Genomic DNA, 288358 nt, shown 5'->3' on the forward strand with positions numbered 1-288358 from the left:
GTCCAGAGAGCTTCTAGCATCTACCACACGTCCCCAGGCAGCAGTCAAACTGGGATAAAATTGAGGACCAGGTTTTCGAGGGTGATAGTGTCGTGGTGGTGGATTGTGAGTGTGAGCGAACAGAATTCCTAAAAATGTAAATGTAAACTTTTAAATTGTAAAAAAAGTTACATGTAATAGAGGCCAATTTGTTTCAATCTACAGTATTTAGAAATTATTTAGTACAGTAGTATTATTTGAACGGATTACGGTACCTTGAGCCCCAAAATACAGCATACATTTTGAAAGCAAATGGAAATTGACAAGACTGTTAGAGGGTAGAGGCACCTTAAAGAAAAATAGTGAAAGGGAAAGAAAACTAGAACCAAAGTAATGGACATTTGTTTGAGAAATCTGTTGCTAAGCAACAGTGAACTTTACATTACAATTACAGCCCAAGAAACTGTGTGTAGCTGTCTAGTTGCCTCACGTGTACCAGACTGAGTTATCATTGTTAGAATCAATGCCAAATCAGAATAACCTAACAATCAGATACCAAGGAAGCATTATTAATAACTACAAAACTGTGGGTGTACTTTCACAACAATGGATTATAACTGTTAAAGAACATGGCTGACTATTACTATTTCAAAGGCAACTAGGGCTAGCTAATAAATGCTGCTATTGCCAATGCAAGTTCAAATAAAAAAAAACGGGGGAAGAAATTCCTCATTACTATCACAGAAGAACAGCGAGCAGACTTCATGGGCAATGCTTCACTGTACTGCCTGTATCAGGGAATTGATGTAAATCTGTATTCTGGCACAATATGAATAAGTTTATCTTCCTATCAATTTAAAGTTTAAATCAATATCATCCATATTTCCTATGAATCGGAAATATTGATAAACCTTGAGTTCAATTGAAGAAACATAGGATTGAAATAATATTAGATGTCTGCATAATGAGTGAAATATAATTTTCAGCTTTTTAATTCTGAAAGTGTTGTTTGTTCCTAAACAACAGTTAGATGGAAGTTGATTTTACTCCCACTTTACAGGTTTTGACATGTCCTCACCAATCTATCTGCCACAGCTGCATTTGTCCATGACAGTATTGGTAGGAATTATCGCACGGTCCCTGTGAAGACAAAGTCCAATCCACACTGCTGTTGTGCTAATTGGGCTAGAATTTGAACAGATCTAGCAACACAAAACCGGGCACTGAGCATCCATTAGGCACTGGTGGGCCATGATCAGAAGCAGAGCCATACTTCAACAATCCGTAACTTCATGGCTTGGCATATCCCCATTTTACAATTACAATCAAACCAGGGGATCATTCATGAAGGGTGCAAGAGGGCATGCCAACAGAAGCACCAGCCACACCTGAAAATGAGGTATCAGCCTAGTAAAGCTACAAAACAGAGCTAGATGCAGCTAAGTAACTCTAAAAGCAAGAGATCAGATCTATGTTCTGCAGTCCTGCCACATGCAGTCCTGAATGGCGGCGGACAATTAAAGAACTCTTACAATTATCTCCATCCTCAATGACTGAGGAGCCCAGAACATCAGAGCCAAAGATGAGGCTGGAACACTTGCAATAGCCTTCAGCCAGAAGAAGTGAGTGGATAATCCACCTTGGCCTTCTCCAGTGGTCTCCAGATACCAGTGTTCAATCAAGTTGATTTATTCCAATTGAAGTGAAGAACATTTAAAGGCACTGGATACAGCAATACCGTGGGATATGGGCCCTGACAACATTCCAGGAATAGGACTGAAAATTGTGCTCCAGAACTTACCCCTAGCTAAGCACTGGCATCTACCTAACAATGTGACCATGTAACCATTGTTAATTGTTGTAAATCCTATTTGGTTAATTAATGTCATCAGGGAAGGAAATCTTCCATCCTCACCTGGTCTGGCCTACATGTGACACCAGACCCACAGCTATGTGGTTGAGTCTTAACTGCCTTCTGGGCAATAAGGATGGGCAACAAATGATGGCATGGACAGTGGAATTAAAATATTTGTTGCAATTGGCTGGGCGGAGTTTGAGAAAACAGGGGAACCAGTCACCCCTTCCTCATCTGGTGATAACAAATTGCATTTTTAAAAAACTAACTTCAAATCCAAGTACCAACTTCATTGTCAAAAAGTTATTTTTGGGTCCTAACTTTGAACATTTCTGCTTTGTTTTGTTGAAGTGGAGGGAGTTTCATTATGTTGAAACTATGGGAACTGATAAACTGAATGGAGTGATGTAAGTTAATCATTTCTTGAAATTGATGGTGTTGAAATTTCTGGAACATCTAATTGGATAGTGGAAAATCTTAACAATAAGAGTTGTGTTAATGGCAGATTTAATGCAGAGGTGTTTATTTACAGCTCATTCAGTCCGTACACAAAGTAATGTTTCCTAACTCTTCCTAGCTCCCACTTCCTCCTCAACAGGTCTTCAATATATTTTTGAATTTTAAAATTAATAATGGCAATTTTCTGCTCTCTCACGGGTAATTCTATTATTTTTAAACATTATAAAGTAAGCATTGTTTCCATCCTATCAGTTATGTTTTGAGTGGATAGAGAATACTTCACCTGGAATGAAGTGGTGGAAATTTCAAAACAATTCACCTGACTACTCTTGGCATCATGATAACCCTCAAACCCACCAACACACTAAAACATCAGTTAATTAACTTAAAAGAGTCTATGCAGACAACAAGCAAAATAAATGTCATTTACTAAATACAGTACAACCTTGATTATTCGGATGCCAATTATGCTAATTTTGGAATATCTGAACAAGATCTCAAGGTCCTATAAAAACATCTTTAAGCAACTCAGCATTCAATTATCGGTTGAACAGCATTATGGCATGTATTGCCGGATAACTGAGGCATGTCCGATAAATCGGCACTCAAATTACTACTTGTTTACAATAGATCAGTTATCGGTTAAGTGGCATTATGGCATGCATTGGTGGTTAACTGAGAAATGTTCAATTAACCGGCACTCATAAATTACCACTTGTTTATGATCAGATCACTTATCTAAATGATCCCCACCCATCTCGTTCGGATAATGAGGTTCTACTGTATCTTGCAAGAACTGTAACAAACACAACATTGGACAAACGGGCATAAAATTAACCACCAGGATGCATGATTGTCAACTAGCCACAAAAAGATTTGACCTATTATCACTGGCATCCTCACATAGAGATGAGGAAGAGCACCACTTTGACTGGGACAACACATCCATCCCAGGACAAGCCAAGCAGAAACATGCATGAGAATTCCGAGAAGCATGGATTCCAACTGGAACTCTATCAACAAATGCATCAATTTGAACCGCACCTACCACCCTCTGAGAAAAAAAACGGAAGTGACATCACCAACACAAGGAAACCTAAACACATAAATAGAAAGTGGGACATAACACCAGCACTTCACTGAAGGCTCACTGATGATGTTACTTATTATGGTGATGAAATGTCTGAAAACGAGCCTTCCAGCTCAATGAGCAAACTTACATCCAGAGCCTCAACCTGAGCTACAAATCTTATCAAAACCTGCTAATTCATCTGACTATCAGCTATACTTACAACAGAATATCTAGATATTCCTAGCATTTTCCGTATTGTTCAGAACTTTTATTTTTATCTCTTTAGCAAATGTTTGGAGCTTAAGTAATCGTATCCTTATTTTCTGGCCTGAAGGTGATTAGCTTGCTACTTAGCTTGTCAAGGGATCAATCCTCAGTAATGTGCACTATTCCATGTCTGTCCAGCAGTGCAAACGTGATTGTACTGAGGCCTCAGTGGTGGCGTTTGCCTATGTATGAACCCTGATTTGCCTGACTTTGTTTAACAAGGGCCACTCACACCATGGTAGGTTAAAGCCCAGGATTTGCCACCAGGGATTTATTCGTGTTTTCCCAAGTTTTCCATTCTTTAATCCAAAGGATGTCTGCTCGTAGGTCTTACTTGGGAAGATTGCTCCAGTGGTTTGTTGAGATGGAGGGTGGACAGTAGATGGGTTTAACAAGCCATCATGGAGTATGTAAGTAAGGTGCAACATGAATGATTTCAAACACCTTGTGGGCTTTTGGATATAAGGGAGGACAGGAACCCAGGAGAGGCATCTTGAGCCAAAGGTTCCAGTTTTGATGTGTTTTGTTGCATTTGACTTGAGTGTCAACAAGACGTGTGTGCATTTGGTAACCTATGTCAGGCAGGAGCACAATACTCTTGTGGGAATCAATAGATCAGCCTTCACACTGCAGTCCCTATCTGTGCCCACCCACCCTTGTGGAAGTAAATGATCCGACCAGGACAAACTTAAAAGGAACACTAAAGAGCCACCTTACATAATCCCAGTTACCTAAAGGCACTGTTCTCAGCAGTGAGCAACATTAGCAATAGTGTGTGCTCTCAAATGTTACAGCCTAATTTTGAGGGCCTATCAGCTGCTCAGCTGAACCTCATTGGATCTTCTTCTGATATTGCATCATAAGTGTGAAGATAATAGAGGGAACCATGGGGGTTTCCATGACACCAGGGTGACTTCTCCATTTCCCACAATACATCCTCTTGCTCGTTATGCTCATTTGACTAGTTCCTGCTCACATTCCATGGGAACATATGAAAACAACCTAACTTCATTTTGGTTAAACATTTTTTCTATCAGTCTGGCCTCTAGCCAAGTTTCCAATTCCTAATCATTCCAGACCATCGAGTTCAAAACAGATCTCTTAATCTACTGCAACCATTTAAGAAAACTTTGAGAAGAGAAGTGATAACAAAATTGTCTAATTATTGAAGAATTTAAACATTTAATGAGAGATGAACAAAACCAAAGTAGGTTTGAATAAATTGGCGTTGCGTGTGAAACTGGAAACCTCACTGCTAAGATAATTGGGTGAATGCGTATGTATGGAAAAAAAAATGAACAGAAATTACCAAGCTAAGGGCTACAGTGAAGAATGTTCTTTAACAAAATATGAATCTGTCTTTCTAGAGTAATGGTTTCAATAGCAGGACATTGTGACAAGAAAGTATATGAGAATCTGTAACTGGGAATTGTAAGCAATGTAGCAGACATTGTCTGTTGGTGTTTAAAATTAGTATCCTTGAGACTTATTAGACTTAATTTGTTTTTTCTAATGACAATGCGTCATCAATATATTGCTTAAATTAGATTAATTCACTGGAAATTTCTCCATTATTAGCCATTTTACTGCATAATGACTTGCACTTATCACCATTATAGGATGAGGTTAAATATTTGTCACTTTTATTATGTTGTTCTCTGTGCCGGATAAATTCTGGGAACTTATTTTTCTCCCTACTCTTCCATTGCTTTCTGGATTTTCACATGGCTTCAAGTACAGCCATGATCTACAGAATAAAATTACAGCTTTAGGTGACAGTTTTCTCAAAAGCTGTAATTTTATTCTGTAGATTGTGGCTGTACTTGAAGCCATGCGAAAATCCTGAAAACAATGGAAAAGCAGAGAGTGAAAAGAAGTTCCCAAAATTTATCCGTGACAGCACACGGATGGCAGGAAATTGAGGGTTACGTGGGTTAGGTTGATCTTAGATTAAGATAAATGCTTGGCCCAACATCGTGTGCTGAAGGGCCTGTGCTTTGCTGCACTGTTATATGTTCTACGTAACGTTCTGAGAAAAAAAGCCTACAGTAGATTGTCAGCCAGTCTGAATTTGGTACAGTAATGTCACAAATGCCACCAGTAAGGCTTTTCAAGGAAGGGAGATTTATATCAAAATTATTCCAGGATAAGTTTTCCAGACAGCAAAGGGAGAATTCAGGAGAGGTTTTGCTAGCTGGCTGAGAGGATGGAACTTTGTTGAAGTGCATAAACATGTGTGAGGGACAGGCAGAATGAACACAGATTGGAACGCAGTGAGGCTGAAGTCAGCAGTTAGTTTTCATTTCTGAATCAATGTGCTCAGCCTCACCAAACCAGTATTACACTAAAAGAAAAACGTAAATTGCTGCAGAAACTCAACAAGGCTGGCAGCATCTGAGGAGAAAAAGCAGAGCTAACACTTCATGGCCATTCTTCAGAAGGGTCTTTTTATTGTGAAGAAGGGTCACTGAACCCAAAACATCAATTTTGCTTTCTCTCCATCGATGCTGCCAGGCCTGCTGAGGTTCTCCAGCAATTTCTGCTTTTGTTTTGGATTTCCACCATCAGCAGTTCTTTGTTTTTTTGCTTAGTTTAACGCTGAAAGAACACAGCAAATTCTTTTCAGGTTCAACTTGTATTTCATATAAATCAAGAAACTCTTTCCATTTTGGCAGTAAAGGCAGATGTGTGTTTTTTTGCTCAAATGATACATAGGCAGTGATGTGATAATTGCTTTAAAATCACTAAATGGAGTTTCTAAACCAACTTTGCTGCAGAACATTGGAAAAAAAGAAGGAAGTAGCCTTTACAAACCATCTTTTACAATCCAGGACATACAATTCTCCCTTTGTTGTCGGTAAAACTTAGAATGATTTCGATATAAATCTCCCTTCCTTGAAAAGATTTACCTGTGGCATTTGTGACATTACTGTATCATACTCAAACTGGCTTTTTTGTTAATGAAAAACAACAGATGTCAGGATGTAAGTCAACCTGTTAAGCTTTGCAAGATCCCTCCAAAAAAGCAGGGTTGATTTACAGGCTGAATATAAATGTGAACTGCTAGTTTGGGTATGGGTAATTACTGTTTTGAAATGTCATCAGCATCGAACTCAAAACACTGGGTGTGTAGTAAATTCCCTTGCTTTTCCACAATATAGCCCTTGCTGCTGCTGCCCATTTTTAAGGTCGTGGTATTGAAAACATGTATTTGTGGTGTGCAGGGTTGAGGCTGATTTGTTGGGAGGAGGTCTGTATTTTTACAGGAATATATGAAAAAATCCATTGGTTGGAAGATTTGGTTGTCTTGTATTCTAGCTCAGCCAGGAACCAGGGTTCCCGATAGGTAAGGCAGGTAGGGTATCAGTTGGGTGAAGGAGGTAGGGTGCCAGGTAGTTGAGGTACATAGGCTGATAGGTGGATGAGAGATAGGTTGCCAAGTTGGTAAGGGAATTAGGTTGCCAGCTGAATAACATGTCAAGTAAGAGAATAGTATTTATAGTACGTTGGTAAGCTGGGTTTCGGTCATGCTGTGTTGGGAGGGAGGAAGGGAGGTTATATGATCTGTTCAGGAGTAGGTTTTGGGGGGTGCTGTCTGGTCAGGAGATGTTGGGATGGTTTGGGATGTACTGAGTCTGCTAGAGGGAACACGGGTGATGGTTTGATGGATTGGGTCCCACCTGTCTTTGGTGGGTATGGGTCTCTTGTGTTAAACGAATGTTGGTTTGGAGGCACTGGGTCAGCGGTGAGGAGGGGTGTCAGGTCCGGCAGGTGAGGTTCATGGTGTCTAGTAGCTGTCAGATGGGGATGCAGTTATTGGTTTAGCAGTCAGTCAAGGGTAAGAGTTGGTACAGATGGTATTGATATAGTTAGTTCTTTCCTGCGTTCAAACCAACTAACAGAATGTGGCTGAGGATGAGGAAGTCCCCACTATGTCTAGTTCTTCCACCAATGTTTGCACACTCATCCAGCACCTCATCCCTCCCCAGTCCTCCACCCAAGTCTGCTACTGGGGCCTACACAAAAATGTGAAATTTCAGTCTAAATTAACTGTTCTGAAGAGACTTATTAATCATCGTCCATCAGTAAGAGTTTTTCAAAAGATTTGTTTAGTTGGTCACCTTGTAAAAACCTTGATTAAAATATTTTTTTTCAAACAATGCCATCTGACATGGCCTACTTCAATGATTGCTCACTTGGGAGTCTACTCACAAGATCAAATTGCCTGGATCCTGAGTCTACTCTTGAGGGTCTAATTATTGGTACAAATTCAACTTTTACCAAGCAGAGCTTCACCAAGTTGCTGCTGAATTTCTATAGGATCTAATCTTTCATAGCTGCAAAAAGCAAACATCGCTTGTGAGCTTTCTTCATCCTACTGTCAGCTGCAGAACTATCAATAGACTCCTGGAGCATCTTTGTAGCCCTTACGTTTTTTCACAGCACAGAGTCACCACTGCCTGAGATTTCTCATGAGCCCTAACTGCTTGGGGTCTACTAACAGCAGTTCTTGAACTGCCTGGAACAACCTCCGCTTGAGCACCCACCTGACTTTAAACTGCAACCAATCTCTCCCAACAAGCACATGCCCAGATAAATTAAATTCACAGATCTTTCTTGAGCTCCACCCATCTCCATAACTATGTAGGCTGTTCTGAAAAGTCTTCAACCTAACATCAGGATAGTCAGGACCTTGTGGGCGAGGTACTAAACTGGGGGGGGGAGAGCAAATGACATCAGTATTAGGCAGGAACTAGGAGGTGTTAAATTGGGGGAACTGTTACCAGGCAAGTCCACATTTGACTTGTGAGAATTGTTTAAAGACCTGCTGATGAGAGTTCATGACTAACAGGTTCCAGTATGGAGGAGGGACAAGGATGGCAAGGGAAAAGGCCTTTGGATAATGAGGGAGGTTGTAAATTTAGTAAAAGGGGAAAAGAAAGTACATTTAAAGTTTAGGAAGCTAAAACGGGATGGGGTCCATGAGGAATATAGAGAAAGCAGGAAAGAACTCAAGCAGGGAATTAGGAGAACAAGAAGGGATCATGAAATGATCTAGGCAAGTAGGTTGAAAGAGACTCTCAAGGCATTCTATACATACATTAAAAACAAGAGGATAAGTAGGGAGAAGGTGGGATCAAGGAAGGAAGTTGTGCTTGGAGCAGAGGGTATGGAGAAGATCCTAAATGAGTACTTTGCATCAGTATTCATCCAGGAGAAGGATGTGGAGAATAGTGAGATTTGTGTGGGGCCTGCTTATATCCTAGGGCATTTTGAGATCAAAAAAGAAGTGGTGTTGGGTCTCTTGAAGAGCATTAATGTGGATAAATCCCCAGGTTATTTCGTAGAGTAGGAAGCTTTTGTTTGTCATTTCTACCATATACAACTAATACAGTAAAAATGAGACAGTGTTCTCCAATATTGAGGGTGCTACATTGACAGCACAAACTACACAATTGTACACGGCATAAGTTGCATAAGAAGTTTAATTTAGATATTGTGAGGTGCTGCATTTTGGGAAAGCAAATCTTAGCAGGACTTATACACTTCATGGTAAGGTCCTAGGGAGTGTTGCTGAACAAAGTGACCTTGGAGTGCAGGTTCATAGCTCCTTGAACATGGAGTCGTAGGTAGATAGGATAGTGAAGAAGGCGTTTGGTATGCTTTCCTTTATTGGTCAGAGTATTGAGTACAGGAGTTGGGAGGTCATGTTGTGGCTGTACAGGACATTGGTTAGGCCACTGTTGGAATATTGCGTACAATTCTGGTCTCCTTCCTATCGGGAAGATGTTGTGAAACTTGAAAGGGTTCAGAAGATATTTCCAAGGATGTTGGAGGATTTGAGCTATAGGGAGAGGCTGAACAAGCTGGGGCTGTTTTCTCTGGATTATTGGAGGCTTAGGGGTGACCTTATCGAGATTCACAAAGTCATGAGGGGCATGGATAGGATAAATAGAGAAAGTCTTTTCCCTGGGGTCAGGGAGTCCAGAACTAGCGGGCATAGGTTTAGAGTGAAAGGGGAAAGATATAAAAGAGACCTAAGGGGCAACTTTTTCATGCAGAAGGTGGTGCGTGTATGGAATGAACTGCCAGAGGAAGTAGTGGAGGCTAGTACAATTGCAATATTTAAAAGACATTTGGAAGGGTATATGAATAGGAAGGGTTTGGAGGGATATGGGCCGGTGCTGGTAGGTGGGACTAGATTGTGTTGGGATATCTAGTCGGCATGGATGGGTTGGCCGAAGGGTCTGTTTCCATGCTGTACATCTGTGACTCTATCAGTGCAAAACATGCAAGTTACAGTGCAACAGAAGAATGATGAATAATAGACATTTTTATAACAGCAATATGGAAGGATTTCAGATGGGAAAGAGTCTGATTCTACTGTGTTAAGGAGCCTGATGATTTGAGGGAAGAAACTGTTGCACAGTCTGGCTTTGAGAGACCGTACGCTCCAGTATCTTCTGCCAGATGGCAGGAGGGAGAAGAGTTGAGTGAGGGGTGTGTGGGGTCTTCCACAATGCACTTTTGGATGAAGTGTGTGGTGTAAATGTCTGTAATGGAGGGAAGAGAGACCCAAATGATCTTCTCAGCTGTCCTCACTATCCGTTGGAGGGTCTTATGATCAGAAATGGTGCAATTGAGAAAGGCAGGAGAGGAGATTGCTGGGGCCTTGACCAAGATCTTTGTGTCCTCATTAGCCACTGGAGAGATCCTGGTGAGTAGTTCATGTTGTTCTTCTTTTTGAGAAAGGAAATAGGGATAATTCAGGAAAATGTACGCCATTGAGTCTTGCATCAGTGATTGGGAAGCTAGTAGGGAGAATTCTTAGAGATAGGATTTACGCTCACTTAAAAAGCATGACCTAATTAGGGAAGTCAGCATGGCTTTGTGTAGGGCAGGTCATGTCTTACTGACTTGATTGAATTTTTCGAGGAGGTGACAAAGGTGGTTGATGAGGGTAGATGTTGTCTGCATGGATTTAAGTAAAACTTTGACAAAGTCCCTCATGGTCGGTTCATTTGGAAGATTAAGGTGGGTGGGATCCATGGTGACTTGACCACATGAATTCAATATTGCATTGCCATAGAAGACAGGCGGTAATGGTGGAACGTTCATTTTTGGGCTGGAGGTCTGTGACTAGTGGTGTTCTGCAAGGATCTGTACTGGGACTTCTGCGGTTTGTGATGTTTACAAATGACTTGGATGAAAATGTAGATGGGTGGGTTCGTTTATTTACAGATGATACAAATTTCGATGGACTTGTGGATAGTGCAGAAGGTTGACAAAGGATTCAGCGAGAAATAGATCAGTTGCACATATGGCTAGAGAAATGACAAATGGAGTTTAATCTGTGTAAATGTGAGGTCCTGCATTTTGGGAAATGTTAAGGAAAAGCATACAATTCATGGCAGGACCCCTGAAAAGCATTGATGTGCAGAGGGATCTTGGAGTTCAACTCCATAGTTCCCTGAAAGTGGCCATGCAGGTATATAGGGTCAAAAGAAGGTGTATAGCTTGTTTGCCTTTATTGGTCAGGGAATTGAGTATGAGAGTTGCAGCTTTATACGACTTTGGTTAGGCCACACTTAGAGTACTGCGTTCAATCCTGGGCGCCACATTCCAGGAAAAATGTGGAAGCTTTGGAGAGGGTGCAGAAGAGGTTCCTCAGTGTGTTGTCTGAGCTAGAGGGTATTTGCTATTAGGAGAGGCTAGAAAAACTTGGGTGGTTTTCTCTCGAGTGGTGGAGGCTGAGGGATGAGGAGAGGCTTGATTGGAGTCTATAAAATTATGAGATGCAAAGCTGGGCTAATGATCAGAATGTCTTTCTGAGAGTTGAACTATTTAAAACTAAGGGGCATGCATTTAAAGCAAGGAGGGAAAGTTCAAAGGAGATATGCAGGGCAAGTTCTTTTGCACAGAGTGTGGTAGTCGTCTAGAACATGCTGTCAAGGTTGGTGGTGGAGGCAGAAACAATAGGATGTTTAAGAGACTGTTAGATAATCACATGAATATGCAAGGGATGGAGGGATATGGACCAAGCACAGGCAGAAGGGATTAGTTTAATTTGACGTCATGTTCAGCAGAATATCTTGGGCCAAAGGGCCTGTTCCTGTGCTGTTTTAGTTCTATGTTCAGATTAAGTATTCTTAATTTACCGTTTCTTTTTTGAACTGATAGAGTCAATGGTTTTATAAGTTACTTTTAGATTAGATTACTTTCAGTGTGGAAACTGGCCCTTCGGCCCAACAAGTCCTCACCTCCGAAGAGCAACCCAACCACACCCATTCCCCTACATTTACCCCTTCACCTGCCACTATGGGCAATTTAACATGGCCAATTCACCTAACCTGCACATTTTTTGTGACTGTGGGAGGAAACAGGAGCACCCGGAGGAAACCCACACAGACATGGGGAGAATGTGCAAACTCCATGCAGACAGTTGCCTGAGGCAGGAATTGAACTCGGGTCCCTGGCGCTGTGAGACAGCAGTGCTAACCACTTTGCCACCGTCCCGCCCACTAAGTCTTCAGAGTTTATTGAATGATTTTAAACAATTTAAGATTAAGTCCTGAAACAATCTATTTGGACTGTCATACTATTACTGTATGGACACAATGGGTGGAATCTAACAGGGGATTGAGTAACCATAAGACTGTAAGATATTGGAGCAGAATTAGAGAGCATGCCACCATTCAATCATGGCTGATACACTTGTCAATCCCATTTTCCTGCCTTCTCCCCAAAACCCTTGATCCCCTTACCAATCAAGCACAGCTTTTTTGTAGCAATGAGTTCCACCAATTAACCACCAACCAGTTGAACTCCTCATTTCGGTTCTAAAGGATTGGTTCTTCGCTTTGAGGATTTCCCCTCAGGTTCTTGTCTCTCCTACTGGTGGAAACATCTTCTCCATATCCACTGTATCTAGACCTCTCAGTATTCTCTAAGTTTCAATGAAATCCACCCTTATCCTTCTGAACTCCATTGAGTGCAGACCCAGGCTCCTCAACTGCTCCTCATTTGACAAGCCGTTAATCCCAAGGATCATTCTTGTTAACACCTCCTTCCTACAATATGGGACCCAAAACTGCTCACAGTATTGCAAATGCAGTCTGACCAGAACCTTATACAGCCCTAGCAGCACATCCCACTCTCCTAGCCTGTACAAGTCTTTCTGTAGCTGCCCAGCTTTCTCAACACACCCTGCCCCTTCATCTATCTTTGAGTCATCTGCAAACTTAGCAACAATGCCCTCAGTTCCTTCACCCAGATCGTTAATGTGAATAGTTATGGTCTCAACACTGATCTCTACAAAACTCCACTAGTCATCGACTACCATCCTGAAAAAGATCTCTTTACTCCCACTCTCTGCCTTTTGCCCATAGCCAGTCCTCTAACCATACCAGTACCTTGTCCCTAACACCATGGGCTCTTATCTTATTTGGCAGCCACCTGTGTGGCACCTTGTCAATGGCCTTCTGGAAATCCAAATAGATAATGTCCACTAGCTCTCCTTTGTTTAACTTGTTGATTACCTCCTCAGTGAATTCTAATCAATTTATCAGGCATGACCTCCCCTTGAGGAAGCTGTACTGACTCAGCCCTGTAGTGAAATTTGTGACAAAATCAATGTGAAATCCAGTGAGACCCATCTTAATGTTGGTTACCATTTGCTCTATCTTTTGTGCTTTTGCATAGTGGCATGGCAAGTTGCCCACTAAGGAGCTTATTGCTTGATAAGCTCCTGTTAACAGCCCAACTCATTTCATTAATATTCAACTGATCCATTGTGAGCCTACGTGGATGATCAAAGCATCCTTGCTTTGCCTTTTTGCCCCCAAAGCCAAAGATTGTAGGTACATAGTCCTGCTGTATTGCCTTGATATTTAGCACAGACACAAGCCTGGAAGCTGGTCCTGATTGTCAGCAGAGCCTCACTGAAGTCAAGAGAGGTAGCCTTTGGTCAGAGAGCCCATGCACATAGATCAGGGCAGCCTCTGATTCGAGCCCAAGGATGTGAATGTGGTCAGTCAGACCCTTGGGGCAGTCACAGTCAAGATCCTCCCCAATAGGGGTAGGCAGCCAAATGCCAGACAGCAAAACGTCCATCTTTCTTTCTTCCCAGAACAAGAAGCAGGTATTGAGAGCAATGAAAGTGGGAGGCACAATTGTTGTTCTTGGTATAGGTGGGAAGGTGTCCGAAACAAGAGAGTAAGCAACACAGGGGCATGCAGGATTAGTGGTGACTGACAATGAGTGAGGCAAGTTGTTTTAGTTGATATTGGGAGTGGTAGAGTATGAGACTTGGGAGGTGGGTACAGTAGCAGTGATAGAGTAAGCATGAGGTATCAGAGAGAAAATGGTGGCACTTATGCTAGAGTTGAGAAGATCATTGACTGTCTTCCTACATTGCTGGGTTGAGATGGTTGATACTACACTGACCATGCTGGCCTGGTTTAATTTTTGCTTCGTCTGTTGATATTAGTGGAAAGGGAAGTTCCACCTCTCCCCAGTCCTTTCCAGCAGGACCTCCAGGTCTCTGTCCACAGTGATGGGCACATGTATATCAGATCTGGGGAAAATGTCAGGAACCATGCAGAGCAGTTCTAAGCTGGCACTGCTTGTCTGAGAGCAAGAATGGTTTTTAAAGATGGCACAGGAGCAACGGGTGCTGGTTGATTCTGGCATATTCCAGCAGTGTCGAGTTGTTCCAAGAATGACATCTATTAAGATGGGGCTGGAATTAGATGTGAGACCACCATAGTACATAGTTAATAGGGTAGTTTTGGTAAGACAGAGTGAGAAAGCTGGTTGGGTGTAACGGTAAAGAAACCCTCCAAGACAATTTGACGTAACGTTAAGTTGGCAAAAAGGTTTAGTCCAATATCTCCACCTCAGCAAGCTTAGCGGCTGTTGTCAATCGTACTTTTCAAGCTATTAACTTCTTCAAGCAACATGGCCTAAACCTTTAAGTGTAATAGATTTTCATGTACTTCTATTGTACTTATCCCTTTTCCCATGGTGAAAGTTTAATTCCTAAAACTAAAAGGTAAATTGTAATTAGAATACATGGATCATAACTAGAATTTCCAATAGCAGGGCTTACCCAGGATTCTCCTTATGCTATCTGGAAATGGCATAGGATTTTTTTTAATGCTCACCTGAATCATTCAAAGGAAATCAATTTAATTTCTGATCTCACACTCTTCTGTATTTGGTGGAAGTGATGTTCTATTCTACTCAACTCCCTTGACTATTTCTTGAATTCATGACTTTCTTAGTCAGAGCAGAGTGCTGTCATTGAACAAGATAACTTTTGATATGCTTACAGGATGAGTAGGTCAATGCCACATGCTGTAAAATGTGACAAAGTGGTATGTTTTGAAAATAAGAACAGGGAAGGACAATTATATTATGTGATAAAGATTTGCATTCATTTGAAAAACCTGAGTGCATTTAACCAAGTTAGTGAAAGTGTAATCACAAATAGACAAAGCCAAAATAAATCTGGTTTTGTATTTGGAGGTGGCAAAAGAATACCCCTGTGGCTGCCACCGGGAAAATGGTAGAAAGGGAAGTGGCCAGACTGAGAAGAATGCTGTTTTTAACTGGTCTCACAGTAGAGATTGTATCTGTGGTGCGGGAGTAGTTGTAGTGTATGATGCCAATGGATGAGGAGATGATGCAGTGCATCCTGTAGGTCGTGGATTTTACAGTCACTGTACAGTGGGCAGGATAAATTTATTAATAAAACCAAAGGACTGCAGATGTTGGAAATGTGAAAAAACAAAGCAGAAATTACTGGAGAAACTCAGCAGATCTGGCAGCATCTGTGGAGCGAAAGCATAATTTACGTTTCAGGAACAATGTTCCATTTTCAGAACTTTTCTGAAGAAGGATCACTGGACCCAAATTTTTAACTCTGCTTTCTCTTCACAGGGTAAATACTGTGTCCAGCACTAAGGGCAATAATCAACTGAATTTCCTTCATTTACATGGTGTCAAGCTTTATACTATTTTTGAGGCTGACCAATATACTAGAAAGGTATCCTATCACATCTATGAATTAAGCCTTAGAGATGGAGGTTAGTCATTGACGAGACAGGGATTAGATATTTGCCACTGAGTGCTCAGTCCAACCCTGCTGCTGTTTATATGGTTAGTGTAATTAAGCATTTGGTCAGTGGTGCTTCCATTAGACTTACATTGGGGAATTCTTTCACAGTGTGGCTGGTCAAGGCAGATAGCTAGACACCTTGTTGTTTGGTATGGTCATTACCTGGTACTTATGGCACAAATGCTATCTGCCAGTTGGAAGCTATCCAGGTCTTGCAGTTGGCAGGCCTGTTGTTTTATTATTGCAAGAATTGTGAAAAAGCTGAATACTGGAAGCATCAGTAAAAAGACACATTTATGACCGAATGTTGGACTGTAGGTGATTTGACGAAGCAATAAATATGCTTGGGCCAAATATGTTTCCTTGAGGAACTCTAGCAAAGATTGCCTTCAACAACCCCATTCTTCTTCCTTAATATCATGGATGGCTTGAATCATTGGAGTGTTTTCCCTTTGACCATCCAATGAGTTCAGTTTTACCAAAGCATCTTCTGTGCTATACTCAGTTGAATACTACATTAATGTCAAAGACCTCTCAATTGCACAAATGATCTTTCAATGATCTGTAACTTTAGTTAACTCTGAGTTTACTGCATGAGCATTGTAAAATAAATAAATGTGAACTTTCTGCTCCAGGTTAAGAGGAGAGAGATGGTAATATTTACAATACTCATGGTTAATACATACCTAGCTCATGACCACTAAAAGTTAGGATCTCAGGCATTATTTAAATTATGCTATACAATCTGCTGCAGCAATCAATAACTCCTTAAACTGAATTTGGTCTGGGTTATTATTGTGCATTAACTATTACTGCAACAATAAATAACAACTTAAATTGTCATCAATTTGAATAATGCAGAGCTCTGCTATATCGCTTGAAAAACATTTGAAGTAGCATCATGAACATTTGGCCATCAGAGTGCTGATAAAAGTAGAAACTGAGCCAGGTTCTTGGAAGGAAGCTGAACTATGACTCAGCTTGCCAGATTTTGTCTTGGATGAATGCAGCAATATTTGACTGGGCTTCAGAAATATTCAACTTAAGTGTCAACAAATAGCCTACAAATTGTTCCTACAGTTTTAGAAGAAAATCCATAGTTATGAAGAGTGATGGATATTTATTGCCCATTCCTAAGTGCCCTGGAGCAGATGGCAGTGATCAGTCCACTCTTCAGCTATGATCTGAACTGATGGAAATACAGGACAAAACACATCTTGGAGTAAGATCTGGCTTCATTGACCATAAGTTTGTGTTTCTTATTGGTCTCCTATGATGATCAGTCACAGAATATAGAAACAAGCAGTTGCTGATGTACTTTTAAAATCAGTTTCTTGTATAAAAAGAATTATTTGCAATGGTCTCATTATGGAAAGAAATATTGAATTCTTTTAACAACAATCTTACAGACAGTCAAACTTCAGTGAAGGGTGACCTTGTCTATGGTTTATAACTCCTTGTTTGATTTCTGCATTCACTTGATGTTATTTCATTAATTAATGTCTCACTTTCTGACCTTTAAATAAATTGCTAACACACGCCACTTATCATTTTACTAGAAGTTTGTAAATCCATCACTTCCACTGTTTACTGTTTATGTGGTTTTCTTCTAAATAACTCAGGATTTCTTTCCCATTTTTGACAGCTTCACAGATAACTAGTAACAGCATTTCTGCTGTTAACGACTCTTTATTTTTAAGACTGAAAATCACACATTAGCTGACCTGGTTCTGTTATTCTGTGTTATTGGACTCCAGTTACTAGGCAACAGCTATCTGTAAGAATAATAGGGTGGTTATGGTAGGGGATTTTAACTTTCCAAACATAGACTGGGATCCCCGTAGTGTTAAGGGTTTAGATGGAAAGGAATTTGTTAAGTGTGTACAAGAAAATCTTCTGATTCAGTATGTGGATGTACCTACTAGAGAAGGTGCAAAATGTGACCTACTCTTGGGAAATAAGGCAGGGCAGGTGACTGAGGTGTTAGTGGGGGAGCACTTTGGGGCCAGTGACCATAATTCTATTAGATTTAAAATAGCGATGGAAAAGGATAGACCAGATCTAAAAGTTGAAGTTCCAAACTGGGGAAAGGCCAATTTTGACGGTATTAGGCAAGCACTTTCAAAAGCTGATTGGGGGCAAATGTTCGTAGGTAAAGGGATGGCTGGAAATGGGAAGCCTTCAGAAATGAGATAACGAGAATCCAGAGAAAGTATACTCCTGTCAGGGAAGGCTGAGAGGTAAAGGGAATGCTGGATGACAAAAGAAATTGAGGGTTTGGTTAAGAAAAAGAAGGAATAGACAGGATAGATTGAGTGAATCCTTAGAAGAGTATAAAGGCAGTAGAAGTATAATTAGGGGGAAATCAGGAGGACAAAAAGGGGACATAAGATAGCTTGGGCAAATAGAATCAAAGAGAATCCAAAAGGGTTTTACAAATACATTAAGGACAAAAGGGTAACTAGGGAGAAAATAGGGCCCCTCTAAGATGAGCAAGGCGGCCTTTGTGTGGAGAAAATGGGGTAGATACTAAATGAGTATTTTGTATCAGTATTTACTGTGGAAAAGGATATGGAAGATATAGACTGTAGAAAAATAGTTGGTAACACCTTGCAAAATGTCCATATTACAGAGGAGGAAGTGCTGAATGTCTTGAAACGCATAAAGGTAGATAAATCCCCAGGACCTGATCAGGTATACCTTAGACCTGTGTGAGAAGCTAGAGAAGTGACTGCTGGGCCTCTTGCTGAGATATTTGTATCATCGATAGTCACAGGTAAGGTGCCGGAAGACTGTAGGTTGGCTAACGTGGTGCCACTGTTTAAGAAGAGTGGTAAGAACAAGTATTTGGAAAGGCAAGGACTGATTAGGGATAGCTAACATGGCTTTGTGCGTGGGAAATCATGTCTCACAAACTTGATTGAGCTTTTTGAAAAAGTAACAAAGAGGATTGATGAGGGCAGAGCAGTAGATGTGATCTATATGGACTTCAGTAAGGCGTTTGACAAGGTTCCACACGAGAGACTGTTTAGCATGGTTAGATCTCATGGGGAGAACTAGCCATTTGGATATAGAACTGGCTCAAAGGTAGAAGACAGAGGGTGGTGGTGGAGGGTTGTTTTTTCAGACTGGAGGCCTGTGATCAGTGGAGTGCCACAAGGATCAGTGCTGGGTCCTCTACTTTTCATCACTTATATAAATGATTTGGATGCGAGCATAAGAGGTACAGTTAGTAAGTTTGCAGATGACACCAACATTGGAGGTGCAGTGGACAGCGAAGAGGGTTACCTCAGTTTACAACAGGATCTTGACCAGATGGGTCAATGGGTGGAGAAGTGGCAGAAGGAGTTTAATTCAGATAAATGCAAGGTGCTGCATTTTGGGAAAGCAAATCTTAGCATGACTTATACACTTAATGGTAAGGTCCGAGGGAGTGTTGCTGAACAAAGAGACCTTGGAGTGCAGATTCATAGCTCCTTGAAAGTGCCGCAGGTAGATAAGATAGTGAAGAAAGCGTTTGGTATGCTTTCCATTATTGGTCAGAGTATTGAGTATAGGAGTTGGGAGGTCATGTTGTGGCTGTACAGGAATTGGTTAGGCCGCTTTGTTGGAATATTGATTGCAGTTCTGGTTTCCTTCCTATTGGAAAGATGTTGTGAAACTTGAAAGGGTTCAGAAAAGATTAACCAGGACGTTGCCAGGGTTGGACGATTTGAGCTACAGGGAGAGGCTGAACAGGCTGGAGCTGTTTTCTCTGGAGCATTGGAGGCTGAGGGGTGACCTTACAGAGATATACAAAATTATGAGGGGCGTGGATAGGGTAAATGGACAAGGTATTTTTCCTGGGGTGGGGGAGTCCAGAACTATAGGGCATAGGTTTAGAGTGAGAAGGGAAAGATATAAAAGAGACCTAAGGGGTAATGCAGAGGGTGGTATGTGTATGGAATGAGCTGCCAGAGGAAGTGGTGGAGGCTGGTACAATTGCAACATTTAAGGGGCATTTGGATGGGTATATGAATAGGAAGGGTTTGGAGGGGTATGGGCCAGGTGCTGGCAGGTGGGACTAGATTGGGTTGGGATATCTGGTCGGCATGGACGGGTTGGACCGAAGGATCTGTTTCCATGCTGTACATCTCTATACTCTATGACTATTTGGTTTTCTCCCCCTCCTTTTTTGAATGAATAGAACTACTCACCTTAAGAGTTTAACCATCCCACATAAATGCATATACACAAACATCAGATATCTCATCTCCACTCAGAGAACTCAAAATACAACAAAATCTATATTGTCCCCATTCTTAACACACAATATAGAAATGCAAATCAAATTAAATGCTATACATAGTTTTTCCACTTTAGAATGGTTCCAGTTAATGATATATCATGAGCCTTCATGACCAACGTCAATAAATTTGCATTTCATCTTATTTACCTTTGCGTGATAAATTCACATATTAAGAGATAAAATGTTGCCTGAAATTATCTAATTGGGATTAAGTGATGAATTTGGACACCAGAATCTGCAAAGCAATGGTTTATCAACAGCAGCCTTGCAACAACAAGAACTGATTACAGCATGGACATTTGACATTCTTTCCTCTCTATGTTTCACTCAGTTGCAGAAATCAGTCCCAGTGAAAAGCCAACTTTGAAAAGTCACGGTTCACTGAAAACCCAAAATCTGCTTTCATTGCTAAAGAAATAGGACAACAACTAAACAGTTAGACTCAGGACATAAGAGATATGCAGCACGGAAACAGGCCCTTCAGTCCAACTCACCCCCACTGATCTAGTCCCACTTATCAGCATTTGGCCTTCCTATTCATGTACCCATCCAGGTGTTGTAATTGTACCTGCCTCTACTACTTCCTCAGGCAGCTCTTTCCATACATGCACTGCTCTCTTAATGAAAAAGCTACCCCTCAGGTCCTTTTGAAATCTTCCCCCCCTCACCTTAAACCTATGCCCTCTCACTTAGGACTCCCCTACCATGGGAAAAAAGATCTTAGCTCTTCACCCTATCCATGTCCGTCATGATTTTATTTACCTCTATAAAGTCACCCCTCCGTATCCGACACTCCAGAGAAAAAAAGCCCTAGTCTATTCAGCCTCTCCCTATAACTCAAACCCTCCAGTCCTGGCAACATCCTTGTAAATCTTTTCTACACCCTCTCAAGTTAAACAACATCCTTCTTAGAGAAAGGCAACTAGAATTGTATGCAGTATTCTGAAAGTAGCATCACCAGTGTCCTGTACAGTGTAAGTTGACATTGCAAGTCCTTTACTCCAATATTTGATCAATCAAGGCAAGCATGCCAAATGCCTTCTTTGTCACCCTGCCTAAGTGTTTTGTGGTTTGGCAGTACTCCCCAGGGCTCTACCATTAACTGAATAAGTCCTGCCCTGGTTTGCCGTAACAAAATGCAATACCTCCCATTTATCTAAATTAAACTTCATTTGCCAATCCTTGGCCCATTGGCCCATCTGATATCTTTTCATTCTCCGAATGAAAGGGGAAATTAAGATTTGTAACTGCAATTATCCTTACCTTCCTGTCTGTACCAGTGTGTTTGTGTTTGATGCTGCCTTTTCTTTCAGGGTAGTAAGTGATAAAACTCTACTCTTTCGCACTGAATGAATTTTTTGAATTGGCTGTCCTTCAATTTTGATCTGTTAACTAAGCATAATTGAAGTGTGATAACTCCATGGTTTAAAAAAAATACTGTGACTGTGGGTTAAACAGGAGCAGAGCCTTGATCAATCCTCATGGGGTCATAATATGTTTCTTATTGCTCATGATGCCTGATGGATGCCCAGTTTTGAGCTGCATGATCTGTTCTGAATCTATCCTATACAATATGCTTGTAATGCCACACAGTACATTGAAAGATGTGAAGACAGAATTCCGCCTTTAGGGCTGGCAGTTTCCCTGATAGCTGATTCCTGGGCTCTGCAGCCTCCAACAACTTGCATGTAAAGGTAGTGAAGGCTAATCAAGGCAAGATGCATTTAAAAGTGAACACTTCAAGACTCAAGCGATCACAATCCCTTGAAAAGTAAGATAACAAGCTGAGATTTGTATTCTTATCATCTTCTGCATTGCAAAATAGGGAAAGGTTAAAGACCTTGCTTGAAGAACTGAAGCATTCTCAATTCCCAGGAAGAATTTTACAGTTGTGTCATCCATGGCTGCTGTGATATGAAAGAACAATTCAGCACCGTCTCCAAGGGTGAACCTGGGAAATGAAACAAAGAACAAGAGCTTTCTGAAGACAATTCTGGAGATGAGGAAATGAAAACATTCTTACTTCACCTTGTGTAGGATGTTCTCTTTTCGTTTCACTTCCATTTTCAATTTAGCTCCAAGTCTCCTCTCTGCAGACGAATATATATGCAAACTTCATCAGAAAGTAGGAAATTGCCATCAACAGCAATCAACATGTGTTCTTTTGAGGAAATTAGACTCTCTTGGATGTCTGCATCAGCATTGGGAACAACTGGGAATTTCCTGCAAAGTACCTTGATCTATTGACTCGTTTCAAAGATCCGCATCATGCATTTTATCCATAGGAGTTTCACTGGTAATAGAATGGATAATTAGTGCTGGCACTTCCTCAGATCATTGCTGTGGAGCCAACACTTCTGTCTGAAGCTTGTGGAATCTCTGTGGATTCACTGCAGCATTTGTGCACTCCTGCAGTGAAATATATTCACCAGCTTTTGTTATCCCGTTGTTATTGCGGGAATATCTCTCTGTGGCTTGGAAGTGCTGTGCGACTGCCAAAGTCTGGGACTTTAGTTTAGGAGTCCTATTGAGATAGTTGGACTTCTCCAATTATTGCTTAATTTTTATATGTGCAAGCTTTATTTGATGTTCTGCATTAAATATTTCTAAGTTACTCCCAGTTATGTAGTTTTGGTCTTTTATTATGAACCAAAAGAAAACTTGAATACTTCCATAATTGATGAAGTTTAATTGCAGGCTGCAGTTTACATTTGCACAGATTAATAACCTCAATATTGGAGGGCTTGGCCCCATTTTTATTATCAAGGGGCAACTTTTCATGAGTTCTTTATAGTTTTTGAATTATTTCCTGGTGGGCTATTTCTGAGATTCAAAGTTATTTTCTTAACATATCAAATTCACCTGGATTTTGCTCATTGTGTAAGTTTATATACCATCCAGTTGACATCTGCTAATAGAAACCTTTCAGCATTCATCGTACCAAACCTATTCAGAACCTTGTGTCTCAATAAGGTCATCTCTAATTCTTAGAAATCAAATTGATTGCACTCCAGCCTGTCCTCAAAAAAAATCTCCTTATCCAAGCATCAACTCGCTCTTCACAGCTTCAAATGCTTTGAGAACCTTTAATAAATAAAGAAACTAAACCCATACACAGTACTTTAGATGTGGTTCTGTATACAACTGCAACCAAACATTCCCATCGCAAAAGTAAAACTACCACTTTTTCAGCAAACACTTCTTTTTAGATGCTCGGCTCCATCAGGTGCTGGGGACTTTCACTTTCACTACCCTCAATACCACAACCCAACTCGCCACAGCACAGTGGGAACATCACAGCACAGTGGGAACATCACAGCACAGTGGGAACATCACAGCACAGGGGGAACATCATGGAACAGTCGGAACATCACAGAACAGTGAGAACATCACAAAGCAGTGGGAACATCACAGAACAGTGGGAACATCACAGGACAGTGGGAAAATCACAGAACAGTGGGAACATGACTGAACAGTGGGAACATGACTGAACAGTGGGAACATCACAGCACAGTGGGAAAATCACAGAACAGTGGGAACATGACTGAACAGTGGGAACATCACAGCACAGTGTGAACATCACAGAACAGTGGGAACATGACTGAACAGTGGGAACATCACAGCACAGTGGGAAAATCACAGAACAGTGGGAACATCACAGCACAGTGGGAACATCACAGCACAGGGGGATCATCATGGAACAGTCGGAACATCACAGAACAGTGAGAACATCACAAAGCACTGGGAAAATCACAGAACAGTGGGAACATTACAGAACAGTGGGAACATGACTGAACAGTGGGAACATCACAGCACAGTGGGAAAATCACAGAACCGTGGGAACATGACTGAACAGTGGGAACATCACAGCACAGTGGGAAGATCACAGAACAGTGGGAAAATCACAGAACAGTGGGAACATCACAGCACAGTGGGAACATCACAGCACAGTGGGAACATCATGGAACAGTGAGAACATCACAAAGCAGTGGGAACAGCACAGAACAGTGAGAACATCACAAAGCAGTGGGAAAATCACAGAACAGTGGGAACATTACAGAACAGTGGGAACATGACTGAACAGTGGGAACATCACAGCACAGTGGGAAAATCACAGAACAGTGGGAACATCACAGAACAGTGGGAACATCACAGCACAGTGGGAAAATCACAGAACATTGGGAACATCACAGAACAGTGGGAACATCACAGCACAAGGGGAACATCACAGAACAGTGGGAACATCACAGAACAGGGGGAACATTACAGAACAGTGGGACCATCACAAAACAGTGGGAACATCACTGTACGGGGGAACATCACAGAACAGTGGGAACATCACAGAACAGGGGGAACATTACAGAACAGTGGGACCATCACAAAACAGTGGGAACATCACTGTACGGGGGAACATCACAGAACAGTGGGAACATCACAGCACAGTGGGAACATCACAAAACAGTGGGAACATCACAGTACAGTGGGAACATCACAGCACAGTGGGAACATCACAGAACAGTGGGAACATCACAGCACAGTGGGAACATCACAGAACAGTTCTGTGATGTTCCACTGTGCTGGAATGCTCCCCCTGTGCTGTGATGTCCCCACTGTTCTGTGATATTCCGACTGTTCCACGATGTTCCCACTGTGCTGTGATGTCCCTACTGTGCTGTGATGTTCCCATTATACTGGGATTTTCCCACAGTGTTGTGATGTTCCCACTGTGCTGTGATGTTCCCACGGTTCTGTGATTTTCCCACTGTTCTGTGATGTTCCCACGGTTCTGTGATGTTCCCATGGTTCTGTGATGTACCTACTGTGCTGTGATGTTCCCACTGTTCTGTGATATTCCCACTGTTCTGTGATGTCACAACTGTGATGTGGTGTTCCTACTGTGTTGTGATGTTCCCACTGTGCTGTGATGTTCCCACTGTTCTGTGATGTTCCCCCTATGCTGTGATGTTCCCACTGTTCGGTGATATTCCCCCTGTGCTGTGTTGTTCCCACTGTGCTGTGATGTTCCCACTGTGCTGTCATGTTCCCACTGTCCTGTGATGTTCCAACTGTGCTGTGATGTCCCCACTGTTCTGTGATGTTCCCACTGTCCGGTGATGTTCCCACTGTGCTATGATGTTCCCCCTGTGCTGTGATGTCCCCACTGTTCCGTGATGTTCCCACTGTTCTGTGATGTCACTACTGTGATGTGGTGTTCCTACTGTGCTGTGATGTTCCCATTATACTGGGATTTTCCCACTGTTCTGTGAGGTTCCCACTGTGCTGTGATGTTCCAACGGTTCTGTGATGAGCCCACTGTTCTGTGATGTACCTACTGTGCTGTGATGTCCCCACTGTTCTGTGATATTCCGACTGTTCCACGATGTTCCCACTGTGCTGTGATGTCCCTACTGTGCTGTGATGTTCCCATTATACTGGGATTTTCCCACAGTGTTGTGATGTTCCCACTGTCCTGTGATGTCCCCACTGTTCCGTGATGTTCCCACTGTTCTGTGATGTTCCCACTGTTCTGTGCAGTTCCCACTGTGCTGTGATGTTCCCACTGTTCCGTGATGTTCCAGCTGTGCTGTGATATTCCCACTGTGCTGTGATATTCACCCTGTTCTGTGATGTTCCCACTGTGCTATGATGTTCCTGCTATGCTGTGATGTTCCCACTGTGCTGTGATGTTCACCCTGTGCTGTGATGTTCCCACTGTTCCATGACGTTCCCATTGTGTTGTGATGTTCCCACTGTTCTGTGATGTTCCCACTTTTCCATGATGTTCCCTCTGTTCTGTGATGTTCCCTCTGTGCTGTAATGTTCCCGCTATGCTGTGATGTTCCCACTGTTCTGTGATGGTCACCCTGTGCTGTGATGTACCTACTGTGCTGTGATGTTCCCAATGTTGTGCGATATTCCCACAGTGCTGTGATGTTCCCACTTTTCTGTGATGCTCCCACTGTGTCATGATGTTCCCACTGCTCTGTGATGGTCCCACTGTGCTGTGATGTCCCCACTGTGTTGTGATGTTCCCACTGTTCCATGATGTTCCAACTGTGCTGTGATATTCCCAATGTTCTGTGATGTTCCCACTGTGCTGTGATATTCTCATTGTACTGTGATGTTCCACTGTTCTGTGATGTTCCCCCTGTCCTGTGATGTTCCCCCAGTGCTGTGATGTTCTCACTGCTCTGTAATGTTCCCACTGTGCTGTGATATTCCCACTGTTCTGTGATGTTCCCACTGTGCTATGATGTTCCCCCTGTGCTGTGATGTTCCCACTGTTCTGTGATGTTCCCACTATTCTGCGATGTTTCCGCTGTTCTGCAATTTTCCAACTATTCTGTGATGTTCCCTTTGTGCTGTGATGTTCCCACTGTTCTGTGATGTTCCCACTGTTCTGTGATGTTCACCCTGTGCTATGATGTTCCCCCTGTGCTGTGATGTTCCCACTGTTCTGTGATGCTCCCACTGTTCTGTGATGTTCCCACAGTACTGTGATGTTCCCACTTTTCTGTGATGTTCCCACTGTTCCATGATGTTCCCACTGTTCTGTGATGTTCCCTCTGTGCTGTAATGTTCCCGCTATGCTGTGATGTTCCCACTGTTCTGTGATGTTCACCCTGTGCTGTGATGTACCTACTGTGCTGTGATGTTCGCAATGTTGTTCGATGTCCCACAGTGCTGTGATGTTCCCACTTTTCTGTGATGCTCCCACTGTGTCATGATGATCACACTGTTCTGTGATGGTCCCATTGTACTGTGCTGTTCCCACTGTTCTTTGATGATGCCACTGTTCTGTGATGGTCCCTCAGTACTGTGATGTTCCCACTGTGTGTGATGTCCCAACTGTGCTGTGACGATCCCACTGTTCTGTGATGTTCCCACTGTGCAGTGATGTTCCCACTGTTCTATGATGTTCCCACTGAACTGTAGTGTTCCCACTGTGTGTGATGTCCCAACTGTGCTGTGACGATCCCACTGTTCTGTGATGTTCCCACTGTGCTGTGATGTTCCCACTGTTCTGCGATGTTTCCGTTTTTCTGTGATGTTCCCACTGTGGTGTGATGTTCCCAAACTACTGTAATGTTCCCACTCTGCTGTAATGTACCCACTCTTCTGTCATATTCCCACATTTCTGTGATGTTCCCACACTTTCATGATGTTCCCATGGTTCTGTGATGTTCCCACTGTTCTGTGATGTTCCCACTGTGCTTTGATGTTACCCCTGATCAGTGGGAACATCACAGCACAGCAGGAACATCACAGAACAGTGGGAACATCACGGAGCAGTGTTAACATCATGGAATAGTGGAACATCACAGCACAGTGGGATCATCACAGAACAGTGGGAACATCACAGCACAGTGAGAACAAAACTAATTTGGATGTAGAGGGATGGAAAATAAGTCTCAAATCTTCATGCTCCCTCTCGGTACAGCTGTATGTAATAGAAATGCAATGTGGCTCTGTTGTCCAGGCTCCTTTCCCATATGTGGTGGTATATTAAGATGTTCCCACAGTACTGTGATGTGTCCACTGTTCTGTGATGTTACCACTGTGTTGTGAAGTTCCCACTGTTCCATGATGTTCCAGCTGAGCCTGTGATCACACACATCACAGCACAATGGGAACATCACAGCACAATGGGAACATCACAGCACAATGGGAACATCATGGAACGGTGGGAATGTGACAGAACAGTGGGAACATCACAGCACGGGGGAACATTACAGGACAGTGTTAACATCACAACACAGTGGTAATATCACAGCACAGTGGAACATCACAGAACAGTGGGAACATCACAGAACAGTGGGAACATCATAGAACGGTGGGAACGTGATAGAACAGTGGGAACATCACAGCACAGAGGGAACATTACAGAACAGTGTGAGCATCACAGAGCAGTGGGAACATCACAGAGCAGTGGGAACATCACAGAACAGTGGGAACATCATGGAATGGTGGGAACGTGACGGAACAGTGGGAACATCACAGCACAGAGGGAACATTACAGAACAGTGTGAGCATCGCAGAACAGGGGGAACATCACAGCACAGTGGGAACATCACAGAGCAGTGGGAACATCACAGAACAGTGGGAACATCACAGAACAGTGAGAACAACACAGAACAGTGGGAACATCACAGAACAGTGGGAACATCACAGAGTAGTGGGAACAATTCGGAACAGTGGGGACATCACAGAACAGTGGGACATCATAGAGCTGTTCTGTGATGTTCCCACTGTGCTGTGATTTTCCCACTATTCCTTGATGTTCCCACTGATCTGTGCTGTGATGTTCCCACTGTGCTGTGATGTTCCCACGGTTCTGTGATGTTCCCACTGTTCTGTGATGTCACAACTGTGATGTGGTGTTCCTGCTGTGCTGTGATGTTCCCACTGTGCTGTGATGTTCCACGGTTCTGTGTTGTTCCCACTGTTCTGTGATGTTCCCACTGTTCTGTGATTTTCCCACTCTTCTGTGATATTCCCACTGTTCAGTGATGTTCCCTCTGTGCTGTGTTGTTCCCACTGTTCTGTGATGTTCCCGCTGTGCTACGATGTTCCCGCTGTGCTACGATGTTCCCACTGTCCTGTGATGTCCCCACTGTTCTGTGATGTTCCCACTGTTCTGTGATGTTCCCACTGTTCTGTGCTGTTCCCACTGTGCTGTGATGTTCCCACTGTTCTGTCATGTTCCAGCTGTGCTGTGATGATCCCACTGTGCAGAGATGTTCCCATTGTTCTGTGATGTTCCCACTCTGCTGTGATGTTCCCACTGTTCTGTGATTTTCCACTGTGCTGTGATGTTCCCACTGTGCTGTGATGTTCCCACTGTTCCATGACATTCCCATTGTGCCGTGATGTTCCCCCTGTTCTGTGATGTTCCCACTGTTCTGTGATGTTCCCACTGTGCTATGATGTTCCCCCTCTGCTGTGATGTTCCCACTGTTCTGTGATGTTCCCACTGTGCTATGATGTTCCCATTGTTCTGTGATGTTCCCACTGTGCTGTGATGTTCCCACTGTGCTGTGATATTCCAACAATGCTGTGATGTTCCCTCTGTTCCATGATGTTCCAACTGTTCTGTGATGGTCCCACTGTTCCATGACATTCCCATTGTGCCGTGATGTTCCCCCTGTTCTGTGATGTTCCCACTGTTCTGTGATGTTCCCACTGTGCTATGATGTTCCGCCTGTGCTGTGATGTTCCCACTGTTCTGTGATGTTCCCATTATACTGGGATTTTACCATTATGCTGTGATGTTCCCACTGTGCTGTGATGTTCCAACGGTTCTGTGATGAGCCCACTGTTCTGTGATATTCCCACTGTTCAGTGATATTCCCACTGTGCTGTGTTGTTCCCACTGTTCTGTTATGTTCCCACTGTGCTATGATGTTCCCCTGTGCTATGATGTTCCCCTGTGCTGTGATATTCCCACTGTGCTGTGTTGTTCCCACTGTTCTGTTATGTTCCCACTGTGCTATGATGTTCCCCTGTGCTATGATGTTCCCCTGTGCTGTGATGTTCCCACTGTCCTGTGATGTCCCCACTGTTCCGTGATGTTCCCACTGTTCTGTGATGTTCCCACTGTTCTGTGCTGTTCCCATTGTGCCGTGATGTTCCCACTGTTATGTGATGTTCCCATTGTTCCGTGATGTTCCAGCTGTGCTGTGATATTCCCACTGTGCTGTGATGTTCCCACTGTGCTGTGATGTTCCCATTGTTCAGTCATGTTCCCACTGTTCTGTGATGTTCCCCCTATGCTGTGATGTTCCCACTGTTCTGTGATTTTCCCACTGTGCTGTGATGTTCCCACTGTTCTGTAATGTTCCCACTGTTCTGTGTGTTCCCACTATGCTGTGGTGTTCCCACTGTGCTGTGATATTCCAACAGTGCTGTAATGTTCCTACTGTTCCATAATGTTCCAACTGTGCTGTGATGTTCCCATTGTTCTGTGATGTTCCCACAGTACTGGGATGTTCCCACTGTTCTGTGATGTTCCCACTGTTCCATGATGTTCCCACTGTGCTATGATGTTCCCCTTGTGCTGTGATGTTCCCATTGTTCTGGGATGTTCCCACAGTACTGTGATGTTCCCACTGTTCTGTGATGTTCCCACTATTCTGCGATGTTTCCGCTGTTCTGCAATTTTCTAACTGTTCTGTGATGTTCCCCCTATGCTGTGATGTTCCCACTGTTCTGTGATGTTCACCCTGTGCTGTGATGTTCCCACTGTTCCATGACGTTCCCATTGTGTTGTGATGTTCCCACTGTTCTGTGATGTTCCCACTGTTCCATGATGTTCCCTCTGTTCTGTGATGTTCCCTCTGTGCTGTGATGTTCCCACTGTTCTGTGATGTTCACCCTGTGCTGTGATGTACCTACTGTGCTGTGATGGTCCCAATGTTGTGCGATGTTCCCACAGTGCTGTGATGTTCCCACTTTTCTGTGATGCTCCCACTGTGTCATGATGTTCCCACTGCTCTGTGATGGTCCCACTGTGCTGTGATGTCCCCACTGTGTTGTGATGTTCCCACTGTTCCATGATGTTCCAACTGTGCTGTGATATTCCCAATGTTCTGTGATGTTCGCACTGTGCTCTGATATTCTCATTGTACTGTGATGTTCCCACTGTTCTGTGTTGTTCCCACTGTTCTGTGATGTTCCCACTGTGCTATGATGTTCCCCTGTGCTGTGATGTTCCCACTGTCCTGTGATGTCCCCACTGTTCCGTGATGTTCCCACTGTTCTGTGCTGTTCCCACTGTGCTGTGATATTCCAACAATGCTGTGATGTTCCCTCTGTTCCATGATGTTCCAACTGTTCTGTGATGTTCCCACTGTTCCATGACATTTCCATTGTGCCGTGATGTTCCCCCTGTTCTGTGATGTTCCCCCTGTTCTGTGATGTTCCCACTGTGCTATGATGTTCCCCCTGTGCTGTGATGTCCCCACTGTTCCGTGATGTTCCCACTGTTCTGTGATGTCACTACTGTGATGTGGTGTTCCTACTGTGCTGTGATGTTCCCATTATACTGGGATTTTACCACTGTGCTGTGATGTTCCCACTGTGCTGTGATGTTCCCACGGTTCTGTGATGATCCCACTGTTCTGTGATATTCCCACTGTTCAGTGATATTCCCACTGTGCTGTGTTGTTCCCACTGTTCTGTGATGTTCCCACTGTGCTATGATGTTCCCTCTGTGCTGTGATGTTCCCACTGTCCTGTGATGTCCCCACTGTTCCGTGATGTTCCCACTGTTCTGTGATGTTCCCACTGTTCTGTGCTGTTCCCACTGTGCTGTGATGCTCCCACTGTTATGTGATGTTCCCATTGTTCCGTGATGTTCCAGCTGTGCTGTGATGATCCCACTGTGCTGTGATATTCCCACTGTGCTGTGATGTTCCCATTGTTCAGTCATGTTCCCACTGTTCTGTGATGTTCCCCCTATGCTGTGATGTTCCCACTGTTCTGTGATTTTCCCACTGTGCTGTGATGTTCCCACTGTTCTGTAATGTTCCCACTGTTCTGTGTTCCCACTATGCTGTGATGTTCCCACTGTGCTGTGATATTCCAACAGTGCTGTACTGTTCTGTAATGTTCCCACTGTGCTGTGATTTTCTCACTGTTCTGTGATGTTCCCACTATTCTGCGATGTTTCCGCTGTTCTGCAATTTTCCAACTGTTCTGTGATGTTCCCTTTGTGCTGTGATGTTCCTGTTATGCTGTGATGTTCCCACTGTTCTGTGATGTTCACCCTGTGCTGTGATGTTCCCACTGTTCCATGACGTTCCCATTGTGTTGTGATGTTCCAACTGTTCTGTGATGTTCCCTCTGTGCTGTAATGTTCCCGCTATGCTGTGACGTTCCCACTGTTCTGTGATGTTCACCCTGTGCTGTGATGTACCTACTGTGCTGTGATGTTCCCAATGTTGTTCGATGTCCCACATTGCTGTGATGTTCCCACTTTTCTGTGATGCTCCCACTGTGTCATGACGTTCCCACTGCTCTGTGATGGTCCCACTGTGCTGTGATGTCCCCACTGTGTTGTGATGTTCCCACTGTTCCATGATGTTCCAACTGTGCTGTGATATTCCCAATGTTCTGTGATGTTCCCACTGTACTGTGCTGTTCCCACTGTTCTTTGATGTTTCCACTGTTCTGTGATGTTCCCACTGTGCTGTAATGTTCCCACTGTGTGTGATGTCCCCACTGTTCTGTGATGTTTCCACTGTTCTGTGATGTTCCCACTGTGTGTGTGGTCCCCACTGTGCTGTGATGTTCCCACTGTTCTGTGATGTTCCCCCTGTGCTGTGATGTTCCCACTGTGCAGTGATGTTCCCACTGTTCTATGATGTTCCCACTGAACTGTAGTGTTCCCACTGTGTGTGTTGTCCCAACTGTGCTGTGACGATCCCACTGTGCTGTGATGTTCCCACTGTGCTGTGATGTTCCCACTGTTCTGCGATGTTTCCATTTTTCTGTGATGTTCCCACTGTGGTGTGATGTTCCCAAACTACTGTAATGTTCCCACTCTGCTGTAATGTACCCACTTTTCTGTCATATTCCCACTTTTCTGTGATGTTCCCACACTTCCATGATGTTCCCACTGTTCTGTGATGTTCCCATGGTTCTGTGATGTAGCCACTGTGTTGTGATTTTCCCACAGTGCTGTGATGTTCCCACTGTGCTGTGATGTTCCCACTGTGCTTTGATGTTACCCTTGAGCAGTGGGAACATCACAGCACAGCGGGAACATCACAGAACAGTGGGAACATCACGGAGCAGTGGGAACATCATGGAATAGTGGAACATCACAGCACAGTGGGAACATCACAGCATAGTGGGATCATAGAACAGTGGGAACATGACATAACAGTGGGAACATCACAGCACAGTGAGAACATCACAGCACAGTGAGAACAAAACTAATTTGGATGTAGAGGGATGGAAAATAAGTCTCATATCTTCATGCTCCCTCTCGGTACAGCTGTATGTAATAGAAATGCAATGTGGCTCTGTTGTCCAGGCTCCTTTCCCATATGTGATGGTATATTAAGATGTTCCCACAGTACTGTGATGTGCCCACTGTTCTGTGATGTTACCACTGTGTTGTGAAGTTCCCACTGTTCCATGATGTTCCAGCTGAGCCCGTGATCACACACATCCCAGGACAATGGGAACATCACAGCACAACGGGAACATCATGGAACGGTGGGAATGTGACAGAACAGTGGGAACATCACAGCACGGGGGAACATTACAGGACAGTGTTAACATCACAACACAGTGGTAATATCACAGCACAGTGGGAACATCACAGAACAGTGGGAACATCATGGAACGGTGGGAACGTGACAGAACAGTGGGAACATCACAGCACAGTGGGAACATTACAGAGCAGTGGGAACATCACAGAGCGGTGGGAACATCACAGAACAGTGGGAACATCACAGAACAGTGGGGACATCACACACAGTGGGAACACTACAGTTCTGTGGGAACATCATAGAACAGTGGGAACATCACTGCACAGTGGGAACATCACATAACAGTGGGAACATCACTGCACAGTAGGAACATCACAGAACAGTGGGAACATCACAGCACAGTGGGGACATCACAGAACAGTGGGAACATCACAGCACAGTGGGAATATCACAAAACAGTGGGAAATTCACAGAACAGTGGGAACATCACAGCACAGCGGGAACATCACGGAATAGGGGGAACAGGACAGATCAGTGGGAACATCACGGAATAGTGGGAACATCGCAGCACAGTGGGAACATCACAGCATAGTGGGAACATCACAGAACAGTGGGAACATCACATAACAGTGGGAACATCACGTAACAGTGGGAACATCACAGCACAGTGGGAACAAAACTAATTTGGATGTAGAGGGATGGAAAATAAGTCTCATATCTTCATGCTCTCTCTCGGTACAGCTGTATGTAATAGAAATGCAATGTGGCTCTGTTGTCCAGGCTCCTTTCCCGTATGTGGTGGTATATTAAGGGGAATGGTGATGAGGCTGGAAGCTCTCCAATTGCAGGTACCTACTGTCTGTAGCTAGATATTCATCCATTCTGCTAAAATAGTGCTAATCCTCCTCTTTGGAAAGCTGCAGGTCAAGGAGACTGTTCACCTTTACTGGCCCAGGTTACTCTTCTGCAGATTTATTTAGTCTAAAAGTCCATTGCTCAGCATCAAGGACTGAAGACTCTCACCTCTTCGGTCATGTGAATGCAGGCTGAGCAAGGATCACACGAGCTAAAGCAGATTGTAATCAACATATCATCCTTTCTCTCTTCTCTTTCCTTCACAAACTCTCCCCGATTTTAAGCAAATACTCACCTCACACAGACTGGCCCGAACGAAACTTTTAAAAGTCAATCTTTATCTTTTCAGCAATCATTTGAAACCTCAGTTGAGGAGTGAAAGGTTGCAAGATGTTGATAAAAGCCTAATTAATACGACCAACTGACTCACCCACCTCACCCATCCCCCTCACCTATCTCACCCTTCCTCCTCACCCACCTCACCTGTCCCCCTCACCCAGCCTCAACTTTCCCCTCACCTACCTCACCCTTCTCCCTCACCCACCTCACCCTTCCCCCTCACCTATCTCACCCTTCCTCCTCACCCACCTCACCTGTCCCCCTCACCCAGCCTCAACTTTCCCCTCACCTACCTCACCCTTCTCCCTCACCCACCTCACCCTTCCCCCTCACCCAGCCTCACATTTCCCCTCATCCAGCCTCACCTCTTCCCCTCACCCAACCTCAACTCTCCCCCTCACCCAGCCTCACCTTTCCCCCTCACCCAGCTTCACCTTTTCCCCTCACCCAACCTCACCTTTCCTCCTTGCCCAGCCTCCCCTAGCCCCCCCATCCAGCTTCATCCCTTTCCCTCACCCCTCCCCCTCATCCAGCTTCACTCCTTCCCCTCATCCACCTCACCCTTCCCCCTCATCCAGCCTTACCCAGTCTTACCCCGCCCTCTCGCTCAGCCACACCCCTCCATTTCACCCAGTCTCATCTCTCTCCCTCAGTCACCTCACCCTTCCCCCTCACCCAGCCTTATCCTTCCCCCTCATCTACCTCACCCTATCTCCTCATCCAACTCCCCTTTTCCCCTCACCCAGCGCCATGCTTCCACATCACCCTTCCACCTCACCCTTCCACCTCACCCTTCCCCCTCACCCAACCAGCCCTACCCACTCATGCAGCCTTATGCTTCCCCCTCACCCAGCTTCACCCTTCCCCCTTTCCCACCTCACCTTTCCCCCTCATCCAGCTTCATCCTTCCCCTCATCCACTTCACCTTTCCCTTTCTCCTCACCCGGCCTCACCCTTCTCCCTCACCCGGCCTCACCCTTTCTCCTCATCCATCCAACCCCTTCCCCTCACCCTCCAGTCACTCTTCCCCCTCACCCACCTCACCCTTCCCCCTCACCCAGCCTCACTCTTCCCCCTCCTCCATCCTACCCCTTCCCCTCACCCTCCAGTCACTCTTCCCCCTCACCCACCTCACCCTTCCCCCTCACCCAGCCTCACTCTTCCCCCCTCATCCACCCTACCCCTTCCCCTCACCCTCCCGTCACTCTTCCCCCTCATCCATCCTACCCCTTCCCCTCACCCTCCCGTTACCCTTCCCCCTCATCCATCCTATCCCTTCCCCTCACCCTCCTGTCACTCTTCCCCCTCACCCACCTCACCCTTAACACTCACCCTCCCATCATCCTTCCCCTCATCCATCCTACCCCTTCCCTCACCCTCCCGTCACTCTTCCTCCTCATCCATTCTACCCCTTCCCCTCACCCTCCCGTCACTCTTCCTCCTCATCCATTCTACTCCTTCCCCTCACCCTCCCGTCACTCTTCCTCCTCATCCATTCTACCCCTTCCCCTCACCCTCCCGTCACTCTTCCTCCTCATCCATTCTACTCCTTCCCCTCACCCTCCCGTCACTCTTCCTCCTCATCCATTCTACCCCTTCCCCTCACCCTCCCGTCACTCTTCCTCCTCATCCATTCTACCCCTTCCCCTCACCCTCCAGTCACCCTTTCCCCTCACCCAGGCTCATGCTTCCTCCTCTCCCACCATTCAGCACCCCCAACCCATCCCACACCTGCAACTCAACCCTCACTCACCTGGCTCCTACACCCTCACTTACCTTGCACACATACCTCCAGTAGGTAGCTGTGAAAGGGGCTGCAGGACCTGGAATACAGCAGGAATTATCTTGGCAAGTGGATGTAGTTTCAATGCCCACATGGTGGCACAGTGGTTAGCACTGCTGCCTCACAATGCCAGGCACCCAGGTTTGATTCCAGCCTTGGGCGACTGTCTGCATGGGTTTCCTCTGGGTGCTCTGGTTTCCTGCCACAATCCAAAAAAAGATGTGCAGGTCAGGTGAATTGGCCACGCCAAATTGCTCTTAGTGTTAGGTGTATTAGTCAGAGGAAAATGGGTCTGGGTGGGTTACTCTTCAGAGGGTCGGTGTGGACTTGTTGTGCCAAAGGACCTGTTTCCACACTGTATGGAATCTCATCTAATGTCATGACTGGTTGCCTGCATTCTAGTCCTTGACTAGAATCCTCCTGCTGGGATAGCTCCTGGCCCAGGAGCCACTTTCACAGCTATTAATGCATGGCACTTGCTTATTTATGCTAAGGTTTCTAACAGCTGGACTTCCCTCATTGATCTTTGTATCGCTATATTTGAGATTATCACCCTGCAGTAAATTCAATCAATTTGTCACTGCTGGAAGACGTTAATTATGTACCTGTGTTCTCTAGAGCTTGAATTATTTGCATCAAAAGACTACTACTCGATAAACTAATAAAAGCTTGAATTTATGATATTTGTTTGGAGAACTGCATTTATACACTGTGAGGTGTGCACTGTGAGGTGTACACTGTGAGGTGTGCACTATGAGGTGTGCACTGTGAGGTGTGCACTGTGAGGTGTACACTGTGAGGTGTGCACTGTGAGGCGTGCACTGTGAGGCGTGCACTGTGAGGCGTGCACTGTGAGGCGTGCACTGTGACTAGCCATCACCTTATGACTCCTGAGGTAGCTGTTCTCATTATCGAGGCAGAAGCCATCAAAACCAGCACATGGAACACGGTGTCAGAAATACGAAACCGAAATTGTGTCGATTTTGAAGGCTGTGAGAGACAACTGTTGGAAGGAGCACCAGGGAATAATTAAAAACCACTGACTGCAACTTTGTACTGCTGGGTGAGTGAGTGTGATTTGACATTTTCTCGTCCCTGCTCCTGTGGGATGAAAAAGCAATCTGAGATATGATCGAAACCTCAGCCAGTCTCAGTGACAAAGTTATGTGATAGCTAGCGTGGCAATACTGTTAACGGTGCGGGGAATGGGTGGTCCAGACTGTAGTCCTGACTAAGAAGCAGAAAAACCAGAGCCCCGGAGCAATGTCGAAGACCCATTTTGAACTGTTTACTTATATAATCTATGAATAGCGGGTGGAAGAGAGATGGGACTGCTTTGTGCATAAGAGATTCTACTGTGACAGCATGTCTGCTGAGAGAGAAGAAACTTAACATCAAGGAAGCTATTAACAGGATCAGAAGCTATGAGGTTGTTTATCATCAGCTAGAGAATATCAATGGGAGAATCAACAGAATCTGCAGTTTTCTCTGAGAAGAATTGACAGTGTTTACATAATGTTGAAAGACAGTTCAAGCCTAATGGGAAATAAAGGGAGACATGTTTCAGAAAGGCCAGCAGAATGATAAAGGCAGGTGGACAGGATAGGTTTTACAGAGGGCACTACACAATTGCATTTAAGTAAACGCAAAATACTGCGGCAGCTGGAGGTCTGAAATAACACCAGAAGATATAGAAAATATTCAGAAGACTCTGTTCTGAGGAGGAACCATATCAGACTTGAAACATTAAGGAAAGGACAGCATTAAGTGAATATGAAATGTCAGACCCTGTTGTCTCCTGCAACATCATGACCTGCATGGACTTTGTGAGGTGGACCAATTTGGTGAGCCAAAAGTGGAGTTTTAGAAATTAAATTAAAAGCGTTATGCTGGAATACTGCTCATGCCAAGAAGATAAGGTAATTATGAACCCTATGCAATGGGGAAAGAAAAGGTCTGTAGCTCTAGATAGTAGACATTAAGCAAAATCCATTCATCTCAGCTGAAACAAGTCTAAAACATGGAGTGATAACTGTACACACCTCAGAAATGATTTGCAGCATTTTGCAAAGCCCACCAAGTTATTGACTGCTGACAAGACTCTAATGAATTAGAGTTTTTTTTTAGATTAGATTACTTACAGTATGGAAACAAGCCCTTCAGCCCACAGGTCCACACTGACCCTCCAAAGAGCAACCCAACCAGACCCATTCCCCTACATTTACCCCTTCACCTAACACTAAGGGCAATTTAACATGGCCAATTCACCTAAGCTGCACATCTTTGGACTGTGGGAGGAAACCGGAGCACCCGGAGGAAACCCACACAGACACGGGGAGAATGTGCAAACTCCACACAGTCAGTTGCCCAAGGTGGGAATTGAACCCGGGTCTCTGGCACTGTAGACAGCACACAGTGCTAACCACTGAGCCACCGTGCCACCCCTACAGATCTTGGATGTCTTCCGGGCGAATATTATCTTGAAGCAGATGTGAGTATAAGACTGACTCAACATCTTTTGAGGAGAGTTCTGACAGCCCTTAACTCAAGCCTGAAAGGCAATATGGAATAGCTAGAAAGAGAAGATAAATTTACACACTGGATTAGCAGCATGGTATCAGTGAAAAGCTGTGAAACTCTCAGTGATAGGCTGAGAGTTTTCACAGATCAAGAGAATCTCATTAAAGCTTTGAAGAGATCCTAGTGCTCCATACTGACCATTGAGGAAATTGTTCACACAGTTGTCAGGATGAAAGTATTCAATACTTTTGATGCAATGGATGGATACTGTAAGTAATGTTGGATGAAACCAACAGTTTTCTGACTGCCTTCTTGATGTATTTGAAAGGCAAAGTTAGTTGGGTATACCATTTATTATTTCCACTGCTCTGGAAGAATATCAATGCGGATAGTGTGGGATAGTCAATGATCATCCGGGAGTGGAAGCGATAGAGGATGACTTGCTGGCCGATGAATGTGGAGGTACAAAGGAAAAAGCCATTGCAGATCATGATCAGAATCTAGTGACACTGCTAAAGAGAGTTTGTTGGATGAACCTGAAGCTGAACAATAAAAAAAATGCATTTAAAGATTACAGAAATCATGTACATAGGTCATGTAGTGATAGTGAAAGGTCTTTTCCCTGATCCTGATAAGGGAATGTTTTAGTAGAGTTGCAGAGAGCAACAGATGTGAAAGCCTTAAATCAATTTGTTGGATTTGTGAGCAAAGTTCATGACTAATGTGTTGTCACAAAGTGAATCTCTATGGTGAGCTCGCTGCAAAGGATGTTCAGTGGTATTGGGCACAGAACAAGAAACAGCTTTCATTTACATCAAACAACTAGTGATGACAATTCCAGTGCCAAGGTTCTACAGTATCAATGACAAAGTCCCCCTACAGTGTCATACCAATGGGGAGAGGACTTGTAGCAATCCTCATACAGCAAAGACACACAATTGTGTTTTCACCCATAGCATTAATACAAACTGAAAGGTGTTTCTTGGAGAAGGAATATCACCCCAGCGATGAGCAGGCACTAACTGAATAGAGAACAACTGGTATATCACTAGAAGACCTTTTGTCCCTTTGAGATCATGTATATAAAATGCACCTGCAGGACAAATGAAAGAAAGTCAGATTATAATAGATGTGCTGCATTTGTTAATGATAGCCATGTTTATTGGGTAGCTTGTGATTGTAAGTGTTGGTGCATGCAATGTTTTTCTCTTTTTGTAATGTAACTTGAAATATTTTGAGAAAGTTGTTTCAATAATTATACACGAATTTATACACTTCGGCTGTAGTTGTGTTATCTGTTCAGCAGAAATTTCCAATTTAGAGGCAGAAAACAATGAAGCCAGCATATGTTACAATGTCTATTCAAAGTTGGATTACTAATAACTTCAATAGGAATTAAATCTTGAACTTTATTTCATATCTATAAATGGAGCAACAGCAAAAAATATTTTAATGAGTATCTTTTCTTCATATAGAATCAAAGTCAAGACTTCTCACACACACAAATTTCAACCATCCAAGATCTGCTTTATGTAATTTTCTGTTGGGCTTATAAATGGGCAGATGATAAATTGTGGTCCTTTATGCCAGTTGTCAAAAACTCTTTGCAATACAGTGATTTCTACCAGGCAGTGAGCATCTGTCTCACAAAGGTGAATTTTCTTTCTCAGGTGTGGCCATGGATAGGGACAGGCCAGGAAAAGTATTCTTGTGTCTCCAGCATCAATAAAAATACTGCAGCATACTACAGGCCAGTGTTCCTACCCCTCCAGTGATAATTATGCCTAGTTCCTCTCCCCCAGTCTGCTCTTGTAGGAGCTGCCTGATTTCCTATGCTTCCACTATCGGTAAATTGCAATGAAGGGCACTTTTGGTGCCCACTGTTCACCAGTTAATATCAAGGTCCAAAACTATAAATGACTTGTTATTCCCAACACAGGCCATTGTTCAACAAATGACTCCTTCTTGTTTGCAGTATTCTGTCATCTGAAGTGTTCACTTTATTAAAATGTCTGAACATATCGAGAAAGTACAACTAGATTCATGAATAGTCATTTTTTTTATTCAGGAAACAAGTAAAAACAGAATAATTGAAGGCTTTAAATTGCAGAAACAACAAAACTCAAAATTAATCATTTCTACTCCCTCTGCAATCTTATGCATCTAAACTTAAACATTAATGAAGTACAGTAGCTGAACAAATGTACAGTTTGCTTGTATATTGTTTCCAAGTTCCCACAAATAAAGTCCAATGAACTTAGTTATTACAAAATAAAGTTTTGCATCAGAACCATCTGTGAGTGGAGGGACAATGCAGTGAACATCCAGATCACTTAGAGTGAAATATAAGGAGGTTGCACTTATTAAACAACATAATGGACAGCAACGATCAATAGTACAAAGATTTTGTGAAAATTGAACACATGAAGTGAGTTCAGCAGGAAATTGTGTAACTGAGAGAAGAATGTAATCTTGATTATGTTTAACTATTTAGACTTCAATAAACTAATTTCATTAAACATTAAAGGACCAAGAAAAAGATGTAATACAACGGCTTCTCGCACTGAGGTACTAGCAAGGAACTAAGCTCTCAGTTGCAGTGCCTCTTCATTTAATAATATCAACTGCAACTTTTGCACAAGAAAAAATGTTTGATCACGACATCTTTCACATTTTCTTCATTTGATAACTTCAAAAAAAATCAGTATAAAGAGTTTCTTAATCACAACATTGTTTTCTGTCCAATAATCCATGAGGTAAACAGTATAAGTGCAGATAACATCAAATAATGTCATCTGCCGAGAGTACAGTTGCCAATTTCATGTTATTGTCTCTTTTCGTATAATTCGCCTTTGATGACACATGAGGATGCTTGACAACCCATATTTTCTTCTGGTTCTGGAATTTTTGTTCAATTTTTTGTGACACCTAAGTGAAACACGAAGCTCCTCGATCACTGTGCTGATTGTAAAGCACTAGGAAATAAGAGCATGAACAAATACTTTGTACTGGGCGTCGCTATGTTAGATATTACAAGTCTCATGTCTGCATGCACTTCCTGTCAAATCATTCATTACACATTTCCTTATCTATAAATACAATAGAAACTGTCTATGTAAAGTTGTCGGATCATAACGTTACCTTACCACAAGTGATGCCACCATTCCTCAGTCTTGTAATGCAGATAATCCCTTGGTTATAACTCCCCATGTGCACTACACAGAAAATCAACCAGTAGTCATGTATTTTATTGTTATTTTGTACTGTTTATAATTAGTGGAGTCAGATGTAGCTCAGTGTTAGCATTCACATTTCTGAGTCAGAAGACTATGGGTTCAAGCCTTACCCCAGACAACTGCACCAAAAAAGACACCATTCTGGTTTCTGAATGGTGGATGCCATCCAGGGAATTCTTGTATCCATGGATGTTGTGTGCTACCCAATGTTCCCTATAAAGTAATCTTTCATAATGAAAAGTTCTAGAGCATGTTCTCCCAGAGGTAAATGAAAAAATCGTCCAGAATCAAGAAAAAGAAGATAATGTAGGAATGAAGCAAATAATACAAAGGTCAGTTCTGTGCAAGCCTTCTTTCAGATAAAGAGAGTGGCTCAGTGGTTGTAATTATTCTACAATGCCATGGTGGTCATGGGCCACCCTTTATGTTTAGCTGTGTCATTGCTGTTTGGAACTGCCCCCTTCTCTGAATTTATAGAAACAATTTAATTATAGACATTACTAATCCTAGTAGCTGAGTGGTTTGCATTGCTGCCTCACAGCACCAGGGACCTGGGTTTGATTCCAGCCTCTGGGCGACTGTCTGCATGGAGTTTGCACATTCTCCCTGTGTCTGGGTGGGTTTCCTCCGGGTGCTCTGGTTTCCTCCCATCGTCCAAAGATGTGCAAGCTAGGTGGATTGGCCATGTGAAATTGCCCATAGTGTTCAGGGATGTGCAGATTAGGTACACTAGCCATGGGATATGCAGGGTTACAGGGATAGGGTAAGAGATGAGTCTGGATGAGATGTTCTTTGGAGGGTTGGTCTGGACTTAGGCTGAATGACCTGTTTCCATGCTGTAGGGATTCTGCTCTGTGGAGAAATAATGTTGAACAACATTCATTTTCGACATTAAACTATAACTGGTTGGCCATCCATTGTGAACTTCCCTCTGGAACAGTAAGCTGCCCCAGCAGATAAACATCTCCAAACCAAAGCTGATCCATTTGACAATTACAGGAAGTGGTCTTCCTTAACCAGTTTTCCCTGACTAAACCTAACCTCATCCTGCATACACTGTCCAATCTCTCCCCAACCCCCAACACCACAACCACCCTGGAAAAATCTGAATGTCAGGAAAGAAAATAATTGGTATTTTTTTGTATGGTTGAGAATATGACATTATGGTATAATGGATTTCTCCACACAATGACATTAAATTGTATTAAAGGTAGAAATTACAACAGTATTATAGACAAGCACTTTGAGGACTCATTTTTGTTCAACTATAGTATTATTTACTGAAAAAATTAAGAGTCTCCTATTACTTAAAACCATTACCTACAATATCATTGGTACCACAACTATTTCTCCATTTCTACGCAGGATTAGTAATGTCTATAATTAAATTGTTTCTATAAATTCAGAGAAGGGGGCAGTTCCAAACAGCAATGACACAGCTAAACATAAAGGGTGGCCCATGACCACCGTGGCTTTGTAGAATAACTACAATTTTCATATAGATTGAGATGATGAATGTCTTTGAGGGTGCATGTGGTAAATTTGGCAAAAGAAATCACAGGATCGATTACCTACACTAAGATGTGGCTGAGTCATGTGATCAGATTGTTCAATCAGGCATATAAAACAATCAGTCAAGTGACTTTGTGAGTATATTTGTAGAAAAGAGAAAGAACGTTTAATCAAAACTGTAACGGCAGAGAATTTGAACAGTAATTTTGATTGCAGATTGCAAATTGAAATGTCGGCAATATTTAACTTCTGTCAGTTTGGATGAGATGAACTGATGAAGCAACTGGCATTTCATCTAAATGATGAATTGTGCTGACCAAAGGGCATTGCATCTGCTTGTGCCGATGTATACCTGGAGTGAAGACACTGAACTAATTAGGGGAGGTTTCAGAATCTTTTGTTAAGTTTTATTCATGTCTAACCACTAAACTGAAGGTAAAAACCAGAGCGAGCTTGCAACAGAGTCCTTATTTATCAGGACACATGAAAGTTAGTGGCCTATTTTTCATTAAATGCAATGATATCTGAAAATGTATGAAGAAATATATGTTGTATAATAGGAAACCATTTTGGAAACCTGACTTCAAAACAGTGGGATATAGTAAGTGTTTTCAAAATACTTTACAACAGATCACATTATTACAGAAATATATTATTGTGACTGTACAACAAGATTGTAAGACTGCACAATATAAAGTTGGTATGGTATCTATGCATTTCTTACAATGTAAGAAGAAGAAGAAAACAACCAATGAGACCATGTTAACTATCAAAACAAACCTTCTGGTGGAAAGGTTTGGAACCTGAATCTCTGAAAAGCAAATTAATAGTCTGCTGATAAATTTTAATTGGTAATAACATGATAATAGGTATGGTACTATGAGTAACAGAAACACTGCTCTCGGGTTTGACTGTTGAATTGGCTGATACTCTGGTTTATTACTGAAGGAGTGTCAGAAATATACATTGAGATTTTAACACATTTAAAACCTACCCACTTCCACAGAATTTCACTGGGATCAGCAAGCTTGCAAATACTAAGTTGAGGGTATCTCTTGCTACTCAGGACTCTATTCTACTTTTAAATTAGGAGCAGAACAATATTCTGGTGTTATGGATAATATTCTGCAACATTGGAATTCATTAATTGCTGAATTATTTCAATTATCGGACTCTTGTGAAAATTGGCAGCTACATTCCCTCAGAACAGCAGTGACTGAAAACAAAACTAATGAATTGATAGCGAAGTAATTGGGTACATAAGATAGGTTTGTATGTGCAGATTCCTTCTATCAAAACAGCTACAAATGAATGTAAAGAACAGCATATGGTACAAAAAGTCAGGATAATGGATAACACAATTTTTATTTACATTAGGAGTCAAATGTCAATTGGAGAACAAATATAACCTTTCCAGGACTTCTCAGTGACATTTGTGAATGGTGATGGAAATGTTCCAAAAATGTTGTCAAGAAATGTTATTTTGTTTTTAACTGTAACTAAGTCAAATGTGGTCTTTGTCAGGTAGAAGTAGAATATAACATCCTTTGCTGAACAAGGTAATAAAAGGATGGATGGAATCAAAAGGTCATTACAGAAAATAAATGGCAGGCTTAATTTATCCTGAAGTATGAAAGAAATGATACAAGTCTTATAATGGTTCTCTGGCAGCTATTCTCAATAGCTCACTTAAATTCGCTACATGATTAGAGAAAAATGTGTGTTGCTTCCTTACTCAAAGAGAAAGGGATTGGAGTCAAAGTAGGAGGAGAATGAAGTAGTGAATCTCATCTCAGTTGGGGAATAGCGTGATGATAAATGGGCATTCTGAGCATTAGGATTTTGATGAATGTCCTTCTGAACCCACAGAATATTAACATGCTTCGGCCAAGCTTTTACCCAAGCTGACACTGAATCTCCAATTCCAGATGCTTAAACTTAGGTAATCAGCCTTTTATGTAGTTCTAATAAAGTCTTTCTAAAATTTATACAGAGTACACCCTCTCAATTCCCTTAATCAACCTTCCACAACATATCAGAATATTCAATTAGACTAGACAAACAATCTGTCTTTTATAAATCCATACCGATTCCCCTTAGTTAACTGAAGTCTCTCCAAGTGTATTATTATTGATGTTAAACTGATTGACTGTCAGTAGAAGGGATATTCTCATACTCTTTCTCCATTATTAGTGACACATTTCTCCCTGTCCAACTCTCAGGCACCTTCCTATATCTAGGGATGATTGGAAGACAATAGAGGCATGTCCTTCTGTTGTCAATACTCCCTGGAATGCAAACCCATCTGGCCCAGCCAACTTATTTATTCTAAGTATAGCCTTCATACCGGTCCATTTTTGCTATCAATTTTCACCCCAGTCATTACCTCTACCATTTCTGCTTCTACTGATATTTTGTCATCTTTCTCAGAAAATACTGAAACAAATTAGTCATTAAGTTGCCTAGCTGTAGTCCATGTCTCTAAGGATATGTGAACTTTTTTTTTCCCAATCAACCCCAATCCACCTTTTATACCTGTTTACTATTAATATGTTAGTAGAAGATTTCAGTGTTCCCTTTTATGTTGACTACCAGTCTATACTCAATTTCCCTTTTTACCAGTTCTATTTTCTCACCTGTCCTCTTAAGCATATGGGTTGGTTTTCATTTGAAAAGTTCACCTGCTTCTTTTGTTTCATTCTGTTCTTTATCTCTCTTGTTGTCCAAGGACCCCTGGGTCTTTGTTCTCTTGCCTATACAGAGTAAAAACCTAACATTTTGAAAATGATTACTAAACATCCTATTACCTTGGAACCATAGTACAAAGTGTCTCCCATTGATAACTGATGCTTGTCTTCAGTGTCACTCTGTCCTTGGCCAACAAAAAGAATTAAAGTTTGCCTTAATTATTAAACCGTACTGGGTCTAATGAAGTTGTTCATTTTGATAATTTGAGTAGGTGAAGTGGGTGTAATATAAATTTGAACAAACCAGATCTGCTGTCTTGTCATATGGTTATATCTGAAACATCATTTTACCCAAGACCATTTGATAATGTTGTCTATAATAATCATTGATTTTCTGCTCAAGCAATACTTAAGCTTAAGATCTAAAAGGATCTTCATGTCCTTTTATATTTCAACACCTTCGATTACAGTATAGAGTCATATCTTGTTAAAGCATACCATAGAATTAATGTGTTCTATATATTGATCTTTTGAGTCAGTTTGATTCAGATATGTTTTGGTTTATCTAATATGAATAACGTAAGTAATTCTGAAAATTATTTCTGGGGTGGCCTCCAAGATAATCTTTTCCAAGGTCACCTTTTCCCTATCTGCCTCCAGGTGCCATTAGAACCGGAATGACATTTCAAAAGTACATAATTGGCTATAAAGTGCTTTTGAATGCCCTGAAGTCATGAAAGGAATGATTTAAATAGAAAAAACTTGTATTCATTTTCAGTGTGAATGTCTCTCTTGGGTTAGTTTTATCATATTATGGCTAAGTTCACCACTGCCTTCTTAGGACAACCAGGGCTAGATGATAAATGCTTGCCTAGCTAGAGATGCCCATGTCCAATGAGTGAAGAAAAAAAAACTCCTTAGATTTGTTAATAATCTGTTATTTCCTGAAATTTGTTCAACTTTAAACCAAAAGTTCCCTGTTGTATTTCAATAAAATAGAAGTATCAGCACTGTACTAAACAATTATTTCACTATGCAACTTTTCATGAAATACATTAAAAATCTATAGCATTTCTATTCTTTTTGGCATCTTATCTTATTTGATTGCTCAAAGAATGGTTTTAAGCATTTAACTAGAAATCGCAACTCTTCTAGAATTGATTTGTTGATTCTTGTCAGCTTGACTGGTGGTAACTTTGGTAATGCCTGTCAGTATCTTCCCCAAATCATGACAAATTGCCAGTGTTAAAGAGCAGGTCACATTTCTTGTAGCATCAGTGATCAATACTATTTCAACTCTCGCTTTGATCTGTGAATTTTAATGTAGCTGTGATGCATGTACCCTTAATCTCTTAAATTTGATAATGACTATTGTGAATCTAAATGAAGTTATCTACGGTTGAGGTTAGTGTAGTATTTTAGCATTTGAGAATTAAGGGATTAGGAACATAAACTCAAAGATAATTGAACATCAATGTTCTAATCTAAATGTATGTTACTCTACTGTATTCTCAATTTTTCCTATTGGAATGATTGTGGTATACAAAAGGATAAAATGATATTTTGGATACACTTGATGGATTGAAGTTATTCAGAAAGGAATGTTTTATTGGATTTTATAATATTTCCTATCCTTTCAAGCTTTACTGTTTCAACAAATATTTGATCTGAAATCAAGTGATATACAATTGCAGTCAAGTCTGAGGTGCTGAAAACATTGAATGGCAGATGATTACTTTTTATTTGTATCTACTAAATCTGGTCTGTGCTATTAATTGAAATAAAATAAAAAGTTATAATTTAAGAGTTTTTTTTAACCAACGGCCTCACATCTTTCCAGAATTATCAAGTTATACCTTGATGCACACATTTTCAGTTTTAATGGGCTATCCTTATTCCAAAATCTGGTTACTTTTTGAGTGTAGTCTTCTTGCTTGTAACATTATGCTTTTGTTCTGGTACTTTAAAACTCTAGCATAATGAACAATTTCCAGCATAAACTTGGTCAATTCTTTATATGTTTTGCTCAATATAATGAAAACTGTCACTCTGTAGCCTAGAGATACTCACATCTCTCACTAACATTCATGTAAATGTGACGTAACAAATTGAACAAAATGGATAATGACAGGTTATAACCAGCTGAAGTCAATTCTGAGAATCAAAGTAAAAGATATACGGTGTTGATGATGGACAATAGTTGGTGAAGGTTCCTCCTCCATATAGTTGCCATTATCATTATTATCCAGGATGAAGATAAGAGAATTGTGAAAGTAACTGGAGACCAACAGATAATATTGACTGAAGTTGTATGTCCTTATATCATCAGTTCAAACTCCCTTCATATTACCTGATGTTGGGGTTACATTGAATGAAGATATTTGTGAAAATTAGTAACATCATAGAAAGTATAAAGAAATACAATTTCAGATCTTAAAGGGACTAAAATTGGAGGGTCGTTCAATGGATAAATTGGATAGACAGTTAGTTATTGCACTTGGATTAAACTGACAAATTGTTAAGTTTTTTTTCTGGAAATTTCATTGAGTTTACCTGATCAACCTCTGGAACTACAGTGGAAACAAGCAGGAACTTTAATGGAGATAGTGGCTCTGCCTCTCTGCCTGTTGTTTTGACAAGCAGAAGTCCCCAGACCAAACATGATTGAGGATTCCTGGTGTCCAGCTAACTGGGATGGGGGATCTCTGGGGTGAAACAGGTAGGCCCTGGAGAGAGGAGGGGAAGATACTGGAGTTAATCATAAGGCTGGGGACTGCTTGCTTGTTGCTATTCTGGGATCTCTATGGACCACAATGTGCCAATTAAAAAGAAGCCTTTCTCTTGCATTCACGTGATAGCCTCACAGATATCAAAATGCCCATCTCCACTGGTAAAATACTATTTTATCCAATATTATAGCTTCGTTGCTCTCCATTTCCCACCATGCTCTCAGAAATGGGGCTCAAAATTGAGGCCAGATATTATTTGGGACTTTGGTTGACCACCTTCCAAAATTTCAGTGTGTGGAGAATGCTAAGGAAGTTCCCAGGGTTTTTACTTAATGACTTAGCAAGTCATATTTTTCATACATGTTGGGCAAGAAGCAGGTGAATTACTAGCCAATCAGTTTGCTATAAGCTCATATTTTGTTTCAATGTAATATCATAAAGGAAATATATTCTCAATGGTGCATATTTTACTGAGATGGAAACACAGAGAGATTTGGAAATGCTAATTCATGGATCTTTATAAATTGGGAAGAAAAAAAGATCATAAAAGAGCAAAATAGGATTCTGAATTTTATATTTTAAGGCTGCTGAATTTGGAAACAAGGTAGTGAAACTAAATTTAGAAGGCACAGTTTAGACATCAGTTGGAGTATTATGTGTAGTAATACTCCACTGTGGAAATAAAAGCAGAGCTTGAGAAGGACACGGAGAGGTCATTTGGAATTACACCAAGTAATTCACCAAATACACCAATCACACCAAGTACACCCGGTAACAGTAATTAACAAAGTCTGGACTTTCAAAGAACAATGAAGGTTAAAGGAAGGTCTGATGGAGGTTTTCATAATATTGAGAAGACAAATTGCAAAAGATTTGTACGAGTTAACAATAACAAGGGGTGTCATAGGCATTAGAATTTGGGAAATAGGAAAGTAAATTTAAGTAGAAATGTTAAAGGGGATTATTAGAACTTGTGGATATGAGGCATTTTAACATTTAAATGGAACTGAACAACTATTTTTAAAAGAAGAATAGAAATAAGATAAAGAACAGCCATATTTAATTAAAAAACCAGAATAGACAGCGTCGATAGATGTACAAAATTATGGCAGATCTCGTGAGGTACATCCAGAAAAACCATTCCCAAGACTTAATGTTACAAGGAATAGGAAGCATAGATTTAAGGTTTTGGACAAGAGATGGAGGGGTCATGTGAGAAATCTGTTTTGTATCACTGCATTAACGATCTGAGTTGCTGACCATAAGGTTGGTGGAAGAAGAAAATTTAATAAGGAAATGGCTGGCCTCTTGAGTAATAATGGTGTAGGGATAGAACAGGGAATGGAAGTTCTGAATTGCTTTACAGAGAGCCAGCTTGGACTTAGCAAACCAAATGATCTGCTTCTGAGCTTTAATTAGTTATGAGAGAACGGATCCAATGGACAAACACCTACATGCACAATGAATCTGTGATTATTGCTGTTCAAATTCTGCTATCCAGTTGTTTGCAAAACAAAAATAATATAGGTGAAATATATCAAGTAGACAACTCTTATTAAAATTGATGCATCAGAATTCATATCAATCACATCTTATAAATAAATCTGTGATATTATGATGTCTAAGGATATTAATTGAATCAAGTTACCTTAAAAAAAAATTTGGATGCCAAAGTAAGTCCTTTAAGAGTATCATCTCCAAGCTCATTATTGCAATTGCTTTGTTTACTATGTACCTTTGTTTTTCACCGTGAAGGACAAAGTTAAGATTGCCTATGACTGACTGTAAGTACGTTATGCACAAACCTTTCACTGCTATGTCTAAACAGTGTGGATGGAGGACTGTGGTCGCAATCGCCTCTCCTCCCGGATTAGTTTGCCACATTCTAACTCAGTGGATAGCGTGGTTCCAGATGTAGAATAGGATGGGTACGTTTGCTTACATTGTGATCCATAAGAGAAACAAAAGGCCTTGCATGCAAAAAAAATGTAGAAATGCCTTTAATCACAAGAAATTGCAAATAAAAACAAAACTACAGAAAATTAAAAAACAAAAGTTAAAAAAAAGAATGACTTTATAACTCAAAATTGAAATAAATGACCAGACGTTATTTAAACAGACAATAATGCTCAGTGGTAAATACCGCACAAAGGTCACTTCTAAACAATTCAGTTAAAATGCAATATTGGAAGCTATGATTATGAAAATAAAGTCCAGAATGGAAACAACGTATAACAACTTATTTTTGATTAACTCAAAGAGATTTGGAAATGGCAGTTTGACTTTGTGGATCTAAGGGTCTGGATCTTTGTGGGTGGCACGGTGACACAGTGGTTAGCACTGCTGCTTTACAGCACCAGTGACCCGGGTTCAAATTCCTGCTTCAGGCGACTGACTATGTGGAGTTTGCACATTCTCTCTGTGTCTGCGCAGGTTTCCTCCGAGTGCTCCGGTTTCCCCCCACAGTCCAATGATGCGCAGGTTAGGTGAATTCGCCATGCTAGGTGTTAGGTGAAGGGGTAAATGTGGGGGAGTGGGTGGGTTGCGCTTCGGCGGGTTGGTGTGGACTTGTTGAGCGGAAGGGCCTGTTTCCACACTGTAAGTAATCTAATCTAATCTTTCAGGAGCAGGAATCATCAGTATCCTTCTAAAGCATCGCTAGTTCAGGATCTGAGTCTTGTCCAAATTAGCCTGGAAATCCTGAAGTTGTAGTCAGATACTCAAGGTTTCAACACAGGCTACATTGTGGACTCTCCCGGACCAAGCAACTCGCTGATATTAGTGAGAATGTTGAGGTTTTAAAGCTATGTTGTTCTTACTTAAAAAACGTTTTTCCAGAATTCTTTTAGCTACTACCTTCTCCCCTATGTGTATGTCTCAATCTTTAATTTCTTCTTTGTGAATCTTTCTTGAAGTGATTTTATTTTGTTGCCTTCAGGTTTCTGTTGGAGGCACTGTGATAACCCCTTAATGTGATTGACTGCTTGTAGAGTCTGATGTCTACCTCCATCTCGAAAGAGAGAGTCTGAGAGTCTCCAGCAACGAAAATTGAGATCAGTTACGAACCCCGGCACACTGATAGAGTTGGAACTGATTCTTGCAACACTTGGTGTTGTTGCAATATGCAGGTACAGTTTAAGACCATTTACTACTTTTACAGCACTGCGAGTTGGCAGAATGAAGTTGGCATGACTATCAGCTTGGGGAAATGCAAAATTGCATTGACTGTTGAGTACTTTTTGTTTGCTAAAGTCGGTCCTGAGGATTGTCTGAGAGCCTACACATTTTAAAACAAAATATGAAGAAGTTGTTACACATTAGTTGCAGTTAGAATGCACATTGGGTGCCATCTAAATTGCATTGCAACATGCAAAATGTGTATTACATAGTAAGTCATCCAATATTCATATTAGGCTGAAATTCTAGCTGATTGTAATGGCACTAACATTCTACTCAAAAGAAATTGGCTCATTTAATCATTTAAGAAAATGAAGGTTGTTTAGAACACTGGTCTCCACATTCTCCAACATTACCATTTGGTGCATATCATAAACATTTTAGTGCATATATTTGAATCATAAATTTCTGTGTACTGCCAAGCATATTAAATAAGCTAGATTTAGAAATAAGTTTAAAAACGGGATGAGAAAGAGTGAGATAAGGAAAGAAAGAGAAAGGTGGAAGATAAAGAAGATTCTGGCATTTATTTTCTGAAAAACCAATAAAAATATTAAGTATATTTTTATATTTGAAAAATGACCCATTTCTATGATCTCTGCAGGTAACAATGTGCTGGGCTCAAAACTGGTTACTTTGATTCCATTTAAACATCTGTTTCTAAGGCCATGTATGCAGGAGACAAATGAGGAAAGGCATCAATTGTGACATTGCATGTGGAAAAGAATCTTGTTTTCCGACAGTACTGCTCCTTAATTTTCAAAGAGAAACGTTATTATATTGTTAACAAAATTAAAATGAACACTCTCAAAACCTATGTTCCATTATCATAGATCACAATGCATAAATTGGCCTTTGCAGCTTTAAAAAAACCTTTCAAAAGTGAAGGTCGATTTATTTACTGAGTATAAAATGTAACCAGCCTGTCTTGTGACAGGATGATCCATTTCTATTCATTGAATTCTATGTGCAGCTTGTCTTAAACTCCTGCCCATCTCTTGGTAATGTGACAAATGTCACCCACTTGATCTCATGCACTTACTTGAATGGCAAGTATAAGCCAAAACTTGTATTTCAAAGCTGAAAATTACAGCCAATTCAAAATGTAAATATAACTAAAACATACATATATTAATTGAAAAATGAACAATTGACTTGTACATTAGGTACACAGCTAGAGATGTATTTTTGGCTCCAAAAATGAGTATGTTTTATACGTACTGGAGGAACACTGTCTCGTTTTTACTGTAGCAGTTGTATATGGTAGAAAAGACAAATAAAAGCTACTCTACTCCACTCTTTATAGGCTGTAATGAATAGAATTTGAAGTGATACCGCTGGCCGTTTACTGAGGAGGTAGTGATGGTTTCTGACAGAAGTCAAAGTCCTGGCATTAATCAACAAAAAAAAATCTACAAATAAATCCCGTGAATAGATTCTGTTAAGAAAACTCAAATTAATTTAATAATTTAAATTTTAATAATGTAAAATGATATATTCATCACATCAATGAAAATTATTCATATTGGTTTGTTGCCTTTTGCTGAAGAGAAACTATTTTAGCATAGCCTATTTTCTAAAATCCTGTTTCTAATCTAACAATTGGCATCTTTGTATTTTATATGAAAACACCTACCACAATCAAATTAAATATCTTTTTCTATTGTACCACCTCATATCTCATTATTAAAAAAACAAACTAAGCTACTTTCTATTAATTAGAACATCAGAATGGCACATGAAGGAAGTTGGAACAATTGCAAGTTAAGCTACATCAATGATTCTCAACTTTAATTTATGTGCATACTCCTTTTTCACATCTGATCTTATTGAGAATGATTTTAGCCTAATGCATAGATTACAGGTAAATAGTTTTCAGTCCTTTTCAGTTCCGTATTGCGAGATTCTTCCATCAAAGCCAGTTAGCTTTTGATTTTATGTGGTTATTTCCCTGTTTTGGTACTTTTCTGCCCTGTTTATATTGGAAAGTCACCAATGGTAGGAGCCAAACCTCTACTATCATACGATAGTTGTTTCTAATTACAGCTTTCACATTACATCATTCAACATACCTGTTCCACATCGTTGTTTCTTCTGGATTTATATACAAATTCACCAATGGCTACAAAGACTGAGAGAACAAGCCCTGCAGCAAGCACGATAAATATCCCTCCTATGTTTTCAACACCAAGGGCACTTGCTTCTTTGTTATCCTCTTCTGGGCAGCCATTCCCTCGCCACCATTTCTCTTTCATCATGTGCAACTTTCCTTCCTCTTGAAGCTGCAGGATGGCTATTGTGACTTTATCTCTGTATGGAGACCCTAAACCAGCAAAGTAAGAGTGGAATATCATGTAATTCAGAGGAATTATCAAGAAATTGTATTTCACAGTAGTTAGGACAATTATTATTAAACCTGTATGGCTAGTTTCTTCTCAAATTAGTCTCTTAAATATGGTATATTTATTATTGAATAAAAAAGTCTGGACTTTATGTCAATTTGTTCATTTTTTTCAATTTTCGCAACCTCTGTTAGAGCGATTGCTGTTGGATTCTCAACTGTTCCTAACTTACAAAGATGGTTTGAATTCATCACCTCCAGGTACAGTGCTTAAATTGAGCAGGGGCTACTGAACCAAGACAACTGGTAAATTTTGAAGCAGCAGCTCTGAAATTTCAGAAGAGAGAGAGACACATCAAGAGACAGACTGAAGGGAAACAGAATTTAATGCAAAAATGTAACACATCTAGGTTCATATCTCAAAGTGAAGGAAGCTTTGCTTTCGAGTCAATGGTCTGAATCTTCATATTTTTAAGGTAAGCTCAAGTTGCAATGAATGTTTTGATGGGTTTTTTGCTGTAAAGCCTAGCAGGTTTTCCCATCCTATCTTATCAAACTTGTGTCATTAATTATCTATCATGTTACTGCGGTGTCTCTCATGTTTGATTCCATCCCCATCCTACCCAGCATCATTGCCAAAAGAACTTGCACTCAATGGAAAGTGGCCTGGCATCCCGTGTGCCCAACACCATCTTTAAAAGTCAACAGTGCACCCAAACAGTCACTAACATTCTGAAGCTACCTTCCTCATTCACAGACAGAATAGGAGAGAGGGCAAAATAGCATTGTATTGTTCTCAGGGACCCAAGGTCCTGGTGGAAGGGGCAGAGCAAACGTCTACCCTTTTCCTGCAGACCTGGTGGAGGAAGCAGGACAAAAGGCTCGTTCTAGCCTTGTCTGAGGTCATCAATCAGGTCAATGCCATTTTCCAGAGGAACAGACAGTAATGCAAAAAGAAGATCAATGACCTTCTCCATTCCACCAGGCTAACTGTCTCACAGTCACTCTATCTCAGCTACTGCACCCATCTCCCACCACAAGTCATGCCACACTACCTTCACTGTTTTCTATCACATCTTCCCTCAACCCTTCTTCCCTCTTAACATTCCACATCAGTAATCCTGTGGGACGTCTGTGTTGCCTCCTTTGTCTGTTGGAACATCTCTCTAGCTTTCCCCCTCATGCACCAACACTAACAGCTGTGCCATCACTGTGATCACACTCATTTCCTCTTTTTCTCACAACAGGCAAAGACAGAAAAAACACAGTGCAGTGAGTACCTCTATGGGTGGAGGATGCCCAATGTCCATGTTCCCACTCTGCCAGGAGAAACTCCTTACAAGAAAAAATCAGAGCTGAAAATGTGTTGCTGGTTAAAGCACAGCAGGTCAGGCAGCATCCAAGGAACGGGAAATTCGACGTTTCGGGCTAGAGCCCTTCATCAGGAATGAGGAGAGTGTGCCAGGCAGGCTAAGATAAAAGGTAGGGAGGAGGGACTTGGGGGAGGGGCGATGGAGATGTGATAGGTGGAAGGAGGTCAAGGTGAGGGTGGTAGGCCGGAGTGGGGTGGGGGCGGAGAGGTCAGGAAGAGGATTGCAGGTTAGGAGGGCGGTGCTGAGTTCAAGGGAATCGACTGAGACAAGGTGGGGGGAGGGGAAATGAGGAAACTGGAGAAATCTGAGTTCATCCCTTGTGGTTGGAGGGTTCCCAGGCGGAAGATGAGGCGCTCTTCCGGAAGAGCGCCTCATCTTCTGCCTGGGAACCCTCCAACCACAAGGGATGAACTCAGATTTCTCCAGTTTCCTCATTTCCCCTCCCCCCACCTTGTCTCAGTCGATTCCCTTGAACTCAGCACCACCCTCCTAACCTGCAATCCTCCTCCTGACCTCTCCGCCCCCACCCCACTCCGGCCTATCACCCTCACCTTGACCTCCTTCCACCTATCACATCTCTATCGCCCCTCCCCCAAGTCCCTCCTCCCTACCTTTTATCTTAGCCTGCCTGGCACACTCTCCTCATTCCTGATGAAGGGCTCAGGCCCGAAACGTCGAATTTCCTGTTCCTTGGATGCTGCCTGACCTGCTGTGCTTTAACCACCAACACATTTTCAGCTCTGATCTCCAGCATCTGCAGACCTCACTTTTTACTACAAGAAAAAATCAGAGCCCTTCTTTGGGAGCCCTTCTGTAACATCCATATTCCACCAATGAGTAAGTACCAGTCTACATGCCACTGTCACTCTCCCATTAATCCCGGTGTCACTATCAATCATTATGTACCAGGCTGAGTCTTAGTATCAAAACAAGAGGAGGTTTGGTTCATCAGCTTGGAAAGGAGGTGTCCGAGGGGTGACCTTATTAAGGAAAGGTAAATCTTGGATATTACTTAAACAATGGAAGTAGAACATGAGAGGAAAGATTCAAAATTGTAAAAGATAAAGCTTCACATAGATGTCATAACAAGATGAATTTTCTTTACTCATGGGATGTGGGCATCACTGGCCAGATGAGCATTTAGTCCCCATCCCTAGTTATCCTTGAGAAGGTGATGGTGAGCTGCCTTCTTGAATTGCAATCCATTTGGTGGAAGTACACTCACAACGCTATTAAGAAGGGAGTTCCAGGATTTTGACCCAGTGACAATTGGGATGGTTTCCGGGAATGGTAATGGCAGCAAAATTCATGAAACCTTTTAAGGTACAGGTGCTGAAATTGAACACTTTGTACGGCCGAGCTAAGATGGTCCACCTGCTCCTTTTCATCCACACTTCTAAACTAATCAGAAGTCAGTTGCTCTGACTACCAGAGGTATTTGTAGTGGATTGTCTAAAACATTTGAAAGTCACAGCTGCTGGAAATGCCTCTGAAATATTATACAGATAGTTCTTCTATAACATGATGGTTGTGTTCTTTTGCAACCCCGCATTTTAGAAAAATTGCCCTTTAGAAACAGCGCTTAAATTGTTGGCGATGCAATCACATTACAGCCAACACGTTTTAAAAGTTTGCACTTTAGAAACGGTGTCCCCAATTTGTCAATTGCATTACAGTGAATTTGCAATAACGAAAAGCATGTTATAGCAGAATGTCCTGTATTTATAATAAGTACTCCATTGGTATGTTAATAAAAGCAGGATTCATTGTGGAAAAGAGAACTAATAGGATATTATCCAAGAATGTTGACAAACCAGTATGGGGTTGCAGTGTGTAATTGGAGCTTCATTGCAACTTTTAGATGAAATATAAAAGGAATAAACATTGTCAGAGATTTACAAAGACTCCATGAATAAATATATTCATTAAAAAATATATTTCATGTTTGAACTTTTGACAGCTTTTATAAAAAAATCTGCATTGTGAACTTAATGAAATTGTAATTAACCTTAAAATGTATGAAGAAAATGACCAAATGTTGTGACATTTTAAAGTGTCATATTAAGTTCTATGGATTCAGAATTTTCATTGTTCATTTGGTCATTTTGATATAGTTTTTCTCTTCGTATCACCAATGACACAAACAAGACAATATAAAGTTTTGATAAGCCAGCACGCAAAACCTTACAAAAATAAAATCAGTGTAGATTCACCTTGCAGTAAATCAGTGAAAATGAGATTGAGAAGCTGTAGTGGTACTGATACGTGTATCAGAAAAATTAGTGTGCAAGTACAGAGCGAAAGTGGAAAGTGTACACTTCCACTTAGACCTCTCCCTTTGGACTAAATGTTGGAAAATTGTGGGTGCATTTCCCATGCTATTCCTATTATTAAAATTAAATTAAAATTATTAAAATTAAACAGAATGGTCACAAAACTGGGGGGAGTACATCAATAAATTTTCTTACGATCCCAGTGGGTGATACTCAGCACATTTTGGAAACTGACAACAGATGGGAAAATATGTATGATTAAAAAAAAGTGAATGATTGATAGGGATCAATGCAACATTAACAAACTAGATCATTTCACACCAATGGAAAATAACAAATTTGTGCTTTGCATGAAATGAAAATAGGTTCTAATAGAGAGGCAGCTAAAACTGAAATGTAAATTTAACATGTTTAGGAGGGATAGTGAAAATGAATTGAGAAAGGATTTGAAATTTATTAAAAATGATATTTAGCTCTGACATCTGGGAATGACAGCTAGAAAAAAGAAAATTTAATAACTACGAGCTTGCAATGGACATGAAATTGATATGCAATTATTTGCACAAATGAAGAAAAGGTCAGTGTCAGAAAATAAAAGCAAGACTTATCGAACAATTTTAATATCCTAAACAATACTTTAAGAATGACATCTTCCAAAAGAGAATCTGCTTTGAAATGAACAGAGGAATTAAAAAGAGCATTGACACAATAGGTTCTGAGTTTGGAGAAAAATTAAACCTAATTTTGTGTTTGGCAGTAAATGAATAGGACAGATAAATAGGGAGATTCATAAGCAATTGTAATCACAACATATTAAATAAGAACATCAACAAATTGCATCTATATAGCACCTTTAGTAGCAGTAGTAGTAGTAGTTTCATGATGTTTCGCATGAACAAATTTAATACTGAGACACTAATAGGGATATTAGGATGGATGGCTGAAAATTTGAACAAAATTAAATTTTAATAGATGTATGTAGGGAGGAAAAGGGAAGAACGGAATTCAAGAGCTTTGAGTTTAGAAGCTGTAAGCATAGTTGCCAAAGAGGGAGTAATGAAAGTTTGGGTTGTAGCAGAGGCCAGAATTAGAAAAGTTGCTGAAATTTTGAATGGTTGCAATGCTGCAAGAAACTGCAGAGATAATGAGGGATGATTTGAAAGTAAGGATGAGAACTTTAAGATTGTACAATAGCCCTACTAGGAGCCAATGTAGGTCAGTGAACATGTTGAAGCAAGTTTATTCTTCATGGTTGAGACTTCCATTCCAATTTAGACCTTCAAGAACAGCTTGAAATGATATACCACCTTTCATTAATAAAACATTCCAAGCTGCTTCACAAGGGGTGGGGTTGGGGGAGAGATTATGAAATAAAGTTTGATATTGAGCCACATAGGGTAATATTAAAGCAGTTAACCAAGGTTACCTGCTTTGATAGTTAAGTCATCTAACATTTTAAGGAGTGTCTGAAAGATGAAAGGGAGAGAGAAGTAAAGTATTATACCTTAGAGTATAGTAATGCTCAGGAGGTCAGGATTAGATGAGCACAAGTACTTCAAATGTTCTTGCTGTTTTAACCATTCAGTGCTGCCTAATTTAATGCCACGGATGATATTTAACATTTGATTGGAAGGATGGATCTTTCTATTCTTTGGTCATATTTTGAGATTAATTTTCTGAAACCAAGAAATGAAGTTGCACAACTTACTAACACCTCCGCAACACATTAGTATACAATTTCTGTCTGTTATATGACAATGGCAAATAAGATAATAAATTTAGTTCCTAAACTTTTGAAATAAAATAGTTAGTGTTCAAATAGCAAACTGCACAAAATCGAATGCATGGAGGACCTGGAGCCCGAGAGCTGGCAGTTTAGAATTCGTTCTTCTCCTGAAGGGGAAGGAATCAGCTGGTTGGTGAATATATGTGGTTAACATCTAATCTATTCCTAAGATATAACATAGCATAGGAACTAGTATTAGGGTTAATAAAACACAAAAATAAGAAACAAATAACTAAATAAATGATACAAATTTCTAATTAAAAAGACTCATATGGATGACAGGACAGGTGATGTGTCATGGCTAGTCAGAGCTCTTGAATGTTAATGTGTTTCGGGACAAATACATTTGTAGTGAGTAAGTACAGCTTTAGTGGATTCAGTTGAGAGCTTGAGCTGGAGGCTGAATAGACTTTGCAACACTTCAAGTACAGGGAATGTTAACAAAATATTTTATATCAGGAGGTGGTCACATTCCTAAGGATAAGGCTTTCTGATTTGGCCAGTGGTCAGTGAAAAGAGGGTATGACTGTGAGTGAGGCAGGTGAGGGGAACCAGATGGCAGGTGTGCAGGAGCCTCAATGTTTGCAATTATCTAATAGGTTTGAGGTTTTCACAGTTTGTTTGGTTGGTTGAGAATGGGGCTACAGTATGGATTAGATTAGATTACTTACAGTGTGGAAACAGGCCCTTCGGCCCAACAAGTCCACACCGACCCGCCGAAGCGCAACCCACCCTTACCCCTACATTTACCCCATACCTAACACTACGGGCAATTTAGCATGGCGAATTCACCTGACCCGCACATCTTTGGACTGTGGGAGGAAACCGGAGCACCCGGAGGAAACCCACGCAAACACGGGGAGAACGTGCAAACTCCACACAGTCAGTCGCCTGAGGCGAGAATTGAACCCAGCTCTCTGGCGCTGTGAGGCAACAGTGCTAACCACTGTGCCACCGTGCCAACAAACTGAACACGATACAGGAAACTGTTCAGTAGGGCAAGCATAAGCAATATAGTGGTAGTAGGGGACAATATGATGAGGGAGATCATCATTATTCTGTGCTGCCAAGAGTGTTGGATCTGAAACAACTGCTCAGAACTGGACCAGAAATTGGAATAGGAAGGGGACGGTCCAGTTGCCATGGTCCAAGAAGGTACCAATGACAGACGATAAAGAAAGAGTTTGTGTTTAGATAGTACGACAAACATAACTGCAAAGATAACAGTCTCTGGATTGTTACTTCATATCAAAGGATAGTTAGGCATGCCAGCAAAATAGTAATATTGGAAGGGAAGGTCAGTAAAAGGAGGAAGGGACACAGGGAATAAATATAAGAATTTGTCAACAGTCAAGACCAGATGCTACAAAGATAATCAAAGACAAACTTAATAGCTCTACCTGAAGATGTAAAATGGTCATAACAAAGTAAACAAACTGATAATGCACGTTAAAAAAATGTTCTGACAGTTATTATTGAGACAATGCTGTATGATGACAAAGACACGGCCCTGAATGTTGCCTTATGATGACGTCCAAGAAGAATAGGGAGATAGGTAAAGGTGGAGGGTTAGCACTGTTAATAGCACGGATTGCCCTGGCTTAGGAAATCAAGATGTGGAATTAGTTTTGGTTGCGGTGAGGAATGGTAGAGGAAAGAAATCATTAGTAGGTATGGTTTACAGGCTCCCTGACAGTAACCACGTGTTACTATGAATAGAAATATTGGGTGCTGTTGATAAAGGGATGATGGTAATCAAGGATGATTTTAATATAAATGGAAATTAAATTCTCAGAAATACAATGGTTGCCTGGATGAGGAATTTACAGAACGCTTTCAAGTTTCTTAGAGCAGCATGTTCTGGAAACAAACGAAGAGCAAGTTATAGTAATACGACAGGATTAATTAGTGACCTTAGAGGAAAGGCATTCTTAGAGATCAGGAACCATGAAGAGATTGAATTTTGTACTCAGTTTGAAAGGGAGAAGAGGAGCTGAGAGTCCAGCATTTTAAATTTAAATGAGCTCAAGTATGCGGGCATGAAAGCTGAGCGAGCTGAACTGAGCTGGGGTATTTGGCTAGAGGATACTTCAACAGAGAACTAGAGGCAGACATTATGGGGATATTTCAGAATACTCAGAAAAAATATATTCCTGCTATAAGGAGACATTTGAAAGCCAACACATCCATGGTTAATCAAAGAAGTTAAGAAAAACATGAGACTCAAGGAAAATGAATGCAATTGCCAACAATGAATGACAGGTCAGATGATAGGACTGAATATAAAGAAGGGGGAAGTGGTGCTGAAGAGGGAGTGGTAACGTCACTGAACGGCTAATCCAGAATCTTATCCTAATGTTCTGTGAGTTCAAATCCCACTATGAATTCATTAAGATCTGGAATTAAAAGGGGATAGTGTCCCCACCTCTGAGACGCAGTATTCAAGTTCAAGTCCCAATGGATAAATGTTATGATGTGTCCAAACATGTTGATTAAAATAACAATGAAGAAGAACAGCAAATGACAAAATATTAAACAGGAGGAAGAAATTGGAGTATGTGAGGAAGCTAGCTAGAAATGTTGGTCTTTATGAATGAGAAAAAAAGTAAGTAAAGATGATGAACATGGGTGTTAATAATTGGAAAATAGAGACAAGTGTAAACCATTTAGCTCATCAGACTACCCTGCCATTCAATATGATCATTTCTGATTGAAAACCTTTTCTCTTCACAGTCACACAACCCTGTAGAAAACAACAAAATAGTGAATGCAGGAAACAAATATTTTGCTTCAGTTTTCACAATAGTAAATACAAAAATTATCCCAGTAATATCTAGAAATCTGGTGGTAGTAGAGGTTTTACTTGCCTAATACCTGAAATGAATGGATTGCCTTATGAGGACATAGACTAAGCCTGCAATCTCTGGAGGTTAGAAGAGTCAGGGGAGACTTAACTGAAATATATAGGATCTTGCAGGGACTTAATAGAATTCCTAAAGTTGGAAGCAGGCCATTGAGTCCTCACCAACCCTCTGAAGAATGGCCTATCCAGACCCACCCTGCTAACCTTTCTCAGTACCTTGTATTTCCTAAGGCTAATCCACCTAGCCTGCACATCCCTGGATATGATGGGCCATTTAGCACGGCCAATCCACCTACCCTGCACATCCCTGGATATGATGGGCCATTTAGCACAGCCAATCCACCTCGCCTGCACATCCCTGGATATGATGGGCCATTTAGCACGGCCAATCCACCTGCCCTGCACATCCCTGGATATGGTGGGCCATTTAGCACGGCCAATCCACCTACCCTTCACATCCTTGGATATGATGGGCCATTTAGCACGGCCAATCCACCTACCCTACACATCCCTGGATATGATGGGCCATTTAGCACGGCCAATCCACCTCACCTGCACATCCCTGGATATGATGGGCCATTTAGCACAGCCAATCCACCTACCCTGCACATCCCTGGATATGATGGGCCATTTAGCATGGCCAATCCATCTAGCCTGCACATCTTTGGACTGCAGAGGAAACCCATACAGACACAGGGAGAATGTGCAAAGTCTATACAGACGTTTGCCTGAGGTTGGAATCAAATTCCGGTCCCTGGTGCTGCGAGGCAGCAGTGTTAACCAAAGAGCCACCATGCTGCCCCACTGGGTAAAGGTGGAATGGATGTCTCCCCAGAATCAAGAACTAAATGTCACCATTAATAAATAACTGGTGCCCCCTCCCCTCACCTTCCCCACCTGTGAAGGTGTAATTTTGTGATTGGTAATTTGGTGTTTATTCTGAGGCCCAGCTTTTTACAATTTATATTAATGACTTAGATAAGGGGAGAAAAGGCATGGAAACTAAATTTGTAGATGACACAAATCTAGATAGGAAAGTATGTTGTTAAGAGGATATATACAGGTTCAGATAAATAGGGACAAGTTAAGTGAGTGGGCAAAAAATCCATCACATGGAGTGTAATGTGGAAAAGCACAAAGTTGATCAGTTTCACAGAAAGAAATAAAAGCTCGTAGCATCACATAAATGATGAGAACAACTGCATAATTCCAAGGTGCAAAGCAATCTAGGTGTTCGAATGTATGTGTCACATATAGTGTGCATATGGATACAGCAAGTAGTTAAGAAAGCTAATGGAATCTTTTCCTTTGAGATAAGTTAAATAGAAAAAGGAATGTTATGCTTCAGTTATACAGGGTATTGATGAGACCACATTTACAATCATGTGCAGCTTTAGCAAATTTGTTGAATGTAAATGTATTGTAAGTGGTTCAGCAGAGGTTTACTAAATTGATATTTTGAATGAATGGGCTGTCTTATGAGGAGGGATTGGATAGATTGGGCTTGTTTCCCCCGGAGTTTAAAAGAAGGAGGGTTCACTTGATTGAGGTGAATAGGATCCCAACAAGGTAGATGTGGAAAGGCTATTTCCTCTCATTGGTCAGTCCAGAACCAGGAACTCTGTTTAAAATTTGGGGTCATCCTTTACAGATAGACATGAGGAGAATTTTTTTTCTCTCGTGGGATATATGACTTTGAAACTCCCTGTGTCAGAAGGCAGTGGAGGTGATGGCACTGAACATTTTTAAAGCATAGGTGACAAATTTCTGTTAGGCAAGGGAGGCAAAGGTTATTGGAGATAAGTGAGAATGTGGGATTCAAAACTAAAACAGATCAGCTATGATCTTATTGAGTGGTGGTACAAGGTCAAGGAGCTTAACAGCCTGCTTCAACTCTTAACTTAATTTTTTTTAAATTAAAACAACTTAGCAATTGCTACTACTACAACTCTATTTCAACTCCTTGCTGTTTTTATTGAGCAACTGGACATGGTAATGCCTTTCATAAAATGTAATATGTATGACAGAAGACTTAAGTGAATTATGTAATTAAACTCCATTTTCACTTGTAATTATAACTGAAATTTCAATAGCTGTGCCACAGTGAACCCTTGGAAATTAATGCTTTTAATCCATCCATTTATTATTAAAATCATATAAAGTGAAGACTGCGCACAAAGGGATTATTCTACCGGGAAAAAATAATTATTACTCGCAAACAAATCAGAGTGATTTGACCTTAAGGAAAATTGGAGTTGTAGCAATGTGGATTTATTTTCCAACAAGGGCTGAAACAGAAGGTTCAATTAAATTAGTCAAAAGATTGACAATTAAATACATATCTTTAGATGTGGACGCGGTTCTGTAGTAATTAGTAGGATGAAAAACAGTGTGTTCATTTGCAAAATCATTCAATTTTACTGCATACTTCATACAATGTTTATAGTCAAAGCAAAGTATTAATAAACATGATGGTTTCAAAATTAAATTCCAAAGAGAAATAGAAAATGATTGAGTAACCATCAGTGGGAGCACCATCAGTGCCAAAGGATGGGATTTAAAGCCTGCCTTGGAGTTGTTGAATGTGGCTATTTAATCAGGTGGAAGGGGGATGGAGGAACCCACACATTCCTATGCTCCTCTGTTTATTTTGTGTGGGAAAGTCCCAGGCACATTGAAGCACCAGCAGTGACCCATCACTGCAGACCTTGAAGAGCTGCTAATCCACTGACTGCTCAGAAGCTGTTGGAGATCAGATCGTCACCTCCTCTGCATAAAGACCATCAACAGATGGCAGGTAGCTGCCAGATAGGCATTTAATCTGAAATGATTGCAGTGTGTTGGCCACTAGCATCCTGGTCAGTGGATGAAGCAACCGTCATAGCCATTAAATTCAGCTCAATAATTTATAAGATGGATCTTATTGGCCAAAAAGAGCAGAATCTGTTGATGAATGTTAATCCAATGTTAATACACTATGGAGAGTCCTAATCCAAAAGCAATGTTGTCTTCATTCAGCCTAGATCATCAACTTAAAATACCTATGAGGACAGTACAGAACAAGTCAGCATATTATATATCTTACAATGGGACTGTGCGATAAATACAAAGCAAAGATTTTGTGATTAAAATAGTGATGACTCTCCAACCCTTTAGTTAACTGCAGAAATTGGACCATTAGAGTGAACATTGATTCCCCTTTATTGGAATACTACCATCTTACCAACAATTATGAATGGCGAAGAGGCATGGCACTGGAAAGAAGACTGCAAAGAAGAATCCAAAACTTTGAGCTTTTTTTGTTCAATTAATCTTTGGAGAATCATATCGAGGAAGTCAAAGTTCGAAATTGAAAAGTAAAAGCAGAAGTTGGACAAAAATGGGGGTTGGGTAGTTTTTTTTTGAGATTGTTGTACAAACACTGACTGGAACATAAATTGATGATTCTAGTTACTCAAGACAGTTATCAATGTATTGTAAGAGTTATCGCAAACCATGGGACATGTAACACAGAGTGCAAGGAGACTTCAGCAGTGGAAATTAATTCATCATGAAGGAGCTACATTCCATTGCATAGAGCAACAGGACAGCTGAGGCAAAATATATTTCTGGTTTAAAAGAAAAAGCACAATTTAGGAAGGCTTTTTGCATTATTTAAATGAAATTTGGCCCCTTCTGCTTATTTATAGGGAGAGGCTAAACAAACTGGGGCTGTTTTCCCTGGAGCATTGGTGTTGAATGGTGACCTTAGATGTTTATCATGAAGGGCACGGATAAGGTAAGTAGATGGGGTCTTTTCCCAGGAGTGGGGTGAGTCCAGAACTAGAGGGCATAGGTTTAAGTAAGAGAGGAAATATTTAAAAGGAGCCTAAGGGGCAACCTTTTCAAGCAGAGGATGGTGTATGCATGGAATGAGCTGCTGGAGGAAGTTATGGAGGCTGGTACAATTAGAACATTTAAAAGACATCTGGATAGGTATATGAACAGGAAGGGTTTAGAGGAATATGGACCAAGTACTGGCAAATGGGGCTAGATTAACTTAAGATATCTGATCAGCATGGATGAGTTGGACTGAAGGGCCTGTTTCCATACCATACATCTCTATATCTGTTGCGCTATATCTCTTGCCTAAAATATTGCACTCTTCCCAAAACTAGATAACAGTCAGATACTTGATATCCAACAATACTGTTCACAAAAAGCCAGACATCTTATCCAAATAGTGAAATTTCTGACCTATACTTAGAACCAGATGACAATTAAAAGTTTAAATTACTGTTATACCTATTGGAGTTCCAACACCATAACCCTTTGAGTCAATGAGGCCACCAATCTGGGTCAGGTTGCAGTTCCGCTGAGTAACATATTCAATACTGGTTGACTCCATTAGAAGAGCATAATCAGTGGTGAGAACACGTTGAATCCCTTCCTCATTGTTCTTCAGTAAAGCTGTCTGCTTCCGACTGTTCATGAATGCCCACATTTTCTCATATGTTGAAATCTTTGATTTCTGCAAAATTCAAAGGACACTGTGTGTGAGGTATGACTATAGGATGGAGAAAAGTAGCCAAGCTTAATTTTTCAGCCCAATTAGGGTGTCATTTTTAATCAAAAGATACTGAAACTCTACGCTATTTCAACAATATATCTCAACCAAACATCAAACATATGGGTATGTTGGGCTCTAAATAACTCAGGGAGAAAGTGAGGACTGCAGATGCTGGAGATCATCCCTATGCAGAATCCTCTCTTCCCATCCCACTTATAGAGTCATAGAGATGTACAGCGCAGAAACAGACCCTTTGGTCCAACCCATCCATGCCGATCAGATATCCCAACCCAATTTAGTCCCACCTGCCAGCACCCGGCCCATATCCCTCCAAACCCTTCCTATTTGTGTACTTCATAACCTTCTTCCTCCATTCTATCACCTCCTTACTGTACAACACCTGAAACATTGATTCTCCTGCTCCTTGGATGCTGCCTGGCCTGCTGCTCTTTACCAGCAACACATTTTCAGCCCTAAATAACTCAAACAGTTAAGACATAAACATATGATTTAGGAGCAGGAGTAGGATATTTGCTGCCTTCAGCTATTTGATAAGATCATGGCTGATCTGATTCTAACTTCAAAGCTTTCTGTCTACCAACACTCAAAATACATGGGTGGCAGATGAATTCACCCCTGGAAGTACCCAAAATGTCTGCAACAAAATTCAATCATGGGGACAACCAGTTGAAGAAAAGCCTGAAAATAAAACTGTCAGAATCTGAGTAGTTATCCTACAATCATAGGCTGGTTCTCACTATGAGCCTGCCAGAACCAAATGCAGCAGAGGAGTGGTCTTTGATTGGGGAGCAGTGAATGGCTTCTGGAGTAGGAAGCAAAGCTGGTGGGGGGGAGGTGGTGGTGAGGTGGGGGGTGAGGTGCAGTAACGCCAGGACTGTTGGCTGGGAGGCATGGGTGATCCAGGCTGGTGAGATTTGGGCTCAGGGCACAGCCTGGAGTTTTAAGACTGCAAAGATGGAGGAGGGGCTTCAAAATGAAGAGAAGGGGTGTTGTGCAGTAAAGAGGTGATAGAATGGAGGAAGAGGGTTATGAAGTACACAAATAGGAAGGGTTTGGAGGGATACGGACCAGGTGCTGGCAGGTGGGATTAGATTGGGTTGGGATATCTGGTCGGCATGGATGGGTTGGACCGAAGGGTCTGTTTCTGTACTGTACATCTCTATGACTCTATAAGTGGGATGGGGAGAGAGGATTCTGCATAGGGAAGCCAGGAGTGAATAAGGGGTCAGAGTCTGCAAAGGAGAAGGGCTGTTGAAAGTTACCCCTTAGGTCCTTTTTACAGCTTTCCCCCTCACCTTAAACCTATGCCCTCTAGTTTTGGACTTTGCAATCCTGGGGGAAAGACTTTGGCTATTCACTTTGTCGATGCTCCTCATGATTTTATACACTTCTATAAGGTCACCCCAGACTCCGACACTGCAGGGAAAATAGCCCCAGTCTATGTTCACTTTGGCCCCTTTCTTCTTTTTGTAAATATTTAAAGGAGTTCTTGCTATCCATCTCATTATGTGCAAATTTTCCGTCTTTTTTTGGTAATCTTTTGTTGGTTTTAAAAAATCTTCTCCAGCCACTGACTTACTATTAATCTTTGTCACAAATGTAGATTTTTTTTCTTTAATTCGATGCCTTCCTTAACTTCCCTGGCTAACCATGGTTTGTTTATCCCCTTCCTAGAATCCTTCTTTCTCACTGTGATATATCTTGTGGTGAGCCATGATAAAGGCCTTTGCCCAAAATGTCGCTTTTCCTGCTTCTCAGTTTCTGCCTGACCTGCTGCGCTTTTCCAGCACCACACTATTGACTCTAATCTCCACATCTGCAGTCCTCACTTTTGCCTATTTTCTTAAATGTCTGCCATTATTCCTCATTGTAGCCTAAGCTGCTAAACTCTTTTCCCAGTTCCCGCTAGCTTTGCAATTAACCTTTTTAAGTTTAGCACAGCTATTTTTGATCTACATTTCACCCCTCAAACTAAATGCTAAATCTTACCATGCTATTGTCATTGTTTTCTAGGAGGTCTTTTACTCTGACATAATTTATTAAACCTGCCTCATTACACATTACCGGATCCCTGATTGGATAAGCAACATATTGTTCTGGCAACCTGTCCAGAATACACTCTATGAATTATTCCTTGTGGCTATGTCTGCCAATTTCACTTTCCCAATCTACAGAAAGATTAAAGTCACTATGATTAACATATTGCCTTTTGTTGCATGCCCTCATTGTTCTCTTGATTTATTCTCCATCCTACTGTATAGCTATGATTAGGGGGGGCCTGTAGAATCCTCCTACCAGTATCTTCTTTCCCTTGTTATTTCTTGCCTCCATCCATGGATTCTACATCTACTGATCTAAGATCATTTCTTGCTACCAGACTTAACTTCATCGCATACAAACAAAGTGGGCGGCACGGTGGCACAGTGGTTAGCACTGCTGCCTCACAGCGCCAGAGACCCGGGTTCAATTCCCGCCTCAGGCGACTGATTGTGTGGAGTTTGCACATTCCCCCCGTGTCTGTGTGGGTTTCCTCTGGGTGCTCTGGTTTCCTCCCACAGTCCAAAGATGTGCAGGTCAGGTGAATTGGCCATGCTAAATTGCCCTTAGTGTTAGGTAAAGGGGTAAATGTAGGGGAATGGGTGGGTTACGCTTCGGCGGGTCGGTGTGGACTTGTTGGGCCGAAGGGCCTGTTTCCATACTGTAAGTAATCTAATCTAAAGCTGCCCATTAACCATTCTTTCATGCCTGTCCTTTTGAAAAGTTACCTATTTAGTTCCCAACTTTGAACTCCTTGTAGTCATGCCTCAATAATGGTTGTAAGTTCATGCTCATTAACCTCTGTTTGCATTGTTAATTCATTTATTTTGTTCTGAATCCTGCTTGAATACAGTACAATGTTTAAAAGACACTTGGCTAATACATAAACAGGAACGGTTTGGAGGGTTATGGGTCAGGAGCAGGTAGATGAGAGTATTTAGTTTGGGATTATGGTCGGCATGGACTGATTGGACTGAAGGATTTGTCTAATTTTGCTTTACTATCATTTTTCCCCCTTTGCTATGTTCCTATGTTTGTAGACTTTGACCTGCTCACACTGATTCACATTGTTGTTACCCAAGAAGCTGAGCTATAATGCTGCTATATATTTTTGCTTTGCAAACCAACATTTTCCTTTCTCCTACCCTCTCCACCTCAGTTAGTTTAAAGCCCTCTTTTCACCCAAGTTATTTGATTCACAGGGACACTGGCTCTAGCACAGTTCAAATGAAGACCATATCAGCAGAACAGCTCCCTTCTACCCCAGTCCATGATGGGCTGTATGGCTTCTTTCTGCACCATGATGTCCCTACAGCATTCTGGCTGACCTACCAGTAATCTCCAAACAGGTTGCATTAGACCAGCATGACAGACTTAATCTCCTATCCAATAATACAGATTCTCAGATTTTGAGAGGAGCAAGCATCTTATTGAGTGTGACAAACCCTCTGGAGTTGAACCAGACAAGTACCTTGACTGACTTAGGCACTACCTCCTGACCTACTGTACTCCCCCTCCATCCACCAGGGACTGCTCTCTTTTGAATTTCACACATCAATTGTATTTGCATAAACTGCTGGGACATGCTGCAGTTGTGATCTTGACGTAGTGCGGTGTCGAATAGCAACAAGTCCACTCCATTGATTGGTCAGTGTTCCCACCCTTTCCACCTGCACTAAAAAGCAACGCAAGCCTCATGGTTTGACAACACTGAAACCTCAACGAGCCATGTGATGCTTCCTGTGTATATATACACGAGACGCCAGTTTGTCTCTGCGTAGAAAGTGACCTGGCAGATGGTCCCCTGAATTCCAAAGTAAAAGATGTTGAAGGGCTGAAGTGTTCTGTGTATGTTTGTTCTGGAGAAGCCATGATGATGGAGGGAAGACTGGTGGTTTACTGAAGCCAACCTCGATGGACAAAGGATTAAGGAGGTTAGTGTCCACAGAGTGTATACTGACACTGTTGTGAAGAAGCAAGTGGATGATGCTAGAATAAGCATTTGGCGATCTGCAGTTGCCAGGTATCGGCTTGATTTACCCATGAGGAATTTTGGCAATCTAGTTTCTCAGGGAAGGAGAGGAGAATTGGAAATAAGATGTGTTGTGGTTTTAAGGAGAAGGAGATGCAAGGATGTAAGGTAGTTGCTGCACAATGGTGCGATTCCAAAGTTGATTTGGATCTCAAGGAGAAGCTAGCATTTCTTCTTGATGTTGAGATTTTGATTGTTTTCATTCTCTCCATATTTGAGGGAAAGTCTTAACCCATAGGATTGAATGGACAATTAAACCCAATCATATCACTCATGCTAGTGTTATCTTGAAATATAACATATTACAACAGGGTTACAATGTAGGCAGGAAGGAACCGAAGAATGGACTTAGGAGATCTAGAAGGGGCATGAAAAAGCTTTGGCAGGTAGGATTAAAGAAAACCCCAAAGCATTCTTCACTTACTTGAAGAACAAGAGGACAACCAGAATGAGGGTAGGGCCAATCAGGGATAGTGGAGAGAACTTGCAGCTGGAGTTGGCAGAAGTCGGGGAGGTCCTTAATGAATACTATGCTTTAGTATTCACTGCTGAGAGGGAACTTTACGTTTCTGAGAACAGCGTGAAACAGACTGATGTGCTAGAACAGGTTGATGTTAGGAAGGAGAATGTGCAGAAAAATTTGAAAAATGTAAGGATAGATAAATCCCCTGAGGCAGATGGGGTATAAGCTAGATTACTACTGGAAGTGAAGGAAGGGATTGCTGTACCTTTTGCAATGATCTTTGCGTCCTCACTGTCCACTAAAGTAGTACCAGATGATTGGAGGATGACAAATGTTATTCCCTTACCCAAGAAAAGGGAATAGGGATGGCCCTCGGAATTACAGACGAGTCAGTCTTATATCAGTGGTGGGCAAAGTATTGGAGAGGATTCTGAGGGACAGGATTTATTATTACTTGGAAAACCATAGATTAGAGATAGTCCATATGGTTTTGTGAGGGGCAGTTCATGCCTCAAAAACCTGATTGAATTATTTCAGGATGTGACAAACACAGTGATAAAGGTAGGGCAGTGGATATGGCGTACATGGATTTTAGCAAGGCATTTGATAAGGTTCCCGATGGTAGGCTCATTCAGAAAATAAGGCAACATGGGATACAGGGAATCCTGTCTGTTACAGAATTGGCTGCCCAATAGAAAACAGAGTGTGGTAGTTGATGGAAACTTGGTGACCAGTGGTGTTCTGCAAGATGCAATTCTGGGACCTCTGCTTTTTGTGATTTTAATCAATAAATGACTTGGATGAGGAAGTGGAAGGGTGGGTGAGTAAGGTTGCTGATGACACGAAAGTTGGTGGAGTTGTGGATAGTATGGAGGGCTATTGAAGGTTGCAACGGGACATTGACAGGATATAGAACTGGGCTGATATGTGGCAGATGGAGTTCAACCTGGAAAAGTGTGAGGTCATTCACTTTGGAAGGTCAAATTTGATTGCAGGATACAGGGTTAAATTGGATTCTTGGCAGTGTGGAGGAACAGAGGAATCTTGGGGTCCATGTCCTTACATCCCTCAAAGTTGCCACCCAGCTTGATAGGGTTGTTAAGAAGGTGTATGGTGCGTTAGCTTTCATTAGCAGGGGCATTGAGTTTAAGAGCCATGAGGTTATGCTGCAGCTCTATAGAGTCCTGGTTAGACCACACTCTATCCTGTTCTGGTCGTCTCATTGTAGGAAAGATGTAGAAGCTTTTGAGAGGGTGCAAAAGAGAGTTACCAGAATGCTGCCTGCAGGGCAGGTCTTATGAAGAAAGGTTGAGGGAGTTAGGGCTTTTCTTATTGGAGTGAAGAAGGATGAGAGGTGACTTGATAGAGGTGCACGAGATGTTGACAGGCACAAATAAAGTGGGTAGCCAGAGACTTTTTCCCAAGGCAGAAATGTCTATCATGAGAGGGCATAATTTTAATGTAATTGGAGGAAGTTTAGGGGAGATATCAGAGGAGATCTTTACACAGAGTGGTGGTGTGTGGAAAGCACTGCCAGCAGTGGTAGTAGAGTCAGATACATTAGGGACATTTAAACAACTCTTGGATAGGCAAATGGAAGTTAGTACAATGAAGGGTATGTAGGTTAGTTTGATCTTAGAATAGGATAAAAGGCTGGCACAACATCGAGGGCTGAATGGCCTGTACAGTGCTGTACTGTTATATGTTCTATATTGGAGGATCAATTTACTGACAGCTTATCATTCATCATCTGATTATTGAAAGATGAAGGTCTCATTTTCTGAGGACTGCATATTTTGAAGTCAAATGAATTGTATATTGTCAGCCCATGAATTACTTAAAGACAAAGCAAAGATTCGGGAGTAAGGAGGATTTTTGTTAAATTGCAATCAATTACATATAAGCTTGCTCACCTTGCTGTTTATAGGTATACATGATGTGAAGTGCCAGTGTTGGATTGGGGTGGACAAAGTCAGAAGTCACAAGACACCAGGTTATAGTCCGACAAAGCCTGATCTTCAAAAGCTTGTGATTTCAAATAAACCTTTTAGACTATAACTTGTGACTTTGGACTTTACTGCTATTCATCTCAATGGCCTTCTCAGTACAACTCTATTTTATGGATTAAGTTATTTTTGATTTATCTTGAACTTGTAACTTGTAATATATGTCCACCAACAGCTGATATAATACCCACACCAATGGTGGGTGAACATATTCTTAATGTCAAAATCCTGAATGTAAGCTCCTTGAAATATTTTCTTCTCTAAAGAAAATAAGCCTAGGTCTCTTTTTATCATAAACCTAAACCTGCAGATATACTTTTTTTATTGTTTGCCTCTGAATTCAAGCACAGGTAACTAGTAATAAATCAACCTCTTTTGATTTGAATTCTATCCCTGTTTATGCAACTCAGCATTTTATTTGTAAAACTAAACCTCTGTTTTATCTCTTTCCAAATCAATATTCTGTCTCTTTGTTTCACTTAACAAAAGGTTCCTCTAATATATGTTTCTGCATTCAATTAATTCTGCAACCTAAGTTGCACAGGGCAGAACCTTAATAACTATACATGACACTTCTGAATTGTTGGTTCATACAGTAGAGTATGACAGGGTATGTATGAGGTTAGTCCAGCTCTGCAAATTCTGTGTCTGGAATCTCAAAGTAATAGGAGAAAAAGGCTAACACAAATTCAAGATAAGTAATACCGGCTATAAGTAACAGAATATAACAACAATTTGCATTTATGTGGTGCTTCTAATATAGGAGGCAATTGGAGGTATTTTATTGAGTGGGTAGAAAAGAAAAAAACAAAGGAGTGGTAACACTTCAAACAAATGCTTAATTGACTCTGAGATGCTTTGGGATATTTTGAAGCTGTGAAATGTGCTTTACAAATTATTTTTTCTTCAAACAAAGGTTCGGTCAAAAAAATGATTGAGATAAGGTGAGGAAATTTGAAAATTGTTGTAATATATGAAGGATTGAGGATGGCAGGGTATAACTGGGAGGATATTATTCCTGGGCAGCTGATGTTGTGAGTAAAGTGGAAGTTAGTTTGAAGAAACCTGAAAATGGACATTTCTGCCAGATTGATGTGGATCTGGGAATCAATGTTGCAATTGGGGACCTTGGAGAGAAAGGAACATTAAAATAGCTGAGCTAACTGTCTAAAATGTGATGGCAATATGACAGCTTTTAAAGGCAAGAGAGGTAACTCAAAAAATTTACTGAAGTTTCTGACACCAGCCTCCTCCAAGTTCCAATTGGTCTTGCAACAAAGCATTAGAAGGCATACCTGGGTTCTGTTTTGCCTGAGGCCTTTGTGTACAACCAATATAGACTGAATTTCTATTCAACACTTCCAATTTTTGGTAATGGAGAAAGTATCAAGAGAGAACAGCATATTTATTGATGTCATATTATTTAGAATCTAAATGTATAGAGGCAACCCTTCAAAAAGCAGTTATGTGAAGAATGAAAATTCTGTCTCCAGTATTTTTATAATGCAAAAACTTGCTTTATTGATTATTGGAATTTTATCTAAGTGAATACATGGAGGCTAGAGAATTCAGAAATAAATATGGATTGAAAACTGTTCACATTACAAAAGGGGAAGTGTTGGAGTGCTTAGAAAATATCAAGGTGGATATATCACCAGGATTTGATCTGGTGTATCCCAGGACATTGTGGGAAGTTAGGGAGACATTACGAGACCCCTCGTGGAGATATTTGCATCATCTATAACTACTGGCGAATTGCTGAATGACTGGAGTGTGGCTCATGTTGTGCCTTTGTTTAAGAGGGCATGAGAGGAGAAGCCTGGGAACTACAGACCAGTGAGTTTGATTTTGGTGGTGGGTAAATTATTGAGTTGATTCTGAAAGATAGGATTTATATGTATTTGGAGAGCAAGGCATGATTAGGGATAGTCAGCATGGTTTTATGCAAGGGAAATCATGTCTAACAAACTTGATTGTGTTTTTTGAGGAAGTAACCAAGAAGATTGATGAGGGGAGACTGGTAGTTTTGTCTAATTGGACTTTAGTAAAGCCTTTGACAAGGTTCCACATGGTGGACTAATTAGTAAAGTTAGATCATCTGGGATTCAGGGTGAGCTTGCCAATTGGATACAACATTAGCTTAATGACAGGAGACAGTATGATAACAAAACAGAAATTGCTGGAAAAACTCAGCAGGTCTGGTAGTGTCTGTGGAGAGAAATAAGAGTTAACGCAGTTCTGAGAAGGGGTCACTGGAACCGAAATGTTAACTCTGATTTCTCCCCACAGATGCTGCCAGACTTGCTGAGTTTTTCCAGGAATTTCTGTTTATGTTTCTGATTTACAGCATTCACAGTTCTTTTGGTTTTTATTTCAATGGAGAGTGATGATGGAGAGTCATTTTAGGAAGTGCAGGCCTGTTACCAGCAGTGTTCCATAGGAGTTGGTGCTGGGTCCACTTTTGTTTGTCATTTATATAAATGATTTAGATGATAATATAGAGGCATTGTTAGTAGGTTTGTGGATGACACCAAGATTGGTGGTATAGTGGATGGCGAAGGTTACCTAAGATTACAAAGAGGTTTTGATTAATTGAGTCAATGGGCTGAGGAGCAGTAGATGGAGTTTAATTTAGATAGAAGTGAGATATTGGTAAAAGAAACACTGGCAGGACTTGTACGATTAAAAGTAGGGTCTTGGATAGTGTTGTAGAATATAGAGATCTAAGGGTTCAAGTACATAATTCTTTGAAGATTGCATCATATATAGATAGGCTGTTTAAGGCATTTTACACACTTGCCTTCATTGCTCAGACCTTTGTGGGAGTTGAGACTGTCTAGAATGATGGTGAGGCCTCTTCTGGAATACTGTGTCCAGTTCTGGTCACTCTGTTATAGGAAGGATATTATTAAGCTAGCGAGGGTTCAGAAATGATTTACCAGAATGTTTTCAAGAATGAAAAGTTTGAGTTATAAGGAGAGGCTGGATAGGCTAGGACTTCTTTCACTGGAACGTAGGAAGTTGAGAGGTGACCTTACAGGAGGTTTACAAAATCATGAGGGGTTTAGATAAAATGAATGGCAGGTATCCTTTCCTTAGGGTTGGGGAGTTCAAGACTACGGGGCATATTTTTAAGGTGAGAGGAGAAAGATTTTAAAAAGACATGGGGGAATTTTGTTTTACACACAGTGAACATTCAGAGGAAGTGAATGTGGGTATAGTTACAACATTTAAAAGTCATTTCAATAAGTACTTGAATAAGAAATGTTTGTAGGGATATGGGCCACAACACACAGGTCAGAGTAGGTAAGTTTGGGATTATGGTCAGCATGAACTGGTTGGACTAAAGGGTTTGTTTCCATGCTGTATGACCCCATTGGCTGTCACTTGTGTATAATAGTTAGCTTTGTGAATGAGAAATATGTTACTTGTGATGTGTAGTGAGTGTGTGGTAATGCCACCATTAGGACATTCTAATGGTGGCATTACCTTCTCACAGTTTACTCCAGTAACCATTTTCTTAACTGTAGCTGCAATAGGAATCTTACCTTAAGTGATCTGTGCAGATTTTGACTTATAATCTTACAGCTTCTTAGCTACAGACAACACACACATATACAAAAATATATACATATGGATCAAAATGGTAGATCTAATGTGTACTTATGTTTTGATTCTGTGAAATGAGAGTAATCTTTTCAGAGCTAAGTGCCCGCATACAAAACATTGGCCAAGATTCATATAAGGTTCAAGTGATAGTTAATTAAATGAGAATACACATATATTGCAAAATAGCAAATCCTAATCAATTATGTTAATATTCACATGTTGTCTAGAGCTCACAATGAAGGGAATGGATAGTTCCATCTCAGGTGCATGTAGATCTTCTGCAGAAATATTCCAGAAAATCATAGTAAACCCATTTTTCTGGTTCATATTTAACAATGACCTTCTAGCTATCCTCTTTAAGCAATTGATCATGACAATCTAAAAACAGTTCTACGTTTCTGTCACTGTAAGCACAAGACTTTGTGTGTCAAGGACCTGGAAGTCACCAGATCTTGCAGGATAACCTGTGAAATGGACTGAAGATTCTGCCTAACTCACTGATTTCCATTCGCCAAGTTTCTACTGCTTGCTCTTAGTGTACAACGTACTGTGCCAGGAGAGCAAATTGGTAAATACTGCCTGTTTTTCCAAATTAGTATATTTTAAATTCACAGCCTAGAAACTGTCAATCGAAGTACACACATACATTATTTAGGCATTTTCCGCTTCTTTTACTCAAGGTATTAACACATTTATGGTGCTGATTAATGTCTGTGCTTGATTTGTGGACGGAAGATTAATATACAAAAGTGCTAATCATTTATTCACTCCTGTCACAAACTGTAATTGCTATATTCTATATCTGAGATCTGAACTCACTCTATTTGCAAAATTAAAAATTCTGTCAACTATCGCATGAATTTCTAGGCTTTCAACAGGACAGCAAATAAATTTAGCAGAACACAAAGCATAAATTCAGGGACTGGAATAATGAATTTCCTTGGATTTAGTATGCTTTATACATTATAAAGTTGTTTCTAGGTAATGAATAATAAGGCAAGTACCTTAGGACATAGTACCCAGTTAAAATTCACAGCTCTAGCCCCTATACAGCCATCATTGGAAGAATACCAACTAAAGAAGACATCTTAAATGATTAATGTGCATACCTAAACTTACATAATATCACTTTCATGATCATATGAGAACCTTACAGAGGAATAACATTGGGCAAGGTTAAAAGTAAAAAAACCATCAAACCTACTATATGACCTACCTTAAAGAAAGTCATTGTGGATCCATCTCTGACAGCACCATATTCTATTTTGGTTTGCTTTGCCAAATCATCTGCTGAGTCAATGGGAGAATCCATTCTTTCCACAGTCAGAAAGGCAGCCAAGTTGGCAGTGTATGATGATATTATGATTAATGTGAAAAACCACCATATTCCACCCACTATTCTAGTGGAGAGAGCTTTGGGCATCAGTTCCGAGCCTGTCACAATGATAGCAATAAGAAAAAAATCTGTTCACAAATTTAGAACAACTGAAAAAAAAACATTCAACTTAGCAAGGAATCAGCATTTGTTCTAAAATACGATGGGCAATCAGAAGAGAACATAGGTAGTGGTGATTCATTCATTCATTCGTTACCATGAACACAGTAACGTAGCTGAAGACAATTGGGCACTGGTCAGTGCACCAGTGATTCGGGGTACAGTAATATTGAGTAACATAAATAGCACAAAGCATTAGGAGATCAAAGTTACATAGGGTAAATGATTTATTAGGATGATACCAGGGCAAGGAAACTTTAACTATGAGAAGAAGCTCTGTGTGTATTAGTATTACGTCCACTGTTTCCAAGATGAGATTTAATAGTCTTTAACATTAGGATAAGTTTTCACACAGTGACTATTCCTGAGTTAACGAGAGTGCATTAACTTAAATCATCCCCTAAAAGTGAGGTAATATACAAAATATTTTTGTGTAGAGGATTGATACAGTCAGAAACCATTGAATTGCTGAGTGAAAATTGGCTGAATGTTTGCAACAGAAGGCAACAGCTATGGGGAAAGGAAAGATTGTATTTAGCTTTGTATTCCTCTTGGAAAGAGTGGGTACAGATATGGTGAGATAAGTTGTCTCCCTTGGGCTGCAAACTTCAATCATTCCAAAACACGAAGTACTTTGGCAGACAAAAACTGTTACCTGGGAAATTTTAACAATTGAATTAATTATATCATGCAATATTATTATTTTTTTAAATTTCACTTTCAAAGTGTTCGTTTTGTTTGAAAAATGGATCAACAAGAGGAAATGGAGGACAAAATCCAATCGCCTGTAAAAAGCTAAAGCTGAGCTGGAAAACAAATGGGTATACTCAAACATTTAGAACGGTATCAAAATTTGAAATAAAAAGTAAAGAAATTAGACAATTCATTCAGTTAGTCAAAGAAAACTGGCATGTTAGAGGATTTTACCCCAGTTGGGGAGTGGTGGGGTGGGGGGGTGGCGTGGGGGGGGGATTGGGGTGGGTGTATGTTCACTAGTACTTCAACGTGACCATTAAGTAGCTCATCAGTACAGGCCACTTTAGTGGTGATAAGTGTTCACTGGTGGATTTGTCTAGCCACTATCTGTACTTAAGATTTATGGCTGTACTTACCATGTGAACCAGATAAAGACTCCCTTTATTTCCCCTCCCCTCCAGTTATTTTCACCTCTCCGGAAGACATTATAATCCTTGCTGGGTTTCTGGTGACCTCGTACCATCTCCAATGGTCATTCTTCATATGCAAATATAGTTATTGATAATTAAATAACCAGAGATGTCCCAAGCGAGTTCAGTCCTGAAGTCTATGGCCTGTGTAGCTCAGCAGCATGTCAGGGAACAGTTTTACCGATGAAGTCATTGGGGAAAACTTATAAACAGATTATATCAGTAATTCAGATGTTCCTAAGAAGAGTTACTTGGGAAAACGTTAACTGTTTTTCTCTCTCCCCACAGATGCTGTCAGACCTGTTGAGTTTCTTCAGCACTCTCATTTTCAAGGCAGTAATTGCCAATTGGCTTCACACAACACGAATGAGGTTATTTACACAAAGTTCATATGTGTTTTCATTTAGGCAGAAACTTAGATTAAAAAGCCAAGATGACAAGTGCTCCTCAAGTGAACCTTGAGACACAAATATTGGCAAGCTGAATAATGATTTGAATCATTAGTCTGAACAATCTGCTTAATTAGTTTACTGTAAACTAGATATAAATAATGAAGTAGGTTTAATATTTGAGCTATCTTGGAATTTACTCACAATGTAAAACTGCAACAGGAGATCCCAGTAAAGTCTTGTTTAATTTTCCCAGATCTGGCTTATACATATGGCTTAAATTGATTGGATACACTTAGGGATGTATAATGCATAGGTGTAAGATAGTTTAATATTAATTTTAATCTGGACTATTAAATAAATTACATTGGCTGGCAAGGGGAAAGAAAGTTTGGAAAGTACAGACATTCAGATGCAGAGGCAAAAGATTTTCTACGGCATTAAAACTTATGATTCAGTGATAGGGAATTGCATAGCACCAATACCTATTAATTCAAAATAGCTGAAAGGAAACTATTAAATTTTAAAAGGTACTTCAAGTTTTTATGGTCATTATTTTGTTTAAATCAACAAGCTGAACTGTTTTTAAAAATCAATCACTCCTCTAGCCTTAGGGATCATGCGTAGAAGCTTTAAAGATGTAGCATATGTCTCGATTTTCGCAAATGTTGCCTTTTTGATTCCAAATTGAAATTCTTTTATTTCCACCAACTATATTTGTTTTTAATCTAATTTTTATATTATTCATTTCCAGTTGATAATTTGTTGGTGTGTCTAAATGCTGGTGAGTCAGCAAGTTTAAAATTTAAGAAGGGGAGGACCTACTTGGAGATCATACTTGCTGATTACTCTTTCTAGTGCCTTTTGGCAGACATGACAGCCAATCCTGATCCAGACTAGTGCCTTTTGGCAGACATGACAGCCAATCCTGATCCAGACTTTGCTCAATGTCTGTAGGAAAGAGAAACTCTGATCATCACAAGAAAAAAAATCAAACATTTGCTCTATCGCAAAGATTACAGACTTCCCATACAGAAGATTTGACTTGTTTTGAAGCTATTAGTGGGAGCAAAGCATGGTGCACTTAGGTACCACAAGAGTTTTATATGCAAGCATTTGTTTAAGAATCTCTTTAAAAAGATAAGCAGAGCCTGGTTGGGGCTGACTGTCATGTATCCAAGGTAGTGGCAACAATCAGGCACGACATCCCACAGTTTGCTGTGGATGATGGTAAACTCCAACGTGTTTGACATGTATGGCTTCAATACATTCATTTTGCCAGCCAGCCACCACTGTTTTGAAAAGAGAAACCAGCTTTCATCAACAGTCATACACATGCAACCATCACATTCACACAGATGCTATATACTGTAAAACCTGATGGTAATACCCTAATTTAGCTTGAACAAATCCAAAAAAAAGTGCTCAAACTATAATCTGCTGTTTGTCCCAGTGAGACTTAGTTATGGCTGAAGAAATATTGTTTGATGGAGTTTTAAACTATATTTAAATGTAGTTACTTCTGAATCATCTTTGCTAATATATTCTTGTTGCAAGAAAACATTAAAGCAAAACGAGAATCACAGATAACATTTTTCTGCCAAATTTCGCTAACATATACTGTTGATATTTTCAGTAAAGTACAAATCCCAAAAGATTGTTACATTTATTACTTTTTCTGTTGTTCTAACTTGCTGTTTTACACTATGTATTTACTTTAATTCTTGTGCATCCATTTTCACTTACAAATTCTGAATGTATTTGATATTGGAGTTCGTATGAAAGGGTGATGCCCAAAGTATTGCAATCCTTCTCTTTCACCAAATGATTATATTTTAAAAAGAAACAAGATAAAAATGATTGGTGCTGAATGAATTTCACTTTACTTTCTGGAGTGATATATCTTAACTAAGCTAAGTATTGTTGTTTTGATTCACAGAGTTTAACTGTAAAATGGTGAATTGCCTCTGGAATTTCTTCAACAATATTACAGACAATTGGGAGAAAGAACCATGAAAATTTGCTAAAAGTTGTGTGAACACCGGATCTCCAGTGCAAGATTCCCACGGGATTCCCCACGATGATTATGAAGAATCTAAAATTAAAGCAGGTTTGAGATCACTGCACATATTCTATTAATTGTAAAATAACCACTTGGTTACTGCTACTGTATGTGTATAACGTGTTGTAACACTGTAATATCCATGGAAGTTTTCAGATGAATGTTAATTAAAATATAAAATTTTGGGAAGAATTTAATTGGAGAGTATTTACTTCATTAAAACCAATATCGAAACATCTAAAGTTTTTCTGTTTCATAAATCATACATCTGGCTAGTATTTATTTAAACTAAATTCACAACACCACATTGCTCGAGTTGTATTACCAGTCATTGGTGTACTTAAAAATTTCTGTAACAAATGAAATTTGACCCCACCATCTTTCAGAATTACTTAAAGGCTCTTTAATTTTTTTACTGTCTCTTTGCATCTTCTACTTGTAATTTTAGCATTCAATCCAACTTTTCCTCAGCTAAAAATCTGTTATTATTTTTGCTTGTTTGATGTATTTTTGACGTACTTTTGCTTGATTTGCCCAGTACTATTTATTTATACTCTTTTTGTGGTCTATCAGGTTTTACAGCATTGAGCATAGTTGCTGAGGATGGAGCTTACCACACACAAAGGTCCCCAGCTAACTGTGGGATATGTGTAGAAAAGATATGTGACCTATGTACCTTGTTGCATGAGAGCTCCAACTCCGAACCAGAAACTATTAAGCAAAGTAAAATTGTTTTCCACCACATCTGAGTCAGGATTGCAAGGGTGAGGATTGTACCACTCGTAGGGTGTAAACCTGTGGTAATTAATATAAACAGTTTGTAAATAGGAGATGAATACACAGCAAACACATCAAATATGCAATAATGCTTAAAAACAACTCAAGAAATGATTGATGTTGAAAATGTGTTGCTGGTTAAAGCACAGCAGGTTAGGCAGCATCCAAGGAATAGGAAATTCGACGTTTCGGGCATAAGCCATACCTCAAGAAATGATTGAGCTGAGTAGCAAATAGGTGAGACATTATTACAACAAGGACAAAGTTAGAGTTGTATTTATTGTGCAGCTGTGGTGGAATGCTTAACACCTTTTATGTTAGAATAGAGGTCAGGAAATATTCTCATCAGTTTTCACCCCCAGATATTTGTATTCTGCAAAAGCTGCTTGAGATTGCAGTACAACCATTATGATAAAGGTTGCACTGTTTTAAGATTCAAAGTACTTGTTGAAATTTACAGTCAGAAAATACACAGGATATTGTAAGGAATCATATCTCCTGACAATGCAGTTACATAAGAAAGGCCACAGATGATAACTAGGCTCAGAAACTATGCTAAATTCATGCTACTTCTGTCTGATGCAGGCAGTATACAAAGATTTGTGGAGTGCCAGAAAATGGTTTCTGTGGACAAGGTCGGGCGCAGATGTGTGGGCTGGCACGCAAACGGCAGACACAGAGCTTCCTGATTCTGGCCCGTGTGCCCAGCTCCCCATCAGGGTTCTGAATCTGGCGCATTTACAGGGAAGTCAGGTTGGGCATAAAACAGCTACCTGCCTTGCAAGAGCACACTTGTTAACTGAACTAAGAGTTTAGTTAACACTGCTGATGAGAGGCTAAATGTTGCCAGTGGATGTGTTACAGATTTCCAAAGCCCGGCAGATTACAGGGATGGTCTCCTAGACCAGGGGCTGAGACTTCAGAATCATTTTGAAGGATCACCAACATCGCAACCCCCCCACCACCAACACCACCACCCCACCCACCCTCCACAGTGGTAGTCCTAAAGCCATGGCAATTTCTTTTTTTGTCATCATTTTTATTGGAGGTGCTGAGAGGGTACTTCCTGTCTTTCCCCTTTACCTGCAATGGCAGGCTGAAGCTTCTCCACTGCTCAACCAAGCTGCTTTTAAACCATCCAGCTTCAACAGAGAGCTTGCCCTCTGACAAATTAATTGGCAAATCCTGCCAATATTCTGCCACCCAATGGTTACACCCCTGAATTTGATCCCATCGGGGTATTGACCCCAGAAGTAAAGTCGTGCACCAAGATTTTTTAGTGTTGGAAAGGAGGGAAGTCTTAGTGGAGAAGACGAGGAGGAGTTAAGTTATTTATGCAGAAGGGATCAGGAGATCCACCAGTCAAACACTGTGAAGGAAAGTGGATCAAATAGTCTTGACGATCAATGGCAGAAGTCAAACCCTGAGGACCTGGTTACAGTCATACACAAAGTTCAGTAACCTTACATGGGTAGTTATGGTCAGGAAATGCACCTTTAAAAATGACATGCCCGAACAACTGCATCAGTGTCCTCACACAGTGTACCACCTCCTTATTCACCTGCCAACCATGACTCATTTCTAACTTTCATAGCTTCACCTCACCCTCACACATAAAGCCTCACACATACAGATCACTTGAAACTGAACTATAGCAGCCATAGTCACCAAATTTTACCACACCACACACAATTCATACAATTATATGAAATACAGTTCCTTAACTCTTACTGAACAAGGTGGCCGATAACCAAAGAAGGCAACATCTAGCTGGAGAGGAATTGGCTGCAAATTCTTACACCCATTGAGAAAGTGATGCTCACCATCACTGGAGTAGCTATGATCAGTGGTGGGCTGAATCCATTGAAGATGACAGCAATAATAGGGCAGCATGGTGGCCCAGTGGTTGGCATTGCTGCCTCACAGCACCAAGGACCTGGGTTCAATTCCAGCCTTGGGCTGTGGGGACTTTGCACATTCTCCCCATGTCTGTGTGACTTTTCTGCAGGTTCTCTGGTTTCCTCCCACATTCAAAGATGTACAACTTAGGTGGATTGGTCATGCTAAATTGCCAATAGTGTCCAGAGATATGTGAGTTAGATGGATTACCATGGGAAATGTAGAGTTAGTCAGAGGGCAAGCTCTCTGGTGGATAGAGTGGTCAAAGAGGCATATGGTATACTTGCTTTCATCGGACGGGGTATTGAGTATAAGAGCTGGCAAGTCATATTAAAATTGTACAAGGCTTTGGTTCGGCTGCATTTAAAATAGTGTGTACAATTCTGATCGCCACATTACCAAAAGAATGTGGACGCTTTGGAGACCGTGCAGAGAAGGTTTACGAGGATGTTGCCGGGTATGGAAGGTGCTAGCTATGAAGAGAGGTTGAGTAGGTTTGGATTGTTTTCATGAGAAAAAAGGAGATTGAGGGGGGACTTGATTGAGGTCTATAAAATCACGAAGGGTATAGATAGAGATAAGCTTTTTTTCCCAGGGTGAGGGATTCAATAACAAGAGGTCACATGTTCAAGGTGAGAGGATGAAAAATTGAAGGGAGATACACACGGCAAGTACTTTACACAGAGAGTGGTAGGTGCTTGGAACGCGTTGCCAGCAGAGGTAGTAGAGGCAGGCATGATAGATTCATTTAAGGTACGTCTGGACAGATGCATGAGTAGGTGGGGAGCAGAGGGATACAGATGCTTAGGTATTGGGCAATAAGTTTAGACAGTGGATTTGGATCGGCTCAGGCTTAGAGTGCTGAAGGGCTTGTTCCTGGGCTGTAAATTTTCTTTGTTCTTTGGTCATCCTGGGAACAGATGCAGCAGAGGCGGAGGAATTGAGAGTAAGGGATGGTGTTTTTACAGGAGGCAGCGTGAGAAGAGGTGTCGTCTAGGTATCTGTGGGAGTCGGTGGTATCCATGGTTAGTTGGTAGCTGGAGATGGAGATGGAGATGGAGAGGTCCAGGAAGAGGAAGGAGGTCCAGGTGAATCTGAAGTCAGGGTGTTATGAAGTTGATGAACTGTTCAACCTCCTTGGGGGAGCATGAGGCAGCGCTGATACAGTCATCGATGTAGTGGAGGAAAAGGTGGGGTTGGTGCCAGTGTGGCTGCGGAAGATAGACTGTTTCATGTACCTGACAAAGAGGCAGGCATAGCTTTGGACCATCCATTTGGTTTGGAGGAAATGGGAGGATTGGAAGGAGTTGCTGTTCAGGGTGAGAACCAGTTTAGCCAGATGGATGAGGGTGTCAGCGGAAGGGTACTAGTGGGATGGCGTGAGAGCAAGAAATGGAGAGCTTGAAGGCCTTTGTCATGGCGGATAGATGTGGACAGGGACTGGATGTCCATGCTGAAGATAAGGCGTAGGGGGCCAGGGAAATAAAAGTCTTGGAGGTGGTGAAGGGTGTGGGTGGTGTCCTGAACATAGGTGGGGTGATCCTGGACTAAGGGGGAACAGGACAGTGTCAAGATATGCAGAGATGAGTACAGTGAGACAGGAGCAGCCCGAGACAACGGGTCAACTGGGGCAGTCAGGTTTGTGAATCTTCAGTAGTACATAGAATCCAGCGGTGTGGAGTTCGCGGACAGTGAGGTTGGAGGCTGTGGGGGGGAAATCCCCAGAGGTGATGAGGTTGTGGATGATCTGGGAGATGATAGTTTGGTGATGGGAGGTGAGGTCGTGGTCGAGGGGGGAGAAAGAGGGTGTGTCTGCGGATTGGTGTCTGGCGGTGCAGAGGTCAGTGTACCAGACCACCACAGTCTTGTTTACTGGTTTGGTGACTGCGGTCTTTCAAGAAGGAGGCCATCTGGGATATTCTATGGTGGAATTGATTATCCTGTGAATAAACAGACCCTACCACTAGGGATATATTTCCCTCCCCCTCCCTATCAGTGTTTCAGAGAGACCATTACCTCCATGCCTCCCTTGTCAGATCCACTCCCCCCACCCACCACCAACCCTTACCCCACTCCTGGCCAGCCCAGGAAGTGCAAAACCTGTGCCCACACCTCCCCCCCCCCTCATCTCTGTCCAAGGCTTCAAAAGAGCCTTCCACATCCAACAGAAATTGTATCTGTACCTGTACCTCCACTCATGTCATCTACTGTATACATTACACCTGATGTGGTCTCCTCTACATCGAGAGGACAGGACACCAACTTGCAGAACATTTCAGAGAATACCTCTGGGACACCCGCACCAACCAACCCCACCGTCACGTAGCTGAATATTTCAACTCCCCCTCCCACTCCGCCAAGGACATGCAGGTCCAGGGCTTCCTCCGTCGCCAAACCCTTACCACCCAAAGCCTGGAGGCAGAACACCTCATCTTCCGCCTTGGGACCCTGCAACCACACAGGATTAATGTGGATTTCACCAGTTTCCCTCATTTTCCCCACCCCCACTTTATCCCAGTCCCAAGCCTCCAACTTGGCACCATCTTCTAGACTTGTCCATCATCTTTCCCATCTATCAGCTCCACCCTCCTCTCCGACCTATCACCTTCCCACTCAACTTCATCTATTTATTGCATTCTCAGCTAACTTCCCCAGCCCCATGTCCCCCTCCCATTAATCTCTCCACCCCCCCCGGCCTACTACAAGCCTCACTCCTGATGAAGGGCTTATATCTGAAACATCAATTCTCCTGCTCCTTGGATGCTGCCTGACCTACTGTGCTTTTCCAGCACCACCCTCTCGACTCTGATCTCCAGCATCTGCATTCCTCACTATGTTTCCCTCTTGAAATGCATTTGGACTATGACCAACTGCTGAGATCACTTTTTCCCTTCCTTCACTATTATAGTCTAGCTGCTGGTCCAATGTCTCCTCTGCTCATTCTCTCCTGATCAGCAGGACACCAAGAAATGCTGGAAACAATTGGCTTGAAGAGAATGCTCAAAGTTGAAATTTAGTTCTACTGTCCTGCCACTCCACTTCTTCTTGTCTAAACTGCTCTGGAAAGTCCAAACATTTGTACCATTTCAGCAGGAGTCAGATCTGTTAATCAGTGAGTTACTTAGAATAGTTTTGGGTGCCAATTGGTACTTGTTGCATTGAAAATCTACATACTATAGAAGTTAATATTGCTGTCTACTTCTGTAATCATCACTGATTCAAGTTTTTAAAAAATTCTGTTGCCCAAGATAATTACAACCAAGTCTTACTCTTACCTAACACTGGGGTAGTGATTACTTTTCAATTTAAATTTATCTTGAAAGATTGTATAAGCTCTGGATGAAGGCAATCAGACCACTATACATGCAATCTAGTGTTCTGACTTTCTGCCTGTTTTAAAAAAGTTTTGCGAATGTGTAATCAAAAACTCCCCAAATCATTGATACGCATTATTGTCATAGGCTGTGGCTGCTGAGACAATGCTAAATAAAGGCATTCCTTTGTCTAGCTTCAACTTTCTGACCATTGTAGAAAAGCAGATCACTAACAATGGCAAAAGCAAACCTCTGCAAATTAGCTTATTTGTCAAACTCACTGACAGAACTGGCCCATGGATCAATATCTACCAGTCAGGGTAGATACACATATATATATAGGTCCCCGATATATATTACATCTTTAGAGAATTTCAAATGCTGAACTGCATGGGATTTCACTATTTCCAGTGGAATAGTAAACTATAAAATTGTACAAAGTTAAAAATCACACGACACCAGGTTATATAGTCCAACAGGTTTAATTGGAAGCACACTAGCTTTCGGAGCGACGTTCCTTCATCAGGTCCAACACCGGCATCTCCAAATTATAAAATTGTAACCTGTTATGATGTGGATTTGACAACCAACAGCTCATTCATGAAGAAACCAAATTGAAACCAAATAAATATGTCTTTTAGCTGTGACTCTACACAGAATGTGCAAGTAGAACAAGTACAAAGTTCATCTTTGGATATGGAATAGAGTCTAGTTCAGTACAATCTGTGTGACCTAGAGTTGACCCTTAATCTATTCTTAGTTATGACTGTATAGGTACACACTGAAAGCACAACAGGTTATTTTTGGCCATACAGAGTTGAAATGCATTTAATTATTCATCCCTTTCAATTTGTGTAATGCAGAAAATGTGTTGCTAGAAAAGCGCAGCAGGTCAGGCAGCATCCAAGGAGCAGGAGAATCGACATTTTGGGCATGAGCCCTTCTTCAGGAATGAGGAAAGTGTGTCCAGCAGGCTAAGATAAAAGGTAGGGAGGAGGGACTTGGGGGAGGGGCATTGGAAATGCAATAGGTAGAAGGAGGTTAAGGTGAGGGTGATAGGCCGGAGTAGGGGTGGGGGCAGAGAGGTCAGGAAGAAGATTGCAGGTTAGGAGGGTGGTGCTGAGTTCAAGGGTTGGGACTGAGACAAGGTGGGGGGAGGGGAAATGAGGAAACTGGAGAAATCTGAGTTCATCCCTTGTGGTTGAAGGGTTCCTAGGCGGAAGATGAGGCGCTCTTCCTTCAGACGTCATGTTGCTATGGGGAAACGCTGATAGGGGAAGGGAGGGAAATATATCTCTGGTGGTGGGTTTCGTTTGGAGGTAGCGGAAATGACGACGGATGATACGATGTATATGGAGGTTGGTGGGGTGGTAGGTGAGGACCAGTGGAGTTCCCACTGGTCCTCACCTACCACCCCACCAACCTCCATATACATCGTATCATCTGTCGTCATTTCCGCCACCTCTAAACGGACTCCACCACCAGAAATATATTTCCCTCCCCTCCCCTATCAGCGTTCCGAAAAGACCACTCCCTCCATGACTCCCTTGTCAGGTCCATACCCCCCACCAACCCAACCTCCACTCCCGGCACCTTCCCCTGCAACCGCAAGAAATGCAAAACTTGCGCCCACACCTCCCCCCTTACTTCCCTCCAAAACCCCAAGGGATCCTTCCATATCCACCACAACTTCACCTGCACCTTCACACACACATCATTTACTGCATCCGCTGCACCCGATGTGGCCTCCTCTACATTGGGGAGACAGGCCGCCTTCCTGCGGAACGTTTCAGAGAACACCTCTGGGACACCCGGACCAACCAACCCAACCACCCCATGGCTCAACCCCCCCTCCCACTCCACCAAGGACGTGCAGGTCCTTGGATTCCTCCATCGCCAGACCATAGCAACATGACGGCTGGAGGAAGAGCGCCTCATCTTACGCCTAGGAACCCTCCAACCACAAGGGATGAACTCAGATTTCTCCAGTTTCCTCATTTCCCCTCCCCCCACTTTGTCTCAGTCAAATCCCTTGAACTCAGCACTGCCTTCCTAACCTGCAATCTTCTTCCTGACCTCTGCCCCCACCCCCACTCCGGCCTATCACCTTCACCTTGACCTCCTTCCACCTATTGCATTTCCAACACCCCTCCCCCAAGTCGCTCCCCCTACCTTTTATCTTAGCCTGCTGGACACACTTTCCTCATTCCTGAAGAAGGGCTCATGCCCGAAATGTCGATTCTCCTGCTCCTTGGATGCTGCCTGACCTGCTGCGCTTTTCCAGCAACACATTTTCAGCTCTGATCTCCAGCATCTGCAGTCCTCACTTTCTCCTCAATGTGTGTAATGCAGTAAAGGTATAATTCTAAAAAGATTGAGAAGCCTTTTTGATACTGCAATGGCATTTTGATGGTATATATTTGAGACAGCTTCATACGTTTTCAGAATTAATTAACAGTGACTTCATTAAGCTCAAAAAATTCCACGTGCTGCATTTGTGCATGGGTTGAGTGTAGGTAATTTACCTTCCCTCCCCAAGGAACAAAGTATTCTATATCTCTGTTCTTGTGCAAGATATTCAGTAGGAAGACTAATGTATTTTTTTTCTTATAGGTGTCCATAGAGAATGAATGCTGGCAGGATTTAAATGTGGTGATCATGCTGCAATGGAGACCAATCCTTTTTGTTTCTCATAATCCTGCATTCTGTAGAGACTTCTGAATGGCGGTCAGCAGAAAACTGGGATATTTCCCTTTGTTCTGCCTACAACATTTAAGGTCAACTGTAGTTCCTGCACAAAAATGGTCCAAGTAAGATGAACTGAGGAAAGAGCAGTAACTAAGCAGCCTCTCTGTTTGTTACACCACAATGCTACACCATCTAGTTTTTGGGCTGAATCTTCCCAGTTCCTGAATGACATGGGCAATGGTGATGGTAGGGAAAATATGGTGAGATCACAAAAATTAGATTCCTGAACATCATGGAAATAGATTCTGCACCGAGGTTTTAATGACAAGCTGAGAATCTCGCTAGTGAGTGGTGAGGGGCCTATATGCTTGCATCTACATCTTATTAGTACTTGATCACACTTGCTTTATATTTCCTATTTTCCACATGGCAGACAGAAATTAGATGGTGACAGTTCTGAACATGAAAGTCAGGTTGGATACCTGGCAGCTCCGGTTCACCACATGCTCCTCAGGCCTCCATCTTGCAGTACTTTAACTCACACAGAAGCAGAATTAAAATAATTTGTCATTATCCTTAATTATCAATCCTTCATTAAAACTTAACTATACACACACAGAAATACTTAATTGCCTGGATACCATATTATCTTAATTCACACAAATCGACAGGCATAAGTCATCAATTAAAGTTTATTTTTTCAAGTAACTGACAAACACTTCTGGGGAAAACAAGAAAGACTCCCTAAGTACACTGTCAGCAGACTGACGACACCATAACTAATGTTTTTCTATCTCACATACACAAAACCTGTGTTAAATTATCAAAATATTAACTAAGCAGCAATTGCCCCACTTGCTGCATCTCTGATCTCAATCTCAGATTCTGGTGTTGAGGAAAGTGAATATCAGCATTTTGCAGATGTAAAGGTGTGATTGACAAAATCAGTTCTGAGCAATATTACACCAGTTAAGCTGAAAGAGAAACAAAGAGCATGCATATGTTATAAGAACATTGCAGTTCAGCTACAGCACCATTACCCAACACACTATTTCCTAGATTTGCAATAAATTTCACTTGCCTGAGTGAGTACTTAATAAAATGTGCAATGGTGTCAACTGAACATTGACACAAAACTCTCCTGATTTCTAAATGTAAAGCGCAGCACAATCATAAAACATTAAAACAAAAACCCAATTGCTGTTAATCAGTAGAGAATGTATTACATTATTATCATGTGCGTGTTGTAAATGTCTATAATAAGTTGATCTATTAATTAGGCTATAAACAATAGCAAAAAGAGCTGAACACCAAACATGTTACACATTCAAGAATATACACTGCCAGAGTGCAGTGACCTCCTTTATCAATAACATTACAACATCGTTTGTGAAAGAAAATCAATTTTAATTATTATAGTCATGTTTCTGGTACTCCACCCTTTCCCTTTGGCAATCACACTTGTTCTGTCTTACCTGGCAATAACAAAAAGTACACAACTGACCCCAAGGCAGGCCAGCAGCACGTACATCCAAATATCTGGAGACAACGGATTCAAAAAAGAGAAAACCCCTGGGTTTGTGCCATTGGGCTTCCGATAGAGGATGCTAATTCCCAGAGTCATGAAGGGTTTTGAGAAGTCAATAACTTTCTCCCGGACGTAGGTAATCGTGAGAGGGGCAACTGCTAAATCTGCTTTCTGCAAAAAAGAAGAAAACCAATCAGGGCAAGTCTAATAACAAAGAAATGGAATGAAGGAAGGAACAAATCTAGGAGCAAATCATTGCAGATGCTGAAATCTGTACTGAAAACAAAAAATGCTGGAGATCACAGTGGGTCAGGCAACATCCATGAAGAGATCGCAAACTTTAGATGGCTCTGATGAAGTCATCTTGCTTTCTCTCCAGCAATGCTGCCTGACCCACTGTGATCTCAAGGAACCAATCTGTTCAGCAAGTCATTTTTTTTGTAGTGTTTTAAAAGTGCCATATGCTCCAGTAAGATTTCTGCCAAGGACAAAACAAATGGCTACAATCGGTTGTGTTCTTCAATATAATGTCCAGTTCCACACTGTTGTTTGAAGTACTCTGAGATTTTAATATTGCTCGATTTTACTTAATTTGTTACTGAAATTTGCTAAAAACAAAAATACGCAAATATTTCTACAGTAATCATGGGTAACAGTGAGAACTAAGCAAAACACACTATCCATCCAATGAGAAGAAGCAATTTCCTGTATACTTGCAAACTGCAGCTAATGAACAATTCTTGTCAACAGAATGAATCGATATGAAATGAGACAGTAATATATCCATTATTTTTCATTTAATCACTTTTAATCATTGACTTTGCCTTCAACCAGGATGGGATAGTGCATGATAAAAGATGATATGAATTAATATTTTCATAGCTTCATTTGCAACCCCGATGCAAAACGCTATCCTCATTAAAGCTGGAATTTAATGATTGTGAGATTACAGGCAAAATATATTGTCAATTAATTGGCATTAATGTAGCTGTCCAAGTTCATTTAGTTACTGGAAACCATATTTCCATTAAAACAAAATAAGAAATTACTTCTGTCCTTCTAATAATCCTGAATATAAATAAAGCTACCATTAAATTAATTTTATTATAAATCATTCAAGAGTTTTTAATGCAACATACACTATCACATTAAACTAAATTTAGCCACATATAACAATTTGTCAAACAAGAAAAATCTTGGTTCAGTCTTTGCTCTATGGGGAGGGTACCATAGTTGTCACTGTTTAATTAGGTGCACTAATAGGCAACAAGTAAACTTGTTTCTGACATACCATCAGCATACTGCGACAAAATCCAATGACATGCTGTTACAAGGCCAACTTGTCATCAGAAAATTTATGGCACATTTCTAATGAAACATACTGACATTGAAGTAAGATCTTCATCTGAACTAGCAATGTGTTCTTGATGCTAAATGAAATCACAAGGCATGTTATTTTGAATAATAGATTTGAATGCAAAACATAACAATTTGTTAAGAGTTATGTAAAAGCATTTGATCACTTGCAAGGGAATACTATTATTTGAATTTCAACTACAAATGCTTAAAATCTGCATGCAACAAAATTATTGGAATTGGACAATGGACTTTAATGGTTTGTAATTGGGCCAATAGACTGATTGGAAGATAGCACAGTAAGACAAAACAAGTATCCAACAAACCTTTGTTTTCAGATATAACCGTCTTCATATCAAATGTCTATTGCTGCTCTTCAATTATACTTTAAGGAGAAAAGTACCGTTTTTTGGGAGCAAGGTACTTTTTAAAAGAAAGTTTTCTGTGCTCTTTTTGGACTTAGAGACAACAGGGTTAAAATCATACCTTTATTATCACTATCAATCCTTCTTCTGTGATCACAAAAACATATAACAGGCCATTAAAAACATGGCACTTGATTGTGTAGCTGGTAGTCCTGTTGAGCTGTCTCAGTAGCTGCTTCCCAGCACTTTCTATGTATTGCAAGATTGCTGAAATTTACAAATTAGGCCTAGCTCTCAGACCAGAAGTCAGGACATAATAATTACATTTATATGATGTTATTCTAGTTTCTGAAATGTATTACAAACAAACAAATTGGCATTATGCACACTTGACATTACCTTTTTACTTTGTAATTTAGCAATTTTTGTATTGGGGTTAATAATAGGTGACCATTTTTGTACTGGGGTTAACAGTAGTGTCCATTTTTGGGTGTGACCTGAAGCAGCATGTGCAAATGGACTAAGGCTTAAACTACAAATCCTATTCGTCTCTAATCAATACGAAAGCAGTGCACTTTGGTTGGGATGGTCACATTTCCTGGCTCCAGTTGTGGGAGTTAATAGATTCAGAAAAACAGCACTAAGTGGCCCAAATTAACTCATCATAAATCCTACTTAATATTCAGTTTCTAACCGTTTTCTCACTTCATCATCTATACAGTAGAACTGACCAACAGATATCACATCGAAAGGGTTTTGACTTATTCAGTGTAGAGTATAAAAAATACACATAGTAAGAGGGCTAGATGACAAAATTTTGTACATAAGGCTTTGGCCTTATGTGATTAAATTTCTCATTTACATTTGAGTTCCACACCAACTTGTAACTGTAATACTTAGGCAACCATTTCTAAGTGTTCATTAGATTTGTTCTTAAGTTAATTATGTTTAGAAAACAATGAATGTGGCACAGTGATAACATTTTTTGAAAAATTGAATCTTGCAGAAAAATGAAACCATTTACCATTTAGTTCCAACTAGTTGGAATTGAAGAGTCAATGACAATCAAGAATCCATTATTTTGCTGAAACAGCTACATTGACATGAAAAGCATTGCTTGATTGGAAGCCTTTTCTGTGATTTATTCTAGTCAGTGTGAAAATGTTTATTTACTCTATATAAAGAAGTGTCAAATGCTTATAATTTCTGCTATTGATACTTTAACGGCCTTGAGGATGGACATATTTATAAAACTAGAATAAAAACAATTTCTTTCATGTAAAGTTGTGAATTAAAGACTACTTTAAAGCTTTTTTTCACACAGGCCATCATTACTAAGTGGAGTTGAGACCAAAATGAGATCGGCTATGATTGTATTAAATCAGCTCAATGGACTGAATTGCCTTCTTCTCCTCCTAGTTTTTAGGTTATGCGCCATAGGCTTCATTGGCTCTGTATTGTAAATTCCATGGTGAACAGGCAAAGAAGTGCAAAAGGTTGACATAGAAGAAATGAGGAACCTTGGAGGCAGGTAAAGAGGCACAAATCAGCATGGCAGGTATGAAGGTCCAGGAGTCAGATGTGTTTCATGTCAAGAACTGTTGCTGTCTAATCCCTCTCTGACAAGTGATAGTATAGCAAAATGTATATCAATAAGACAAGGTATGGTATGTAAATGCAAAAAGGCCTCTAGCCTCTCCCTGGTGTGATCTCATCTTGCTGTCCAACACTTTGTGGTAGAATCAGACTTTCTTTCTCAACATCGAGAATCTCATTCCTGACAATTTCACCATATTTTCCCAAATGACTTGCCCATGCTATTCAGGACCTGAGAAGCTTCCACCTAATATAATGTGTAGCCAACTAAATGTTCGAGGAGAAAGTGAGGTCTGCAGATGCTGGAGATCAGAGCTGAAAATGTGTTGCTGGAAAAGCGCAGCAGGTCAGGCGGCATCCAAGGAACAGGAGATTTGACGTTTTGGGCATAAGCCCTTCTTCAGGAACTCCAGCAACACAGTTTCAGCCAACTAAATGTAACAATATTTTTGAGGTAAGTTTAATTAATAATCTCAAAGTATGTGATCCTCTGGGGAAAGACAATCATAAACAACTGAATTCCATAATAAGTTTGCAAGTGATATACGTAAGCCCCAGTGGACATTTTAAACTTGAACATAGTTAATTATGTAGGGATGACAAGAGAACTGGTCAAGGTTGGTTAGACTAAAAAGGTATGATGCTAAATAAACTGAGAAATATTTTAAAACATAATTCGAATATATTCAAAAAACTGTATTCCATTAAAAACAAAAACACATCAAGAAATACCTATTTTTGGCTGATAAGGAAAGGAACAGAAGATTAAAGGAAGAGATTTATAATATTTTAGAGGCTGGTAGCAATCCTGAGAGTTGAATATAAATTGTAAACCACTATAAGACAAACACAGGTTGATAAAAATTTAAATCATGGAATGTGAAATTAGAAATCAGAGCTTTTACAAAAGTAGAATAGATGGTATTTTGGTGGGAGGCCAGAGAAGTCACAAGGAAATGGCAGAGACAGTAGATAAATATTTTATCTGTCTTCACTGTAGAAGTCATAAATTACATGCCAGAAACAAAAAGTAGGCAAAAGTGAGGACTGCAGATGCTGGAAACCAGAATTTAGATTAGAGTGGTGCTGGAGAAGCACAGCAGGTCAGGCAGCATCCGAGGAGCAGGAAAACCAACGTTTCGGGCAAAAACCCTTCATCAGGACTGAAGGCCTTACAAAAAATAAGCAAGGGGCTAATAAGTATGAGGAATATAATGAAATAGATACCACAGAAAAAATGTGTTGAAGAAACTTTAGGGACTAAAGTCGACAAATCCCTAAGATCTGATGGCCTACATCCTAAGGTTATAAAAGAAGTAGAAGAAGTAGTGGACATCCTGGTTATAATTTTTTGAAATTCCCTATGTTCCACACTGATCCTAGCAGAATGGAATTACTAGCCAATTTAGTCTTACATCAGTTGTCAGGTAAATGCAGGAATCTATTTGTAAGTGACGTCTTAACAATATATTGAGAATGTTACAATATGATCAAAGTCAACATGGTTTAAAAGAAAGGAAAAAAGCTAAATTTATTAAAGTTTTGAAGATGGACCTTATTAGGTGGATAAAGGACTGCTGGTACTTTTCTAAGAAGCATCAATAAAATGCCTAATAAAAGAATATTATGCAAACTAAGAGTTTATGGAGTTCAGAGTAAAGTATAAAATGACTGGAGGATAAGTTAATGAACAAGAAGTACTGAATCAGGATGAACAAAGCATTTTCAAGTTGGTAGCATACAACCTGTCAAGTGCTGTAAAGGCTCAAGGCTCAGCTATGTAACATCTGTATTAATAAGCTGAATGAAGAGACTAATAAAAATAATATATCCAAGCTTGCAGTGATTCAAATTTAGTTCACCTGTGAAGAGGACACAACAAGTTCAAAGAGATTGCTTGGGCAAGAAGGTGTCAGATGGAGTATATTGTGAGCAAGTGCATGGTTGTTCAACTCATTAGTAAATATTAAAATAAACTATTCCTTTCAAAATTAAAATGCTAAATGTTGATTTCAGAGAGATTTGCATGTGCCTGTTTAAGGAACTATGTTATGTAGGCACAATAAAGCTAATGGTATTTTGGCCTTTGCTGCAGAGGAAATGGAGTTCAAGAACAAGGAAGTTTTGCATAGTGGTGTAGAGCTTTGTTGAGACTACACCTGGAGAACTGTGCGTAGTTTTCGTTTTCCATGTTTAAGGAAGTATATACTTTCCTGGGGTGACACAGGCAAAGGTTCGCTAGAATGGTTTCCAGAATGAAAGGGTTGTTCTATGATAGGCAGTCTGATTCACTTTACTTTCTACAGAGTTAGAATAATGAAATGTGGCCTCATTGAAATATACAAAATTCAAAAAGGGATTTGACAGAGTGGACAGAAAGCGTGTGTCCCCTTGGCTGGTAAATCTAGAACAAGGGGATGTAGATTCAGAGCAAAGCATTGAACACTTAGGATTGAGATAACCAGAAATTTCTTCACTCAGACAATTATGAATAATTGGAATTTTCTGCTGCAGAGAGTTGCAGACACTCCATTTAACTTTAACTCCATAGGAAAACTTCACAGAATAATCAATCATGTAACAACTAAACAGCAATTATTGCAATATGGTAACATCCGATAAGCACACTTTTGGTGAAAGCAAATTTAGTAAAATAGATTGTCTCACCTTCAATGTGTCTCCAGTCCAGGAGCAAAGAACATGAAGAGAAAATCCTGGCAGAGGGAGAGAAAACTCAAGCTTTTTGCTGTAGAAGAGAGGAGATGTCTAGCAGCTTCAATACCCCAACAACAACTGAAAGTTAAACTAAAACCATAGTGCTGTCGGAGCCTAACACCATCTATTCATGCTGCTTTTACTGTTCCAACTTGAATAAAACCTGAGGTCTTGCAAGCTGTTTACTTCACTGAGTTGGAACAGATGGCTTTACACCTCTGTCTCAACCTCTTTAAAACAAGGACAAAATACACCTCTTAAAGCCACAGTATCATCACATTAGCCAGAATCCTATTTAACAATGGAGCTGGTTTGAGAGGCCTATTTCATCTACTTATGCTCCTTTTTCATATGTTCTTATGCTTTTATCACTTACATGGTCAATGAGTTCTCCAACCATTCCATTCCATTCGCTCTTCTCATTCTGTGCCCCATATTTTCCATCAGCTACGAGTCTAACTTCATAAGTGAAACCCAGAATGTTTGATAATTCTTTCAACAAATCAAGGCAATAACCTTCAAAACGGTCATTCCCATATAAAGGCTTGTCAGACTTCTTGTGCATTACATAAGGGTCTTCCTGTGGAATAGAACAAATAAATGAATTCTTTCAGAAGGTTTTAACCTCTGGTAACACATATTAGACTTATTAACAGAGGTTATTCCATTATATTATTCTTGCAATTAGTTTTAAAGCTTGTAGCCTCATTCATATAGAAAACCGACAGCTCAACAGATTTTGTTTTGTATCTCTAAATTAATCAGATTCAATAATAGCTACTGATTGATAATTAATGTTTCTCATCTACAGTTAGTAGACTAGAATGTTTTTTAAACCCAAAGCTCCATTACAGACATTCAGAACATTATCATTAACTCTGGATTACAGCATTTTTCCAAGAACTAAATAAAAGGGTCAGTAGTCAACAATAATTCTTCGTAAAATTGATTCGTTGGTGGATGTGCACTTTTGTAGTTTCAATACAATAATGTAAAGGTAATTTTGCACAAAAGAAAATCAACAAACTTACCAAAATAGTGGTGACTAAAAGAGTCCGATTAGCCAAAGAGTCAGTGATGTTGGCAGACTTGTTTTTCAGGCTGTCTGTCATGTTCAGTCCTGTGTTTGAATTCCAGATTCCAATCTACAACCAGGGGATCAAATAATCTTCAAATAAAACTCAGTATTGAATATCACAAAATCTTTTTCACTTCAACACTTGACAGTACATAATGGACCAATCAAAACTCAAACTCACTTTTCACAAAGTGATCCTCACCAGTTTTTAATCTGCTTAGGCTTCAGTAGAAGTTTATAGGAAATAAATATGTATAATGTTGAAGCCTTAGTCTTGATGGTTAACACAGCTCACAATAATTGCATGTGATGTTCTGATGTTGTACAGCTGACTAATTCGCATGAGATCCCCAAGTCAGAATCAATAAAACGTACTGATCAATGAATAAAAGGACTTTCTCACATGTTGGAAAGACAATAATCGACGGATAGGTGAGCAATATAGGTAAATGTCTTTCTTTTGAATGTTACTCTTGCTTTGCATCAATTATGTCAGAATCAGTTGACTTTTCAGAATTGTTGCAAAGGAAAGCTGCAATTACACAGTATTTCCATTGTGTAGGAAGGTAGAGATCTGTAAATGTGTATTCAAACATGGGTGTGGAGGACTGATAACTGCTCTTCTTTCTAAAAACCTTGTTGTCATAAACAGAAAAAGTTGTAAAACACTTTGATTTAATTAATTGCATTAAATTAAATAAAATGGGCAGCCAGAACAGACTAATAAAAATAGGCTTCAAATATGTTTCACACAATGAATTATTTTTAAATTGGAGTGATATGTTCCATCATTTCAGAATAACCTAGGAATTGCCATAGCTTTCTGAGCTGTGATTAAACAGGGTACATTGCATTAGAGGTTATTTCAAAATTTGGAAATAAACATTTCACTGAATGCAAAACAGTAGAACTAAACTAAACACAAAAAATTATACAAACTACACAAACAGAAATCAAAACAAACCTTCTGCCATACTTTACTGTAGGGATAACGAGAGCCACGAGAAGGCTTGTAAGAAATAAAGTAGCTTGTTAAAATAAAATTATTTTACAATTGTTTTAGAACAGAAAGGAGAAATCAAACAAATGACGGCCAATTGTTGTGCCAGTTTATTATTTTTCAATGTGTTCTGTAAATGTCAAAGGCACTCTTACATTGATCAGTAAAGATAAGTAAATTTTGTGCTCAGTGGTGATCCTAACATTGAAGGATGCCTAGCTGAGAAGCCAAGCAAACCTTTTAATGGGAACATTAAATTTCCCGATCTGCAACTTGTGTAATCTTATTAAATTGGACTTCATCTCAATTATTCCATCAACTGTCAAGTAGCCAAACACACTAAAGAATTCTCAGATTCAGGCAACGTGAAAATGGAAACCATTCATAATCAAGTCAATTTATGAGGAATTTACGTAAAGCAAACCAGGCATTAGGACAAGCACATAAAATAATAAAATAAAAACAAACTAAAATTATAGAAGCTGAAAAAAAGTAAATTTTAAATAAGTAATTTTTCCTCAATCCAGCATATAAAATTTAGTAGCTAATCATTATGGAGACATTTAACAAAATTCCATAAACATAACTTTTGGATAGAATTGGTTATTCAGTTAAAGTTATTACTCAGATTGATATTAAAAACCCAGTTACACTACATCAAATAAATATCGGGAAGAAGAGGAGGAACATACTACAGCGGGACTTTGGAGAACTAGGAAGAAGGCTGAAAAGCAGGACGTTCAGGATACTTATCTCCGGCTTGCTTCCAGTTCCTCGGGCTGGTGAGGCCAGGAACAGGGAGACAATGGACTTGAACATGTGGCTGGGGAACTGGTGCAAGAAGCAAGGATTTAAATTCTTGGATCACTGGGTATGTTTTGTGGTAAGCATAAATTCTACAAGAGAGACGGTTTGCACCTTAATAGAATAGGGACCAGCATTCTGGCAGACAGGTTTGCTACTGCAACACAGCTACGTTTAAACTAAGTAGCCGGGGTGGGGGGGGGGTGGGGGGGGTGGGGTGGTGGTGGTAAGGGGATAAACTGGATGTTTAAGAAGGAAATTGAAGGGAAAGTTAGAGCACGGGAAGTCAAGAAAGACAACTGTATCAATGAGGCAGAAAACTCAGAAAGGGATCATGCTGTAAGGTTGAGTGAAATAGGAGTTGATGGGAAGGGTGAGGGCAGTAACAAATTAAAAATACTATACATGAATGCACGAAGCACTAGAAATAAGATGGATGAGCTTGAGGGTCTTTTGGAAATTGGCAGATACGATATTGTGGGGATAACTGAGACGTGGCTTCAAGTGGACAGGCCCTGGGAAATGAATATTCAAGGCTACACATGCTATCGTAAGGGCAGACTGATGAGCAGAGGGGGTGGGGTGGCCATGTTGGTAAGGGATGATATTCAGTCCCTTGTGCGGGGGGACCTAGAATCAGGGGATGTAGAGTCAGTGTGGATAGAGCTGAGAAATACTAAGGGTAAAAACATGGGAGTTATCTACATGCCCCCAAACAGTAGTCTGGATGTTGGATGTAAGTTGAATCAGGAGCTGAAATTGGCCTGTTGCAAAGATGTTACTACAGTTGTTATGGGGGATTTCAATATGCAGGTAGACTGGGAGCATCAGGATGGTATTGGACCCCAAGAAAGAGACTTTGTGGAGTGCCTCAGAGATGGATTCTTAGAATAGCTGGTGCTGGAGCTGACCAGGGAGAAGGCAATTCTGGATCTGGTATTGTGCAATGAACCAGAATTGGTCAGGGACCTCGAAGTGAAGGATCCATTGAGAAGTAGTGACCATAATACAATAAGCTTCAATCTGCAATTTGAGAGGGAGAGGGTACAATTGGAAGTAACAATATTTCTGTTGAATAAAGGGAACTATGGAGCTATGAGGGAGGAGCTGGCCAAAGTTCAATGGTGCAATACCTTTTCAAGGATGACAGTGGAGGAACAATGGCAGATATTTCTGTGTATAATGCAGAAGTTGTAGGATCAATTCATTCCAAAAAGGAAGAAAGGTCCTAGGAGGAGGCATGGGTGGCCGTGGCTGACGAGGGAAGTTAAGAAACTATAAAGTTAAAAGAGAAAAAGTATAACATAGCAAAGATAAGTTGGAAAACGGAGGACTGGGAAGCTTTTAAAGAACAACAGAGGATTATTAAGAAGGAAATATGCAGAGAAAAAATGAGGTACGAAGATAAACTGGCCAATAATATAAAGGAGGATAGTAAAAGTTTTTTGTAGGTGTGTGAAAGGCAAAAAAATGGTTAAGACTAAAATTGGGCCCTTGAAGACAGAAACAGGGGAATATATTATGGGGAACAATGAAATGGCAGAAGAATTGAATTGGTACTTCAGATCTGTGTTCACTGGGGAAGACACAAGCAATCTCCCTGAAGTAACAGTGGCTGAAGGACCTGAACTTAAGGGAATTTATATTTGCCAGGAATTGATGTTGGAGAGACTGCTAGGTCTGAAGGTTGATAAGTCCCCGGGGCCTGATGGTCTACATCCCAAGGTACTGAAGGAGGTGGCTCAAGAAATCGTGGATGTGTTGGTGATTATTTTCCAGAGTTCGATAGATTCGGGATCAGTTCCTGTGGATTGGAAGGTGAGTAATGTTGTACCACTTCTAAGAAAGGTGGGAGAGAGAAAGCAGGAAATTATAGACCAGTTAGTCTGACCTCAGTGGTGGGAAAGATGCTGGAGTCTATTATAAAGGATGAAATTACGACACATCTGGATTGTAGTAACAGGATAGGTCAGAGTCAGCATGGATTTATGAAGGGGAAATCATGCTTGACTAACCTTCTGGAATTTTTTGAGGATGTAACTCTGAAGTTGGACGAGGGAGATCCAGTAGATGTAGTGTACCTGGACTTTCAGAAAGCTTTTGATAAAGTCCCACATAGGAGGTTCATGAGCAAAATTAGGGCACATGGTATTGGGGGCAAAGTACCAACTTGGATTGAAAATTGGTTGGCTGATAGGAAACAAAGAGTAGTGATAAACGACTCCATTTCGGAATGGCAGGCAGTGACCAGTGGGGTACCGCAGGGATCTGTGCTGGGACCGCAGCTTTTTACAATATATGTTAATGATATAGAAGATGGTATTAGCAATAACATTAGCAAATTTGCTGATGATACTAAGCTGGGTGGCAAGGTGAAATGTGATGAGGATGTTAGGAGATTACAGGGTGACCTGGACAAGTTAGGTGAGTGGTCAGATGCATGGCAGATGCAGGTTAATGTGGATAAATGTATGGTTATCCACTTTGGTGGCAAGAACAGGAAGGCAGATTACTACCTAACTGGAATTAATTTAGGTAAAAGGACAGTACAGAGAGATCTGGGTGTTCTTGTACACCAGTCAATGATGGTAAGCATGCAGGTACAGCAGGTAGTGAAGAAGGCTAATAGCATGCTGACCTTCATAACAAGAGGGATTGAGCATAGAAGCAAAGAGGTTATTCTTCAGCTGTACAGGGCCCTGGTGAGACCACACCTGGAGTACTGTGTGCAGTTCTGGTCTCCAAATTTGAGGAAAGACATTCTGGCTATTGAGGGAGTGTAGGTTCACGAGGCCATTTCCTGGACTGGCGGGATTACCTTACACTGACAAATGGAGCAACTGGGCTTGTATTTGAGTTTAGAAGAGGGAGAGGGGATCTGATTGAGACATAAAAGATTATTAAAGGATTGTACACTCTGGAGGCAGGAAACATGTTTCCGCTGATGTGTGAGTGCCAAACCAGAGGACACAGCTTAAAAATACAGGGTAGACCATTTTAGGACAGATATAAGGAGAAACTTCTTCACCCAGAGAGTGGTGGCTCTTCCCCCGAGGGCAGTGCAGGCCCAGTCTCTGGATTCACTTAAGAAAGAGTTGGACAGAGCTCTCAAGGATTGTGGAATCAAAGGTTATGGAGATAAGGCAGGAACAGGATACTGATTAAGGATGATCAGCCATGATCATATTGAATGGTGGTGCAGGCTCGAAGGGCAGAATGGCCTACTCCTGCACCTATTGTCTATTGTCTATTGTCTATAAATAAGGCTTGAGATATGAGAACAGAATGGAAGAAGTCCTCCTCTAACTAATAAATTCTCTAATGGCCTTTGGGAGATTCACAGGCTAACTTGCAGCTGATCGATGAACAATGTAACTTCAGGATCCCTCCCATTAATCTATTTGTGTTAAATTCTGTAGTTGTGGCTAGAATCAGGGCAGTAATGACGCTAACCACTGAGGTCAAGGCATTGTTTGACCAGGAGCTAGTATAGATCAATCAACATAAGAGTGCTCAATGAACAGGAATTAGCATCATATGTTAGGAAACAAGCAGCAGTAAAAGTAAAGGAGGGTATGAGGGTGAAACACAGGAGACTGTTATGAAAGCATTAGAATAGTCAAGTCCATAGGTAACAAGCCCTGGTTGATAGTCTCAGTAACAGGTGTGTTCAAAGCAGGGACAGGGATGACCACTGCTCCAGAGATAGTCTTGATGATGGAGAATATAGGGGCCTGAAGTTTCCCTTCAGGTCAAGCATAGTGTTAGGGTTGTGAATAGTCTGATGCAGTGTCTGATTTGTAGGGACTATAACCAAGGATGGAGGGATGACCAAAACTTTTGCTAGGTTTAATGACAAGGTTAGAGAGATGCAGGAATTTAGGAATTGAATTCCAAAGCTTCGTACCTTGGATAATATTTACAGCAACTACAAATACGACTGCATTCAAAATGTTGTGCACAAACTTGCAAAAACTTACTTTTGGCTATTTGTCACCTTGTACCCACTACGTTTGTAAGTTTGGTGGACTCAGACTGATGTTGCATGCTAATAAATACAAATTGTTAAACGGACGTTCCTGGTTATAGGACAATCTGTCTATCACCACTTTTCTCACAAACTTTCTACTTGGATAAAGCTGACAACCAGAAGAGTTATTTGAAAAAAAAATCCTCATGAAGGTGACTGCTTTGATGTTTGCTGGTCAGGCATGTGCTTAGCATACTTTGATGATCCAAGAATTTATGCTTAACTTGGCAACTATCTGGGATGGCAGGAATCCCCTAGAACTTCTAATAAAATATCATACAATGTTAAATGTTAACTCCACAGGTACTGCCAGAATTGCTGACAGAAATCTTAAAACAGAAAATTCTGAAAGTAGTGCTATAGGTTGTACTTAAATTTTAAAAATTGCATTTCTCAGTTATTAGCCATATATACTTTCATTTTACTATAGGAAATAGAGCTTTCAGTTTACCAGATTATTATGTTTGTACATTGGTAAATTAACAATCTTGAACTTTAAGCACATGTACCATTGAAGAAAAAAAATCCTTCAAAACAAGAATATTTCATTTATACCACAAAGACAATAACTAAATGGAGCTATGTAGAGGATGATTTGCCGTTATTTAGCATATTTCTCAAAGCAAATTACATATAACAAGTTACAGAGAAGTATTTCATTGGACATCGAGTCATAGTCATAGAGATGTACAGCATGGAAACAGACCTTTCGATCCAACCCAACCATGCCAACCAGATATCCCAATCTGGACATGAAACACATGCAGTGTGGACTTTATATACAGAAAGATTTCACAAGAGTATTTTGATTAATGGTCAAGTATTTTTTTAGATTACGCTTATAATGAGTTCATTTTAGCCAGGACAATAAGGGAATACAGTTGTTTGACTGATATCAGGTAGGATCCAATTGAACTACTGGAAGCAGCAAACATGTTTATCTGATGGACATCTTTGAAAATGTAGTTTTCTCTTAGTTTGATAGATAGTGTCACTCTAGATAACAAGAGCTAAATTGAACCTTGAACTCAATATGCTGTCTGAGAGGTGGGACTGTTATTAAATCATATCAAACTAATGCAAACACATGTTGTATGATTAAAAAAAAGACTTTGGTTTCTTAGATCACAATCTTCTCCAGACAACAAAGACATTCAAATAGAAAACTAAGAATTGCTTCAAGGTTAATAAGTTTATGGTATTGACCATAATGCTTTTAATATACATGGTGATGCTATCAAAAACAAATCCTTGCATTAGTATGGAAAACACTGCATTTACCTGTTCCAGGCCTTCCTCCTTCAGACTTATAATGTCTAAATTGAAATCTTTCCGTAGACCATCAGTTTTATTGAAGGTGATATGCCCTGTCAGGCCATCCCACTGTGTCTAAGGGACAATATTACAAAAGCACATTTAGTTTCACTTCACTTGTCACCAGATTGAAGAGCGGGGTTAAACAATCATTCATATGCATTGTTTGTATAAATTATAGATCTCCAAATCAGTATCAGCTTACACTCAAGTGGCACGGAAGGGTATATTTTGAAACTTAGCATCAATGTCTGAGTTGTGAGCACTATGATTGGAAGTGCCGATTCGTAACTAGGGCCCTGGGGTCAGTTCATTCAATTTGCGCCTGGCTTAATACTCAGACATCAATATTTAGCCAGGACAAAAAAAATCATAAAAAGAAATTGCTTGGAATGTCCAATGCAGAAGTTATTACCATTCTATTTATTCTGGAATATACAAGTATATTTGCATGATGTGTTTTTCATTCTTATTAACCGTTTTTGCCATAAGAAAGGACTTGGAAAACAAGAAGATTGCTGCTTCCATCTCAAATGGTATAGAAATAAACGTGTTCAAAATAGATTGCATTGGTATCTGAGTACCTTACTTTAATAGATATCAATCTCTTTAGCTCAAAATTAGGTAAAATATTGAACAGAACACATTCTCTGTGATATTAACTTGTGCTCAAGGTTTGAATACTAGTCACATAACTAATCAGCACAAAATGTCCACAACATCACCAGCAACTCATCAAATAATTTAAGCCATTGTTGAAAAACAAATTACTCTTTAATGTGGGACACATACTGAATAATTTCCCATTTTTTTGTAGCGTGAATTTTTCCTTCAGATTCTGCGTTACTAATGCTCGAGAATCAATAGTGAAGAAAAAATAAAGACAACACAGTATATGAGACATCAAGTCCAGATTACGTCCAGCAATTTGTTGCACAGAATGTTTTTTTTTAAATTTTCTATAATCCCTAAATACTCACAGCAGAAGACAGTGCCAAAATACTTGGTAAGTTTCAAACCTATAACCTCAGCTATTATGTTGTCTATAATACTACACCTGAACTATATTTAATAATATATTTTTATAAAATTGTATCAAATCTTCTATTTGTATTCTTGCTGAGTACCTGGGATTCTCTGTTAGTTCACCAATTGCTGTAATGCAGTAAATTAGTTGGACAGTTTTATCAAATGATATGCAGAAGTCAATAACTCCACTAGGTGTCAGCCAGCCTGAAGCAAAATACTGTGACTGACCCAGAATGTGGTAGCCCGTGTTGGAAATAGGTTAACTGGGGAGGGATGGAGATGGGGCAGATGCAGGAACATAGCAACAGACGTGGGAGATCTCCAGCTATCCTCTTGGCTTCACATCAGAGTGTTCTACCAGGAGGTTTGGAGCCCTGAGGATGGTGCGGCTAGATAAAGGGGACTGACCTTGATGATCCTTCAGACTCCCGATCTATGTAGGGAATAGTGGAGCTCTCACAGCCAATCTTTCTTTGGAATATCTTTGCATTTGGGTGCCCTCAGGTGATAAGGCAAAAGGGCATTGAATTAAATCTCCAACATGTGCTGGTGCAATCTTTCCTGGAGAGAAGTTTTACTCACAAAAGTCATTGGATAGTGTAGCGATGCTGGAGACCTAACCCAAAACCTCTCAAACCTTGCCTCTTATTTCCTACATCTCAAATCTGAATGCAATGAAGAGAAAAATCTGCTGTAATATTGGTAATATTTACTTACAAATATATAAAACGTGCTGCAGATATGATTGTGCTGTCAACATTATTTATTGCTCATTCCTTAAAATCTCTCCTTACTTACATTGGAAAGTATCTATTGATTTGTATCCTTTTCCAAGACATCAGTTTGCTCTAGAGACAAGCAAAAGCCAGTGGAAATTAAAATTGACAGTGATGCATAACCATTGGAACTCTGGAGTGCTGCCAAACCATAACAGTAGCCAATCATTAGTACTTTATTTTAAATAGGTGGGTAAGTTAATAAGCTGGCGATATGTATTTTTGTTTCTGTGCAAGTATTACTAGGTTCACTGATGTGAAACTTGTAGCTGTCCCACTCTTACAAATCCTCCAACTGTTCAAACAGATGCACTGAGGTGGGAAATAAATCCCCATTGAAAAAACAATCACTGAAGATAAACAGTTTACTTGCCTCTTTGATGAGATTCATGAACCTGGATCCAAAGCGCCAAGGCTTGTGCCTATGACACTGTAAAGAGCTGACTGTCATTTGAAATGCCTTCCGAAAAGCTAGAGATACGACATACACCGCATCATACATCAGGGCTGCATCTGTCTGCCAGAAAATATCGAACCAATATTTCAAAAGCAGGTATGAATCAGACAGTTAATGTTGGATTAAGATTGGACAGAGATAATTAAACACAGGTGACACCATTGATTGTATATATATTTTCACAATCTTATATTCAATAAGAAATGTATTCGTAATATGAAATAGAATCCATATCACCATCCCACAGTTTAAACCATTTACATTACATTTTAGAACATTGCATTAGACATAGCAAGATTCAAGCTACAATATGAAAAATGATTTAGTGATGTTTGGAGGATATGCAATGGGGAATAATGAGGTTGTAGGAATTTGTGGAAAACTCTCCATTGGTTGAAGTCATATTTAGCACAAAGCATGATGTTGTGGTTATTGGAGACTAATCAGCTTAGCACCAGATCAATGCAGAAACTCCTTAGCCTCGTCTTCGAGGCTCAACTAAATTTACAGCTTCATCAGTAATTATTATATGATTGAAAGATATTCGCATATGATTACAAAATACTACAGTCCATTTGCAACTCTCCAGACTATAAAGGGGTCAATGCCCAGATGTAGCAAGACCTGGGTAGCATTCAAACTTGGGCTGACAAGTGGCAAGTAATATTCATGCCAAGTGCCAGGTAATGATCGTCGCTAAAAATAGAACATTTAATCCTCTTCCCCTTATAATTAATGAATTCCTAACCATCAATCATTGGTTACCATAGATCAAAAACTTAGCTAAACCAGACATTTAATATTGTGGCTTCAAGAGCAGAACAGAAGCTGGGAATTCTACTGCAGATAACTCACCTCCTGATTTCCCTGAACATGTAACAAAGCACAAATCAGTAGTATGATGGAATGATCTTCTTTTAAGACAAATAAGTCTCCAACAGTACTCAAGAAACTTGACACCATCCAGTGCATAACAACTGACTTAATGAGCACCTTAAATGTTCATTCCCTTCACTCACATAGCACGTTTCAAACCCAAGATCTCTACTATTAGAATGGCAGGATATCAGATGAATGGAAACATCCCCAGGTTTACATGTCAATCCAAATTACATGCTATTTTGATATGGAACTATTGCTACATTTATGAACTATAGTGGGTTAAGAAGGCAGCTCTGAGCTGAAAATGTGTTGCTGGAAAAGCGCAGCAGGTCAGGCAGCATCCAAGGAGCAGGAGAATCGACGTTTCGGGCATGAGCCCTTCTTCAGGAATCTTCAGTGACACATTTTCAGCTCTGATCTCCAGCATCTGCAGTCCTCACTTTCTCCTAAGAAGGCAGCTCACCAACATCCTCCAAAAGACAATTAAAAATGTGCAATAAATGCCTACAATACTCACATCCCATAAAAGAATTTTAAAAAAGAATTTCAGCTATCCCATAATTAACAAATAAAATCAAAAATATTATTTTGGTGTAGATTTTCCACATGTTACTGAGTTACAGCAGCTCTTTCACAAGTATTCACACACATAGCAAACTATCCTACATACACAGCTAGCTATAAATTTATCATTTCACATGTGCAAACTACCTTTTTTTGAACATTAAGAATTTCACATTCATTAATGCTGCTAATGCTAACAGGGAGGAAAAGAATATATACCCATTTCTAGAAGCTATCAGCATGAGCCATTTGTAGGTCAGGAGAGGATAGTTAAGATGCAGAGTAAACTTTTCTCAACTCTTCCTTGATGATGTTAATAAATATGTAAAAATACACTCCCTAATTCATCAGTGTGAGATTTCCCCACTTTTAGCACTATTTGGTCTTTTCTCAAGAAATCTATGACCCTGTATTGAAGAGCCAAATGCAAAGCTCAACTCTTTCTACTTCAGGCATCGCAACCTTGTCTACCTTTGACTCACTTTAAATGAACTATGAACCAGCACCCTAAGGTCTCTTTGCTCATCAACATTCCCTAGGACCCTATTATTAAGTGTATAAGCCCTACTCTGATTTGCCTTAACAAAATGCAACGCAATGCACTGATCCAAATTAAACTCCACCTGCCTATCTGGTCACTGTCCACTTCTTCACTGTCCATTATATATCAATGAAGTGTCTTAGTATCAAGTATGACTCAGAAATTATTCTGTTATTTCATCATCACAAGAGATTTCAGTTGTTTTTAAGAAGTTCCTACAACAAATAGTTGGTAACACAGATGCTGAGTATTGCTGAAGAAAAGCTAATTCTGTCAGAGTTTTTGTGTTACACTCATCAGGACAATTAGTGAGAATATAAATAAAATGAAAACAAATATTTGTACACATTTAGTATAAAAGTTGTCTTTCCCCTTTTTTTGGTATTTCTTGTGAATTGTCTGCTGAGTGAGAGATGAAAAGATTGACAAAATATATATTTTTTCCCAACAGTACTGAAACGTCTGCAAAGTTATAAAATGTGAATTGGGTATAACATTTTGTGGTTGCCTCACACTATCTAAAATCAGCACCAATTTGCAGTTAGCATGGGTCATCTAGTTTACAGATTTTTTTTGTTCTAGTTTCAAATATCAGTCCCATTAACTACTTCATGAGACTTCTGTGTATAAATATCATTATCAACTCCAGGGAGCTTGGGACAGATAAGGGCTAGACACCATAATAGTGCAAATTAGTAACACTACCTAAACTATATCATCTCCAAATCATAAACTATATCCAGAATTGTGGTAGAGCAAGGCTGCCCTAGAGCATTCTACCCTCAAGTCCCTGTTCCATGTGATCCACCATCACCGATGTAGTTTAACCCATATGTGCAGCTCCCAAAATTCTCTCTTGCCACAACTTTATAAACTATGTACATTTTAATCCCACCTCTACTTCCACACTTGTCCATGTAGCTTTCATTATTGGTATCAATCTCCAATTGATTTCATTGCTTTCTTGAAGGGCTGCAGGTGGGTGTAAAGATGATATCATTTTATTTTATGTATCTTTGATTGTACATTGACATGGAAAAAGTACTATTTTCAAACCAAGGAATCCGGAACAAACTGACACAGTTTTATAAACAAGTTACTGCTGGTGTTTACAGTGCTGCTTTGTCCAAGCAGTGAGGGAAGCTGTTTGTCCATAGCCCAGCACCAAGACAGTACATAATATTTGGGATTTGGCTGGCAACAAATCAATACACTGGACACTATTACACAAACCAGTTGTAGACGCCAAAAGTCATCCACCTGAAAACAACTCTTGACATTGGTTCTTGCAGAGCTGAACAGCTTGTGGGTGTGAACAATACAGTGGGAAAGCTTTCGGACTGTAGGAAGGAAAGAATGTGTCTCTGTTTCTGCAGTAAAAATACCTGCAGTCAGAAGAAAGCTAGTTATTTCCTCCTACAAGTTACTGGTTAAAGTTGCAGTTAGTGTATTAATCATTCTGTGTCTTCTGTGAAGAGAAGAAGAAACCTGGTGAGAAGTGACTGAAGATCAGAAAGTCTTCGGAATGGTCCAGAATGATGATCTCAGCCGATCCCATGAACTACTGCTATTGAGGACTTGTCCTCTCCTCCACAAAACCAATAATTTATTTGTTTAAACATGTCTCTCTACATGTTTGTGTAGGTGCTTCTGAAAGGGTTCAAAGTTTAACTAGAAGTGAAAAATGTTGATGGTTCATAGCCTTTACTTGAGATTAGAATTTACTCAATTAGGGATGGGAATTAAATATTCATCTCACCAGTGATGACCACATCACATGAACAACTATTTTAAAATGTGTATGACATATCATTATAATTGTGCATATAAATGTTCAACTTTCATTATTACATTAATATCTGAAATTTTCATGAAATACAAATTGTTTTAAAAAAAGACAGTGACTTAATTTGTCTGCTGTGACTTGACATACCCAAGCAACCCACATGGAATATACAAAATTAGCTGCATCAGAATTACTATATTTACCAAGATGTGGAGGTGCCGGTGTTGGACTAGGGTAGACAAGGTTAAAAATCACACAACACTGGGTTAAAGTTATTTGGAAGCACAAGCTTTCAGAACACTAGCAGCCTGATGAAGGAGCAGCGCTCTGAAAGCTTATACTTCCAAATAAACCTGTTGGACTATAACCTGGTGTTGTGTGATTTTTTTAACTTTACCAAGAGGCACTGAAACTCTGTGAGGTGTCAAGAAATTTGCATGCTTTGTTTTACTCACAATTACATCATAATATCACATATGGGGAGATGAAAGGTTCCCTTTAACCATCCAGCTTTAAATGAAACAATGGCAGAGACACCAGATTCCGCACAGAAACAGTATATCAACAGCAGTCTATGAGCAGCAAAAAGAGAGAGAAAGCAATATAGATTAATAACAGCAAGGATAATGAAAATTCTTCTCTCTTTTTCTCTTTGTCAATATCCCTCAAGCCAAGAAACTAGCTGCTGAAAGCCATGGAACAACAATAACCATTCACTATGAACTCTAGGATGTCTGCAGCCTTACCATTATAGAGGAAAGAAAACAACAAAACAACTGCTCTGATCCTCTCATTCACTGTCTTTGCTATTATTACCCACTCTGTACTCAAGATACTTCTCCCCATCTTCTTTCTTTTAAAAGCTTTATTACTGTGTCTGCTATTGTGTTTATCTATACTTTCCTCAGTTTTAATCAGCAATAAAGCTCTACTCCCTTTCACCGAAGAAAATCAAAGAAATGGTTCCCTTTCATGTTTAATTGAAGTTTGATAACTAGATTCCAAAAATTAAATAAAAGTATTTGTTGCAACCAAGAGGGGTTTAAAAAGATAGGGTCGAAGATCACCCTCCTCACCTGTCATAACAGCATGATTTTTTTTCCCCCTTCACTCATGGGATGTGGGTGTAACTCACTGGTTTGGCATTTAGCTGCCCACCCCACCCTGACAAGATTGCCTTCTTGAACTGCTGTAGTCAGACCTACAATGCCATTAGGTAGGGAATTCCAAGATTCCCGTCCAGCGACAGTGGAGGAACAGTACATATTTGAAAGTCAGGAGGTGAATGGCTTGGAGGAGATATTACCGGTTGTGGTGTTCCCTTGTAACTGCTGCCCTTGACCTTCTCAATGGTAGTGAGTGTGGATTTGAAAGGCACTGTCTGAGGATCTTTTGTGAATTTCTGCAGTGCATCTTGCAGATAGTATACACAGCTGTTACTGAGCATTGGTGGTGGAGACTAAACATTTGTGCACCTTCTTCTTGGAAGATTAACAAAATTGTGAAGTGGGAAGCCAGCTGTCTGCATAAGCTGGTATCTGAGCTGTGACTCCTGATTATAAAAGCTGCAATAACGAAGGAAGACTAGACTAAACTTTGAATTATCATCATCTCCTTTGCACACTGGGGCAAGATTAAGATATTGGATTGAAGAGATGGTAGCATTTTCAGCTCTTATGAAGACGTTAACAGTTGTATGTTCTCGCAACAAGAGAATTATTCAACACCTCATAGAGGAATGAATTTGGTAGATGGAAAGAGGATAGAAGAACATTGTGAAGAAAGAAATTATTTCTGTACTACTCCTTAAGTAAGAATTTCTCTTTGTCAGTAGTGATACTACCAAAAACACACTCTTCAGCATGAGGTTCTCCTCTGCAGACAATGATATCTTGGGAAGAATATTAGAAAATGGGATTCCACCATCATCAATAACAGAATGAGCTTAACGACTCTCAGAAATGAGACCCTCTTGGACACAAAAATCATTACTCAGGTATATGGAAATCTGCTGCATAACACTCAGATCTGCAGAGTTGCATGTAAATTCAGCATTAACTTCAGGTATTTTCTCTACAAAAGCTATATTGGCAAGAGGAAGGACATCTAATTTTGATAATTCTTAAGATACTTGACCTGAGGTCAATGTTTTCCTGTTGCACTCATTTCATCTTTTCAGATGCAGGGCTGAGAATCATTTTTCAGAAGTCTCCTTGTGGGATTTCTCAAGGGCTACTTTCCATTTTCACTCGTTAACTCCTTTTTTAGGTGATGCAGTTATTTAGTAACAATATTTTCTGAATTATGTTGGTACGTGGGAAATATAGATTCATACAGAAACAGAACCAGAAGATTTCATCAATATAAAAATCACCATTCACTCTATTAAGCTTAAACCCATAATCCAGAAGGATGGCAAAATGGAAATGTTAACAAAGCCTCATAATCCAGAAGTTCAGGTTAATGCTTTGAAGACAAAGCTTCAAATTCCAACATAGGAGAATATAAAGTTAGTCTCAGTAATTAATTAGGTTTATAGCCAGCACACATTTGTTGGGCCATTTGTCTGTGCTGTAGACCTCTCTAACTCTAATTGCGACCATAAAAATATTATCAATTATTGAAAAACCCCTCCGATTCCCTAATGTTCTATAATAGGGAAGGAAAACAAGCCATCCTTACCTGGTCTGGTCTACATGAGACTGCAGATCCACAGCAATGTGGATGACTCTTGATTAATGTTTTGAAATGGCCTAGCAAGCCATTCACTTCAAAGGAAAATTAGGAATAGGCAATAAATGGTACTGAGTCTCACATCCTCTGAAAGAATGAAAGGGCTATAGGAAACATGTTGTTAAACTTGAAAGGATTCAAAAAAGATTTACAAGGATGAAGCTAAGGTTGGAGGGTGTGAGCTATAGGGTGAGGCTTGAGGTGGAATAGGCTGGGGCTGTTTTCCCTGCAGCGTTAGAAGCTGAGGGGTGACCTTATAAAGGTTTATAAAATCATGAGGGGTATGAACAGGGTGAATAGTCAAGATTGTTTTCCCAGGAAAGATTTAAAAAGGGATCTAAGAGACACCATTTTCTCACAGAGGGTGGTGAGTGTATGGAATGAACTGTCAGAAGACGTGATGGAGGCTGGTACAATTATGTTTAAAAAGCACCTGGATAGGTACATGAATAGGGAGGCTTAAAGGGATATTGGCCAAATGCTGGCAACTGGGGCGAGATCAGTTAGGATTTCTGGTTGGCATGGATGTGTTGGACAGAAAGGTCTCTTTCCGTGCTGTAAATTTCCAACGACTCTCTGAATAAAAAGGCATAAGTTAAGAAAAAGTGCTTTTTGAAAACAAAATCCGGTATATTTCAGCACACAGAAAGCCGTCATCTTAAACATGTTTTCTGTGGGCTGGTAAGGTCACAGCTAAATTTGGCATGCTTGTGTTCGGAAACAGTTACTCCACCACAAGTGAGTAATGTAAATTTTTTTAAAAAACAACAAAACTGCGAATGCTGTAAATCAGAAGCAAGAACAGAAATCGCTGGAACAGCTCAGCAGGTCTGTCAGCATCTGTGAAGAGAAATCAGTTAATGTTCAGGTTGAGTGACCCTTCCTCAACTGGGAGTTTAACTCTTCATTTTTAAAATTAAAAATAGCCTAGCTAGATGTTTCCAAACCTTACTTAAAATTAATATCCTCCACCTCCATTTGATGCTCAACTTTCCTTGGGTACCTCTCAGCTTGAAACTCAGTGGGTTGAGCCTTTACTCTTTTATCGAAAGAAATCATGAGTGTCTCCATGGCTTGCTGATGAGATTCAATTGCAGACTCCAGGTACATTGGTATACAGTAGATTAATAAATTGCTAAATTCTCAATATTGGCTGGGTCTAAATGTAGACTTAAGCTTCTTATTCACCTCGAATAGGCTACAACCAACAACTTTCAGTCAGTAACTATTTGTTTAGCTGCTTCTGAGAAGTTCTTCTTTAAAATGTACCAAGTTCACGGTAACATTCCTTACTCAATGCCGTAAGCTCATCTCACATACAAATTGATTTCAGCAAATAGTGGTGAGATATGTCCATGATATTTGAAATGCCAGCATTTATTTGTCTGTTTCAGATGTGATTGAAAGCTCCCAACTCCATAATCTGGAACTTTTAAGCGTCTGAGACCATTTTGCTGCCTGCAGAAAAGTTTGAATCTTCCTTGGTTTTCATTTGTGATTCACCAGCCAGAGGCTCCTTTTCAGCTGCTGTCATTTCAGATGTTGGGGCAACTGCAATTTGAGCTTATTCATTGCAGTTAGCCTACAACATTGGCAGCTCCTTTATCTTCAGTTGAGGCTCCTGAAACTTTGCCAAATTCTTTTCCATTTCTTGTGGGTGGCAAATTGGAGTCGATTCTAGTGAGAGTGTAGGATTTCAATCTTTTTTTCTTTCTACAGTGCTTTGGCCTTCTTTACTTGAAGGGATTTCTATAGCCATTCACAGTAGCTGCTGCCTGCCTGTCATTGATGGGTTTAGTGGAACATGTAGACAAATTCACCTTTTTAATCACCGCCCCAATAAAAGAAAGCTGCTTTCCCCCCAAAGGAGACAGCACAGACTTCAGGAACATTGATGCTATCAAAGAATGTAGCAAGATTGAGCACCTCTTCTGCCAACAAATCATCAGCATCAGTGGCTGCTATATTCTCTTCACCATCTCCTGAAAGACCAAGCTAAAGAGGTTTAGAATATTATCGGTGACTGGTCACCTTCACCATCAGTGCCTCATTTCGCTACTTCTTCTAACATCTCCTCAAAGGGGAAAGAAAGCTCATCAATATCAGCATGTCATCCCAGGGATTTAAAACTGCACAAGCAGCTGTGTCATAAAAATGAAAATAAGAAAGCATAAATATTTTTCCCTTCTAAATAAATGCCCATCCCATACACATGAATAAAAAGAATTAGGAAATACAATTTCTCTGCAGAGATTCATTTTCAAAAACATAACACTTTTGGTGAATAATTGCTGGTTCCTGATGGGGAGAAAAAGAAATGAAGTGTTCAGAATGACGCAGTTGGCATCCTGGCACACACAGGCAGGTGTCACTAAACACAGGCAGCTGTCTCTGGGACCTGTGCCATGCAATTGGTTTAGGTATCATTGAGAATTCTGCGGCTATTCAAGTGAATAGGTATATCAATTTTTCAGATCCTACACTGAACTCTTCAAAAGGATTTTCTCAAACAGGTAGAGGATGAGTTGGAGAAAGCGAGGACTGCAGATGCTGGAGGTCAGAGTTGAGAGTGAAAAGCACAGCAGGTCAGACAGCATCCAAAGAGCAGGAGAATCAACGTTTTAGGCATAAGCCCTTCATAGGAATGAGCTGGGTCATGAAAAGAGAGAGTCTAAGTAAAGTGTAAAAACATGTTCTGAAGAATGGTCATTGGACTCAAAATGTTAACTTTGCTTTCTCTTCACAGATGGTGGCACGGTGGTTAGTGCTGCTTCCTCACAGCGCCAAGGACCAGGATTTGATTCTAGCCCTGGCTGACTCTCTGTGTGAGCTTGCACATTCTCTCTGTGTTTGCATAGGTTTCCTCCGGGTGCTTTGATTTCCACGCACAGTCCCAAGATGTGCGCTTAGGCAGGGTTAAAACCCTATGCGAGGTTACAAAAATGGGGTGGGGAGTTGGATCTGGTTGGGCTGCCATTTGGAGAGTCAGTGCAGGCTCAATGAGCCAAATGGCCTCTTCCTGCATTGTAGTGATTCTGTAGTGCCAGACCTGCTGAGTTATCCAGCAATTTCTGTTTTTGATTCAGTTTTCCAGCATCTGCAGTTCTTATTGTTAAATTCTGAAGAGATGTACATATATCTGAATGTAAATCTCTGTTGTGATTGATAGTATCCTCATCATTCTCAACCATGGGATAAGAACACTACTTCATATTGTTCTGTGTATGCAAGGACTGTATGCACATTAACTATGACTCCCCAAAATCTGTTCTCAAGTTTTAAATATTTTGTAGTGGTTCAGTAACAACACAAATAAAATTCTGCTTGGATCATTTTGCTCTCACACTACAATGAGCCACAGAAAGTAAAATCAAAGGTATTGCAAATCATTCCTCTTCTCAGATTTGAACAAGTCCTTTGTGATGCTGACCACAACCAGTTACCCAATTGTAATTGAGTGTACCTTATCAAAGAATGTTTGAAACACCAATACCAGACACATGTAAAAGAATTAAAATGTTTGCATGACAACAAATGAAATATTTAAAAGTCTTTCTCGCTGTGTGTAGTCATCAACAATGGAGTGGTGATGAGATAAGATCAGTTCTGTGTCACCCTCAGTCAGATAGCTTTCTAATACTCGTTATGCAGCCTCATTGATAAGAAATAGCTGTGCTGGGGAAAAGCCACAAAGCAGCCTGTGGCTATCGACAGCACTCAGCTCAAGTCAGCACCTTCTGCCAAGGGAAATCAGAAAGAAAAATGCCATAGTCACAGTGAAAAAAAAATCACCTAAGCATATTTCCTTTTACTGATTCAGTTTGGGGTGTACAAAGTTAAATATCACACAACGCTAGATTATAGTCCAACAGATTTATTTGGAAGCACTAGGTTTTGGAGTGCTGCTCTAATGATGCTCCTTACCACCTGATAAAGGAACATCGCTCTGAAAGATAGTGCTTCTAAATAAACCTGTTGGACTATATCCTTTAATTGAATGAATTATTGTTGAGAATTTACAGCATCAACTTGAAAATGGCTCATTTAAAAAAAAAGACCATGACACACAGGAGCAGAATTAGGCCATTCGGTCCATTGAGTCTGCTCTGTTATTCAATCATGACATTTCTCAATCCCCACTGTCCTACCTTCTCCCTGTAACCCTTGATCTCTTTACTAACCAAGAACCTCTCTCTGTCATACAGACACTTGATGAATTGGCTTCTGTGGCAATGAGTTCCACAGATTCACCATCCTCTGGCTCAAGAAATTCCTCCTTATTTCGGTTCGAAAGGATCATCCTTTCCACCCAAGGCTGTGCCCTCGATCCTCCACATTCACTCTATCCAGGCCTCTCAGTATTCTGTAAGTTTCAATCAGATTCCTTCCTCATCCTTGTGAACTCGATTGAGTACAGACCCAGGGTCCTCAACCACTCCTCATATGATGAGTCCTTTATTCCAGAGATCTTTCTTGTTAATGTCCTCTGGACCTCTCCAAAGCCAACACATTGCTTTTTAGATATGGAGCTCATAACTGCTCACAATGTTCCAAATGCGGTTTAACCATAGCTTTATAAAGCCTCAGTAGTACATCTCTGCTCTTGTTTTCTCTAGACCTCTCAAAATGAATGTTAACATTGCATTTGCCTTCCTAATTGTTAACTGAATCCACAGGTTGTCTTTAAGATAATCCTTAACTAGGACACCCAAGTCCCTTTGTGCTTCAGATTTCACAAACCTTTCCTCATTTAGAAAATAGTCTACATATTTATTCTTCTGACTAAAGTGCGTAACCTAACATTTCCCACATTTTGTTCCATCTGCTACTTCATTGCCCACTCTCCTCGCCTGTTCAAGTCCTTCTGCAGCTTTCCTGCTTCCCTGACACCAGTTAATTCCATAGAAGCTTAATTCCAGATTTCATTTCCATTATCTTCAACTTCCGACCATCTGCCCTGGTGGGAGTTGAACATAGGCCCCTGTAGCGTTCCTCAGGACACTACCTGTCACTCCATCTATCTTTGTACCATCTGCAAACTTAGCAACAATGCCCTCAGTTCCTTTATCCAGATCGTTATCTATAATGTGATTATTTGCGATCCCAACACTGACCCCGACGGAAACCCACTAACCACCTGCTGCCATCCTGAGAAAGACAGAGAATTTCTTCGAAGTGGGCCTCCTTTAAAGAGACTTCACAATGGTACAAACTTGGTTACAGACAAAAAAAACTGCAGGTGTTGGAATCCAAGATAGACAAGCAGGAGGCTGGAAGAACACAGCAAGCCAGGCAGCATCAGGAGGTGGAAAGGTTGACATTTTGGTTGTAACCCTTCTTCAGGATATTTTCAGGTCATCCTGAGAAAAGGGCCCTTTATCCTCACTCTCTGCCTTCTGCCAATCAGCCAATCTTCTATCCATTGCAGGACCTTGTCCCTAACACCATCGGTTGTCACCTTATTTAGCACCCTCCTGTGCAACACCTTGTTAACAGACTTGGAAATCGAATAGATCATGCCAAATAGTTGTTCAAAGGGGTAACTAGCAAGATAAACAAAGAATTCTACAGAACCGAGAGGCGAAGCTGCTCTTGACATAGCCATGTGGACTCAGCCCAATTTTTGTGCACTTCCAAGTACTCCACAATCTCATTCTTAATAATGGATTCTAAAATTTTACTAATAACCGATGTCAGCTATGATGCCTATAAATTCCTGTCTTCTGCCTCTCTCCCTTCTCAAACAGGAGTGTTTAAATTAGCTATTTGTCAGTCCGATGGGACCCTCCCTGACTCCAGTGATTCCGGAAAGATCATCATCAATGCCTCTTCAATCCCTTCAGCTATCTCATTCAGAACTCTGGTGTACAGTTCATCTGGTCCAGGTGATATATCGCATTCAGACCTTGCAGCTTCCCCAGTAGTTTATCCTTAGCGATGTCCACTATACTCACCTCTGCGCTCTAACTTTCTCAATGTTTTGGTCTTCTACTTGTATCTTCTATATTCCTTATTATATTTCCAGATTCATTTTCCAATGCACATTCTTGCCTCTCCCTTATCTTTAATATATCTGTTAAAAAAACTCTCACAACCTTATGTTACTAGCTAGCTTACCCTATTTCACCTTTTCCCCTTTATTGCTTTTTTTAGTTATCATCTGCTGGTTTGTATAAGATTTCACACATTCTATGATTTTGCTTTTATGCTGGCCCTGACTTCCGTCGTCAACCATGTTGCCTCATCCTCCCCTTAGCATGTTTTTCCTTCCTTGAGCTGAATTGCTGCTGTGCCTGACAAATTACCTCCAGAAACTCCTACCATTGCTGCTCCACCATCTTCCCTGCTCAGGTCCCCTTTAAAAACAACTCTGGACAGCTCTTTATGTCTTTGCAGTTATCTTTACTCAACTACCATATTATTATGTCTGATCCAATTGGCAAAAAGAGAAAATTGATTAAATAAATAATTCTCAACTGTTATAAAAGTATGCATGATATATATCCAGAAACTTTAATATAGAATGGCATTGGACATAACCAATAAAATCTGATAAATTAATAGTATTAATTTTATGTACATGTTTGCATTTTGTAATTTTATTACTGTAGTGACAGTAATTTGATTATATGAACATCATAATTGCATGACAACCCTAAACTTTACATTTTCTTTTCTGAAAATTCTTGTTCCTGATTTCTGCTGAAGGACTGTGCTTTTGTATCTCAATATCTAGTCAAATGATAAAGTGACCCAAGGAACTATAATGTGGTTGTCTTGTTATTTGTAGAACATTCACAAAAGATCTATATAAAGTGGTTTGATGTAAAGGCAGATTATTATTAATATTGTTTGAAGAGTCTTGTAAAAAGGATTGTACAAAGTCATTCATTTGAAGGGGGCCATTAAAAGTGCATTGAGAATTTTTAAAGACATGTCTTGGATGATGTATGGCGTACCTAATTATTGATCACTTTTTTAAAAAAACTGAAAATCTCAATACTGGCTTTGTTTTAGATATTGTTTAAAGATTTATTGGGGTATAGCATGCTGAGAGACAGAAGTGGCCCAGCTCATCCTCTGTCTGTTTGAGAAAATCCTTTTGGAGAATTTAGGGTAGGATCTGAAAAATTGAGGTAACTATTCTCTCGAATAGCCTTAGAATTCTCAATAATTCCCAAACCAACTGCATGGCACAGATCCCAGAGACAGCTGCCTGTGTTTAATGACACCTACCTGCGTGTGTCAGGATGCCAACTGAGTCATTCTGAACAATTCATAGCTTTTACTTGATCCCATCCTTCCCCCTCCCCACCCAGCCCATCAAAAACTAGCAATTACTGACCAAAGTGTCATGTTTTTCATTATTTACCTGTGCAGAGAAAGTTTTATTTTTCTTTCTATTGATGTGTGAGATGGGGTTTATTTAGACTGGGCAAGTATTTGTACTTTCCTCCCTAAAATTGCCTATTAATCAGCTTTGTGACTTTGCTGAATATGGACTATTTCCAGTTTTTTATTATTATTATTAAAGAAACCTGACTGATTATAATGTATTACATTTAGAATGAGAAATGTCACATGTATGATTCACCTCATCGATAACTTGCTAAAGCATTTCAATTTATACTGTGACCCGTAGAATGGTGATATTGGAGAGGGACACTGACCTCGATTGTAAAACAAAATTGGTTGCCTATGTCTGGGATAACTCAGAGTTGACAATATGTCTGTGAGGTAGGGGGACTGATAATTGAAGAGGATAAAGGAAAGATGCCAGGTTTCTCGTGCATTCAAGTATATTGCTGAAATAGCAACTTTCAACATAAGTGAGTCTGTACAGCAAGTTGGGAAAGAATATAATCCTTTAAATGACCTTTCGTACAATTGTGGAGTACTGCAAAGCAGTAAAAGTTAGATATTAGAATAAAAGCTAGGAAACCTGAAAGCTAGAAAAAATGAACAGAAATAGAAAAGAATAGGAGTAATACCGGCTCAGATTCAGTTGGAAAAGAAGAAATTAAAAGATGGAATTTAAGAAAAAGAACAAAACATTTTACAAAATGGAAGAGAATGTGGAAAAAAAATTCATTCATAAGAAAAAGGAATGTTACATACCACTTATCAGCCTAAGAGTAGATATTATCCAGGTCTTACTGCATTTGAACATGGACTGCTTTCAGTGGTTGAGGAATGAAGAATGCACAATTTTCAGCATTGATCAGTTAACATCCGCAATTTGGATTTTATAATGGTGGGAAGGTGATTGATGAAGCAGCTAAAGATGACAAACTCCTGCAGAAATGTCTTGGAGCTGAGGTGACTGACATACAACAATGACAACACTTTGTGCCAGGTATGACTCCAAACAGCAGAGAGATTCCCCCACTCCTGATTCCCCATTGATTCTGAGTTTTCTAAGTCTCATTGATGCTACACTCAATGGAGTGCTGCTTTGATGTCAAAAGTAGACACTCTCACTCATGCTTGAACAGAAGCTTTAATAATTTCAGGAGTTAATTGCTCCTGGCAGAACCCAAATTTGACTGCAGTGAACAAGTTACTGCTGAGCATGTGCTGATAGATAACACTGATTGATAATACTTTCCAACATTTTGCTGACAAAATCGAGAACAGACCAGGTGCAATTGACCAAGTTGAATTTACCCTGGTTTTTGTGCTCAGGAAATGGGAGGCAATTTTCCACATTATCGGTTGGATGCTGGTGCAGATGCATACAGCTTGGCTAGGGCTATGACTAATCTTGAGTACAAGTCTTTAGTGCCATTGCTGGAATGTTGTTAGGGGCCATGGTCTTCACAGTATCCAGAGCCTTCAGATGTTTCTTGGGGACCCTAGGAAATGGCTAAGATGTGTTATCCACTCAGTATTTCTTGCTGATGATGATTGCAAAGACTTCAGCCCTGTCATTTGTATGCTGGTCTCTTTCGTCATTGGGATTGGGATATTTGTGGAGCCCCTATCTCCTCTTAGTTTTTTCATTGTCCACTATGTTGACTGCATACAGCTGGACTGTATAGCTCAAATCTTATTCATTGGTTGTCAGATCTCTTAGCCATGTCGATCACATGCTACTTTTGTTATTTGGCATGTTAGTAATCCCACATTGTTGCTTCATCTGGTTTAACAATTCACTTTTAGTTACATCTTATGCTGGTCCTGGCACATCCTTTTGCACTCTTCACTCATCCAGGGTTGATCTCCCCTTGTAATGTTATGGAGGAGCTGGTGTTGAATTGGGGTGGACAAAGTTAAAAATCACACAACACCAGGTTATAGTCCAACAGGTTTATTTGGAAGCACTAGCTTTCAGAGCGCTGCTCCTTCATCAGGTAGCTAGTACAGCAGGATCATAGGACACAGAATTTGTCGAAAAAAGAAGTGTCACACAACTGACACGATGTATTGAACAAACCTTAGATGGCTGTTAAGTCTTTAATCACCTAGAATGGGGTCGCAGGTTTCGATTGATTAGTATGTAAATCTCAGAACTTCTTTCAAGTCACATTTCTGAGATAACTTCAGGTTTTATCAGTATAATATAAATGGTAGAGTGGAGGATATGTTGGGCCATGAGGTTACAAGTTGCAATGGGTTACAATACTGCTGCTGCTGATGCCTCACTGCTCCTCATGGATGTGCAGTCTTGAGTTGCTATATCTGATCAAAGTCTATCACATTCAGCATGGTGGTAATGCCACACAACATGACGGAAGGTATCCTCTTTGGATGTCCTCGTACACACCTTCCTACAATGATGCTTGATCAGGATTTCCATGTCTTGAACAACCAAAAAATTTAAATTACAGTAGCTTTCAGCACCATTATCAAAGTGACTAGAAATTATCCCAATGCTATCCAAACAATTCGTTTATACAATTATATTGTGAACACTACATGGACAGCGTGAAGTGAAATTACACCAGACACATTATATGACTAAACTGCGTGGTCATATCCAGCATAGCTTACGTTATGGCCTGAAATATGACAACCATTGTGGGGTCCATCAATGAATCTGACCAAAACAAGTTCGGTTCAAGTTGAATGTGCTTCTTTTAAGTTGCATCCTTTATTCATACCTGATACCCAATAATAAAACTACAGTTGCAATTAAAAGGCAATGGGCATTAAGAATTACAATTCAATAGCATGATGGAGTGGGCTGACAAAGAAATCTGGCATGCTGCCACTTACACATGGAGATCCTTCCATAACACTTGCCTGACGTTTCACCTCAATGCTTGGTTTCTTTGTTGATTGAAAACCTGTCTGTCTATCTCAGCCTTGAATATATTTAACAACCCAAATTCCACAACTCTCTGAGGAAAAGTGCACTTTTTCTGGACTAATTGTCCAATAATGCCTGTATGTCTCTCTTTAGGGGGCCAAAATTGTTCAGAGTATTCCAGTAAGACAGAAAAGAGATCTGAGAAGTTTTCTTGGCTTAATCAGTGCATGAACTCTTCCATCCTTTGCATGTCAGAACACAGCAATACAGTAAGAACTCAAGAGAGAAGTTGCTAAGTACCAGCAGTCAGGGTCACACGAGAGGAGCTTCAGCAAACCCAAAGTACAACTAGACCGGAAGACAAATCTGCAATACTACAACAGAAAGAAACCTGTCACTCGGCATGTAGATGGTTCTTCAGAAAGGGACTTAGACCAGCCCTGGGTACAAGATGGAAAGCCAATAGCACTGGCATTCAAATTTCCATGATCAGCTGAGATCAGATGCATCAATAGAGAGAGAGAGACAGAGAGAGAGAGAGAGAAAGAGAGAGAGAGAGAGACAGAGAGCTTTTGCAGTGTTGTCAACATGAGTAATTCTACAAATATCTCTATGGGAGTTGAAGAGTCTGGTACTGAAAAACCACACTCCATTCTTGATTAAGGGATTATGCCTGAAACGTCGACTCTCCTGCTCCTCGAATGCTGCCTGACCTACTCTGGTTTTATAGCACCGCACTCTTTGACTCTGATCTCCAAAACTTGCCGTCCTCACTTTCTCCTATATCTCTATGGGAGAAAGTTCATAATGGAGCATGGCTATCACTAGAACAAGTATATACAAACTCTGTGTGTGGAGTACTGAAAACACTGCAGACTCTACTCTTTTTGCATCTGCCAAGGGAGGTGCAGATGAGCTGATGTGCTGTATTTGTCAAACTCAAAGTCATCAGTTGAATAATGGGAGTAAGGACCATGTGTCATCCCATTTGCTGGGAAAAAGTTCAAAGATCAGACATGTCCAAAAATCAAGCAAGCTTGTTCTTTTCCATCCAGTAGGCAGCTTACTGGGATTGTTCCTTCTCCCACACAGTTTCTGTAGTCATTTGCTGATAATATTTTTGGAGTTCAATTCAAGGTTGATCAAGAAAATCCATTCTATATTGGAAGGAAATAGTAAGAGAAATATAGGCACCAAGATCAGGTGGCCAACTCTCAGAGAATAAATGGGGCAACACTTTGGCATAAGAGCTGATAGGATGTGAGGCAGTGAGTCTTGAAGTGTGAAAGGCAATTAGTGAGTCTGGAATGACAAGGGGGAGTGGTGTTGATAAATCTGTAACAATCAAAATGGTTGCTGAGTCTGACTGAGCAGGAGTCATTGGTGTGACTGTTACAACAAACAGGGTGGAGGGAAGGGGAAGTGGATTGGTAAGGCTAAAAGATCAAGGTGCTGATGAATCCAAGGACAAGAAATTTACTAGCAATTTTGTCTGTGCCAAGTTGGTAAGTTGGGGCTAGTGGCAAAGTGGTCTGGTGAATCTATAAGGCTGGAGACTTGCTGGTGAGTCTGTGGTAGTGGGACCAGTACTGGTGAATCTAAATGAGCAGAAAGTAGGTCTCTAGAAACTGGGGGTTCAATAGTGAGTCTGTAGGAGCAAAGGAGGGGATGGTGGTGATATAGAGCCTACAGAAGCAGAGATTTATGGGTGGAGCCAGGGGCATGGAGGTTGGCATGGGCTTTGGATGGAGCTGGTGAATATGGAGATTTAACAGGGAGACTACATGAGTGGGAATTTGCCAGCACTTTGGAGAGAATAAGGATTTGCTAATGAGCCTCAAGTAAGGAGACACCATGAGGAGAAGACAGTGAGCAGGTATGCACTTGCATGGAAATTGAAGATCAAAAATGTGGGCTAAACAGCACATTTACAGGTATATAACTACTTGTAGGTATGCAAAATCAGAAACAACGAAATCTCTGAATATTCCCATCAGGCAAAATAATTACTGTTTTTTTCCTCTTTAAACTCAGCATAAATCAAGTCGCAAGTCTAACAACTGGTTAGTATCTTCTGATTTGCTGAGAACTTTGATACAATTGATTAAATGAGGGTGATTCCTTGGGAGTTTCACACTTGAGACTTCAAATTTATGATTTCATCCAGAATGCTATCATTATACAGTGATTGGGACTTAAGGCTCTGGCTGGAAGGTAGGACTAGTGTAGAGCTGGTGTAGCTTTGGCGATGGATACTTAATGGGCTGAAGGTCCTTTTCTGTATTGTGTGATTCTATAATTACGGAGTTCATATCTGGAATATTGTGTACAGCTCAAGTCTAACTTAAGAAAGGACATCGTTATATTGGAAGTAGTCCTGTGAAGATTCTTTGGACTGATTTCTGGGGAGGGCGAGCTATTTTATGAAGAAAGATTGAACAGGCTGGGCTTATATCCATTGGAGTTTAGGAAAGAAAGACTGAAAGGCAATTTCAATGAAACATATCAGATCTTGAAGAGATTTGACAAGTTGAATGCTGAAAAATAAGGTGCTCCCATTTAAGATGGATATGAGGACACTTTCCTTTCTATTAGAGAGTCTGTGAAACACTTCTTCCAAGAGGGTACAGGCAGGATCATTGAACTATTTTAAGGCAGAAGTAGACAGATTTTTGACAGAGGGGGGTCAAAGGGTTTTGGGATATGCAGAAAATTGAACTTGGGCTGCAATCAAATCAGCCATGATCTTAGTGAATGGTTGAGCAGGCTCAGGATGAATGAGGTAGTGAATTACCTACTCCTCTTCCAAATTTATGCACATTCTAAGAAGAAAAATGGTTACAGCAGATTCCTGTTCTGGTCTGTCACTGTATGAGAAGCTTAAGATAAAAAAGATCCATTACCTAATGAGCATAATACCATTGAGACCAAGAAAAATTACAGATGACACCTGTAAAGGTGAGGAGTTACAGGTGCTACTTTAGCACATGATAGATCTTGATGAAATGCAGCCACTATGACATGATTGGCCAATCACTACAGGATGGTGTTCCATTGGCTATATCAAGAATCTTGGTTCCCAAAAATAACAGAGATGATTTAGCTGGAAGATCATGTGGGAATGGAGAAGTGTAAACTCAGAAGCAGACCTGATGTACACTAGATAAACACCTATAAAGACATGACAACGAATGATTTGGAGATGCCGGTGTTGGACTGGGGTGTACAAAGTTGAAAATCACACAACACCAGGTTATAGTCCAACAGGTTTAATTGGAAGCACACTAGCTTTCGGAGTGACGCACCTTTGTCAGGTGGAGGAAGCTCCGAAAGTTAGTGTGCTTCCAATTAAACCTGTTGGACTATAACCTGGTGTTGTGTGATTTTTGACAAAGAATGGTATCTACATGCAGTGTATGAGCAAATAACAGAAATCCACAGCAGAGAAAGAGAGAGATGATGACTTGTGCTGTACCACTCAAACGATGATATGATGTGGAAGCGGATTTATTTTTACATAACCAATAATGGTATGTTAATTATAGACTATTAATCAACGTTCCTGTTCATCACAACAGTGTGGGCTCCATCCACCAGGCAGGAAATTCCTAAAAAATTTTAGGACCCCAATTCACTTCTTGAGAATTTAAGGAATTGTTGAACTCAATAGGTTCAACATCATTATTCCATCACCACATTATCCAAGGAGAAAGACATGGTTAGACAATCAAGGACACCCTCAAAGCATCAAAAGGGAAAAGAAAGGTCCACACGCGACCTCTTTGTTAATTAGAGCTCTCTTTCTCTCTTCGCAGATGTAAAATTATCTGTGGAGCTACTGAAAACAAATGGCCAGGAGTAAAACAACAACTCATTGATGCATAGGTGGAAAAAGGCCAATACTTCAATAGGCATGCCAAATTTGGAGTTTTTTTGATTAGACAGTTTGTACATGGACATAACTCAATCATGAAAATCTGGAACCCACCAAGCATTATTGCAGAAAATTTGATTGGAACCAATAAACAGATAAGAACAGGGTCTCTGTTCAGCTTGTGTCACTGATAATGCAGTAAAAGGCCATCAGCAGCACTAGCAGCATCACTGACCAATGGGATATTCACAATATAAGACCATAGACCATAAGACATAGGAGTGGAAGTAAGGCCATTCGGCCCATCGAGTCCACTCCGTCATTCAATCATGGCTGATGGGCATTTCAACTCCACTTACCAGCATTCTCCCCTTAGCCCTTAATTCCTTGTGACAACAAGAATCTATCAATCTCGGCCTTGAAGACATTTAGTGTCCCAGCCTCTACTGCACTCTGTGGCAATGAATTCCACAGGCCCACCACTCTCTGGCTGAAGAAATGTCTCCGCATTTCTGTTCTGAATTGACACCCTCTAATTCTAAGGCTGTGTCCACGGGTCCTAGTCTCCTCGCCTAATGGAAACAATTTCCTAGTGTCCACCCTTTCCAAGCCATGTATTATCTTGTAAGTTATATCAAGCATAACATGTACTGCAGTAACAGCAAATCATGCACCAGTTCAGTATACTGACCCATGACAGAGACAGACAATTATCGTTTCCGCAAAACAGACACATAGCATCTTACCACTCACTTGATATGTTAAACAACATTTTGTTTAAAAATGACATGAAGATATAAGAGAATCTGAAAGGTATCCAAACTAAAGTTTCATTATAAAAGTTGATTGCAAATTTTTTTGTTTAGACAGAATTTGTAAAAAAAGTTGTTACTTTATGCAAAGAATTTTTTTTGAGGAATGAACAATGTTGGATTGTTAGGTGACTTCAAATGATTCAGAAAATATTTTGTTATGCACATGTATATACAGATATACAGGATGCCAAATCACCTACTATTACACTAGTCAGTGTAAAAAAGTAATACTCTATAACATTACTCTGGCAATATCCTGCCTTTTTCTTCTTGTCTTTCCTTCACTCTCAGTCTCTCCCCAATTCAATCCTGCAATCCATTCCCTCTTCTGCCTTTCCATTTGCTGGATATCTATTATCCAGTTCTCACAAGAGGTGATCAACCTGAAACATTTATCAGAGAGCTGTGCTTGCCATATTGAAGTAATCTCAGGGAAACAAGGCTACATTTTTAAACATTGTAAAGTTTTTTTCATCGCACAGGGAACTGCAGCCATTCCTCTCCCAGATTCTGTGAGTGGTTAGAAATTCTGTACAGCTGAAGTGGTGCCCTCCTGGAAGCTGTGAGCTAAATCTATCCTTAGTGGCCAAATGGAGTCTACAAACCATTTTGCAGCATTGCTATTATTGATCATAAATAAATGAAACTAAAAATCTTCCATCGACTACATGGTTTGTAAATGTTAAGTCTCCATCAAGGCTGACAGATACTTGGCTTTAGAATGTTCTTATTTCAGTCAATTGTTTTCATAACAGTGAAGATATGTTCTTGGAGTCACCAAAATGATTGTTTGTCCAGTCCAATTATTGAAGCTTGTGTAAGAAAGTTGGTATCACAGAAATTGGTTCTCTTTTCTCTACAATATTTGAATGTCTGCTCAATTGTACTCAAAATGATTTTTGTTATTTCCTTTCATGAATTCAAACTTCTTTATAAATTGTTGTGTGTTGTTACTTCGCCAAAATCTGCAATTCTGAGCAACCAGCTACAGATATTAATTGTGAAGTGTTCTGTGGACTGCAAATGCCAGCAGTTTCCTAATGCTCATTAGTGTGATTATTGACAACACTGGAGAATAAGCATCCAATGCAATGGCTTCACTGCTGTTAAAATTGTGGCGTTAATAAGCAGTAGCTCTGCCAGTTTCTAAGACAGTGAAAACAGTACCTTGTTCTGACGAGTGAAAGAAAATCTCAATTGAGCCTTTACAAATAGCATTATTCTGTTTGCCTCGATTGAGGAAAATCTATTACATCAATACCTTTCTTTGCTCCCTTGCTCCTCTTCCCATTTTTTTCCTCTCTCTGCCTTGTCGCTGCTTTTGATGATGATTTTGCCATGCATTTTGTTATCACAAGGTTACTTTATCTTCCATGAATTGTTGCTTTTCTTTATGTAATTTGTTTCTTTGCTTTTAGCTATCAATTAATTATTTGGATGGATGCTGCACTAAGTACTTTTCAGATGGTGGATTTTATTTAAAGCCAGGTTGCAGCTGTGTTTGAAGTTGGTATTTGCTCTGGTATACAGACATTATTTCATATACATTTGCACAGTATCCATCCATTGTGCTATTTTAAAATTAAGATTTAGATTTAATGTGACTGCTGGACCTTTTATCTCCAAGGGCATCTATGGAAGAATTCATTCACAGTACTAGCATAATGAAGAATTAGAAGAAAAGTCATTTACATCTCCCGTTCCAACCTGTTGCAAAGCAGAAAATAAAATGCTTTCACATTTTCAGTTGTTGACATCCTCCTGTGCAATTAAGAAAACAAAGGTGTTCCATGTTGTAGATTTTTCCTTTTTAAGTAGTTTGATATTTAACATGCTACTAACAATTAACACCAGCTAGAAAATATACAAAATATTATAAAATGTTTTAATATTAGTGGGACCATTGATTAAAATGATAATTGTTTTGTCTTCACAAAACACCTGAACCTAACAAGAAATGAGTTAAAAATGACAATTTTTATGCACTGCCTCTGCACTTCAATACTATGAAAAATGTACAGGAAGACTTACTATAATTTTAATAAGCTAACATCCTACCATTCAATCTGGAAAGTATCATTCCATTATTTGTCTTGATTTACGAAATACATTCGATTGTGGAGCCCCTTAGAACCCCATTGCTGTACATACCATTTTCCATGTGCATCTTGCAAAGAATGCAAACACACTGTTAGTTCTTTCATTGGCACCATTCGGACTAAGATTACCAGAACTAATTTCATTTGTCACCAGCTGTAAAGGCGTATAATTTCAATTGGTAGGTTGTTTTGCTTTTCATTTATCACATGAAATAGCTTAATGAGGCATGTCTGTCTGAATCACAAAATCACAAATGACCCATTCACTTCTTTGCTGAGCTGCTCCACTTAACCATTTATAATGAATATGACATGAGGTGTTTCAGTAGGAATATCATGCGGAGACCAGAAAATGCTTGTTGAATAGTAATGATCTTCAATTCGACAAATTAAGAATTACGTGAGCATCAACATTTGGAATGCCTACTGCTTGCATTGTTTGACAAGAATTACAAGCTGCAATAATCTGTACTTTATGGAGAAAATGAAAAGCAATTAATTTAATGTCTTCTTAAACATACGTCACATTAATTCATTGACAACAATAGAAATTTAAGACTTTTCTGGAGATTTAAAAGGCACTTACTGTTATCATCCCATCCAGGATTCCTGAATCTGATTTCCATGGTGCCTGAAGCTGTTCCATGGCCCATCTGTCAATAATGGATGTAACTCGTGGGTTATCAATATTTAGAAGGCGAAACCCTGTCATGTTGACACCACTATACCGATAAGGTTCCAGATTCAGTGCAAACAGATCCTGTAGAGGTAGACCACAAAACAAGATTTTTAAAATTAACAAGTGCATTCTACTTGATGAGAGATCCATTGAAGATAAAATTGTGGCTGGGTGTCTTCCCATGCGACTGTGATTGGTTGGTAGCTCTCCGCTGGCGCAGTCCTTGATCCTAGGAAAATGTTGGCTTCTGAACTACTGGAGTGGTATAAGATGCACAGAAAAAAGTCAACATCAGGTCTCACCTGCTCCACAAGATTTTACCTAATATGAAACTTAGCCACATAAGGAACTATATGGTCAGATACCAAAACATTGGAAAAATATAGCTATAAGAAGTGACTCAAATATGAAAATCGAGATAGAAAGAAGAGATGTGTCAGGAAAAATTTCAGGCAATTAGAATTGAGGCAATTTAAAAAAGCAGTCACCAATGGTGGAGCAATTAAAATCTGGATGCATGAAAAGTCAGAATTTGATGAGTGCAAATGCCTTGGAGGATTACAAAGAACAAAGAACAAAGAAAATTATAGCACAGCAACAGGCCCCTCGGACGTCCACGCCAGCGCCAATCCATATCCTCTATCTAAATCTGTTGCCTATTTTCTAAGGGTCTGTATCCCTTTGCCCCCTGTCCATTCATGTATCTGTCTAGTTCCATCCTATTTGACACTCTCTATCACCTCTGCTGGCAACGTGTTCCAGGTATCCACTGCCGTCTGCGTAAAGAACTTTCCATGTATAGCTCACCTAAACTTTTCTCCTTTCACTTTTGACCTTGTGACCCTTGGTAATTGAGTACCCCACTCTGGGAAAAAGCTTTTTGCTATCCACCCTGTTTATACCTCTCAAGATTTTGTAGACCACAATCAGGTCGCCCCTCAACCTTTGACTTTCTAATGAAAATAATCCTAATCTACTCAACATAAAGCATTTGGATGCAAGCGTATGAGGTACAGTTAGTAAGTTTGCAGATGACACCAAAATTGGAGGTGTAGTGGACAGCGAAGAGGGTTACCTCAGATTGCAACAGGATCTGGACCAGATGGACCAATGGGCTGAGAAGTGGCAGATGGGGTTTAATTCATATAAATGCGAGGTGCTGCATTTTGGGAAAGCAAATCTTAGCATGACTTATACACTTAATGGTAAGGTCCTAGGGAATGTTGCTGAACAAAGAGACCTTGGAGTGCAGGTTCATAGACCTTGAAAGTGGAGTTATAGGTAGATAGGATAGTGAAGAAGGCATTTGGTATGCTTTCCTTTATTGGTCAGAGTATGAGTGCACGAGTTGGGAGGTCATGTTGCAGCTGTACAGGACATTCGTTAGGCCACTGTTGGAATATTGCATGCAATTCTGGTCTCCTTCCTACCAGAAAGATGTTGTGAAACTTGAAAAGGATCAGAAAAGATTTACAAGGATGTTGCCAGGATTGGAGGATTTGACCATAGGGAGAGGCTGAACAGGCTGGGGCTGCTTTCCCTGGAGTGTCGGAGACTGAGGGGTGACCTTATAGAGATTTACAAAATTATGAGGGGCATGGATAGGGTAAATAGGCAAAGTATTTTCCCTGGGATCAGGTAGTCCAGAACTAGAGGGCATAGGTTTAGGGTGAGAGGGGAAAGATACAAAAGAGACCTAAGGGGCAATGTTTTCACATAGAGGGTAGTACATGTATGGAATGAGCTGCCAGAGGAAGTGGTGGAGGCTGGTACAATTGCAACATTTAAGGGGCATTTGGATGGGTATATGAATAGGAAGGGTTTGGAGTAATATGGGCTAGGTGCTGGCAGGTGGGACTAGATTGGGTTGGGATATCTGGTCGGCATGGACGGATTGGACCAAAGGGTCTGTTTCCATGCTGTACATCTCTATGACTCTATAACTTCTCTTCATAGCTAGCACCCTCCAGGCAACACCCTGGTGAACCTCCTCTGCACCCTCTGCAAAGCATCCACATTCTTCTGGTAATGTGGCTTCCAGACCTGTATACAGTATTCCAAATGTGGCCGAACCAAACTCTTATACAACTGTAACATGACCTGCCAACTCTTGTACTCAATACCCCGTCCAATGAAGGAAAGCATGCCGTATGCCTTTTTTACCACTCTATTGACTTTGCTTGCCACCGTCAGGTTACATTGGACCTGAACACCTAGATCTCTCTGTACATCAATTTTCCCCAGGGCTTTTCCATTTACTGTATAGTTCACTCTTGAATTGGATCTTCCAAAATGCATCACCTCGTATTTGCCTGGACTGTACTTCATCTGCTATTTCTCTGCTCAACTCACCAATCTATCTATATTCTGCTGTATTCTCTTATAGTCCCCTTCATGATCTGCTATTGCCAATCTTAATGTCATTTGCAAACTTGCTAATCAGATCACCTATACCTTCTTCCAAATCATTTATTTATATCACAAACAACAGTGGTCCCAGCATGTATCCCTGTGGAACAACACTGGTCACAGTTCTCCATTTTGAGAAACACCCTTCTACTACTTCTCTCTGTCTCCTGCTGCCCAGCCAGTTTTTTTATCCGTCTAGCTAGTATACCTTAGACTCCATGTGACTTCACCTTCTCCATCAGCCTACCATGGGGAACTTTATCAAACACCTTACAGAAGTCCATGTATATGATATCTACAGCCCTTCCCTCATCAATCAACTTTGTCACTTCCTCAAAGAATTCTATAAAGTTGATAAGACATGACCTTCCCTGCACGAAACCATGCTGCCTATCCCTTAGTATCTTTTCCAGCAGCTTCCTTACCACTGACGTCAAGCTTACCAGTCTATAATTACCTGGATTATCCCTGCTATCCTTCTTAAACAAGGGGACAACATTAGCAATGAGGACCTCACTCATGTTCAAGGATACTGCAAAGGTATCTGTTAAGGCCCCAGCTATTTCCTCTCTTCCTTCCCTCAGTAACCTGGACTAAATCCCATTGGACCTGGGGACTTGTCCAACTTAATGTCTTTTAGAATACTCAACACTTCCTCCCTCCTTATGCCGACTTGACCTAGAGTAATCAAACATCTATCCCTAACCTCAACATCCGTCACGTCCCTCTCCTCGGTGAATACCGATGCAAAGTACTTGTTAAGAATCTCACCCATTTTCTTTGACTCCACACATATCTTTCCGGCTTTGCTCCTTTATATGAAGAAAAGGTTTTGGGAATTTCCGTAGCCCTGTTTGCTAAAGATATCGCATGACCCTTTTCAGCCCTCTTAATTCATTGTTTCAAACTGGTCCTACATTCCCGATATTCTTCCAAAGCTTCATCTGTCTTCAGGTGCCTAGACCTTCTTTATTCCTCTTAGCTAGTCTCACAATTTTACCTGTCATCCATGGTTCCCTAACCTTGCCATTTCTATCCCTCATTTTCACAGGGACATGTCTCTCCTGCACTCCGATCAACCTCTCTTTAAAAGCTTCCCACATATCAAATATGGATTTACCTTCAAACAGCTGCTCCCAGTCTACATTCCCAAATCCTGCTGAATTTTGGTATAGTTGGCCTTTCAGATTGTGGTGTTTGAGAAGATTACACAGACAGGGAGGTGTGAAATCCTGACAGGATTTGAAGACTAGGATGCAAATTTTCAAAGCAATATTTTAGTAAGAGCTAATGTAAATCAGCAACCCAATGGCAATGGTTGAATGGGACTTGGGGTGAAGATACCTCAAACTTACAGAGAGTGGAACACAGAAGGTCAGTCAAGAGGTCATCAAGTCTAGAGGTAAGAAAGGCCATGATGAAAACTTCAATAGCAGATGAGCTGAGACATGATACTGCCTCATTCCTAATGAAGGGTTTATGCCTGAAACATTGATTCTGCTGCTCCTCGGATGCTGCCTGACCTACTGTGCTTTTCCAGCACTACACTCTCAACTATCGGGTGACAGTGTGGAGGTAAAAATAAGTGTTCTAGATGATGACATTAGTTTTAATTCTGTACCTCCAAGGCAGGTTAGTTGAATTTCCAGTTTGCTGATATTTCTTGAAGTCTCTACAGTTCTGGTCATCACATTACTGAAGGGTGTGATCTGAATTGAAGGTGTACAGGTCAGATTTCCCAGAATGTTGAGGACTAAGAAACTTCAGCTCTGAGGAAAGATCCAAATGTAATTTACTTTGGAATACTAGAGGCTGAAGTGTTCTCTAATTAGAGAACCAGACAGCATGGACAGTAAGGCTATACTATTAAATATAGCAGGCAGGATCTTGAAAGTAGGGCCATTATGAGGGTCTTCAGCGTGAAGCGCTTTCTGCTTTTGTAGTTAAGGTCAGATTTAGCATTTGAAATTAAAATTGGCAACAGTTGGCAGATCACTTTGCCTGAGGCCCTTTCAATGATGTTGCCAGGCTTCCAGATGCCAGCTGGAAAATTCCAGCTAGTCTCTGATAATTGACCTTTAAACTATTTTAACAAGTTACCTGCCACTCCTGAGTGGGTACAGCATAATGCTTCCAAGTATGATAATCTCTTTTCTTCATTTCAATTATCTCTTTTATGTAAGGATGGCTTTTTCTACGGGTGTGATCTGTCAAAGTTATCGAAGATTAATACAAAAAGGTCAATGGCTAGTTGTGCTAAGTTATTGTTACAACCCACAACTCATATAACCTGGCAGTAAGAAGATGGAACTGGAAGCTGGTATTTATATACATATGATCGATTATTTTGAGGTGCATATTAAATATCCCATCCAATAAGCACAGCTTGTTCTTATATAGACTATTTTGAAAAGAACTGTATCAGCTGCCAGAGTAAGCTATATATGACTGGCGAGGTGGCGTGATCATTTCCCTACTTTTAACCACTTCTTGGTCAACTACAACAGCTATTTTCATTTTTTGTTTAATCATGTAGTTATCACACTTCAAGTAAACTTAGTTAAGCAGATGACAAATTAAGGAATGCCAATTCCAAGGGTTTCTCAAATGGATGAGAGTGAGTTTAATACCTATCAAATCTAAGCAAAATAAGAAAATATGACTTCAAACACATCCAACACTGGTAATAAACTTTAAAACAAAAGGATAGGGATAAGAAGGGATAGCCAGTTATAGCTTCCAAAATTTAGAGTTTTGAGAAGCAAGAGAGAAATTGGAGTGCCAAGTGTTTCTTGAGGAGTGGTGAAGCTTGCAGATAATCTTTATTTCTTGGTGAATGTTAGTTTTTCCAAATTGTTTTTTCATGGAGTATTGAGTTTTTAATTTGAGCAAGAGACAAGTAGAGAGAATGTCTTCAGTTCTTGCTTCAATCTATTCTTCCTTGTCTCCTGCTCAGAAACAGCTGTTGCTTGGGCCATTTGTATATTCCTAAGACTGCTTATTATTTATTTCAAATTGAATACTCCACAGCCAACCTTCCATAACAATGTGTAATGTCCAGAAAGGTATGAATCAACCAATACAGACAGGAATGTATTTCACTTCTCTTTTGTAACAATGTTCATTTCAGTTCAGATTAATCCTTGTTTACTGATGAGTTTTGGTTCAACCAGGTCAGGTGATCACAGGAGCTATTTTAGTTCAATTTTTGTCTTTTTTAAACCGTTTTTGTCTCAGGTAATAAAATAACACGATTGAAGGTAAATATTAATAGTCTATGTTTATCATTATCATAACATTTCCTCAGCATGATGAATGACACAAGTAATATTTTGTCTTTTTGCTTATGTAGGGTATAAATATGATTAATAGATATGAAATATTAATACAAAAACTTCAACAATGAACATGTTCAATCTCTTCATCTTAACCTTTTGTATACTGGCACTCAGACTTGTTCACTGAGCCTTGTCACATGTCTAAGTTTTAACTCTTCACTGCCCAGTTCTAAGTGCTGGAATTTGAAACTTTTAGGTGTTTTGTGGGTGGTGAGTTGAGTTATTGCCTTTTGGTCATCTAGTTTCCTACATCTCACTCTCATTTAACTTCACATCACCCCAAGTTGATTGATTGAGATCTGCGACTTAGTTATGATCTTATGATACCCTAGTGAGTAGTTCTATGGTTACCTTATTGATATGTTCCTAGTGGTCTCCACTAGTGGTTAAGGAAGTGGAAAAGCAGGTATTATCATCTAAGGTGTTGGCACACTATGATCTCAAGTGAGATATGGTGCCACTTTTGGAATACCACGTTCAGTTCTGGTCTCCCTGCATTAGGATGGATGTTGTGAAATGTAAAAGTGTTCAGAAAAGATTTAATGGATGTTGCCAGGTTTGGAGAATTTGAGCTATAGAGAGTGGCTGAACAGGCTGGGGCTGTTTTCCCTGGAGCATTGGAGCTGAGGAGTGAGTTTACAGAGTTTTATAAAATCATGAAGGGCATTGGTGAGGTCAATAGCCAAGTTCTTTTCCCCAGGAAAGGAAGTCCAAAACTTGAGGGCATAGGTTTAAGGTGAGGGGGAAAAGATTTAAAAGGGGCCTAAGGATCAACTTTTTCATGCAAAGGACAGTGCATATATGGAATGAGCTGCCAGAAGAAGTGGTGGAGGCTGGTACAATTACAATATTTAAAAGGTATCTGAAGAGGTATATGAATAGGAAGGGTTTGGAGGGATATGGACCAAGTGCTGGCAAATGGGACTAGTTTGGGTTAGGATATCAGGTTGGCATGGACGCATTGGACCAAACTGTCTGTTTCTGTGCTGTATAGCTCTATGACTCTGAGAACTGAAGCTTTCTCTACAGAAATGGAAGATACATCATTTGCGACTTAAACTTTGAAAATGGGAGTAAGACAAGAGTCCCAGTGGCTTAGCTGTTGTCCTACTTCTATAGGACTGACAAAACTGGCAGATTGCCTCAATTTTTCCAAGTTGCTTTTCCATTAACCACTTACATTATAGATTGAGAGAGATTGGCAGCCAGAGAGAATGTCATCCCATTCTTGCTTCAATTCATTCTTCCTTGTCTCTGCTCTGGTGCTAAGGAACAGTAGTTGATAAGTCCATTTACACATTCCTGGGACTGCTTAATATTTTTCCAAGCTGAATACTCAGCAAACAACTTTTCATAGAAACATAGGAGCAGGAGTAGGCTATTCTGCCCCTTGAAGCTGTTCCACTCATTCAATGAGATCATGGCTGATCTGTAGCCTAATTCCACATACCTGCTTTTAGCTCATATCTAAACAAAAGATTTTCTATCGCTGATTTAAAATTAACAACTAATCCTACATCCACTGCCATTTGAAGAAGAAAGCTCCATAACATCTGCCATCCTTTGAGTGTGTAGAAGTGCTTCTTAACATCTATCCTGAATGTTCTGGCTCTAATTCACAGACTATGCCCAAGTTCTAGATCCCCAACCAGTGAAAATAGTTTATCTTTATCCATCCTGTCTTTTCCTGTTAATATCTTAATCAGATCACCCTTAACCTGTCAACTTCTAGTGAAACAGGCCCAATTTGTATAATCTCCCATCACAATTTAACCCCCGAAGTCCAGGTATCATTCTTGCAAACCTACGTTATACTCTTTCGAAGACCAAGATATCCTTCCTAAAGTGTGGTGCCCAGATCTGCTCACAATACTATAAGGAGATTTAACCAGGGTTTTGTACAACTGCAGCATAACTTCTGTATCCTCTACTCCTGTCCTTTAAATATAAAGACCAGCAGTCCATTTGCTTTCCTGATTATTTCCTGCACCTTTTTGCAACATTTTAAAGATCTATGCCCCTGAATCCCCAAGTTTCTTTGGACACCTGATGTATTTCACTTCATACCATCTCAAAAGTATTGTAATATATCCTTTTATCGGTCCAAAATGGATAAACTCATACCTCCTTCCACTGAAGTCCATCTGCCACAGATTCGCCCATTCACTTTGTCCATCAATATCTCTTTCATAGAAACCATCAGAGGGTGGAAATAGGCCATTTGGCCCAACAAGTCCACATCAACACTCTGAAGAGTATTCCACCCAGACCGATTCCCCAACCCTATTACCCTGACTAATGCACCTAACCTATACATCCCTGAACACTATGGGTAATTTAGCACAGCCAATTCACCAACCTGCACCTCTTTGGACTGTGGGAGGAAACTGGAGCATAGAATATAGAAGAATACAGCACAGAACAGGCCCTTCGGCCCTCGATTTTGCGTCGACCTGTGAACTATTCTCAGCTTGTCCCCCTACACTATCCCAAAATCATCCATGTGCTTATCTAAGGATTGTTTAAATCTCCCTCATGAGGCTGAGTCGACTACATTAGCAGGTAGGGCATTCCACGTCCTTACAACTCTCTGCGTAAAGAACCTGCCTCTGACATCTGTTTTAAATCTATAACCCCTCAATTTGTAGTTATACCCCTCATACATACTGACGTCATCATCCTAGGAAAAAAACTTCCACCGTTTACTCTATCTAATCCTCTGATCATCTTGTATTTCTCTATCAAATCCCCTCTTCGCCTTCTTCTTGCCAATGAGAACAGGTTCAAGTCTCTTAGCCTTTCCTCATAAGACCTTCCCTCCAGACCAGGCAACATCCTGGAAAATCACCTCTATACCTTTTCCAATGCTTCCACGTCCTTCCCGAAATATGAGGACCAGAACCCAGAGGAAGCCCACGCAGACACAGGGAGAATACTCCAAAATCCACACTGACAGTCACCTGAGGGTGGAATCAAACCCTGGCGCTGTGAGGCAGCAGTGCTAATCACTGAGCCACTATGTCATCTACAGTCTATAATGCAGCCTATCTTTATGTGATCAGCAAATTTGGATATATGACTTTCTATGCCATAATTCAAATTGTTAGATAATATTTCGAAGAATTGAGGTTCTAACACTTCAATAATTGAGTGCCCATGTAGGACACCATGAGTTATATCCTCAGTACATACCCATTATCCTTACGTTCTGTCACTTGCACTCAATCAAATTCCCAGCCACGTCAGTAATTTTGCCTCAATTCCATGGGCTTCAAACTTAGTTAACAGTCTCCTATGTGGGGCTTTATCACATGTCTTCTGGAAATCCATATTAACAACATCCAGTGACATTCCCCTGTCCGCTACCTTAGTCACCTATTTTAGTCTCAATGTATAACTTTCACAAGGATGCAAATCAGCTGGGAAATTGAGTTCTGAGTTTTTGTGCTATTTTATGAAAACATTAATGTTGGCTCAGACTGATCTTTGGTCATTGATGGTCTCATGAGTGCAGTTCAAACTGGTCAGGTGATCATAATTATTTTGGATCAACATTTATCCTCCTTAACTTAATTTTTAGGCCAATTTTGATGGTATTAGGCAAGAATCTTCGAAAACTGATTGGAGACAGTTATTCGCAGGTAAAGGGACGGCTGGAAAATGGGAAGCCTTCAGAAATGAGATAACAAGAATCCAGAGAAAGTATATTCCTGTCATGGTGAAAGGAAAGGCTGGTAGGTATAGGGAATGCTGGATGACTAAAGAAATTGAGGGTTTGGTTAAGAAAAAGAAGGAAACATATATCAGGGATAGACAGGATAGATCGAGTGAATCCTTAGAAGAGTATAAAGAAAGTATGAGTATACTTAAGAGGGAAATCAGGAGGGCAAATGGGGACATGAGACAGCTTTGGCAAATAGAATTAAGGAGAATCCAAAGGGTTTTTACAAATATATTAAGGACAAAAGGGTAAATAGGGAGAGAATAGGACCCCCCAAAGATCAGCAAGGTGGCCTTTGTGTGGAGCCACAGAAAATAGGGGAGATACTAAATGAATATTTTGTATCAGTATTTACTGTGGAAAAGGACATGGAAGATTTGGACTGGAGGGAAATAAATGGTGACATCTTGCAAAATGTCCAGATTACAGAGGAGGAAGTGTTGGATGTCTTGAAACGTTTAAAAGTGGATCAATCCCCAGGACCTGATCAGGTGTACCCAAGAACTCTGTGGGAAGCTAGAGAAGTGATTGCTGGGACTCTTGCTGAGATATTTGTATCATCGATAGTCACAGGTGAGGTGCTGGAAGACTGGAGGTTGGCAAACATGGTGCCACTGTTTAAGAAGGGCAAGAAAGACAAGCTAGGGAACTATAGACTGGTGATCCTGACCTCAATGGTGGGCAAGTTGTTGGGGGGAATCCTGAGGGACAGGATGTACATGCATTTGGAAAGGCAAGAACTGATTCGGGATAGTCAACATGGCTTTGTGCATGGGAAATCATGTCTCACAAACTTGATTGAGTTTTTTGAAGAAATAACAAAGAAGATTGATGAGGGCAGAGTAGTAGATGTGATCTATATGGACCAGTAAGGTGTTCGACAAGGTTCCCCATGGGAGACTAGTTAGCAAGGTTAGATCTCATGGAATACAGGGAGAACTAGCCATTTGGATACAGAACTGGCTCAAAGATAGAAGACAGAAGGTGGTGGTGGAGGGTTGTTTTTCAGACTGGAGGTCTGTGACCACTGGAGTGCCACAAGGATCGGTGCTGGGCCCTCTACTTTTTGTCATTTACATAAATGATTTGGATGCGAGCATAAGAGGTACAGTTAGTAAGTTTGCAGATGACACCAAAATTGGAGGTGTAGTGGACAGCGTGGAGGGTTACCTCAGATAACAACAGGATCTGGACCAGATGGACCAATGGGCTGAGAAGTGGCAGATGGAGTTTAATTCATATAAAGGCGAGGTGCTGCATTTTGGGAAAGCAAATCTTAGCATGACTTATACACTTAATGGTAAGGTCCTAGGGAGTGTTGCTGAACAAAGAGACCTTGGAGTGCAGGTTCATAGCTCCTTGAAAGTAAGGTCGCAGGTAGATAGGATAGTGAAGACGTTTGGTATGCTTTCCTTTATTGGTCAGAGTATTGAGTACTGGAGTTGGGAGGTCATGTTGCAGCTGTGACATTGGTTAGGTCACTGTCGGAATATTGCGTGCAATTCTGGTCTCCTTCCTATCGGAAAGATGTTGTGAAACTTGAAAGGGTTCAAAAAAGATTAACCAGGATGTTGCCAGGGTTGGAGGATCTGAACTACAGGGAGAGGCTGAACAGACTGAGGTTGTTTTCCTGGAGCGTCGGAGGCTGAGGGATGACCTTATAGAGGTTTACAAAATTATGAGGGGCGTGGATATGGTAAATAGGCAAAGTCTTTTCTCTGGGGTCAGGGAGTCCAGAACTAGAGGACATAGGTTTAGGGTGAGAGGGGAAAAATATAAAAGAGACCTAAGGGGCAACTTTTTCACGCAGAGGGTGGTACGTGTATGGAATAAGCTGCCAGAGGATGTGCTGGAGGCTGGTACAATTGCAACATTTAAGATGCATTTGGATGGGTATGTGAATAGGAAGGGTTTGGAGGGATATGGGCCGGGTGGTGGCAGGTGGGACTAGATTGGGTTGGGATATCTGGTCGGCATGGACAGGTTGGACCGAAGGGTCTGTTTCCAGGCTGTACATCTCTATGACTCTATGGTATATCTCAGGTCTCAAAGTCGAATGATAGAGGCTGAATATTGACATTCCATGTTTATCTTGATCAGATCAATACATAAATCATATACACAGAGTCCCCTGTTAATGCCAAATACCTAAATGTAGAGTCATAGAGTCATAGAGATGTACAGCATGGATACAGACCCTTTAGTCCAACCTGTCCATGCTGACCAGATATCCTAACCCAATCTAGTCAGTTGATATACAGTTACCATATTGAATGCCAATCAGCAATTAAAGCCTAAGTTGCACATTGTTTATCACCAAAATTACTACATTATCTCCAACTATCCCCAGCAAGGAATAGTTCATAACTCTCCTCTTTATATTATAAAATACCAGGGCTGAAGTCCCTTGAGACTTCTGTCAATTTTCTACAATATCTCTGATTATTAGTTAGGCCAGGTCTCAATAGTTTCTGAGACTTGAACCAAATACCAGCAAAATATATTAAGAGAATAGTCTAGACCTTAATCTTTTCTTCTTTTAAATGTAAATGTAAGACATTGCATTCCAGATGCAATTCAATTGGGAAAACTACTCAACTCTAAGCAAAACACATTTTTTTTCTCTCTAATACTCTTTTACTCTTAAAATACAGATAAAAAATCCTTAATAAAATAGTAGTTATATTGAGTAGTACTAATTAAACATACATAAGGTCTAGGCAGCTAAGAACAGAATGGGCCCTGGAAGAAGATCAGAAGAGTAGGAGAAGTCTTGAACGAGGAATCAAGCGGGCTAAAAGGGGTCATGAAATAGCTTCAGTGAGCAGAATTAAGGAGAATCCCAAAGCATTTTATTCTTATGTAAGAAGCAAGCAAGTAACTAGAGAAAGGATTGGTCCACTAAAGGATACAAAAGGAAGGCTGTGTGTCGAACCTGAGAGAATGGGTGAGATTCTGAATGATTAGTTTGCATCAGTGTTCACTGAGGAGAGGAACATGATGAATGTTGAAATTAGAGATAGAAGTTTGATTAGTCTGGATCATGTTGACGTAAGTAGGGAAGATGTGTTGGGTAAACTAGAGGTTATTAAGGTGGACAAATCCCCAGGACCGGATTATCTATCCCAGGTTGCTGAGGGAGGCAAGAGACGAAATAGCTGGGGCCCTGATAGATATCATTGTAGCATCCTTAAATACAGGTGAGGTGCCGGACAACTGTAGGGTTGCTCATATTGTCCCCCTGTGCAAGAAGGGTAGTAGGGATATTCCAAGTAACTACAGACCAGTGAGCCTGACGTCAGTGGTGGGAAAGTTGCTGGAGAAGGTACTGAGGGATAGGATCTATTTATATTTCGAAAAGAATGGGCTTATTAGTGATAGGCAACATGGTTTTGTGTGGGGGAGATCATGCTTTACCAACTTAATAGAGTTTTTCGAAGAAGTGACTAAGTTGATAGATGAAAGAAGGGCTGTTGATGTCATATACCTGGACTTTAGTAAGGTGTTTGATAAGGTTTCCCATGGTAGACTAATGGAGAAAGTGAAGTCACATGGTTTGCAGGGTGTTCTAGCTAGGTAGATAAAGAATTGGTTGAGCAACAGTAGACAGAGAGTAGTAGTTGAAGGGAGTTTCTCGAAACGGAGAAAGGTGACCAGTGGTGTTCCACAGGGGTCAGCGTTGGGGCCACTATTGTTTGTAATATACTTAAATGATCTGGAAGAGGGCACTGTTGGTATGATCAGCAAGTTTGCAGATGACACAAAGATTCGTGGAGTAGCAGCAAGCATAAAGGACTGTCAAAGAATACAGGAGGATATAGATAGACTGGAGAGTTGGGCAGAAAAGTGGCAGATGGTTTTCAATCCAGACAAATGTGAGGTGATGATTTAGGCAAGACTAATTCTAGAGTGAATTATATCATGAATGGAAGAGCCTTGAGAAAAGGTGATGGGCAGAGAGATCTGGGAGTGCAGACCTAAAGGTTGCTGCACAGGTGGATAGAGTGATCAAGAAGACATATAGTATACTTGCCTTCATTGGACGGGGTATTGAGTATAAGAGCTGGCAAGTCATGTTGACATTGTACAAGACATTGGTTCGACCGCATTTAGAATACTGTGTACAGTTCTAGTCGCCACATTACCAAAAGGATGTGGACACTTTGGAGAGGGTGCAGAGAAGGTTTACGAGGATGTTGCCTGGTATGGAAGGTGCTAGCTATGAAGAGAGGTTGAGTAGGTTAGGTTTACTTTCATTAGAAAAAAGGAGATTGAGAGGGAACCTGATTGAGGTTTATAAAATCATGAAGGGTATAGACTGGGTGGATAGAGACAAGCTTTTTCCCAGGGTGAAGGATTCAATAACACGAGGTCACACTTTCAAGGTGAGAGCTGGAAAGTTTAAGGGGATACACACAGCAAGTACTTCACTCAGAGGATGGTGGGCATTTGGAACACGTTGCCAGCAGAGGTGGTAGAGGCAGGCACGGTAGATTCATTTAAGATGCATCTGGATAAATGCACGAGTAGGTGGGGAGTAGAGGGATACAGATGCTTAGGAATTGACCGACAGGTTTAGACAGTACATTTGGATTGACTCAGGCTTGGAGAGCCGAAGGGCCTGTTTCTGGGCTGTAAATTTTCTTTGTTCTTGTTCTAATTAACTGTTCCAATATAGTCACATCCCATAAACACACATTTGGCAAAGGCAAATTTGATATAGCATATTGTCTCACATGCATTTCAAACAGCAGGAAGAGAACACCCGCTGTATCAGACAGAGGAATAAGAATTTCCATATCCAGCTTCAAGACCCCAGTAACTACTGAAAATAAAAATCCTGATTATGTAGGAGCTTGACTCCACCCATTCAGGCTGCTTCTATTGTTACAACTTAAAAAAAAACAAGTTGTTTACTTTATTTGGCTTTGGGTAGATTGTTCATCACCTCTGTCTCAACCCTTCTTCATTAAAACAAAGGACAAGATACACTTCTTAAAGCCATAGTATCATCACTGAATTACTTGTCTTATCAGAACTCTATTGGAAACCTGTTCAACTCGGGCTAGGGAGATGGTTTTAAGATGGAGGCAAAGAAAACGGTGGCCTACACCAGGAGTTGTCATTCCTCTGGTGCAATTTGGACTCAGATACTGCCCATCAGTTTGGAGGGTCTGATCAATAAACAAACCTGAACTTAAAGAATGTTAAAGGTCATTTCATTTAAACTTTTTAAAAAAATTATTATTTCCCTATAACAGAGAGCCAAGTGGCACATGAGGTTCAAAAGTTCTGAGCAAAAGCTTCAAATTCTATAATGTATGGCTGTTGCGAATGAGAGGCAGCTGACTACTGCAGGTGTACAGGTCAATCTACTGCAGCATACATTTCGTCAGTGCGAATTGACTATAACGTGACTAACGAATTGTGGACATTGTTTGGATAATGTGAACCTTCTACAATGGGTATAATAATTTGCTATTAGTGAATCTAAGGAAAGGTCAGGTTTATGGAAAATTTTCTCCTTTTGTTTTGGAAAAAGAAAGTGAATTCATGTTCACCAAACTGTCAAGTGGAATCTCCCCCCATCCCCGCCCCATTCCCCCCCCCCGCCATCAGTTTACCATCAACCAGCAAGGGTTAGTAACAAAGTCAACAACAAAAAAGTTAATGCATTCTCTATTCTGATTTAACATAATATTTTAGCAAACCTAAAATGATGAGTCCCAGTTACATCAGATTGGTTTCTGCGCTTAATAGTTCATAACTTGCTGTATCTTGAAGTCAATGGGTTCAAAAATACTAGCATTCAGCTCATTATTTCTTCGCTTCACTCCAGTCATTTCTATGGCCTTTCAGTTGTGGGGCTGTCAACCGAGTGACAAATTCTGAGCAGTTTTTGAGCCATAGAATCTCACATGTACAAGGACACCACTCAAACTAGCTTCACTTCCAGAGCTTCCAGCTGGCTGTTACAGGAAATCTTCGAACCATTATTTTGAGTTGGGATCAAACATACAATGCAGAAGCAAAAGGGCACTGAGTCAACATTATACCACCCAGCTCTCAGGATTATTGTAACTGGCTAAATTTCTTTTTCTTGACCACAGAATGCAGAAATTTGATTTTCATGCCATTAGTTTCGAGACAATAATAAATATTTCTATACGTCTGCTTAAATATTCAATTTCTTTCATTCTTAAAAATGAACATTAAACAAAATATAAAACACACTTCTCAATGGGTTTATACAGCTCTGTATTACTTGTGAAATATTCCAAGTACTGTCAAGAGCTTCAATAAGTTCTCTGGTGATGCAAAAATATAAATGACATTCAGGAACAACGGTGCAATTTGCATATGTTTTGATGGAACAGCAGATTATTTATTTTTTTGAAGAGTTTAGGCTAAAGTAAAGTGATTTAAAGGAGATTGAGCCCGTGCTGATGATTTGGTGGCTGTCAATATTTATATGTTTAAAAGCAACAAATGCAGCAGTAATTAATCAGTAATACTCAGTCAAATATATGCAGCATTAATGCTGCTGCATACATTGGACTGTATAAGGCATATTCAATACACAGCCCAGTGTATGCGGCAGTAATATACCAGAAGTACATAACCCAGTGTAGCAGCAGTAATGTATCAGCAAAATACTGCTCATGGCAGATCACACCCTGAGCTGATGCATGACTAGATACATTTTATTGCCCAGTGGGAAGCAATCTAAAATGAATGTTATTCCAGCTTTCTAGTTAGATTTCAACTGAACAAAACTAGATCAGAATTTTCACAAGATCCTTATTAAAGATGTGCCCACTTTATTTGCCGTGCATATGAATGAACATCAAGTAAAATGTAAGATACAACAAAGAACTATAAATGCTGCAAGTCTGTAACAAAAACAGAAATTGCTGGAGGAACTCAGTAGGTCGGGCAGCATCTGTAGAAAAAAAAGTGTTAACATTTTGAGTCTAACGAATCTTACCTTTTGACATTTAATAATTTCTGTTTTTGGATCATTTGAAGTGTTCCTGACTGAATTTCAATTTGCAGGTAGTGGGAGGAGGCTTGAAAATCAGGTTCCTGTCCCCATACAAAGAGAAACTTCCTAAGGGAGTTAGAGAAGAGCACAAACACTCATTTGGAGCGTCGTGACCTTAAAGGCTGACCAGAAAGCCCATTGTGCCGCATTGCGCATTCCTCCAGTGTTAACCCATTCCTAATCTGCGCAAGCTTTTCTCCCTCCTCTCTTCTCCGTTGTGAGCACCAACAGCACATGGTAAACATAGCCAAAAAGAGGCCTGTCTAGGAGGCACTAAGGAGGAAGTCACTGCATTCTCAAAGTTTACTTTTCCCTGCTCTCCCCTCCATTTCAGAGGCTTTGAACTCAGTTGGCTGTCTCTTTACATTAGACTCAGGAATGATGTTGAACACATCACTGACACGTCTCCTCAGCAGGTCAAGGAAGAAATGCCTCAAGTCACTGACACTCAGAGGACTGCTTCAGGCTGGGAATCATTTAGCCTAGACAAAGGATGCTTACCTGGCCCTGGCCATTAATGACGCTGTCACACTGAACAGATAGGCACAGGAACAGCAGGAAAGTTTGTCAGAAACACTTGTTAAGCTGCATTGAAGGATGAAGATCTCCAGGTGGCTTTGGCACGTGTGCGTCTATTTGCTTTGACTGACAAGTTAACTGACATAGCCACGTCTGGTGCACCCAGTGTCAGCTGGGTATGCATCGCAGACCTGCACGCCATCAGTGTAGCTGGCTTAGCATCAATGGTAAGGGGAAGGTGCATCTTGACCCCAATTCAGCCACCCCTTCCTGTCTGAAAGGGTGGTGCCAGCATATACCCAGATGGAGAAGGAGCCATACTCAAGCCCTCATAAATTTTCCTCTCAGGACACTGCAGAAATGACTGGCCTCTCCACCTCTCGCTTTCCTGTGATTCCAAAGCCTGCAAAAGTTCCAGCTGAGTAGGGTGAACCTGCATCTGGGCAGGACCCTCAATAGGTCTGGGTCCTCTGGGCCAAAACCGCTGCAGGTATGACCACTCACATCTTCCAGCCAGCAGGGCTAGTAACAGGGCAAGAGACCTCCATCCCAGTTACTGAAAGCTGGACCACATTTAGACTCAGTGAGAAATGTGAAACTTAATTGAATGACTTCAATCCTGCCAAGGAGAACAGGTATAAAGTGGATTGAGTCTTAACCCAAAATCTTTAGCGTGGAGACCTCCAAGATCTGGCATCAATGGCGAGTTGTAGTATTATTCAAAAGCACATTGCACAACCAAATTGTTCATGCTACATGGGGAAGTAGAATTCTGGCAGTAATAGTTTAAAATGAGGTGTGATGCTGTTGTACTGTATCATGCATTGAAGGTGAGAGAAAGAGGCAAGTTAAGTTTAGGCATGGGAAAATTTCTAATAGCTCAGATCCCTGACAGAAAGCGTATTCTGTTCATTATCCTGGGTATGTTACTGAAAGCTACCTCGATATGAAGACTAGCATATGTTCCATGGAAGGAATAGGGAATTGGAATCTACCTACGCCTCTGTTTCACGATATCAAGTATGTAAAAGATCAAAAAACTTAAAATTGTAATTACAATGAACACATCTACATCTTTCAAGGGGTTATAAGCACACTCTGAGCCTCTTGCCATTGCAAACTGCAACATTAGTAATGAGAGGAAAAATCTTGTCAGCGTTATGGTGGTGAAGCCATAAATTAGCTACGTTGAGTTCATTAATTCCAGCATAATTGATGTTTAAATGAACTTTGCAACATTTTATCAAGGCTCATATGCATGTGTAGTATGTTCTCAAATCTCTTTCAAATCCTGCAGTGCAGCAGAAGCTGCAAGCTGCTTGATTCTGCTGACAAGTGATGTGCTACTAAATTCAGTAACAATGACTTATTCTGATTATGCAATTTAATGCTCTACTTGCAATGCAAGTGATTTCAGAACACAGGAACTGCAGGAATGGACTACTATTGGCACTTCACCACTTGTGAAGGTGTGAAGGAGTCAAGCTTACTGTCCCAGACACAGCCTTTGAGAATCAGTGTGACAGACTATTGTGTCTAAGCAAAATGGTCCTCTCTTCAGTTTAGATAGGAATGCATAGCACATACAGATCAGGCTTGCTTTTATTGAATGGGCGAAGCAGGGTGGAGGAGTTGACTGGCTTACTTCTGCTATTCATTTGTATGTTTGTAAGATATCCACATACAATCAGGCATTCATACTGCACAATGGTTATAAAGTGGTCCTTCAATTCCATACATCAGTATCCCGGCAAGAGATTGCAATATATAAAATATTGACCATTTGCAATCACAGATGTGTCAAGAAAATGAAATGGGGAGAAGAATTTAACTATATTCACTATTGGCTGGCAGCAAAATTTAACAATAAAAAGTAAAGCACAATTGCTCTCACTACCCAAAGTTCAAGATAACTTGTCATATTGTTTGAAGGGAGTTTAGAACTATCCTATTACCTTTATGTATGCAGCCATATGCAAAATACCACAACACTCACTACAATCTGTATATCAAAGCAATAAAGTACCATTCCACAAGACATGGTGAGATTAGAGTATATTCAGGGTCAACTTCAGAATTTGTGTATAAAGTTTGTGATCATTTATGCTTGTCGGGGAACAAAACACATTACGAGAGATTCTGAAGGGATATCATTAGGAGCTCTAGAAGTTTGAGACAAATAAAGGCTAATGCAATGCGTTGATATTTATTGCTTATAAATTCTATATAGAAGCTATGTAGATCAAGGTTTCACTAGCACTTTGTCCATCAGACCTTGGTCCAGTATGATTTGAAATAACTGTGATGCAACTGCTTATATAGATGTTCAGTAGCTTTTGTTACAGTATTGGTACATTTAACACTTGAAAGGTTTTGTAATTATTGCTCCCAACACCAATTCCATATTGGCACATCAGCAAGAAGCAAACAAATCAGGACCACAAGTCTCCAAAAATAATTGTTTTTAGAGCCTTACCAGTGTGGTGAAAAAATAATGATAATATTCAGTCATCATTCCCATCGAGAGAATCTGCAAAAGGAACAAATCAGTGTTAAACAAATAAAAAAATTGCCTTTACATAGAACACTTACATCTTAAATTTTTCTAAAATATTTCACAAGTTTAGGAGATTCTTTGAATTTTAGTCACTGATTTTATGGAAGAAAAGGCAGCAGACAATTTAAAAATCGCAAAATGCCACAATCAGCTGCAAATGACCAATTGATTTGTTTTGATGATATTGATCTTCCAATAAATTCTAGCCCAGACATCCAAAGAACTTGCTCACTCTTCCTCATTGAATAATGAATAAGAGATTTTCATATAATATATCAGTACAGGGCCTAGGTTTAAGGTATCATTGCACAACACAGCTGGAGATTTACTGTGTAGTGGAGATGTCAGCAGGCTGGATTGTTCATTATTATGATTCTAGAACTGAATAGCGAAACAGTGAAGCTCACTAAGGGGAAGCAGCAAGCAGGTTAACATTGCTGGGTGCCCTGCAGCACTGAGATAAGTGGGATCCAGCAAAGAGCATATATTGGGAAAGCGAGGACTGTTGACCATGAATATGTAAACAGAGGTAAGTCAAGTGAGTAGTGGCAGATTCAGGGATGATGGTACTGGAATAAAATGTAACCAATATAGTGACATGAAAATAAGTCTAGGAGTATGGTTAGTGGCAACGTTTCTTTCAATAATTATTCTTGCATTTGGATTCTTTGCTAACCTCTTCACTGGTTTATGGACACTATATAGTTGCATTGAAGCTTAGAAGCTGCTTCATAGTCACACTTTACAATTGCAGGAAAACATTAGTGTTTTGTCAATAATTTTCAGTGTACTTTAATCAATTATGTTTTAAAGTCAAAGCATTATGGCATATGGAAATTCAAATCACTATGCCACTTACAAACATACTGGCATTGTATCCAGACATTGACATTTATAATTGATTCTTTAATGGACAGAGGCTGACGAGAATTTCCAAAAAGAATGTAACAGCTCATTCATCACTTTAAATACATCAGAGAACGATTCCTCAGAGATGTTGTGCATCATGGAATACTCATTTTAAAAACTGTTGTTTAACATAGTGTTTTGTGTATTATTTTGAAATATGATATTGTCATGATTCACAATCATCCTGAATTTCTGACATGAACAATTGTCATTGCCTGTGACTGTCAAGATTTCTCCAGAATTTTGTTTTAATTTCTGATCTCCAGCATCCGCAGTATCGTTTACTCTAAAGGAACCATCATTCTGAATGATTATACCTCATTCCAGGTCACATCAGATGACATAATCAATTTATTGTCTGCACTTGGGGGCTACAGATGCAGCACTGATCAGAACCAGCAATTTTATCACATTGAAGATTGTACAGCAGGAAGACTGGACTCATGGCTTTGCCAGAACTACAAGTTTTCTTCACTCCCCACGTAGAGGCTCGAGTATACTGGAAAGGCTTTCATCTTCTAAATATTTGGACCTTATCATTTATATTCAGTAAATCATATATGCATGACATATCATAACAGTTTTATCACACCTTTATCCTTTAACAGACTTAATTTTCCCTTCTTGTTATTCATGACAATTGCCCCTCATCTGAGTCAAGTGACCTCAGGTTAAACTGCCTAGCAGTCACCTCTCTCCAATGAGGGAGCAGCCTATAGTTTCTGGGTCAATAGTGACCAATACTTCATTCAGTTGTTTCAATGATGTGTCTTATAAAGCGGCCTAATCCACTGAGGCCCCTATGGATGAATCCACGGAGGCAGGGTAGTTTTAACAACAGAAAGGACGAGGTTGATGAAAAAAGAACCACGGTCACTTGTCCTATTGATTACGTAAGGTTCTTCAATGCAACTCATCCAGGAAGGCTTCAGCTAAACCATTTTTGTACAGTCCGTTAAACTACGGCATTTTGATCACAGAATGGAAAGCATCCAGGCATCCTATTGCAAGCAAATGAACATAAGGGATTTCAATTACCTGTTTCAATATTTGGGCAGCAGTAGCATATGTACAGTCAAATATCACAAAGAACTCTTTCCCCCTTTTCATCTGCTTCAGAAGAGGTTTAGCATCTCTATTGCCTGATGGCAATTGACGAATTTTAACTTTAATATTATACCTGGAGGGGGCTTTCATTAACTCTTGTAAACGTATGAGACCTGGTGAATAAAAAGCACAACATTTAATTAAAATTGTATAATGGTAAATCCCCCAAAATACAGTTTAATTTACTAATTAACCATCTATGTATCTATTTCTTCAAATTTCAAGAAAATTTGATTAAGTGTAATCTGTTCTGTAGATCGGAGTTAATTGTCCTTATCTACCTGTTGGTAGAGCTCCTTTGCGACCTAAGATCATTACATTATAGAGTAAGTTTATGATCTGCTTCAGATAGGAAGCCTTGTACACCAATGGTGCATATTGAAAAGCTCTATGCATGCTGTACATGATTCATTGATCATACATTCCACTGATTAAATTTTAATATATGCCAAGGCTCCCACAGAAACTTCATCTTTTAAAAAAATTATAAATATACAGGTGAGCACATTTTACTTGAAACCATAATCCTCTTAGGCTATGTTATTCTGAAAGTAGGACTGAAACCTAATCAACAGCTATTGAATTGCTAATGTATGTGAATGTCTTTTGACTTTTCATCCTGGTATTGCTAAGATACTGACATAGTTTTTGTAAATAATAAGGGATTTGTAATCTTTTTATGTACAAGGTGCAAAAAGAGTGTTTCACAATCATATGTAACTAGCAAGAAGCGCCACCCCCTCCCCTCACCCCCCCAACCCCGAGCAAATGTATGTTGGAGATAGGGTCTCAAGTCAAGTTCTCCAAACAATGACTCCTACAAACATGTGAACAGTCAGAGGTGACTTAACTGAAAGACAGAACAACCTCAATTATCCGAATGAGACGGGCGGGGAGTATTTTGTTTGGATAATGGATTGTTCTGATAATGGATAGTATTTTATGGGACCTTGAGATCTTGTTTGGATAATCTAAAACTCGGATAATCGAGGTTGTTCTGTATAAGCTCCTGAGGGGACTTTACCGACTGGATGTGGAAAGGATATGGTCTCTTGCGAGTGAAACTAGAACAAGGGGTCTTAATTTAAAAATAAGGGTTCACTTGCTTAAGGCAGATGCAAGGAAAAACAATCTCTTCAAGTGTTGTGAATCTTTGGAATCAGGAATTTGATGCAAAATCTTTAAATATTTTAAAGGCCAGGGTAAATAGATCCTTGCCTATTAGAGGGATGTAAGATTATGGGAGGATTGCAGGAATGTAGCGTGAATGTTAAATCAGATCAGCAGTGATTTTATTGCATGGCAGGGCAGGCTTGAAGGGCTGAGTCGTCTACTCTTGTCCTTTGTTTGTATGACGCCCTGGTGAGAATTCAGGATTTTAGTATTACCTTTAAAATAAGTTATTGAGGGATTATTTCCCAATTTCTTGCATCCTATGAGAGTCTCACACACAAGCAGCTGAAACTCAGCAGTTTGAATATTTGTAACCCCTACTCATCCAATTAGCCATTTAAATTGCAAATTTTCTCTGCAGGATTCCAAAGTCAGAAATTTGTCCCAATAACAATTAGCGGTGGTGAAAAAAAAGCTCTCTTTTTCTTAACTGATGATAAATGAAAGCTAATTCACAAATACTGATAGTAGTCTGAAGTTGACAGAGTAAGGTATGAATACATTGACAAACCAATCCTTTTAAGAATAAAAATCATGTTTTGTGATTGTCCCTATGCCAGACTTTATGACAACAAGGAAGGCAGATATGCTATATATTTAGTGGCACAATGGCTCAGTGGTTAGCACTGCTGCTGCACAGCACCAGGGACTTGGGTTCAATTCTAGCCTTGGGTGACTGTCTGTGTAGAGTTTGCACTTTCTCCCCACATATGCGTGGGTTTCCTTTGGGTGCTCTGATTTCCACCTACAGTACAAAGATCTGTAGGTAAAGTGGATTGACCATGGTAAATTGCAGGCTAGGTGGGTTAGCCATCATAAATGTGGGGTTACGGTGATAGGGTGGGAAGCTGGGTCTTGGTGGGATGCTCTTTGGAGGGTCAGTGCAAACTCAATGGGCCAAATGGCCTATTTCCACACTGTAGGGATTCTATGATTTTATGGTCTGTTCTCAAAAGGTTTCATACAAGACTCAAATTAAATTTTGCAACTTTGTTGTATATTATTTTTAAGGCCCTCGTTAATGGTATTTTTGTGTCAATTATTTTAATTAAGTCACTAATAACCTGATTATTTTTAAATTGATTTAGCTTCCAATTTCATTTATGTAACCTTATGAAAAGTCTTGTTTATAAGACTACTAAAGTGCTGGCCTAAATTAACCTAAGCACTTTATTTTGTATGTTATTTCCAATGGAAAAAGGAGCATCAATGTTGTTTGATTACTAAAAAAAATCTTGCAGGTTGATTTTTACCATGGAACTGGAAACCTTTATAAGCTATATTCTTAATGACCTTACCTGCAAATATACCATGGTTATGGAGAACTTTCATTGGTGTTGTGTGAATATTCTGTTCATAATTTTCTAGGATTGGACCAATCATTAGGTTCTCATCATGGGAAGGGTGTATGTGGACCTTATTGTCACATATTTACATATTGAGTTACATATTGTCACCATTCCTAGCTACCTGACAATCATGCAGAATCTCAAAATTGAAAAGACTGGAGTCTTGTTCTGATCCTTGTATGTAAGTACAAATCCTTAATATCTATGTAGAAACCCAACTTTCTAAAATCATTACTTAAATAGTAGTGGATAGAGTTAACATTTTTTAATACTTCCATTTTCAGCAACATTGATAGTCCCAAGATGGCCCACACTTCCATTGACTTTTAGAAAATCAAAATAAAAGGAAACGGACTTTACTGGAGACTGACTGGCTGTAGCTGTGCCTGCACAGCTTAACACTACATAACAACTTCAGTATAACCTTACCAGACATAACTGAATCACACTTTACACCTTTCAAGGGAACCTTGAAAATCAAAGCATCCTTTAATGTGTTTCTCCAGGAGACCTACTCATGAGCAGCAGAAATATCTATACAGTGTGCTATGCTGGCTAGGATAAGAAAATCCACTGAGTTAACATAATCATATTACTATAGAATTATCTAATTATCACATTGGGAAATTTCTGCAGTCAACTAGCTCATGTGGAGGTGAAAACTGGTTCAGGATGTTGAGGATCATCTATCGATGCATCTAGCATGTCCAGAGAAATGCCAGAAGTTGGTAAAATTGCAGCTGCTCCCTCAGGCAGCAATAATGAAAGTATGAACTGCCAGCTTTGTGGACATTCATGCTATTTCAGGATCATACTCTTTAATCATGAGAGGACCCACAAACAACAATGAAAGTACTTATAGATTGGATATCCTTGAACAATGGAGAATCTACCATTGGTATTATTATACTCAGGAAGTATGCTAAGAAAATCTTCCTACTTCCATCTCCTAATGCTTAAATAATAGCAAAGCTGTTTTGGACCTCATCCATCATTCTTGCTTGCTGAAGATTATCAATTTGGACAATATTAAAAAGGTCAAATCATTTTTTCAGCACTTCTTCATCAAATATTCTGTATGATCGAATATAATTCCTGATGCTTTGCAAAATAAAATACCAGGGGTCAGAACTTTGAAATGCAACGCAATTGCTCTTGGCATGTATTTTCAAGAATTTGAGACATTTACACAAATCAGCAGTTATTTAAGAAATGTGAATCTATAATGCAGGATGAATTTATCCAGTCCTTGGAGAAATGCAAGTTAATTAAGACCAGTCAGCATGGATTGTAAAGGACAGACCATATGTCACAATAGACATCACCACATACACCCCCTCCAATCCACTCATCATCCTGATTTGGAAATGTATCACAAATCCTTCACTGTCGCTTAGTCAAAGTGCCTGGAATTGTCTCCCTGAGGGCATTATGGGTCAACCTTCAGCATGTTAACTGCAGCAGTTCAAGAAGGCAGCTCACCATCACTTTCTCAACGGCAACTAGTGACAGCTAATAAAAGCTAGCCAGCCAGCGACACCCACGCCCCACGAGTGAATAAAAAACAAGTGAGAATTTGCATATGAAATTATGCTCTATTTACTCATTTGATAATTTGTATGAGTGAATGGTTGGGGCCAAATGAATTTCTTTCACTCATACCAACAGTAACCGAGAGAACACAGAACTAAAAATAGTAGGCAAATAGTTAATTTAAAAGCAGAAAATCCTGGAATTACTTTGACATGTTACAAGAAAGTAGCAGTTAAATGTTGGGTGTACGAAAGGTCTTTCATATTCTGTTAAGAAATGTTGAAGAAAGAAAGCTGTTTCATTAATACTTGCTTTAGTTTTGAGGCTACTTCCTTCAACTGAAAGGAGGATATTGTAGAAATTTGAAAAGACAGACCAGTTGATGAAATGTTCAGATGGTTGGCAGGGTTAAGTTCTACTTAGAGAAATGTAAGGTTCAGTAGGAAGACTATGGAGAGACGATTTGAAAAGTAAGTTACAATTCTATTATGAAGCCAGGAGTAGCCAGACTGGCAAAAGAAACAAAAGCAATACACGAAGGTTCTCTTTCATGCAGTGAGTGGTTAAGATCTGTAATGCAGTGCCTCAGAGGTGGAGGCAGGTTCACCTGAAACATTCAACAGACATTGAGGTTATGTGAAAAGGCTGTGGGGAGAATGGTATTGGGTGAAATTCTGATTCAGAGAGACAATGCAAACACTTTGAGCCAAATGGCCTTCTTCTATGATGTAACAATTCTGTGATTTATTGCAAACTTAAAAGCCTATATTCTCTGTTCTGGTAAATTTTCTTGTTAGCTTTTTCAGTTCTTCTGATGCATGTTTGAGCTGGATCATTTTTCTTCTGGAATCTAAAATAGGATTGGCAAACAGGAATTTGAAGCATGAGTAGGCCATTTGGCCCTTTGAGCCCGTTCTATTATTCAGTAAGATCATGGATGACTTTGTGGTGTTCTCAGCTCCTCTGCTATCTGCATCTCATAACCCTTGACTTTGATGTCTAGCAGAAATCTACCTAGCTCAGCCTAGAATAAATTTAAAGACACAACATGCTGGGAAGAGAATTCAATATGCTGACAATCACTGACAGAAAAAAGTTCTCCTCGTCACTGCCTTCATAAGAGGGTAATCTTATGCTTAAACCATATCCCCTAGTTTCAATCTCCATCATAAGTGGTGACATCCTCCAGCTATCCACCCTGTCAAGTATCCTGTAGATCGTATGGGTTTCAATGAAAGCACCTCTGATTCTTTCTAATTCCAATGAGTATAGACCTAAAGTGTTCAATCTTTCCTCACAAGATAAGTATATTGTCCCAGGAATGAGTCAAGTGAACATTTGCTTTTAAAGCAATTTTTTTTTCAAATCAGTAGACTAAAACTGTAAACAGTACTCCAGATGTTCTTTGATGTTTTATTTTACAGTAGCAAAATTTCTATATTCTTTTATATTCCATTCTGCTCACCATAAATTATATCAACAACATTCCATTCAGTTTTTGATCAATTGTTATACCTGTGTACAAACATTTTGCGATTCAACTGCAAGGACAGCTAAATCTATCTGCAGCACTGAATTTTGCAATTTCCCTATATTTAAATAATAAATTGCTTTTTTATTCTTCTTGCCAAAATGGACACAATCACATGTACTCATATTATACTCCATCTGCCAAACTTTAGCCCACTCACAATCTGTCTAGACCCTTTGTAAATAAACTATCTCCACTTGACAACTTACTTACCTACGCACCTACTCATGGTAAAATTAGCTGCAATATATTCAGTGCCTCATCCAAATAATTGACTTAGATTTTAAATCATTGATTTAAATGGTTGATTCATATAGCACTCCACAACTGCCAACCTGAGAAACACCCTTTCATCTTTTTTCTCTGCTTTCTTTTAGCTAACCAATCTTTTATCCAGGCTAATATATTGCCTCCTATACAATGTGCTAATTGCTTCTGCAAAAGTTGATGCAATAGCTTATCCAATGCCTTTTGGAAATTCAAGCATACCTCTTCTTCATTCCCCTCTATCCATTGTGAATGTTAATTTATCAAAATACTCTAATGGAGAAGTTACATATTATTTTCCTTTCACAAATTTATTTTGTTTCTGTTTGATCACATTGTGATTTCCTTTCTAGCTTGCTATAAACTGATTGATAATGAATTCTATTTCTGTCCCAATGAGAGACATAAGACTAACTAACCTACAGTTTCCTGCTTTCTGCCTTCTATTTTCCTGAATACACTTATTACATTTGCTATTTTCCAATCCACTAGTCCTTCCAGTACCATTGCATCTACCAATAGTGCTGCCATTTCATTGAAGGCACCAGCATATAGGCGATCCAGTTCTAAGAGCTGCTCACTCTTTGGGTCCAATTGAGCACATTTTCCTTGGTGTTGATAATTATTTAAATTTTATGTCTCCTTATTGCCTTTTGATAGAAAAAATTTCTGAAGGTAATTGTCAAAATCTGCTAATATGAAGATAGACAAAACATTTGTTTAAAGCCTTCACTTTCTTATTTTATCATTTCCCTACACACACCCCTCAGAGGACTAACACTAGCTTCCCCTGTTTTCCTGCTTAAATACTTGCTCAAATTCTACCAGCTCTTATGCTTCTATCGAGCTTTATTATCGATTTAGTCATGCTTTGCTCATGCTTGAAATTTCCCCAAACATCTGACCCACCATTAATCTTTTTCAAATTAGTACAGTGTTTATCTTTAAGATTGCTACTATTCTATGTTCATGAATACTTTCTAAAGAACAGAATACTTTCTCTGTGGTAATAATTTTTCAGAATGCATTTTGTACCTTTACCACATTGACATCATGCAAATATTATCAGAACATTTAATACATGAGCTTGCTGAGAAAATGTTTATTTCTTGCAATGTAATCAACTCAAATGATTTTCATAAGAAAAAAAAAGTTCATTCCTGGACCTTTTAGAAATGAGAGAGAGAGGAATGTGGAGAGTTGTGTGCAAATATAAGAGAACAAGAGATAGTGTGAGAATGAGTGTTTAAACCTCTGCAGCATCTATTCAACCAATCCTTAGCGAAATCCAGGAAAAGTACCAAAAACTGAATACAAAGTTTCACGGCATGGTGGCACAGGGATGGAACAGTGGTTAGCACTGCTGTCTCACAGAGCCAAAGACCCAGGTTCAATTCCTGCTTCAGGCCTCAGTTTGCACATATTCTCCCGTGTCTACATGGGTTTCCTCCGGGTGCTCCGGTTTCCTCCCACAGTCCAAAAATGTGCAGGTTAGCTGATTTGGCCATGCTAAATTGTCCATATTGTTAGGAGAAGGGGTAAATGTAGAGGACTGGGTCTGGGTGGGTTGCTCTTCAGAGGGTAAGTGTGGACTTGTTGGGCTGAAGGGCCTGTTTCCACACGGAAATAAAGTACTATTTAAGAGGTTCATGAAAAAGACAAAAGCACATAAAATTAATCAGCAATTGTGACGGGGCATGTTTGAAATCCAGATAGTGAAATGTAACAGCAGAATAAAATCACTTAGACTGGAAGCATAATTCACTGGGACCTGGACCAGGTCAACTCTTAATAATTTTGATATGCGTGATGTGACTTTAACAATTGAAGAATATTAACCAAATTTGCTGGTGATTAGATGCAATGGTAAATTGTGTTGAATATGAAGATGAAGAAAATCTACATAAAAGTATTGGATAAGCCAATAGGCTCGGTAGATGAGTGACAGATACAACTTAATGTGGAAAATGCGAAATAATATAAGGAAATGAATAGAATTCAAGTTGCAAAATCTGTAAATGTGCCTAGTGGAATGTCCCATGGATCAATGCTCAGACCTCAGCTATTGACAACTATAAACTTCGTATGAAGTGACTGAGCATATGTAGTCAACTTTGTGTTGCTGTGAAGATAGGCAAGTTGTGAGGAGTGTGAAAGCTGTCTGCAAAAGGATATAGATAGTTCAGTGACTGGGAAAATCTCTGGTAGATGAAGTTTAATATGAGAAGATTTGAGGTTGTTCACTTTGATGGAAAGAAAAGTAGAATATTATTTAATGGAGAGAAACTTCAGAATGCTATGGTACAGAGGACTCAGGGTGTCTGCACACACAAAGCACAAAAAGTTAGCAAGCAGGAACACAGGAAAGTAAATGGAATGTAAACTTTAGTGCAAGAGGAATGGAGTTTAAAAGATGGAAGCCTTGCTACAACTGAGATGACACCTGAAATATTATATATCGTTTTGGTTTCCTTATGTAATACTTGCATTGGAGGCAGTTCAGAAGAAGTTCAATAGGTTGGCACCTGGAACAAAGGCGTTGTCTAACAAAAATAAATCAACTTCATGAGAATTTAGAAGAATGGGAAGTATTATATTGAAATATAGAAATTTCTGAGTGGGTTTAATAGGGTAGATGTTGAGAAAATGTAATTCCTCAAGGGGGAAGCTAGAACTAGGTACAATTTCAAAACAAAGGGTCTCCCATTTAAGATGGATATCAGAAATAATGTTAACCTCTCAAAGGTTGTTACCCCAAAAGCAGTGGAGATTGAATCATTGAATACATTTAACACAAGGCAGGTTTTTGATTGACAAGAGAGTCAAGAGTTAATGAGGGAGGGAGACATGGTAAGTGTAGCTGAAGCCACAATTAGTTCAGCCATGGCCTTACTGAATACTGAAATAGGCTCAGGAATCTAAATGGTCTGATCCAACTCCTATTTTTACGTTTTTATGTTCTTAAGTGGAGTACACAAACTGCGTTATCCAATGTACAAAGATATACAAGTCAGTAAAAGTCAGCAAGAAATGGAACAACTTCAAAGGTTTAACAAAAAAAACTCCTGGTGTTGCATTTAGATATGTGTAATGTATATGGTATAATATGACGTTTATAAAGTTTTTAGGTTTTTTCACTGCTCTGACTACTGCTGGCAACAATCCTTGGTAACTCGAAGGTTAAAGGTTAAAGTGAGGGGGGTGTTGGGTGGAATCACTAGTCGGAAGGTGCAAGAAGATAAAATCTATAGACAATGACAAAAACGGCTATGCTGATCACGGTTACTGTCAGTCCCCAAATTTCACAGGGAGGTGTTATGACGAGAAGGGCTATAACTAATTATACTTTAAACTGTGCACTTAATTCCATGATAAAATGGAATTGGGAGCCTAGGAGGTAATTCATTAGAATTTCTATCTTGTTATAACATTATGTGATTCATGTCGCCATGGAGATGAGCTTTGGAATTAGAAGCATACAAAGAAAATCAGTCATATCTATTGCAGGGTTTCTAATATAGACCTAAAACTCCCAGAGAGAAGTCAGTGTGCAACCCTCTCAGCAGTGAACCATGGGAGACGGAGACAGCCAGTCCTCATCTGAAGCAGACAAAATACTGATTTTATTCTTCACCATGCAGAATGAGGTGGGAGCTCATGCTCAGTCTGAAAAGATCGAGTTCAAGAGGATTTAAAGGCAGTTGGAAAGGTCACTTAATGGGCTAGAAGGAGTAAATCTCCTCTGTAATTCTTACAGTGAACGTCAGTTCCATGATTAGAAGTTATCCAGCTGGGAAAAGGAAAGGAAACAGGCCATTGGAAATGGAGAATAGTTTTGGACTGATTCTGAGCCACCTGATGAAGAAGCAGCGCTTCGAAAGCTAGTGCTCCCAAATAAACCTGTTGGACCATAACTGATGTTGTGTGATTTTTAACTTTGTCCACCCCAGTCCAACACCAACACCTTCACATCATGTAGGAGTTTTGGCAGTGTTAAAGGTCACATGGGGAACTTTTACAACAGTTTAGAGTAAAGGTTGCCAATAAAAATAGCATTCAGTTAATGTTGTTTTTAGTTTGTTATTCATGTGAATGTCTTAAAACTGGAGATCATGTTGTCGTGGTCCTTGCAGTCATTCACTGAAAATTCAGGGCTGTCATATAAAATCAGAAAGTTTACGAATACTAGTTAGTTAGATTGAAGTTAGAGTATGATGTATAGTTTTGGACATTCCTTTAGAGGAGGAAGAAGAATCAAAGGAGAAATTCTAGTATAGATTTATTTGAATCACACTTGGAACATGGAATTATAATTGTGAGATTTTATTTTCCTACTACAACTGAAAAGATTTAAGTCTTCAAGAAAATGAAACAAGGTGACACATAGAGGACATTTAAATGAGAAAATGGGACTCTTCACATAGAAGATGCTTATGATGCAGAACTCTCTATACAAGCCATTGGATAAAACAAAGACCATTAATTTTAGAAATATTTAAAAATCATGGGGAATATGAAATTACATTATTGATCATGTAAGGAAAAATGTTAGCACAAACTTAATGGGCCAAATGACCTGTAATATTTTATGGTTCTATTAACATAAAGAATGCACAGAGCAAAAAAAACATTTCCCCAATCAGGCCTATTCTATCTGCACACATATTTTTTAATATAATTTATAGACTGGACCTCATTATTTAATCTGCTAAATGAGAAAAACAAGCTGCATTGAATCACCAATTCCCAAAGATACGCAATTAAATTCTAGAATATCGATGTAACATTAACGCATATGTCTTAACATGTAGTTGCAAAGGCACAGTGGCTCAGGAATAATTGCTTACTACAGAATATTTGATCGTGTCTCTTCATAATTATCCTTATCCTTCCTTTCGCAACTGGAAACAGACTCATCTCAGTAAATATGGAGATATACAATGCTAGTTGTATCCTGGCTGCCAATTCTATCATTTAATTTCTTAAGATTCCTTGGCAAATTTGCAAAGTTGGCAAAACTCCACTAATTTTTCTTTGGATTGATGCCACTTTAGAGTTAGATCAGTGTGAAAATCATCGCAAAAACAAGGTAAACTCTAGTTGAACTGAATTATATATGAAACTGAACAACATCTGTTTGTTTGCTTATGAGTTATGCACAAGACTAGTATTTGTTACCCTTCCCTAATTGCCCTTGCAAAGTTTTAATAGAGATTATGGTTTTAGAGAAAAGAAAGCACATGAATTTCATAGCAGATCATTTATTTCATAAATTCAATCCTTATTAGTAAAGCCTCCCTCAATTTATTATTTAAATAAGATTTGCTACAATCAACACAAACCTACTGTTTTCTAATTAAATTAAATATATATCAATAATGCAACATTTCTCACAGAGATTTTGTCAGCTCAGAATAAAACATGTGCACATTGCTGCTGTTGAATGACATTCGAACAATTCTGGATTTATTGCCAGATAAATTAATCAGAATTACCAAGTCAGTGTAAAGCATTGAAATATTTATACAAAAATAAGCTATGTATATGTAGCAGAAGTAATATTCTAGCTAATTGGATTAGGAGTGTGACTTAACCATATAAATTGGTGAAGATTTTAATGACATATTAAAATCATAAGACGAGTTAGGTATTGTGTATTGCTTGTACATTCAGTTACACACCTGTACTATCTTCATAAACTACAGTGATTGTCTTCCACTTGTAGTACTGCACCAAGTCCAAGATAGCTCGACTAATAGATGTATATTCTGGATAGAGATTAACGTAGAATGATTCCTTCTGATCCACAATGCGATGTTTCCAACGTGTCTGAATGTGTGGAACTTCCATTGCGTTAGAGATAGACTGTACTGCACTTATAGAAGAACTGTGAGATGGTCCAAATACGGCTGCTACTCCAAGTGTGAGCTGATCACAAGCTAGTGGATTTAAAAGAAACAGTTAAGTTTCATTATAAATCTGACACATATTCTTTCTAATTGAAAATCAAGCTTTTTCAAGGATATAGTTTCAGAAGCTGATAACTTGAAATAAAAAAGCACTGACCTCTCCTGGAAGCTTCAAAGCTGTCATAAAGATTGATTCTTTGTACATCATATGTCAGGGTGGTATTAGGCATGAATGTTTTATTTCTGTTTATACTAGTGATTGCAAATTTGAAGGCCATCTCTTCAATGCTAACTGGCTCATTTTCAGTAGTTTCAAAAATACCTCCTAAAAGAAAACAGATAAACATTGTTCAACATGGGCTTTTCTACTTTTTGGGAAAGAAGTGACATGCATTTTGTTACAGCGGTGTAATTATAGTTTTATACATCTTGCAAAGAGACTAATCTTTTGTCGTGGACACAAGGAGCCTAAAATGATGACTCGCAGGGTTCACATGACTGTCTACTGTTGATTCACTTCAATTAGAAATACTTCATGTCAGACAGCAAATACTCAGTTGGAACCAAACTGGGGTACATTAGCCCTAACTGAGTTGGAAAAAATTAAAAATTAATTTGGAGTTTAAAGTCTATGAATAGGAGCAAGGAAAGCCTCAACAAGAAAGGGAACACTTAGAGCAGCAAGTTGAAGAAAAGGAGCTAGAGTTCCAAGACAATGAAAAGGTGCTAGAGTTTCAGGCCCTGAAAGAAATGTAAGAATGAGGAGAGAAAAAAAAGGACAGGGAATTCTAACCAGGCAAGTTGGAACTGGAGCTGCAAGCTCACAGAAAATTAGAAGCTAGACAACTTGAAGCTGCAAGGAAGAATCTCACTCTGCCTAATAATAGCCTGAAAGGCCATGACACTGAAACAGGCTTCAAAGACATAAAATTCCCCATATTCCAAAGATGTGCAAGTTAGGTGGATTAGCCATGCTAAATTGTGCACAGTATTTGGGAATGTGCAGACTATATGGATTAGCCATGGGAAATGCGAGGTTACAGGGATGGGATGGGTCTAGGTGGAATGCTCTTCAGCGGGTCGGTGTGGACTCAATAGGCCGAGTGGCCTGCTTCGACACTGACGGGATTTATGATTCTATGAAATTCAAAGACAGAAACATTGAATCATTCCTCACAGCTTCAAAAAAGTAGGATAGACCATGTTTACCCCAAAAATATGTGGATACTGATGATCTTGGGTCAGTTCATAGGAAAATCTCAAGAGATCTTTTCCACCTTACCTCTCGAATTGATTGCTGTTTTCAAACAAACTAAGGAGGCAGGCTGTACTTGCGAACTTGTGCCAGAAGCACAGCAGCAGGCATGAAATTCATGTAAGAAATCTATTCAAATATATCTGGGATTTGAAAGAATCAAACAAAATTGTGTTCAACTGATGGATACGATATCTAAAAATAGAACATGCTTGATGAGGGTGAAAAGAGAACTGGTGTGAGGTGAGTTCAAAAATTGTCTCTGACAATAATAACATGTGCCTGAAGAACAAAGTTACCTCTACATGGGTAGCTGCTGTAAAGGCCAAGGACTTTGAACTAAATCACTCCATTGAATCAGAGCAGGCCTAAGCCAATGGGTCTATATCAGCAGGGAAAAGAGAAAATGGAAACAGAAGGAAAGGAGCTCGATCGTATTGGGAAAAAGAGCGAGGAAGCAAAGTGGCAAGACCAATCGCCAATTTTTGAAAGGAAAAATGTAGGCAGCAGAGCTACAGGGCCATACTGTCTGATCCAACATCACATAAAGGAGCATTGTTGGCATATATAGAAAATCACAGGTAACATTTCAGCACAACCCATATCCATTGCTACAAATATAGTCACTCTACGTGCAAATACCAAAGGAAGGTACAGAAGCTACAGGACTTCATGCAAAAGAGAAAGAACACCCTATGCTTCTGGATAACAGAGACGCTGCTTGCTTGCAGAGACTGCTGGCAGGGGAAGTGGAGGTTTTCCCATAGAGAGCAAATTCAAGCATGTTAGTTGAAGGATTAACCGAACAAGGTGTTGAGGTACCATTAGTGAAAATACATTTGAAGACTGAACTCATTACCAGGCTGGTGTCAGTAGAGATGCTCGGAAATTTAATTATGCCAGAAGTCAATAATTTGCTTGGAAATGACCTAAAAGGCTAGATAGTGCTACCTCCCCAAAACCTCCATGCAAACCCAGAACTCCAACTTCAGCCAGAATTCATAAAGTTGCTAATGGCTGGAAAGGGTGCAGAAACTCTGTAGGAGACAATACAATAAAGGAAGGTGAGAGTGCAATGAACGAAATTAAACAGCGACAAGAAAAAATCTCAAGCAAAACAACAGACAGAGAGGGAAATATCCTACTTAGTCAAACAACCTGCAGGAAGTCACTTGGCAAGTAGGAGGGTCAAAGCCATTGAATGGAAAGAGACAGCCATCATCTGTCAGTGTTGAGTTCCCAACTAAAGCAGCAGAAATGGAGACGACTGGACTGAGACCAGAAGGGCTATTTAAAAATCCTTGATTGGGATAAGATGATTTTCAAACTTAAAGACAGGCTCAAAATATTGGAGAAGATATTCAGAGCTACCTGTCCAGCTGAGAGTTTCCAATATTTTCTTTCATATATCAGATTTGTAGCATGTTATTGTCATCTCATAATTTGAGGTGTTCAATATGCTTCCACTGCATTTCCTTACTTTTCTGAAATTTACCTTTCTGAAATGATCAACCATTCCTGAAGCGTTCAAGTGCTCAAGTTGAATGGAGTTATTGATGTGTGACCGGTCATGTTCTTACTATCCAATCTCCATGGATCTAATGTGTTTCAAACTCTCCCCCTCAAACAATTCTCTGTCTTTTCAGAACTGGAATCTACCATGTGGTGCCTTTTCACCAATTTGAATTATTCTTTTAAACAAAGGAGCAGTGGTAATCGAGACACTGTGATCTGGCTAAAGCAAGTTCTTTTTGGTAATATATTCAGTTGTCTCTCATGGAAAGTATGGTGTGATTTCTACAACCCTGCTCTTCTCAAATACATTACCCTAATTGAGTCAACTCCTGTTAATAGTTCTCCATGTCAGTCCACCATATATCTCTTTTGAACTTCAACTTCTCCTTATAAATATTATTCCTACTGTGTGGTGGCATTCAATATTTATCTTTCAGTTTCTATTTAAGCTGCGCCTTTTTCTGAACTTGCCGTCATATTCTGTGGGTCACTGTGACTTTGTTGATGATGTCTACAATCTACAGTCATACTTCAAGTTACCTCATAAAGAGGCGCGTGCACTGTGTTCAAATGTGTCCACTTCTCCCTTTCTTTCAGAATCAATAGCATACCAGACCGACCCTATGGCTGTTCATCTCTCTTGAAGCTTTAATTCTCCTAATATTCTTTAGTCATCCTCATCTGTTTCTGTTCTTTGATGGCTTTTACTGTTCCACTTAACAGCCTTTCCTTCCCTCCTGATCTTAACACTGGCCCAGGAAAATAGCTATTTATATTCAGCCGGTCCAAAAAAAATCCATTCCCATTACTTTCTGCTTTCAGTCTTTTGGTTACTGTCCAGACTGACAATTTTCCTTTAGCCTTGCATGTGGCATCATATATAAAAAAAATTGATCACCCACAATAACTATAATTCTTACATCAATATTCTCAATTATTGCTTAAAGAACTCCAGTAAGCTTATCAGGCAGAACTTATTATTTTACAAAGCTGTGATCCCTATCCTAGATTAACCCAACTCTGAGCATACATGCAATACCTAATCTATGTCAGAATCTACTCTGCGGTCAAAATATTCAATTTCAAAATACATTAAAACCTCTACATTACCTTTACCGCAAGACAAAATCCTGCACCTCAACATCTACCTGCTTCAGTGTCACCATATGGATTATTCATCTTTGAATCCCAAAGACCAAGCTAATACCTGAAACTTCCAATGACTGAAGTAGTTTTTAAAAACGGGGGAAAAAAAACATTTAAAGTATAGTCACGGGGTAACCTGACTCACATGGGGGTTGGCTAAGTTTCCCAAAATCAATGTGGATTAAGCAAAAGCCAGTCTGAACCAAAATTAACATTTTACCCAGAAGCATGGCAGGTGTCAAAAAACTCCGAGTTCCTACTTTGATTTATGAGAAACTTCACATGTTGGAAACATTGCCTACAATCACCAAGCCTGGACACAATGAACTCAATCGACAGAATGAACAAACAGGCTGCCGTTTCAAGAAGCTCTCTTTATGACAGAGTTAAAAATCACACAACACCAGGTTATAGTCCAACAAGTCTAATTGGAAGCACACTAGCTTTCGGAGCGACGCTCCTTCATCAGGTGGTAGTGGAGGGCTCAATCCTAATACACAGAATTTATAGCAAAAATTTACAATCTGATGTAACTGAAATTATACATTGAAAAATTGATAGTCTGTTAAGCCTTTCATCTGTTAGGATACAGTGATAGTTTCACTTCTTTCATGTGTAAATCAGAAAATCTTTTTTTTAAAATGTTGCATTCTCGGGTTAGCTGTTAACAATGGTGATAGCTAGACAATACGTTGAAGGTGTTGGCCCCCTGTGTTCTCTGTCTATGCCATGATGTTTAGATTGATTCTAATCTAAAAAGTGACATAACGGAGTTCTACATAAATTCATGCAGTTTTTGAGCAAAGTGCAATGTAACTGTGCAAGTACAAATTCACCCCACAAAATATATGTGTGCATGTGGGTCTTCGTCTGTGTGTGTGTGTGTCTGTCTGGGTTGGGGGTTGTGAGTGTGAGAAAGTGTATGTGTGTGTGTGTGCAGTGAGTGCAGAGTGTCTTAAGTCTGTGAGGGGGTGCATGTGTGAGTGTGGGAGTGTATGTGTCTGTAAGGGTGTGTGTGGGTATCTGTGTGCGCGTCTGTGTGTACGTGGTAAGTAACACACCTGTGGTCTCTTCAATACCTGTCTGCCATCTGAAAAGCACAAGTCATGAGTGTGGTGGAACACTCTGTTTCTCTGAATGAATGCAGCTCAAACAACACTCAAAAAATACAAACTAAAATAATGAACTGCAGGTGCTGGAAATCTGAAACAAAATCCGAAATTGCTGGAGAAACTAAGCAGATCTGGCAGCAGAGTTAATGTTTTGAGTCCAGTGACCCTCCTTCAAAAACACTTAAAAAAGCTCAATACAATCCAGGACAAAGCAGCCTGCTCAATTGGCACCCCACCAGATACCTTCAACTTTCATTCCCTCCATTACTAACACACTGCTCATACCATCTAAAAGATCCACTACACCATCTTACCAAGGCTTCTTCAGCACTATCTCCCAAAGCTGTGACCTCTACCACCCAGAACGATAAAGATAGCAGACATTGGAAATGCCCCAGTCCTGTGCTTCAATAAAACAAACCAGAAAATGCTGACAGGTCAGCAGCTCAAACGACAACTGTCAGGAATGAAACAAGGCTGTGTCAAATTTGAAACTCTGTCTTCCTCTGCACAGAAGCTGTCTGACCTGCTGAATATTTCTACCATCTTCTGCTTATATTTCAGATTTCCATCAGTGTGGCATACCTCTGTCACCTAGGCATTTTCTAATATGGCTTTCCCAAAATTCCAAACACACAATCTGGTCATGTCAACAGTCTCACTGCTCAGGAAAGGATTCATTTTTATTTTAATAGCCTGAAATTGATAATTGCTTCATGCAACTGCCAAATAATTGGTGATAACAATTATATCATGTGACAATGATGTAACAGCCTGAGGTAAGTGTTGAGCTATACTGAGATCCACCCAATGTGGTGATGTCACACAATATTTTCCAGCTAGTATTGCTCAAATTCCAGTGGAAAGAGACATGATACATAAATGGCTCTCAATAATTGTAATTAAGCCTAATCAGCTGATGTTAATTGTACCTATTGCTAACATATAAAAACAATCTTGTTGTGTGAGATGATTGCCTCTTCTTATTAAGTCTTTACAGTGATCTATCCCCTACCACTGGTAATAGACAGGCCTTTACACTCACCATTGAAAGGAGGATTCGGTGTCCACTGACACTATAGAAGCCTTTATAGACCAGTGAACACTGCAGGGGCTGGCGTGAGTCCTCACCTCAGACAATGTTATTTTAATTGAATAAGCTTCCACTTGAATTCTCCAAGTTTCCAATAAACATTTGATTTTATTTCTATTACAGAGACTCACTAGGGGCTGTTTAAACTCTTAAATTTTGTTATTTTTAAGAGAGTAGAAAGGAGGATAGGCAAGGGAGAACTACCCAAACCACCAGTGACTGGCATCCAGAAGATACAATATGCTGCCAATGTTGGTATCTGAGAATATAACAAAAGACACATGCACAGAGAATGTGAATGGATTAAGCAGTAGACAAATAGTCCTCAATGTGTCACTGAAGAATGATAATATGAAAAATGATTTTATTAAAATCCCAGTGTTTCTGGAATTCTAAAGGCCTGTTGACGTTAAAATTTGAAATGTTAATGAAAAAAAGCCAAACTTTAATGCAGAACAATAAAATTTTTCTTCCTCCTTGATTCTAATGTACCTTACAAAGGCCTTTGCACATATTACTCTGCAATATTCATGATTTTATTCTGAGATTTTTGCTTCGCTGAAGGGGAATTTTTCTTAATTCAGTCTTGAGATGAAGGTGTTGCTGGCTAGGCCAGCATTTATGATCCATCCTTAATTGTCCAGAGTGCAGTTAAGAGTCAATCACATTGCTGTGGATCTGGAATCTCATGTAGACCAGAGCAGATAAAGGATGGCAGTTTCGTTCCCTAAAGGGAATTAGTGAACCAAATTGGTTTTCCCAAAAAGAAACAATGGATTTATGGTAATGAGACTGATAATTCCAGATTTTTATTAAATTCAAATCCCACCATGGCGGATGGTGGAATTTGAATACCATATAACATTATAAACACCCTATAACATTACCTGGGTCTCTGGATTAATAGTCTCGTGATAATATCACTAGGCCATCATCTTGCCATACTTAAATCTTGGTTCCCTCTCTCAGAAATATCTGTGGTAATTCTACATGACCCATTATGGTGCATTAATAGCAACATTGCCATGGGTTTGAGAAGTGCGTTTCCAAGGAAACTCAGTAGTGTCTTTGTGAAACACCAAAATGAATGTACCAATTGGATGGCAGCTTAATGCTAAATTGCACTTCCTTATATTTGGCTGGGAACCAGGAGTGATGTGCAATATATTTACAAGCAGTTATGCTGCAGCAGGCATCAGGCACCTAAAAATAGACCACTGAGTAAAAAAGGCATCACGCTGTGACTGTGGCAACAATTTCCAAATTACTTTAAATATGACTGCTTTATTTCCTCATGATATACTCAAGATCTGCATCATTTCAATAGACTGATGATTTTGAGAGATTAAAATTATATGTGGCAATTTGCTTTTGCTGTTGATATTGCTCATATTGTTTTTCATTTCCTGACTTTTGTCATGACACTTTTTTGTCGATGAAAGGCAAAGCATTTCAGAATTACTTCCACCTGAATATCTTCTGTCTACCAGAAGCATGAAAACCTTCCTCACTATCCTGGTATCTTTAACAAACTTGTGCTTTAAAAATAAATCAAACCCCAAACACAGCTTGCATTTTTTGTTGGCCTGTGATTCCTATAAACATTTGCTTTTTACTCAAGACTGAAATCCGTTTGCGTGAATTTGGAGCAGGAGGAGACCATTTGGCCCCTTAAGCCTGCTCTGCCATTTAACAAGATCGTGGCTGATCTGATTTCCTGAACACCACATTTCCAAGTACCATAATCCACTGACTCTCTTGTTAGTCCAGAATCTAATAACTTGGTGCTTAAGAGTATTCAATGAACTCATCTTCACCGTGTCTCCACTTGGCCAATTGTCAATTTTGGGGAATTGCATGTAAGGTTTCTCTGATGAGCTGGAGTGAATTATCTCACATTGCTCTCCTTACTATGTACGCGCCACACCTTCATGGCAACGCACTCATACTATCTTGGGCTCACTAGCAGTGGAAGTACTTGCTACTGCTGGGACCTATCCAATTCCCACCCCTAGTGCCATATCTAAACCCAGCCTGTGCAACAGAAAATATTCCACCAATAACGTGGAGAGAGAAGAGACATTTAGTGGGTGAGAGAGAAGAGACATTTGCCACCTCAGCCCCTGTGAAGAGAGAATATTTGCCTTAATGGGAAAAGATGTTCCAGTACCCCAATTGAAGACAGTCATTGTTGACTTAACTAATGTCTATTTTTCTTAGACCTTGAGATTTCTCCATTTATTTTGAAGAAGATGCAGTGTGCTTATGTTGTAAATTGCTGGCACCCACTGCAGCAAGTGTGAGGCTGATGTAGCATGGTGCTATACTGCAACATAACTGTTCCCTTTAGTAATCGCTGCTGACAAACATGACAAATTGCCTGGTTTTGTGTTTGTGCTAAAACACAAAGCAAGACAAGACAGAAATATTGTGTGCCTATGAGTTCTGATTGAGGCAGCAAAATACTGAAATGCAAGTCAAAGCAAGACTTAGCAGAGATATTGTGAGCATCCAAATTGGCGCAACATGATTCAGCAAAAAGAGAACAAGTTCAGAGCCTGAGTTGCACCTTTGTCCAATCCAGGAGATAGATGCTTGTCCCTGCATGCAAAGTAGCCGGGCAGCATTATAACACAAGGTGTTAGTGCACGTCTAAGTGTAACACTGAAGTGGAAATTGGTATTCTAACTGAGTTGGAGTTGTGCTACAATGTTGTGGTGAGAGGCTGGTTAGAATTCGATATCAACCTCTGTGGACAGTGGAGTGGGGTGGAAGGGAGTTGCAGGCAGTCACTAAGTATGGATTCACTAAGGGAATTCTGGCCAGTGGAGATCTGGAGCAGCAGATGGTAAGCTGGAACTATATAAAAACAATGACTGCAAATGCTGGAAACCAGATTCTGGATAGTGGTGCTGGAAGAGCACAGCAGTTCAGGCAGCATCCGAGCAGCAGCGAAATCGATGTTTCGGGCAAAAACCCTTCATCAGGAATAAAGGCAGAGAGCCTGAAGTGTGGAGAGATAATCTAGAGGAGGGTGGGGGTGGGAAGAAAGTAGCATAGAGTATAATAGGTGAGTGGCAGAGGGGATGAAGGTGATAGGTCGGGGGGGGGGAGGGTGGAGTGAATAGGTGGAAAAGAAGATAGGCAGGTAGGACAGGTCATGGGGACAGTGCTGAGCTGGAAGTTTGGAACTAGGGTGAGGTGGGGGAAGAGGGAATAAGGAAACTGTTGAAGTCCACATTGATGCCCTAGGGTTGAAGTGTTCCGAGGTGGAAGATGAGGTGTTCTTCCTCCAGGCGTCTGGTGGTGAGGGAGCAGTGGTGAAGGAGGCCCAGGACCTCCATGTACCTTGGCAGAGTGGGAGGGGGAGTTGAATATCTTCTCTAACTTTCATGTTGGCTACTGTCACCATCTAGTTTCTCCCTACTGTGTGGGAGAATAGCAAACTACATCTAATTGAGGTGAGATTAGTACTATGGAGTTGTTATTGAATGCAAACAGCACCCTTTGCCACTTGCTAGTGAGATTCTCACTGTTTAAATCATTGCTGGAAAACAGGACATTTTTATCTCAATGTCGAGAATCTCACTTGCCCAGTTTCTCCTTATTTTTCCAGCTGACTCATTATTGCCCTGTACTCACCCTGTCAAGACAACTCACAATCTTCTATGTATTAATAATATCACCTCTCATTGTTTTACGTTCCAATGGAAAGCTTGTCCCCCATCCCAGATATCAGTCAAGTGAGCTTTCACTGAGCTGCCTCAAATGCACTCACATTTTTTTCTCAAATGAGCAGACCAAAAGTATAGACATTAATCTAGATGTGGTTTCACTAATGCTCTACAAGTTAAACCAACCACCCCACTTATTAAACAAGAAGATTCTATTTGCCTTTTATTTATTTAACATAATAACTTGTGTAATTCAGGACATGCAGGTTCCTGTGTTGCAGATTGCTGCAATGCAGCGCCATTTGCCAAGGACAAGACTAAGATACAGGCCACTAGACTGGATGGGATTGAGGTTCACAAGGTGAAGGTGTTAGCATTTCTGGAAAGTGCGGAAAAATAGATAGGTCCCTGGGCCGGATGGGATTTATCCTAGAATTCTCTGGGAAGCCAAGACCTTTGGCTTTGATCTTCATGTCATCATTGTCTACAGGAATAGTGTCAGAAGACTGGGAGCAGAGCAATGTTGTTTTCTTGTTCAAGAAGGGGAGTAGAGACCTGGTATGTTTAGACCAGTAAGCCTTACTTCAGCTGTGGGTAAAGTGTTGAGAAGGATATAAGAAATAGGATTTATAATGATTTAGAAAGGAATAAGTCGATTAGAGATAGTCAACACGGTTTTGTGAAGGGTAGGTTGTGCCTCACAAAACTTATTGAGTTCTTTGAGAAGGTGGCCTAACAGGTGGATGAGGATAAAGTGGTTGATGTGATGAATATAGATTTCAGTAAGGCGTTTGATCAGGTTCCCCTATTGCAAAAAAAAATGGAGGCATGGGATTGAGGTGATTTAGTGGTTTGAATCAGAACTTGGCTAGCTGAAAGAAGACAGAGCGTGGTGGTTGATGAGAAATGTTCTTCCTGGAGTTCAGTTACTAGTGGGGTTTCCTTTGGGGCCACTGCTGTTTGTCATTTTTATAAATGACCTGGTTGAGAGTGTAGAAGAAACGGTTATTAAATTTGCGGATGGCACGAAGGTTGGTGGAATTGTGGATAGTACAGAAGGATGTTGAAGTTTACAGAGGAACATAGATAAGCTACAGAGCTGGACTAATGTGGAAAAGTGTGAGGTGATTCACTTTGGAAGGAGCAACAAGAATGCAGAGTACTGGGCTAATAGTGATTCTTGGTAGTATAGATGAGCAAAGAGATCTCGGTGTCTAGGTCCATAGATCCTTGAAAGTTGTCACCTAGGTTGATAGGATTGTTAAGACGACATATGGTGTGTTAGCTTTTATTGGTAGAGGGATGAGTTTTGGAGCCATGATGTCATGTTGCAGCTGTACAAAACTCTGGTGCGGCTGCACTTGGAGTGTTGCGTAAAGTTCTGGTCACCACATTATAGGAAGGATGTAGAAGCTTTGGAAAGGGTTTAGAGGAGATTTACGATGATGTTGCCTGGTATGGAGGGAAGGTTTTACGAGGATAGGCTGAGGGACTTGAGGCTGTTTTTATTGGAAAGAAGAAGGTTGAGAGGTAACTTAATTGAGATATATAAGATAATCAGAAGGTTAGATAGGGATAGACAGTGAGATCCTTTTTCCTTGGATAGCAAGGGGGCATGGCTTTAAATTGAAGGGTGATAGATATAGGACAGATGTCAGAGGTAGTTTCTTGACTCAGAACATGTTGGGCTGAAGGGCCTGTTTCCATACTGTAAGTAATCTAATCTAATCTAAAACCTGAGAACGCACTAAATAAATTAATAACTTGGATCAGGCGAGGCACAGATATCAAAGGATTACTAAGAAAAAGGAGAACATCATCTGCATAAAGGGTAATTTTATGTTCACCCGTACCAACCCTCGGAACCATTATATTAGAATTAGCCTGTATAGCTTCCGCTAGTGGCTCAATTGTTAGCGTGAATAGCAACGGTGAGAGAGGACATCCCTGACGACAGCCCCTACCCACACTGAAGCTATCCAAGCTAAGCCATTGGTGATCACGGCTGCTTTGGGGTCATAATACAGTTTTGAGACCCACTTAGTGAATACCTTTCTGACACCAAACTTTTCCAGTGTGTAAAACAGGTATGACCATTCAACCCGGTCAAATGCCTTCTCTGCATCCAACGAGACTACTATTCCCGGTATTCTTTCCTGATGACAGATTTGAATCACATTCAAAACCCTTCTAATATTATTAGATGATCTACGGCCCTTGATAAACCCTGTCTGGCAAATATGAGAGATATCTCTCAACAAAGGGGGGAGGCAACCCTGACCATATGAGTAATTATACATGTCTATAAGTGGACCAGCCAGTACTCCTGTAAACTCTTTGTAGAATTCAACCTGGAATCCACCTGGGCCAGGTGCTTTACCGCAGAGAAGCTGCTTGATTGCATCAAGTACTTCCTGGGTTGTCAGGGGAGCATTCAGGATTGACACCTGTTCCAGGGTTAAGTATGGAAAGGCCAGGTTTTTAAAAAAGGACTCCACCTTAGTTCTGTTTTCACAATCCTACGATTTATACAAATCAAAGTAAACTCGCTGAAGATTGCGTTGATCCTTTTATGATCATGAGTCAAAGTATCAGCACTTTCCCTAATGGACGCAATAGCTTGAGGGGCCTTTTGTTTCCTTGCAAGATACGCTAGGTATCTACCATGCTTATTGCCATATTCATATAATCTTTGCTTTACAAATAATATTTCCCTTTTTGCCGTTTGGGTAAGCACGGTATTCAGGACTGTCCTAAGGGCCATAATCCTTTGTAATTTAGCAACAGAGGGCCTATCAACATACGCTGTCTCAGCTGCCTTCAAGTGAGCCTTGAGTAGACGCTGCTGTTCTCCCTTTTGTTTTTTCTGGGTCGCCGAGTATGAAGTGATCAGACCCTGTGCATAGGCCTTAATGGTCACCCACATCACCGATGGGCTACTGGCCATACCTGAGTTAATTTCCAAAAAGGTTTTGAATTCTTGAGAAAAATATTTTATGAATTTACTATCCTACATTAAGAAAGAATCCATACGCCAGGTCGGGAGGTCGCTTCATTGTCCCTAGTCTTGATTTCCATATACACTGCAACATGGTCAGAGATTATTATATTACCAATTTTGCAGGATAGTATGGAATTCAGAAAAGTAGATGAAGCAAAGAACATATTAATTCTAGTGTGACACTTATGTGGATTAGAATAAAAAGAAAAATCTCTGCCTTGCGGGTGAAGGCACCTCCACACATCTACTAATCCTAGCTCCTTATTCAAATCCGCCAATTGTCTGGATCGAAGAGATATACCTGCATTACTCCTGGGTATCCTGTCTACCTCCGGGTCCATAATACAATAAAAATCTCCTCCTATAATTGTGCGACGAGCCCCGAAAGCCATCAGTTTGGAGAATGCTTCCATCATTAATTTGAAAGAGTGTGCCAGAGGACAATAAAGATTCAAAATCCCATACTCCTCTCCATTTATAAGGGCTTTGGGGATCAGTATATACCATCCAGATTCATCCTTTATCTGACTTAAGATTTTGAAAGGAAGGTTCTTCCGAATGAGAATGACTACTCCCCTACTTTTTGGACTAAAAGATGAAAAGAAGGTCTGATCAAATCCTCCCTGTTGTAATTTCAAGTACTCTTTACCAGTAAATGTGTCTCCTGGAAGAGAGCTATATCAATCCTTTCTTTTTTGAGGTTTGATAGTATTTTCTTTCTTTTGATTGATGAATTGCTCCCCTTGACATTCCAGGTGCACCACTTAATCGAATGACTAACCATGATCGTCCTTGCAAGTTCGAGACCACCTGGGAGGAGGAACCCCACCCAAAATACCCTGAGCATAGACCGTAGAAAATTCACAAAAATAGAAGTTCTTTAATGCACTCACACCAACATCGTAAAAAAACTATTTCTAAATAAGAAAAATATAAAACACATTTAAAAGGAGATTTTCCCCCTTGCTCCCAGAGGGCATCACTTCCTGTCAGTAAACCCATCGTATCCTCTCCCAACCAGCGCCCCACCCTCAACTCAGGCACCACGTAGTAAAATAAAGAAATTCAAGTGTACTATAAAGTTAAAGTTGAAAGTGAGTTCCCCACCTCCCTCCCACCCACACCAACACCTAGATACATGTAGTAAAGATAATACCAAATATAAGCATATAAAACTATAAAGTTACAATCTCTGCAGGTAATAACTAAGTATAATAACAGAAAAAGAAAACCCTGCTTTGAGAAAGAAATGAGGTAGGACAAAACAAATGCTCTCCCCCGCATGAATCAATGAAACTGCCCGGCCTATATAAATGAAAAGGAAATCGCTTACTGGAGAACAAATAAGCCCCCCTGTCTACTTCCCAGAGACGATTTTAAACAATAAAAGAAATAAGAAGAAAAAAATGGGTAGACCAGGGGAGGGGGAGCAAAACAGCATCATTAACCACATGGATGAATTCTTATAGTCTATTTAAGAGAATCCAAAAATTCTTTGGCTTTCTCCAGCGATCCAAAGTTATAGACGGATCCTTTGTGACTAAAACACAGCGTCGCTGGGTACCGCAAGGAATACTGGATGTTTGAGTCCCTTAGAAGCTTCTTCGTTTCATCAAACGCCCTCCTCTTGTGGACCAAAGCTGGGGAGAGATCCTGGAACAGCATAATCCTAGATCCTTTATATGTCATGGCCTGGGGATCTTTTCCAAGGGTTTTGGAGGCTTCCAGGAGCATTTGCTTCTCTCTGTAACACTGAAGCCGGAACAGGATTGGGCGGGGGTGCTGGTCCGACCCAGGCCTGTGTATAGCAACCCAGTGGGTCCACTCTACCCATACCTGGCCTGACCCAGACTCCAGCTTCAACATCTGAGGGAGCCACTGCTCCAAAAACACTGCAAGCTGGCCTTCCTCTTCCCATTCGGGCAGGCCCAGCAAACGAATATTTGTTTGGCGACCCCGATTCTCGAGGTGTTCTTCTAAGGCCTGGACTCATTGTTCGAGAGTCCGGACCCAGCCCACGGCCGACCCTGCAGCAGCTTCCAAGATCGCGGACTTTAGCTCTGCTCCTCCAACGTGATGTTCGAGCTTTTCGATATCTCGGTCATGCTTTTGCAGCATGACCGAAAGTGATTTCCACCTGGACCTAGATTCCTCTATGAAAATGGTGATCTTCTCCTGCAGCCACCGTAGGTAAGTCCCCCGAGGCAGCCGTGGACGTCTCTACTGTTGCTGGAGGGGAGGGGATGGGAGAGGGGCTCCTGCCTGCTGCAAGCTGCGGGTATTCTTTCCTTTAGTCATTTTAGCACTGCACCAAACTACTCAAGCTTGATGCAGAATGACCAAATGAATTAGGTAAAGGTTATTTTGAATGGTTTGGAAGGTGTGGTGGAGGCGGGTAGCCCACTTTGCCTGAGTTTTGGGTGGAGTACTACAGGCTCAGACTTGCTGGATCACCGCCATCTTGGATCTTCTCCTGATTTTTTTGTTAATGCAGTTCTGGTTTGAATGCCAGGCCTCTAGGATTTCGTGTGCGTGTCTTTGTTTAGCCTGTCCCAGATGGATGTATTGTCCCAGTCAAACTGGTGTCCTTCTTGGTCTGTGTATATGAATACAAGTGATAGTTGGTCATGTAGTTGAGTATCTCATCTGTGTGTGTCTCTTTCCTGTAGACACTGGTCTGCAGCTCTCCATTGGCTGTTCATTCTACTGTGACATCTGGGAAGGGGAGTCTGTTGTTGCTCTTTTCCTCTATGGTGAACTTTATAACGGTAAGGATGTTGTTTATGTGTACAATGGAGAGCTACAGACCAGCGTCTACAGAAAAGTCACACACACTGACCAGATACTCAACTACAAGAGCAATCATCCCAATACCCTCAAACGGAGCTGCATCAGGACATTATTAAGTGAGCTACAACACACTGCAGCACCCAGAAACTACAAGAAGCTGACGATAAACACCTATACAAATATTCAAGAACAACGGGTACCCGATAAGCACTTCAGATACATCAATTCCTACACAACAAACCTAAACAAGATGACACAACAAGCCCAGAGACCTTAGCCACACTACCATACATTAACGACATCCCAGAGATGATGGCCAGGCTACTCCAGCCCCTTGGCATCATGGTAGCCCACAAACCACCGTTGCCTTGCAGCGCCAGGGACCCGGGTTCAATACTAGCCTCGGGCAACTGTCTCCGTGGATTTTGGATATTCTCCCTGTGTCTGCGTGGATTTCCTCCGGGCGCTCTAGTTTCCTCCCACAGTCCAAAGTTGTGTGTGTCAGGTGAATTGGCCTTGCTAAATTGCCCATAGTGATAGGTGCATTAGTAGGGAGTAGACAAGTGGGTCTGGATGGGCTACTCTTTGGATGGTCGGTGTGGACTTGTTGGGCCAAAGGGCCTGTTACCGCACAGTAGGGAATCTAATCTAATCTAATGTCTTTTAGTGGCTAGTTGGTGGTCATGTATCCTGGTGGCTAGTTTCCTGCCTGTCTGTCCAATGTAATGTTTGTTGCAGTCCCTGCAGGTATTTTGTATATGATGTTCGTTCTGCTGGTTGTTGATAAGGGGTGCATTAAAATCATCAGGAGCTGTTTCAGTGTGTTGGTGGGTTAGTAGGCTACCACGATGCCAAGAGGCTGGAGTAGTCTGGTCATCATCTCTGAGATGTCTTTAATGTACGGTAGCGTGGCCAGGGTCTCTGGGCGTGTTGTGTCTTCTTGTTTGTTGTGTAGGAATCGATGTATCTGAAGTGCTTATCGGGTACCCGTTGTTCTTGAATACTTTGTATAGGTGTTTATCCTCAGTGTCTCATAGTTCCTGGCTGCTGCAGTGTTTTGTGGCTTGTTTAATAATGTCCTGATTCAGCTCTCCATTGTACACATAAACAACATCCTTACCGGTATAAAGTTCACCAAAGAGGAAGAGAGCAACAATAGACTCCCCTTCCTAGAATATCAACCTCTGAGAACCGGAAGTGATATCACCCACCACAACAGACCAAGAACACAAATAATAAGTGGGACAGAACACCAGCTCTTCATCTGAGGCTTACTGATGATGTTACCGAGCATTGTGACAAAACGCCTGAGAACAAATCTTCCAGCTCAGCGAACTTACAACCAGATTACATCACATTTTTCGAAGTGCTCTGCAATAACCTCAAAAACAGACTCTAAAATGCTACCTCTGACTGATAATAGGCTGGCTGGCCTGTTGGTTCCTACTTTCTGTCTCCTTTCTTTCTTAAATAGAGGAATCACTTTTGTTTTTTTTAAGCTGATGAGATCTAGCCAAAAGCGAGAGAGTTTTGGAAAGTTAAAGCTAATGCATCTACTATCAAGCAGCCACTTCTTTTTACATTCTAAGATGAAGTCCATCAGGGCCAGGAGACTTGATAGATTTTAATTCTAATAATTTTCCTAGGATCTGGTGCTTATTTTTTTAATGCTCCTCGTTGCCTTTCACCTTTTAATTCACAATCATTTCTGGGATATTTGCTTCTTCTACAGAAAAGGCAGCGGGAAAATATCTGCTCAATTTATCTCCCATTTCCTTATGTTCAATCATTAATTCCCCGACTCACTCCCCAGATGACCCTCCAGAAATGTCATTGGACTTGCCCACAGGGAAAACACTGGTGACAATTCTATCTGCAAATCTCAGTTGCCCAGTCCCTGGTCTCGTCTTACTTTTGTAGTTACATTATTCTGATATAAATGCTTGTCAGCTAGCAGTTTTATATTTTACAGTAGACTGGATTTGTATTCCACTGGGAGGAAAAGAAAATGATTTAATGTAACAGAACCTTACTGGAGTGCCCAAGACCTTCCATGTGGCAAGATCACACAGATGTACTTTTTCTCAACAGAGCTACAAACAAAACTGTTACAGCTAATCTAATTGTGGTGCATATGGATAGTAGTCAAAAATGTGGTTAAGTATATTTCCCATTGCAGTGGTTACAAGACTACAAATGTACTCGAGCTTCTCCGAAGTGCAGTTAATGACAAAAAGGAAACTGGCTGCCATTGAATCTTTATGGAAGGAAATTTATAAGGTTTATGCCTAACAGAAAAGAAAGGAAGTTCTTGAATTAAAGAACACTATATTATGTGTCAAGGACAATCCAACATGCATCATAATGGGTAAATTATTTTCCAACTGTCCCTGCTGTTACTTACAGAAATAATTTGTGGTTTAATCAATTTCCAGATTGAGGGATATGATTTACATACTACAATATTTTACATCAATTAAACACAATTCCACTTGCTGGACTTTTTTAAAAAATGAAGTATTGAAGATATACCTGAGCTGCAATTGGAAGAACTTTGCTGGCTAAGCAATGGTGATACATGAGCATAATGCTGTCCTTTAAAAAAAACACTCAAATTAAAAGCTGTAGTGGAACTCTGATTTTAAAAGATGTAATGCTGGAAAGTCAAAAAAGATGCCAGTGAATAGGAAACTAAATAGCAGTTCAACTGTTCACATAGTGGTCTTTCATCAGGTCAAGTGCTTCACCTAAAACAATAATCCACCTTTGTTTCCTTTTCAGATGTTGACAAAGGCACTTTGCAATTTTCATTGCATTCCATTTTCAGAGAATGACAGAGGAAGCCATTTGATACATCATTACAGTGTCAGCTATTTGGAAGAGTTATCCAATTAATCACACTGCACAACACTTGCTCGGTGCTCTGTATTTTTCCCTCCTTCAAGTCCCCACTTCCCTTTTGAAAATGATCATTGTATCTGTTCCCACCTCTCTTCTAAAGAGCACATTTCAGCCCATAACAACTCACTGTGTGATTCCTTTCCTTATTAGCCCCTCCCCCCAAATCTTTTGTAAATTGACTTTAATGAATGCCCTCTCAATGACCTTCTTGCCCTGGAAACAGTACTTATGCATTTAAATCCATTACTTTCATAACTTTGACATCTTTCAGTGGTTAGCACTGCTGCCTCACAGCGCCAGGGACCTGGGTTCAATTCCCGACTCAGGCGACTGACTGTGTGGAGTTTGCACGTTCTCCCCGTGTCTGCGTGGGTTTCCTCCGGGTGCTCCGGTTTCCTCCCACAGTCCAAAGATGTGCGGGTCAGGTGAATTGGCCATGCTAAATTGCCCGTAGTGTTAGGTAAGGGGTATATGTAGGGGTATGGGTGGGTTGTCGCTTCGGCGGGTCGATGTGGACTTGTTGGGCCGAAGGGCCTGTTTCCACACTGTAAGTAATCTAATCTTCTACTCAATCTTCTCTGCACTGAGGAAACAGCTTCTCAAGTCTCTCCATCTGTATGAAACTATATAATGGTGAAAACTTTGCTTCCAGCTAAGAACCGAAAGAAACTGCACTCTTTGAATAGGTGGATTAGATAATAAGGTAAAAACAGTGACTGCAGATGCTGGAAACCAAATTCTGGATTAGTAGTGCTGGAAGAGCACAGCAGTTTAGACAGCATCCAACGAGCAGCGAAATCGATGCTTCGGGCAAAAGCCCTTCAAGAGGAATAAAGGCAGTGAGCCTGAAGTGTAGAGAGATAAGCTAGAGGAGGGTGGGGGTGGGGAGAGAATAGCATTGAGTACAATGAGTGAGTGGGGGATGGGATGAAGGTGATAGATCAGGGAGGAGAGGGTGGAGTGGATAGGTGGAAAAAGAGCTAGGCAGGTCGGACAAGTCCGGACAAGTCATGGGGACAGTGCTGAGCTGGAAGTTTGGAACTAGGGTGAGGTGGGGGAAGGGGAAATGAAGAAACTGTTCAAGTCTACATTGATGCCCTAGGGTTGAAGTGTTCCGAGGCGGAAGATGAGGTGTTCTTCCTCCAGGCGTCTGGTGGTGAGGGAGCGGCGGTGAAGGAGGCCCAGGACCTCCATGACCTTGACAGATTGGGAGGGGGAGTTGAAATGTTGCGCCACGGGGCGGTGTGGCTGATTGGTGTGGGTGTCTCGGAGATGTTCCCTAAAGCACTCTGCTAGGAGGCGCCCAGTCTCCCCAATGTAGAGGAGACCGCATCGGGAGCAACAGATACAATAAATAATATTAGTGGATGTGCAGGTAAAACTTTGATGGATGTGGAAGGCTCCTTTACGACCTTGGATAGACGTGAGGGAGCAGGTGTGGACACAGGTTTTACAGTTCCTGCGGTGGCAGGGGAAAGTGCCAGGATGGGAGGATGGGTTGTTGGGGGGGGGCGGTGGTGGACCTGAACAGGTAGTCACAGAGGGAATGGTCTTTGCGGAAGGCAGAAAGGTGTGGGGAGGGAAATATATCCCTGGTAGTGGGGTCTTTTTGGAGGTGGCGGAAATGTCGGCAGATGATTTGGTTTGTGCATAGGTTTTTAGGGTGGAAGGTGAGCACCAGGGGCATTCTGTCCTTGTTACGGTTGGAGGGGTGAGGTCTGAGGGCAGAGGTGCGGGATGTGGACGAGATGCATTGGAGGACATCTTTAACCACGTGGGAAGGGAAATTGCTGTCTCTAAAGAAGAAGGCCATCTGGTGTGTTCTATGGTGGAACTGGTCCTCCTGGGAGCAGATATGGTGGAGGCAGAGAAATTGGGAATACGAGATGGCATTTTTGCAAGAGATAGGGTGGGAAGACTTGTAATCTAGGTAGCTGTGGGAGCAGTGTCAAGTCGGTCATCAGTAATGGAGATGGAGAGGTCCAGGAAGGGGATGGAGGTGTCAGAGATGGTCCAGGTAAATTTAAGGTCAGGGTGGAATGTGTTAGTGAAGTTGATGAATTGCTCAACCTCCTCGCGGGAGCACGAGGAAGTCACTAATAGTCAAAGCAAAAATTCAACACAGAAGACACAGCCTATCGGTTTGAAGGTGTCACACACTCTGTTAGTTGTTTGTAGAGGCTACTAGAAGAAACTTTTTAGTTCAAGTTTGAAAAGATCGATGTTTCCATCTTACCCATTAACACAATCTGAAGAGCGATAGTACTGTATGGTACTGAACAGAATTTAGTAAGTCTATTCAAACTATGCACAAATGAGTCTACTTTAAAAAAATTGAAACTCTGGAGAAAATATAAAGATTTAGAAGGCTGCCAGATGAGAGATAATACTAATTTTGAAAGATGTATCATATTGAACCGAATTCTGTAGAAAAGATAAGTTTGGAGGGTGACTTTATGTGATCCTTCAAAGGTATTGGATAGGATAGATGTAGTCATTGAGGCTAGCCCGTGTTCTAGATAACTTTGAATTCTTAAAGATGGCTTTTCCTCTCTCTTGTCAGCCAAGATTCAAGTTCCTTTATGCACCAGTTTCATTCAGGCATACAGGAGAGAGAAAATGATTCCGTCAAACTGATTATAATGTTCCTAATTCAATTCCAAGCAAATGCTTTACATTTCATGAACATTGATCACATGACCAACAGGTTTGCTTTGATAGCTGTCCAATTGAGACCCTTCATGCACTGTTCATTTAATAAACATGTGATCACTGGCCAATCACATTGACGTTCATTACACTGACCAGTTGCAGCTACATGCACCGTAGAAATTTACTGTCATTTCTTATTCCACATAAGTACTAGCTACATTTTCATCGTATCTCTTAACCCTGTTTGTGCCAGGCAGTCAATTATAACATAATGTCTTCACTGGTTTTGGCTGCTTGCATATGAACCTTGCTGTATTTCCCTTGTCACAGCCCACCCCTTGTGAAGGGAATTGGCCTGAAAGATTGGAGTCTGAACTGTTTCCTGGAATCTTGTCTATGAGGGCCTGGCAACTGTGCCACAAGAGGTTTAATGACCAAAGCACTTGTTAAAATTATCTCACCACTCAAATAACAGACAACCAATCTCTCATATCCATCATTTGCTCAGCAGCATTCAGTGGAACACATTGCTCCAAGTGCCTCATCTCCCATTGATCTCAGCCTCATACTCACTTCTTACTGCTCCCTCAACATCCAGAAACCCACACAATAAATGACACTTGACCCTTCTGTTGCACAAGAGGGTGGTGTATATTTGGAGAATGATCAAGAAGACTGGCATAAGACAGCCACTGCTTCATGGGCAGAGTACTATTGAAGAGATGGTGCTGAGAACCATACTGCCAGCCACAATAACATTCATGACATTGAGCATTCCCAAGGCTATTGAAGATCACAGCAAGATTCAGCCTACTGTCCCTCTTAACCTTATCCTCAGCTTTGTTCCTGAGATGTGTCATAAACCGGAAGTATAGAAAATATGACCACGGACCTCCTTTTAATCCTATTTGTTATGCTTTCAGTATCCTAAAAACTACCAACTGATCAGCTGCAATGCATTAGAAAGAAGAGAAAGAACAACCCTCACCACGAATGAAGAGTCCAGTTCCTATGTGGCACAGGGCATTGTGCAGAGCTAGAGTCTATCTTTATCTCTGTTGGGATTCTCAACTCCATGGCAGCAGCACTTGCAGTTCCAACAGTAATGGAGTATCTGGAGGCTCAATGACCAGTTTCCATGTTAGACAGAAAGCAACTACCCCCTTAGTGCAGCAATAGAATTCAACATATGCTAGCCTCTAAAAACTCACATGGGACATCTCAATGCATCGATGGAAGCTCTGAGATCCATTCTTGTTATTTTGCAGACTCAGACCACAGCGAACATCGTTGCAGAACTCATGTTCAAAGGAACATGCAGGCCCTCAGGGCAGCTCAGCAATGTGTTTGACATAAGATAAATGGGATTGCTGAGGTACCACACAATGGGAGGGATGATGGTTCCCTCAAGCACAGAGAAGTAGCCCTCCTGCAAGGCAACAGCATTTGTGCTCCAACTGCTGTTACTCTGCATTCATCATTGCTGTTGACTCTTAGTCAATCTGTGGCCACCGATTGTTAGGCTCTCAAGGCCCTTAACTGTTTTAGTTCATTCTACATGGTCTTCCTCAGTTTCCCAAGAATGAAAATTGATGCATTCCAACTGCCATGATCTATTCTTTGCAGGAGTACTGCCGAGCAGAAATTTTCAGTCTGTGAAGTCTCTAAGGTGAGAGAGCTTGTGTAAAAGTCTTCAAGCTGTCAGAACTAGGTTTAGGTCATGAGAACTGGAAAGAGCCAGTTAGGTAAAAAAATTAAAGAGTTAAGACACAAGTAACATTTCATTGGAATTCTGGAAAGAGTAATTGCTGGGAAACAGGTTGAAACTTTGTTTTGCTGTTTATGTTAAGAAGTTTCTGAATTCTAGCTTTTTCTTTTATTCTTTTGTGTAATAAAGTTGTGTACTTTTCTTGGAGGACATTGGCAGTCTCATGTGAATATGCTCAGTGACTAACCACCATGGTAACCTACTGCAAAAAATTAAATTGCTGATTCATCAAGCCAGGATTTATCCTGGGATCTGACTATCAGTTAGGCTCATAACAACTGAGGGACTCTTGGCAGGGTAGGCATTTATTGAATGTAAGAGAGATCTATGAATTTTTAGCAATGAAGTTTGTGAAGGTACTAGGCATACAAATATTGTAGAGATGTATATTACACAAATTAGACTGATAAAATGACTCTGAATATTGCTAAGACTTCAGGGAGTAGAAAAGGTAAAGTGGATTGATTGGCATCTTTGATAAAGGCTGCATTCAGAGAGTTGGCAGATAAATTGTTGGTAGGAATGAAGCAAAGACCTTATAAGGATGAGATTCATAAAGGGATTACCCAGCATTTAGTGCTAAAAGGTGCTGGCATTGACAAGGTCACTCCTATGTTTAGCTAAGATTTAGATTTTTTTTAGATTAGACTTACAGTGTGGAAACAGGCCCTTCGGCCCAACAAGCCCACACCGACCCGCCGAAGCGCAACCCACCCATACCCCTACATTTACCCCTTACCTAACACTACGGGCAATTTAGCATGGCCAATTCACCTGACCCGCACATCTTTGGACTGTGGGAGGAAACCGGAGCACCCGGAGGAAACCCACGCAGACACGGGGAGAACGTGCAAACTCCACACAGTCAGTCGCCTGAGTCGGGAATTGAACCCAGGTCCCTGGCGCTGTGAGGCAGCAGTGCTAACCACTGTGCCACCGTGCCGCCCCAATTCATTTAGTTAGAAATGAATTGGAAGAAAAAGAGAAAGTTCTGTATTTTCTAGCCATACTGGATGTAAGTTTGCTCACTGAGTTGGAAGGTTCATTTTCATATGAGCAAACCTACATCCAGAACCTCAACCTGAGCTACAAATCTTCTCAAAACTCCATAAGCCATGCATCTAACAGAAACAAAGGAATGTTTTGGAGGGAAGTTTCTTCAAGAATCACATTTTCCAGTGAAAGCATGACAAATTTCAGGAATTCCTATTGCAATTTCAATAAGAATTCCCAATCTACTCACTGGATTAGACTGAGTAGACTGCCTTCTTACATAAAGCTTCCTCCTAAATGTGAAATGTTGGCAGACAAGCAGATGTTTATGATGGAGATTTCACTTGAGTATTTAAAATCAAGAATGTGATTCTGAGCCTGAATCAAAACATTTTTTTCTAATTTAATCCAAATATAACATAAAAGAATAATACCTTTGTCGACTAAACTATTAACTTATGAAATACGTAACTATCGGGACAGGCAAACCTGGACCCAGTTAAAACATTGAGAGAAACAGGGCAGACCCCAAGGGACGAAAGAAGGGGAGCTGATTCATGCCTTCTCATATGGGAGATTATCAGTTTGGAGTATTGTACCTGGAGGTCAAACAAACTAGGAAATCTTAACTGGAGTCTCTTTGTTTTGGGTGGGAAGGTGAATTGCTGGTGGAATAAAAATGTTAAGACCCAAAAGAAAGTCAAAATGAGTCTATAGTAAATCAACAATGCAAAGTATTTGCACTCAAAAACAGCTGTTTCCAGTTTCTCTCTCATTAGTTTCTTAAATGAAACACTTTGTATATTTAAGACACTATTTATATAACCAAATCTACACTCAGATGAATGACTAACATAAGTGAAATGAGTTAAACTGACTGTAGAATATCCAGCATAACGCTTGTCAACAGGTAGAGGCTCAGATCAGGAGTGGAATGAAAGTACTGTGACTCTGTTATTTAATGAGAAGCTGTACATATCTCTCACCAATCATGCATGGAAAACATTATCCTTTTAAAACAAAACTTAATTAAACCTCGTGGCATCTGTGCTGTGACTTTATTAAACATTGCACTCCCAGAGACAGAATGAAATATTTTTCATGATTGAAAGTAAAGTGGATATTCAAATATTTTAGCATCATGAGGAAAGATAACAAATGGAAAACATCATCATGAATCAGCATACCAGAACTGACACAAATAAGATCAGTATCAAAGTAATTTATAATTAATAAGTAATTTTTTAGTTTTGCTCCATTGACAATGGAACAGAGATATAATGTCTTTATATGAAATAAAATCTACAAAAAGTGAAAAGTATTCAGCCAAAGACATTTGTGAAAAATTAATAAGAATCTAAAGAAAATTGAATACAGCTTGCAGCCAAGCTGTAATGACAACTGAAAATATTAAGGATGGATTTATGCTTTGTCAACAAGATTGGTTTTCAGAAAAAACTTTTCAGTCTGGCCATTCAGGCTACATAGAATTGTTAACGCTTCAAAGTAAAATACTTGTCGTGTAACAAAGAAACTCCGGTTAAGATTCCCTAGTTTGTTAGACCTCCAGATGCAATATGGGAGACCCTGGCCACACAATGCCTGGAGGAAGAGCTCCTCATCTTCCGCCTAGGAACCCTCCAACCACACTGGATGAATGTAGATTTCTCCAGCTTCCTCATTTCCCCTCCCCCCACCTTATTTCAGTCCCAACCCCCGGATTCAGCACCGCCCTCTTGACCTGCAATCTTCTTCCCGACCTCTCAGCCCCCACCCACTCTCTGGCCTATCACCCTCAGCCTCACCTCCTTCCACCTATCGTATTCCCAACACCCTTCCCCCAATTTCCCTCCCCCCTACCTTTTATCTCAGCCCGCTTGACACACAAGCCTCATTCCTGAAGAAGGGCTTATGCCCGAAACGTCGATTCTCCTGTTCCTCGGATGCTGCCTGGCCTACTGTGTTTTTCCAGCACCACATTTTTCAACTCTGGTACTCCAGCATCTGCGGTCCTCACTTTCTCCAGATGCAATACCCCAAACTGGTAAACTCCCATATGAGAAGGCATGAACCAGCTCCCCTTCTTTCATCATCCAGTCCCTTGTTTGTTCATAATAAGGTTAATAAAATAGGAACCCTTCCCTTGTAGATTTTTTTTTCCCAGATCAAAAGAATATTCTTTACAAAAAAATGTTTTGAAAAGGAGCCAATTTCACCAGTTTTCATGAATTTGCAAAAAAAAACTCTGATGTTATGAATTATCATACAAAAGAAGAAATATTAATGCAACACACATATGCAAAGGTTAGAAGTAAGAGACAGGTTAAGAGTTAGAATTTTTAAAGAAAAGTCAACCGATCAGTCTCTGAATTGTTTGTGAAGAGCAAATAGTTGAATGCTGCAAATATTGCAGTGGAGGTTCCCAGTTGCATTGATGTTGATAAGTGATCAGTTAGCTTCACAAACCTTAATATTAAGGACTGGTTGAGAACCTGTCGTTCTGGTGTGTTTTGAGTGTGACTGAATTCCAGTATTCTTTTAAATGATTTGCAGCACTTGGAATTAGAAAGAGTCTTTATCTGCGACACAAAATGACCAAGAGACAGTTCTTCGACTGTGACCTTCACAGCACATTAACATTCAAAAGCATTCAGTCCCACTATTCCACTTCAGTAGAGTTGTAACCAACTTTTTAACACTTATCCCAAGAGGGAGGGATAGTCAGCCCCCTCATTATCTCTTCTTGTCTGTCCCCGTTTGAAGTTTCCCTGACGATGTATACATGTGATATTCCATTGGCTTCATATAGGATTTAGCCAGTCACTGAACTTAAGTCTACACTATGGAAGACACAAAGTCACAATTGACTAGGCAGTGTGTAATAAGGCAGTATATACTATTGGCTTCTTAAGATTTGTATGCAGAGTTAGCAAGATCCAAGATATTCACAAAGTTGGATTTGTCCATTGCTTATACACAGCTGAGCGTAAATGTTCTGTAGAAGAACCTGTAAAAACAATATACATTGGAATTAAATAAAAGCAAATTACTGCGGATGCTGGAATCTGAAACCAAAAGAGAAAGTGCTGGAAAATCTCAGCAAGTCTGGCAGCATCTGTAAGGAGAGAAAAGAGCTGACGTTTTGTGTCTAACTGACTCTTTTCTCTCCTTACAGATGCTGCCATACATTGGAATTAATAGTTTAAAAATGTTGACAAATATTTAAGGTTGTGATCCATCGTAATAATTCCGGAAAACAAACCAACATTGATATTTACTGAAGACACTAGTCACGCACAGAAACTGGTTTAGTGTGATTTTTGGATTCTATCTGGAAGTTCTGTAGCTGTTATGTTTGGGGAAAATTTATAAAGAGAGATATGGCCATATGACATGTTGATGTTATCATGCACTGGGCAGGCTCATAGTTACATTAGCCTGCTTACTCCTTTCAGTAATGATCTTCTATTCTGTTTTCAATCCTTTCATATGCCTTTGTATTCTTAATATCTGCAAATTTCTTAATCTGTATTTTCCATGTATGCTCTCAGTTGATTATCTTTTTATACTTAGCTCACATGCCATTTAAATCTTTCTCCTTCTCCTGGCTTAAGTTCAATTGCAAAATTTAATTTTTTGTTACACAACGATAGTTGTCTTGAGCAGACTAATAAGCAAACATTCAGAGTATGGATTTCATTCCATCTATACTAATGTGCTTAATATGTAGTTGTGCCAGAAATTTGTCTCTCTCAGAATTGGATAGTACCACCCTGTAACCCCACTTAATGCATTCTTGTTCATTTGATAACCCATTACATCAATTGTGAAACAGCTTCAATAACTGACTTGCACATTAGTTAAACTCTGCCAAGCATTCAAAGTCAGATTGTAGTTCTCTCTGAGTTGCAGCGAAAGTTTCAGTTTCAGTGAGTGAAAATCCTCACCCATAAATGCTTCACAAGACTTATCTGAGCCTTCATGTTCCAAAAACCTTGATACTCAATATTGTAAGCTTGCTATAAGAGATGTCCAACCCACCACTGCATCTTTAGTGCTGCCATTGTTGGCATTGAAGACCTGGGACCCAAGAGAGCTTCTGCAATTTATGATCTGTACCTAGAATAACTTTTCTGCAGTGCAAAAGCTGATCAAACTACTTGATTCTGAAAATGATTCTAAACACTTCCTTTTCTATTTGTGCTACTTACTCTCACTCTTAGTAAGTGTACCTGCTGCAAATAATGTGGGAATTTCTTGACCATCAGTAATGATATGACTGATCACTGTTCCAGCTGCAAAATTCGAAGTATCACATGTAGCTTCAAGTCACATTTTTTGTAGAAATGAATGATTAATACTTAACTGGTCAGGCTTCTTTGACATAAACATGATCATCTTGATATACTACATGATTTCCACTTCATATCTTTCTTCAACAACTTATATAGTGATATTAACACCATTGCAAGCTCAGGCACAAATCAAGAGTAATATTGAACCATGCCGAGAGGACGTGTAAGCTCAGGTCCAGTGAGCTTACATTTTTGAAACACTTAAACAGTGTAGAAGATGCTTTTTACCTTTCTTAGTGATGAACGATTATCCTGATTCCACAAGCAAAGCAACACAGTTTGCAAAATCCTATCCAATGTAGCTTTTTGCCAAAGAAATTGTGACTCTATTGTCTCTCTCAGTTTACACTGAGCTGTGTCTAAGGATTTGGCAAATCCAACTTTGTAAATATCTTAGATCCTGCTAACTCTGCATACAAATCCTAAGAAGTCAATAGTAGATACTGCCTTATTATACACTGCTAGTCGATTGTGATTTTGTAGTTCTTACGTAGTGCTATGGTTTTATTGGACACCACTACAGTTGGAGTTGGCCAATTACAGTAGTCACATTTTGGAAGCACACTATTTTTCTCTAGCTTCTTTAATTCCTCTTTAACCTGGGATTTGAAAATTGAAGTAATTGGCCTAGGTTTCTGTTACAACTGAGTTGGCAGGCATAAACTTAGTCCTTTCCTTGTTCTGGTCCATCACTGGTTACAATAAATATTGAATTTAAAAGCTAAGTGATATTGCCAATTGCATGTGTATCAGAAACAAATCAGCCAGGTTCTCTCAAAGTAAAGAAGAATATTGTCAACAAGGTTAATCTGTGAAAATATATAAAATAGCCCTCTTGAAATTACACATACATACGTGCATACACACACACATGCTGAGTGATCTTAAAAGTATTTGGCCAAACATCAGTTAAGTTTAGAAAGAATATAAATATTGATGGATTGGCTTAAATGTTGGTTTGTTGAATAAGTCATTCTGGACGCATGCTGTTGGTTCTGGGTTTTTTTCCTGGCTCAGTTATAGCTGGTCGAATTCACTTTGCAGCTTCACATTCAACAAGTGCTGACAGATTGCAAAATCTTCTTTAATAACCTTCCACTTGTGGTGATGCAGTTTTCCAATGGGTTTTACCTAACCAAATGTAATGGGAGGGTTTTTAAGGAAAAAGAGAGAGGGCAAAAGCTGTTGTTAATGAGGCAAGTTATTTTTGTGTTTTAAATCTGAAATCATTTCTCATCCAGAAACTGGGTCTGGTGACCTCCTTTGAAAATATTGCAGACTTGATGTCCCCATTCAAGCAGCTTATGTTCTTTGTAAATGCAACAATGTTGCTGCTGTAACCAGTATCTTTTGACTAGCAAAGTGTTCCTATAATTAATCTATGATATATGGGTTCCATTCTTGAGTCAGTTCCCATGTCATTTTGCACACAGGTCAGAATACGACGCAGGAGAATATAAAATAGCCTTTCAGAAACGTTCACTTGTAGAAATTTTAAAATTACATCCCTGTATGTGGTCGCATTTGTCAGTATTGTACGAGTTGTCGTAAGGGAGACATTCGTAAATAGGGGGCCCCATGTATGTCTACACAACTGTACTGTTAAGTAATATTTTAAATAATACACTTTTATAACACTTTTATTCCTAATGTTATTGGGGCTGATTTATTTATGTGTTTTCACAGCAATTCACAAGTGTCTTTGAAAATAATGCTGTAGCTACATCACAACTGATCAAACTCTTATTGTCATCACAGCTTGAAAGAATATGCTTCTAGTCTCACTTTAGCTTGTGAAGACTTGTCCAAGAATATTGGTATGTTGAAACACCAAACCAAAATACTGGGTAACTTTAAGGACTTGCCCTTATATTGAACATTACTCTGCATGTTTCTGACACCTCACCAGGACAGCTTTTCAATTAGTGCTACATCACTGAATTTGTTTTTGTATGTGTTTTGACTCATGGTTAAGCAATCTGCAGTTATGTTGGTACATGTGTTGCTGTACTGTTGGCTTACTCAGACCATTAGCAAAAGCATCTATCTTTTGAGTGACTTCAGTGGTCAGTTAAGCTTTAATGGCAGGAGAGCGTAGGACTCAATACCTACTTGCACTTAACACTTAAAAAGACTCTACAGCATAGTTTCCATGGTTCCCAGGCTGTCATGTGGGTGCTCCAGCATCTTTATTAACATGCAAGTTTACAGCAGAGCTGAGTTCTTGTGAGAGGTGAAATGTTCCAGCCATGTGAAACTGTTGATATGGGTCTCACATCACTACATTTAGATCCCTCAGGTGGATCAGATCATGTCCTAACGTTTCAATAATATATGCAACTTTGACTTGGAAGTGGCAGTGTCAGACTGGAGTGAACAAAGTTAAAAATCATACAACACCAGGTTATAGTCCAACGGGTTTATTTGGAAGCACTCGCTTTTGGTGCGCTGCTCCTTCATCAGGTGGCTGTGGGGGTTAAGATCGTGTTCACAGAATTTATAGCCAAAGGAGTCCAATGTCATGGAGATGTGATACAGTAAACAATCTTAGATTAAATCTTTCATCTTTTATAATGGGAGATGCTGGTTTCTGTTCTTTAATATGTAAATCCCAGAATTTCTTTTTACTTACATTGTCAAGATAGCTCAGATACTTAAACAAAAGGTGTGAAGTCTGTCTGTGTCCCAATGTTATGCCAGAGGACAGGTCCTCTGTATGGTTTTACATAATTTTACATGGATTCATGCAGTTTTTGAGCAAAATAAAAACAAATTCTGTAAAAAACGAAGTCACCTCATAAGCTTATTTGTGTACACATGTAGGAGCAAATGAGTGGGCATGTGAGTGTACGTGTGGATGTGAGTGCACGTGATAGAGAGTGTGTGTATATATGTGTGTGTGTAAGCTTGGTAAAGTGTACGTGAGTGTGGCAGGGTATTTTCAAAGATGCGCATGTCGGTGTGAATGCAGGGGGTATATGTGTGTGCATATGAGAGAGAGGGAGGGTGTGTATGTGTGTGCGTGTGTGTGTAGTGCAGTAAGGTTATGACAGTGTGACATGAACCCAAAGTCCCGGTTGAGGCCATTCCCATGGATACCGAACTTGGCTATCAGCTTCTGCTCAGCCACTCTGCGTTGTTGCCTGTCCCGAAGTCCGCCATGGAGGACGGTTACCTGAAGGTCTGAGACTGAATGTCCTGGACCGCTGAAGTGTTCCCGACTGGGAGGGAACACTCCCGCCTGGTGATTATTGTGTAGTGTCCATTCATCTGTTGTCGTATCCTCTGCTCTGTCTTGCCAATGTACCATGCCTCAGGGCATCCTTGACTGCAGCATATGAGATAAACCACGCTGGCCGAGTTACATGAGTACTCACCGCGTACACGGTGGGTGCAGTCTCCACTTGTAATGGTGTTACCTGTGTCGATGCTCTGAAATGTCTTGCAGCGGCTGCTGTGGCAGGGTTGTACGGTATTGTTGTCCTAAAGGCTCAGCGGCTTGTTATGAATCATGATCTGTTAAAGGTTTTGTAGTTGTTTAAAGGTGAGAAGTGGAGGCGCGGGGAAGGTCTTGGTGCAGTGTTCATCCTCATCGATAATGTGCTGCAGGCTGAGAAGAACATGGCATAGTCACTTGGCATCCAGAAATACTGGACAACGAAGGCAGCCTGTCTATTGCAGCCTGTTTCTGTCACCTAAAGAGGTCATTACAGTTTCTTGCTGTGGCACATTGGAACTGGTGCTCGATGAGTTGAGCATCATACCCTGTTCTTATGAGGGCATCCTTGAGCACTTTCAAGTGTCGACCATGTTCCTCCTCGTCTGAACAGATCCTATGTATGTGAGGGGCTTGTCCATTGGGTTGGCTGTTCTAATATGTTTCGGGTGGAGTCCAGAGAAGTGGGGCATCATGAAGTTATCTGTGGGTTTACAGTAGAGTGAGGTGCTGAGGTGCCCATCCTTGATGGAGATGCATGTGTCAACGAAGGAGACAAATATTAAAGAGTAGTCCACTGTGAGTCTGATGGTGGGATCAAACTCATTGATATCACTGTGTAGTTGTTTCAGTGATTCCTCACTGGGTCCAGAGGAAGAAAATGTCATCAATGTACCTGATGTACAGTGTTGGTTGGAGATCCTTGCAGAAAATAATCTTGTTTGAACTTGTGCACAAAGATATTGGCATATTGGAGTGCTGCAAATTTGGTTCCCATACCGTCCCGTGTGTCTGGATGAAGAACTGGTTGTCAAAGGTGAAAGTGTGTGGTCAAGGATAAAGCAGATGAGTTGTAGATTGTGCTTGGAGATTGGCAGTTGTTGGTGTTGAGTACTGAGGCTGTTGCTACGATTCTGTCATTGTGGTGTAGAGTGCTGAAACGTTCATTGTTACGAGGAATTTTCCGAGTTCGACTGATCCATGGGTGTTGAGTTTGTGTAAGAAATCTGGAGTGTAGTAACAGAAGCTGGGGTTCCTTGTGCAATGGGTTTCAAGATGCCTTCGACATAGCCAGAGAGGTTCTCACACAGAGACCCATTACCTGATACAATAGGATGTCCTGGTGCATTGGTTTTGTGTATCTTTGGAAGGCATTAGAAGTCGCATACACAAGAGGTACGTGGGATGAGGGCGTGTAGGGAATTCTGGAGGAATGGATCCAAAGTTTTTAACTTTCTTAAAGATACAGTGCACACACATCTTTATAACACCTCCCCCTTAAGAAAAAAATGAGCCATCATAAGGGAAAGATGGCTTCATTTTTTTTCCTATTCTTTAAACACATTACCCTAACATTACCAATAAGTTTAATCTAAATTCAACTTAACTTCTTCCTATATAACTGCATTTATAAAACATTAAATAGATACAAATCTCATCTAAAATTTATCAGTTAAATCTGAGGTAATGAATCTGCAATTACATTCTTACAACCCGCAAAATTGACTATTTTAAAATTAAAAGTCTGTAACATAAGATTTCAATGAAATAATCTCATATTCTTGTCTTTAAAGCATTTTAAGAATGTAAGAGGATTGTGATGGTGTAAACCACCATCTCCGACACATTGTTTGTGACACACACATTAAAATGTTGTACGGCCAGTACCAAACTCAACAGTTTTTCTTCGATCGTGGAGTATCTCCTTGAAGAAGATGTTGATCTTCTTCGAAAAGTAACCTACTGGCAGTTCAATCCCATCTTCATCATCCTGTAGGAGTACAGCTCCAATTCTTATGTCACTAGCATCAATGGCAACTTTAAAAGTTTTTGAAAAATTTGCTGTAGTTAAAACTGATTTGGTGGTTAATATCAATTCCAAATGGTTGAATGCCTCCTGGCATGGTTCTGTCCATCAAAACTTTGTGCTCTTCTTCAGAAAATTGGTTAACGGTGCCACTTACACTGCTGAAGTTTGGAACAAGCTTCTGATAGAACCTGCTGAGTCCTAAGAATCGAAGCATATCTTTCTTCGAGGTTGGTCGCGAAAATTCCTCGATGGGCTTCATCTTTGCATTCCGTGGGGTCAACTTTCCATGACCAATGCTATGTCTCAAGAACGTTGTAGTTGAAGGGCAGAAAAGAGAGACAGAGAGACATAACTCCCTGTTGAACTTCCAACCAGCTCAAGACTGAAATAAACCTGTGCAGCTAGAGAGCTGACAACTCCCCTTTCTTTATACAGGTCACTTCTAAAACATGACCACTTTGGCCTGAAGTCTCATCTGTTTGCATATTTTAAAAATGCCTCTCAAAATCCTTTTCATTTCCATACCAAACCAGACAGATCAGACCCCTGCTTCGGGCAAAAGCCCTTCATCAGGAATGGAGGCAGGGAGCCTCCAGGGTGGAGACATAAATGGGAGATGGGTGGGCCTGGGGAGAAGGTAGCAAAGAGTACAATAGGTGAATGGGGGTGGAGATGAAGGTGATAGGTCAGAGAGGAGTGTGAGGGAAGGTAGCAAAAAGTACAACAGGTGAATGGGGGTGGGGATGGAGTTGATAGGTCAGAGAGGAGGGTGAGGGAAGGTAGCAAAAAGTACAATAGGTGAATAGGAGTGGGGATGGAAGTGATAGGTCAGAGGGGAGGGTGGAGTGGATAGGTGGGAAGAGAGATTGGCAGGTAGGACAGGTCATGGGGACAGTGCTGAGCTGGCAGGTTGGAACTGGGGCAAGGTGGGGGGAGGGGAAATGAGGAAACTGGTGAAGTCCACATTGTGGACTTGTGTGAGGTAGTTCTGCTAGCTTTTAACTCTCTTAAAGATCCAGTACACTCGCACCTTCCCAACAGATGTCCATCAGCACCTCTCTGTACCACAAACTCACGGATAACCTCACAATGCCCCAGTTCTCTAGCTTCCACATGAAGCATATTAAAACAGCCATCCCTATGGACAGGCCCCTTGCATACACAGGATCTGTTCAGAGGAGGAGGAACATGACCAACATTTGAAAGTGCTCAAGGATGCTCTCATAAGAACAGGGTACGGTGCTCAACTCATTGACCGCCAATTCTAGCGTGACCTCCTCAGGAGACAAATACAGGCTGCAATAGACAGGGTACCCTCATTGTTCAGTACTTCCCAGGCACCGAACAACTATGCCATGTTCTTCATAGCCTGCAACACGTTATCGATGAGGACGAACACCTTGCCAAGACCTTCCCCGCGCCTCCACTTCTCACCTTTAAACAACTACTAAACCTTTAATAGATCATGATTCATAGCAAACTGCCTAGCCTTCAGGACAACAATACCATACAACCCTGCCACAGCAGCCGCTGTAAGGTGTGTTAGAGCATCGACACGGGTAACCCCATTACAAGTGGGGACACCTCCCATCATGTTTGCAGCGAATACTCATGTGACTCAGCCAACATGGTCTATCTCATATGCTGCGGGCAAGGATGCCCTGAGGTATGGTACATTGGCACAACTGAGCAGACTCTATGACAACGGATGAATGAACACCGCACAACAATCACCAGGCAGGAGCGTTCCCTTTCAGTTGGGGAACACTTCAGCGGTCCGGGACATTTGAACCTTCGGGTGACCATCCTCCAAGGCAGACTTCAGGACAAGCAACAACACAGAATGGCTGAGCAGAAGCTGATAGCAAAGTTCAGTACCCATGGGGATGGCCTCAACCGGGACCTTGAGGTCATGTCACATTACAGGTGACCTCACTGCATAACACACACACGCACATATCCCCTAGATTCATACTGACACATGCACTCTCATACATCTCCCATCACACTCACACACACATTTAACCAAGTTTACACAAACACGTATATAGTATACACACACACACTCTATCACGTGCACTCACATCCACACCACACTCACATGCACATTCAACCTGTTGCTCCTACATGCGCATGGGGTGAATTTGTTCTTGCAGAATTATGTTTTTTTTTGCTCAAAAGCTGCATGAATCCATGTAAAAGTCTGTAAAACTATGCAGAGGGTTTGCCAGTCTGACATAGCATTGCGACACAGACAGACTTCACACCTCTTGTTTAAAAAAAGTTCTGGGATTTACATATTATAGAACAGAAACCAGCATATCTCATTATAAAAGATGAAAGTTTTAATCTAAGATTGTTTACTGTATCACTTCTCCATGACATTGGACTCCTTTGGCTATAAATTCTGTGAACATGATCTTAACCTCCACAACCACCTGATGAAGGAGCAGCGCTCCGAAAACTAGTGCTACCAAATAAACCTGTTGGACTGTAATCTGGTGTTGTGTGATTTTTAACTATATCCAACTTTTTGTAGTTTAATCCTCAACATCTCCTGCATGTTTTAAATTTTAGGAACACGATCATAGTGTAAGATTATATTATTGTTAAGTATTATGATAATGGTAAACACGGACTATTGACATTCAACTTCCATTGTTTTAATACCTGAGACTTTCATCAAATGATGTTATAAAAGGATAAATACTTACCTAAAATAGCTTTCATGATCACCTAACCACAGTCTGGGGCAAATGTGAAAACAGTGTGAGAAATACAAAACCTACCTGTACTGAAATTATTACTTTATCGAAAAACTATGAAACCAGACAAATAAATACAAATCTCATCTAAAATTTATCAGTTAAATCTGAGATGATGCATTTGCAATTACATTCTTACTACCCGCAAAATGGACTATTTTAAAATTAAAGTCTGTAACATAAGATTTCAATGAAATAATCTCATATTCTTGTCTTTAAAGCATTTTAAGAATGTAAGAGGATTGTGATGGTGTACACCACCATCTCTGACACATTGTTTGTGACACACACATTAAAATGTTGTATGGCCAGTACCAAACTCAATAGTTCTTTTTCGATTGTGGAGTATTTCCTTGAAGAAGATGTTGATCTTCTTCGAAAAGTCAGAGTGACGAAACTTGCATATCTTGTTCAATTCACACTTACATGATAAATTCACATATTGGGAGGTGATAGGTTGCCTGTGGCATATTTAGTTTGAAGAACAATAGTGCAGACTCAGAACTATACAAGTAAACACATGAATAGTTGCTTTGAGCTGCAGAGCAAAAAAAATGAATTGATAACAGCAAGAAGTTAGCATTCTCTCGCTCCCTGTCCTCCTCAACCTCAAAGTAGAGAAAAAAACAACTTGAACCAATAAACAAGATCTGCAGACTTTGCAACTGCTACAGGAGGGTCAACAATTAAACAACTGATCTCAGGTTGACTATCTAACATCTCAAAGACTCCTAATGACTTTTTAAAAATAACTGCATAGGCTATTCTGCCTATACCAGACACATGTTTCTTTTTAAGCATATGGCCTATATTTGTGTGGTTATTTTATGGTGTATTTTTATTATTTTTTTCTCCACTCAAGTACAATTACTAATTTTGATCTAGTTAATTATATTTTAATTGAAATGAGATAGCTGCATGCTAAAAAATAAATATTCATTGCGACTGACCGTCAGGGGGGTTCAAATTAGCAGAGCTGATTCCTTCTCCTCACCCAGTCTTAACAATAGTAGTTTATAAGCCTAGACTAACGATCTTGCAATTGCAAGTTTTCGCATTAGAAAGGCCAGGCAAGCCATGACTACAATCTTCAATTCTTGTAAATGCTATTCTGTCTTTTCAGTGAGGATTTGAAGCCAAACGGTGAGAATGATTTGAAATCTGCAGTAAGTGTCTATCGAATGGTACATTTTGTGAAATATGCCTATTATTCTTTAAATATCAAAGACTGTTGCCCAGAAAAATGCTGTTGTCAACTCATCATTTCCACATATTCCCTCATGTATATAAACAGAAAATAAACAATGCATAAATGTAGAAATAAAATCAGTAAATTAATATATTAAATGATTGATTCGGATCTTAATTTGGACACCGCACAACAATGTCAACATGATGGAGTAAAATAGTATGCTAAGGTATGCTACATAATAGAGTTATCTGATACACTTTGACACTTCGCCTTGTAAGGAGGTAAAAGAACAGATGACCACGCACTCAGTAAAAGAGATTTGTTTTAAAGAATGTCTTGAATGAGGAAAAAGAGAGAAATTCAGGCAGGGCAGCTTAGAGTCTGGGCAGCTGAAAGCAGAGCCACAAATAAGTCAGAAAATTGCAAGGAGCTGTACATAATTGTAACTTATCACATCCATTCATTATTAAATGCAATTTTTATTGATTAATACATTAAAAATCCGTGAAAATTTTGGCAGTGTAAACTGTAACAACATTGGAATAAACAAAAATGCTTTGAAATGAGTTTTGCAATTTAATTTATTGAAAGATGAAATGGCACAATAGTAACCTTGAAATTCATGCAATATAATGAAGCAACTCTTAAACTTTTGTTTATTGTGTTATTTTCTTGCCTTTTGCTGTCATTTAATGATATTGGCATTGTTAAATGCTTTTAAAAGCTGACATTCGAATGATAGAATGACATTCTAAAGAACACTTGGGAATGAGCATTTTATTAAATGCATTTGCTCTGTTTCTATCAATTAATAACAATGTATTTCTTTGATGGGGACGAGGTGTTTGCAGGATCTCAAGTGCAAATTATGAGAAATTCTACAAATGATATTACGCCATTTAGGTTAAAATGTTATTTGACAGGATATGCAGCAAATCCTGCTTTGGGTCAGAGTCCATATTAAATAAGAAATGCAAATTACTTTTGCAAAGAATAATCCCTCCCACCTTCCACCACACCTCAGCAGTCCCCTTGCCTCTTGCACCCAATCCTACCGGTGTGCCTGCTCCTCCCCTGAAATTAGACTTCTTCAGGGGCAATGTTGCACAATGAGATCTTATCTACCTGGCCGTTGTTCGCAGACATGAAACAATGACAAGTCTATTTGGTTATGATAGCACATAACACACAAACTCTGATTCTCATACTTAAGCCCATATTTATGTTCATTGCAGGGAAAATCAGCAGTTTTCTTCTCATAGTCACTTGGTGACTTTTTCTGCAATGAACATAAATATGGGCTAAAGTATGAGAGATGAAAAGTGTGGTGCTGGAAAAGCGCAGCAGGCCAAGCAGCATCCGAGGAGCAGGAGAATCGATGTTTCGGGCATAAGCCCAAAGAAGGGCTTATGCCCGAAACGTCGATTCTCTTGCTCCTCGGATGCTGCCTGACCTGCTGCGCTTTTCCAGCACCACACTTTTCAACTCTGGTCTCCAGCATTTGCAGTCCTCACTTTTTCCTAGCTAAAGTATGAGAATTAGAGTTTTGTGTTATGTGCTATCAGTCACAGTGATCATGAGAGCTGAGATAAGTAAGTTGTAGACTGAACCTGGGGAATTCCCGGTCCAATGTAGTTGAGTTCCAAGACAAGTGGTACATTTATTGATTTTGTTATTCAAAAATGTCAACATAACAAACTGTATGACTCAAGCCATAGTGCAAGTTCAACTTAATTCCCCAACTTACATCAATAAACCTTGACCTAAGTTGAATTATATCCAGCTCAAAATACATTGTCATTCCTTTGAGAGAAAAGGTTAGCATTTTACAAAAGCTGATTCAAACCTTCATAAATTAGCTGTTGTCCATGCCAGCTGACATCAACAATACAGCACTACACAATGACTAGGATTAATTTGTATTCAAAGTGCCTCATACCTCCAACCAGACATATAACTGTACTGTTGCCACACAAAAATGAAGCTGGACATTGTAACTTGAATTTCCAGAAAGATTTTGTGTATTTAAATCATTAGTGATTCAACCATTCTTAATTTATCCTTAATGATGACAAGGATTATGTACCAATAGGCTAGTTACGCTTTAAAATTTAAAATGGGACATTAGGGTTAATATTTGCTCCGATGCATAATAACATTACAAGTTGATATTAATAGTGCAGTGCCCCACAAATTCAATTAAATCGGCAATATCTACTGCAATATGATAGGGTTTTTACATATACATATAGGACAAAAGCGTAGCTGAGGAGAGAATAGGACCTCTCAAAGGTCAGCAAGGCGGCCTTTGTATGGAGCCGCAGGAGATGGGACAGATACTAAATGAGTATTTTGCATCAGTATTTACTGTGGAAAAGGACATGGAAGAATGTAGGGAAATAGCTGGTGACATCTTGAAAAATGTCCATGTTACAGAGGGGGAAGTGCTGGATATCTTGAAATGCATAAAAGTGGATAAATCCCCAGGACCTGATCAGGTGTACCCTAAACCTCTGTAGAAAGATATGGAAGTGATTGCTGGACCTCTTACTGAGATATTTGTATCATTGATAGTCCCAGGTGAGGTACTGGAAGACTGGAGGTTGGCTAACGTGGTGCCACTGTTTAAGAAGATTGGTATGGACAAGCCAGGGAACTATAGACCAGTGAGACTGACATTGTTGGTGGGCAAGGACTGATTAGGGATAGTCAACATGGCTTTATGCATGGGAAATCATTTATTACAAACTTGATTGAGTTTTTTGAAGATGTAGCAAAGAGGATTGATGAGGGCAGAGCAGTAGATATGATCTGTGTAAACTTCAGTAAGGTATTCAACAAGGTTCCCATGGGAGACTGGTTAGCAAGGTTAGATCTCATGGAATACAGGGAGAATTAGCCATTTGGATACAGAACTGGCTCAAAGGTAGAAGACAGAGGCTGATGGTGGGGTCGTTTTTTTCAGACTGGAGGCCTGTGACCAGTGGAGTGCCACAAGGATCGGTGCTGGATCCACTACATTTCATCATTTACACAATTGATTTGGATGTGAGCATAAGAGGTACAGCTAGTAAGTTTGTTGATGACACCAAAATTAGAGGTGCAGTGGTCAGCGAAGAAGGTTACCTCAGATTACAATGGGATCTTGATCAGTGGGCTGAGAAGTGGCAGATGGAGTTTAATCTCGCTAAATGTGAGGTGCTGCATTTTGGGAAAGCAAATCTTAGCAGGACTTATACACTTAATGGTAAGGTCCTAGGGAGTGTTGCTGAACAAAGAGACCTTGGAGTGCAGGTTCATAGTTCCTTGAAAATGGAGTCACAGGTAGATAAGATAGTGAAGAAGGTATTTGGTATGCTTTTCTTTATTGGTCATAGGATTGAGTACGGGAGTTGAGAGGTCATGTTGCGGCTGTACAGGACATTGGTTAGGCCACTGTTGAATATTGCATGCAATTCTGGTCTCCTTCCTATTGGAAAGATATTGTGAAACTTGAAAGGGTTCAGAAAAGATTCACAAGGATGTTGCCTGGGTTGGAGGATTTGAGCTATAGAGAGAGTTGGCTAGGGCTGTTTTCCTTGGAGCGTCGGAGGCTGAGAGCTGAGGGATATGGGCCAGGTGCTGGTAGGTGGGACTAAATTGGGTTGGGATATCTGGTCGGTATCGACGAGTTGGACGGAAGGGTCTGTTTCTGTGCTGTACATCTCTATGACTCTAATTGGATACTGTTAAATAATACTACAATATCCCCATATTTAACCAAACAATACAAGTTAACTAAATCACCTTTTCTACAAGCATGGTCTGTGGGCCTTGCTGGTAAGACAGCAGTCATTGTATGTTCCTTATTTCCCTTGAAAATATGGTGACAAGACACCTCCTTGAAATACCACAGTCCATGTGATGTGGGTGCTCTCACAGAGCTGTTGGAAGGGGGTCCAGCAATTTGACACTAAGTCATCATGGCATATGAGTTGAAGGAGAGATTGCAGGCAGTTGTGTTCCCACCTTTCTACCAGCAGTGCATTGTACATTTTGTCCACATACAGCTACCATACATACATGTACCAGCAATGGGAGTCTAGAAACAGCATAAAGGAATTCATGTTTAACAGCACCTTCAGTTTTGATTCTGACTGCTCATTTCTAAATCTTGTTGAATATTACTGTTTCTTCCAAATAGTTTACTGTTATGTGCTTTTCCTTCTCGGTGCAATATGTCATCAGTCAAGAAAGTGACATCTAAGGAGTTTTTCTAAAACTGGGACCAGCTGTGTATTTTACAGGCAATACGGATTGTTGTCATAAGTATCAATGCTTATTGGAATGATGCTTAACCTTTGAATGTGCGTGCCAAACAATCAGGCTGCTTTATCCTAGATGGTGTTAAGCCTATTGAGTATTGTTCAAGCTGCCATCATCCAGACAAATGAAGAGTATTCCATCACTTTCTTGACATCTTGATAGGCTACGCGCATTAGAGAAATCAGGTGATGAGATACTCACTGCAGAATCCCCAGGTACTAACCTTCTCTTGAGGTCAGAGTGTTTATATGACTAGTTCAAATTAGTTTTCTAGTCAGTTAAAAAATGCAAGGTGTTAATGATTCTGAGATGATAATGTCATTGAATATCAAGGGGAGATATGATGAAGTGTCATTGTACTCGAAATATTAACTCTGATTACTTCCAGTGGATGCTGTTAGACCTGCTGAGTTTCTCCAGCAATTTAAGATCTCCAGCATTTGAACTTCTTGTTTTATTTGAGAAATGTAAATGGATTCACTCTTGGTAGAGATGGCCATTGCCTGGCAACATGTAGCATTAATGTTACTTGCTACTTATTTGCCCAAGATTGAATGTTCTCTGGGTCTTTCTACATTAGGGCACAATTTTTTCATTGTCTGAGGAACTTTGAATTGAATCCTACTATCATCAGAAAACTGTTCATTTCTGACCTTATAATGCAGGGAAGATCATTGATGAAATACCTGAGGATTTTGGGTTGAAGCCTGAAAATCTCTGGCCTCCAACAATTGCAATCATATTCCTTAGTGCTATGACTCCAGTCAAGGAAAGATTCCCTCTAATTCTCAATGACCTCAGTCTTATGAGGGGTCCAGATGTGACACTTGGTGAAATACTGCTTTGAATTCACAGTCCATCACTCTTATCTCTGAAATGTAGCTTCTTTGACCGTGCTTGGACCAAGGTTGTACTGAACCCAAACTGACTGTCAGTGAGCATGGTATTGCAAAACAGGTGTTACAAGAAAGCAGGATTTTTTTAGATTAGGTTCCCTCCAGTGTGGAAACAGGCCCTTCAGCCCAACACGTCCACACTGACCCTCCAAAGAGTAACCCACTAATGCACCTAACACTATGGGGCAATTTAGCATGGCCAATTCACCTGACCTGCACATCTTTGGACTGTGGGAAGAAACTGGAGCACCCGGAGGAAACCCACACAGACACAAGGAGAATGTGCAAACTCCACACAGATAGTTGCCCGAGGCTGGAATTGAACCTGGGACCCTGATGCATGTGAGTCAGCAGTGCTAACCACTGAGCCACTGTGCTGTCCCAAATAATTCCTTCTACCCATTTGTTATTGATTCAGAACAGACGAACGTGGTGATAATTGGCAAAAATGAGTTTGGTCGGCTCTTGTTGATAGGTAGATAATTTTCCACTATGTTGGGACAACTTGGTTAGTGCATGGCTGGGTCTGGAACACACATCTTCTGTATTACAGCCAGATGTTGTCAAGGCTTTTCAGCTATGTTTATTGTTGTTTCTGACATGCACTTCTACATTTTCCTCTGAATACATTGCTTGATGGCAATATTGAAGAATAGTGAGGAATATACCCTGAGGCTGAGAGATGACAGATTGTGGTCAAATACAGTTTAACACTGCTGGCTCACAGCACTTCATGACTGTCCAGTTTTGGCACATGGATTTTGTTTCAAATCTGTTCCATTTAACATGATGTTGTGTCACAGAACATGGAGAGGCAAATTCAGCAATAACTCAATGGCAAGGGATTATATATAAAAACCATTTGCATGTGTACAGCAATGTTATAAAATATTTCTCAGTAACTGACAGGAATTTTACGTAAAAATAATTTCCTGAACGACAGAGGCTGATGGCACAACAAGAAGTGTGAGGCAAAGGAAATAGAAGATATTGAAGAGGCCAAAGGTAGAAGCAATCTCAGAGGGTTGTAGGACTGGAGGAAGTCACACAGATAATGGGCGGCAACGCCAAAAGTGGGTTGAAATCAAGGTTGAGAATTTTAAATTCAAGGCAATGATGAACCAAGGACCAATCAATGTAAGTTTGTTAGAATAGGAGTCATAGACAAAGAGGACAAGATGGCAATTTAGATATAGACATTCTAAGTCCCGGACGAGAGCAAATGTATGAAGGGTGCAAGATGGGGGAATGGCCTGGGCAATTTTAAAATGTTACATCTTGATGGCAACAAGTCAGCCCCAGAAAAGCAGAGGATGGGTGGAGACAGGTGATATTATGGAATTGGAACAGCACAGTTATGGAAATGATAAGGGGGTAAAAGCTCAGTTTATAATCAAATAGAAAGCAAAGTTCTAGCACTTCAGCAGAGATAGGGAGGTGCAAGGCCAAGAAGGATTTTAAAACAGTTTGCTTTAGCTTTAGACAGTGGTCAGGGAGTAGGATCGGAACAAAGTTTGTGGTTAGGTGTCGGGATATTTTCCATACTTAATTGGATAACATTTTTGCTCATCCAGTTTAGATGTTATAGAGTCATAGAGATGTACAGCACAGAAACAGACCATTCAGTCCAACTTCTCCACGCTCACCAGATATCTCAACCCAATCTAGTCCCACCAACCAGCACTTGGCCCTTTTGGTTGAAGAATTCAAAGTATGTTTTATATATAAAAAAAGACTTCTAGTGTTGTGATTCAGTTATGTACTGTTTGTGATATCTTGAGAAGCAACAGTTGCATTTTTACCGATTAGTCAGCCTGAGTTATTGTATGTGATCTTGCAGTGATTGTAACAGGATCAGACAGGTGGATCTCATAGAATATGAGTTTGTTGATTTTTTTTAAGATTCCCTACAGTTTGGAAACAGGCCCTTCAGCCCAACAAGTCCACACCAACCCTCCGAAGAGTAACCCACCCAGTCCCATTTTCCTCTGACTAATGCACCTAACACTATGGACAATTTAGCATGGCCAATTCACCTGACCTGTACATCTTTGGACTGTGGGAGGAAACCCACAGAGAATGTGCAAACTCTACACGGACAGTCACCCGAGGCTGGAATCAAACCTGGGACCCTACTGCTGTGAGGCAGCAGTGCTAACCACTGAGCCACCATGCCGCCCCAGTGGGGTTGATAATCTGGTCCAATCAGGGAGCCCTGAGCGCGTCAGATGTTCTGTTCACTCTGAGAGCTGACTCTGAGGAAGCTGGACCAGTGTGGAAGACGCTCCACATGTAAACAAAGGGTGACTTGGTGATGGGATACCGGCTCTGTGGAGTTACTTCCATGGCAATGAGAGAAAAGCATGGTCCTGAAGCAATAGCCGTCTTTGAGTCGGATTAAGCATTTCTGGCATCATGCCATTATTTGGGAAGTTTGACTTGTTTGATCTTGCTATTGAAGACTGGGCCAAGTATATGGAACGAATGCATTACTTTTCTGGGCAAATGACATTGAGGCAGATAAAAAGCAATGAGTAATTCTCCTGATAGCTTGTGGTCCTGCAGCTTTTTCAGTTATTAGAAGCCAAATTTTCCCTGAAGCACCAGATATTAAAACCTTTCAAGAGTTGATGGATTTAGTTAAGGAATGTTATGACCCCAAGCCTACGCTCAGACTGAGACAGGATTGGTTTTACTCAGCAATTCGAGAACTGTGCTGATGCCCTACTAGACTTCAAACAGGCACTACAATTGACTTTATCACTGGAAAATGTGGCAAGTGGAGCATATGAGTTTCAGAGTATTCCAATGAAAGTGGATAGAATAGTCAGTCTAAGAGAGCTTGGGCAACAATACTTGAGTAAAGGCAATTGCATAGCTTCACTCAGGACATAACCTGAACAGAAGGACTCCAGGTCAACCCACCAAAAAACCTCAAACATAGCCAAGCTTTGACCAAATGGTTAAAATTTTTTTCAAGATCTGTGCCGGCAAGCCATTGTAGCTGTTCCCAGTATGCAGACTGGAGATAGCAAAAGAGTCCCACTAGATCTAAATTGACTAAGAGAACTCATAGACTGGTAACCAGGACAGTCCACCTACACTTGATTTGGAAGTTAAATTGCTTAGCAACAAGGATGTTGCCAGGGTTGGAGGATTTGAGCTACAGGGAGAGGCTGAACAGGCTAGGGCTGTTTTCTCTGGAGCATTGGAGGCTGAGGGTTGACCTTATAGAGATTTACAAAATTATGAGGGGCATGGATAAAGTAAATAGGCAAAGTTTTTTCCCTGGGGTCTGGGAGTCCAGAACTAGAGGGCATAAGTTCAGGGTGAGAGGGGAAAGATATAAAAGAGACCTATGGGGCAACTTTTTCACACAGAAGGTGGTACGTGTATGGAATGAGCTGCCAGAGGAAGTGGTGGAGGCTGATACAATTGCAACATTTAAGGGGCATTTGGATGGGCACATGAATAGGAAGGGTTTGGGGGGATATGGGCCGGGTGCTGGCAGGTGGGACTAGATTGGGTTGGGATATCTGGTAGGCATGGACAGGTTGGACCGAAGGGTCTGTTTCCATGCTGTACATCTCTATAACTCTATGACTCTATAACATCTAAATTAGAACCAATCAAAATAAATGTCCAGTTAAATGGTCACCCATGTTATAAACAGGAAGCAATTCCACAAATCTGCAAGGTCCACCTAGTGCCTTTTGCTTTATGGGCAAAAGTAGCGGCAGAAATCAGAAGGCTGGAAAGCGAAGGAGTCATCAAACCAGTCCAGTTTGCAGAATGGGCAGCACCGATCATACTGATTGTGAAGTCCTATGGGTTGAGTTGCCTTTGTGAGGATTTTGAACAAATGGTAAACCACTTTTCATAGCTGGATAATTACCCAATCCCTCACATAGAGTATTTATACGCAACCTGGCGGGAAGGTTAGATGAGGATTTCCAGAAAGGTGCTACAATTAATACCCATAAGGGTTTGTACCAATATATAAGAGACTGCCATTTGGAGTATCATCAGTATGTGCAATTTTTCAACAGACTACAGGGAACATTTTACAGGTCTACCCCAGATCACCATTTATCTAAATGATGTTTTAATTACAGTGAAGACCAATAAAGAACACTTAGAGAACTTGAACATAGTCATGGATGGTTCTCCCAGATGAGTGTATGCCTTAGAACAGAAAAATGTGTCTTCCAGGCACCCAAGGTGATCTACTTTGGCTACAGAATCGACAATCCCAGGTTACACAAATTGGAAAATAAAGTGAGGGCAATCAAAGGTGCCCTGACTGTCACTTCTGCAGTGGAGCTGAGGTCTTTCCTTGGGCTGGTGCATTATTACGGAAAGTTCATACAGGCCTCCATCCTGGTACCTTTACATCAGCAAAGAGGGTCAACCTTAGAAATGGTTGTGTAGCCAAGCCATCACCTTCAGGGAAGTGAAGAAACAGTTGCTAGCACATTACGGTCCCAAATGAGATCTGGTATTGACATGCAATGTTTCTCCGTACGGCATCGAGTAGGTATTATTTCATAGGTGGCCCAATAGAGACGAATGCCCAATAGTGTATGTATCCAGGACTTTGTCTGATGCAGAGCGTAAAATACACCTGGATAGAAAAGGAATATTTGGCGGTCATATTTGAAGTCCATTGGTTCCACCATAACTTTATGGACATAAATTTGTAATGATTACGGACCACAAACCCCTCCTTGATCTACCTAAAGAAGTCAGCCAGTGCCACTCATAGTTTCAGGTCGAATTCAACGGTGGGCTCGAATACTAAGTGCAGATAATTACACATTGGAACACCATCGGGAGGCCTAGTAGCAAATGCAAACGTGTTGAGTTGCCTCCCGCTGGCAGATACACCACTGGTGAAACTGCCCCTGGAAGAGTCTGGAGCAGTTTTAAATTTTCTGAACACACTTCCATTCACAATATTAGACCTTGAACACAGAAAACTGAAACAGCTGGAGGTGATGGGGGGATCCAAAGGACCTTCACAATCAGAATTGAAACCTTTTAGGGCTCAGAGAGAGCAGATCACCGTAGAGAATGGTGAAATATTCTTGGGAGCAAGAGCGATTGTCCTGAGCAAAGGCCACTGCCAGATACTGACTGAATTCCACGAAGTCATCAGGGGTTTCCAAAATGAAGATGTTGGCGAAAGGTTATTGCTGGTGGCCAGAATTGCAGATATATCTGCATCAGCATGGCAGTGTCCAGAGTGCTAACATGGACAAACTTACCACCAGCAACTCCTAAACATTAATGGGAACGGCCAGGTAAACCCTGCATGCAGTTACATGTCAACTATGCAAGTACGTTCATCAGCTCAACAATCTTCATCATTATGACCACCCACTCAAAGTGGCTGGATGTGCATTGAGTTCATTCGTCAAGCACAGGGATGACGATAGAAAAACTGCACACATCTTTTACAATAGAAGGACTTAGGACATGTTGGTCACAGATAATAAGCCATCATTTACCAGCAGGGAATTGAGTATTTCCTAAAGTTGAATGGTTTTTGTCATATAAGGGCGGCTCTGTACCATCCATCATCCAATGGTCTGGCAGGAAGAGCAGACCAAACTTTGAAGGGAAACATTAAAGAAACAGACTCCAGCTTCACTCGATACCAAACTGTCCCAGTTCTCATTTGATTATGCAACTACAGGGATAGCTCCGGCAGAATTACTGATGGGGAGAAGGCTCTGCACCAGGTTAATTCAGATCTTCTCAGACCTTTGAAGGGGAGGCTGAAATGACATCAGGAATGCTAATGCCAGACACAAGACTCTACTAAGTGAGACAGTTTACTTCAGGGGATGAAGTTTTGTGCAGGAACCACAGGAATTGCCCGTGAGGTCAGGTCTAATGATGTATAAAGTTTGGGCTGTTGCAATGGTCCTGAACAAGCACGTGGACCACATGAAAGCTGCAAGCTCACAAACGATGTGGGAGCAAAACGTACCCTGCTCCTTGACTGCCTTTCCCTCTCCATCAAGCAATGAGGTTTCCTTAAAATTTGAGGTGGACATGACGGTGTCACTGCCTTGATACTTTTGCTGTCTGAAAAGGGGAATGAATTTCTTCCAAGATGCTCCGGGCACAAGAGGTAAATTACTATGTGTTACCCACCCACTGTATCTGGAGCACAGTTGAAGGAGCCTGATATGCTGCTAAAATACCCCATGAGTAGCTACAAGAAAATGAACCAGCCAATGTCCTCAGACTCGGGGGAGGGATGTAGCAATTGTAATGAGGTCAGCCGGGTGGACCTCAGAGAGTATGAGTTCCCTGATATAGGGCTGCTAAACTGGTTCAATCTGGGAGTCCTGGCTGACTGATGTAAACAGGTTCTGTTCACTCTGAGAGCTGGCTCTGAGGAAGCTGGATCAGTGTCGTAGACTCTCCAAATGAAATAAAGGGTGATTTGGTGACAGGATACTGGCATGTGGAGTTACTTCACATCTATTAACACTTTTATTTTGATAGATGTTCCCCATTTGACAAAAATGTTTCCAAAAGCTATTTTCCGTTCAACATAAGTTGGCAAAACAAAACACAGTTTTTTTTGTGCTTTGGGTTTGATCATGGTTTCAAAAAGCCGATTGTGTTTGCACATTTAATCCTAAAGCTTTTCCACTCTAACATAGTGAATCAGTATTGGCTGGATCTAGCAATTGATTCCTTCATAGTAAATTGTACTTAGTCCCCATCACTTGTGAGTGTAGAAGTAGTAGTATTAAACCCCTTTGTGAGTCTAAACTAGTCTAATCTAATCCTAGGTTGATTTACAAGTAAATGATTCATTGAGGAAAAGCACAATTATGGGGCATTGTACCAGGCACTGTGTGGAGAAACACACACAATGGTCCAACTGTAGACATGCAGTGTTGCAGCAAGACATAATACCAGCACAGAGAGGCATTTAGTACTTTTACACATGCATGCTAGCATTATATTCAAGATCAGTAGTTCTTATGAGCCTAATCTTTAAACCTCAACTGAACCCAGCACATTGCAAACAGACTCGAAAGTGCCAAGTTCTGATCAGTTTAGTTCAGAATCATCCCTATCCACATTTACATGATCATTAATCATTTTACATTAATTGGCCCTCCACTGTGGGTGGAAATGATTAATACATTATCATTACATTTATAGTTGTTAGCTTATCAGATGATATCTGACCACATAGTCTGCTTTAATGAAGTTTTAGGAAGAAGTATGCTATAGATTAGACTACGCTCCTGTATATTTAACAGGACAGCTCAGCTTCTAAAATATCACAAGTGACAATATAAGAATACATTTTGGCATTTGTCATTAGAAGATTTTAAAATTGACAAATATGACAGAGTGACAGGGAGCAAACACTTGCTGCAATGTGTGTGAGACAGTAGGTTTTATGATTCAAATCACATACACTGTCGCATGATGTACTCCAGTCCAGTTTTACATGATCAGTTATATCTACTTGCACATGAGTTATAATCTGTCACCATAGCAATGGTTCTCTAGCAATTAGAGTCACAATTTTTTTCCAATTATTCAGCTTGAGTTATTATATATGCACCTATTAATGCCTTACTTTGCTGTTCGTAACAAAAATATTTACAAAAGCTTTCTTTAGATCTTTCTTTAAATGGGAAAAATAAATAAGTTTTGGTATTGTTATTATTTGCTGCTATAGGTTTGATCATGGTTTTGGTAAAAAGATCATACCCTTTACATAGTTAATCTTTATGCCTTTTGGATGGTCAGTTTGTCATTTCTGCCACACAGACTTCAGTGGACATTGCAGAATCATTTTTATTTATTTAGTCTATTTTCCTTCATCCACCTTGTTTGGGGATGCTATTACACACCTCTGGAGCAGATGAGACTTGAACCGGAATCTTTTGGTGCTGGGGTAGGGACACCACCACTTTGCCATAAGAGCACACCCCTCCCCTGTCATTATGCCTTTCCACTCTATCATACAGAATTAATCTTGATTGTGTCTGGCAGTTGATTCTAATTGTAGTCAATTGTTTTTTGGAGAGTAAGACAATTATCCACTTTGTCACCATCATTCCAACAAATACAAACATCATACTGTTAAACCCCTTTACAAGTCCAAGCCAGTCTGACTGACAATAAAGTTGCTATCAATTTTCCTGAAGATCAAAAATTTGTAGTGCAGGCTGAATGAGACCCTTAAGTACAGATAATTTCCCACTCAAGGACCTTAATATGCTTACACATGTGCAGACTGCTGGACACCTTATCACCCCCCTATAATATGTGGGCTATGTTGTGGAAGATGAGTAACCAGTGGGCAGATCAACCACTTTATTTGGTGAACCGACCTTCAAATATGCCAGGGATTGCCATGAAAATCATCCCATGAGTCAGAGAGTCATACAGCGTGGAAACTGACCCTTCATTCAACCAGTCCATGCCGACCATGTTCCTAATCTAAGAGGATCCATACAACGTAACACACATCAAATCATTTATTTTGCATACTACAAACAAATCAGCTATGATTCAATGCAACATTTTACATTATATTACCTTGCAAGTAAGCTATGGAAATTATGATATTTCGACTGTACACCACTTATATTTGAGAATAACACTAAACCCCACATAAAAGCCAAAGACAATGTTTGGCCAAAAAATTCTTATTTTTTCATTTACTTTATACTGGTTTGGGGAGCAGAGTTGGCTGAAACAGTCCAGTGAATCTTTTTCACAATCGCACTTATTAAAAATTTAAACAATCAGAAATGGAAAACTTGAGACAGCAGAGCCCTGCTGAATTCAGAACCCTGGCCACCAACTACTGAGAGATTGTCATCAATAACAGCTCCCAAGAATTGGTATGGATTTCAATCCCTCAGAAATATTACTTGCACGTAGGTTGACATTGTACTTTTTGCCTAAAATTCAGTTGCAAAAACTGAATGTTGACATGATAATATATGGTAAGCCATATACAGTCAGATATAAATGTGTCAGTCAGATTGAGAAGTCTCCCTGAAATCAAGAGAGATCAAGTTTAAAGCAGGAAGGCTAGATTCAGCTATCAATGAAAAAAGTGAATTTTCCCAGAAGCAGAGCATCCTGGCGAAATGAGTAGGATTTTCACACACAGTAGTCATAGTACATAAACAGTACAGTGCAGTACAGCTGCAAATGTGTTGCTGGTCAAAGCACAGCAGGCCAGGCAGCATCTCAGGAATAGAGAATTCGACGTTTCGAGCATAAGCCCTTCATCAGGAATAAGATGAAGGGCTTATGCTCGAAACGTCGAATTCTCTATTCCTGAGATGCTGCCTGGCCTGCTGTGCTTTGACCAGCAACACATTTGCAGCTGTGATCTCCAGCATCTGCAGACCTCATTTTTTACTTACAGTGCAGTACAGGCCTGTCGGCCATCACCATTCGAGGAAAACGTCTCTCACTGTCCAACAAATCTAATCCTCTGATTATCTTATATGTCTCAATTAAGTCACCTCTCAACCTTCTTCTCTCCAACGCAAACAGCCTCAAGTCCCTCAGTCTTTCCTCGTAAGACCTCCCCTCCATACCAGGCAACATCCTAGTAAATCTCCTCTGAACCCTTTCCAAAGCTTCCACATCCTTCCTATAATGCAGAGATCAGAACTGTACACAATACTCTAAATGTCACTGCACCAGAGTTGTGTACAGCTGTAGCATGATCTCATGGTTCCAAAACTCAATCCCTCTAACAATAAAAGCTAACACAATGTATACCTTCTTAACAACCCTATGAACCAGGGTGGCAACTTTCATAGATCCATGTACTTGGACACTGAGGTCTCTCTGCTCATCTACACCACCAAAAATCTTACCATTAGCCCAGTACACTGCTCCTGTTACTTCTTCCAAATTGAATCTCCTCATACTTTTCCACATTAAACTCCATTTGCCACCTCTCAGCCTAGCTCTGCAGCTTTTCTATATCTCTCTGTAACCTACAACATCTTTCGGCACTATCCACAACTCTACTGACCTTAATGTCATCCACAAATTTACTAACCCATCCTTCTATGCTCTCATCCAGGTCACTTATAAAAATGACAAACAACAGTGGACCCAAAACAGATCCTTGTGGTACCCCACTAGTAACTGAACTCCAAGAAGAATATTTCCCATCAACCGCCTCTGTCTTCTTTAAGCTAACCAATTTCTGATCCAAACTACTACATTAGCCTCAATCCCATACCTCTGTATTTTGTGCAATAGTCTACTGTTGGGAATCTTATCAGACACCTTACTGAAATCCATATACACCACATCAACCTCTTTATCCACCACCACCTGTTTGGTCACTTTATCAAAGAGCTCAATAAGGTTTGTGGGGCATGACCTACCCTTCACAAGACTATGTTGACTATCCCTAAAAACTTATTTCTTTTTAGATGATTATAAACTCTATCTCTTACAACCCTTTCCAACACTTGACACACAACGGACATAAGGCTCACAGGTCTATTATTTCCAGGATTGTCTCTACTCCCCTTTTTGAACAAGGGAACAACATTTGCTATCCTCCAGTCTTCTGGCACTATTCCTGTAGACAATGACAACATAAAAATCAAAGCCAAAGGCTTGGCAATCTCCCCCGTGGCTTCCCAGAGACTCCTAGCAGAGATCCCATCCACCCCATGGGACTTATCTATTTTTACATTTTCCAGAATTGCTAACACCTCCCCCTTACGTATCTCAATCCCATCTAGTCTTGTAGCCTGTATCTCAATATTCTCCTCGACCACATTGTCTTTTTCCAGTGTGAACACTGACGAAAAATATTCATTTAGCACTTCCCCTCTCTCCTCTGATTCCACGCACAACATCCTACTACTATGCTTGATTGGCCCTAATCTTAGTCTAGTCATTCTTTTATTTCTGATATACCTATAGAAAGCCTTAGGGTTTTCCTTGATCCTATCCACCAACAACTTCTCAATTCCCTCCTGGCTCTTCCTAGCTCTCTCTTTAGGTTTTCCTGGCTAACTTGTAACTCACAAGTGCCCTAACTGAGCCATCACATCTTATCCTAACATAAGTCTTCTTCTTCCTGTTGACAAGAGATTAAACTTTCTTAGTAAACCATGGTTCCCGCATTCAACAACTTTGATTTGCAGTAGCTGGTCCTTGAATAAGCTTCACATTTCAATTGTGCCCATCCTCTGCAGTTTCCTTCCCCATCCTATGCATTCTAAATCTTGCCTAATCACATCGTAATTGCCTTTCCCCCAGCTAAAACTTTTGCCCTATGGTATATACCTATCCCTTTCCATCACAAAAGTAAATATAATGAATTGTGGTCACTATCACCAAAGTGCTCACCTATTTCCAAATCTAACACTTGGCTGGGTTCATTATCCAGTACAAAATCTAATGTGGCCTCACCCCTTGTTGGCCTGTCTACATACTGTGTCAGGAAACATACTGCACACATTGGACAAAAACTGACCCATCTAAAGTACTTGAACTATAGTCCATCACGGAAATCTCAGAAAGCTGGCATTATGCTCACAGAGAAAGGTGAAACAACCTTTTCAACCACTCCATCTCACCAGGACAGTAAGAATTTGGAAGCATTGCTAATTACAAACATGTGGATTAAAATTTATTCATTAGACCACCAGCTTTTGAATGAATTTCACTAATTTCTATTAACCGCAGACATAGATCTTTGCTATCAATATATATATCAACTTGTGCTTGAAGTTGAACATTGAAACATTGAACTGATACACTTATTCAAGTAATACTCCTACTGATTATTTGCACACTCAGCCTTTAGGTTCAAGTACTGCTAACTATGATTTTGAAATGAAGAGACATTTGTTAGTTCACTGCTTTGATGTTATGTATTACATAAATATCATTCACTGTCTCAGTAGCTTATTTGGTTCCTGAGGGAAAATAGTGGAGTAAATGTTAATATGATCATTGATACTTCATGTTGGACAGTTCAATGAGTGTAATTTTAGACATTGTTCAATCCTAACCACAGATTAGCCAGTAAACCCTACATAACTGAGTGAACAAAATGCTGAAAGAGTTCATTGCAGAGCACTTGTCCTATCTCTGCAACATTCTAGGTTGAGGAGGCTGCTGACTTGTGTTATTAAATCTGCAGTTTAGAGCTATTTTTTGTTCTGCTGGCATTTTGCTGGTAATGGGGTTTCTCCACTCTTGGGAGGCTTCCAGTTGATTAGCAAAGTTCCAAGTCCCAGTGAGAGAGCTGTAGCCCTTTGACCTCAACAATCCCCCAAAGTGGTTTCCCCTTTGAACGGCAAGGCATCCTCCCCTCAGCCCTCCACAACTTGAAATGATATTGAGAGTGCTTTCATTTTATTGCGTTGTATTTGCCTCAGTAATGCCTCCTGCCAAGATATCAGAGCAGAAGGCCCTGATTGGATCAGCAGTACTGTTCTTCATTGTACAGTAAGCCCAGGCACAACAAAGAGGAGGCTATACACAAGGAACTAGCTGAGCCAGTTCCACTGCCACCAAGTACAGGTTTGGAACTCCATTTATTCCTGATATCAAGGTTCCAAAGCCCACAGCCAGGCCCAGAACATTACATCTGTGGAATATCTCAAAGGCATCATTTTTATATTGAAGACATGATACAAAGCAAATTCTTGACTGTAATTGTGCTTCTGCAAGACACAGCTTCAAGCTTAATCATTCAGCTTTCAATCTATCAGATTAATGTCCATGCTTTCACAGCATTGAATTTAGTTAGAAACAAATCGGGTCACTAGTTACAAAGTGAAGAAGCCTCTGTTTGTGGAAGACATTTCGGAGGCAGCATGGTGGCTCAGTGGTTAGCACTGCTGCCTCACAGCATCAGGGTCCCACGTTCGGATCGAGCCTCGGGTGACTGTCTGTGTGGAGTTTGCACATTTTCCCCATGTCAGTGTGGGTTTCCTCCAGGTGCTCTGGTTTCCTCCCACAGTCCAAAGATGTGCAGGTTAGGTGAATTGGCCATGCTAAATTGCCCATAGTGTTAGGTGCATTAGTCAGAAGGAAATGGGTCTGGGTGGGTTACTCTTCGGAGGGTCGGGGTGGACTGGTTGGGCCGAAGGGCCTGTTTCCACACTGTAAGTAATCTAATCTATTAACATTTTGAATGATTTCAGATTCACATTTTCTTTAGGGAGGATTAAGCAATTTCTTGCGATCAATATAATTTCAAATTCTCAACAATAAATTTTCTTTTTCCAGCTGAGACAACAAATCAAACAAAAAAATTCATAGATTGGTTCTCTTTCTACAGATTAGGGTTTTAACAAAACTTAAACATTTTAAGGGTGAGTGCATTTCTTTCTAAGCGTGAAATCAGTAAAAACCATTTTGCTGAAAAATTGCTTGTTTATATTTGCAGGCCAAATAATCTGTCCTTGAAGTATGTTGTTAAGGGACAAGCATAAGAATAAAACCAAACTCAGAAGACCCAGTAGTGTGACTTTTCTTTAAGAAAAGGCCTCATTCTCTTGACAACTTGGTCTCCTTGATTGAAATATACCCATTATATCAGTTGCTCAGAGAAGTAAGGTGGCGGTAGTGGGCGTTCATGACATAATTTTCCAATCTGCCTTAGATATAAAAGAGGTGCCAGAGGATTGGCAATTTGCAAAAGTAACAGGCCCACTCAAATCAAGGGGAAGAGTTTGACTAAGCAAGTGTATGCAATCAGCCTCATGTTGGTGATGGGGAAACCTTCGGTGACAATAGTCAGAGATAAAATTAAAGGTACTCGGATAAATATGTTTTATTAAATGATGGTGGCAAATTGAGTTTGACAATTCTTTTGTGTTGGACTTTTCGAAGGCTTTAGAAAAAGGGCCACATAAAGAATTAGTTCGCCAAAATTAAGCCTCAGGATCTTAGGGACAATTCCACTGGGATTTAAATTGGAGTCGAGGAGAACAATCAATTTCAGATAGGAGGGTGTGTACGGTGATGTCTGAAGGAACCAGTATTAGGAGTACTGCTTTTTTTGATGACCTGATAGGGATGTTCAGGGCATAATTTAAAACTCTATGAATCATGTGAAACCCAGCAGTTTACTAAAAGGTGAGGAGAACAGTGACAGATTTCAACATAATATCGACAGTCTGGTGAAAAAGGCAGACACATTCCAGAAACAATTTCATGCAGAGAAGTGTCAAAGCATCTTTTTTTTTGATAGGGAGACTAATTAATACAATGTTAAAGTGGGGTTCAGGAACGTAGAGCTCTGGAGGTGAGAGAAAATGTTGAAAGGCTATTAAAAAGTGCAGCATACTTAGCTTAATGAACAGAGGCACAGGGTACAAAAGCAAAGAAATTAGGGTAAACTTTCATAAACCACAGGAAAGGCTCTAACTGAAATGCAATTCTGCCATCAATGGCAAGCCTTAGAGAGAGTGCAAAGGATGTTTCCAATAATGTTAGCAGATAATGGGGACAGCAGTTATGTGAAGAAGCTAAAGAAATAAGGGATAGGCTTCTTAGATATGGTGAAGGGAAGGTTTATAATGTTATGAAGATGTGGGTGTACTGCACCTTTAAGAGAGTTAAAAACTAGCAGAACTACCTGGCACAGCACCAAGTGTTCTGAACAAGATATAATTGTAACATTTAGTGGAACAGCTGGTTGCTTGGAGACAACAAAACAAATTCAAATTAGGCTAATCAATTTAAATTATACCCCGAAAAATATCAAACTCCAATCAAGTTTGATTTTAGTATATTGATAATCTTAAAAGCCAATGACATAATCCGATGTTTTGGGGTTATAAAACTGGGGAAAATTGAACAGTTGGGAGGAGAACTGACAATCCATCAGCATGTACAGACTGCCTGGAGAATAGCTCTCTTAAAGGTACCTTTATCAATCAGTAACCTGTGAAACACAACTCTCTAAGAAGAAGAAAAGAAGACCGAGGAAGATATAAAAAGAAGATTCGACATCTGGATGGTTTTGAAAATTTGAATTTTTGGTAAATCATAATTGGGGATTTTATTGGACGAGCACTATAGGAGGGAAAGTAAAAGATAGGTTAGAGGAAGGAGTTATAAATAGTTGTTAGTTAATTATTCTCTGTTATACTTTAAGAAATAAAGTTGTTAATTTTTACTTTAAATATTTCTTGGCCTCTCGAATTTTCACAGATTACTGCATGGAATAAATCTTTTCTGTGTTGCTGGGTTAAATTAAGCAGGAAGGTTTACCCCATGTCATAACAATAAGAGGTATTCCATTTCATCAGCAGGAGTCAAGAGAGCGCAAACCAGGGGCAGCCGGAAAGCAAATTTGAATATTGAATACTTATCCCGTGAATAAATGGAGTGAAGGCTGAACAGGCGTGGAAGCAGACACAAGGACATGCTGGGTAAGTGAACTAATATATTCAGGCAGTGGCTAGACCTGAAAGACTACATGTGTAGTCTGTCCCACCCGTCCTCCTCCTCTACCCCAAACAAAATAAATTGTGTGGACAATTGGTAAGGTAAGGTTGCCTTTTTTTAATCTCTTTTGGCAATTTAGAGCAGAGGGAATGGAAGCTACGGCAGTTGCATGCTCCCTCTTGCAAGATGTGGGAGGTAAGTGTCCCTGCTGACTTCGCCTGCAAGATGTGCATCCAACTCCAGCTCCTCGCAGACCATTTTAGGGAACTTCAGATTATTCGGAAGGCTGAGGGGGTAATAGAGAGGGGTTATAGCGAGGTAGGCACACCTAAATTACAGGATAAAGGTGGCTGGACGACTGTCAGGAGAGGGAAAGGGAATAGACAGAGAGTTCCGGGACACCCCTATCCCATGGCCGTTCCCCACGATAGTAATTATACTACTTTGGATTCTGTTTTTGGGGAGGGGACTCCCAGATGGTATGTTGCCTCCTGGGTGCCAGGGTCAGGGATGTCTTGGATTGAGTCTACAGGATTCTTAAGGGGGAGGTGAGCAGCCAGATGTTGTGATACATATCGGTACCAATGACTTAGATAGGAAAAGGGATGAGGACCTGAAAGTTGAATATAGAAAGTTAGCTTGGAAGCTAAAAGGTAGGATGAGCAGAGCAGTAATCTCAGGATTGCTACTGGCGCCTCAGGCTAGTGAAGCTAGGAACAGAGAGCAAGTGCAGCTGAACATGTGACTGCAGAGCTGGTGGAGGAGGGTGGGCCTCAGATATGAGGATTATTGGGATACCTTTTGGGGAAGGTGGGACCTGTACAAGGAGGAGAAATTGCACCTGAACTGGAGGAATACTAATATCCTGGGTGGGAGGTTAGCTAGAGCTCTTCAGGAAGGTTTAAACTAATTTGGAAGGGGGATGGAAACCGGAGCTACAGATGAGAGGATTGGGTAGCTAGTGAACAGACAAATGCAGAATGCTGAGAGACTGTGAGGAAGGATAGACAATTGATAGGGCAAAGAAGCAGTCAGTGCGATAGGTTGAAATATGTTTATTTTAATGCAAGAAGTGTCAGGAATAAGGATGATGAACTTAGAGCATGGATCAGTACTTGGAGCTATGTTGTGGCCATTACGGAGACTTGGATATCACAGGGGCAGGAAAGGTTGTTGGATGTTCCAGGGTTTACATGTTTCAAAAGGAATAAAGAGGGAGGTAAAAGAGATGGGGGAGTGGCATTGCTAATCAGGGATGGTATCACAGCTGCAGAAAGGGAGGTCGTTGAGGAGGGTTTGTCTACAGTGTCAGTATGGGTGGAAGTCAGAAACAGAAACGGAGAAGACACTTAATTGGGAGTTTTCTACAGGCCCCCACAGCAACAAAGACGTGGAGGAGCAGATTGGGAGGCAGATTTTGGAAATGTACAGAAGTAACAGGGTTGTTGTCATGGGTGACTTCAACCAGATAGAGAGGAAGTCATATTGGATTTGGTGCTCGGCAAAGAAACAGATCAGATATCAGATCTCTTGGTGAGAGAGCATTTTGATGATAGTGATCACAACTTCCTGACCTTTACTATAGTCATGGACAGCGATAGGAGCAGACAATATGAGAAAGTATTTATTTGGAGGGGGGGGGGGGAATTGCAATGCTATTGTGAAGGAACTGTGGAGCATAAATTGGGAACAGATATTCTCAGGGAAATGAATGACAGAAATGTGGAGGTTGTTTAGGAAGCACTTGCTGTGAGTGCTGAATAGGTTCGTCCCACTGAGGCAAGGAAGGGATGGTAGGGTGAAGGAGCCTTAGATGACAAGAAATATGAAACATCTAGTCAAGAGGAAGAAGGAAACTTACATAAGGTTGAGAAAGCAAGGATCAGACAGGGCTGTAGAGGGTTACAAGGTATCCAGGAAGGAACTGAAAAATGGACTTAGAAAAGGGAACTTGTGCCTGGAATCAGAGGAGGTAGGGGAGGTCCTGAATGAATACTTTGCTTCAGTATTCACTAGTGAGAGGGACCTTGTCTGCGAGGACAGTGTGAAGCAGGTTATTACGTACAAACAGGTTGATGTTAAGGAGGAGGATGTGTTGGAAATTTTGAAAAATATGAGGATACATAAGTCCCCTGGGACAGATGGGATATACCCAAGGTTACTACGGGGAGCGAGAGAAGAGATTGCTGTGCCTTTGACAATAATCTTTGCATTCCTGTCCACTGGAGAAGTATCAGATAATTGGAGGGTGGCAAATGTTATTCCCTTGTTCAAGAAAGGGAATATGGATGACCCTGGGAATTACAGACCAGTCAGTCTTATGTTGGGTAAACTACTGAAGAGGATTCTGGGAGACAGGATTTATGATTATTTGGAAAAGTATTGCTTGATTGGAGAAGTCAGCATGGCTTTGTGACGGGCAGGTCATGCCTCACAAACCTTATTGAATTCTTTGAGGATGTGACAAAACACATGGATGAAGGTAGAACAGTGGATGAGGTGTATGTGGATTTTAGTAAGGCGTTTGATACTGTTTCGCATGGTGGGCTCATTCAGAAAGTAAAGAGGCATGGGACACAGGGAAATTTGTCTGTCTGGAGACAGAATTGGCTGGCCATTATAAGACAGACGGTGGTAGTAGATGGAAAGTATTCAGCCTGGAGCTTGGTGACCAGTGGTCTAGGACTGCTGCTCTTTGTGAATTTTATAAATGACCTGGATGAGGAAGTGGAACCTGAAAAAGTGTGATGTCATTTCTATCCAAGGATTCTTCAGAAAGCCAGGGAGGAGATTGTCGAGACTTTGGCTTTGCTCTTTATGTTGTCATTGTCTACAGGAATAGAGCCAGAAGACTGGAGAATAGCAAATATTGTTCTCTTGTTCATGAAGTGGGGTAGAGACAACCCTGGTAATTATAGACCAGTGAGCCCTACTTTTGTTGTGGGTAAAGTGTTGGAAAGGGTTATAAGAGGTAGGAGTTATAATCATCTAGAAAGGAATAAGTTGATCAGGGATAGTCAACATGGTTTTGTGAAGAGTAGGTCATGCCTCACAAACCTTATTGAGTTCTTTGAAAAGGTGACCAAACATTTGGATGAAGGTAAAGCAGTTGATGTGGTGGATATGGTTTGCAGCAAGGCATTTGATAACATTCCCCAGGGTAGGCTATTGCAAAAAATACGGAGGCATGGGATTGAGGGTGATTTAGGAGTTTGGATCAGAAATTGGCTAGTTTAAAGAAGACAGAGCGTGGTGGTTGATGGGAAATATTCGTCCTGGAGTTCGGTTACTAATGGTGTACCACAAGGATCTGTTTTTGGTCCACTGCTGTTTGTCATTGTTATAAATGACCTGGATGAGGGCGAAGAAGGATAGGTTAATAAATTTGCAGATGTTGTACAATTGTGGATAGCGTCAAAGGATGCTGTAAGTTGCAAAGGGACATAGATAAGCTGCAGAGCAGGGCCGAGAGGTGGCAAATGGAGTTTAATATGGAAAGGTGTGAGGTAATTCACTTCGGTAGGAGTAACAGGAATGCAGAGTACTGGGCTAATGGTAAGATTCTTTAGGTGTAGATGAGCAGAGAGATCTCAGTGTCCTTGCCTCAGTACTTGCATCCTTGAAAATTGCCACACAGGTTGATAGGGTTGTTAAGAAAGCATATGGTGTGTTAGCTTTTATTGTTCGAGGGATTGAGGTTTGGAACCATGAGGTCATGCTGCAGCTATACAAAACTCTGGTGCAGCCGCACTTGGAGAATTGTGTACAGTTCTGGTCTCTGCATTATAGGAAGGATGTGGAAGCTTTGGGTTTTGATGAGATTTATTAGGATGTTGCCTGGAATGGAGGGAAGGTCTTATGAGGAAAGGCTGAGGGACTTGAGGCTGTTTTCGTTAGAGAGAAGAAGGTTGAGAAGTGACTTAAAGTCAGAGTCATAGAAATGTACAGCACGGAAACAGGCCCTTCAGTCCAACTCGTCCATGCCAACCAGATGTCCCAACCCAATCTAGTCCCACCTGTCAGCACCCAACCCATATTCCTCCAAATCCTTCTTATTCATATGCCCATCCAGATGCCTTTTAAATGTTACAATTGTACTAGACTCCACCACTTCCTCAGACAGCCCATGCTCCACACCCACCACTCTCTGCATGAAAAAGTTGCCCCTTAGGTCTCTTTTATATCTTTCCCCTCTCACCCTGAACCTATGCCCTCTGGTTCTGGATTCCCCCACTCCAGGGAAAAGACCTTGTCTATTTATCCTATTCATGCCCCTCATGATTTTATAAACCTCTATAAGGGCACCCCTCAGCCTCCGATGCTCCAGGAAAACAGTCCCAGCCTATTCAACCTCTCCCTATAGCTCAAATTCTCCAAACCTGGCAACATCCTGGTTAATCTTTTCTGAACCCTTTCAAGTTTTACATCATACTTCCAGTAGGAAGGAGACCAGAATTGCATGCAATATTCCAACAGTGGCCTGACCAATGACCTGTCCAATCACAACATGACCTCCCAACTCCTCAATACCCTGACCAATAAAGGAAAGCATACCAACCACCTTCTTCATCATCCTGTCTACCTGCAACTCTACTTTCAAGGTGTTACACTCCATGGTCTCTTTGTTCAGCAACACTACGGAGGACCTTACCATTAAGTGTATAAGTCCTGCTCAGATTTGCTTTCCCAAAATGCAGCACCTCGCATTTATCTAAATTAAACTCCATCTACCACTCCTCAGCCCATTGGCCCATCTGATCAAGATCACATTGCAATCTGAGGTAACCTTCCTCGCTGTCCACTTTACTCTCATCAATCTTCTTTGTTACTTTTTCAAAAAACTCAACCAAGTTTGAGACTTGATTTCCCATGCACAAAGCCATGTTGACTATCCCTAATCAATGTAATTGCCTTTCCAAATACATGTCCATCCTATCCCTCAGGATTCCCTCTGACAACTTGCCCACTACCGACATCAGGTATATCGGTCTATACCTTCCTGGCTTGTCCTTACCAACTTTCTTAAATAGTGACACCATGTTAGCCAACCTCCAGTCTTCCAGCACCTCCCCTGTCAATATCGATGACACAAATGTCTCAGCAAGGAGCCTAGCAATTACTTCCCTAGCTTCCCACAGAGTTCTAGGATACACCTGTTCAGGTCCTGGGGATTTATCCACTTTTATGCGTTTCAAGACATCCAGCACTTCCTCCTCTGTAGTATGGATATTTTTCAAGATTTCATCATCTACTTCCCTACATTCTATGCCTTCCATGTCCTTTTCCACAGTAAACACTGATGCAAAATACTTACTTAGTATCTCCCCCATCTGCTGCGGCTCCACACAAAGGCACCTTGCTGATCCTTGAGGGGCCCTATTCTTTTCCCAGTTACCCTTTTGTCCTTAGTGTATGTGTAAAACCCTTTGGATTCTCCTTAACTCTATTTGCTTAATTGAGACATATAGGATAATCAGAGGGTTAGATAGGTTGGACAGTGAGAGCCTTTTTTCTCTGATGGCGATGGCTAGCATGAGGGGACATAGCTTTAAATTGAGGGGTGATAAATATAGGACAGATGCCAAAAGTAGTTTCTTTACTCAGAGAGTAGTAGAGGCATGGATTCACCACATGCAACAATAGTAGACTTGCAGACTTTAAGGGCATTTAAATGGTCCTTGGATGGACATATGGACCAGAATGGAATATTACTGGTTAGATGTGCTTCAGATTGGTTTCACAGGTTGGCACAACATTGAGGGCCAAAGTGCCTATACTGTGCTGTAATGTTCTCTGTCCTATGTTCAATGTGATTCATTTTGAAATGTTGAATTTGAATGCAGAGTACAGTGATACAGACAGGATTCTTAGCAGTATGGAGGAACAGAGGGATCTTGGGTCCACATCTATAGATCCCTCAAAATTGCCACCCAAGTTAAAAGGGTTGTTAAGAAGGTGCATCTTCTGTTGGCTTTCATTAGCAGGGGATTGAGTTGAAGAGCCATGAGGTTATGCTGCAGCTCTATGTGGAAGCTTTAGAGACGATGCAGAAGATGCTGCCCGAACTGGAGGGCATGACTTTTGAAGAAAGGTTGAGGGAGCTAGGGCTTTTCTTAGTGGAGCGAAGAAGGATGAGAGATGACTTGATAGAGATATACAAGATCATGTGAGGCATAAGGTTCCCCAGTGAATCGCCAGAGACTTTTTCCCAGACAGGAAATGGCTATCATGAGGGGGCATAATTTAAGACGATTGGAAGAAGGTTTAAGGGGGATGTCAGATGTAGGTTCTTTAAACAGAGAGTGGTGGATGTGTGGAATGCACTGCCAGCAGTGGTAGTAGAGTCAGATACATTTGGGACATTTAAGCAATTTTTGGATTGGCACATGGATGATGTGCCTATCCAAGAGTGTAGGGTATGTCAGTTAGTTTGATCTTAGAGTAGCATAAAGGTTGGCATGACATTGAGGGCTGAAGGGCCTGTACTGTGCTGTACTCTTCTATGTTCTATGTTCAAATCACAAAGGATTTGACTGCTAACATAAAGAGAAATTGTTTGTGGTGACAGAAGAGTTAACTGAGGACACAGTTTTTAGTCAATTGGCAAATGCATTAGGGTGAGATATAAAAAAAAGTTTTTATCACAGTAACTTGTTACAACAGCAGCTTGCATTTATTTATGCATTCGAATGCAACAAAATGTGCCAAGAGGCTTATTCAACAAATGTCCATGCCAAGCCAAATAAGGAAATATTAATGTTGATGGAATAGATTTTCAGGAGTCTGGATTAGTGGTGCTGGAAAAGCACAGCATTTCAGGTAGCATCCAAGGAGCAGTAAAATCATCGTTTTGGGCAAAAGCCCTTCATCAGGAATACAGGCAGAGTGCCTGAAGGGTAGAGAGATAAATGAGAGGAGGGTGGGGTTGGGGAGAAAGTAGCATAGAGTATACAGTGAGTACAGTAGGGGCGGAGTATGCACCCCTGGGGGGCTCCAGTGTTGAGTGTTAATGAGGATGGAATATTGTCCCCAATCTTCACTGATTGGGGCCTGTGAATCAGGAAACTGAGGATCCAGTTACAGAGAGTGGGGCTTAGTCCAAGATCATTAAATTTAGTAATCAATCTGGAGGGAATAATAGTGTTGAAGGCTGAACTGTAGTCAATGAGTAGGATTCTTACATTGCTGTTCTTGGTGTGAAGATGTTCTTGGAAGGAGTGAAGGGCAAGTGATATGGCATCTAACATGGATCTGTTGGTCTAATAGGCAAATTGTAGTGAGTCAAGAGTAGTGGGGAGGCTGGAGTTGATTAATGTCATGACCAGCCTTTCAAAGCACTTCATGACCACCAAAGTTAGGGCCACTGGGCGATAGTCATTGAGACATGCTGCATGAGTCTTCTTAGACATAGGGATGATGTTGGCCCTCTTGAAACAGGCAGGGACAGTGGCCTACTGAGGGAGAGGTTGAAGATATCTGAGAAGACCTCTGCCAGTTGATTTGCGCATGCTCTGAGTGCACGACCTGGTACTCCATCTGGTCCCTTGGATTTACACAAAGGAAAATTGATCGGACCTATCTATTGGGATAGGTTAATCAGAACTGGTTCTCCCAATGGCTGATTTGGAAATGTAATGCCAATGGACTTCAGAAAGTCATCACCTCTCAAAGTGGATTCTCCTATCTCCCAGGTTCTGATGAAAAATGGACTGAAACATTGACTCTGTTCCTCTGTCACAAATATTGCCAGAACCACGATGTATTTCCAGCATTTCTGTTTCAATTTCCAACGTACTCCACCAGGTGTTCATGTATTTTTATCTCACACCTCCCTTGTTTTGGAAAAGAAGCCTGAAAAGCTCTTAAAGCTCCACTCAGCCAGATCCAAAAAATTGTGCTTTGATGAGTGCTTCCTTGCTCTTGATGATGTTTGATCCTCATTCCCTGTTCTGAGATTCAATCAAAGAATTTTGCAGATCAGAAGGAGGCCATTTAGTGCATCATATCTGGTTCTTTGAGTAAGCTATCCAATTACACCCACACTCTCATTCTTTTTCCATAGCCCTGTAACATTTTCCTTTTCAGTTACATCTCAAATTCTCTCCTGAAAGTAGCTAATAACTATGCTTCAGTCACCCTTTCAGAGAATACACTCTAGATCATAACTCTACTTCAAATAATTCTCTTCACCCTCCTCTCCGATCCCTTCACTAATCGTCTCAACTCTGCAACCAATGGTTACCAATGCCAATACAGTGGAAACAATTTCTCCTTACTCACTCCATCAAATCGCTTCATAACTTTTGTCTACTGATTGTGCCAGAAAGGACATTAAACAGGAATTTGTGTATGGGGGCCAACTGAGCTGCCAATCCAGGTGCAGGAAGGTGCCTCACAGGTTAAAGAGTGCTCCTGCTCCCTGCACAATGCTCCATCTAAGCTGCATAACCACATAGCTGCTAGGAAGCTCTGCACATGGCAATCAGCTTGCTGCTGCATTGGCTTCCTGAGGCCATTGTTGCACACAGACCTCAGATGTCTACACAAGAGCAGGAAAATAAGGGGGATCATAGTTGCAGATCTGGGCCCACCTTGTTGAATTTTTTTCCAGTCAAACCTGCACTAGCACCTGGTATCCCAGTCAATGGAGGAACAGGACTTTAACTAGTTCAGCGTCAGAATCAAGGCATCGCATGGTGGCCAGTTGTACCAAATGGAGGGCTTGCCTGCCTCCATTCCTGATCATGACTCTCTTTGAAAATTCGGCCATGTGTCTGAAGAATCTTTCACTTTACACAAATCCCCCTCTTAGCAGTGGAATAAATTGTTATATAGCTGTCCTTTGTCCTTATGAAATAGTCAGTCATCAAATCATTACTATAGGGAACCTGAATTATTAATCAAATCTTTGGTAACGGTCACTGGAGAAGGACAAGGTACACTCTAAATCCAATTGTGGACCAAGTTGTAGGCACGGTCAGATATTGATTTCTGTATATAGTGAGTTGGGAGCTAATCCTTGTTACTTCTAATCCAAAAGATATTCAGGTTTAGGTGAAATGACCATGTTAAATTGCCCAGAGTGTCAGAGAGAAATGGGTCTGGGTGGGTTACTGATTGGAGGATTGGTGTGGACTTGTTGGGCTGAAGGGCCTGTTTCCATACTGTAAGGAATCTAATCTAATTGAAGTCATCCGTTTCCTAAATTATGATGGAATCCAATTTCAGCTATAGTGAGGTATTAAACGGGTGGATGGGATGGGTCACATGATTGGAGTGGTGTGTGTTTGTGTGTTGGGGGGAGGTGGGGAAGTGATTAGTAATTGATTGGCATCCTTTCATCTGTGAATGCAGCTTTAGAACTGTAGTGAGGTTCAATCAGCCATGCAATGAACAATCATGAAGTTGTTTCTTGCTGGTAATGCAAGGTAATCTCTGCTGATGCTTCGTTTGCAGGGCTGTTGAGCACTTTGGACCTTCTGAAACCACATGTAATCACGGTTGCAATGTTTTGCGCACTGCTGGGATTGCCACTTGCGTCTGTTGTCAGCTGTAGTTTTTCCATTGTAATGATTGATGCTATGGGGTTTCATATCTCTTTTCACATTGTCTTGCTGGCATCTTGGCATAGACTATTTCCCTTTATAGCGTATAGCTGGGCATATGAGCTAACATTTATTCTGTTCACATAGCTGAGCCAGCAAAGCCTTCTTTGATTAATGTTAGCATGAACAGTATGTTAACCTTCTGCCATTAGGCTATATTTCTTCAATTTTGAAGCTATGATTTTAAAAAATTTCAACTGGTTGGAATAGATTGCAAATTGAATTGAAATAAGGTAAACTGCTCAAAATGCAAAGTCACTTCAAAGTGTAGTGCATCATCCTTGGGGTTGGGTGGGTGGAATGACAGATGCCTCACAAACCAGCTCAATCTAAACCTGTGCAATCAGAGGAATGCATTAACAAACTCTGGACATTAACTCATGCCTGTCAGAGACAGATCCACCCAAGAGACAGCACTCCTAGACAGTGTAACCTAGTACTGTATTTCAAATGTGTTTCCAGGAGCAACTTATTGAAAGAGAAACTGCAGTCTACACTTCTCTCTCCACCTCACACACGTGGAAACTGGCCCAGTTCCCATGGAAATAACTCTAGAGAAGAAATATCAGGGAGCTAAGAACATTAAAAATAACGCAATGTTCACTATTGCTATCTGCATCCAAGAAACCATCTGAAGAACTTTACACTCTGATTAAATCGTATGCATCAGGCAGAAATAAAGGACTCTAAAAGCACATTATTTTCCTTTATACTCGACATTGTCTCCTTTTAACTTATATTTTTGTTCTTTCTTGAGATATTGCTAATGAGACCAGCATTTATTGCTTAGAGGGCAGTTAAGAGTTAACCACATTGTGATCATATGGAAACCAGACCAGATAAGGAAGGCAGATGTTCTTCCTTAATGGACAATAGTGAAATGGTTGTCATTGGACTAGCTTTTTTCAAAAATCCCAGATATTCACTGACCTCAAATTTCACTATCTGTCATAATCAGATTGAACCCATCTAGTCCAGAATGTTAGCCTCAGGTTCTGGATTACTCGTCTAGTGACATTACCACCTTCGCTGCCTACCCTAAATACACAGAGCATGTGGAGATGCAAATATGTACACAAAGGCTGTATGAACAACATTGCTTCATGATAACTTTGCTAGGGTATAAGAAATTAGCTGTTGGTATTACTTCAAAAAAAACCTTTGGCTTGTTATGGCTCACAACAAAAGATGTTAACCATACTTTGATTGAATGATATATAGCCTCATACTAAAAAGAATTTAGATCTTTGTTGTGACCAACCCAGACAGTTGAATTGACATAAGCCAGCTTACCTCTTCTCATCTGATCATAACCCCTAAAAAGGACTCCTTCATTGGTGATGTTCTCTACTCATGAGTCTACAAGGATGTTTTATAGAAAGCAAAGATGAACAATGAACAAAGGCAAATTAAAAGCATTTTCGCTCAGCTGCTGGCAATGACTTCAAGAAAGGTATTGGTAGGGGGTTGGAGTGATGTACCTCCTCCTCACACTTACTGTCCTCCAGGTGGAAGAGTGTCATGGTTCACTCAATCAGCAAAGTGGACAGTAGAAGATATTAGTTTAAAACAAAATCATACCTTAGCAAATGTAAGTCAAAAATGTTGATGCCAAAAATAAAACAATAAATTATATTTAATATTTTAACAAATTAAGCTTCAGCAGATTCCTGCATGCAGTCTGCACTAACAGTGCATTATGAAGTTGAGATTCATACCGTTAGTCTCTAGAGATGGACAATAAATTAAATTGCAACTTCTTGTAACAGCTACTTAATTTGAGCACATAAATCATGTTGAAGACAAACAGAGTGGTAAGAATAATGCTTTCCACTAATCCCAACTTAATGCGCCTGAAGAATTCTTATGATTATTTTATTCATTTGTGTTATCTGAGCATCTCTGGCAAGTCCAGCAATTATTGACCATCTCCAATTACTCTTGAAAAGGCAGTGGTGAACCACTGTTGCCTTGAAACAACATAGTCATATGACCTCCATACAACCACCCTTTATTGCCTCATCATTAAGACTTCTGGACTCAAAGTATGATGCAGTTTGATAGACGAGTTGGACATTTTGAATGGTTGGTAGTGAGTTCCTCCCAGTCATTGTCAACATTGCCACTCTTCAGAGACAGTTTCCATGTACATTGAAATCGCATCCTTTATCTTTCTTTGAAATGTTGATTAGTTAAGAATTGACATAAGACCTGGCAGAGAAAATGTTTTTCAGTTACCGAGACACATTATCCTGTCCACTGTAGTTGGTTTTTAGGAGTTTTGCCAGAGCTCGTGTAGAGCTGGTTACAAGATGAGCAGTGGCACTTGCTTACTTATTCTTCCATTAAATCCGGAAGTTGTAGTGGAGACATTAATGGTGGAATTTATAAAGCATTCCTTTGTGTTACTGATATACAGATTAGATCTTCCAGCCACACAGGAGTGTGGTGATGACAACTGCTCTGTACATTAGGACTTAGGTTGACTTGTGGGAGATCTTTATTGCCAAACACTCACTGCTATAGTTTGCAGAAGACTGAGAAGTGTCACTGATCCAGTATTGGATTTCGTTGTCAATGGGATCTTTTAAGACAGGGGTCTACCAATGTCTGGGAAATGCTTAATATATTCTAGGGTCTCACCATTGATTTATATGGGAGGTGATATTCACAGGTCTGTGTTGGCATGAGTTTAGAATTGATGATAGGGTAGTGAAGAAAGCAGTGCTTGAAGTATAGGAGTTGGGAGGTCGTGCTGTGGCTGTACAGGACATTGGTTAGGCCACCTTTGGAATACTGTGTGCAATTCTGGTCTCTTTCCTATTGGAAGGATGTTGCAAAACTTGAAAGGGTTCAGAAAAGGTTTACAAGGATGCTGCCAGGGTTAGAGGGGTTGAGCTACAGGGAGAGGCTGAATAGGCTGAGGCTATATTCCCTGGAGTCCTGGAGGCTGAGGGGTGACCATATAAAGATTTATAAAATCATGAGGGACATGGATAGGGTAAATAAACAAGATCTTTTCCCCAGGATGGGGAAGTCCAAAACTAGAGGACACAGGCTTAAGGTGAGAGGGATAAAATTTAATAGGGACCTAAGGAACAACATTTTCATTTAGAGATTGGTGTGTGTATGGAATGAGCTACAAGAGGAAATGGTGGAGGCTGGTACAAATACAGCATTTAAAAGGTATCTATATGGGTATATGAAAATGAAAGATTGAGAGGGATATGGGCCAAATGCTGGAAAATGCTGGACTAGATTTATTTAGGATATCTGGTCAGCATGGATGAGTTGGACTGAGGAGTCTATTTCCCTGCTATACATCTCTATGACCTTATAACATTCAAGGACAGGCCACATCTCTTGTATGCAGAATTGAAGAGGTTGAAAGTGACTTTCAAGTCTAACCCAGAGTAGACAATGATGTTCATCTTCATACGGCAGATCAAGTATGTTTATGATGCTTGGTTTCATTTTGGTATGGATGTAATTGGGTTAAAAGGCTTTCGACCTAAGTGGAATTCTTTACTCAAACCAGAGGCCTGTTCATCTTTAATGAGATGAATAGCCATTTAGGTTGTTATAAACAGTTGGGGCTATCACACAGCCTTGTTTAACCCTAGTCTAGATTTGGAAGGCACCTGTTTCAGATCTCTCACTTAAGACAGTTGCAATCATGTAATCACAATTCTGTTGTAGGATTGCAGAGATGAAGCCTGTGGAATGTTGGGCCTCACATTGGCCTGTGGTATGTTCAAACTTGTTTTGCACTGTTATGCCATGAAGAGTCATTAGCCTAAAATATATTTTTTAACAAACTCTTATCTTCAAGATAAAGCCAGCAGCATTCTAGAATCACATCACAACCAATTGCTGTTTGTTTAAAGGTGGTATGCACCAATTGGTTTTATTCAGTTTTATCTGACATCAGTGGCTTTCTTTATTGAACTCAACAGCACAAAGGGATGGGAGCAGGAAAATGTGAGCTTGCATGAAGATTCAAGAATGGTTCAGTTTAACCTTTGGATTTGGAGTGGGAGTGTGGGGCATGATTGGGAGCATGGAGGAGTCTAGCACCCTGGGTGTAGTGGGAGAGTCAGACAAGGTAAGAACACGAGGGACGTAAATGGTCGTGTCAGTTCTGTCCAAATGAGGGTCCATCTCTGTCTTTTGGCTGGCCGAGGCCTTGTAGAGCGTTACATTCACCTATAACATTATAGTTATCCTCGTTGGATGAGATCTTAGACAATGTTCTTTACGTTGCATAGTCGAGCATATAAGTTCAGCCATGTCCTACAGGGTGGTATGTACAACATTGCACAGGAATGTGAAAATTCAATAAAGGTGAGTAAAATCTCAAAATTCTTTCTTCCACAACAAAGGAATTGCCCTGAACTGTCCCGATTCCATCAATGTGTGCTATACTGAGACCAGTACTTTAGCTGTCTTATCCAAGGTAGTCTCAATAAATAGCTATGCTACACACATAAATAAAATGAAACCAAATACTGTGAAATAATTAAGTTTGAAAAACACCCATCCACTTTTGTGTTTCAATAAGCGTTATGTTATTGACAATAGAGTTGGGTTGGAAAGTTTTGACTGTGATGCAGAACTTCCCAATTTGACCAGAAAACTCATTTCTCAGCTTCCTGTAACTGCAGTATTGGCAGATGGCAATGAGTTTGATCATTGAAAAGCTTTCCCCACGCGCAGCATTACCACTGGTATTTTCATTGTGAATGAGTGGGAAATGAGAAAAAGCAAGACAGTGGAAATGACACAATTTTCAATGGCTGCTGTCATTGTTATGTTGTCCATGCAATCCTTACAGCAAGGAGTTAACAGAATTTTGATTTTGGCACAAACTGTCATGGCAAATTGAATCTATAGGATAATACTTCCACAAGTTGGTATTTGATTAAAACTTGAGCTGCATTGTTATGATGCAACAATCAGAGGGTGAGATGACAAGAGATATAATTAAGTGTGTCATTGTTGCAGTTTGACAACTAGTTAGATTTTGAAAACAACCTAAGCCACATTGGGTGTCACATGGATTTTGACATTTAACCCTGAATAGTCATATAATTTTGGATGTCATTATTGAAGAGGAAAGAAAATAATCCATCTTTTGGCATAGACATTTTTCTCCTTAGAATTTGCAAAATGTCACAAGCAAACAAAATTAACTCTGATGTCAATAATCCTAAAGGCCAAATCCTAACAGTTGACAAGTTTACGTTTATTTGGCATCGATGAGGAATCCAATGATGTAACCCACTTTCATACAAAAATTGCAACTAATCTGCCTTATATTGTGGAAAAATAATTAACCACTAAATATTGCAATAAAACAAGTTTAATAACAATAACTTGAACTACTTCAACAATATCCAGTTCGGTTGCTTTTGAGGGTATAAACTTCGGGCTAAAATGCAGATGAACAGAGAATGCAGCAGAACATACAAACATCTCTTGGATGTGGACTGTCTCTTGATATACAATCTAAACGGTTGCATGGATAAGGAAACAGCTAATTTTATTAATAAAGAGAATTCATATTATTTTTGTGTACTGAAATATTGTGTACTGAAACATGCAAGATGAACATTAAAACAGTGTTGATTTTAATTTAGAGCAATTTTGCATAGTCTGATCCTAGATGACTCAGATGAAGAATCATTTCGGCTCGAAACATTAGCTTGTTCTCTCTCTACAGATGCCACCTGACCCACTGTGATTTCCAGCATTATTTCCTTTTCCAGTATCTGCAATAATTTGCTTTTGCATGTTCTAAAAAAAGGTATAAATTAGCTTGACCATTTTGCAATGAATATATGTAATGGCCAAATCGTATTGCAACTCCTCCTGGATTAGCAGACATAAAACTGTTTTGACATGACCACTAGTTTTCTTGTTGCATTCCTTGAGACTATCTGTCATCGAATAAACCTAACATCTTTGCAAAGTCATCAGGCCATCCTTTGGGATTAGGCAAGTGTGAACATCTTTCATTCTCACAAGCCTTGGGGCAGATCAAACTGAAGTCAGCTGCTTTGTGTAACAAGCCTGACAATAGAATACTCAGAATTGAAATATCCATACCTGTTGCAGGCTCAGAGGCCAACTTCAAACAATACCACTTCTTCCACAGAATGTACACTGCCAAGGCACATTCTCCAGTCCACACACAATTAGTTTGCACACACACAAAAAAGCTTTTTGTTCTCAAGTGGATCTTGAAGTCTGGATTTTAACTTCTAGCTGGTTTCTAGCTCAAAAAAGTGTTAATGAGTTTAACTCCCCATGACTAAGTTCAAAAGCAACAGCCGGGCTAGATTTAAATAACACTGACAAACTTCCTACTCATTCGATCACGGAAGTCGATAGAAAATTGCTGAAATCTCCAGGCTGCCTGTTAACAGCTGTCGATGATGGCAACATGTTTTCAGCAGTTACGGTGACCCGGATCTATTTCTTTGCTGGACACCCCAGTGGGAAACACACTCTCGGTTCCATTCAGTTTACCCTGTAAAACAATTGCAGTAAGGTCTCATTGTCCCAGTATTTCAGTTAATCTGGGAAAAATTACAGTCAGTCAGTCTTTTGGCTCCAAATCCATTATAGTGAGTAAAAAACATCCCCATAATGATAAATTCAATGCTGGCTGAAACACAGAAACATTTGCAGCAGATTTTCACAAGTTTACTACAGGCTAATGTATGCTCGAGCCCTATCCTTCTCCTCTGGTTCAAGTATTAGCCAACAAACCTGATGAAAATTATTTGTAAATTACCTAGCTAGGTTGTGGTATTTGATGGACACATTAAGTATTAGGTGAGTAAACACAAGCCTTAAATTACTATTTTCAATTTAATATTGATGGATCTGCTGCAAAGATTTTTTTGAATCTTCGACATTTCATAACCTTGGGAAATCAATCCAAGTCAGAATTAGCAGATATCCTGCTCAGGGCAAAAACTGTGATTTCACCACTGTCATGTGCAGCTGTTTGCTATCATTTTGGCAGGATGTCTGTTGTGAAAATACAATTTAGGATATTAGAATATGATAACTATTCAGTCCCTAGAAATATTAATTTTATAGCAACAGTCTTTTTCTTTCTACCGAAGGAAACATTTGCATTATAATTATGGGATTAACATAAAGAGGTCTCAATTTGCACCAAACTTCAGCTATAGTGTAATCATAGACTGGATGCAGAGCCAACCAGCATTGGAAACATTGCTAAGAAAATTCCAACAGTCTCACTTCTTTTTGTTTTAGAGTCAGTTCAGGAATTAGCTTCAAGTATAGCATTAATGCAAATTGAAAACAAAATTAGGTCAATAAGATATAGAACAACTGCATCCAAACACAAGATGACAATTTTGCAATTGCAAAAGATGCATATAAAGCACAGCTATGGAATGTGCAGTCTGACAAGAATCAAGCTGCAGCACAATATTCTCAGACATGATGGGCCAAAAGGCTCCCATCTGCGCTGTACACGTCTGAGTCTATTCAATCAAATACTGTGTATGTAGTAAATTCTCTCAACTACTAGTGTAACATAAAGCTCTTCAAACCTAAGAGAACTTTTTATCAGTTTATTTTCCACATATGCTTTAATCAAGATATCATGCAGTGACTGATGTGCCATGCTGTAATGTGGTTTGAATGGAGTACAGAGTGCTGCTTCTTTGATAATCTGCAAATTTTTTATTCATTTGTGGGATGTGGGTATTGCTTGATGGGCCAACATTTATTGCCCATCCTTAGTTCTTCTTAAGAAGGTGGTGATGTTCTGATTTTCTGAATTGCTGCAGTCAGTATCTAAAATGCTGTTAGGGAGGGAGTGCCAGGTCCTTGACCTAGTGTTAATGAAGGAACAGTGGAATATTTCAAAGTCAGGATGGTGAATGGCTTAGGGGGAATTTGCAGATGGTAGTGTTCCCATATATCTGCTGCCCTTGTCCTTCTAGATGATAGCAGTTCGAGCTGATTCCTGAACTGACTCGAAAACAAAATGAAGTGAACTCTTAGAATTCTCCTTGCGGTTTGTGCTAGTGGTTGTAGGTTTGGAAGGTGTTGTCTAATGAGCTTTGTCTAATGCTTCTTATAGGTGGTACGTGCTGCTGCTACTGAGTGACAGTGGTGGAGGGCGTGAATGTTTTTGGATGTGATGCCAATCAAGAGGGGTGCTTTGTTTTGGATGGTGTGAAGCTTCTTGCAAGTTGTTGGAATTGTACCATTCCAGTGAAGTGGAGAGTATTCCAACACACTCCTGACATGTGGCCTTGCAGAATGGTGGACAGATTTGGAGAGACAGGAGGTGAGATGCACACTGCAGGATTCCTGGCCTCTGACCTGCTCTTGTAGCCACAGTATTTATATGGATAGTCAGTTCAGTTTCTGGTCAATGGGAAGCTTCAAGGATATTGATAGTAGGTCATTCAGCAATGGGAGTGCCATTCAATACTAAGGGATAATGGTGAGGTTCTCTTTTGCTGAAGATGGTTATTGCTTAGCACTTGTTCAGTGTGAACGATACTTTCCACTTTTCAGCCCAAACCTGGATATTGTCCAGGTCGTGCTGCATTTGGATATCTATTGTTTTATTGAAGGGTGGAGAATGGTGCTGAATATTGTGCAATCATTGGCAAACATTCCCACTTCTGACATTATGATGGAGGGAGGGTCATTGATGAAGCAGCTGAAAATGATTGGGCCTGGGACACTGCCCTGAGAAACTCCTGCAGAAATGTCTGGACCTGAAATGACTGACCTACAACAACCAGAACCATTTTCCTATGTGCCAAGTATGACTCCAACCAGTGGAGAATTTTCGCCCTGATAATCATTAACTTTAGTTTTGCTTGGGATTTTTGCTGACACATTTGGTTAAACACGACTTTGACGTCATAGGCAGTTCTCTCATTTCACCTCTGGAAAATAATGATGTTTCCCATTAGTCAACTTAGGGTTGTCTCCAGCCCATCTGGGTGTGCTTTCGGTGGGGCAGGGGTGTGTTAAAGGTGCACTCCCTGAAGATGGTATTCCACCTTTCGATTTTTGCCACCAACCTTTCAAAGCTTGACCTATCACTCCTCCTGTCCCTGGCCTCTCAAACCACTCCATCCTGTAAATCCTGGAATGTAACTGTCTCCCACAAATATAACTCTGTTTCCGCTTGTTCTTGCAGTCCCAGTAGTGCCCATGAATGAGGTCTGGCACTGCCAAGTCTGCTAGATTGACTGGCAGGTCTGGAAGATGGAATGCCTCACCCCTACTACTAACTAAGGGGTATATATCTATTGTCAATTGGGGTTTAGCCTGGTGACAGTGGGTGAAAATTGGTTATGAACATTGATCATGTCAGTTGAAATGATGAGTGCACTTCAAAGCAAAAACTTCAAACTTGCCACATTTTTGCTTCTGGTCAACTTCAGAGAAATATTCACACTACTGCTAACATTTCAGTTCCCCAGCCAATCTATGCAATTGTATCATTGTATAGCCGTATACAACTGTACGTCATGGACATAGGAATTTGGAGTTGAGGTTTCCCTACTTTGTGACCCTGCCTCCATCCCAGCAGTGCTAGCTGGTAAGTGGAAAGAGCTTGGAGTTTGATCTTATATTCCGGTGGCTGACCCAAGGTGAAGTTGGAGGCAGATCAATGCTGCTCTCTATTCACAGCATCTTGGGCTTTATTCTGCACTCCCTTAGACTTCTCATTCCTTCATTGCAATGCTTTCAACACCACCCCATCATCTGACCCAATCTCCCACATTCACTAAATAAACAGAACTCACAATCTTATACCAATATTTGAAAGTCTTTGAAAAAACTAAATATATGGTTAAAAATAATAATCACTTGAACAGTAGTTCTCTTCCTAATGGCATTGTGTGTCTACCTACAGCATATGAACTGCAGCTGTTCAAGAAGACAGCTCATCATTACGGATGCTGCCTGAACTGCTGTGCTCTTCCAGCACCACTAATCCATTACCTTCTCGAAGACAACTGGGGCAGACAATAAATGCTGGCCAGCCACTGATGGGGTGTGCAGGCTAGATGGGTTACCCATGGTAAATGAGGGGTTACAGGGATAGGGAAGGGGGCTGGGTCTGGGTGTGAAATTCTTTGGTGGGTCAGTGCAGATTCGATGGGCTGAATGGCCTCTATCTACACTGTAGGAATTCTATGCTCCTAGAAACTTATAAATCTGTCAACAATAAACAAATTCACATCCCCTTGGACTGTTGTGTAAACAAACCGTGCAGTGCAGAATCCATTAGTAAGTGGAAGGCAACCAAACCATCAAACTGACATTCCATAACATGGTTTTGTGAACAAACCTGCAGTATAGAATCCATAAGTGCTCTTGATGACAGCTAAAAGCTCAGATATATGTCTAAAACTTTCAGATGACCAAAAGGAATGGCTGCAGTGTTCTTTAAAAACTGAATGAAAGGTCAGATATGTTTTAAATCTTTGAAACAGTCATACAGATGGTACAGCTGTTCTTTACACAATTAATTAATGCACAGGGACAAGTTTAAGCAATCATTTATTGATCTAATCCAGAGGATGGGTCATTCTGAGGTGTCAACAGGTTTTTAAATTTTTATAATGGCGTTCCTTCACTTGGTACCTAGTTTTCTGAAGTAACAACTTGGAAGCCACTTTATTTAATGGCCATCTACCTTTACCAATCACAACACCAATCACTCCCTTTAGTAGACACAGATATAACTCAGGCTATTAAAAACATTTCATGATAAACTATGAAGTGTGTAACACAACGTTTCATCATTTCTATACTATTCATACCTCTAAGGTGTGATTTAGAAACACAGCAGTCTCACTCGAAGTTGCTAAAGTCCTGATATTCTCATCTCCAAAACGATTCCTCTCTTCACTGAAAATTGCCGCTGATGGAAATGGGGGCAAGACCTGTGGATACACACTCTGGCTACTATTTCATTCATAACTGGCTTCACACAGTCCCAAGATTTCTACTACAAACCTAGCCCATAATGTCCATCCTTAGATTGGCAAACTCCATGAAGGGAAATGAAAACCTTTTTTCAAACTGTTTTACATAAAATTTGAATTGCTTTACCCACAAATTATGAAGCACATAAACTAAAATCATTTTTGATAAAAAGGAGCAATTTAATGTATGTTGATCAATTGTTGGTTTTGGATAACTTCCAATTATTTGACAAAAAGGCATAGCTTCAACTTAAGTAAAATTTGAGAAGCAATTCCTGTTTATTAGTTTCTGATTAGATTGGCTTTTGATTCTTCGATCTGGGATCTCAGTGACATACATTGCAGTGCAATTAGGGGATACTTAAGTAATCAGCAGTTGAATGTTCTGTGCTCAAGCCACTGGATTTAAAAAAATATCCAGATATGGGTAACAGGTGAAGAAAGCCAATAAAGTGAGAAGAAGAGAGGGTCAGGGAGATGAAGAAAGAAAAATGAAATAAGGAGAATCCAGAGAAAGTATATTCCTGTCAGGGTGAAAGGGAAGGCTGGTAGGTATAGGGAATGCTGAATGACTAAAGAAATTGAGGGTTTGGTTAAGAAAAAGAAGGAAGCATATGTCAGGTATAGACAGGTTAGATTGAATGAATCCTTAGAAGAGTATAAAGGAAGTAGGAGAATACCTAAGAGGGAAATCAGTAGGGCAAAAAGGGGACACGAGATAGCTTTGGCAAATAGAATTAAGGAGAATCCAAAGGGTTTTTACAAGTATATTAAGGACAAAAGAGTAACTAGGGAGAGAATAGGGCCCCTCAAAGATCAGCAAGGCAGCTGTTGTGTGGAGCCACAGAAAATGGGGGAGGTACTAAATGAATATTTTGCATCAGCATTTACTGTGGAAAAGGATATGGAAGATCTAGACTGCAGGTGGCATCTTGCAAAATGTCCAGATTACAGAGGAGGAGGTGCTGGATGTCTTGAAACGGTTAAAGGTGGATACATCCCCAGGACCTGATCAAGTGTACCCGAGAACTCTGTGGGAAGCTAGAGAAGTGATTGCTGGGCCTCTTGCTGAGATATTTGCATCATTGATAGTCACAGGTGAGGTGGCTGAAGACTGGAGGTTAGCAAACGTGGTGCCACTGTTTAAGAAGGGCGGTAAAGACAAGCCAGGGAACTATAGACCGGTGAGCATGACTTCAGTGGTGGGCAAGTAATTGGAGGGAATCCTGAGGGAAAGGATGTACATGAATTTGGAAAGGCAAGGACTGATTAGGGATAGTCAACATGGCTTTGTGCATGGGAAATCATGTCTCACAAACTTGATTGAATTTTCGAAGAAGTAACAAAGAAGATTGATGAGGGCAGAGCAGTAGATGTGGCCTATATGAACTTCAGTAAGGCATTCGACAAGGTTCCTCATGGGAGACTGATTAGCAAGGTTAGATCTCATGGAATACAGGGAGAACTAGCCATTTGGATACAGAACTGGCTGAAAGGTAGAAGACAGAGGATGTTGGTGGAGGGTTGTTTTTCAGACTGGAGGCCTGTGATCAGTGGAGTGCCACAAGGATCGGTGCTGGGTCCTCTACTTTTTGTCATTTACATAAATGATTTGGATGCGAGCATAAGAGGTACAGTTAATAAGTCTGCAGATGACACCAAAATTGGAGGTGTAGTGGACAGCCAAGAGGGTTACCTCAGATTACAACAGGATCTTGACCAGATGGGCCAATGGGCTGAGAAGTGGCAGATGGAGTTTAATTCAGATAAATGCGAGGTGCTGCATTTTGGAAAAGCAAATCTTAGCATGACTTATACACTTAATGGTAAGGTCCGAGGGAGTGTTGCTGAACAAAGAGACCTTGGAGTGCAGGTTCATGGCTCCTTGAAAGTGGAGTCGCAGGTAGATAGGATAGTGAAGAAGGCATTTGGTATGCTTTCCTTTATTGGCCAGAGTATTGAGTACAGGAGTTGGGAGGTCATGTTGCGGCTGTACAGGACATTGGTTGGGCCACTGTTGGAATATTGCGTGCAATTGCGGTCTCCTTCCTAACGGAAGGATGTTGTGAAACTTGAAAGGGTTCAGAAAAGATTTACAAGGATGTTGCCAGGGTTGGAGGAATTGAGCTATAGGGAGAGGCTGTACAGGCTGGGGCTGTTTTCCCTGGAGCATCAGAGGCTGAGGGGTGACCTTATAGAGGTTTACAAAATTATGAGGGGCATGGATAGGGTAAATAGGCAAAGTCTTTTCCCTGGGATCAGGGAGTCCAGAACTAGAGGACATAGGTTTAGGGTGAGAGGGGAAAGATATAAAAGAGACCTCAGGGGCAACTTTTTCATGCAGAGGGTGGTACATGTATAGAATAAGCTGCCAGAGGATGTGGTGGAAATTGGTACAATTGCAACATTTAAGAGGCATTTGGATGGATATATGAATAGGAAGAGTTTGGAGGGATATGGGCCGGGTGCTGGCAGGTGGGACTAGATTGGGTTGGGATATTTGGTCGGCATGGACAAGTTGGACTGAAGGATCTGTTTCCATGCTGTACATCTCTATGTCTCTATGACTCTAAGTGAATTGATTCATATTTTAATGTTGATTTAAAGCAAATAGCAGGACAGAACAGACAACAAAATCAAATGGGCAAATGCACACAATTGTAATGGATCCCACCTTATTTTCTAACCACTAAATTGAATGGAAGAAAATTCAGACAGGCTCTGTTACCATAAAGTGATCTTTGCCATCCTATTTTTCTCTCCATATAATTCCTCGGAGAAGCTTCATTCCCAAACTATGGGAGCAAATACCCACCCTTGGAAGTTGACAAAGATTGAGCATAATGAAGTGATGTGTGTGTATGATACTGCATTAGAACCTCCCAATGCCTGTGTGCTTCTTTCGCTGTACAATAGAAAACACAACACTTGGTTACCAATGAAAACATTAAATCAGAATGTAGAGCAATTTCATTCTGATAACTGGACAGTGAAATGCTCACAGGTCACATGGCCCATATAACATCATTGTGACTGCTGTGACCAATTGTATATATTTTTAGGCAACCTGTGTTTCAGGTACACAGCTGATGACTACATCCTCACATTTAGTTCAGGCATGACTGTACAAGGAAAATCGTGTTGGCACTTTTGACAATAAAGCAACATTAATCACAAATCCATTTAAACTTGAGAAGTCTCGTTTCTGATTAAGAAAGGCATACAACAAAGCAATTTCCTTTCGAACCAAAATGAGTAAACTTTGGGACTCTGCTGTAAAATAATTCATTTTAAGATATGACTTAAAAGATTGATGGAGGTAAGAACATTAGGTCCAAATTAAACCATTATCTGACTTTTCTGATGTAGTTGAAAAAAATGAACCTTTACTATTATCAGTAGGATATTATTCATTAGGATAAACATTTTGATTCTTTGAAAAATATATTAATATGCTCCAGTTAATGTTTTGCAGACATGCTAATGTATAATCAATTATTGCATATATTTTAATGCTTTGTGTACTTCTTATACTTCCCTTTGCAGATAATTAGCTTTTTCCTTTTAAAAACAAAAAATAATAATATTGTTGTTGCTTTTTTTTGTATTGGATTCCTCCCAACTCTGCAGCAATCCCTGATCTGGTGGCTAAATAGCTGCCCAGTTCCATACTCAATTTCAGTGTTACATTAAAATCATAACTTCACGACTGACTCTCCACTTTGTCCCTCAGGTATTCCAATCTCTGTGCACCAGCTTCTCCACCTGGCATTCCAGTAAGTGACTCAGATGAGATTAGGAATTCAGCATGTGGGTATTCATGAACTTGAACTTGCATTCAGTCATTCTGTGGCACAACTGTCAATACATATCAAATTGCACATCGAAGCCCCTTGACCTCATTGTTGATGAACAAGCATTATAATTCTTATTTCAAATTAAAACTTTCAGGCAGTAAGATTCAAACATATGACATGAGCCATTATACAATTTGTTTACATGGTACTTATTAGAGGTGTCCTAAGTTCTCAATGTGTCTGTTAGGAATCATGTTTAAGATGGCAGCATTCATTTGGGATAATGAGGGCTTGGTCAACTGCAAGAGAATGAGTCAGGTTGACCTGAATAGATGCCCTGTTGATTTTAATTCTTGTCTGGTCTCAGAGGGTCATTTCTGCTGGCTATTTTTCTCTCTGGGTGCCCATCTGCTTTTTCTTCTTTGGAGCTGATCTGGGTAATTGAGGAAGCATGTAGGTTGAGGTAGTTTATGTGGGTTGTATCTCCACACAAGTCTCATACCTTCACACCATGAGACTTAGTTTGTACTCTCCGGAATTTCAGAAAATGAGGGGGTATCTCATAGAAACATACAAAACCCGATGGGACTGAACAGGTTAGATGCTGGAAGAATGTTTTCAATGTTGGGAAAATCCAGAACTAGGGGTCACACTCTAAGAATAAGGGGTATGCCATTCAGGACTGAGATGATGAAGAATTTTTTCACTCAGATTTGTGAACCCATGGAATTCTCTACCCAGAAAGCTGTGGGCCAGTTTGTTAGATATATTCAAAAGGGAGCCGGATGTGGCCCTTGCGGTTAGAGAGGTCGAGGATAATGGAGAGAAAGCAGGAAGGGGACGATCAGCCATGATCATATTGAATGGTGGCGCAGGCTTGAAGGGGCAAATGGTCTACTCCTGCTCCTATTTTCTATGTTTCTATGTTTCTATGTTAAAAGGGACTAAAACTGGAAATCTCTGTCCTATAAATGTTTTGTCTAAAGTCAACATCCGAATTGTTGTCCAGCTGAGAGCACTAGTGTACATTGACATCGATTTTCACAGCACACAGACTAACACAACACTCACTGCTGGCTGAAAGTACATGTCTCCCTTCCATTGTGTTTGAACCCAATGTGGCCACAGAAAATGCCACCGAGGCATATTCCAGCTGGAACCAATAATTTTTAGCCTTTTCCTGCAATATTTCTGATAATCTTTTGGTTTGAGGATTGATCAGAACTAAACATCTGGTTCCTGACCAATTCATTACTACATGAACAAGATAATAAACCTGCATGGAATAACCCTGAAAGCCATCCCATCTGTCTGAGCTCAAATCAAATCACATCCCAGAGGTGAGCAAATTTAATCCACTCCATAAGGTTTCTGCTTTATGACGCAAACAAATTCACAGCTTTAGAATAGATTTTAAAGCTGCATTCACTGAATGTAGCATATTCTATTTGTGCTGTTGAACCAACCTCTAGCAGCAAATGGTTGATATAAAGTGCTGCAACTTACTGTCTTGACCTTTTACAGTTTACACCAATGTTTCAGCTGAGGGGAGAGAAGGCATGATTACTAAATTTGCAGATCAACACCATGATAGTTGGAAAGCTATGTAGTAAAGATGGAAATAGACAGGTTGAGTAAATGGGCACAGGTCTGACAGATGGAGTATAATGTGGAAAAACATAAAAATATTCACCTTGATGGAAATAATGAAAAAGCAGAGGATTACTTAAATTGAGCTTGAGTACAGAATTCTGAGGTGCAGAGAGTTTAGATTTCTGATGTGTGAATGACAAAGCATTTGTGTGCAGGTATAGCATATAGTCAGGAAGACGAATAGGATGCTATTCTTTGTTTGTGAGAGGAAGTGAACATAAAAGTGAGATATGCATCATTTATACAGGGCATTCGTGAAACCACATCTTGAATACACAGAAAGGTTTCAGTCTCTTTATTTAAAGAAGGATGTAAATGTATTGGAGGAGGTTCAGATGATTTTTTTTTCTAGATTAATACCTAGAATGAGTGGATTGTTTTATGAGGATAGTTTGGACAGACAGTGGAACGGCCTATTGTCATTGGCGTTTAGAAGAGTAAGGGGTGAATTGACTGAAATGTATAAGATCCTGAATGGTCTTAGCAAGATGAATGTCCTTTTAGAGAAATCATTTCTCTCAGAACATGTGTGACTCTGGAACTGTCTCAGAATTTGCTGGAAGTAGTGTAATTAAATATTTTTAAGGCAGAGATAGGTAACCTGTTAGGAAAGGGAATCAGAGATTATAAGGGACTGTGGAATTCAAAACATACAGGTCAGCCAAGATCTTACTGAAGGCAAGGTTTGTGAAGATTTGTAGCTCAGGTTGAGGTTTAGGGTGTAGGTTTGCTCGCTGAGCTGTAGGTTTGATATCCAAACGTTTCATTACCTGGCCAGGTAACATCTTCAGTGGTGACATCCAAGTGAAGCGAAGCTGTTGTCTCCTGCTTTCTATTTATATCTTTCTCCTGGATGGGGTTCCTGGGGTTTGTGGTGATGTCATGTCCTGTTTGTTTTCTGAGGGGTTGATAGATGGCACCTAGATCTATGTGTTTGTTTATGGCGTTGTGGTTGGAGTGCCAGGCCTCTAGGAATTCTCTGGCATGTCTTTGCTTAGCCTGTCCCAGGATAGATGTGTTGTCCCAGTCGAAATGGTGTTTTTTTTTCATCCATGTGTAGGGCTACGAGAGAGAGAGGGTCATGTCTTTTTGTGGCTAGCTGGTGTTCTTGTATCCTAGTGTCTAACTTCCTTCCTGTTTGTCCTACTAGTGTTTGTGGCAGTCCTTGCATGGAATTTTGTGGATGACAAAAGAGGGAAGGAAACAAACTGAACACACAAGAAAAGAAAGCCCTAGAAAACCTCAAAAAAGACAAAAACATCTTTATATCACCTGCAGACAAAGGTCAGCTCACAGTCATCCTGAACAGAAGGGACTACATGGAAAAAGCCAATGCACTACTCGCAGACACCAACACCTACCAACAGGTGGCGCTAGACCCAACTCCACAACTAGGAAACAAAATCTAAAAACATTTCACAATTACAGACAATTAAACAAGACGGAATTCCAAAAAATGAAACCCGATGGGACCAACACCCCACGATTCTATGGACTACCAAAAATCCATAAAGCAGGAGCTCCCCTCAGACCCATAGTCTCACTACCCAGAACACCAACTTACAGACTGGCCAAAGAACTACATGCAAGACTGCAATACCTAGTAGAAGAGTCACAGCACTCCATCCACTCCACCCAGGAATTCCTAAAAATCATCAAAAACAGCAAAATAGAGGAAGACAAAGCAATGATCTCATTCGACGTAACAGCAGTGTTCACCTCCATCAACATTGACCTGGCAAAGGAAACACGTACCACACTTTTAGAAGAGACCATCACACACACCCCAACCACCATCAATCACATTACCAACAAAAACATCATGAAGCTAATGGATCTGTGCCTCACTGCCCAATTCACCTTCAACAACATAATCTACAAACAAACCAATGGCACACCCACGGGATCTCCGCTATCAGGATTCATTGCAGAAGCAGTAATGCAAAGACTAGAACAAACAGCCCTACCAACCATCAAACCAAAAATCTGGGTCTGCTACGTAGATGACACCTTTGTCATCACAAAACGAAACAAGATAGAAGAGACATTTAACATGATCAGCAACACCCTCACAGGCATAATGTTCACCAAGGAGGAAAAAACCGACAACAAACTTGCATTCCTGGACGTCACAGTCGAAAGAAAGGACAATGGAGAACTGCAAACCTGGGAATACAGAAAACCGACAAACACTGACCAAATACTTAACTACACCAGCAACCATCCCAACACACACAAACGAAGCTGTATCAGAACACTATTCCAACGAGCCACCACACACTGCAGCACAGGCGAACTTCGGAAAGCAGAGGAGAACCACCTATACAACGTATTCAAGAAGAATGGATACTCAAAAAATACAGTGTGCAGATTCCTCAAGAACAAACCACGACAAGCAGACCAAACACAGCCAGAAACCCTAACCACCTTACCATACATCAAAGAAGTTTCAGAAATGACAGCCAGACTACTAAGACCCCTCGGCGTCCTAGTAGCACACAAACCCACCAACACTCTCAAACAAAAACTAACAAATTTAAAAGACCCAGTACAACCCATGAACAAAACCAACATCATCTACAAAACTGCATGCAAGGACTGCCACAAACACTATGTAGGACAAACAGGAAGAAAGTTAGACACCAGGATACAAGAATACCAGGTAGCCACAAAAACTCATGACCCTCTTTCTCTCGTAGCCCTACACACAGATGAAAAAAAACACCATTTCAACTGGGACAGCACATCTATTCTGGGACAGGCTAAGCAAAGACATGCCAGAAAATTCCTAGAGGCCTGGCACTCCAACCACAACGCCATAAACAAACACATAGATCTAAATGCCATCTATCAACCCCTCAGAAAACGAACAGGACATGACATCACCACAAACCCCAGGACCCCCATTCAGGAGAAAGATATAAATAGAAAGCAGGAAACAGCAGCTTCACTTCACTTGGATGTCACCACTGAAGATGTTACCTAGCTAGGTAATGAAACGTTTGGATATCAAACCTACAGCTCAGCGAGCAAACCTACACCCTAAATCTTACAGAATGGCACAGCAGTCTTGAGGGAGTGGAATGGTTTACATCTATTTCTTTTTTGTATATTTGTATCCTACATTTTACTCTGTTAAATGAACAATAACAATTTAGACAGTCCATGGTGGGGTGCTGGGTCTACTTAATTTAAATTCTTCTAGCACACTATAATGAGATTTGAGTCCATATTCTGAAGTATTGATCTGGACCTCAGCGTTACTCATCCAGTGACATCACACATTCTTTCCTTCCCTCTTGTCTAGGTATTTTTAATCAGCAAATTAGACATGTTATGGTATATCACTGGAGCAAATGGCTTTGAACTGAAGCCTTCTGGCTTAAAGGTAGAGACACTACCACTATGGCACAGAGACTTTGATTTTCCTTTCAGTATTTGATCTAAGGGACTATTCCTTTAATATTGGTGGATGAAGAAACATGAATGAGTCTTAATGAGAAGAAGTACATGTCTTTGCCATATGTAACTTATTGCATGATTGAAATAAATACAAGTCAAATTGGCTGGTTGGCTTTAAATAACTGAAACTATCAGGAGACATTGATGACATATTAATCTCTATTTGGGACCTCGAGCTACGCTCCCCATCCAAAACTCTATAATGTCAGTAAATTGCCTGGAGCTTAATGCTTTCAGAACTATGATAATTTTCAACAGCATCTTTTAAAAATAGCATGCTAACAGCACAGATTGCTAAAACTGTATTTTCACAATGAGAGGTCAACATAAATTTTCAGCAGAATATAACTGCAGTTTTAAGGGGTCATATATTTATAATTATTTGTTGAAATTAACTGTTGCCTGAAATGTAAAGAAATATGAATAAAATTGGTGGCATAGTAAACAGTGAAGAAGGCTTTCAACGATTACAACAGGATCTTGATCAAATGGGTCAATGGGTTGAAAAATGGCAGATGGAGTTCAATCTGGATAAATGTGAGGTATTGCATTTTGGTACAACAAATAAGGGTAGGGCTTATACAATTAATGATAGGACCTTCGGTGGTGTTGTAGAACAAACAGACTTAGGGGTGCAGATACATAATTCTTTGAAGTTTGCGTCACGCATAAGTAGGGTGGTTAAAAAAGCATTTGGCACGCTTACCTTTGTCGCTCAGTCCTTTGAATATAGGAGTTGGCAAGTCGTGTTGAGGTTGTATGGAACATTGGTGAGGCTTTTTCTGGAATAGTGCATCTATTTCTGATAGCCCAGTTATAGAAAGGATATTATTAAGCTGGAGAAGGTTCAGAAGAGATTTACCAGTGTGTTGCCAGTGTGGATGGTTGAGTTATAAAGAAAGGCTGGGATTTTTTTCACTGAGCACAGGCGGTTAAGGGGTGGGGTTACCTGATAGAAGTGTATAAAATAATGAGAGATATAGATAGAGTTAGTGATAGTTGTGTTTTCCCTTTGATGGGAGATTTCAAGACTAGAGGGTACATTTTAAGGTGAGAGGTGAGATGTGAGAGGCAAATCTTTTTATGCAGAGGGTGGTTCACATGTGCAATGAACTTCCTGAAGAAGTGTTGAATGTGGATACGATTATAATGTTTAAAAGACATTTGGATAACTCCAGGAAATTGAAAGGTTGGAAGGAGCAGGCAGGTGGGACTGGTTTAGTTTAGGATTAGGTTTGATATGGACTGGTTGGAGGGAAGGGTCTGTTTCTGTGCTGTATGACTATATGAGCTTCTCCATTATAAAATAGACAATAGATCATATTGAAATACATCAATCAGATTTCATGAGGGAGATAGCAGAACTTGTAATCCTTTCTGAATTTCATGGTCAGACTCCGTTTTTTAAAAATTCTGTTTCTGTTCAAAGTTCAGGGAATGAACCAGTGTAATATGATACCAGCCGATATTAACACTGGACAAGTCAGATCCCAGAGTGAAACCTGGCTGGATAGATGCTAATCTTGCTTTTTTTTAAACCATGAAAGTCAGATACTGATCACATTCCCAAGAGTCTTCCAATGTAGTTCCAACAGAAATGTATTTATTGAACATGAAAAAGACATGAATTGCACTATACTAGATAAAAATAGGCTGAAAAGATCTCATCATAAACATCAGACAAATATTTAAATCAATAATCCTTTTATCCCAGCAAAAATCCTTACCAACATCCAAGTTAGAATGAACATTTACCCCAATCTCCACAGCTAGGCACCTTGCTCAGGCTGGCACACCTGCATTTGGTTTCCAATATGTTCTGTGCATTCACTAGAGGTTTCTTCTTTACCTGTTATCTCTCTATAAACCACCTAAAACAAACTGTAACCTACATTGACTATCGCTTTAACTTCAAAGCAAATGAGTTCCCTAAATATTTCCAGCATTCTTGCAATACTTCTTATTAGAGAATTTAATACTTCCATACATATCCACACAGTCCTCCCCAACACACATGCATGCACCCTCACTCACTCACTCGAGATTTTTCTTTTCTCTGCGTGTCCCTGAAGCACTAACACTTTGCAAACGCAGTTTTTTCTACCTTTATTTAGTGCACTAAATCACTAAACCCCATGTCAAGGGTTGTAAAACCTCATTAAAACTGATAACCACAGGCCCTTAGACCACTCACCACCAAGTTCAAAACTAAATCTAAAATATTGTCTCCCCTTCTTAACTTGTAAGATATAAATTAAACATGAAGTTATACATCGTTTTTAACAATGATTGCCTGGAACTTTTAGACAGAACTTTTCACAGACTCCAACTTTTACTTTTTTGACAGAAGAGATATTTAAACAGCAGGCAATGTAAAGTGTAGGAATGTGCAGTGGATTACTGTCATCCCTGAGGCATTATTTCAAATCCAGCCTAGCTAATGGGATATACCTCACCAGCCTGCAGGCTGTAAGATGAGTAATCACTCATCAAGATTAATTTGCACATGTGTAAGTGTATTATTTTCAAGAATAGAGAATTCGACGTTTCGAGCATAAGCCCTTCATCAGGAAGGGCTTATGCTCGAAACGTCGAATTCTCTATTCCTGAGATGCTGCCTGGCCTGCTGTGCTTTGACCAGCAACACATTTGCAGCTGTGATCTCCAGCATCTGCAGACCTCATTTTTTACTCTATTATTTTCAAGATGCAATGAGCTTGGTTATGTCCTGGAAAAATCTAAATGTACAACTGATTTACATATTAAAATTCAGTTAAAAAATAGCACGAACTTTTCCTCTGTAATTAAAATAAATGACATGTATATCAACAAAAGAAAAATCAAAATATTCAAACCTATTATGTTAACCTGTATTCTTTCCTGATTACTGTGGCAAGACTCCAGTGTATATCCAGGCCTTTGCAGCTGTTCTATCTAAAATGATTAAATTCCTGCCATGTAGACAAAATATTCTGTGCAACAAATATTCTGCACAACATTGTTTTAGGGATCTGTTTTCAGAGACTCACCAGTGATCTTGTTCGATAATCATGTTCAACAAACACGTTATTAATCTTGCCTTTAAATAACTTAATTTGCTGCAATAAATCATTTCCATGTATATATAAGAATATCCCAAGGACTAAAACAACACTACTTGAGTAACTTGTTTTATAGTCACTTGAGGGTGTTAAGGGCCCTGACATTCTCACTCACTCAGGCTTAGTATCGGAGTCTTCTCACAGCACCCAATGGTGTTGGTTTCATTGCAGGGAGTTGGAGGAGATACTGTCACCATCAAGAGTGCCCGACGAGGAATCCCATGTGCAGGCAGCTGTTGCACATCGACAGACATGCAATCCAAATGATCTCCCTGCTTATCTAAGAAGGCAAAGGACTTTGTGGTGACATACCTCAAACTCCTCACATTGGGAACTGCCTGGTAGAGCTCACTGTGAATGCAATGGCTTGAAAGTCTGCATGTCAACCCAACATCCCATGACTGAGCTGCTGGCTGGGTTTCCCCATAACAGTTACTGACTTGCTCAATAGAGGAAGCTACATGTGCAGGTCAAAGAGTGCCCAAAGCACTTGTGGCCTTGATGCATTCCTCTACTGTTCTTTTCAGGGCACACATACTCTCTGGAATCTCTGCTAGATTGTCACTCACCTCCCATTGGATATTCAACATCTGAGCTCTCACAGATGACTATTCTTCTTTTGATCCTTAACATCCTTTGGTTTCTCACAGTCCTCTTAGATCTTAGACCTGAAATGGCCCAACAGTTGTTTTGGCTCTTTCATGGCACTCAAATCAAATCATTCGAGCCGTGTACCAAGTGGCACACATGCCCACTGAGGTGCAAGTACCTAAACTGAGGGAGAGGTTCAGGGTGAACTTGGAATGATGTACCCATTGAGCTTGCCTCTTCTTTTACAGTGGTACCAGCAGGTGGTTTAGAGCTGACAACTGATGGAGTATAAAAGTGACCTGTTCAACAGATCACAAGAGAGATAGTAGCACCAAGTGATTGTCACCTTGCAAAGATTGCGGCACGTCAGGAGCTCCAACATGCCTATTCCATCATCAGCAAAGTGATGCCTGCTGTTTTCAACAATGGTATTAAACAATACTTACAGCAATAAAGGTGCACTTTGATGCATGGCTTGCCACTGTCAATCAGCCCTTGACTTCATTATAACCTTGGTCCAAATATAGGGAGATCTGCTGAACCAGAAGTGACATGAGAGCAACTGCACTTGACACTAAGGATTGACTGTGATATGAAGGAGCCCAGGAAAAACAGGAGTCAATGGGAATCACGTTGCACAAAGCGAAGATGGTTGTGGTTACAGAAAATCATTTCAGTCCCAAGACATCACAACTAGAGTCAGGCAGTTAGTGTCTTACGTCCATCTGTTCCATCAAAAGTCTTCCTTCCATCATAAGGTCAACAGTGCTGATGATTGCATAATGTTCAGCACAATTTCCAACCCCCCAGTTATTGAAGGCATCCCTGTGCATGTGCAGTAAGAACTGGATGACCTTCAAGCTTGGTCTGATAAGTAACAATTATCATTTGTGTCCACAAATGCCAAACTGTATCATAGAACATAGAACGTTACAGCGCAGTATAGGCCCTTCAGCCCTCGGCATTGCACGACCCGTGAAATTAATCTGATGCCCATCTAACCGAAACAGTTCCCTTATTATCCATATGTATGCTCAATGCCCATTTAAATGCCCTTAACTTCAGTGAGTCTACTACTGTTGCAGGCAGGTTGTTCCACACCACTAATTCTCTCTGAGTAAAGAAGCTACACCTGATATCTGTCCTAAATCTATCACCGCTCAATTTAAAGCTATGTCCCCTCGTGTTAGCTTTCACCATCCAAGGAAAAAGGCTCTCACTGTCCACCCTATCTAACCCTCTGATTATCTTATATGTCTCGATTAAGTCACCTCTCAACCTTCTTCTCTCCAATGAAAACAGCCTCAGTTCCCTCAGACTTTCCTCATCAGATCTTCCTTCCAAACCAGGCAACATCCTAGCAAATCTCCTTAGAACCCTTTCCAAAGCTTCCAGATCCTTCTTATAATGCAGTGACCAGAACTGTATGCAATACTCCAGGTGCAGCCTTACCAGTGTATTGTATACAGCTGAGGCATGCCCTTGTGGCTCAGAAACCCAATCTCTCTACCAATAAACACCAACACACCATATACATTTTTAACAATCCTATCAACCTGGTAACAGCTTTTAAGGATCTAAGTACCTGGACACTGAGATCTCTCTGCTCAGCTACATCTAAAGAATTTTACCATTAGCCCAGTACTCTACATTCCTGTTTCTTCTTCTGAAGTGAACTACTTCAGACTTTCCCACATTTGCCACTTCTCAGCTCAGCTCTGCATCTTATCAATGTCACTCTGTAGACCACAACATTCTTTGACACTATCCACAACTCTGTCTACGTTTGTGTCATCTGCAAATTTACTAACCCATCCCTCCACACCCACATCCAGATCATTTAGAAAAATGGCAAACACCAGTTGCCCCAAAACAGATTGTTGTGACACACCACTGGTAACTGAGCTCCAGGATGAACATTTCCCATCAATGACCACCCACTGTCTTCTTTCAGCTAGCCAATTCTGATCCAAATGTCTAAATCACCTTCAATCCTGAAACTCCGTATTTTGTGCAATAGCCTACCATGGGGAAACCTTATCAAATGCCTTACTGAAATCCATACACACCACATCAACCGCTTTACCTCATCCACCTGTTTGGTCACCAGCTCAAAGAACTCAATAAGTTTGTAAGGTAAGACCTATCCTTCGAGTAAAAAATGAGGTCTGCAGATGCTGGAGATCACAGCTGAAAATGTGTTGCTGGTCAAAGCACAGCAGGCCAGGCAGCATCTCAGGAATAGGGAATTCGACGTTTCGAGCTCGAAACGTCGAATTCCCTATTCCTGAGATCTCATTCCTGATGAAGGGCTTATGCTCGAAACGTCGAATTCCCTATTCCTGAGATGCTGCCTGGCCTGCTGTGCTTTGACCAGCAAGACCTATCCTTCACAAAACCCTGTTGACTATCCCTAATCAAATTATTCCTTTCCAGATGATTATAAATCCCATCTCTTCTAACCTTTCCCAACATCTTACCCACAACTGGAGTAAGGCTCACTGGCCTAGAATTACCAGGGTTGTCCCAACTCCCCTTCTTAAACAAGGGAACATTTGCTATCCTCCAGTCTTCTGGCACCAATCCTGTGGACAATGATGACATAAAGATCAAAGCCAAAGGCTCTACAATCTCCCCACTGATCCAAAAATGAATCAGAGCAGCCATGTAAATGGCTATTAAAGCAGATCAAAGGCTGCAGTAGATAACTAACCTCCCAAGTGCCTGTCCACCAACTACAAGGCACAACTCAGGAGTATGACAGAATACTGCTTCTTGCCTGAATGACTGCAATTCATAATACACAAGAATCTCAACACCATCCAGGACACAGTAACCCAACTGGTTGGCACCCATCCACCATCCTTAACATTCATTCTCTCCACTGCCAACACTCAGTAGCGGCAGTGCGTATCATCCACAAGATGCACAGCACAAACTCACTGAAAGATCCTTTCACAACATGTTTCAAACACACAAACCACTACCCTCTAGAGGGAAGAGGACAGCAGATACATGCAAGTTCCCCTCCTGGTCACATATGATCTCCATTCCTTCATTGGCACTGGGTCAAAATCCTGACTCTCTACCTAACTGCATTGTGACTACATCTATCCACAGTGGACTACAGTAGTTCAAGAAGATGCTCTCTACCACCTTTTAAAGGGATCTTTGGAATGGGCAACACATTATAGCCAAGACGATAACACTCACCTCACGGGAAAGAATAAAGAAAATGCTTATCACATATATACCAAACCCCAGCCTTTGTTTTAGCCTGGTACTAACCATCAACTGAAATGACATGAAGTGTGGCCAGATCTTGGATGTTTTTCTTTATCTTTGTTTGAATGGTCAGATTTGGCACTCCCTTACCGAATCCTCATGTTCTCCCATGCATTACTTGTCCATTTCTTGTGCAAAGGCAATTGGACAATCCAAATTTCCATATATGGATGGATTAGACCTCAGCTTAGTGCCCATAAACTCTCCAGAGCCTTGGACGTTGCTGAAGATCCATGGGTACACATCACAGGGCTGTGTGACATTGTTGTCCACTCTCCTGGCTAAGACACCCCCCCCCCCCCCCCCCCCACCCCAATACCTGCACACTCTAAAATGGCTATACACCCACTTGGACATTGAGGATGTGAACACACACTTATAGTTGGGAGAAAGTCATTCAGCCTTATGCAGCCCCATAGCTAGGTGCCACAATGACTGTACAGCTGCTGACCTGCACTGTTGCCCCTACCCAAGCTTGTTTAGTCAGGCAAAAAGCCATTCCCTTCCTGCAGGAGTGAACCTCCTGAAATTCAGTCACAGTCTGAAGGAGGTAAGGCAGAAAGTTGTCATTGAACCATAGGTTTGCCTGTGTCTGTTCTTCTGTTATTGTTCCAGGGAGGTGATGGTATGGCCTTTTCACTAGTTATATCAGGTCTTGGAGGAGATGGAGACAGTCACCAAGCACGATGAGCACCTCAGCGGATTTGGGGTTGTCAAGGATGGTGGTGCTCCCATAGACAGCAATAGTTGCTTTCTCCAAATGATGGCAATGCTCTCTGGCCTCCTGGATACTGTTCTTCTGCAGCACACTCTTGCGGGCCTTGAACCTGTCTGAGAGAAGCTCTTCCCTGGCGATGCCTCACCTCCTTCACTGCCTTACTGCCCACCTCGGGCCCTCCTTGATGGCAGTCCTGTCAGTTATCTGTTAATCAGCCAGGCAACACCAAATTGCAGCAGGGCTTTGGGAGTGGGTGAAGGAGGGTACATCTTCATCTTGTTGCCAAGCTACCTCACATAAAAATCCCCCAGGAATTTCTGCATTTTGAACTAGAAGATCTAAAATCTTTACCTATGATGCCTTTGTAACAACTGCAAATGTCCTTGCAGACAAACTAAAACAGCATGTTGCTAAACCCTGTGCTTAAATTGAACTACCTATTGATCTATGCGATTTGTACGTTGGTGAGGAAAACAGCCTAAACTGACTAGAATTACCAAATCTGTGCACAGTAAATATAGTTTTTGCTGGATTATTGACAAATGTCTTGAAGGTAAAAAGCAAATGAAATACTATGTCAATTAAACTAGGCTAAGTGATCTGAATTCAGATAAACAAACCAATAACTACTGAAAAATAAGTAGACTGTGTCAAATCTGTTTATTTTACAAGATGATTGTTCTATAATTGCTGGGCAAGAACATAGTGAAGATGTAATAATAAAAAACATTTGAAAGCCAACTAAAAATTATCATACAATGCAAATAAAAAATCTGCAATTATTACATTAGAATAGACAGGCAGATAAACTTTCTGTCTGGAGCGAGGTCATTCATAATGTAAGCACATTAGCTTGTTTAATGGTGTGGAAATAGAAGACCAGCAGGCCATCTTAACCTGCAATAAAGACAAACACACGGTTACAAAATGAATTAGGTATGGATTCATTGATTAATCATCCTTCATAATTCATCAATCAGAAACCCATTCAGTAGTGTTTATGGAGACTACTTCATACCACTTGCGGGAAACCCCTAGACTTTTCTTTAATCAACATTTGTGTTCATCAAAATCATTGAACACAGGAGATGGGAAATAAATATTGGCCTTGCTGGTGGTGCCCCATCCCATGACTGAATGAAAAATCAAATTGTGTCCAATAATGGCTGTTTGACTATTAAATATTTACTTGAAGAATTATCTGTTTATTTGTGTATATTTGGTGATGGTCAATATAAAGATGTACCAATGTTAGAAATAGGCATTTTTAATTTCCTGGGATTACTGTCAAACATTGCCAAGTGCAGCATGGTTTGATACAGAAAACAGATCTCTATCTTCACCAAGCTGCAAAAATGCCACGCTGCATAAGTTTAAATATCCATTTCCCATTATAGCCGTCCATCTGGCTCAGTACAGTAAGGTTGCCAATTTAGTACAATTCATGCCAAATTCTAAGCAGGGTTCTGCAGTGGACCTGTACAAGTTGAAGAACAGGCTGATTGTCAGACCAGATATTTTCGCAGGTCACCGGCCGATTGTGTCCTTGACAAAATCATAAGATAATTATAATTCTGATTTTGTAAAGGACACAGTCGGCCAGTGACCCTGAACCTGTGAAAATATCTGGTCTGACAATCAGCCTGTTCTTCAATTTGTACAGGTCCACTGCAGAAACCTGCTTAGAATTTGGCAAGAATTGCACTAAATTCACAACCTTACTGTACTGAGCCAGATGGATGGCTATAATGGGAAATGGATATTTAAACTTATGCAGCATGGCATTTTTGCAGCTTGGTGAAGATAGAGATCTGTATCTAACCATGCTGCTCATGACTTGGGAATACATTGTGCACCAGACAAGCACTGTCAGTCCAGAGATGTCTGCACGGTTCAAAATATTTGACCCAAACATAAGAAACAGAGGGAAACACCAGACCATGTCAGCCTGGTCCAAGGTTGTCACTGAGGTTAAAGCAGCCTCTATCGTCTAGAAAAATGCACACCACTGTAGAAAGAAGACCAAAGACATTCTCTATTCTATCGGTAAAAGTACTACCATCTTCTCTCTGATACCTCAGATTCACTCTATCTTTGCAATTTGCACATCAAAGAAAAATAACGTAAGTAAAAAGTTTTCTTGTAAGATATGTGAGAAAAACTTTCATCTGCTTCTGAAGCAATTTGAATTAAGAATTTTACAATGGGTAGTTAGTGTTCTGACTCACAGAAGGTCCTCTTGTATCAAAAGTTTTTGCTTCGTATCATCTTTAGTAATTAACACAAATAAAATAATAAATCAAAGTGTATGGGGTGAAAGCGATATTATGGCATTGAGACAGAGTATTAACCATGATCATTCTTAATAATGGAGCAGGCTTGAAAGGCTACTCCATGTTTCTCTGCTCCTACATTTTATATTAAAATATGTTAAAATATAACAGTACAAAATAGTAAGACTCACTGAATAACTTGTATATTTATATAATATGTACAATATAACCTTAACTAGATCCATTATGACTGATGTCGTTATAATAGTACAGATTATGTGAAGAAAGCAAAACTGCCTTCAACTGGGCACGAAATGGCTCCCAAATATCACCTGTCTTCCTTTGTAGATGCAATGTGATTGGCACCAGATCATACAATTCTACAGAAGGTAAACAGAAACTCATTTACAATGATTAGCCTAGAGGTATTCTTCCTTTCTCATCAAATACCTGGAAGAATGGGAGCCATCCATGTTAATGGCCGAGTGAAAAGTTAATTACCTCAGCTACAACTGGTGGATGGGCTAACTTAGAAGCTGGTATGGAAGAGTGGGATATGGGATAGCAAAAAAAACAAAGGACTGCGGTTGCTGGAGATCAGAACAAAAATTGCTGGAGAAACTCAGCAGTTCTGTCAGTGCCTGTGGAGAGAAAGCAGAGTCATTGCTTTGGGTCCAGTGACCCTTTTTCATAACTCAGGATAGCATCCTTTTTTTAAAAAGTTTTGATCTATTAAAAGCCTGGCTGAGAACAGATGTGTTGTGCAGCAATCTCAGGAGACAAGTGAATGCTGCTGCAGACACCATCCTCAACTGAACTAACCGCAAATACTGTGGGACTGGGTTTTCTGAGCCCCTAGGAGTTTAGAAAGAACATAACAAATAGGAACATAAGAACTAGGAGCAGGAGTAGGCCTTCTGGCCTGTTGAGTCAACTCAGCCATTCAATAAGATCGTGGTTGATCTTTTCGTGGACTCACCTCCACTTACCCAACCATACATAACCCCTAATTCTTTTATTATTCAAGAATCTATCTATCATTGCCTTAAAAACATTCAACTAGTTAGTCTCAACTGCTTCACTAGGCAGGGAATTTTACAGATTCACAAATCTTTGAGTGAAGAATTTCTTCCTTAACTTAGTATTAAATTTGCTCTGCCTTATTTTGAGGCTATGACCCTAGTTCTAGTTTCACCCGCCAGTGGAAATACCTTCCTGCCTCTATCTTATCTATCCCCTTCATAATTTTATATGTTACTATTTATCAGGTGATGAAGGGCATACGCTCCATACGCTTGTGATTTCAAATAAATTTGTTGGACTGGTGTCATGTGATTTCTGACTTTCCATCCCAGTCCAATACTGGCACATCCACATCATACAAATACTTAGTCCACAGAACGTTCAGGAAATATTGGGTCTTTGATTATGTTAGATATTTTTTCCAAAGTGGGAAATCAATACATAAATCAAATTCTGAATATAATTCATCAATCTAGAATATCTTTTAGTAGGTCATATATGTTGCCTGTATTCTAAAGTACTTCTCCTGAAGTGGGTGGAAAACAGATGTTCTTCCTTTGCCCTTTTACTGACATTTCTTAGATTGCAGCTCTCAGTTTCTACATTTCCCCTCGTGTTCCATTTATCAATAATGAAACTGCCAGAGGAAGGCTGTGTAGAATGCAGAGATTTTCTGGTTGCATTTTGGATATAAAATAATATGTCATAAAGCTCCACCATTTGTGTACCAGCTCTTTGAAAATTTACTCATCTGTGCAATATTAACCTTGCACCTTTTAGTCCGCTGCTTCCATATATTCACTTCCCTGCAATTTTCTGAGAACAACCACAAACTACCACTCGTGTGCAGTCAACCATTTGCAAAAATCACTAACTCTGCTTTTCTCTGGCAACACATACTCCAGAAATGGCAGGACTTTACTGCATTTTGTTTTAAAAGTTCTGCTTGTATGCAGCAAGAACAGAAAATAGAAGTAACAACAAAGCACGCTGACGTTACCAAGTTTTATGTATAGGACAGTGCACCCTAAACAATACCATGGGAGGTGTCCCATCATGTAATTAGTGCTGACCAATTGCTCCCCCATCACAGAATCACAAACTAACAGTGGTGATGAATGAAATGGCTGCAAGGTACGTACCCACAATGTTGGTCTGCTGCTTAGAGTTCAGTAAAGTTCAACAGAGCATGAAAAACTAATCAAAACTACTGCAGTGCTTGCTAAAAAGACACTCTTTTTTTAGGATACCAAAATAACAAGACGTGCTTACCTCACCAAGTATTTGCAGCACTACATTGGAACTCACATGCAGATTCCAAGTCAAAACCAGCAGTACAAAGAAACGATTGCGAGATGTTTAGGTCCATGAGTGAAAATGTTACAAATCAATGTGTTAAGTACTGAGGAGTAGTAAAGTACAAAGTAATAATTCTAGGGAAGATTAGATTAGATTAGATTACTTACAGTGTGGAAACAGGCCCTTCGGTCCAACAAGTCCACACCGACCCGCCGAAGCGCAACCCACCCATACCCCTACATTTACCACTTACCTCACACTACAGGCAATTTAGCATGGCCAATTCACCTGACCCGCACATCTTTGCACTGTGGGAGGAAACCGGAGCACCTGGAGGAAACCCACGCAGACATGGGGAGAACGTGCAAACTCCACACAGTCAGTCGCCTGAGTCGGGAATTGAACCCGGGTCTCAGGCACTGTGAGGCAGCAGTGCTAACCACCGTGCACATTGTTCTCAGTGGCACAGTGGTTAGCACTGCTGCCTCACAGCGCTAGAGACCTGGGTTCAATTTCTGCTTCAAGCAACTGTGTGTGTGGAGTTTGAACGTTCTCCCCGTGTCTGTGTGGGTTTCCTCCCACAGTCCAAAGATGTGCGGGTCAGGTGAATTGGCCATGCTAAATTGCCTGCAGTGTAGGTGAAGGAGTAAGTGTAGAGGAGTGGGTCTGGATGGGTTGCTCTTCAGAGGGTCGGTGTGGACTTGGTGGGCCGAAGGGCCTGTTTCCACACTGTATGTAATCTAATCTAGTTAAGCTGTACAATCTGCTTTAATAAATTCACATTTACTTTGCCAGAGTATAAGCATATTCAGGCACAAAATTACAGACTGGGAAAGCTGGATGTAAAGCAAATGTATTTAGAGTTCAAACCAAGTATCCCTCACCACAGTGAGCAGGCACAGCAAGATACAGGTACAGCAAGGGAAATCATAGGTCACAAGAGCATAAAAATAAAGGAGGAAGAGTAGGCCATTCAGCCTCTTGAACCTGCTCCACCATTCAATACGATCATGGCTGATTTGACTGTCATCTCAAAACCACATTCCCACTCACCCGGATACCTTTCAACCCCTTGTAAACAAGAACTTATCTACCTTTGCCCCTAAAAATACTTGACCACTGTGCTTTGACCTACTTTTTCAGGAAGAGAGGTTACAGTCCTCTGAGATTAAAAAAAACAGCCCAATCTCTGTTTCAAATGGGCAACTCTTGATTTTTAAGCAGCGACTTTTAATTCCAGGTTTTCCAATAACAAGAAATATCCTCTCCATACGTAGCCTATCAAGACCTTTCAGGGATGAAATATGTTTTAATCAAGTCTCCTCTTACTCTTCTAAACTCCAGTAGATACTAAGCTGGTCTGTTCAATTTTCCTTATTAGACAACCTGCCCATTCCAAGTATTAGTCAGTTTCTTCCTTAAATAAGGTGACCAATACTGGTCTTATTGAATGCCCTGCAATATTAATGGATAATCACCTGATTTTTGTATTCAATTCTCTTTGCAGTAAATTATAACATCCTATTAATTTTAATAAATACATACAGTATCTGCATCCTAGCCTTTGGTGATTTGTGCGAGAAGGCACCGAGATCCCTTTGCATCTCAGAGTACTGTAATCCCTCACCATTTAGATAATGTGCTTTATTTTATTGTTAAAATGGACATTTACACATTTATCCAAATTTCACTCCATTGGTTACTGTCTTTGCCCATTCACTTAATCTCGCTGTGTCTTTTTATAACCTCCTTGTGTCCTCTTTGTAATTTACTTTCCCAGCTAACTTTGTGTCATTAGTATATTTGTCAACCATACTTTCCATTCCTTCATCGTCCTATAAATTAGAAACAGTTGAGATCCCACCTGCAATACTTGCAGCACAACATTCATTACATCTTGTTTTACATTGAACCGTAGGAGACAGCAGCAGAAGGACACCATTTGGCCCTTCGCAGCTGCTCTGCCATTCATCATGATCATGGCTGATCATCCAAACTAATAGCCTCATCCTGCTTTCTCTTCATAACCTTTGGTTCCCATTGCCCCAGGTGCTATACCTAGCCACCCCTTGAATACATTCAATGTTTTGGCATCAACTACTTCCTGCAGCAATGAATTCCAAAGGCTCACCACTCTTTGGGTGAAGAAATGTCTCATCATCTCTGTCCTAAATGGTCCACTCCAAATCTTTAGACCGTGACCCCTGGTTCTGGACATGCCCACAATCGGGATCATCTTCTCTGCATCTACCTTGCCTAGTCATGTCAGAATTTTATAAGTGTCTATGAGATCCCCCTCAATTGTCTGAACTCCAGTGAAAGTGATCCTAACCTAGTCAATCTCTCCTCATATGTCAGTCCCTCCATCCCCAGAATCAGCCTAGTAAACCTTCGCTGCACTCTCTCAAGAGCAAGAGCATCCTTCCTCAGAAATGGAGACCATAACTCCACACAATAGTCTAGGTGTGGCCTCACCAAGGCCCTGTATACTGCGACAACACATCCTTTCTCTTGTACTCAAAACCTCTTGTAATGAAGGCCAACATACAATTTGCCTTCTTTACCGTCTGCTGTACCTGCATGCTCACCTTCAATGACTGGTGCACAGGGACATACTGCACACTCTACTCTTCCAATTTACAGCCATTCAGATAGTAATCTGTCTTCTTGTTTTTGCTTCCAAAATGAATAACTTCTCATTTATCCAAATTATACTGCATCTGCTATTGATTTGCCCACTCACCTAAACTATCCAGATCATGCTGAAGGATCTATGCATCCTCATCACAGTTCATCCACCCACCCAACTTGGGATCATCTGCAAACTTTGAGGTGTTACATTTTGTTCCCTCATCCAAATCATTAACATATATTGTGAATAGCTGGGGTTCTAGCACTGATCCCTGTGGCACCCCACTAGTTACTGCCTGCTGAATTGAAAAGGACCTATTAATTCCTACTCTTTGTTTCCTTTCTACCAACTAGTTTTCTATCCATCTCAATACACCTGTCCCAATCCCATGAATTTTAATCTTGCACAATAATCTCTTATGCGGGACTTTGTCAAATGCTTTCCAAAAGTCCAAATATGCCACATTGACTGGCTCCCCCTTATCAACACTACTAGTTCCATCTTCATAGAATTCCCAAATATTTGTCAAGCATGATTTCCCCTTCATAAATCCATGCTGATTCTGTCTGATTCTGCCATTGTTTTCTAAATGCTCCACTATAAAGTCCTTGATACTGGATTCGAGAAATCTCCCCACTACCAATGCCAGGCATACTGGTCTATAATTCCCTGGTTTCTCTCTACCTCCCTTTTTTAATATTGAAGCAACATTAGCTACATTCCAATCTGCAGGAACTCTTCCAGAATCTATAGAATCCTTGAAGATGACTACCAATGCATCCACTGTTTCAAGATCACTGCCTAAGTGCTGTGGGATGAAAATTATGAGGCCCTCGGGATTTATCCACATTCAATCGCCTCAATTTTCCCAGCATCATTTCTCTACTAATATTGATCTCCCTCAGTTCTTTGCTGTCACTAAGTCTTGCATTCTCCAACTTTTCTGGTATCTGATTTGTGTCCTCTTTTGTGAAGACAGAGCCAAAATATGTATTCAGTTGCTCAGCCATGTTTTTGTACCCTATTATACATTCCCCATTTCTGTCTGTAAGGGACGTACATTTGTCTTCACTAATCTCTTTCTCTTCACGTATCGAGAGAAGCTCTTAGTGTCAGTGAATACCTGGGGACATTCAGTTCCTATCCCTTGTCACCCTGCAGCCACGTTTCCACAATCCCAATTATATTTATCAGTTCATCCATTTTATTTGAAATGCTTTGTGCATTTAGATTTTAAAATGTTCCACTGGTAAATTTCCCTACTTTTTAAATAATTTCTTGGCGCATAAAAATAGTCACCTGTTCTGTCCCTCACCTTTATTGTCTGGTAACCCTCTACCACATAGCTAACCCACACTCTTACTTCCTCATTTAATTTTGTTTTCCTAATTTCCTTGCTAACTGAACACCCCACCCTTTTTGTTCAGAGCCCTGTCTACAGCCCCAGTTATGTGATTTGCTAGGACTCTGGTCCCAGTACGGTTCAGATAAAGACCGTCTCATTCTTCCCCAGTACTGATGCCAATATCCCATGAATTAAAATTCATTTCTCCCACATCAATCTTTGAGCCACACATTTACCTGCTTAATCTTATTGACCCTTTGCCAATTAGCTTGTGGCTCAGGTAGCAATCAGAGATTATTACCCTTTTGGTTCTGCTTTTTAATTAAGCTCCTAACTCTTTATACTCCTTTAGCAGAACATCTGCCCTAGTTTTATCTGTTTCATTGGTACCCATGTGGACCAAGACCACTGGATCTTTATGGACCAGACCAACCCAGCTTAAATCATATTAAGAAGATAGCTTATTTTTAATGTTTTCTGATTTTCAAGGCATATGCTAGACGTTGCGTTCCAGATGCAATTTGATTCGTCAAACTACTCGACCTTAAGAAAAATGCACTTTATTCATCCACTAAAGTTAAAATGCAACAAAAGAAAGAATTGGAAAGCTTAACTGAATACTAGATTATTTAACTACTAAACAGTAACTGTTCCAATGTAGTAACGTTCCTTAAAACCTAATTGTTTCTTACTTTGAAGGCAAATGTAAAGTGTCTGTCCCAGATGCAATGTCACTGGTCAAACTCTTCAACATGAAGCAAAACACAATTTGTTTAAACACCACAGTTAAAATACAACCAAAGAAATGTAACTCTCCTGGAAAACTTAACCAAATAATAGATACAGTAACTATTACTAATTAACTGTTCTAATATTGTAACAGCCTACAAACACACCCCTTGGCAAAAAAAGGAATTTCAGATACAGATTCTCACATACAATTCTCCAATTCAGGAGGGAAAATACATCAAGAGAAAATTCAAAGGGAGTAGCCCCGAGGAGGCATTCACTGAAGCTTCCACCTCTTTTGAGACCCCAATAGCTTCTGATATTATTCAGAAATCCTGATCTGTGAGAGCTGGCCACATCCATTCAGGCTTCATTAAAAAACCCAAGGATCCCAAGTTGTTTGCTCAAGTGGTCATCGGTAGTTAGCTCAGCACCTCTGCCTTACAACACCTCTTCAAAGAATAAGGACTAAGTAATCTCTTAAAGCGACAGCATCATCTCACACATTTGGCAAAGACAAATTCAGTAAAATAGATTCTAGCAGGAGGAAGAGAAGCATGGCTTTTAGCTGTAACAGTGAGAGGAAGAATAGCTTCTTTGTTCAGATTCAAGACCCCAGCAACTGCTACTGAAGGTTAAAACTAAAAAAACCCTAGTTCTTTGAGAGCTTGACCCCACCCATTCAGGCTGTTTCTATTGTTCCATCTTGAAAAAAACCCAAGGACTCTCAAACTGTTTACTTTATTAGTCTCTCTCAACCTTACTTCATTAAATAAAACAGGACAAAATACACCTCTTAAAGCTATAGTATTGTCACATTTGCCAACCTGAAAAAGACCTATTTACATCCACTCTCTGCTTCCTGTTAAGAAGCAAATCTGTTTTCCATGCCAGCATGCTACCTCCTACTCCATCAGTTTATATTTTCTACAATAACCTTTAATGTGGCACCTTATGTGGCCTACTGGAAATCTAAGTATAATACATCCACCCATTCCCCTTTATCCACAGCCTGTGTCACTACTTCAAATAACTCCAATAGATAACTCAAAAGTAATGTCCAACTAAAGTAACTCAAACTGAAATCTCTGTCCTTGGGACACAGCAAGTCCAGAATTAAAGGGACAAAGGGGGCCTAACAGACAAGATCCAATGCTAAAAACAATTTGGGAGAGTTCATTAAGACTGAAAAAAGGCAGATGTTCCATTATTTAAACCATGTTAAAAGCAAGAAGCATTCACTGAAAGCATAGAGAGCAGGAATTATTCAAGAATAACCATGAAAGAAACAGGGACTATTATTAGAGTTACAGTGTGAATCAGCCAGAAAGAAAAATCATGAAGGCAAGCATTGCAGCAGACAGTGGGATTCAGTCAGTACAGCCATTGAAGGATTAAAGAAAAGACTTTAGTCTGCAAATAGTGGAATTCATCCATAGAAGCCATGAAAGAGGCACGAATCTTCTATTTTGATGGCAAAACGTTGGAAAATTCTCAAGTAGCAGCATACAGCAGCAAAACTGCTATTACTGATAGAAAACTAAATGTTTTTTAATTAAGAAGGTATGAGATCAGAAATCATATCGCCAGAAAGGTTCTGTTTCAGAGACAGACCAAATAAAACATGTGGCTAAACAATCAGGAAAAAAAATACATTTTTAAATACAAAATAGCTTCCAAATTAGATACTAAATCAGAAGCAAAACAAGTTAATGAACTTCTAAACACATTTGGGAGTTTGTCTCATGACATTATAACTTGCCAACGTATAAAGGGAGCAACAGATACTTTTTAAGAAATACTGAATGCCTTTGACAATTACTTGAACATCAAAATGAATAAAATTCTTGAAAGAGAAAGGTTTGATAGAAGTGTTAAATACCTCAGGGAATCCCTCAATAATTCAGCCCAATGGTTCAGTGGTTAGCACTGCTGCTTCACAGTGCCAGGGATCTGGGTTTGATTCCAGCCTTGGGCAACTGTCTGTGTGGAATTTGCACATGCTCCCTGTGTCTGTGTGGATTTCCAGTCCAAACATATGCAGGTTAGGTGGATTGGCTATGCTAAATTACCCTCAGTGTATGGTGAGGTGGGTTAACTATGGTAAATGTAGGGTTCTGGGGATAGGGTGGGATGCTGACTGAAGGGTTGGTACATACTTGATGGCTCAAATGGCCTCTATCTGTTCTGTATGTATTCTATGGTTCTAACTCTGTTAACAGTCGATATAGATTGGTCAAAAAATTGTGGCTATGTTGACGTCAAGCCAAAAGTCATAAGAGACAGAACTGTGGCTGAAATTCCTGTTAGTCTTTGATGAAAAGTCAATTTGAATCAAGAAATAATTGTATAGATGCTGAACATAGCTGACATTTGAGTTCTGTGACCCTTTAGTTCTAAAGAAGGATAACAGGACTCAAAACGTTAACTCTGATTTCTCTCCATGGATGCTGCCAAATAGAATCATACAGTAATACAGCACGGAAACAGACCCTTCAGCCCATCCCTAGCAAAGTCTGTTTTTGTTTGTTTCACACCTCCAGCATCTGCAGTTCTTTGCTTCATTATATAAGGATGCATTTGTCCTGTTAGTATTGACCTGTGTTAATCCCAAACATGGTGAACATGATGGTACCAGCAATTCCACAAATACTGTTGCCAAATAAAAATTGAGGATAGGTTAGTTCAGTTGGCTGGATGGTTGGTTTACAATGCAGAGTGATGTCAACAGTGCAGACATTGAGGTCACGATGAATGAACTGCTTTCTCACCCTCACCTGAAGCATGGTGACCCTTTGTTTTTTCTCACTGCCAGTTGTCTCTCTGTGGGAGTGGGAGTGGTGAAAATAGCCTCTTTTATTCAGCAGAGTAAAAAATGAGGTCTGCAGATGCTGGAGATCAGAGCTGAAAATATGTTGCTGGTTAAAGCACAGCAGGTTAGGCAGCATCCAAGGAACAGGAAATTCGACGTTTCGGGCCAGAGCCCTTCATCAGGAATGAGGAGAGTGTGCCAGGCAGGCTAAGATAAAAGGTAGGGAGGAGGGACTTGGGGGAGGGGCATCGTCGATCACGTCTGGGGGGAATCTGCGGTCCTTGAAGAAGGAGGCCATCTGGGCTGTACGGTATTGGAACTGGTCCTCCTGGGAGTAGATGCGGCGGAGACGAAGGAATTGGGAATATGGGATGGCGGACGAAGGAATTGGGAATATGGGATGGCGTAACAACACGACGGTTGGAGGAAGAGCGCCTCATCTTCCACCTGGGAACCCTGCAACCACAAGGAATGAACACAGATTTCTCCAGTTTCCTTATTTCCCCTCCCCCCACCTTGTCTCAGTCGGTTCCCTCAACTCAGCACCGCCCTCCTAACCTGCAATCTTCTTCCTGACCTCTCCGCCCCCACCCTACTCCGGCCTATCACCCTCACCTTGACCTCCTTCCACCTATCACATCTCCATCGCCCCTCCCCCAAGTCCCTCCTCCCTACCTTTTATCTTAGCCTGCCTGGCACACTCTCCTCATTCCTGATGAAGGGCTCTGGCCCGAAACGTCGAATTTCCTGTTCCTTGGATGCTGCCTAACCTGCTGTGATTTAACCAGCAACACATTTTCAGCTCTTTTATTCAGCAGTCACAGCATAAATTTGAGGCAGCAATAGAATTCAAAATACAGTTCTTACAAGAGCCCCTTTATACACAGTTCTTAAATATATTAAAATTCCATTACTATGGTGTTACATTTTTAATCTATAGTACACAATGTTTGAAGGGCTTCTGTCCTGAGAGACAGGAGATGGGTTAAAACGTGTTAAATGCTAGCTGCGACTTCTGATAGGATTAAGAATGCCTGTCTGCTCTGATTGCATAATTAAGAAGTGTTCGTCTTTTTGTCTTTTAACTTATTGAAAACGCTAGGCCTATATGCTCTAAATAATTTAGAAATTTACCTGCACTTAATAAATAATAAAGGGATTAAACTGATTTATTTACTATTTGCTGGTATGAATTTCATTCCTTCATGCAATTTTGTGGAAGCGGTGTTTTGTCAGTTAGTTTCTTAAAGGAATAATAGCCCAGTTAAAAGGTATGTAACAGGTACTTACTAACTGGGGAATCTATTCATGTCCAGGAGATGGTTGTCAAGGGCTGATTAATATTATAATGTTTCGTGGAGACTTGATGGGGATGGTATTGTTCTGTATGCTATACTGATTCAGAAGTAAACACTGCTTGTAGCAAGGGCTGATAAGGTATGAAAGTGCAGTAATGGGTTTGAAATCAGGTTAGCAAAATATACCAGAGAACTGCAGTTTTATTAATGAATGAATGAATGAAGCTGTGTTATAGTATATAACAGATTAGTAAAGGGTTATGAATGAACCTGGTATTCATGAATATGGCGAGCTGGTAGTTGAGTTAGTAAAGATAACCTATAACACAATATCTCATACTGTATTGAGACAGCAGCCTACGGTCACTTTCATTCTCACTTCCAAGCTAATCAATAAATGAAAAGCTCTAAACACTTCAACACAGGTTTACCAACATATTGAGAATAAAAATTGGCTGACACAGATTGAAGATATGTTGTATTAAACTCCATGGAAGTCACCACTGAAAAAGGTTGACTGATGTCCAAAGATCCAGGATACAGAAATAAATGCCTACTTTAATATGGCAACTGTTCCCTACCAAGAAAGTACATGAGACTAAATGTACTCCATAATTCGAAATTATAGAAATTCCTGTTTAAGCAAAAAGATCTCCCCAGAGAAGGAAACCCAAGAGATTAAAGGTCCTTCAGTTTAAAGAAACATTCACTTCTCCCACTTTCAGGAACATAATTAATGTCAACACTCTTCAAGGCAGAGATTTACCAATCTTCCAAGTCTGTCAAAAATTCATTCTAGAAGAATAGCAAAATTTGCTTCAAATATTTTTCAGACTAAATGCTGTGTATAATATTAAGGATGTGGAAGTACTGGAGAAGATACAAATAAAAATTGCAAGCATGGCACTAGGAACCTGGGGTACGCCTAATAGCAAGAAATTAACATGTTAGATCTCTTTCCTTTCGAAATAGGGTAATCTATTATAGTTCTTTAAAATTATTCAAAATTTCGACTGAATAGAAAAAAAACTTGTTTCAACTTACAAGGAAAAGCAAAGTCAGGGACCACCAATATTGTCACCAATAGATCAAGTAGAGAATTCAGAAAAAATCTATGTGACCCAGAGATTTTGAAAATGGTTGAAGAGAATAATATACATTTATTTAAGTAAGTCTGGATAAGTATATGGGGAAAAACAAAGTGTGTGTTATCCTGTCAAACTTAAATGAGAAAAAAAGAGAAGGAATTGGAGTGGAGAATAAACACTAGCATGGACTTGGTTGAGCCAAATAGTCTGTTTTAATGTTCCATATCCTCTCTAAATCATGTTTTAATCTTATATACTAATCCTAGATCAGTAAAGAAGATGTTATCATTCAGGTAAAGTCTCTGTCCATTTATTTTGATGGTTCAAGTGGATGTAAAGCAGTCCACAGTTATATTAATTGCTTATTCCATATACCGGTGTCAAGAATGACTAGATCATCACCCCAACACTGTTCTCAATCTACCTCGCTGCAATGCTTCATCTCACTGCCTGCATGTTCACTACTGGAGTGAACTAACATACAGAACCAGTGGGAAATTATTCAACCTCTTCCACCTTAAAGCCAAAACCAACATCACCCCAACCAGTGTCATCAAGCTGCAGTAGGCAGGTGATGTTTATATATGTGCAATTTCAAAGGATGTACTCCAGACCATCGTTAACACCTTTACGGAGGCATATGAGAGCATGGGTTTCACCCTAAACATCTGCAAGGCAAAGGTCCTCGACCAATCTAGCCCGGACTTATGGAGCAAAACTTGATAATCAAGGTCCATGGGGAGGCCTTAGTGAACACTGATCACTTCCAATACCTCGGGAGTGGTCGGTCAGCCAAATCAGCCATTGATGAAGAAATCCAGTGTGCAAATGCAGCCTTTGGGTGCCTGAGGAAAGGGGTGTTCAAGAACAACAACATCAGATCCAACACCAAGTTCATGGTTTACAGATCTGTCGTGTTTCCCACTCTCCTATATGGCTCTAAGATGTGAACTATCTACAGCAAACACCTCAAGGCCTCATCGGTCTGTCCAGCTATCAATGGACTCACCCTGACAGTGGAAGAGAGTCATTCCTGTCTATGAGGACTGTCAATGATGATGATGATGATGATTTCATGGAGCTTCAGGTGATCTGAGAATAAGAGTCGAGAGTGTGGCACAGCAGGCCAGGCAGCATCCGAGGGGCAGGAGAATTGATGTTTCGGGTATAAGCCTTTTATCAGGAATCTCCTGCTCCTCGGATGCTACTTGGCCTGCTGTGCTTTTCCAGCACCACACTTTCAACTCTGATCTCCAGCATCTGCTGTCTTCACTTTCTCCTGATCTGAGAAATCCTGTAATAGCTCCTGATTACATACGGTGCCCTTCTCTCTGTTGCAGATTGTTCCACTGTGTTCCCCTTCCAATTGCATGCTGATTGCCATGATAGTGGTTCTCAAACCAGATTTCTCTTGCCCCATTTGGCTACAAGTCACTTTAAACAAGATACAGTTGCATTGTGATGAGAACAAACAGCCTTAAAAATGAGCCATAATTTGCAGAAGGAGGGTAATGAATGATAACTGTTATGAGTTAGGGTTGTCCATTTAACTGTCATGTTTCTTTGCGCTGAACATGTGAACTTATAACATTACAGTGAAGGATAAGGAACACTAATAACACAAGCTTGGTGAAGGACATGTAAATTACAGCAGGGGAATTCATGTTCACATCAGTTGCAGGAAGAACAACAAAGAGACAGAAATACATATTGGAGAAAAGATAGAAAATAAAGATAGGCATAGAAAAAAGCTTTAAAAATTTCCAACTATACTTAACACCTCGGGAGGATTGGGAATTTACACTTAGAATAGATCATTTGCTGTGAAAGTAAGGGTTGTTTGATAATAACTAACACACCAAATCATTAAGAGGGTACTTAGATTGAAATGGACAAGATTGAACTTTTTGAAACAAATTTAGTTCATACTTGTTACCAAATCCAGGAACTTTACAATCCATGGTGTACTTCAATAATGAGCCAGAAGTCAGATAGCAATGTTGTGAAGCTCAGACAGCAACCTGTGGATCAGCATGTTTTACCTGCATCTCTGCCCTTGCCTGAAGTTGCTGCGGCATTTGCATGTAAATGATTGTATGTGAATTTTGGGCCAATGTCTGTTGGCATTTTTGCTTCATCCTCATCTGAAATTATGGTAAATTCTTTGAACATATTTCCCAGAGTGACACAGTAAGCAGTTCTGCTGAGCTTGAACAAATAAATAGTAATTATCAAAAGATAATTAAGGTTTGTTGAGTGCTTGCAAAGAGCCTAACTAGCAAGAAATGTGAAAAAGCAGTCCACATTCATGATGTGACAGAGCAGGTGAATTATAAAAGAACACTTCTAATGTTGAAGCTACTTTATATTAATAAATATTTAATTTCCAGTTTACTCATGGCAAATAATGTACTTCTGAGTTACTATCGAGCAACAAAGTAATTTCAATGCAAATGCATGCTTTCTGAATAATTAAAAACATCACATCTTTACCTTAAGATCTGGATTTTTGTGTAGGAATGGGATAATTGAGTCAGGCCCTTTCATAGCTTACAAAATGTAAAACCTGCCTCTGAGTTCCTTTAGGAGAAAGTGAGGACTGCAGATGCTGGAACACAGCAGGCCAGGCAGCTTCCAAGAAGCAGGAGAATCGTGCTTCGGGCATAAGCTCTCGACTCTGAGTTTCTTTGTCACCATATTTTGCTGTCTGTAAGGGTTTCACTTTGTGAATCATAACACAGTCCAGGAGGACTATTGGTGGGAAGTGCATTAATTAAGTGGCCTACTTCAGTTACCAGGAATAGCAGCATAGCTTCAAATCTCACTATAATGCCTCTTAAACTTCTCACACTCAGCAAGTAATCGTAATGGGCTGAACTCTTAGAATCTAACCAATAGAGTAACTGGAAAATCTAACCGATAGAGTTCATTAAAATTCACTAATGTCCCTCATGGAAGGAAATCTGCCATCTTTACCTGATCTGGCCTACATATGATTCCAGAGCCACAGCAATGTGGTCGACTCTCAACCACCCTCTGAAATGGCCAAGCGAGCCATTCAGTTGTATCATTCACTATGAAGTCTCAACCAACAAGGAAACCAGATGGACTATCTGGAATCAACCTAGACACCAGAAAGGACAATGGCAGAAAGAGCCCTGTTGACCCTGAAAAGTCCTCTTTACTAACATCAGGGGTCTGGTCTCAAAATTGGGAGAGTTATCTCACAGGCTAGTCAAGCAACAGCTTGACACTGTCAAACTCACGGATCATACCATACAGACAATGTCCTAGACACCACCATCACCATCCCTCGATATGTCCTGTCCCACTGGCAGGACAAACTGGGCAGAGGTGTGGCACAGTTGCATACAGTTGAGAAGGAGTTGCCCTGGGAATCCTCAACATTGTCTCTGGACCCCATGAAGTCTCAAGGCTTCAGGGTTAAAGATGGGAAAGGAAACCTGGTTACCGTCCTCCCTCAGTTGATGAATCAATATTCAACAATACTTGGAGGAAATGCTGAGGATGGCAAAAGCAAAATAGTACCTGGGAGGGCCATTTCAATATCCACACCAAGAGCAGCTCGGCAGTGGCACTGGTGATCAAGCTAGTTGAGTCCCAAAGAAAGAGCTGCTAGATTAGGTTAGTCAGGGAACCAACAAGGGGGATAAATCTACTTGACCTCATTCTTAACAATATGTCACTTGCAGATGTATGTGTCCATGACAGTATCAGTAAGACTGACCACTGCACGTCATTGTGGAAATGAAGTCTGCCTTCACATTGAGAATATCCTCCATCTTGTGTGGCACTTTCATTATGCTAAACAAAGCAGAGTTCAAACAAGCAATTTAATATTGGGCATCCATGAGGCACTGTGGGCCATCAACAGCAGTAGAATTGAACTCCAGCACAATCTGCAACACCACGGCCTGGCATAGCTCCCATCAAGCCAGATGATCAAACCTAGTTCAATAAAAATAAGATGTTAACCTGGTGAAGCTACCAAACAGGACAACTTGCAAACCAAACAGGATAAGCAGCAAGTGATCGACAGAGCTAAGCTATTCCATAACCAATGGATCAGATCTAAACTCTGCAGTCCGGCTACATCCAGTTGTAAATTGTGGTGGACAATTAAACAACTTGCTGGGGAAGGAAGCTCCACAAATATCCCATCCTCAGTGATGGAACAGACCAACACATCAATGCAAAAGATAAGGCTGAATTATTCACAGCACCAGAAGTGCCGAGTGGATGATCCATCTCAATCTCCTCCAGTGGTCCCAGCATCACAGATATCAATCTTCAGCTAATTTGATTCGATGAATGTGATATAAAAAATGGTTGTACGCACTCAATACTGCAATAACCTGCTTAGTTAATGTCCAGTTTGGTTCTACCAGGGCCAACATCTCATTATAGCCTTGGTTCAAAGATGGACAAAATAGCTGAATTCCAGAGGTGTGGAGAAAGTGGCTGCCCTTGACATTAAAGGCTGCATTTGACTGAGTGTGGCATCAAGGAGCTTAAGCAAAACTGAAATCAATGGATATCAGGGGACAAACTTTCCACTGGTTGGAGTCAAAGTTGGAACATAGGAAATGATCATAACTGTTGGAGGTCAGGCATCTGAAGAGCTCTCGATCATCTCTGCAGGAGTTCCTCAGGGTAGTTTCCTAGGGTCAATCATCTTCAGCCACTTCATCAATGACTTTCCCTCCATCATTAGGTCAGAAGTAGCAATGTTCGTGAATGATTACACAGTGTTCAACGCTATTTGTGACTCCTCAGATACTGAAGCAGTCCGTGTTTAAATGCAACAATATCTGGACAATATTCAAACTCGGTCTGACGATTGTCAAATAACATTTGCATGACACAAATCCAAGACAATTACCATCTGCAATAAGAGGCAGTCTATCCTCAACCACTTGGCATTCAGTAGTGTTGCCATCACTGAAACTCCACTATCAATATTGATTAGAAAGTTAACTGGACTTGCCATGTAAACACAGTCCCAACAAGAGCAGGTCAGAAGCTAGGAATACTGAGGTGAGTAACTCATCTCCTGATCCCCAAAGCCTGTCCAACATGTACACAACACAAGTCAAAGTGTAACTGAATATTCTCCATTGGCCTGGAAGACTGCAGTTTGAAGAACACTCAAGCAGCTTGACATCATCCAGGACAAAGCAGTCCCTTAATTGGTTGGCACTACATCAACAATATCCACTCCTTCCACCACCAACCCTTAGTTACAGCTGTTTGTACTACCTACAAGATGCACTGCAGAAATTCACCAAAGATCCTTAGACAGCACGTTCCAAACCCACAACCACTTCCATCTGGAATTACAAAGGCAGGAGATACACAGGAACACTACCACCTGAACATCTCCCTCCAAGCCACCTACCATACTGACTTGGAAATATATCACTATTCATTAACTATTATTGCGTCAAAATCCTGGAATTTCCTTTCTAAGGGCATTGTGGCTCAATCTACGGCAGTGGACTGCAACATTTCGAGAAGGTAGCCCACCACCACCTTCTCAATAGCAACTAGGAATAGGAAATGAATGATGGTAAGCCAGTGACATACACATCCCACAAATGAATGAAAGAAAAGGACCATATGCCTTTTTTTTTCTGTCTTCTACAGCAAATGTCCTATTAATCTCTACCTGATGTTCTTCTTTTGGATCTAGGCACAAATTCACTTCAAGTGATAACATTAGCAATGTTTTTCTTCAGGTTTTGTGAGCCAACGTAGTGATCAATTATTTTTTCAGAATAGAACTTTACAATGATTCACTGCAGTTACAATGCATCCACATTACAATCCAACATCAAATTATGACAATTGAAGTTGTGAAAACATTTAAGATTCAACTGACAGAATATTCCCAACTTGACAGCAGGTGTCCCCAGTGGTCAAATACGCTCTAAAGAGGCAGGATTTTTTTAAGGCATCCAAAACTCACGGTAGTGTACGGAAATAGCAAGGAAAGGAAGTTCAAATTTCCTATCTGGATCACAATGGTGACCCTGACTTCAGAAAAAATGAGCTTGGATTGCAACAGAATGACTACCTGAAACAGGAGAAGATGTGTAGGGTCGGGAAGAGAGAGTAAATTCATTTCTGTAGTCAAAAACTTCAAAATGTCAGGTTTCCTGATCCCACGTATGGCTCTAGCAGGAAACAAAGATCTGTTCAAATATGTTGGGTCACTCTATCCTTGACAGGTCAAAGTTTTCATGCTTCCACTTCCTTCCTGTAAAAGGGTATAATTTCTCCGACAGCACAGTTTGTATTGTTTATTTGGTTTCTCTAGTTATCACAATATACGTTTATTTGGGTGACTGTGTTAATCCTTTGGCAATTCTGCTCAGCCTAGTTGATATCCAGCTGAAAATGTGTTGCTGGTTAAAGCACAGCAGGTCAGGCAGCATCTCAGGAATAGGGAATTCGACGTTTCGAGCATAAGCCCTTCATCAGGAATGAGAGAGAGTAGCCAAGCAGGCTAAGATAAAAGGTAGGGAGGAGGGACTTGGGGGAGGGGCGATGGAGGTGGGATAGGTGGAAGGAGGTCAAGGTGAGGGTGATAGGCCGGAGTGGGGTGGGGGCGGAGAGGTCAGGAAGGAGATTGCAGGTTAGGAGGGCGGTGCTGAGTTGAGGGAACCGACTGAGACAAGGTGGGGGGAGGGGAAATGAGGAAACTGGAGAAATCTGAATTCATACCTTGTGGTTGGAGGGTTCCCAGGCGAAAGATGAGGCGCTCCACCTCCAGCCGTCGTGTTGTTATGTTCTGCCGGTGGAGGAGTCCAAGGACCTGCATGTCCTCGGTGGAGTGGGAGGGAGAGTTAAAGTGTTGAGCCACGGGGTGGTTGGGTTGGTTGGTCCGGGCGGCCCAGAGGTGTTCTCTGAAGCGTTCCGCAAGTAAGCGGCCTGTCTCCCCAATATAGAGGAGGCCACATCGGGTGCAGCGGATGCAATAGATGATGTGGGTGGAGGTACAGGTGAACTTGTGGCGGATATGGAAGGATCCCTTGGGGCCTTGGAGGGAAGTGAGTGTGGAGGTGTGGGCGCAAGTTTTACATTTCCTGCGGTTGCAGGGGAAGGTGCCGGGGGTGGAGGTTGGGTTGGTGGGGGGTGTGGATCTGACGAGGGAGTCACGAAGGGAGTGGTCCTTGCGGAACACTGATAGGGGAGGGGAGGGAAATATATCCTTGGTGGTGGGGTCCGTTTGGAGGTGGCGGAAATGACGGCGGATGATACGGTGTATGCGGAGGTTGGTGGGGTGGTAGGTGAGAACCAGTGGGGTTCTGTCTTGGTGGCGGTTGGAGGAGCGGGGCTCAAGGGCGGAGGAGCGGGAAGTGGAGGAGATGCGGTGGAGTACTCGAAGATTTTTTACTAGTTGATATCCATAAAAAATGGGTGAAGTGAAATTAGTTAAGAAGTTATACTCAAAATCCTTCTTCAAGTTATACACCTTATTTAATCCAACTTATATACCTTGGAAACTTTGCTGCAATGACCATTCAAACTCATAATTCTGCACGCCTGACATACAAACTTTGATCCCATGAGTACAACTGTAGGGCCAAACTAGGGGAGACCATCAAAGTCAGCACTAAGCCTACTAAAGCCGCTGTGAAGAGGCTTAATCAATGCCAATAAAACATCCCACCTGTTCCGGAAAATCAATCCAGTCCAAAGATTCTTCCTTTAAAGTAAAGTTCTTCTTTCCCTATAATCCTCAGCACGACCCGAACCAAGGATAATTTGATTTCAGGTCATATTTATTTCAAGAGACCAATAGTAGCACAACAGGCAAATGTGTATGGCAGCAAGGCTAATTGAGTGTTTTGTGGAATAATACTTTAAAAGTCACCAGATGCCATAAAAGAAATGGAGCTACAAATATCAGTACCACACATTGTCCACACTGAGAGGTGCAGATGCCATATAGCTATTGATTTATCTCAGCTAGATTTTAGATTTAACCAGAGGGACTAAACCACTGTGCCAGAATGATTAATGATCTTTTGTTTAATGTTTGCTATAAATCCAAATTTATACACGCAGCACAGTGCCAGAATTGAATTGAGCTGCGAGAGGCAACCATGTGAGACATTGATATAGAAGGCTGCATTTTAACTGTCAGATTTTCTCATAGCAGGAGGAGGCAACAGTGTGCCTGAAACCCAAAGCTTTCAGTAGCATATTGTCAGTGGCATTTTTAACTCATTTACTCACTGCAACTCACCTCTGATTTCCATGTTTCCTGGGGAACTAGGAGGTGCAGAAGTCATATTTGCAGAAACAACCACTGGTGGCCTGTCACTGGGGTAGAGTTCTGCCAACATTTTTTTGGAAACATGAAACAAGTTAGACAGTGAGGCACAATTGCAGAATTGGGGCTCAGGCATTGTTCTGGGAGCCAGTCATCTCAAAAGAAATGAGGACCTTATAGTTGACTCTGAAATATGATCTATTCACTTGAGCTTGAGCAGAAAGAGCCCCAGATCCCCACTACTTACCCAGCTAGATGATGGGAATGAGTAAGAACAGACTCATGCCTTGCTTTATTGTTGACGACCACTTTTCACAATGGATAGAGATAAAAATGCTACATACCACAACCACAACTGTTGCCCAGAAAGGTAAAATATTTACCAACTGGTTTACTAAGTCTGAAAATCGTTGCAAGTTTCAGAACGGGTTTCTGAGTGGAGAATCCTTTGCAGCCTTGAGTTTTGTGCTTTGACCTTATCCCCTCTGTGTCCCAAGAACTAAACAGACTATTAGGAGTTTCACACATCATTGATGGTAAGCCCTTTGGTCTGTAGGTGCTTTAAAGCTGTGTGGAACATTCAACTGTACTGCCTGACCATCTGTCCATATATGAATGTGCCATCCACTTAACACAATATACATTTTAACAAAATATACTGGACATAGTCCACTGGAAAATCTCTGGGAATGAGTGATCCTGAGTGGCAAACTGTTTAAGCAAAATCTCTCAAAGATAGCAATAAATGTAGTAAGCAGTCTTGATTGCTTGTCTAATGGTACCTTCTAGAACCCCTTTCTCCCATCAAGTTTTGATAAAATCTCTACTCTTAGATCATTTGGCAAGCTCTCGTTGTCTATAGAAAGTACATGAATTTCTCTCATCAATGCCTTTCATAAGGTCAAAACTTATCCTTATGGGCCTATTGGATTTGGGTAAAGTAACTTGGTACTGGATTAGTGTGCTGGAAGAGCACAGCAGTTCTGGCAGCATCCAAAGTGCAGCGAAATCGATGTTTCGGGCAAAAGCCCTTCATCAGGAATAAAGGTAGTTTGGTCACTAGTGAAATGGTCTTCAGTAGTGGTCCTTGATATCCTACAATGGTCACTCTTCTGGAACAGTGGCAGAATATGTGTAAAGTTCAGCCAGAATGCTGAGAGGAACTGTGCACATTTGGAAAGAGCTTAGAGAATTCTGTCTCTAATATAAGTGCTATATTATCTTAAACCTTTGTTCTGATATTTACATCCATGGGATAAATAGCAGCCTGTGTTGAACTTCAGATGTTGCAACCACTGATAGCCTACAGACTCATAATTCCACCTTGGTCATTTGGTACCTCACTGAAGCGCAGCAATGCGATTTCTAGCTCTTGTCTACCAGGGGATAGCAGGTGTGCCATGAGAAGAAAACTGGGAGAAATGGAAGTGGATGGTCTGTTCAAAATGCTTTCACTTACCAATCACCCTACCCTCAACCACCACAACCCCAGCAGTAAGAGTTCCACAAACTACCACCTGTACATGGATCACGATGCATGAATGGGCTCCAAGACCAAGGTATTGTCAGCCAAGAGCATCTGAACAAACAGAGAGTGTATATGAGCAATCTGCCTCAAACTCTGCTGAAGTCACAAGGGATTGAAATACATAGGAATAAAAGAGAAAGTATTTGTCAATTGCACAAGGCATTCATTCAGATGTTTAACAATGTGAACTTATGACATATGTGCTGAATGCTTTCAATCATAAACTCCACTTTCAATTTCCTTTCTCTGTATTATTCATTGTGCCCTGTCAAAAGGCCTCTGTCATGTGAGAAATGGTATGACAAGAGTTAAAGATGAGCAATGAGTGTCTCGGAAAGGAGTGAATTATTGCCTGTGGGTTGTCTTTTTTCGATGTGTGTAAGGGTTTTGGGGTCATAGTGGGTTCAACTGTTTTGTTCCAGATGGTTACACTCTGTAAGATTAATGGAATACCCAATAGCTAAGTGCAGTTGCAGGTGCCCTTGCCAAATCAGGTCATTCTCCTGTTACAGCTCATCTTCGTCTTTCTAATGCGCAGAGTGTAAATCACCTTCCTCCTCCAACATTAGTCCTCATTACTTTGCAATATTGTTACAGTGTAGCAGATCTCTGCCATTCTGAGAAAGCTTACGAGTGCAGACAGGCATAGAGTTCTCCCCAACCATCGCCAACAGCGATCTAAACTGCCATTGCAAGAAACAGCATGCAGTGTACAGTAATTACTAAAATTATACAATAGAAGGTTACTTAGCAGACCACACAGGCTTTTTGAACTATTTTAATAGGTCTAAAATATCCTCCCTGTGATGTTACGCATGAAATGTTTCCTCTTATACAGTATATGTTCATTATGATGCAACCACTGGGATTCACTGCTGCCAATTCTTTTTGTTGGTATCAATGTACATAGTATAAGCTGTAAACACCATGTGGGGAAGAGTATCCACTTCAGCAGAAGCTGGGATCAATCTTGATGAAAACAGAATGTGCTCATTTCATATTTCATTTTATATTATTTAGTAGCTAGTTTTATTACATCTATGAAACATAGTTGCCTCCTGTGAGGCTCAACTCAAAAGCTAACATATATTACTCTTTTAGATACATACCTCTCACACTCAATCACTATCACACCCTGGCAAATACATGAAGAACTCAATGGGCGCACAGAGAACTAGTTAGCCCCTCTCAGGAACAACCCTTTATATCCTGATAGATGAAGCTTATCTCTTGTGTCAATTTACCCTTTCAGATACTGACAATATTATACAAATTCCTAACCTTGACAATATTGTACACCTACACCAAAGTGTTCTCCTGATTTCACTGGAATATGCCTAACTTGAAAATAGATATAAATGTCCAGAACCCAGTGCAAACAATTGAGGAACAATGAAACACTGAACCCACACAAGCATATTTTTTTCATCGAGCCCTCAAAACAAAGCTCCACTTCATTTCACCACCAATCGTATACATCAGGCACAATATGTGCAATTGGGATAACTTTAATTATGACTTAAAATTATAGCATAGAAAAGAATTAAAAGGACCCTTAATGCAAGTAGAGGGAGTCAGAGAATTCCTGGTTCTGCTCACCCACTTTGGGAGAATGTGCCCGCAAGGTGAGATTTTCGGTGTTGGGGAATTGGGAGGGTATTCAGACTACAGTCAGGCCACCCAATCTGGCAAAATCTCACATTTCAACAAGAAATGGAAAGCCGTTATGGTCCCAGCTGCTATTATAGTGTTCCCTAACAAAAAAAAAATTCCAGTGACATAAGATGAGCAAAGTAACTATGCTCTGTTAGGAA

General features: G+C 40.5%; 1 protein-coding gene across 1 annotated transcript; it reads right to left on the minus strand.

Annotated features, from left to right (window-relative positions):
- Positions 1-50742: 50742 nt before the first annotated feature.
- LOC132820725 (glutamate receptor ionotropic, kainate 1) lies at positions 50743-167175 on the minus strand. Its single transcript, XM_060832992.1, has 15 exons — positions 167040-167175; positions 166655-166912; positions 155052-155233; positions 153024-153077; positions 133423-133596; positions 109207-109350; positions 106996-107103; positions 99834-99947; positions 99179-99382; positions 92718-92941; positions 83241-83359; positions 78669-78886; positions 67020-67245; positions 54172-54422; positions 50743-50892 (listed from the first exon to the last, which is right to left on the minus strand). The coding sequence occupies exons 1-15, from the start codon at positions 167158-167160 to the stop codon at positions 50743-50745; spliced, it is 2547 nt and encodes an 848-aa protein (XP_060688975.1). The 5' UTR covers positions 167161-167175.
- Positions 167176-288358: the final 121183 nt, after the last annotated feature.

The sequence above is a fragment of the Hemiscyllium ocellatum genome, chromosome 12, assembly GCF_020745735.1.
Source record: "Hemiscyllium ocellatum isolate sHemOce1 chromosome 12, sHemOce1.pat.X.cur, whole genome shotgun sequence".
Taxonomy (NCBI): Eukaryota; Metazoa; Chordata; class Chondrichthyes; order Orectolobiformes; family Hemiscylliidae; genus Hemiscyllium; species Hemiscyllium ocellatum.

What these genes read in the sequence shown, in the direction of transcription:
- LOC132820725 (XM_060832992.1), bottom strand. Translation starts at nt 167,160, where the DNA reads ATGGCCTTCAAATTTGCAATCACTAGTATAAACAGAAATAAAACATTC. An exon ending in CTGCCCAAATATTGAAACAG is followed by an intron (nt 153,078 to 155,051) that starts GTAATTGAAATC and finishes TTCCTTTTGCAG; the next exon opens with ATTCTCTCGATGGGAATGAT. An exon ending in ATTATTTTTTCACCACACTG is followed by an intron (nt 133,597 to 153,023) that starts GTAAGGCTCTAA and finishes CTACCTCTACAG; the next exon opens with GATCTGTTTGCACTGAATCT.